The 286038-nt window shown below is 46.6% G+C and overlaps 2 protein-coding genes across 5 annotated transcripts; one reads left to right on the forward strand and one right to left on the reverse strand.

Annotated features, from left to right (window-relative positions):
- Window positions 1-2517: 2517 nt before the first annotated feature.
- On the reverse strand, window positions 2518-126608 carry G3BP2 (G3BP stress granule assembly factor 2). 2 transcript variants are annotated; one of them, XM_054991168.1, is made up of 12 exons: window positions 126526-126608; window positions 111875-111993; window positions 106307-106388; window positions 82921-83094; window positions 71302-71392; window positions 64181-64283; window positions 36625-36805; window positions 26845-26943; window positions 18260-18362; window positions 7857-7985; window positions 7598-7716; window positions 2518-5170 (listed from the first exon to the last, which is right to left on the reverse strand). In XM_054991168.1, exons 2-12 carry the CDS (start codon window positions 111967-111969, stop codon window positions 4898-4900), a joined length of 1449 nt encoding a protein of 482 aa, XP_054847143.1. In that variant the 5' UTR covers window positions 111970-111993; window positions 126526-126608; the 3' UTR covers window positions 2518-4897. The 2 variants fall into 2 exon arrangements, with proteins under 2 accessions (XP_054847143.1, XP_054847144.1); XM_054991169.1 differs by lacking the exons at window positions 106307-106388; window positions 126526-126608 and having other exon boundaries at window positions 111875-111938.
- A 6295-nt stretch (window positions 126609-132903) lies between these two features.
- Window positions 132904-225303, forward strand: USO1 (USO1 vesicle transport factor). 3 transcript variants are annotated; one of them, XM_054991380.1, is made up of 25 exons: window positions 132904-132921; window positions 138934-139020; window positions 140631-140695; window positions 142959-143038; window positions 169285-169385; window positions 169762-169864; window positions 170149-170204; window positions 171817-171937; window positions 175840-176018; window positions 176138-176278; window positions 177310-177398; window positions 180640-180794; window positions 183485-183696; window positions 185143-185163; window positions 192299-192409; window positions 192568-192686; window positions 198984-199165; window positions 200330-200451; window positions 202108-202246; window positions 203655-203818; window positions 205541-205624; window positions 216295-216384; window positions 217034-217132; window positions 219284-219499; window positions 224412-225303. In XM_054991380.1, exons 3-25 carry the CDS (start codon window positions 140661-140663, stop codon window positions 224490-224492), a joined length of 2700 nt encoding a protein of 899 aa, XP_054847355.1. In that variant the 5' UTR covers window positions 132904-132921; window positions 138934-139020; window positions 140631-140660; the 3' UTR covers window positions 224493-225303. The 3 variants fall into 3 exon arrangements, with proteins under 3 accessions (XP_054847355.1, XP_054847353.1, XP_054847354.1); XM_054991378.1 differs by lacking the exon at window positions 132904-132921 and adding an exon at window positions 134454-134617; XM_054991379.1 differs by lacking the exons at window positions 132904-132921; window positions 185143-185163 and adding an exon at window positions 134455-134617.
- The last annotated feature ends 60735 nt before the right edge of the window (window positions 225304-286038 follow it).

Below are 286038 nucleotides of genomic sequence, written 5' to 3' on the forward strand. Positions count from 1 at the left end.
TTGTCTTGGCCCCTCCAGCTCCTGGAACAGAAGCCAGACCCATGGTTTACCATGGAGCTGGGTGACCATAAGAGGGTTGGAAGTTGCCTACAAAGATGCTGGTGGAAAACTCGCACAGAAACTGATAGAGCATGCATACTACAGAAGCCGTGGGGTTATACTGGATCCAGCACTACTACTAGAAAAGCAAGTTAAGGCAGCTGCAAAAAATGCTTTCTACAACCTCACTCTAGCCTGGAAGATGGTTTCCTACCTCTACATGATTGACTTGGCCACCTGGATCCGTGCTATGGTAACATTAAGACTTGACTATTGTAATGCACTATACCCAAGTCTCTCATCTAAGTTAACTAGGAGACTCCACATAGTACAAAATGTTGTGGCTTGACTGTTATTAGGAGTGAGACGGAACATGCATATTACTCCCATCCTACAGCCACTCCATTGGCTATCCGTTACCAAGCTCAGTTCATGGTATTGGCATACAAGGCTTTTCATGGCCGCAGCCCAGCACACCTATGGGACCACCTCTCTCCCTGTTCCTCCACGGCAGCTTCGCTCAACTGAACAGGGCCTCCCACAGGGGCCACCCGGCATATGGGTGAAATCCATAGCTGCCCATACATGTGCATTCTCTGTGCTGGCCTCTGTCCTATGGAACAGCCTGGCTGCGGAAGTCAGGAGAGCCCCCACTCTGCTGGGCTTCCGAAAATGATGCAAAATTGAATTATTCAAAGGAACTTTTTACACAGGTAGGAGGCCTGTATTGTAGGGAGATGATTTCAAAGAGGTGCTTCACTAATGAGTGGAGGACCACAGATTTCACTGCTATGTTGCCGTACATCTTATCGGTTGCTTTAAGTATGTGCTCCGTACTATGTGTTGCTTTAAGTATGACCCTACTGGGTAATTCTGTGTTGTCTAATGTCAGTACTAGAATTGCTTGCGCTCTGTTTCAGCATTTCTTCAACTTTGGATTCTTTGCTAAAGTTATGTCTTTGTAAACTTGCATTTATTTATCCTATGACATTGTTTATGGAAATATCCTTGATCCTGTCTGTGCTAATCTTACTCTATGTAATCTGCCTTGAGGCTCAGTGAGGAAGGCTGACTATAAATGACATAAATAAATAAAAAGTGCTTTAGAAGCCATTTTGTCTTAAGTAAAAGTGAAAAACTCAACAGGCCTGAGGGTCCAAAGACCGAAAGGCAGGAGTCAACAGGAGGCCTTGAGCTGAGAGGAATAAAGACCCAAAGGGCTCATCTTTCCGAGCTGCCTGTTGGTTTTGCATCTTTCCTCTTTTTTAAAGACATTTTTCCTTTTTGTTTTTTCAGGAGAAAATAAAAGCAAAGACTCCCTCTGACAAAAATGACTCAAGTGAGTGCAAAGTTCTGAAGAAGAGACCTGAAAGGGCTTCTCCTCTCTGCAGCAGCAGCAGAGAAACAGCTGAGGGAAGGTGCTGCCCTCCCCTCAGTAGGCCAAAAGAGGCTGGAGAACCAGCACGTGAGGGGCGGGGCGGGGCGGGGCGGGGCAGGGCGGGGGGGCATCCAAAAGTGCTCTTCAGAGCTCAGGAACCTTCTCCCGCACCAGGCCTGTACAGGCGCAATACCCTTGTGTGACTGCACTGTGACCGTGATGGTGAAAAGAGTATTTTCATGCGCTGGCAGACATTTTTGAACAGTTACAAAGGTTTTGTTTGAGGTTACAATCATAGAATCATAGAATCCCAGAGTTGGAAGGGGCCATACAGACCATCTAGTCCAACCCCCTGCCCAGCGCAGGATCAGCCTAAAGCATCTCTGGCAAGTATTCCTCCAGCCTCTTCTTGAAAACTGCCAGTGAGGGGGAGCTCACCACCTCCCTAGGCAGCTGATTCCACCTTTGAACTACTCTGACCGTGAAAAAGTTCTTCCTAATATCCAGACGGTACCTTTGTACTGTAATTATCTTTTATTAGAAATATTTATGAAACACAAATTCATTTAGGGGAAAAACATCACACACCACCTTTCAGTCAGTGATAGCTCAAGGTAAGTGAATGGGTGAAGAGGCAGTGCAGGAAGGGGGTTTCTTTTAGGAGGGGCATTACAGGGAAGGTCCAGGAGTTGCGGAGGGGGCAAAGGGTGGGGCTTCTGCTATTGTGTGCTAACAGACAACAACAATGGCGATGACCAGGAGTTCCAATGCCAGCAAATGACAAGGACGACAGCCTGTTCAGGAGGAAGGTCTTTGGAGATAAAACACCTCCCAAAATGCTCATAAACCCACGAAGCCGCCACATACCCAGACAAGCCACTGGCCTAGCAAGGTCAATATTGTCTTCTCAGGTAGAGGCCTTTCATATCGCCTGTTAAACTGGAGGTGCCAGCAACTGAGCCTGAGGCCTCCTGCATGCAAACCAGATGATCTGTCATGGAGCCGCAACCATTTCCTACAATTACTTTTTAATGCATAGCATGGTCATTCCAGCACACACGCCTGTTCCCATTGAGAGAGAATTCAGAACCACTGGTGAATGCTGCAGACATCAGTAGTTTATTGGTATGTTTAGTCAAAACACATCAAAAATGGAAACTTAAAAGCAAAAATACTTTCCACCTGCAACCATTAAACTAGACTCTACTGGCATATAATGCTTAACACATTGCAGCAATGAAGATGGGAGTCCACCGTCTCGCATACCTACTAAAAGCCACGATGATTAAAGCTAAGTTGGTTGAAATTGAGTGTAACTGCAATACGACCCATCTCAACAAATTAGCAGTTTAACAGTAAATGTCAAGGAGTTCTGTTGCTTTTTCTTCTAGAAGTATGTTTATTGAAAAGAGGACAAAAACACTATGAGTCCACAGTACAGTAGGTGAACAGTCACCATGTAAACTTCTGTGTATGCTTCCAATATTGCCATTTCATGGCATTTAAAGAAGCAAGCCAGAAAGCTGAATGGCTCCACAGCTCCTTTAATTGTCAGTTACAGCTTTTTCCCCGAAGATTCTCCTGTGTTCTTTGACTTCACCGTATTCGTAGGAGGTGGCAGGGCAACACAACAGCACTCAAAAGTCCAGGGACACAAACACTTGCCAGCAAAACTGCTGTTTGAGAACGGCAGTGTAAATTCAGCTTCCAAATTCAGCCAAACTCATGTTTGGGGGTGAGGCATTCAAGTCCAATACTCCCAGGTGTCCCTTGAAAATGAAACGGTTCAACACAAAAACATACCCAACAGATTAAAAAAATAAAAGGAAACAGAAATGTGTCCAAGAAAGTGTATGAAAATAGTGCAAGACTTACCATCAAACACGGAAGACCTCAGTTTGGGGGGTGAAAGATACAAACTTGGTTTCTCCCCAACATGCAGGCAAAAGCTTCTATTTCAATAGAAAATAGCATATTGTCGCACTGAACAAATGCTTCTCTGCCCTAGGCATTAGAGTGAGGTCTTCCGTGCTTAGAAGTAGTTTTGAGTAGTCGCATACTTTTGCCTCTCCTCCTCAAAAGTAAGCTTGACGCTTGCTGAGCTTTCCAATGTGTAGCTGGGGAGGAGTGCTTGCTACATTTGTAGTTTTCTGGAATGTGCTATCTATGCAAACAGGAACCTGGAAATGCAAGATTCCACAAGTAAAAAATACACCAGAGGTTGTCACCCCGGCTTTTACAAATCTGAGCCATGGAGGCTTGAAAGTCGATTCAAGGGCTGTGCAAAATTAGAAACTGGAGATAGCAAATCTCTGGAGTTGTGATGCTCTTATGAAAACTGCAGTATCCCAGGGTTAACAAGTTTAGGCTCAATATATATTAATCAGGCTGTTGATTAACTCTGGACTTTAACGCAGAACCGCACTTCTGTAACTCTACTTCTCAGAAAAGCACACTGAGTACTTCGTAATTCCTTCCTCCCAAGACAACAAAAACTTGTTAACTGCAGAGCTAAGCAAATATTCCAGTAATGTTTCATGGTCAGGACACTGCAATTTTAATACAATGATTATATAAACATTTTTACAGCTGTTAAGATTTACAGCACAGCCAGTCAGACGCTGTTCTGTACAAAACCACCAGCAAGCCTGGAATGATGTATTTAATAGAAGGCACCGTCATGCTCGTCGCGTCACTTGAGACCTCAAGACCCTCTCGCTGGGCACAGCTGACAGGAAAGGGACAGGGCAGGAGGAGCGTGCTCAGCAGCAGCCACCCCTGGACTGGAGAGAGGCGGGGAGCTCTAAGATTTACTCTTCAGTACTATGATTTTTGAAGTTTTATATTTGCATTTACAGCTAAATGGTTTCCTTCTGGAACAGAGTCTCATTAAGGTTTGGTTAACACACACACATTGGTCACAGCAAGCAGAGCAGATGCCCGCATCATTTCACAAGCTTTTTTTCTTGCTGTTTTTGACAAATGTCAATGTAAAATCAGTCGAGTCCCCATCAGTGCATTTGAGTCCATAAAAAAAAGTTTGTTGGGAGCCGAGTGTTCTAAAAGGGAAAAAAGGCAAGCTTCTCCAATTGCACAAACGGCACTATTTGTGTTTCCAACTGCAAGAGGCAGAAACAGGAATGCTTAAAATGTGCAGAGCGATTTTTGTTTTTACTGAAACGGAAAGGACCTTAACTCAATTGGACATGCCCTTTAAGTCCATTTTTGTTGCAGAAAGCTTAAATGGTCATTTCTCAGTCTTTAATCTCAAGTCTAGATTTATAAATTAACAGCGTGACTTCTTTGTGCGACTAGGGGAAAGAACGTCCACCTCAATTTAACTGGTAACCAAAGGAGGATTCTCACCTCAAAAGAAATGATCAAAAAGGCTGTGTTACATTCCAAAGCCAAAAATTAACAAGAATGCAAACATGATGAATAACGTATCATTGCCAAGACTGCCTGCCAGCACCGGGGTCTTCAGCGACGTTGACCTGCATATCGGCCTTCCATCTGCCCAGATCCTCTTCCAGAGGCCAGTTTCTGGGCCATGCTGCCCCTCGGAAGTGGCCCTCTCCCATCACGGTCTCGCATCATTCCGCCACCCACTATTCCACGCGGACCCCCAGGACCTCTGTCGTTGCGGCGAATCTCTCTTCGGTCATCACCACCACCTCGTGTCTCTCTTTCACGAGCAGCTCGAGTCTTTTTCTCTTCGACGTTCAAGCGCACCTCACCACGGAACATAATGGGCTTAGAGGGAGGGAAACAAAAATGCTGATGAGGAAAGCTAGTTTGCTGAATAAGATTTAAAATGGTTATTCAAGACAAGACAGCCATATAAATAAGGGAGGTCTTAAAATCTTGCACCTCTTCCTTTCCACTCTCCTTCCACTATGCACCATGCTGTAGCGTCACTTCACTGTACTGCTGAAGTTGCAAGCTAGGGCACAACTGAGCATTTGTCTAATGCTTTGAAATGGTCACGGTTATTCCTGTATCACTGATGGGAGGCTGCGACCAAGGGGCTTGCCTAAGGTTACCTCACGGCACAGGCAAAATCTGAACCAAGGACTTTCTGAAAAGTAGCTCAGTCCTAGTCATTTATTGACAGCATTTCAGCCATGTTCTTTGTGTGGTATTAAGACATGGCTTCCCACCAATATATATTTTGAGTTTGACTGTTGTAGGTTGGATCCAGACTAAATTTTTGAGTGGCAAATGGAACTTTCCTGCCCCCCTCCTCCCACTGCTGCCCCCGATGGCCCCCAAACCCTCCTCCTAGGGGACAGGGAACCCTGAGGAATGATATGAGGAGGGTCTCTGCAGGAGGAAGGGGGAATCGGACCAGCCTAATATACTGAGGGGAGTTTGCACTATTTATCACAAAATGGGGACTCTACTAATCAGGAACTACCTTCATTTAAACATTCCATATGAATAAAAATTCTGGTTCAAATATGTTTTGTGAGAGCTCAGGGAAAAAACGGCAAGAACCCCTCTGCCCTGATTTCCAGAAACGGAGTTCCATTAGACACAAACGTTCAAAAGTATCCAAGATCTTGTTGCGACTGAACAGTCAACCAGAACAGGTTAACATTTATATGGTGAAGTGGGCACAACATTTGAACCCCCCCCCTCCGTTCTCTTTCACAACCTGAAATATTTATGGTCTACACAGGCTACAATTTCTCACTATGTATAAATAAGAGGAAGGTAATTCAGGTAAATGATGTAATAAGTAACCCATAACAAATTAAATATGAATAATGAATTACAGTAAGGTATGTTGAAAATATACTCAGATTAGTGTATCTATTGGTAGCTGTATTTTTCACATCCGGATTAGATTACTGCACCACACTCCGCCTGGGGGTGACCTCGGAGAACTTCGGCTGGCCCAAAATGCAGGAGACCAGCTCCAGGGGCGGGGAAAGGGTTTGTCACATCCCTCCCTGTGCTAAAAGACCTGCACGGGCTGCCCATCTGTTTCTGGGCATGACGTTAGTTCTTACTTTTAAGGCTCTTAAATGGCTTGCGGCTGGGCTACCTGAGAGACCCCCCCCCCTTGTATTCTCCCGTTCATCATTTAAGAATTTCCCCACAAGTCCTCCTCTCTGTGCCCTCATGGGCTGAGATGGGGTGGGAAGCAGAGAGGGGGCTCTTTCAGTGGTGGCCCCTCACCTGTGGAACAGCTTCCCTGAAGCTCCTCTGTGTCTACTCTATTCTCTTTTATGAGCCAGATCAAAACATGCGCCTTTTAACTCAATCGTCTGATCTTTTAAGACTACTTTTTCAGTCTGTTTCTAGCAGAAGGGTACTTTCATGAGGATCGTTTTGGGCTATGGCTTTTAAAACACGGTTTGTTAATTTTCATTATTTGTATGTTTTATGGCTATCACATTTTACTGTGTGAGCCACCTTGAGATCAGATTCCTTGGAGAAGCAACATATACATTTTTTAAATAAATTCAAATGCAAGGGATGCTTTACAACACAGAAGTAACAGCCAATATGATTTTGGCTGCCAGGATACTGTATCTATAATAGTCAAGGGAAGGAAAAAAACATTCCAGGAAAAGGCAGATTGTGGACCCAGAACAGAACAAACCTGCGTCTTGGCCAAACTGCCACCACTTGGCCTTGAACTGGGGAGGATCACGAGGTCCTGACTGCTGCTTCATTAGGGACCGAACTGGATGGTGCTCAGCACCTCACAGCTAATGCCACACTTTGATGAAGGTGGCATCTCCCCAGTTCTGCGACTCCATCGGTCCTGAACTGCAGAGGATCCCAGTCCAGCTCTTGTAATTAATGTGCAGTGCCCCCCCCCCCCAAGCAGCCTAGAGGAGGGCCAGTGCAATCTGGTCAGTGCCATTTGTAGAGGCAAGCCAGAGCAATGAAGCATTTCTGGTTTGCTGAGGCAGAAGAGGGTGACAGGACGGAGTACCAGGCCCCTGGAGCTGGACATTTCTGAATGCTTCTTAAAGAATATATTCTCCAGAAGAAGAAAAAGCACACCAAAACAGAAGGTTTGAGGGTCGACCCAAAGGGTAGAAATCTATTCAAGGATAGGCAGCGTGAAAGTCTACTAAAAGAAGATATAGAACACGGTATATTTGTCAAAGGGAAGGTATGCTCTTTAAGTTACTGTACACAGATTTCAGCCAGGCTACTTACTTTTGCTAATAAAATTTTCTGAACTGGCTCACAGTCATCAAACACCACAAAGCCAAAATTTGGGAGTTTTCCTCCAACACCTTTAGTATTGATGCGAAGTTCTACAACATTCCCAAAGCCTATAAAAAATGTACAGAATATGTTGAACAGGAAGTAATTTGAAAAAGAATATGAGAGGTAATAACAGTGTTTACAGGATCCAGCTTTCTTGGCTTCCTTCCTCCACCCCAAGAAGTTTCACAACAGATTTTAGACTTACTCATAAAGAACTCTTTCAGTTCATTCTCATCTATGTCATGAGGGAGGTTTCCAACAAAGAGCTGGTGACTATCTGGGTAACGAATTATTCGGCGATTGTCCGATTCGTTCTGATCCACATCCCCTCGGCCTGCATTAATTCAACAAAAATTAAAATGTACAAATGGACACCAAGTACTACACACAACCTCAGTTTTAGAGGTGTATGAAGTTCAAGTTCATAAATGTACAAAGAAAACTTTTTATTCAAAAACACTTCTCTGTCATATATGTTGGACATTTAAAAATTATCATCCCCACGTGGCCAGGCTGGGAAACATTTAAGTGAGAACGGAGATGCTGGAAGTTTGTTCTGAGGCTGAAGTGATGCACTTCCAATGTATTTAAACGTAGTGTACATTCTGGGTCCTCACGCAGCAACAAAGGCGCAGTTTAGAATAATAGCATTTAATAATAAAAAAGCAAAAATAGTGTGCTTTGGTTGTGACAGCAGTCACTTCATAGAAAGTCGGGAGAAGAAAACATTTCAGGGCAAAATGGAATATAACCTTTTTAAACAGCACCAGCTATATTTCAAGTGACAATCTGTCTTCTCCCTCTTCTTTTGGATCTAGGGACACGATGCCTGCAGAGTCCCTTCTGGATGTGACAGCACTGACTCCAGTCCACTCGCAAGGGGTGCACAAGTTCCCTCCTTGCCAATACAAGCAGGGAGGACAGGAACTTTGCAATCAGTATGTAGAACAATTATTTTTTCTAGGTTGTGCTAGTTAATACCATTTATTACTTTTCAATGCACTGAACTGAGATACACAAAAGGTGGGCATCTGATGGGATGCCCAATAGAAAACACATGAGTGTTTGTTTCAGAGCACAACAGAAACGTCCTTGTTTCCCTTTGTTTTCCACCACAGGCGGAAAATCTGTGTCTTTTAAGATTTCACCAAGGAATGTACCATAAGCTGTAACTTTCTAGCCTTCTCCAAGCATAAGAATGCCTTGTTTTGCTCAGCATCTAAAACAGCTCCTATGAATTGTACTCTTTTAGCTGGGTTTAGTTGTGACTTAATAATCAGGCCCAAGCATTGATATATCTTGACCATCAAACTAACATGAGTTTGAAAGGCCTCTCTAGAATCTGCAGTGATTAGCTAATTGTCTAGATAAGGATAAATAGAATACCTTTGTGTTCTAAGAAATGCTAACATAGTTGCCATACATTTAGTGAATACTCTGAGAGCTGTTGCCAAACCAAAGGGTAAGACTTGATATTGGTAGATTTTGTCTCCGAACTGAAATCTCAATAATTTCCTGTAATTCTCATGAATTGAGATAAGAGAATATATGTCCTTTAGGTCAAGGCCTGCAGACCAGGAATCAGGGGGTAGTAACTGCAGAATCAAGGGAAGAGTTATCATCCTGAACTCGCACACCCTAACAGACTCATTTAACTCTCTCCAGTCTAAGATGGGTCTGCTGCATTCCGCATCTTTTATATCCACTAGGAAAAATCTCGAGTAAAATCCTAGTCTAGATTCTGATCCTGGCACTTCTTGTACTGCTCCTTTCACAAGCAGCCCCAACACCAGCTGTGGTGACCAGTGCATTGCCTTACTAGGAAAACCCAGAGACGGGAAACTCTCAAACTCAAGTTTATAACCACTTGAAACTATTTCCAATGCCCAAACATCGGTAGTGATCGATTCTCATTCATGAACGTACTGAGTGAGTGTCTCTCCAAAAACCATCATGGTATCACAGCCTAGTAAGAATTGCTTCTGACTTTGACTGACCAGTTTGCCCCGTGCAAGTATTGAAAGGCATGGATCAGTCGCGGGAGGGATGTGAACCATCTCTCCATGTCTGGCATGAGGAATAACATGAAGAGGCAACACCAGGCGGTGCTTCTTCGGGGGAAAGTTCTAGTGGCACCACACGACTGCCAGCTAGCCAGCAGGAGGCAGGCTCCTCTGGTGCTCTCCCTCCATGGTGTCTGTAGGGCAGGGGTGCCAAGCCTCTCTGACAGAGAAGCTTGGTACACAGGGTGCTAGTGTGCCCAAAGGGGGGATCCAGAAGGTGAGCAGGAGCATCACGTGCTTGATCTTGGACATGGTCACTGTAGATGGGCAGCCGTTCTCCATAATGGATGATTTCAGCTTCCAAGGGCTGCTCCATGATGCCTACCTTGGTACATGATCCTTGCCTGCACGACGTTGAGCAGGACTATGGGGCCCTCATTTTACAGGGCTGCCAGGGATCATGTGAAGGCGCAGTTGTCCTGTGCTGCCGAGAGAGCTGTGCACTTCACATCCGACATATGGACCTGCCCTAGTGTGCAGCATGCATGCCTGTCATTTACTGCTCACTGGTGGCAACCCGAAGACCTTCAGGGCAGAGGTGGGATCCCAAGTTTTAGGAAGGGACAATGGGAGACTACTGGGCTGGCTACTGTAAGGCTTTGCTCCATGCCAAAAAGGGAGTTAGAAGACTGGGTAGGCGACGGCAGCGTCACCATGGGATATGTGGTGACAGATGGTGGTGCAAACATGAGGACAGCTGTGGTGCAGGTGGGTCAGTAGTACATTTACTGTACAGCCCACAAACTTCACCTTCTGGTGAAGGGTGCGCTTGGTTTGGGCTCCTCCAGGGAACCGCAACTCGTGAGCTCCAGTATCTCCTGCAGAAATGTTGGAGACTCACGAGTCACTTCTTCTGCAGTGTGAGGTCCATTCATGAACTGCGCCAGAAGCAGGCCAGGGAAGGCGTGCCAGAGCATCGCCTGATCTTTGATGTTTCCACGCTGGAACTCCACCGGTGTAGTGCTGGAGCGCTTGGTGGAGCAGCCACCCTCGAAGTGTGGCTCTCGGAGAATGACATCTGGAACCAGGAGGGTGAGTTCAGCCAAGAGGATTGGCTCACCATTTCTCAGACAGTGGAGGTCCCAAAGCCCTTCAAGGACTTCACTGTCACAGTCTCATCTGACATGGCGACCCTGGGTCTTGTCATTCCTCTGGTGCACATGCTTCAGAGTTCCAGGGCCTCCTTTGTGGACGCAGATGAACCGCGTGCAGACTTAGTTCTAGGAGTGTGTGCACTTGTGAAAAGGCTTCAAGCAGGGCATCGCTGCCAGGCTAAAGCTTCTCACCAAGAAGGAACCATACATGTTGGCGACCATGTGCGATACGCATATCAAGGGTAATTTTGCTGAGCAGCACAGGAACCTCACTAGCACCAGAGATGCCTTCTGCATGCAGGTGAGGCATAGGGAGGCCAAGAGGGGCCACCTGCCAACTGAGGGGATGGGCAGGGGGCCCAGCTCTGTGGGTCCTCCTTGCACTCCTTCTGAAAAGGTTCCCCCTACGGCCACCGCCAGGATGTCCATGGAGATGGAGATGCTCTGGCGGCCCCTCGGCCCCTCTGGGAACATGAGTCGTGTGAGATAGGATTTGGTGGAAGCAATGGTTAGGGACTACCTTGCAGAGCCCTGCGAGTTGCTTTCTACCGACCTGCTGAGCTACTGGGCTAAGGAGGAGGTAGCCTGGCCAGACCTCTCGCTCGAGGCACACAGGCTCCTCTCAGGCTCTCCAACGAGCATGGAGAGCGAGCGTGTCTTGTCCTACGCGAGTGACACTGTCAGCCCACATCACACTCGCCTTCTCCCATGGAGACTTGAGCAGTTGGTCTTCTTGAAGGTCAACATGCAGCTCTTCCGATTTCTCAGGAGTGGACTTCCAGAGTGAATGAGGTGAGCCCTCCTTTTGGACTGCATCCTCTGTGAGTTTATGACCTGGGGAATAACACTCATCCCAAAAGTAAACTTAGGTAGAACACCAGCAGGAGGAGAGTGGAACTCAGTATCAAAAGGAATGCACCCTGCAATTTGCGCCCCCCCCCCAACCACACACTCACAACGCAACACTATCCCAATCCCTGCGGGCACAAATTTATGCTGATATTTGAGAGCAGAGGCCCCGGAAATGGTGTCATATTGTCACTAGAAGAGAGAGAGAGAGAGAGGTTAGGTAAAGTAGAGAGGAACACACAATGTGTGTCACAGGAAACCCAGAGAAGCATCCAAACTAAGCTATGCTGAGTAAACTCAAGTTTACTCACTGCATGGATTGGAGCATGTTGTTATGTGTTGTTGCTTTGCTGTTAAATGTTCTCACTGCAGCGGTAGGAGCGAGAAGGAATGGTGTGAGCGCGGGCTGACGATGAAGGCTAGATCCCAATGATGTCTCACAGGCACCCTCGCCCTGTGCATAAGTGCCCCAGTAAAGAAATATTAAAAGGTCTCAGCATAGAGAACAATGGAGAGTGGTTGGCCAGCCTGTTCTGGGGGTGCTGGGGAATTTTGGGGCATGTGTGCTTGGTTCTGTTGGGCTGTAGATTGTAAATGGGACTGTGGTTGCGGCCACTGTCAGCCACAGTCCATGTGTTTCTGCTGTTGGGGAGTCTTCTCCACAGTAGAAAGTAATGGTGTGGCAGGGGAACCACGATTGGGGGACCATAAAATGCCCCCCCCCAAAGTCAAATATCCCTGAACCTTGGGAGAGAATACGAGTACAGGTAGGAGCAGGCTCCCTGAAAACTTGGTGCATTTTGCATGCAAAATGCCATCCCAAGCCACCTAGAAAGACCCCTTGTTTTTCCCCATAGGGAATAATGGAGAGAGGAGGCAGATAGGGGCACCTTTTGGGGGGGGCAGAATATGGCCCCCCGAAGTCCAATTTATCTGAAACTTGGGGTGTCGTTAGAGGAGAGTTAGGAGAAGGTCCCCACCAACTTTTGTATGATTCGGAAAGAAAATGGTCCCCCAGGCCCCCGAAAATCCAGGGGCAGCATCCCCATTGCCACTTCGGAAATTGCTTGTTTCTGGATCTTTTTCCTGCTTTGGAAATACCAAAGCGGGAAACTCCAATCTTTCTGGTACTGCACACTCCTAGTTCCAACTTACATCTTCCCTTCTTCCTAGGAGGTTCTGAGGTGCTGTAAACAGCCTCTCTTGACTCTGAGGATCTTGACTGATCAGTTGTTGGAGCCGAAGGTTGTGGAGTCAAAAACTTTCCTGGATGGTTCCAACGGGTGTCTTGAGGAGGACCTCTGACGGATTCAAGGGGAGGCAGCTGGATCTGAAGTGGCTTTAGCGGTTGGTGTTGAGCTCAGTTTTAAGGTTGGATCCTCATGTTCAGTGAGCTCTGCAAGTGCAGAGGTCTTTGCTGTTGGGGCTGGTCACTGCCGACAATGCCCACTCCCCCAGTACAGCCTAGTAGCTCATTCAGCTCTGGCTTGAGGGTGAAACCTTGGCAGTGCTTGCAGGAATTCACACTGCGGCTTTCCCCCCGGCAAATGAGGCACAGTGATTGTCTGTCCGTCCCCATCATTTTTGTTGCGCACTGGATGCATTTTTTAAACAGGGCTTTATCAGCCATAAGCAAATTAGAGACTTTGCTCACTCTCTCCTCCCCTCTCCACAGAAGAGAATCAGCAATGACAAAGCTTGTGAAGAGAGGAGAAGCTCTTATTGACGATCCTTTGTCGGAGGCAAAGAAGGAACTGAGGGTCCGGGGGTGCCCTCCTCCAGAGCACAGGTGTTTTTGGAGAGAAATCACCACACAGACACGTGGGGGGGCGTGCACCCTCTTAGCGGGGGAAAAGCTGTGAAATCCTCCAGCTGGCAGGCCTGCACACGAGCAGGTTTATAGCTTCTTTCTTCTAAGTCAGTCATATTCTGTGCTCCTATTCTAACCACATTTTCTGTAGCCTGGTTCAATCTGATACCAGTTGTGGGCAACAGAAGAGCTGCTGTCATTTGCTTCCACTACTTGCTTACAAAAGCCTTACTGAAGGTGCCACTCTCACCACCAAAGTTCAAAACATGGGAAGGCTGCTGAAAAAGCCCTCTCGGGGTCCCTTGCAACCTCATCTACGAGATGGCCTGTGCTCACTCTTCACTGCACTCAGGCAGGCTGATACAGGCAGAAGTGGTCCTTCAGAAATTCCCGACCCAACCTGCTTAGGGCTTTAGTGGTGAAGGGAAATAAACTAGCAGCCAGTTTTAGATGATCTCTCCGGTGAGCGGCAGTCTGGACCATTGCCAGTACATTCAGGAACAGATGTCATTTTAGAGCCATCTTCCAAAAGTAGCGCCATGCACAGCAGGTCTAAACTAATCTGGCTGTTACGGAAGCAAATGTGTCTGTGGATATGTATACTTCATCCAGTAACAGTTAGCACACCAGCCTGGTCCTAACCTAACTTTAGCTGAAGGAAAATGTCCGGGGTCTGGGCCTCAGCCCCCGGACTTGCTGGGAGGGAGGCAACTGGGAGACAGCAGTCCTGCCGCCCCAGCCAGCAACCAGGGTCAGAACCCACCTACACCCGGGGAAAGGGACAAAGGGCCAGGGCCTCAGAGGGCTAGAGGAGGCAGAGAGGCACCAGCTAGACCCACCCTCCAGGGGGGCGATAGGGGGCTCAGCAGAGCAGAGAGAGAGGGCAAAAGCAAGAAGAATAGGGACCCAGCAGCTGCCCAAACAGAGCTCTTACCTGGCAGAGAAGAGAAGCAGCCACAGAGCCACGCCCCAGCCTCCACCTCAGCCTGAAGACAGCAACCTGGCTCAGGAGATGCTCAGAACCAAGCCCCTCCAGGTGAAGCTGCTGAAGGCATTCTGTGGGAAGAGCTGGGCAGCCAGCCAAGGGGCCACAGCTGGGCCTACCTTCAGTAATCAGCTCAGCCAGAGAGGCCTGGCAGCCAGCCTACATGACACAGCTGTTGCTGATCCAGGCAGAACAGCCAGCTACCCCAACTGCAGCAGCTTGAGACAGCCCAGGCCAACGCTGGAAGGCCAGGGAGGGGTGGGGCCTGGCAGGCAGGACCTGCAAGGAGGGCGGGGCGGTGAAAGAAGGCCCTATAAAGGCTGGCTGGGGAGATCTCTGGGGTGGTGGGTGTGAGTAAGGAGTGATGGTGTGGAGTGAGAGCAGAGCAGTGAGAGAGTGGAGGCTTGGAGGAGAGTTCTGGGAGGAGGATATGATGGAGGACGCAGAGGGTGAGCATGCCAGGTTGAGCAGGCCAGTGAGTGGACTGAGAGGGAGTCTGGGTGATGTATACCACCCCTCCTTCCACAGAGCAGGGTCCTGCAGCATCCCTGGCACCCCTCTGATGTCAGGGCTGGCCCAGCTGGCGCCCCACCCAGCGGCAGCAGCGACAGGCCCTGACAGAAAATTTTATTTATAGTCTGCCTTCCTCACAAAGTCTGAACACAGATACCAAACAACCAAAAATCTGCTGAACCCAACTCTGAACTGAATCTTATCCATATTGCAGGAGTCTAATGTGTTTGTTCCATTAAAGGGCTATTTCAGAGGTCCCCAACATTCTTCAACTTTTGGGCATTCCAAGAATTTCAAGAAAGGTCTCAAGCAGATCTGGAGACCTGGCACACAGATCTTCCAGATAGACAGAGGGTGCCATCATAAAAAAAGAGGACGAGAATACTTTGAAAAAAGCACTGTGGGAGAAAAAAGGATATCTTTGTTTTGTTAAGTTTCTAAGAAAAAAGATTGAAAAAGATTGAAATGCTCTTCTTCAGGGCCACCTCAGGATTTTATAGCAGCCCTGGGCCTCTCTCAAATAGTGTTGAAATAGGTTCAACACACAAAAGAGGGCTTGGACTTACTCTTTTGCACTGAGCCTTTGAGGGGAGGCCTTTCAGCCTGAACCGTGGACTATTCATTTTCTACTGAAGACGAGGGTGAATGTGGCCCCAACACCCTACAAAAGGGGAGAACCCGGTAAGACGGTCTGCCCACAGAGGCTCATGGATCCTTTTGGATTCCGAAATGCTCTGGGGGATCGTAGATTTCCTAACACGTTATCAGTTGAGGCTGCAGTGGGAGTTTGAAACACGAAGCTCCTGAAAGCCACTGACAAGTTTGCTCTGCATCAACCTCTCCCGCCTGGGACTGGAAGCCGCCCCTGAGGTTCACCACAGAGCTGGGTGATCTTACAGAAGCCTGGAAGGTGTCTAGAAAGACGCTGGCAGAAAACACATAGTAGGCAGATATACTGTGCTATAGAGACCACCGGAAGACCTATGAATTGGCAATGATGGCGGCAAAGAAACATCATTTCTCCGCAACCGCTGCATCAGCTGGATCACAACCATCTCAAATGTTCATGGTATCTCAATACCTTCTGACTCCTAAATCTGAACCATTATTGTCTCAAGAACAGATAATTAGCTGCGACAACTTTGCAAAATTATTTGCTGACAAAATAGCACGAAGAATATATGCTGATCTGGATGCTGATTATAATGCCCAATACACTGTCCGCAGCACTGACGGACCATTTTGACCCAGTTATTGCCTAGTCTCTAATCTGCCCTTTTTGGGCAAAGTGATTGAGAAAGCAGAAGGAGACCAGCTACAGGTCGTCTTGAATAAGGTCTGGTGCTCTCAACCCTTTTCCAGTCGGGTTGCAGGCTGGTCTATGGGAGGGAGACTGCTCAGGGGCCTTCAGTGGATAGCCTCTGTCTGAACGACGAAGGCCACGCTTCTCTGCTGCTCCTCCTGGATCTACCTGCAGCCTTCGACAGAGGAGATCAGGCCATCCTGCTGAGGCATCTGGAGGCAGAAGCGAGCATCCGGGGATGGGCCTTGGACTGGTCTGAGCCGTTCCTCATGGCGCGGGCTCGGAAGGGTTGCTGTGGGAGACCAGCTGTCTTCAGGGACCGTCTTGCAGGGTTCAACAAGCTGCAATCTTATCGCTCACGTTATTCAACCTTTATGTAAGGCCTTTAGGCAAAATCATTCGTAGCTATGGAATTGGATGTCACCAATATGCAGACGTAATGAGCAGAGAGTATCATGACAAACAGCTAGGGGGGGAAACCCCAAAATCGTGAAGATGAACTAAGAACCTCCAGTAAAGAAATATATGTAATAGGCTGTGATTCCAAATTAAATTACATTATGAAATGTATTGTATGAAGTTTATTTCTTATTAAACACATAAGACATAATACCATATATAATACCATATATATACCATAAATCACACATTTGTGCATAACTCAACCATAACATCATTATTACAAACCAGCCTCCAGCAAGTTTTTCATAAGTACCAGGTTAGAAAGCGCAATTTACAACGGTAAAGCGCTAGTCCAACTCAAGTCATAGATACGTTCAGAACAAATCAGTTATTGCATGAGCCCAAGAACAATACTGCAAAGTCCAACCAGCCTGTGGCAGCGGGAGAGAGCAAGGTTTTTTAGGGTGACGGGGGCTCATACAAAGTGATCAACCCAGCAGGCAACAAAAGGGTCTCGCTGCGGCTGGGAAGTCCCAAGCTGGTCTGTGCCTTCTTTACGGAAGAGGATTTCAGCAGTGACCACAACAGGTAATCCAACAGTCTTCCCCCCGTTTCACATTCATTTTCAAAGTAGGCACAATCTAAATCATCCATCAAGGGTCATCCCCAAAACCTTTGCTCTGCAACACGCCGCTTTATAATCCTTGTAATCTTAAATACGAGGCCAGGAAACCTCCCACCCTCCTGGCTGCCTATAAACTATGCAGAGCTGGTCTATTCAAGGGGGCTTTGTATTTAGCCGGGAGGGCTGCAGTCTAAGGAACTGGTCTCAAAGAGATGCACCAGTAAAGAGATGGGGACTAGATCCAGGGGAGTGAGCCGTGTTAGTCTGTAGCAGCAAAACAGAAAAGAGTCCAGTAGCACCTTTAAGACTAACCAACTTTACTGTAGCATCAGCTTTTGAGAACTGTGGTTCCCGAAAGCTTATGCTGCAGTAGCGATGGGGACGGGAGACTTTACTGCTATGTACTGTCTATTGCTGATCCTACTGGGTAATATCTCCGTTGTTTATTATGTCAGTCTTATAATTGCTTGTGCTCCGTTTCAGCATTTCTTCATCTCTGTATTGGATTTGTGCTGGCTTTAAATCTTTGCAAATCTGTCCTATTGCATCGTTTATTGAAATGTCTTTGAACTGACTATACAGACTCACACTGTGTAATCCGCCTTGAGTCTCAGAGAGGAAGGTGGGCTATAAATAACAAATAATAATAAATTTTGAGTCAGCCTGGAAGCAAATTAGCTACCAGTGTAGCTGGTGTACTACCAGTTTTATGATTTTTTTAAAAGACACGGGAGAACATCCACGTTTGAAGGGGAAGCGTGCAGCAAGGGACGGTGCATGCAAAGAAACACCAGAGAGATTCTTATTCCAGCATTTCCACAAAAAAGCGCTCTTGAAGCGTGGCTTTTACACGCAGGGTTGAAACCTGGCATTGTGAGGTGGGTCATCAAACCAGATGAACAACCTGAGCATCTAAAGATAAGCTATGAACTCTTTGTAAGTTATGTTGAAAGAAACGGTTTACCTGGTCTGGGTCCCCTCGAAGGAAAACCTGGTCTCTCTCTTGGACGTTGTTCACGCATACGGAGTGGTTGGGATTGGGTTTCAGGTTTTGTTTCCACTCTTTGCTGGAACAAGAGAATACACTAGTGGCCGAAATCCTCAAGGAAACTTACTGAAAGCAGCACATGTCAAAAATGCAGAACGATGGCTTCTTTAGTGTAGTAGGAAAAATATTCCCTTATTAATTCCTCTGTACCAATCCCGGACTGTAGGGCTTGCTGCTCTACAAGCAAACGAACAAAACCTGCTAAACCCAGCTCTGAACGGAATCCTATTCACATTGGCAGGGATCTAAAGCACCGCATGCTGCCTTCTATTCACGCTTTTCAGCTCCCCGGCATGAGCTCCCCTGCCCCCCTCGAGTCCTTCCCTCTTAGGAGGCGCAAAGAGAGTTCACACCTTGCCTGCATGAAAGGGAGAGTGCTGTCTCTGCTTGTGCACAGCGTGGGAGGGGGAGAGAACAAGGCTTGAACCCCAGCCAGAAGAATGCCAAACCACAGCAACTAATACACCGTTGGGGGCTATTGTGTTGATCTCCAATCAACGCTGCCTTGCATAGTAAACACCTTCTTTGTCTCTCCAAAAAGAGCGTTCAAGTTGTTACTGTACAAAGGTGTGTCATACCAAGTACAAACAGAAATATGCCTTCTACCTTGATCCTTCCAGGAAAATAGTTATGCAGAACTCCTAACTGTTCTCTTAATTCTGAATCCTATTTTTAAAGAAGGGATCCTTATAAAAAAATTAACACGCCAGAGACCAGTCTTTGCCTTTCGACTGTTAGGCGTGATGGGCTGCTGAGCTGAGTCCTTGCTCGGAACTCAAGGCATCGGCACTGAGGCCCCGAGAGGCTGAGTGGAGCTGCGGGGGGGGGGGGGGCACCCACCATGGCCTCGTGGACCAGTGCGGCTCTCCTCAGCCGTGTGGCACGCAGACAAGAGGCTCGGGGTCCTGTGTGGCCTACCTGGCAAACCTCTGGCAGAAAGCACCCGTGCGCCTACTTGTTCTGTTCACCCAAATATCCTAAGCAACAGAGATGTCCGTGGAATGAGGAGGACGGTTCTCCACACGGGCAGCAGCACTTGAACAAAATCCACGGGTGCCTTTTATTAGGACCAACCAAACTGGCACAAAATACTGTGCAGTATCTGATGACAGTCTTGGAAGGTAAGTGCCCAGGCACCTAAGCTACTGGGGTGGGGGGGGGGAGCCTGCCTATAGATTCTGTTCACAGCTATATATAAAAAAAATCCATTACTATAACAAAGAAGCAAAATACAAAGCAAATAGCTCTGAAAGAAATAAAATTCCAGAGAAATTCCCAATCAAAACATATGCTGCTGCAGCAGATGAAAGGACTGAGTGGGAATACACAATTCTTCTCCCCGGGGTCTGAGCAATCTCCGCTGTGCTTGAGAGAAGTTCAGTGCCTAAACCACAGCCTGAAAAATGTCCAAATCTCGGCTCTGTGCAAGTACAAAGCCTTGCCCACACGATGCACACAGACCACGAAGTCGAACGAGATGTATTTCTACGACCCAAGCAGAAAATCTACCGACTTTCATGAACAGTGAAGGCATCTGACGGGAGACGGGGCAAGAGCAGCTTAAGCCAACATCAAACATAATTTTATAATCTAGCAAACAAGCACATATTTAACTGACTGATAGGACCACCTTCTTAATCCAGTGAGGGAACAGCTGTATCATGAGGCTGCCCAACATTTCACGACTTCTCGATTGCTTACATATCTGGGGATCAGTGTAAAAATTACACGTGCTACCAAGTGTGTTTAACTGCTACAAAAACAACTTGGTAAAGAGTCCAGTAGCACCTTTAAGACTAACCAACTTTACTGCAGCATAAGCTTTCGAGAACCACAGTTCTCTTGCATCTGACGAAGAGAGCTGTGGTTCTCGAAAGCTTATGCTACAGTAAAGTTGGTTAGTCTTAAAGGTGCTACTGGACTCTCTGCTATTTTGCTACTACAGACTAACACGGCTCACCCCTCTGGATCCAAAAACAACTGGGTCTACCTTTCAAACAAGTAACAGAAAGTGTCCAAGAAAGAGTCTCAGGTTTGTCACAGGGAGGCAACCTGAAGAAGTAACTTCAGCTGAGAGCATTCTGTCCGTAGATGGCGGGCCATCATCTACCGAAACGTTCTCCTGCTTAAAAGATGCAGAAATGTGAATATGGACTTCACTAAATGTATTAAACCTGGACTTTCCCAATATGCTCGAGAAGTCCTCAAGTTTTGCACAACGTGGCAGTTAAAGGGCTTGGGGGATTCCATTTACACTGAAGGGCTTAATACAGTGGCCAAGGTACGCATGGCGCGGCGTAGAGAGGGAGAAACAGGTTGCTTACCTTTACTTGGGGCTACCTGTCCATTCACACCGATTGGCTTTCTTCCTGTACAGTGCTAGGATCTGGACCCGCCTAGAGCTAGCTTTTAGTCACGGAGAGGATGCCTGGTTTCATTTGCAGCCTGCCTTCCTCAGCCAAGAGCTACAGGGCCACTGCACGCCCGGAGGGGAGGAGCGGCACCTTCCCTGCCCAATTCCTTCCCTAGCTGGAGTATGCTGCAGTATCGGCCCCGGGGGGGGAGGGGGGCCCTGAGAGGCCCAGGAGCCCGCGCGCCTCTGTCCATCACACCGGTAGCAGAAGAGACTGAAGACCTTTTCCCAATGAAGCATCTGCCCCAAATATGCTGGGTAAGAGTGGAGCACTGGACCCAGGCAGCCTTTCCACACCGTTCGCGACACAGGATACTGCCGATGAAAGCAGGAGGAGCAGAGGCATCTCTGGCGGAGTGAGCCTTTATTCCCTGTGGAAGAAGCTTCTTGGCACAGCAGATCTGGAGAGGTGAAGAGAGCCAATGACCTCAGCATGGGAATGACCCTGGTTGTCCTTTCTGATGGCCAGAATAAACTGGAGGTCTGATGGAAGCTAACTACTCTCTCAGCCTCTGAGGAGGAGGAAGGGGAGAATGTGGGGAGTAACAGATCCTGATTTAGGCGACGCCACAACGCCACCTTTGCAAAAATGTAACGTCTGGTCTGAGAACTGTCTTGTTCCAATGAACACAGAGAAAGGGGCAGGCCACCAAGTTCAGGTGCTTTTCCGGCAGCGTTTATTGCCCCAGGGAAAAAACACTTCCAAAGAGAGGAGATATGGGTTGCAGCATGCCAAGGGGTTGAGCGGTTTGCCAATAAGCTGGGAACGGACAAGGTGAAAGTCCTGAACAGCAGCTGGAGACTGGACTGGGGGACAGAACCACGGGGACCCGGGAAGAACTGCTTCCTTAGAGGCGGTTAAAATACTGAGCATCCTTGGAGGAAAGGTAAACCAACAGAGAGACTTTCAGGGCTGCAGCCAGACTGGCCACCCCAGAGGATGGACCTTCATTCCCAGGGAGGTGACTGGTCTTCAGAGAGACCCCTCCCGCCTCCTGTTCCGTACCTCTTGGGCAACAAAGACAGGCTCCAGCCTTGGGACCTCCCCAAGGCACAGCAGGCCCTGCCTGGGCACCAGCAGAGGGAAGCTTTCCTCCCAGAACTGCAGCTCTTTGCCACAGGCTTTTGGTACCGAGCATCACAGACAAAAAGGCTCTTCCTATATACATTTTTAGCAGGAAGAAACTAGATGCAGGATAACCTGTACTACTGGCTATTAATTATATGCTGTAAATAAATGTACAAAGAAATTGTAGCTCTGAAGAGGAAAAATCCACGAAAGAGTTTGGCAGAATCTCTGCTGTGGCCAGAAAACAGGAACTGAGTGGCTCCTCCCTTAAGGCACGTGTGGGCCCCAACTGCACTTCTGAGGGAAGGAGGTTTGGCAGGCCCAAATGGCAGCCCTAGAAGTTTCTGAATTGCTCGTTCTGCATAGAGAGAGCACAAGCAAGTAAAACCGTTTTCTGAACCACCTGAGCACTCTTACTAAGGAGAAAATAATATACAGAAATGAGTTAACTACACTGCGAGGACACCCCCCCCCCCTGCCCCGACAACGGCATGGGAAGCATTTTCAGCAGCATCACTGAAGGGCAAATATAATGCAACGACACTACGAAGAACGGACTAACAGCAGGGAAGAAAACCCAGCAGGTCTCCGATCAACTGCTGCAGCAGAGGAAGCCGTAAGAACGGCGCATGGGCCGTGGGGAGGTACGGCCCCTTCCTCTGGACATGCCCCGTCAGAGCTGTGCCCAGGGCAGGGGAGGGGGAGCTTGCCCTGTCTAAAAGCTAGGCCTAGATATCCCTGGGCACCAGCTCTCCAGACACAGAAAGCCCATTCTTGTGATGCGCAGTTAATACAAAGAAGCACCTTTTCTTTGCTTAAGATACTAAACTTGGTGGAATCCAATGAAGCTGACAGGTGCTAGATTCAAGACAGATCTAGGTACTTCCCACAACTAGCACTGCCACAGAACTTACTAGGGGCCGTTAGCTTAGAAGATTTTAAAAGGCCTGAGAGAAATTGGTGGAGGAGAGGTTCACCAGCGGACACGAGCCCTGCTGATCAACACGACCTCTATGATTTGAGGCAGGACACTTCAATGCTGGCTGCAGGATGAGGGCAGCGATGCGGGGGGGGGGGGGGGAGGTGTGGACTCCGTGCCCCTGCTGTGGGCCACTGGGGGAAGCAGTTATGGGACCAGACATACCACTGGTGTGATCCAACTGGGCTCTTATGCATTTATTATTTGCATTTATAGTCCACCTTTCTCATCGGGACACAGGGTAGATTACAAATATGATAAAAACTTTTTAAAAGAATGCCTTTCTTGAACAATTCTGTTCTACACATTTTGTGAAACAACAAAGCTGTGGGGGCCTTCCTAATAGCCTCTGGTGGACCGTTCTACAAAGTGGGAGCTACCACAGAGAATGCCCTTAAACTAGCAAACTGCCGATTGTGCCTGTCTGCAGAGAGCAGGCTTTGCTCAGATAAGCGGATCTGCCACAGTAGAACAGAGCAGGAGAGGGAATCCAGTGGGGCCCAATGCCTTCCAAGGCTTTTTGGTGACAGCTAGCTCCTTGAAGTGAACCCAGTAACAGACCAGTAATGAAGGAAGCATCTGCTGGAAAGGAGTGCTAGGACGATTCTACTTGGTCTTCAGTAACAGCCAGGCCAGGGTTTTCTGTACCAGCCTCGAGGCAACCATAGAATAAAGCTTCACCTTCTCCTGCTTGGAACTGGAACCTGCCTTTGCAAACTGGGTAAAGGGTCTCCCCCCCACCCCGAGGAGGAAGACTGCCCTGTGGAGCGGAGATCCTGCACTCTTGTTTTTAAATTTAGAAGGCAGTACTTAAGAAATGTTTAATTCCACTGGCTAAAATGACTTGGTAACACTCAAAGCACAGAGCTTAAAATGCAGCTGTACCTTATTTATGTATTTATTTCCCACCTTTCCTCCTGGCTCAAGAGGGCTTACGTTACGCTTTAAAACAGCGCAGTCAGAAACATACCAAATAATGCAACCCCCCCCCCAATAACTCCCTTATAAAACACCTGCAGTCCATGCCCCGTTAAAGGTCCGGCCACACAGAGTAGCCTTGCAGTGCTGCCGTAAGATTTCCAGCAACGGCATTTGCCCTTACCTCCTCGGGAAGCTTACTTCACAGAGCAGAAGCTAAAACAGAAAAGGAACCAGATCTGGTCGATGCCAGGTGGGCTACCTTACGTGGAGTGGCAGCATGAAGGCCACAGCTGGAGCATGGGGTCGCATGGGAAGATTTATTTAATCACATTTCTAGACCGCCCTCCCCGTCAGATGGGCTCAGGGTGGTTTAACAACAGTTTAAAATAGTAAAAACATTATAAAAACATTGTATCAAAACAATTAAAATTGTCAGGTATAAAATATTAAAATGCAGCATTGTCCTGCATGGGTGGTGGACGGTCTTCAGTGGTATGGCCGGCGAGAGGACAGCCCAGCCCCCACCAAATGCCTGGTGGAACATCTCCGTCTTGCAGGCCCAGCGGAAAGATAACAAATCCTGCCAGGCCCTAGTTTCCTCAGACAGAGAGTTCCACCAGGTCGGAGCCAGAACTGAGAAGGCCCTGGCTCTGGTAGAGGCCAGGCGGACCTCCCTGGGGCCAGGGACCATCAGCAAGTGCTTAGTGGCTGATCGAAGCGACCTCCGGGGAACATATGGGGAGAGGCCGTCCCGAAGGTATGCTGGGCCCAGTCCGCATAGGGCTTTATAGGTCAACACCAAAACCTTGAACCGGACCCGGTACTCAACCAGTAACCAGTGCAGCTGACGGAGGATAGGTGTTACATGAGCCATGATTGGTGCTCCGGCAACCACCCGTGCAGCTGCGTTCTGAACCAGCTGCAGTTTCCGGATCAAGCCCAAGAGAAGCCCTGCATAGAGCAAGTTGCAGTAGTCTAATCGGGAGGTGACCATTGCCTGGATCACTGTTGTAAGGTCATGGGTCGATAGGCAGGGGACAAGTTGTCGAGCCTGTCTTAGATAGAAGAAAGAGGATCTGACAACCGCTGCGACCTGTGCCTCCGTTGACAAGGAAGCATCCAGGACCACCCCCAGGCTCCTCACTCTCGACACTGGCATAAGTGGCACTCCATCGAGAGCAGGGAGCCAGAGTCCCGCACCCCTGGACCCTAGACCCACATGCAGGACCTCCGTCTTCAAGGGATTCAATCTCAGCCGACTCTGCTTCAACCATCCAGTCTCCGACTCTGTTTCAACCATCTATGAGCCATTTTCTCCACCCCATCAACTACAAGTGGCCCACTCCACAGGCAAAATCCTAAACTGCTGTGTCTGCCTCTGTTCAGAAAGAAAAGACTAAAACCTCTGCGGAGCCACTCCTCTAACACCTACTCCATATTCTCACCGACGAACGAGAACAGAGGGTCAGCTGTGTCACGGGCCACTGACAGATCTAATAGGATCAATAGGGATGACTGTTCCTTGTCCAGCTTTTGACAAAGATTGCCCACCAGTGCGACTAAAGGGACCTTGTTTCCAAACCCAGGCCCAAAGCCAGACTGAAATGGGTCAAGGTGTGTCATCCAGGAGCCCCACAGATGCTCCAACACCACCACACTCTCTCTCTCACACAGTTGCCCAGAAAACGCAACTGGAGACTGGTCTATAAATTGGCCACCTCCTCCTTAGCCAGTGAAGGTTTTTCAGGCAGAGGTCTAATGTCCGCTTCCTTCAAAGGCCCATGGACAGCCCCTCAGTCAGTGAGGCATTTGTGATTTTAACCAACGACTCCGATATCTTTTCCCGGCATGATTTTAAAAACCAGGACAGTTATGGGTCAAGAGTACAAGAGGTGGCTCCTTTAATTCTGCGGCTGGATGCTGAGAGAGTCCTTGGGATTGTGAAAGGACCCTGTCAGCATTCACTGGCAGGATCGGTTGGAATCTCTCCATAATGAACAGACAAGCAGGGGCTTCTGACACCTCAAGTAACAGATCTATGGTTAACCTGGCCTCTAAGCCGGAATGAATGAGATTTTATCGACAAAGAACCTTGCAAAAACGTTGCGGATGGGGAGCTAAATGGGGGATTTGGGAGTCTGAACTCAGCCTTAATAGCCGATGGCTATTCTCTTGGGCTTAAGAGAAAAAACCCTCTACGCATACTAAAGGCTTCTTGTGTGTTCAGCATTAATATGCTTAGTAAACATATGGACTTCTCTTACATAGAACTCATTTCCTAACAAGGTCATGGCTCAACTGTGACTCAGAAATCCAAACATTTCTGTGAATATAAAAAAGCACCCTACTAGGTCCCATTTGGTAAACAGCTGAACTGGCACTGAAAATAAGCCATTAGAACTACCTTTTTCCTGCAGAAAGTCATGGTCCTAAGATCAACTGCCGAAGAAATGAATTTATAGAAACAATGAATCTGTCCTATGCACATTTTTGGACCTGAGTCTAGCAGGTCCTTAGAGATCAACACGGTTTTCAGGGTATAAGCTTTGACTCTAATGTGCCACTGGACTCAAATCCTGATATGTTCTACTGCAGACCAACACAGCTACCTGCCTGAAACTATCTCCTGGGGACTGGGGACCCTGTGTGCCAAGTGCTTTGGAGGAAGAACAGGATACAAACCTGAATAACAGGGAGTCTACTGCATCAAAGAAGTTGTTTATGAATGCCTTAGCAAGGGAGCTTATGAAAGATTCCTTTTCCTCCCAGCCCACTTTATATAGGACACTCTGTTCTAAAGTTGGAAGGGGCCACCGGCAACAGCACCAACCTACCTACAGTCCAAAGTTGGTACAGGGTTCTGTACTTGTAGTCAGAGACTCAAATGTATGAATCAAGTATACAATGACGCTATTGCAAAAAGAAATAATTCATAACTAGAGAACAAACTGTGCTTTGTAGCAACTGTTCATAAGTGACTAACAAAATGAATGTGACTGATAAGGATTCCATTTTGCGCTCCAGCATTCATGCTTAGTCTAACACATTAATTTTTAGGCAGCAAACAGTCAAAACTTGTCTTATTACTGCACAAGTAAAGGTGTTCACAGATTGATTACCTGGGAGACTGGTGCTTTAACATGGGGTGGAATTCCAGAGGAAGAAACAGTTCCGCTGGGAGGCAGGTTTTTACTAGTCACTGAAGCCCAGGAGAAAGCCTGTGGGAAATGCAACAAACCGGGGCTACTAATTATGGCAAGCCACCAACATCTTAAGGGAAAATCTGAGTAATGAAAATATTTTTCCACCCACCCCTCCCCCTGCACCCCCAGGCAACATCAGGATTAAAAAGAATCAAAGAAAAAGAACGCCACAATAAGAGAGATTATAAAAGTTTTACAGTTTTAGTTGTCCGTGCATTTTAAAAGAAGAGAGTGAAGATCCAGTTCCTTGCCTGAAGGCACTTCAATCCCCTCAGTAGCCCCCAAACCACTGTTTTCAAAGAAGCAGCAGTCATGGAAGAGCAAACCTTGTCCATGTGTTATCCCTCTTCCCAGGCTAATGCAGACTAGACGTTTCCGACTGCTTACCCCCTTGGCCGAGACGGGAGGAGGGCCACGGGAACGCCCACGCTCGGCAAGCCAGCTGCCCTCCCCACTGCCCCGACCCCTCCCCTCCCCTGGCCTTTCCCGCGGAAGGCAGCTGCGTCACCACCACGACTAAGCTTTGTGTGTCCCCTCAGAGCCAGGGTTTGCCAACCAGCCTCAACCCAAATTGTAGTTGGGTAACTCTGGTTACAGCATTACTTGACAGCTGTTAATTTAGTTATGTAGATATTTACACCCTGCTTTTTTCACCAATGGGGCTCCAAACAAACTTATGATGTCATTTCTCCCACCTCCATCTGGTCCTCACAAAGATCATCACTCCGTGAGGCAATTGGGGCTGAGAGACTGACTAGTCCAATCTCACGCCTGACAGAGCGGGGATTCAAACCCAGGTTTCCCAGAGTCGAATCTGACTCTAACCACTATGCCAAGCTGGCTCACATGATCCCACAACCAACCACTCCTAGTCTTTTCTCCTCATTCAGAGATGAGGAACATTATGTCTTCCCCAGACCCTGAAAAAAGAGACTTTACACAGAGGAATGGCTCTACAGTAATCTAAGATCCTGAATGTCCTCCTACAGTCCCCAAACTAAGCTACCTCTTCTCTGGTACACCGTATTTTGAATATAATTTCCCATCTTTGGGACACTAGTCTATGAATGCAGCTATGTGTTTTGTGTTATGCTACCAGAGAAAAGATCAGTTGTATTCGTCTGCTATTAAACACTGCAGTCAATTTAAAAACTTAAACACTGTTCTACACATTTAGTTTCCAGTGGCAGGGTTTATCCTCTGAAGTATTAAACAGGGTAGCGCTGACCTGTAATTGTTGTTTATCAAGTGTCTTCCGTGCCGGCAACATTAGTGCTGTGCTTTTACAGACCAGCCGCAGTGAAGAATTTTTTCAACTTTTGGGAGAACAGAAGGGGCACCTGTTCCCTAGGGTTGCACGCAATAGTGTTTTCCCACCTAAACTGTCACGTGACTTGGGGGAGAGGCGTCCCCTTCCCTCAATTCTCCTGAGCCAACACAAGAGGAATAAACAGGGAAACCACAACTACCACCACGACCACCACAGCAACAAATGATAAAAAAACCACAGCAGGGCAGGAGGAAGGGAATGTATCCCTGCACAGAAGACACTCGATGAACGGCAGTTACAAGTAAGTGCAACCCTGTGTTTATCTTTGCGGCTTCTGTACAGTCCTACAACAGGAGAGTAATGGGCTATTTTCAATATGGCGGTGGGAGTGAGCTGTTTAATAAGGAATGGAGAACCACTTTTCCCACTGCAGTGCTGACTGTCTCCTCAAATCTGTGACTGCAGAATAACGATGAACGGATGTGCCTGAGGAAGAGCATGTTGCAGCCCTGCATGTGTCAACCAGGGAACACCACATAGAAAGGCCACTCCAGACACCTCAGCTCCAGTGGAACGGCCGCGTGGCAGAAGTGGGCACGAGACTCCAGCTTGCAGATACTCAGTGGCAGAACCAACCCGTCTCCGTAAGGGCTGTGACGAGGCAGAGAGAGCCTGACAGGGTCCAGCATAACAGGCAGACAAGCTGGAAGTCTTACAAAAAGCTTTAGACCTCGTCTAAATAAAATTGTAACGTTCTTTTCATATGTGGTGTGTGACAAGTTCTTTCAGTCTGTAAAGATGGTGCTGGAAAAATACTCGCAAATTTAATTATTGAGAAAGGTGAAATTTAGAAACCACCCATGGTAAAAGCTCCAAACTAGGTCTCAGACCCACTTTTTCAGGAAAAAAACTTCCAACAGTTGGTCAATACGCAGGGCTAAAAGCTTCCCTACCCTCCTGGCAGCTGTAATGGCCACTAAAAATAAGCCTTCCAAGAAAGGAAGGCTAATGAGGAGGAAGCCGTGCGCTCAAAAGGAGAGTTCATGAAGAGACCCAGAAGTGGAGATGGGTGGGCTCCAATGGGGGCCTATTATAGGTCTGGGCAAGAAAAGGTTAAAGGTTAGACCTTTAAGGGGCTGTTCTAAAACACAGTGTAAGAACATCGACACCATCTACTGGATTGTGAAAGGCGAACAGGGCAGCTAGAGGCACCTTCAGGGAAGCAGTGGCTAAACCTTCACACTGAACGGCCGGCAAAGGGTCCAAAATAAGGGGAGACACGTAAACAGAGATTCCCCTTTACTCAGTACTCTGTAAAAAACTAAAATATCTTGGGCAGACTGAGAAGCCACGCTGTCAAATTTAGTTTTGACATGTCATAGTATAACAGGCCACCTGTGAGGGAGGTCTGGCACCCGGGGTAATCAGAGGAATGGGCAGAAATGTGTAAAAGCAGCCATTCCTTCAGGGAATCTGGAAAACGCCCCATGAAGACTGGATTGCTGCCAAGCTACTGAGCAAGCTATTGCTGAGCTTGGTGTGGTTGGTAGTGACAAAGACATCCATGGCTGGGGAACAGGAGAAATATACTTTTCTTTTAGAGACCACTCACCCATTATGTGCCACTTGTACCCTGCTAAGAAAGTCAGCTATATGGACAGCTCGCAGTGTGACATCATTCTGTATAGCCCAGGTCCAAATATGGTAGTCTCCAAACAGATTTGGAGTCAAGCTGTACCCCCCTGCTTTGTTAATAATAATAATAATTTAACTGTGCGTATGTACCACTTTTCTAGATAGATAGATTAGTGCCTAGTCACAGTGGTGAACAAAGCCAGTGCTATTATTATCCCCACAATGCAGCTGGGGAGCTGGGGCTGAGAGGAGTGGCTGACCCAAGGCCACCTGCTGAACTCACGGCAGTAGTAGGAGTCAGACCAGCAGAGGGCTGCTGACTTGCAACCCGACCACTTAAAAACACTGCCACAGAACTGGCTGTCTGGATCCGAACAGCTGCGTCTTGCAGAAGACGGGCCAGAGAAGCAAGGGAGCAACGGATTGCGCACAGCTGTGGTGAACTGGTATGTAACTGAGACTCTGCAGAGGCCCAAAAATCTTGTACACAAAACATTCCACGATGGATCATCATCAAGGAGGCATTTGTAGCGATGGTTACTTCAGGGCACTGAAAGACCTGAAAGAACATCCCTTTAACAGACTAAAGCGGGGAGGGCCACCAGCAGAGAGAACGAACAACGGACCTCGGAATCGAGAATTTCATTTCCTGGGATTGTATAGCTGGATTGTACTTCCCAACAAACCAGCTCTATAAGGATCTCATATGAAGTACGATAAATTGGACTATGGCTGTGATTAAGCCATCAGTCCCAACAGTTTCTAAATAAGCAGCACTGACTGAAACCTTTTAGAGCCAAAACACGAGGCCGAGAAAGTTAACTTTCTCATTCTATCCCCAGGCAAGAAAGCCTTTCCCAAGTGGAATCTACTGTAGCCCAAATAAACGGGGTACATTGAGGAGGGACTTGACTGGATTTCTTCCCATTAACCATCAATCCTAGACAAGAAATTGGGTGCAGAGTAAACGCAAATCAAACAGTAACTTACAGCACAACCCTATGCACAATTACTCCAGTCAAAGCCCATTTGGTGAGAGACCCAGTTTGGTGTAGTGGTTAAGAGCGTGGGACTCTAATCCGGAGAAACAGGTTTGATTCCCCACTCCTCCGCTTGGAGCCAGCTGGGTGACCTTGGGTCAGTCACAGCTCTCCCAGAGCGCTCTCAGCCCCACCCACCTCAGCGGGTGATTGTGGTGGGGATAATAGTAACATATTTTGTAAACCGCTCTGTCCTGAAGGGCGGTCTATAAATAGAACATTATTACTATTATTTAAATCAATTAGCTTAGACTAGAGTAACTCTGCATAGAACTGCACTGACTCCTAATTGGAGACCAATAACCAGTCATCCCAGTAAGGACAGAGGGCACAAACCTTTGACCGCAGAAAGGCAGCATGCAGTTTGGGAACATCCTTGCACACGGTGGCTAAACGAAAGGGTAATGCTGTATATTGGTAACACTGATCCCCACACAGGAGTAGAGGTATCTCTAGTGGGAAGTATGAATTGAAGTACGAAAATAGGCATCCTTCAAGTCGATAACCACAAGCCAGGTGTTTAATTCTAAACAGCTTAAAATTTCTACTCAATTAAACATTCTAAACTATTCAGCCTTTAGGAACAAATTCAAAGGACGAAGATCCAAATTTGGTCTGACACCCCCCCCCCCCACACACACACTTCTTTAAAACCAAGAAAAATCTTAAAATAGAAGCCATAAGGTGACTGATAGTGGGGTACATGCTGGACAGCCTCTTTAGCAAGGAGGCCATCTAAGACGTGTTGCAATTCTACAGACCGATCAGTGGAACTTGTAGGTGGTAAAGCCCAAACAGGCTTCTCAACATAACGGAGGTGGTAACTCCCCCCCCCCCCGCCCCCACTTAACAATGGATTCCCACCACGGCAGGAAAGGGACCGGAAAGGAAGACGACTTAGCCGTGATGATGACGGTCTCTAGTCAGAACTTCTGTCCTTGGCTAGAATTCTTGGGAGACTGAGGCAACAGTTGTTTCAATCTCACCTTAGTAGCCTTTTACTTGCCCTGAGCCTGCAAAGATATGTAAGATCTTTGGCAGTGCTGTGGCTGCTGAAAATATCTAGAAGAGCGGTACTGTAAATATTGATGGCAAACCATTGAGGAGCCTTTCGTGAGGATGGTTTTAGAGGGGGTAGCCATATTGGCTTGCAGCAGAACAGCAGATCTGAGCCTAAAGGAGTCTGTTGGTCTCAAAGGTGCTGCTGGACTCAAACCCTGCCAGGCAAGGAGCGTGGGCAGTCAGGCTGCTGTCGCGAGGGTACGACGATCTTGCAGTCTGGTGATTCTCTTCATTTGTGCATGAGAATCGTCTGACTTGGCGGGAAACAGAAGATTCCTTTCAAAAGGAAAGGCCTCAATCTTCCCTTTAGTTTCCTGTGGCAAAGCCGCATATCTTAGCCATTGCCTGCACTCATCTGTTGCTTTGCAAGTTTAGTTGCTTCAGCTTGGCACATCTTTGCCAACATACTATCACGGGCTGGGCCAGCCCAAGCAGGGTGGTTCAAGTCCAAACCTCAACACCAAGTCCAGGGGGAGTTTCAGGAGCCAAAAGCCAAGTCAAAGCAGTGGTCAGAGCACAAGCTAATGCCAGAAGTGAGTCCAGAGTCCAAGAGCAAAGTCAGGCACAGTCCAAGGTCAGTTACCGATAGTGTCAGGTCCAAAAGCAGGCACGGGCAAGGTCCATGGAACACGGAGTGGTTGCAGGCAGTAGACACGTTGCTTCCACGCCTGGCTGTCGCTCCTGACTGGCTTTTATAGCCAGGCGTGGTTTTCAGCCAGCTGCTGGAGCTCCACCCTGATGCTACTCATCGTCGCTCTCCAGCAGCTGGCGTCAGCTCAGGAGACGAGCACTGCGCCGTCTCTCCTGCAGTTCCAGCCTCAGCCTTTATCTGTGGCGTTCTTTACGCGTGGGCGAACCTGGGGTGGTGGTGGAAGCCCCTGGCTGGGCTTCCCCTGTGGTGCTGGCAGTCCCTGACTGAGCTTCCCCTGTGGAAGTCCCTGGCTGAGCTTCCCCTGTGGTGCTGGGGCTGGAGAGTACTGGAGGCTCTGCTTCAGCTGCTGGCTGTAGGCTCCAATTAGCCAGCAGCTGTGGCTCCTGATTACCAGCCTCTGCTGAGTCAGGGCTGGCTACATGGAGCTCCTCTTCTCCTGAGGAGTCCTGGCTGGCTACACAAAGCCCCTCTCCTCCTGAGGAGGAGTCCTCGCTCTCACTGAGCCCAAACTGGGCCATGACACCTACAATGATCACCAGGTAAGTCCTCAATACAAGTCGCCATCTGGTCCCAAAGGAACAGATTATAAGCTCCCATAATGGCCTGGTAATTGGCTACTCTGAAATGAAGGGCTGCTGCTGAATGCCCCTTTACTGGTGCACAATGAACTCCGTGTCTATAACAGGCTTGTACGTCTTCTGTCACTAGAGAAAGAGAGTGGGTGAATAGAAAAGAGCACCCTTCTTGTTTGATTCTGAAAAGATGAGCAGTTTTTTAAAAAATGGTAGGGATGGAGGCTGGTCTTACCAAAATAACACTGACAACATCTAGAAAGTCCTCCAACACTGGGAATCCAACAGCAGAAGGAGCATCAGAATAAAGTGGTTGAAACACTTTATTTTAAGCTTTGGAGCAGAAGAAATGCCCATTTCTGGGGCTTTAGTCATTCTAAGCATTTGTTCAGAAAACTTTCTGAAGTCCTCATTCAGAGAAACAGCCAACAAATCACCCACACTATCATCTGGAGAGAGATCTAATGCTAGTTCCAAAATCCATGTCAGAATGGCAAGCAACTTCCTGATCTTCCAAATCCGAGGCAGGTAACTGCTCTTGGAACAGGGCAATCTTTGGGACAGTGCCCCAGAGCTGGAGTGGATGTAGGTTGCTAAGGACCCTTCAAATAATAATCTTGCCAATTTAGAGGAGGCAGCGGCAAAGGCATCACTGTAGAGAACGTGAGCCACAGAACTGACTGACTGACAAGACAGGAAAGGCTATGGAATTGGGAACAGAAACCGCTGACCAACCTGGGCCAGCTGTGAACAATTTGGTTGACGTACCACAACAGGCGACTCAATGCCTGAAGACTTGTCTGCCTCTTGATGGGGAGGTGGTGAGAAGTGGTACAAGGACCCCAGCCACCTCCAGTGCTGATGGGACCACAGTGAGAGAAGGCTCCATCCAGCGCAGGCTTCTCTGCCCTTTGTGGTCAGGTAGAAGGCATCAGTAAGGGCTTCAGCTCAGTTTTTGCCTTCTTAGGTGGCAGTTCTGAGGTGGAACAATCAGACCTTAATGGTGCAGGAGAAGCAAAACAACGCCAGGATGGATTGGACGTTGGACCAGAAGGAACTGATGTTGTAGAACCGCACCGGGAAATGTGCTCAGATGAAGCAGACGACTTTGCTGCCAGGGAATCTGAGCTAAATAAAGCCTTCATCCAAAGTGCCACTTTGAGCCTAGAGGCTCTGTCATTCTGAGACCATGGAGTGAACTGTTGACAACGGCTGCAGGTCCCAATGTTATGGAACTCCCCCAAACACAAGGCAACAATCGTGAGAGTTGGTTTGAATAGCCTTGGCAAGGGTGTGAGCCCCCCCAAAATCCAGGTAATTTAGATCTGGGTTTCAAGGATACCCAAAAAATTCAGTATCACTGACAGCTGGGTCAGATTCTCCAAGTGAAGTTGGAGAATCCCAGATTTATCCAACCATTATTCCCTATTGGGAAAAAAAACATCCACAGGTCTGAGGGGACAATTTTAAAGCTAACTCCACCAAATTCGCAGGGAACCTATCACTGACTGTCCCCTAAAGATCCTCCACATTTCAAGCGGATTGGATCCTGGGGTCCAATTATATGGCCCCCCAAACAAGCTGCCCCCATGGAGGAAACATTTCCAAGGCTTTTAAACTCCTCAGTTTGTCTCCCCACTCCCCAACTTGGGGTTCTCTGGTTCAACAGTGACTTCCTTGCAAGCTAAAGTAACAAAACAGAACAGAACCAAATTGCAGCACCAGAACCAATGTCAAACCAGAGAATCCCTTGAGACATGGCATTTAAAAGGTGGCCAGTGGTGGCAGCAGCAGCTTGAAGAGCTCTTTTGGGAGGGAAGAGCAGACTGGGATGGGAACCCACTCCCCTTTTGCTGCCGCCTTCTCCCCCACCCCTCCAGGAAGGCCTCATTCTCCTGCAGTGGCACGGCTGCCGCCCTCAGTCGCTGCTGCTGTCTACTATGGCCTGACAGTCCAGCCCAGCAGAGTTCAGTTCCCCAGAGGGGTATAAATCTGACTTTTTAGCCAGTTCCCAGACTCAGACTGCACATTCCTAATTTTAGGGCTGCATTTAGCACACTTTTAAAATAAAGCTGTCTGCTCCATGAAAAATAAGTCAGGAGACAGGAAGAAACGTTGACAAATACTTTCCAGTCATTCACTGAAGAGAAAACACACTCTGAGGTAAGGAATACATGCTAGATAGAACTTCTCAGCAACAGAAAGGGCGAGAGAAGGCAGCCTCTCTCTCTTATGTCGTGCAATGGCTTGGGCAAGAAGATGCCACTACACTTGACACTGGGGGAGGGGTGCCCCTTCAGTTCTCACAATGAGAAAAATTCTTCTCTGTAGCTGGCCTGCACCTGCACAGTCCAATGTGTGTCTGCACAGAAGTCACAAAGATAAACTAAGGGTTCCATGAACAAATTTCATGGATATGAATATATCTAATTCTTCCCATGACCCCAGCAGTGGATACAAAAATCCAGAGCCTGGAGACATTAACAAACAAGGCAGCTCTTTCTGTAAACCTGAAAAAGGCTCTGAAATCTTTTTTTAAAACGGTGTTTAAAATGCTCTAATCCTTTAAGAAACAATGCCCTCTGAGATCTCGGTGGCCATCTGAGGATTGCTCAGAAACTGCAACAATACTGCCAGCCTTCAAATGAGGGCCCTTTCTAGGGCTATTCTGGCTTCCCAGTCTACTTCTGGCTCCTCTTCCCTCCTGTCCTGGAGAGAGAACTCACTGGGGACAGGCCCAGCAGCAACCACCAGCAACTTGCTACCATGTACTTTGCACAACTCACCCAGATGTGGTGGTGACTACCGGGCAATGTCATGATACACAACTTGCCTGGGCCCAGCAGCAGCCTCAGCACTACTTGCATAACTTGGCCAGGCCTGGCAGCAGCCATCACACAACTCACCTGATTGACTTGCTACTGCAAGACTTTTACAACTTGGCCAGACTACGGCTACGGGAGGGAAACCATAGAGTCACAGCATGTGGTTAGAGTGTTAGTCTGGGATCGGGGAGACTCGGGTGGAAATCTCCACCCTTACATGGAAGCTCGCCGGATGACCCCTGGACCAGTCACCCACTCAGCTGCTGGGCTGCCTCTCAGAGTTGTTGTGAGGATAAAACGGAAAAGAGAATGACGTAAGCTGCCTGGGGTCCCCATTGGGGCATAAATGAAGTAAATAAAATAATAACGCTGAAGACTTTGTAGGGATACATGAAAGAAAGGCTGACTGTGAGCGAAAAGGGAGGGAGGAAGCAGGAAAATGAAAGGATGTGGGGGCTGCCATTAAGAGAGAAAAAGGGAAGGGAAGGGAATAGAGAGGGAAGTGAAGCAGCAAACCTTGCAGGTTTCCTGCTTGTTCTATTCAAAGTGTATTTTAAAATTGCTGTTGTGGCTGTATTTATCCAAGAGTGACTAAACACCTTCAAACTGGTTAGCTATCCAGTTATACATCCTAACCAACCTTTGGTGGTTCTTGTGGCAGAGAAACTGTTTCTACAGGAGGTGGGGATGGAGACTTTTCTTCTAGCTCTTCGATGTTCTTTTCTTCTATTTCAGATTTCAGTTCTTCAGTTTTTGATTCAGATTCTAATTCTGGCTCTGGCTCGTGAGGAGATTCTTCCAAGGTTTCTTCTATTCCATTCCTAGAATTATTGAATGTATCAACTGTCAATCTGTTAGCCGAAAATGCTAACATTTAGCAAAATCAGAAATGAGATGTACCAATGTGAACAACGGCTACCTGCAGATCAAATCTGATGGCTCGTAAGACCAAAAGACCGGACTTCACAGAGGGCTTCTTCTCATCAGTGGAATGTGAGGTCTCCTGAAACAGGTGATGCCCCTTACTCATTTCACCGACAAGACGATGAAAAGGTTTCTTACAGTGCTTCCACATCCAGCCAGGGAGAGAGACCCGGTTCCTGCTTGGCAAACCTCAAGTGGAGGGACATGCCCTTATATACTTGTAAGGAAAACCACATCCCCTGAAAGGTTAGTTGTTCCGTTTCAGAATTCCTGCTTCCGCTGATGAGAAAAGCCTTCACAGTAAGGTCAATGTTTTATTCTCCACCACTGGAGGAAGGTAGATCAAAGTGGGATACTGAAAAGCTGAGGCATCCCAGCTGGGCTGCTTACAGACTATGGGAGAAATTACACGGGGACCACCTGCCAGAGGCCACATCTGCAGAACTGAGAGACTTAATGTGCCTGACAAAGGCAGAGGCTAGTGCCCAGGTCAGGGCCTTGCAGGTGTCTGTGACAGGAGCCAGTGGTGGAAAAGGTAGCTGATGTGGCTGCTGACCTGGTGAAGCACACGACAACGCCCTTTGAAACCCTTTGAGACCTCACAGACTAAGAAAATACAGGGCTTTGATCAACCTAGTAATGCTGCACTTTGATAACCTTTGTCCTCCTGGAAGCTGGGTTGAAAAAGTCAGTCTCTAGTTTGGAAAGACTCTGTGCGCTTTAGATAAGTTCTTGGTGCCCTCCACATATTCAGTTTGTGTCATTCCTTCTCTTTGGGGTGTACCAGATGAGAAAAGAAGGATGATATGTGGATCTGCCAGAGGCAGAGCTAAATCACCCGGGCTGAGGCAAGAGCACATGGTGGAGAGCTGAAGCTAGAAGGTAAGGGTTTGTTGTCTTTCTGCCTTTTGCCTTTCCTAGCTACTGTGTGAGAAGCTGAGGGTGAGTGGGTTCTGTGTAGCTTGCTAGAGAGTGGTTCTGGTTAAGTTCTGTGTGGGGCTGTTGGGGGCTGAGTGAATTGCTGTTGTTTGCTGCTGGTTGCTGTTGCTCGTGGTTACAAGCCCCACCCCCTACTGTCCTGGGGCTCTGCTGGGCTAGGCAGGAAGTGACCTTTTGAAACAAAAGGCTCTTCCTCGCCAGAGGGCGAGAGCTAAAGGGCTCTTGGCCTGTGGCTCTTAGCCTGGGGATCTGCCTGAGGGACCCGAAACTCTGCTGAGAGTACTCTGGGTATATATTTGGAAGGCAATCATGTCTACAGAAGCCCCCTTTGCAGTCACCTGCATGGAGTGTGCCATGTTTGTTTTCCTCCCAGAAGAGAAGACGGAGTTCACTTGCCAGAAGTGTAAGCTGGTCAGACTTTTGGAAGAAAAGGTCCAGAGCCTGGAGGAGAGGATCACCACCCTTCAGGAAATCAAGGAAGGGGAGGATTTTATTGACAAGAGCTTGGGGGCTCTGAACAGCCAAGAAGAGGAAAGTCAAGGAGAAGAAGAAAGAGTCGATCTCCCGTCTGAGCCTCCTCTCAGATCTACGGTACAAACCCGAAGACCTCAACGAAGAAGACGCTGTGGTCCACTTGAGCTCAAGAATCGTTTTGAAGTGCTAGAGATGGTGACAGAGATGAGAGTGGAACGAGAACTGCAAAGACCTGGAAGAGGGAGTGCAAAAGACATGGGGTCACATGGAAGTGGAAGAAAACGGAAGGTGGTGGTCGTCGGGGACTCTCTGCTCAGGGGTATGGAACACCATGTCTCTGGGCCAGATCCCCTATTCCGAATGATGTGTTGCTTGCCGGGGGCCAGAATTCAGGATATTACCGACTGCCGAAACTCATCAAGCCTGCTGATAAGTACCTGTTTGTGCTGATTCACGTGGGAACGAACGACACGGCTTCGAATACTGTTGCAAGAATTAAAGAGGATTATGAAGCCCTTGGAAGGCAGTTGAAGACATTGGGGGCTCAGGTGGTATTCTCTTCTATCCTTCCAGTCACAGGAAGAGGAGCACGCCAGGAGCGGACCATACTTGAGGTGAATCTTTGGCTGAGATGGTGGTGCCGGCAGGAGCGCTTTGGGTTCTGGGACCATGGGATAGGTTTTCTTAGAGAAGGCCTTCTAGCACCTGATGGGCTTCACCTCTCAAGGGCAGGGAAGAAAACGTTTGGAATGAACCTGGAGAACTTCATCAGGAGAGCTTTAAACTGATGCCACAAGGGGAAGGGGACGATCGACATGGCAATTTCAATGACGAAGTGAAAACAGTGGGGACCCACCTGAGTAGGACAGGTCAAACAAAAGTACAAGGCTACAAGTGTCTAAATACTAATGCCCAAAGTATGGGTGATAATTAAGAAGAGCTTGAGCTTCTATTGCAAACAGAGGGCTACGATATAGTAGAAACTACTGAGACTTGGTGGGATGATTCCCATGACTGTAATGTGCTAGTGGATGGGTATGAGCTGTTCAAGAAAAACCAGAAGGGTAGAAGAGGTGGAGTGGCATTGTATGTGAGGAGAGGGCTTGATTGTCAAGAAGTCATGGAGAATGGGGTGGGCAGCTCTGTGGAAAGCATAGGGGTAGAAATAAGTCTGCTACAGACCACCTGACCAGCGAGAAGAAATGGATGCAGCCCTCTTTGAACAGATTGGTAGAGTATCCAGACATCAGAACCTTGTAATTATGGGTGACTTCAACTTCCCCGATGTCTGCTGGGAAACAGGCTCAGCAAAGCATCATGAATCACACAATTTCCTGACCTGCCTGGCCGATAACTTCCTTTTTCAAAAGGTGGAGGAAGCTACAAGGGGCTCGGCCATACTAGACTTGGTATTAATCAACAGGGAAGAACTGGTAGATGAGGTGAAGGTGGTGGGGACCTTAGGGGGAAGTGACCATGTCCTCCTTGAATTCCAGTTGCTGTGGGGGGGCCAAAGAAGTTCGTAGCCAGACTCGTAGATTAGATTTTCATAGGGCCAATTTCGATGAACTCAGAGGCTTGATGAGAGTCATTCTGTGGGGGAGTGTGCTGGAAGGGAAAGGAGCGAGTGAAGGGTGGGCTCTTCTCAAACATGAGCTTTTGCAAGCTCAAGCTCTCACTATCCCAGCAAGACGGAAACATGATAAGGGCTCCAAGAAACTGATGTGGATGTACAGAGAGCTCCAGAATAAGCTAAGAGAGAAAAAGGAAATGTTCAGGAAATGGAGAGAAGGACAGACCTCTAAAGAGGAGTATATGAGGGTTACTAGGTACTGCAGATCAGCCATCAGAGAGGCCAAAGCTCAGTACGAACTGGGTCTGGCCAGGAGGGCTCGCTACAGTAAGAAAAACTTCTACAGATATGTGAGAAGCAAACGCAAGGCAAAAGAGGCAATTGGACCGCTGTTGGGAGTAGATGGAGAAACTCTGATGCAGGACAGAGAAAAAGCAGACAGGCTTAATGACTTTTTTGCCTCTGTTTTCTCCCTGAAGAACTCAGGCTCATCTAGAGATAGTAGAAAATGTGGCAGGACACCTGAGTGGCTAATTGACATTGACAGAGAGGTAGTGGAGAGGCATCTGGCTGCACTGGATGAATACAAATCCCCTGGGCCGGTTGGGGTGCACCCAAGAGTGCTGAAAGAACTTTCTAGAGAACTTGCAGAACCCCTGTCCATCATCTTCAAGGCCTCCTGGACGACTGGGGATGTGCCACAAGATTGGAAAAGAGCGAATGTTATCCCAATCTTTAAGAAAGGGAGGAAGGATGACCCGGGAAACTACAGGCCGGTCAGTCTGATTGCTCTTGCTGGGAAGATATTCGAGAAGATTTTAAAGGGATCGATCTGTAAGCATCTGAAGGACCGCTCAGTGATTCGGGGAAGTCAGCATCTGCCCTGAGGATCACTGAGTCCTTTGGGAAATATAGAACTCATGCCTTAACAGAAAGAACAGAAAGTTCTCAGATTTGGCTTCTTGATGCGACGGCCACCAGGAAAGCCATCTGAAGAAGTGAGCTGTGACTCACGAAAGTTCATACCCTACCATAAACTTTGCCTATTAGTCTTATAGGTGCTACGGGACTCTTGCTCTTTTCCACTGCTACAGGCAGACTAACACTAACTGCTCATTTGAGCAGTTCAGTCAGAACCTGGTGTAATGCCCAAAGGATATCATATAGGTTCCAAGAAGGAAAACAGTCATGGGGGGGGGTTTGTTGGGATAGCCACCTCTCTCAGGAATCCTTTGATATAAACATGTGATGACAGAGTCCCTTTGTTCCCTAGGCTGAGGACTGAAGACAGATCTGCCACTTGACATCACAGAGTGTTGGGGCAAAGTCCCTGGGACTTTGCGGAGGAATTTGAGCATCCCCTCCAACACCCACTGTCGCAGAGCTAACTTTCCTTTTCTGGCAGCATCTGCTGAACACTAGATGTCAGCATGATGGCCATAACATCAGGAGGGTATCCCCAGGGCCCTGGAAGAGAATGTCATGGGCGGGATGATCCAGGGAAGTCTAGCTGACACAGCAACCAAGTCTGAGAACCACAGTCATCTTAGCCAGTACGTGGTGATGTAACTTACTTCCACCCCTCCTGCAAATCCTGTTGAACACATTTATCAGAGGTGCCAATGGGAACACATACAGCAGCGTCTCTGGCTATTGAGCTGTGAATCCATCCTACCCTTCTGCTCTGCCAGTTTGGAACCTGGAGAGGAATTGGGCATCTTGTGATTGGCTGGAGAGGCAAACAGATCGAGGACCGGGGTGCCCTGCTGCTCAGTCACCATCTGGAAAACAGGTTTAGAGCCCACTTACCCAGCTTGGTGAGTCTTGGTGGCTGAGCCAGTCTTACCTTGAAGCTGCAGGCAGCATGGAGATGTTGGGCTTGTGGGGAGGCCCGATAGGTCTCTGCCCATTGGAGAAAGTCTTCCTTCTACAATGAGTAGGATCTTTTCCCTCCTTGCCAACTGACACGGGCCTTGCTTGTCTTGTTAGTGAGCTTCCTCTATCTGGGACTCAAATGCTAGAACGGCCAGTTGGATGGCTGCACTCCAACCAATTTCTGCTGGGTTTGGAGTGATTCTGCTTGACCAGAAAAGAGTCCAGTAGCACCTTTAAGACTAACCAACTTTACTGTAGCATAAGCTTTCGAGAATCACAGTTCTCTTCGTCAGAACGCTTATGCTACAGTAAAGTTGGTTAGTCTTAAAGGTGCTACTGGACTCCTTTCTATTTTGCTACTACAGACTTAACACGGCTATCTCCTGTGGATACTTGAGGGAAAGGGAACTGCGCATCCCTTTCCAGGGGGAGATTTGCTATTGGTCGGGCTGCAGAACGCTAACCTGGTGAGAAAAAAGGAGTTACTGCAGCGGGTGGGAATACAGACTGGCCCATGGCACAATGTTGATGCAGGAAATCTTGAGCCCCCCAAATCACTACTCCAGCAGAACTGGCTCAAGTGAGGGGGGGGGCGGATCAGAGCCTGCTTGCCTCCTCCTGTGGCAAGGGCACAGAGGAGGTTGTGTTTGGACAGGTGATTCACTTTTCAGTGCTTTAGCCACAGGCTGTGGGAAATCCTGAGGTTGTTGTGAGGGAGCTTCCAGAAAACTGCAGGGCATCCAACCTGGCACTGAAGGCTGAGGCACTCTTGATTTTTAGAAGAGCATGTCTCAGGGCCAAGCTACAAGTGACAAATGACACAGGTTGGACACTTGTCAGCCTCCCTCAAGTTCTGATGGGAAATGTAGGTGTCCTGGTCTTGCAGCTTGGCTCTCCAACTGCTGTCCAATGGACTTTTCAACTGTCACTTCTCCAAGATTCCGCCAAGCTGCCTACATTTCCCACCAAAACTCGAGGGAAGCTAACAAGTGTCCAACCTGTGTCATTCGTCACTTGTAGTTTGGCCCTCAGTCTGACTGGGTCTATGTTCAAGTTCTGCCCAAGGGACTGAAGCAGATGAACAGGCCTAATGGCTAGAGCCATGAATCCTCTTGAGGGAGTGCTCATTCTTTCTAGCCACAGGGCCCTTGCCAGAATTGCCACTGTGTCCAAGGACCATGTCCAAGAGGAGGGCAGTTACCGGGGCATCCACTACGGGAAGTTGCATGGTAGTAGGAGAGTGGAAGTAAGGGTTCTTTCCACTGACTGCAAGTTCTTGCCTCCTCCAGGTACGGCCCTCTCACCCCTCAAGGCTTCCTCAAATAAATCTTAAAAAGGCACAACAGATGGGGTCTGAACACCTTGGAATCGCCCTTGTTTGAGCTGGTCGGTAAGGATTGGAGTGGTGTCTCAGAAGAGAATTTTAGCCCCGCAGCAGCCTTGTCAGTAGCCTCTTTTTGTTAGAAGAGCCTGGTGGAGGCTGGTGCTGTTCCAGGATCTCTTTGCCCAACCATTCACCTTCTTTGCATTCTTACAGGGATCAGAATCCAAATGGCCTGAAGGGGTAGAGTGGAGCTGCAAATGGGCCACGGAGGAGGAGAGCGTGTTTTGTGACTGTCTGGAGGACTTCTAGAGTCTCTGTCTCTGGAAGTGTGCTGGGGCTCTGGGCAACAGGCATCTGCTTCATCAACAGGAATGCCTCTGTTGGGGCCTCATCTTCCTTTTGAATCTTTTGGAGCAGGGAGGGGAGGAAGACAGAGACAACACACATGTCCCTATGTCAGCACTTAGGTTTTTCTCTCCTGTGCTTCTGAAGCCTCTTCTGCACAACCCTGAGTGATTCCGCACACATTGGATAATGCACTTTCAATCCTCTTTATAGATCATTTGGAACGGATTTTTTTGGGTGCGGAACAAAAAATCCACCTCAAACGATTGATAAAGTGCATTGAAAGTGTATTATCCAACATGTGCGGAATCAGCCCTTAACAACCTTGTCAGTGACCTAGAAACAGATACTGAGGTGCAGGGGCGCACCATCCAAGATATTCAATGGGAGGATAAGGGATCCCTGGGAGTGCTGCACCTGCCATGGGTCCTTTCACCGGTTTTCCACCATGTGATGGTTGCATTGCCACCAATGACTGAGACGCAAAGCCTTGGAGTCTCTCCAACCCACTTGGGCAGAGTTGGAATCGTTTGCCACACCTAACAGAAACTATTACTTATTTGCTCCAATGAAGTTTCTTCTGAGGCTTCTACTGAGATAGGATGGCTCCTACGCCAGCCAAGGGCTTGGCGGGAAGAGGGGATCTTGGCAGGCTCTTCTGGTGATTGAAGCACCGTGTGTTTCCTTGAGCAGGGGAGCTGATGTGGGAAAGACATCTGCTTTAGAAACAGCAGCTCTGGCAGCCAGGTGCTCAGCTGAGGTCTGCCAGCTCCAATAGGACATCATCATGGTCAGCACTGAAATTGTGCCAGGGTGGTCAGTTGCCACACCCAAGGAATTTTGGGAGTGTTTTGGCATCTTGACATTCTTTTCTCCTTTCCTTGCCTAAACCGCATCCTTCCCTCTCTTGCCCTCTTTTGTTTTTTTTGCAAAGTTGTGAAAGTTCATCTGACGTCGAGTGAGGCAGAGCATAGATGGGGACTCATCCACTAGCTGGATATGGAAGCACTGCAGAAACCATTTGCATAGACCTGCCTGCAGAGTGAATAGGGGGCTGCGAGGCCCCCAGGGCCAAGTCCCCTGTACAAGGGCCATCTTTTCTCCACACGGTCAGAGGTGAGGCAATACTCCAGAACTGCGCAGGTTGCACTGCCAGCTCCCAAGACCAACCACCATTCTGTGGCCCAGCCACCTCCCGCATACATCTGGCTGCTAGGGCTGCTTCCCCCCTCTGGGTCCTCTGCCCTGGCCACTGCAGGGTTCAGCCAGGGAGTAACCCGTCTGCCTGGGCCAGTTGCACACAGTCCTGCCTGGCTGTCCGTGGGGCCAGGAACACTGACCTCTAAAGCTTCAGGAGCCGTGACATCTTCCTGTCGGCAAAGGCCGTTCCTCAGCTGCCTCCTCCAGCTGGGGCCTTTTATTCTGCTTCTTCTGGCCCCTCCTAGTTCCCTGCTCCTACTCCTGAGTAAGCCCTTCCTCTCAAAGTGGCCTTCACTCCAGAGGAGTTCTCTGCTCCCCAGGGAGCTATTACTGGTGGGCCTTCCTTTGGGCTGCTCCTTACTTGCTGTTGTCACCCCACCTGCCTCTCCTCCAAGCTTCTCCACAGGGCACCTGCCCTCCTGAGGGCTGTGCCCCTGCTCCACCCCCTCTTCCCCTGGGGTAGAGTGCCCTGAGCCATGACAGGGGCATAATGTAAACCACTTTAGGATACCTTCCTCCACTGATGGAAAAGAGCAGTTCCATTATATCAAAAACAGATAATACTGTTGAACCGTGAAACAGATGGATTCAAGTAGAAGCACAGGTCCAAGAATTAGAAGGCTGTAAGGAACAAGTTACCAAGGAACTAAGACTTTTCACTGTGATTAACAGAGGCTCTTTTCCACATTAAGACAATTCTGGGTCTTCTTTTACCTCTCTACAGAAAGGCAAGAGTATTTAGCAGATATGGTGATGGAGGGCCCAAATGGAGTCTTTCAGTAGATTGGAAAACCAGTCTGCATCTCTGGAGGGCTGTTCCGTACAGGCTGGTGCGAAAACATCACCTTCTTTGACTTGTTGACGCCTTTCTAGTGAAAGAGAGGAACACTGGGAGGCTCTGAAAGGTTAAACTACTTTGGGACACATGTGGGTTGGATCCTAAAAAGATGGTCCCTTTGTCTAGGGGAGTGGCATGTGTGGTGTGTGTCGCATGGGATGGGAGACCTGGTGAGTATGTGTCCCACACAAACAGCTACACACACACCCTTCTGGCTTAGCTGGAGCCAGAAGCCATGGAACTGACAAGACTTTTTTAAGCTAGCAACTTTCCCCCGTTTCTCTTTTTGTTCTTTTAGACCGCATGCTCACTGTATCTCTGTATTATGCATTAGAATTGGTGCCTAAATAATAAAGTTATTTAGCCTGAGAAGCCATGCCTTGATTCCTGCTGCAACATGTCCTGGATGTTCACAGTGCAGCTAAGTAAAAATCCTCTGGAGCTGTTACGGAGGGCAGGGAGCCGAGCAAACAGTGAGTACTTTGGAGGTGGTGCTACCCACGGTACTGAAGGAAGGGCACAATCCCATGTATCTGGCATTTATCTGGAAAGTGATTATGCTCTCTCTTCAAAGAATCTGCTCAAGGTGGTTTACAAAGTAAATAAAAATAACTGAACACATACAGTAGCACAAAAAGATTCTGTGGTTGTTGTGGGTTTTCCGGGCTGTATTGCCGTGGTCTCAGGACACTGAGAGATCTCTGTCTTTTGGTGCTACACCTCTGAAGATGCCAGCCACAGCTGCTGGCGAAACGTCAGGAACTACAATGCCAAGACCACGGCAATACAGCCCGGAAAACCCACAACAACCATCGTTCTCCGGCCGTGAAAGCCTTCGACAATACAACAAAAAGATTCTCATAAAACAGTCTTCAGGCCAGAAGCAGACTGTAAAAACAACTTTAAAAGATTAACCCTTTAACTAAAAGCCTGAATAAGAAATTTAAAAAATTGGCCTGGAGGCTAAAAGACGGTAGGGTGTGCGCCAGGAGAGCACCAGTGGGGAAGGCAACCTCAAGGTCCTCACCCACCTCACTTCTGCAGTGAGGCTTGTAAGGAAGACGTGAGCTGGCAGGGTGGAGAAGGGAGGAGGGGGTCCCTCAAGCATCCCAGCCCCAAGAAGGCGCAAGTCTTTAAAGGCCAGAAATGGAGCTGGGAAATTCGGCCAGGAGAAGACAGGCGGCCAACACAGATCCTGCAGCACAGAGGAGACACAAACCCTGGATCCAGCCTCAACCATCACCTGGATGCACCTTCTGAATCAACGGAAGTTCCCCAGCAGTCTTCAAAGACGGCCCCTCATAGAGCGCATTTCAGTAATCAAACCTGAACACAGTCTGATCGAGGATCACCGTGGCCAGACCACACTTAGTGGAATGGCTGTCGGTGTATCAGGTGATACTAATGAAAGGTGATCTGTGCAGCAGGGTCAAGATCCAACCCCCCACCAAGCTACGAGCCTGCTCTTTCTGGGGGAGCGCCACCCCATCCGGGCAGGCTGACTCTTCAGCCCAGGAGCAGCTTTGTTACTGGCAAAGCCTGGGCACACACAGCGGGGAGTCAGCCTGTAAGGGGGACGCTCCTATTCTGGCATTCCTCACTTAGGGAAGTTCCTATGACATCTGCAACTTAATGATGATTAAGATTACCAGGATTTCTAATGGATGCCAAAGGGATCTCCTACCAACCAGCAACTGCAGACAATCTTACTTATCACTCTGCCTTTATAGAGAAATGGTTCCCCCTTTTTTGACTTCATATCCAACTATGCTACCAAAGACTGCACCTTGCCAAAGGAATGTGTGTGTGTGTGTGTGTGTGTATTTATTAACATTTATTGGGATATGTATCTTTCTTCACAATGTAGTACTGTTATAAGTATTTGTAAATATATTTTATTTAGACTGTAGGTTATATTTTAGTAGGTTTAATGTAGTTATCATTGAAAAAATTATTTAAAAGTTATATAAAATAGATTGCCATGATTTCAAATTATAACTGAAACTTAACAAATATTAATAAATGCTCTCTCAAAAGACTAATGCACAGAACGCTTATTGCCTCCACCTGCTGTTACTTTTATGCAATTTTTGCTAATGAGATTCTGATATCCTTTGGTTACAAATATGAGTTTTATTCTTATTTGTGTTTAAAATGTAATACCAGGCCATGATTTGGTTTTACTGGAACAGGAGCGAGGGGCAGCAGATGCATGCAGTCCCTCCTTCCTCTCCCTTAAGCAGGAGAACTAATTCGTTGCTTTCTGGTTTTCACCATTACACCTGAGCCAACCACTATGGTTCCTGCTGGTTTTCCAGTCCAACAGAACAGCAAACGATGGTTTGCTAAAAATAGGCTGAAATGACATCCTTTGCATGGTCATTGGTGCAATCACACATCTGTGTTCTGTGTCTCAGGAGCATTTTAGAGTTTAACCAAGAAATTACCATTACAAACCCTTCCCCAGAGGGAGACTTTTACCTCTATGTTAATGACAAAGGGAAGGGCATAGATGGCCATTCAAAAAACAGGTACAAACACGCAGCCTGTTCTTCTTCACCATCTCTTTACAGTAACATATATGGGCAACTAACAAACTGATGCACATCAAGCACAGAAAACAGGAAGGAGCTGCCCACCCAACCGTGCAGCAGTTGGCTGGCAGCAGCGCGGCAAGGCCCCTCCAGGCGACTCTCTAAAGACTTCACTGTAAGCAGTAAAAGAACTTTATTGAAAAGCTGCAGGTATCATCATGAGCTTAATCCATCTCTGCCAGGAATAACGTTCACATGCAAGCATCAAGCATATATAGGCTTTCAAAGTGTGGGCAAATCCTAAACGCCGACCCCACCCCGAGTCTAACAGTCAGCTAAGTTCAGCGGAAAAACATCTGAGCGGGAAAACAGCAGAACTAATGTATGGGATTTTCAAGGTCGTGGTTTACTGGGAGCATACAGGTAACAGCAGGACTCAACGCCTCCCTTGCATAGTTTCACTTCGTGGGTACGAAAGGCAAGGTGAGTAACAGTTGCAGTCCAGTCAAAGAACAGCTTCAGCATTTAACCATCACCATAACATCAAGCATTAGACTATAATCCTAACAGCAGGCAACAGCAGGATGTTGCTGGGTGTGACGGGCTACAAGTGCACTGACTCAGAAGGTAGAGAATGGGACACTGTTCTAACAGCCAGGGGGAATCCAGATTCATTCACTGGCTGCTTGGCTAGCTAGTAATTTTAACACACCAGAGCTGGTGTGGTGCTGGTGCTGGTGCTGAACTGAAGCACCAGCAACAGAGGAAGTCACAGTCACCACAATGACCCGTGTAATTCCATTGCTTGGAAAAGCAGAAAGCCTTAGACAGAATGGAGCTTGCTATCTGGTCAGTGCCAGAGAAAGAGGATGAGCTGATCCAGAGATGGCATTTGATCACTATATATAGTTTGTACCAACTATTGCTGTAACTGGGTTCTTACTCTGTATAGTTTTTGTATCTTTTAATGTGTCATGTTAATACTTATGCTTATTTAACACTGATGGTTTTGTTTTGCTGTCTCTGATTGGTTTCAGATTTCTACAAGTCAAACTCTCTTGCATTTTCTATTGGATGTCTTATTCTGCTGACTGTATTGAATTACAGTGTGTAACCTGCCTTGAGTCCCAGCGAGAAAGGCAGACTATAAATAAAATAAAATTAAAAAATAAGCAAGCACAGATAGCACTTCCACAGAAAAAAAGTCCTCGGCCTATAAATAGCAAGTTTCTCATCCCCAAACCATCAGAGGAGTGTGGGGTTCACTGACAAAACTGCTCAAATACAGAGTTGGGAGCTGGATGAGTAAAACAAGAGCAATTCTATTTATTCACCCAACACAGGTTTTCTAACGTCTTGTGTCTCAGGCCCTGAAAATAATTTGAAATTAGTGCTGCTAATCTGTTGTAGTACAGACAAGCAGAACTCAAGGGGCACCTTTAAAGCTAATCATGTTTGTTCCGGCATAAGTTTTTGTGAACAGAGCTCACTTCTTCAGGAGCATATGAAATGGAAAATTTGCATGGGATGAGAGGAGGAAGGGGAGGAGGAGGAGAGGCGTTTATGGCAGGGAGAGACTTGTTGTAAGTCATGCGGGGGTGAGTCCCTATGTAAGAGACTGGAACAGATATGGTTATACTCGACGAGAGGTCACAGATTCCAGCCCCCCACGGCGTTCAGTTACAGGGAAAGAAAGAAAGTCTATAAAGAAATTCTGATTCAGGAAGCATCAGGAAGGTGCGATACAGCATGACCAACCCTTGAGAGAAATTAATGAGTTCACCTTACGTTACACGTTCATACCATCAAGATATGAAGAGGCTGAAACGTCTCAGGTGATACTGATGGGTGTGTGTAAATTTGAGGCTCTGAAGGCAGGCTCCATCTTGTGGCTCTCACAAATGCCAGTGAGGCACAAACTATGTGCAACAGGGAACTTGCCCCGCCAAGTGCAGCAGGACTGGGATGCCAGCCATCGTGCCACAGGTGCCTAAACCAAAAGCTGGGCATAAAAATGGGGACAAACACCAATGTGCCTACAACAAACGAAGCAGTCTTAACAGAGGGAAGGGCTAAACCAGAGAGAAGAAATCCAGAACAGACTGCGCATCAAACCACTGCTTGTATTTGGTGGCGGGAAAATGTGCTTTCCCTTCCCAGGCATAATGTTCTGATCCAGCGAAGGGGCTAGAATACCAGTTCCTGGCTACAGCTCTAGAATGCGCCACAGCTCTGTGATAGCACAAATCGATAACTAGTTCATGGAACATGAAGGGAAGGAGAGGAGGCAGCACATGAGCTGCTCTCTCCTCCTTGCACAGGAGGAAGATGGGCGACCAGGCTGGTGAGCTTTGCTGCTGTCTCCCTGCTGTTAATTGCACCCACCAGATGTGTTCAAGGGGTGTCACTTTGCAATCCTTACTGTGTACAAAAATGAGTAATTTTGTAGTATGACCTGACTTGTATTTCCTTCTTTTGAAAAGCAGGATTAAAGTGATTCATGAGCATGTTACTATCCTGGAAAGGGGTGAGGAGGGGATTGCATTGCGAAAGCACCTAAATGAAAGCAGAGATTCTGCCCATCTTATAGACCCTGATGGCGATGGGTTCGGGGAACTTTACAAACTAGAAAGAGCTATGATGGGGGGGGGGACCAGATGCCCACAGAAGCCCAGCATGCCCTGTCTTGTCCTCCCTCTCCCTGGCCCCTTTGCAAAGGAGCGCCACCGAAGCGGAGCCCAAGCCTTCCCCCCTCTTGGAATGCAGATTTAACACTGGGCTTGGCAAGCAGTGCTCCTCTGCCTTACGATCAGAATGGCATGGAGAGAGGCAGCTGGATCCGGTTGCTGACTTCCTCCTGCATCGTCCTCGGGCAAGCTGACCTGTTAGCAAGCGCACTCAGCTAGGGCTGCCCCATTGTGGGCCTGTTCTGGAGGGGGCCTTGCAGCTCTGTGTTAAAAAACTACAGATCAATTAAAAATGGAGCCAGAAGACACGGGTTTAACTCCAGAGACTCTGTCACTTGTAGCTTGGCTGTAAGAGTTGTAGGTGCCAGACAAAGGAGTTTTATTCACTCAGGCCTTTGGTAACAGATAAAGATGAGTAATTTGTTTCCATTTTAATGTTCTCATCTTTTTTGCTGTGGCTATTGCTATAACTAGGTTTTCTACTATAATTTTAACACTGATAATCTATTTTATTGTATTTCTAGAAACAGTAAGAGCCATGTAAGTCTCTTAATTAGGACTACTTATTTGTAAGTGCCATTCCAGTTTCTCTTTCAGGGAATTACTACTGCCTATTTTATGGAAAACAGATCTTTGTTCAAGCTGTTTTGTTCAACATTTTTATAAATGATTTGGATGAAGGAATAGAGGGAATGCTTATTAAAGTTGTAGATGGTACTAAATTGGGAGGGGTAGCAAATATGGTCGAAGACAAGAGTAAGGATACAAGATGATCTTGACAGACTGGAAAACTGGGCTAGAACAAACAAAATGAATTTCAACAGAATTAAATGCAAAGTTCTGTATTTAGGAAGGAAAAATTAAAAGCATAATTATAGGATGGAGGAGACTTGTCTTGGAAGTAGTATGTGCAAAAAGGATCTAGGGGTCTTAGTAGATCATGCAATGAACATGAGTCAGCAGTGAGACGTGGTAGCTAAAAAGACAAATGTGGGTTTGGGCTGTATCAACAGAAGCATCGTGTCCAGATCACGCGAAGTGATGGTATCGCTCTACTCTGCTCTGGTTAGACCTCACCTAGAGTATTGTGTTCAGTTTTGGACACCACAATTTAAGGAGGATATAGACAGGCTGGAATGTGTCTAGAGGAGGGCATCAAAGATGGTGAGGGGTCTGGAGACCAAGTCCTACGAGGAAAGGTTGAAGGAGCTCAGAAGGGTTAGCCTGGAGAGGAGACTGAGAGATGATATGATAACCATCTTCCAGTACTTGAAGGGCTGTCATGTAGAGGATGGCGTGGAGTTGTTTTCCACTGCCCCAGAAGGTCAGACCAGAACCAACAGGTTGAAATTAAATCAGGAGAGTTTTCGGTTAAACATTAGGAAGAACTTCCTGACAATTAGAGTGGTCCTCAGTGGAACAGGCTTCCTTGGGGGATGGGGAGGGGGCTCTCCTTCTTTGGAGGTTTTTAAGCAGAGGCTAGATGGCCCTCTGACAGCAATGCTGATTCTGGATCGTATGCACTTTATGATATTTATTGCTGCACACAGACACTTTACATTCTACACTGATAGTACGTATAAATTTTGAATTTGGTTTTGGTATTTGTATTGGCTTCACCACCTTGATTTTGTGATTCTGTGAGCCTAAGCAGATGATGAGAGTGAGGGCAGGAAGGGTTACACCAGTGCTTAGTTCTCGTAGCCTCTTCTTACATGCCCAGGGTAATGTGCAGGGGGTTGGACTAGATGACACTGGAGGTCCCCTTCAACACTATGATTCTGAACACAATAGCAGGCCAAGATCAGCCAGATCAGCCTCACTCAACCAAACACTTGGAAGGTGGGAATTCTACTCCACATTACAGAGAAGGGAATGTGGGTCATCGGAAGTTGAAAGTAGGATGACGTGTTTAAAGTAGGCCATGTTTTTTGCTCCTGCTTATCCTTTACACTTCCTTCCTGATGTAGACCAAAACTACAAAGGGTCCTCTGTCTTAGAAAAAACAGGATTGCACTTACCTGTAACTGTTGTTCATAGTGGTCTTCTGTGAAAGCACACATAGGATTGGGCAGGCTGAATGCAGAGATGAAAAGTTAATGATTTCTAGAGCTTTCTGGAGCATTCCCCTCTCCCATGGCGTGAGCTGGTAATTTCCCACTTGAATCAGCATGTGACTGGGGGGAGGGGTGCTCCTTCCACAGTCCTCCTTTTGCCAAGTATGTTATAAATCAGCTCACAGAAGAAAAAGGAGGGATTTGTGCCTGCACAGAAGATAACATGATGAACAACAGTTATAGGTAAGTGCAACCCAGTGTTCATCTTCATAGCTTCTGTGCAGTCCTACATGGGAGAATATCAAGCTCACTCCTACGAGTTGGAGGATGATGTGAGCTGATCAGTGAAACAATGACTGTAATATTGCTTTTCCCAGAGCCGCTTCACTCCTGGAATCGACATTGATGGAGTAATGTCTCATGAAAGTGCTAGGTGAAGACCACGATGCTGCCCTACAGATCTCTTGGACTGGATCTTTTCCTCGTAAGGCTACCAAAGAAGGCTGGGCCCGAGTAGAGTGAGCCTTTCTTATGGTATCCTGGACTTATCATAAGCTATTCTGATGGCGGAGACCACCCATCTGGACAGAGTTTGCAAGGATGCTGCTCTCCCCCTATTGAGGCTGGGGAAATACATGAATAAATTTTTATCTTTGCGCATGTTTTTAACCCTTTGTTAATAATAGGTCTGTAATTTTTCCTAGTGTCAGATCTGGCCTTTCTTTGGGCATCAATGAAATGTGAGCAACTTTCCAAGTCCCTGGCATTTTTCCTCCCAATAAAATCAAATTCATTGGATTTTGCAAAGGTACTAAGATCTCACCTTCAAAGCATTTATATAATATCGGCCTGATAGTCCATCAGGACCTGGTGTCTTTCCAATTTTCATCATTTTAATTACTTCCACCACTTCTTAAATCGTTACTGGGCCATTCATCATCGGTTGTTGTTCTTCCATAATTTGGGGTAGATTCTGCTTTGTTAAGTAATTCTTCTTAGAAAAAATATATTTTCTGTACAAATTTGAATAAAACTTTTTAAAAAAAGGTATTCTGGATGGCCTAATTTCTGTTAGTGTAATATTCCCATCTTGCAATTTTAAAATGTTTTTTCTCTCTCTCTCTCTCTCTTTTCTCAGTCTATATGCCAAGCACTTTCCCGGTTTATTAGCAAATTTGAAATTTCTCTGCTTAGCATAGTTCAATTTTTTCTCTAAATCCCTTGTTGTTAACATTGGTAGCTGTTGTTGCAAGTATTTTATCTTTTGTTGCACCTTGACATTCCTCGGCACGTTTTCAAATTCTCCCTCCTTTTTTAAATTTCTTGCAAAACACATTGCATTTTTCCCGCTCCCCCCCCTTCAATTCCGAATTATGACATATGAAGTGACCTCTTATAAATGCTTTGCTTGTGTCCCAAATCATTCTCAAATTTGTACCCTTCTTCAAATTTAATTCAAAAAATTCTTTCAGCTTTTTTTTACGATCTACAACTTTCTGCAGTAAAGATTCATTTAGTTGCCACCTAAATGTATTAGATTTAGTTCTATAACTTACACTTACAGGATTATCTCCACTTTAGCAATTATGGTCAGTCACCATGGTTTTCAATACCCAGGCCATATCTATACATGACAAAGATTTATGTCTCTCAGCATAGAATGTATCATCTTTTGAGTCCCCATTTTTTTTGTCTCCAAACATCCACCACACCCATATTATCAATCATGTCAAAATAAATCTTTGGTAATTTATCTTGAGTATCTTTTATGTTTTTCTCAGAACATTTATTTGTGGAGAAACTACACCTTTCCAATTACTCATCAAACAACAGTTTTCATAGGACAAATCAGTCAATTTTCCCCAAAGATATTTGTAGAATCTCCCCTTTCCCTCATTTGGTGCATAGATTCCCACCACCAAAATTTTGCTCCCATTTATCCCCCCAAATCTACCATGATTGTCAGATATTACAAGTTGGATTTCAACGCTGGTATTAAATACAATACCATCCAATTTTTCTTTTTGTTTTCTGAAGAGACAAATTTCCCCCCAAAATTTTGTAATCCAAATACTTGATAACCTTTTTTGTGATACAAGTTTCTTGTAAACAAATGATGTCAGCTCTAAATTTTTCAAATAATGAAATATTTTCCGTTGTTTTTGAGGAGCATTCGCCCCATTTACATTCCATGTATGCATTTGTAATCCATACATGGGCTTTAATTATTATCAGAGTCCACTATTTCTTGTTCTTTCTCATCTTTCTGTTCCAATACAAATTGTTGTGGATCTTCTAAAAGCTCTCCCAAATCTTTCTTGTATCTTTCAAAAAATATTCTTGTTTTTGGTACCAAATTCAACCTGAATCTCTATTGTTTGAAAGTAAAAAATCACTCCTTCCAACTTGTCCCATCTAAATGGATTTTCTTCTGTTTCAATTTTTTAGTTAAAAATACATAGTATGGGATAAAGGGCCAAGTCCTCTTGTGGATCGAAAACTGGCTAATTAATAGGAAACAGAGAGTGAGTATAAACGGGCACTTCTCACAGTGGAGGGTGGTGAGCAGTGGGGTGCCACAGGGGTCGGTATTGGGTCCAATGCTTTTTAACTTGTTTATTAATGATTTGGAATTGGGATTAAGCAGTGAAGTGGCTAAATTTGCAGATGACACGAAATTGTTCAGGGTGGTGAAAGCCAGAGAGGATTGTGAGGCACTCCAAAGGGATCTGTCGAGGCTAGAAGAGTGGGCATCCATGTGGCAAATGAGGTTCAATGTAACCAAGTGCAAAGTAATGCACATTGGAACCAAAAATCCAAAATATAAATACAAGTTGATGGGGTCTGAACTGGCGGAGACTGACCAAGAGAGAGATCTTGGAGTCATGATAGATAACTCACTAAAAACGTCAGCACAGTGTGCGACTGCCATAAAAAAAGCTAATGCTATGCTAGGGGTTATTAGGAAAGGGATTGAAAACAAATCAGCCGGTATCATAATGCCTCTGTATAAATCGATGGTGAGGCCTCATTTGGAGTACTGTGTACAGTTCTGGTCGCCACACCTTAAAAAAGATATCATAGCACTGGAAAAAGTACAGAGAAGGGCAACTAAAATGATTAAAGGGTTGGAACACTTTCCCTATGAGGAAAGATTGAGGCGCTTGGGGCTCTTTAGCCTGGAGAAAAGACGACTGAGGGGAGACATGATAGAGGTTTACAAGATAATGCACGGGTTAGAGAAGGTAGAGAAAGATGTGTTTTTCTCCCTTTCTCACAATACAAGAACTCGTGGGCACTCTATGAAATTATTGAGCAGTCGGGTTAGAACAGATAGAAGAAAATACTACTTTACACAAAGGGTGATAAACACATGGAATTCGTTGCCACAGGAGGTGGTGGAAGCTACAAGCATTGCCAGCTTCAAGAGGGGACTGGATAAATATATGGAGCAGAGGTCCATCAGTGGCTATTAGCCACAGGAGATAGATGGTATTCTCTTTGTGGGGAGGTGGTGCTCTGTTGTCTTGGTGCTGGAAGGAAGGCAGTGGGAGGGCTTCTGGTGTCCTGGCCTCACTGACAGTCCTTTAGATGGCACTAGATTTCTAGCCACTGTGTGTGACAGAATGTTGGACTGGATGGGCCACTGGCCTGATCCAACATGGCTTTGCTTATGTTCTTATGTTCTTATGTTCATAGTCTCTTCAATTTCTCAAGATTCTGAGCAGTACTTCCTTTAAAAGAATAATCTCAACTTCCAGCATGCTTAGTTTCTTCTTGTAATGTTGTTGTAGAACTTAGTCTCTTACAGTCTTTTAAACAAAGTGTACTATAATATCTTTCAGCAGCTTATTCTGTGTCACATACCTGGTGGAGACTCTGTATACTTTATCCAATTCTAAGTCAACTCTTGGAACGTCCAACTGGAGAAATTCCGCCAAGGCTTCTACCACCCTATGTCAAATATCTTCATCTTGTTTCTCTCTAACGCCTCATAGTCTCAGAGCATATTCTTTCTCCCTTAATTCCAATAAGGCTAAGTTACTTTGATGTTTCTCCAACTCTCTATCAAACACTGCTGTTCTGCTGTCCAGGGTCTCCACTTAATTGTTTGACTTCTTTCCATCCTCCGAGGTTTTTTTAACAGCACCTTCAATATTTTTGATTTGTTCAGTTAAATCTGCTTTAAATTTCATAAAATTGTCTTCCATTTTCCTTTCAAATGAATCTAATTTATCACCTCATTGATCAAAGAATTTTTGCATCAAATCTGTGGGTATGTCAGAACAAGTGCGCTTCCTTGTACCTTGAGACGTTTTCTACAAGATGGCTCTGTTTCTCTATAAATAATCTGTGAAGCCTTTTACAGATAGTATTGTTTACTATTGGTTCTGTTTACATTCTAATCCTGACATTCAAGGTCAGTTCTTCACCATTAGCTCCTTTAACACAGTTTTATTTGTCTGGCCTAGCTAAAGCACTTTCTCCAAATATTAATTCACAAATTACAGAGATAAACAAATGATGGGCTTTTGATTCCACTTAATCCATTTTAATTTTCTTTCCACATATGTAATTTAAGAGCTTTCTGCTAATGATGTATCATTAATCTTATCTCAGTTAAAGAGAAAGGGAAAAAGTCCAGGAAAGAAAAGTATTATCTCACCATACAATAAATAGCTGTGTTGTAGAATTGCTTAATTCTTTGAAGTCATTAGATTTAAGACTGAGGGTTGACTTGCCTTTGAACTCCAATTGTAGCTGTGAGTAGATGTCCTGTCTCCAACGCTCCAATTTCTAGTCACCACCCAGAGCAAGCCTAGGCAGTAAACCTTCAGCAGAGCCATCAAATGGAGCACTAGTGGTTAAACTCATGATCCCTCCTTATCCAGAGTGATTTATCAGCTGGAGAAGGGTCTCCAGCCATTAATGAAAACTACATCGTCTCTTGCAAAGCAGAAGGCTTCAGGCAACCATGTGCTCAAGTCATTTGTCAGGACCAATAGACTTTGAATGGATCGTACCATCTGCAACCTACGGGGAGCAAACTGTTGTACCATAATCTGTATGGAGTGTGCACTTTCTTCTGGAAGAAAAACTCCACCTTGTGAGGCCTCCAAGATGGCCCCAATAAAAGTAACTGATTGGGATGGGTCCAATTTTGACTTTTTCCCATTTATTAGCAGCCCAGCCTTGATAGTGTCAAGGTGACAAGCTGAAGTACTCATCCAATAACACATTTGATGGGGCAGTGATCAACCAATCATCCAAATACAGAAATATGGTGCAACCCCTCATGGAGAGTTGTGCCACTATGATCAAAATACATTTCCTGCATGCCCTAGGAGCAGTGTAAAGTACAAACGGAAGTACTGTACATTGAAAATGCATATCAGTGCAATAGAAATGGAAGTAATTTTCTGCAGCTGTCATGTATGAAGATATGGAAGTAAGCATCTTTAAGGTTTAATATAACAAACCAAACATTTATTTGTAAAAAAGAAAAAACTTCTGAGAGCGACAGCATCTTAAACTTCAAAACCTTTAAATATTTGTTTAAACTTAGGTCTAAACTAGTCTTTTTTCTCTACTCACCTTATAATAAAATAATGGGAATAAAAGCCTCTAGAACATTTAAACTCAGGAAACTTCCTGCTCTAAAACTGGGGAGGACAAAACTGAACAGTTAACTGGACCCAACTCTGATAGGAGTGAGTTAAATTCTAAATAGCACCCCCTCTGAATAGACAGGACCCAAACAACATGTGTAACATCCTTCCAGGCTGGGAGGTATGAAGCCAGCCTGTTTAGGAATGAGGGGGTGTCCTCTAGTCATTGGACTGATTTTCCTTTATGGGATGGATCATCAGAGATGATAGCTTGTCTTTCTTTTTGCCCTGAGACTGCAGAGGTTGCTGCTGTGGTACAAAGAGCTGTCTGCAGGACTGATGCTGACAGCCTAGTTGGTATATATTCTTGAGAACTGTTGTTGGTAGGAGTGAGCTTGGAAAACACTTGTAAGATGTAGATGGCTGAGCTGTGAATCCCACAGATTTTGCAGTTATTTTTTTCTCCTCTTGTCCAAGGGCTTGTCAGTTTTACCACTGAACAACTCCTTTCCTTCAAAACACAGATCTTGTTTAGCCCTTGATTCATGCAGGAGCATGGAAGCTCAGAGCCATGGGTGCCACCTTAAAACTATAGCTGATGCCACAGATGCAGCATGTTCTGCTGCATTAAGCTGTTGTTTTGCTAACTTGACTCCTTCAGCATGAATCACCTTATCTAAGGTTGTTTCCCTCTGTGAGAGAGTCCATGTATTGTGCCATGTAGTCCCATAGGAACATCTGGCAGCTGTTCATGATCACATTGTAGTTAGCTTCTTTAAAAGCTAGGGTGTCAGATGAATAAATTTTCCTGCCCAGGACATCTAATTTACACTCTTCCTTATGGAAAGGTACAAAGTGATTGCCAGCCCTTTGCTCGGATGGTTAAACTTCTGCCACTCAGGAACTGGCTGGAGGGTGCACGGACAGAAATTCAGAGCCATCTTCTCTGACCTTGTATGGGTTTCTCAAGTTTACGTGCTGATGAAGCTGCAGAAGTGGGTTTTAGCCAGATGTTAAATACAGTGACCAACAAGCTTTGCAGGACAGGAAAGGCTACCAACCCTGCATCACTGTTGTATAGCACCTTCAGTATCAGATCTGATGGTTTGGGATCTGAACAGATAACATCCTGCTCCAAGGATTTTGCCATTCTAATACATTATTCTGAATCACAGAATCATAAGAGCTGGAAGGGGTCTTATAGACCATCTAGTCCAATCCCCAGCCCAATGCAGGAACAGCCTAAAGAATTCCCGACAAGTATTTGTCCAGCCGCTCCTCGAAGACTTCCAATGAGGGGGAACCCTCCACATCCCTAGACAGCCAATTCCACTGCTGGATTACTCTTAATGTGAAGAAGTTTTTCCTAACATCCAACCCTTCCCTCCTATAGTTTCAAGTCCTATCCTCTGTTGCCAACAGGAACAGCTCCCTTCCCTCCCCTAAGTGACAGCCATTTATTTATTTATTTATTTATTTATTTATTTATTTATTTATTTATTTATTTATTTATTTATTTATTTATTTATTTATTTATTTGAATTTGTATTCCACCCTCCCCACACCAGCAGACTCAGGGCAGATCACATTTATAGACATTAAAATTACAAGCACAATTTAAAACATAATAATACAATATAAATATTTTAAAACAAACACAAACAGCACAAACAGTTAATTAATCCATTTCCAACTGTCACTGAAAAATAATTAAAGAAGGAGACTTCTTTTTTGGAGATGGATGTTCTAACAGGGGGCTCCCGTTCTACCCTATTTCAGCTGGCAGGGGCCCTACCCAGCATCAACCAAATGCCTGGCGGAACAGCTCTGTCTTACAGGCCCAGCAGAATGATAACAAATCCCGCTGGGCCCTGGTCTCATTAGATAGAGCGTTCCACCAGGTTGGATCCAAGACTGAAAAGGCCCTGGCTCTGGTTGATGCTAAGTGGGCCTCCCTGGGGCCAGGGATCATTAGTAGCTGTTTATCACTAGATCGAAGCATCCTCTGGGGCACATATGGGGAGAGGCAGTCCCAAAGATAAGCAGGTCCCAGTCTGCATAGGGCTTTATAGGTTAATACCAAAACCTTGAATTTGATTCAGTACTCTACTGATAACCAATGCAGCTGGCACAATACCGGTGCAATATGTGCATTTCTCGGCACTCTGGTGATGACACGCACTGCTGCATTTTGAATCAGCGGCAACCGCCAGATCAGATTCAAGGGAAGCTCTGCGTAAAGCGCATTACAGTAGTGTAGCCTAGAGGTGACCATTGCCTGAATCACTGTAGATAAGTTGCGGGCCGAGAGATAAGGGGCAAGATGCCTGGTCTGCTGAAGATAGAAGAAAGAAGACCTCCATATTCAAGGATGCCTCCAGGATCACTCCCAGGGTCCTGACTCTCGGGGCCGGTACAAGTACCACCTCATCAAGAACAGGAAGCCGGGGTTCCAAGTCCACATGTCCGTGACTCAAATACAGGATCTCCATCTTCGTAGTATTTAATTTCAGCCGACTCTGTTTCAACCATCCAGCCATGGCCTCAAAGCCATGCTCTAGGACATCCGTGGCCAAGCCAGACTGGCTGCCCATCAACAGATGTAACTGGGTGTCATCAGCGTACTGGTGACACCCAAGACCAAAGCTTCGCACCAGCTGGGCGGTGGCGGTGCTGGAGGCGCATATAGACAATACAGGGGAGAGTACTGACCCCTGCGGCACACCGCATACCAGCGGGTGGCGAGAGGACAATTTCTTCCCCAGCACCACCCTCTGTCCATGACCATGAAGAAAAGAGACCAGCCACTGTAGTACCATCCCCTGTATCCCCACATTGGTGAGGCGGTGGGTCAAAAGCTCATAATCAACTGTATCGAATGCTGCTGAAAGGTCTAATAATATCAGCAGTGCCGATCCACCTTGATCCAGGTGTCTGCGAAGATCATCTGTGAGGGCAACCAGCAATGACTGTCCTGTGTCCCGGGCGAAACCCCGACTGGAAGGGATCCAGGGCCAAGTTCTCCTTCAGGAAACTCTACAGCTGTCTCTCCATCGCCCGCTCAATTACCTTACCCAGAAATGGGTAAAGAGAGCAATTGTGTTTCCCCTCTATCTCCTCTTCTCCAAATAGAACATTCCTGGGTCCCTCAGTCTTTCCTCATAGGGTTTGGTCTCCAGCCCCCTGATCATTCTGGTCGCTCTCCTCTGCACCCGTTCCAATTTGTCCACATCCTTTTTTGAAGTGAGGCCTCCAGAACTTCACACAATAATCCAGGTGGGGTCTGACCAACATGGTATATAGTGGAGCAATATCCTGTGATTTGGATGTTACACCTTTGTTAACGCACCCCAAGATAGTGTTCACTTTTTTTGTTGCTGCATCACACTGACTGCTCATATTTAGCTTCCTATCCACCCATATCCCAAGATCTTGTTCACACCCACTGCTTCCCAGAAGTATATCCCTTATCCAGTATGGATGCTTTGTATTTTTCTTATCCAGGTGCAGAACCTAGCAATTATCCTTTTAAAATCACATCTGGTTCTATTCTGCCCACTTTTCCAGTGTGTTCAGATCTCGAATACTATGCCTGCCTTCAAGGGTGTTTAGTATTCCTCCCAATTTGGTTTCACCTGCAAATTTAATGTGGAATCCCTTCACACCCTCATCCTGATCATTTATAAACATATTAAAAAGCAATGAGCTGAGGACAGCCCTGGGCCTGTGGCACTCCACTGGACACCTCCCTCAAACCAGGCATCATGCCATCGATAACTACTCTTTGGGTGCGGTTATCCAGCCAGTTCATTATCCATCTAACCATCCTAGAGTCCAGTCCACAGTCCGCCCATCAGAACATCATGAGGAACCTTGTCAAAAGCTTTTGGAATATATGAGATCCTCAGAGGGCAATACGGGGATTCGATCTTCCACTGCCTCATCTAGTGATGGATCTGATGCTATATTGGATCCGAGATCGGCTCTGGGAACTTCTGCTTCATCCTCCAAATCAGACTGAGTGCTGTGCTTTGGATGCATGCCCTCCTGCTACCGTCTGCAGACCTCTTGCAGCCTTAGAACCGAGGGCAGGAGGTGGCATAGGCTGCATAAAAGATTTTTGGTCCCACTGACCCCACTGAGGGTATAACACTGGCGACAGGGCATGAAGATAGGGAATCCATTGAGACTGCTGGGGTCCCCTTGACATTGGAACAGACTACCTGGGACCTTGGCCCTGATTAGCATTTGCCTTCTCCAAGCAGTTTATGATCCCTGTGTACCCAATGTGGTGGTGGTGGCGAGGACTGGGGAACTTTGACTGGTTCATCGTTGGACAAGTCTAAGTCCAATGTCCTCAAAGATGGTTGATGGTGCACAAGATGACCTCAAAGACAGTTGACGGTGCACAAGATGGGGAAACATATTAGTATGAAAAACCACAGTCAGATCTGCATCCTCGAGGAGGTGATCTACGACTGGGCGAGTCTTTGCTGGATTTTTTCTTTGCTTTTTTATGTGGCAGTTCCAACCTCGACAATGGAACCAATGAAGATCTCAGCTCTGAAAGGTTTGCTGGATCCAATGACTGAAATGGGGCCCTGAAGCAGATGGAGAACGGGCCCGTCCTTTTGAGGCTGTGTTTCTGGAGCCCTAGAGCCTTTTCGTACAGGGCAGCTTTGAGTCTGGCCACCCTTTCATTACATGCCTTAGGAGTGATATGACAACACAGTGTGCAGGCTTGCATACTGTAGCGCTCTCCCAAACAGATGAGGCACATGTCATGCTCATCTGATTGTGCTATGGTAAGAAATAGGGCTATGGTAAGAAAAAGGTGAACTTTCACCCACAGAGATGTAGAAGGGGATGTTCCTGAGGGAAAAAATCTCCCTGGAAAGTAAAATGCATCCTTCCTCCATGGAGATGAAGAGAGGATTGAGAGAGGAGCACTCTCCCCTCCTGGTCACATGCCGATTTGGAAGGGAAAATACCAACTCATGTCAGGGGAGGGGGGAGCGCTTCGAGCTTTGGAAAGCTCTAGAAATTTTTTAGCTTTTCACCTCCATGGCCAAGCTGTGCAGTACCATGTACTCCTGCACAGAGGCCACAAAGATGAGCATCAAGATTACAATGACTTGCCATCTACTGAGCAAGGGCAACTTTTTCAAAGCACAGTCACGGCCTTCAGCTAGAGCTCTTGCAGCCTACAGAGTTTTCCTGGCTGCTCCTATCTCTATGCCTTCTCTATTTTTATCTGTACATCTCACTGATCTAGCATCCATACCTGAGTAACTCCCACTGTTAATGCAGAGTTATTTCACCAGCCTCAACTTGGCTGGCAGCTAGACAAATCCACTATTCCTACACTATGATAAAATTTAACTACCTGACCTCTCTGTGTGCTTGGCAAGAAATATGATTGAAGAGATTGATTTTCTGGCTTCCAAACTGGCTAAGGTTTATATTTAAATTTTTGGCTTCTTGGTGGCCTCACCTTCTCAATTTAATGCTCGTTCATATGTGCCGATTTTATACACACAACAGTTACAATACCAAGTTAACACGGAAATGAGCCAAAGACAAATAACACTCCTCCTGCCTCTACTGCTGTAATAGCTATTAGGTGCAACGTGGAAGTGAGAAGATCACGTTTAATAGCGGAAGGTCTTTAAAGGCTGCCAATCGTCCATACTCTGGAACTGCTCAACTGAACCATATTTCAACACTTGCAGTTTGCGAACTCCTACACATTACTGCAAGCAAAGGGTCAACACACATTTCATATACACTGCAGTTACGCAAGCAGAGTTATCTTACGTTACAGGGTGACTTTCATAGTAAGCAGTGGCTGTATTCTCTTGTGCAGGCTCAGGGGATGGCTGCCTTTCTTCATGCTCTTCTTCTACTTCATCTTCTGATTCTAAGATATGAGAAAAATAGCTTTACTTGCTAATAAATATTAGTAAAACACATGTTCCTGAATGCGTCCCTAAGAATATTACCTAAAACAATCTCAATGTAGATTAGGGCATAACTACAATATTACTATGGTAAAAACGTGTTTCTTATTAACTGGGCAACATCTTTTTAAAAAAGTAACAAATGTACTTGCAAAAGCCATGTGGCAGGTGCCATCTTAGAAAAAACATTCCTGCGCTGCTTCTGAGATGCTTACGGCAGCTCTTTCTTGCATGCCAGCTGAAGTCCATATTTTGACCTCCGTCACAACAAATATGATTTGTCTCTTCCCACCCCCCTTTCAACTGCATGATGTGTGTCATGGACGGTTAGTAGAGACTAGCCATCAATGCTCATTAAACATTGGCCAGATATCCAAAATTTGAGCCAAACATTTTGTTAGATCTACAAATACCAATGGACTATTATTGCTCTTTAGTAAGCATGCCAGGGTTGGTAGTCTGGAGCTACAGGCCCTTAGTAGGTGAGGCAAAGGTCCAGATACCAAGCCCCCTCCTCACACCAAAGCGTGCTGGACTCACCAGTCAGACCAATGGCAGACATTTATTCAGGACTTTGTACAGTCAAGGCATGGAAATGGTCAACGGCACCCCTCCTACAGCCTGTCCCACTCCCCCTCTTCTTCCTATGGCAGCCGCCCCTAAGAGCCTCTTGCTGCTGCTTTTAAAGACCTGTCTCCACCAGTAACCTGGCCGGCCTGCCTACCCCAGCTGCTGCTGGTCCTGCTCAGGCCCAGCGTCACTGGCTACAAGCTGCTCCCCCCCTCCGAGGCAGGCTCTGCCCTCTGTCTGGACACCGCTTCCCCCAGCGACTCCAGACGCCTGGCAGCTGCCATTCCCCTGGTCCCTCTCAATGGCTGATGCCGTCACAGTAAGCAATCAGGATATTCAAAAGGTAACATTTTGTATACAATCATTCCCATTGCATCACAGGCACACAGCATGTAAAACCAAAAACTCAAGATTTCACAGCAAATTTGACAGGTTAAATTTGCACACTTTCTCTGCATCTGAATATAGGTTACCTAAAGCAAAAATATACTTACAGATTGGGTTAGCATACACAAAAGTTGTTCATTTAACGTATTTACCCACTGAAAGGGGCCAAGTAGCCAGCAGATTACAATCCAGTGGTGGGACACTAGGGCCGCCCCCCCGGGGCTCTGGGGACCTTTCACCAAAGAGTGTGCCTGTACTATTCTTTGCTTGCTCTGACCCAGGAAGGTCCCTCAGGTTCTTAAGAGGAGGATCATTTAACATGATTTGGGCGCAGTAGTAACCACCAACTAGATTTCCAGGGTATCATTTAATTAACATGTTAGTTTAAAAAGGGGGGGGGAGGGGAGGTATGCACTCCTGCTTTGTAAACATAACATACACATGTGCATCATGGAGAGTCTCGTAAAAATGTAGAATGTGTAAGACTGAGGTTAACCCGGCCTGAACTGGGCAATGCATGCTTGGAATTTGTTTTGCTGATAGCGTGTCAGAAGAGTTCATGTTCACAGCTGCCAATGTAACCATTTGGGTTAAGAGGTAGGTTTGTTGGGCAGAGCATCTGAATAGCAGCTGCATTAACAACCTCCCAGGTCCCTGTGCTGGTAGATCTATGATTGTAGGCTCCACTAGTCTCTCAGGTTTAACTAATTCAATTTCCAAACGGGAAACTTAAAAAGATGTCCAATCTGGAATAAATGTGGAAATATGGTGGGAAAGCTGACAGAGCTCTCTTTGGCAACATCTTTGTATGTTTAATCCCTTCTGTAGTTCTGTGTTCTCCGTATTAAACGTTATCTAGCACTGCATTACCCTCGTTATTATGCTCAGCATAATCTTCTCTTACCACTTTCACAGGGCAGCAGTCTGACTTACAAGCTGACTCCTCCAAAGCACAACTTTCTCCGCTACTACTGCTGCATGACAACCACTTTGATTTTTCCTTGAGAAGTTCCAAGAAACAATTCCAACCAAGCTGAGAATTACAGAAGACCCAGATAGTACATTAAACAAGAGTTAAGCTACAAACAGCATTCTAGGCTGCACTCCTACTACAAACATTTACTAGGAAAGTCAATGGGACTTGCTTGCAAGAATAAAGATGCATGTGGTAGAAATGCCTGTCAATCCAATGTACAGTCAGAAGCTTCCAAAAGTTCTGAGCACTTGGCTTCGTCCCTTATTAATGGAACTTATGTTAAAGTATATATGCTGCCTTTCCTGAATGTAGCATCTCAAGATGCCTTACAAAAAAAATGACCTGTAGCTAACAGGGTAAAAACATACAAAGCAAGGGGGGAAAAACCCAGCTATGCAGTTCTCACTCAAGATAATTCCTAATTTTGTAGGAATTAACTGCAGAAGCTTGCATAAAAAGTACAGCCTCATTTCTTAGGGAAGGCAAACAGCACAGAAACTCTCCACACCGGAGGAAAGGGGGGGGGCTCAAAAGGAGGGGCCCACTCAGGTGGCACCCCTTGGGGCAACCTGAAGTGAACCAGTCCACAGTGGGAGAGAATGTCCTTTGGGGAAGCTGGGCACAGATGGTGGAGAGCTTTAATGGTCAAAGAAACCAACTTGAATTGGACCCGGGAGCATAGCTAATGTCGCTGCTCTAGATGGAAGCTGTAAGCTCCCACCAGCAAACTACAGCTCCTGGGCAGACTTCAAGGGCAGCTCCATCTAGCACACATTACAGTAACCTAGCCTTGATGTTAAAAAAGCACAGATTGGTGCTACTAGGTCTGTGGATGTTAGGAAAGCAGATAATTTCAGCACCAAATACAACAGTTAAGAATTCATTCTTCTAATAAATGGAAGATCCAATAAAACCCCTGAATTCTTAACGGACACAGCCAAATTCAAACTCACCCCCTTCAAAACCCTGGTCAAAATCTCTGCCTTACCAGCAAGCTCATCTTGTTAGACCCTCTGTAGACAGCCACTGACTTAAGGAAAAAAATGAACAGGGACATCACTGAATCTATCGGAATCCTGCATAAACAGTTCGATCCCAGTCAATGCAAACTGACATCCAACGTACTGCCTGTACCAGGCTTCATGGTAGAGAGCTAGATTAGACACCAATTTAAGATGCATCCAAATTAAACATAATAAACATGCTGTATAACAACCATGGGATCAGAGGTGTTCAACTAATTCCCTCCTGGAACTTCTCATAGTAAATGGGCTTGGGTATCTTCCACAGTTTTCAGAGGTGAGCTTGGGCAGTGGGGGAGGTCCCTGGCATTTTGCTATGGTAGTTGCCTGGATTTCTGTCACCTGCTGCCTGAAGTCTATCACCTGGCGCCTTGAAGGCTCTACAAGCTGCTGAACCACTCAGCTCTTTTTGGCTGTCTTCACAAGTACCTGCTGCACTTTTTAAGCTGAAGCTTGAGGCAAAGGGCTCTTGCCCTATGGCTCTTGGCTGGTGGATTGCCGCCTAGAGAGTGGACAAACTCTGAAGAGCCTGGATGCATCTGGCAGAAGACGGCTGAGCCTGGGCCATCCGTGCCTGTAAGGGATTATGAATCCTTATAAATCCTTCAAAAGTAAAAGTGATGGACTCTGTTCTATATTAGTCTCCAAAATCGATGCCGTAAGGTGAAGGTCCTTCTTGATGGAACCATGACAGGCATCTATGAGAGAAACATGGTCACTGAGGAGCAAGGTCTCTGTCCCCAAGAACTGGGTGAATCCTTGGTTCATTCAGCTCCTCGTCATCCTCAGAGGAATAGGTTGATGGAGACTTTAAATGAAGTGATGGAGTACATGGAGTCTCGATTATCTCTACCTCAGGTGCCTCAGTCTCCTTGCCTGATGATCGTTTGGATGTTCCTTTTCCTTATGGGAATGGTGAAACTTGGTTTTAGCCTTTTTCTTAGGAGGTTCAACAAACTCCAAAGACTGTCATTCCTTATTCTCAGGCTGACCTGTTGTCGGATCCGATGGTTTGGACAGAGAGACATCCATTCCCATGGACACCACTGTCGAGAACTTCCTCGTCTTCTGGCGATGAAAAGTTGCTTGGGTCCCTATCAGTTCAGACAGACTCGGTGAAGTCAATACAGGATGTTGTTGGCTCCACGGCTGTTCTATCAGGCTCTGTGTCACCAGAGACGGACGGCTGTGTCGATCCGAGCAGTCGAAATTGGATCCAAAGGGCTCAATGATCTTAAAGCTGAAGCCTTAGTCGGAGCCAAACGATGCAGCCGGGATCGATTTGTAGAGGTCGAATTCAAGGTCAATGCTGGAGTTGGGTCCAAACGGTTGGTTAATTCAGCAACGGTGGAGGTCTTCACTGCTATGGCTGTCTGATGCTGAAAAGGCTCATTTCCCATAGAAGGGCTTTGAGCCTCGTGGGTCTTTCTGTCCATGCCTTGAGAGTAAAATTTTGGCAGTGTTTGCACACTGCTACATTATGTCCCTCTCCAAAGCAAATGAGGCACATGGAACAACTATTAGTGTGTGTCATTTTGGTGGCACAGAAGAGGGTTTATCTGCCATATTTACGATCAAGTATGTCTCCGAAATTCAGCATTTTCCAATCGATGGATGAGGCCTACTCCCAAGAGAAGACCGTGGAGCACTGCAGAAGAACCTCTTCAACTGGCGACGAAAGAGGAACTGAGGCGAGGGGCGCTGTCTCCCAGGAGCACAAGCTGCTTTCAGCAGGAAACGCCCATGCATGCGCTCTGAAGAGACAGGCGTTTTAAAGCTGTAGAAACCTTGCTGTTTGGCAGGCCTGCCTGCGCATGCACAGGCCCATGTGGGACTGCACAGAAGACAGACAATGAACTCTTGTGTTCTGGACCTTTTCCAGTTTGGTTCCAGGCCAGCCTATAGGACAGAGATGGATCTAGTACCTTCAGATGATGACCTCCATCTAAAAATAGACAAGGGCCACACTTTTTTGTTACTCTTCCTGAACCTGTCTACAGCGTTCGATATAGCAGACCACGCCTCCTGTTGAGGCATTTATGAAATGGTATCAGGGGATGTGCCTTAGACCAGTCTAAGTTGTTCCTCACGGAACAGACTCAAAGGGTTGCTGCTGGTGACCAGCTATCTTCAATGTGGAAATTATCTTCCAAGGTTCTACAGGGTCCAATCTTATCCCCTATGTTATTAAATCTCTATGTAAAGACTTTAGGAGAAATCATGTGTAGCTATGGAATTGGAATGTCATCCACATCCAGATGATACCCAGCTCTGTATCCAAATCTCCTGGTGATGCAGTCGAGGTCCTGAGTTGCTGCCTGACAGCTGTGGTCAAATGTCTAAAAGCAAACTGAACCCAGACAAGATGGAAGTGATGCTGGTTGGGAAGGCAGAGATTTTGAAGAACACTCTATTTCCACTTTTGATGGGGTTCAATTGACACTTGCAGACTCGGTTAAGAGCCCAGAGGTTATACTAGATCCAGTGATGCTCTCAGAGATGCAAGTTAACACAGCTGCAAAAAAGTCTTTCTGCAAGCTCGTACTAGCCTGGAAGACTGCCCCCTACCTTGACACAGCCAATTTGGTCCCCTGGATTCACACCATGGTAACATCGAGACTAGATTACTATAATGCACTCTACATAGATCTCCCCTCAAAACCAACCTGGAGACTCCTGTTGGTGCAGAACACCACAGCTCGATGATCATCAGGAGCTTGGCAGACCAGGCACATTAATCCCATTCTGCAATCACGCCACTGGTTGCCCATTAGTTTCTCAACTCCAGGATCTGGCTATTGCATACAAAAGCCCGTCACGGCCTTGGCCCCTCACATCTGCGGCATCCCTATGCTTCACCACAACAACTTTGCTCACCTGAACAGAGCCTTCTGCAGACACCACCCTACAAACAGGCAAGATCAACAGCTGCCTGTACACAGACATTCTCTGCGGTGGCCCCACCTTACCAAGTGGTCTGCCTGAAGAGGTCAAGAAAGCACCCGCTCTCCTGGCTTTCTGAGAACTACAAAACTGCATTAATTCAGGAGGGCTTTTTACTCCCGTAATAGGCCTGTGCTGTAAGAAAAAGATCAGACAGATGTCTTGGTAAAGGGACGAGACCTGTAAACTACACTACTGGATTCTATCCACTGGTGTAAATATGCTCCTACTGGCAGTTCCCACATAATTTAATATATTTATGTCAAATTACTTAAGTCCTGTATCTGCAGTGTTTCGTATCTGTATTTGGTTCTATGCTTGTTTTCAAATTTTTGTGATCTATCTATACCTTACTGTCTTGTTTGTTGAATGTACCAGATATTGATCATATTGATTTACAGTGTGTAATTTGTCTTAAGCCTTAGTTAGAAAGGTGGACTGTAACTAAATAACATCTGCAGAGGCCCCCGTCATCTAAGCCTAGAAGGGTGGCAATGTGAAAAAGGGTCTTCACCACTGTTGCACTAAAACTTGGGAACCCCCTCCCCAGGGATCCGCCTGCCTTCCTCCGCCTTCTGATAGCGGGTGAAGCCTTTTTGTTTGGTTTGGTGAACCTCCTCCCAACTTGTGCACGTTTATATGTCTATATGTTCTATTGTATTTATATATGCATTTTAAAATGTCATTTTAATGGTTTGTGTGTTTTAATATCTGTTGTTTGCTGTTTTGGAGACCTTATTTGTTTGAAAAAGGGGCATATAAATGTTTTAAAATAAATAAATAAAATCCTCTAAATTATTGATTTTATTTAGATATTTGTACCCAACGAGGACAACATTGTTTCCCCTTTCTCTATTTTATCCTCACAGGCACTGCCCTATGAGATGGGGTCAGGCTGCAGAATGAATGCCCCAAGGCCACCCAGCAATCTTTCAGGGAGGAACGGGGATTCAGACCTGGGCTTCCCAGGCTCTCACTCCAACCACTCCACTACAGTACAATTTAGTGCCAAAATTCATCGTTGCCACTGAAGATGAAGCATGCGAGTCCGGGGCCATGCTCTCTGTAAGATCCCCTCACCTTCATCTAGTTCAGCTTCAGATTCACCAAATACTTCATCTTCATAACGGAATATGTCATTGTGGACATAAAATTTATTTGGAACAGAGCCCTGAAAAACAAACATACCATAGGTAGAAAAAAAGGTCAACTGTTGACCAAGTCAGGCAAAATTTGCATTCAGCCATTAGGGAAAAAAAACTACTTTTAAACGGAACCAACTAAAATCAGTAGTAAGCATGATGTGCCTGGAAAAAAAAAATAATTTGCCGACTTCTGACTTTCGTTGGATCCTAACAGAAATATTATACTACTGTTACTTCCTAATCTGATATGAATCATGCTGCTATTTTCAAATTATGTTTACTTTTTCTCTCTGCACTTCTGTGACTGCCAATACAGTAACAAAAGATTAACACCTCTTACCTGTTGAGTTCATATGGAAAAGCTGGTCTTGTATACATATGAATGGCCCTCATTCTCAGAGATGCCATCCCAGTTATGTGTCCTGATTATCCAGATACATTCCTGACTGAGGTCGCCAAGCTAAAAGAGAATGTGTAAGTCTGCCTGCTGAAATAGGTTTAGATGAACTGATATCCTGGAAGTCTACGGAAGAGAAGCAGAATCCTGGAGATACTTTAAAGATCTATCTTTAAAGACAGGTGCTGCAGTCACCTGTCTAAGGATCTTGTGAGGAAGCAGTTCTCTGTTGATCCCTAAAATGGGCTAAGCTTCTCTGCTCTTCAGTAAAAAGGAGCTGAATTCAGGCACAGACCAATGCAAACTATTTCTAGGACGCATCAGCATTATGGGTTCTTTCATCTTCAGTGGAAGGACTACCCTATTCAAAAATTGGGGGGAGAAACCTGAAAATTTAGAAGACCCCTCACCCACTGCCTCCAACAGAGGAGCCTTCAGAAAGGCCCCCTCAAGCCAGATCTTGACCTATAAGGTAACGCGGAGGTTAAGCTCCTTTTATCACACTGAGAGGAAATGGCTCCACTGTTCAAGGGTTGTCCAAAAACAAGTATGAGTGTAGCTGCAAGATCTGACAAATCATTAAACCTGTCGAGACAGCCCATTGGACGGTGGATTTGGTTAGCAGAAGAGTGCGGTAGGGCAAGGTTCCTGACTTGGATAAGGTTCTTTGTTAGCCGTTTCTCTGCGCACCACATATTGAATGGATAAATAAAACCAAAGCCCAGGTAAGCGGATACAAATGGTCCAGGAGAGCAGAACTCCCAACAGTTCTTCACACAAGGAGCAATAGGAGACTACTTCTCAAAACTCAAAACTGACAATGCTAAAAGCAAATGGATTTTCCACTCCTTTAAATATATTCCCCTTCTTACCAAAGAAAAGAGCCAGTCTTCAGACAGATCTCTTTCCTCTTCTTCCTTAAAAAGCTCTTATCATCCCCCTAAGAACTCCAGGAACAGTAACCTTTCCTTCATGCCACAACCCTCCACTCCTTCTATTTCATGTTCACTGCATGTGACTGTGCAGGAAATAAAGAGTGACCAAGGGTGGCAGAGAGAACAACAGCCAGAGGGTGTGGCTGGCCATCTCCGTTCGGACAGTTCCTGCCCTCCAGCCTATCTACATGGCCTTGGGGCTAGAAGAAAGCAGGCTCAACCTTTGCAATTACCAACAGGGGTGTGCAATTCAGGTTCGGTAAGCAGTAAAAAATACCAAATTTTACCTGATTGGGTAAAATGAGGTATTACCAAACTTAATTCTGAATAAGTTCCATAATACCAAATTCAAGCTTACCAAATCTATTCAATAAAATTCAGTAAACTTCGGAAACTGCAGCTGGGCTGCTCCTTTGCTAAGGAACAGCAAAGAACACTGCTTCCTGCCTTTAACCAGAAGGGAGGGGGCAGTGAAGGAGAGGAAGAAGGGGGAAGCGGGAGGAGGAATGGAGAGGGTGAGCGGCCAGTCCTTGCAGTAGCTCTCCTCTAGCCAATAGGAGTCTCAAGAAGGAAAACGCCATTTTAAAACAGCTGCAAGGAGTTAAATTAGGAGGCTTGTCTCAGACCATTTTTTTTTGGTATGGCAGAGGGTCTTTATGTATCACCCTTAATAATAATTTGTAAAGGGTTGAAATCCTACCCTGTTTACCTTCTTCCCCATTCCAAATCATTTCCTCAAAAGGAGTTAGGGGCCGAAGCAAATCCTTGGACCTGATCAGCTTGGTGAACAGATGTTTCAGCTGAACATATCTAAACCAAGATATCCTAATTCTGAACCTTTCTTCCACTATAGATTTTTCCAGAATTGTCCCATTTTCAATCCAGTTAGTAATCAACAATATCCCAGAGTCTTTCCATTCCCTAAACTCACTTAAATCCTTTCCTGGAGGGAACCACTCTTGGTTAATGAAAGGTGTTAGGGGGGAGATACCTGGAGCTAAGATTTTCCTATATTTATCCCAGGTTTTCAGCATGTTATCGAATAGGGAGTTGGAAGAAGTCATAACTGGCCTGTTTTTAGCTGAGGACCAGATAGTTACTAGTAAGGAAAGTGGTGAAGAAAAGAAACTTTCTACAGAGATCCGGGCTTCTGCTGGGTTCAGTCTTAAAGCCTGAATCAATGGAGCCAAAGAAGAGGCAGCATGATATAAAGACAGGTCTGGGACATTCAGACCACCTAAACCTGAGGACTGACGTAATGTCCGGAACCCAACTCTTGGTTTGCGACCAGACCAAATAAACTCATTGAGAGCCCTTTGCCAAAGCTGTATTTTCCTTGGATGTATTTTAACTGGGAGGGATCGGAACAGAAACAGAAACTTAGGGAGAATAAGAGATTTAACCAATGAGATCCTATCAAACCGTGAGTAACTTTGTTTTTTCCATTTAGAAAATAGGATCAGCACGGATTTAAAAAGTTCATCGAAATTTACCCAAATGACATCATTCAAGCTTATGGGGATATAAACTCCTAGATATCTCATCTTATTGCAAGCAGGAAGGTAGGAAGGCACGGCCCTACATATGTGGCGGGAATGCCATTTTGTTCAGGAATTTTGGAGAGTGGTTCACAAAGAGATATCCAACATGGTGGGTCTTTTGTTGCCATACTCCCCAGAATTTCTCCTACTGGATTTTTGGCCCAACTCTGTGTTAGATAGGAATACCAGATCTCTTGTCTCAATATTAGTTGCCTCTGCTCATCTGGCCATTGCTGGGAATTGGAAATCCCTCAAAGGCCCATTGCTAAAAAAATGGTATCAGATAATCTGGGAGCAATATTTGATGGGTAGGATTATGCATAATCCGTTTTTTGGGAACTTGCATATGGCAGTCCCTTTATTTGAATACGATGAAATCTGGAAACCAATTTTAGATGTTTTAAATGCCAAAGAAGTAATTCCCCCAATGCAAAAAAGTTTAAATGCTTGTTTATTGTAATTCTTGGGTTTTTAACAATTTGCCAAGAGTGGTTTTGATAATGTCTTTTATGGCTTAGTTTTAATCCCTTTATTGTTTGTACAGTACGGTTTTATCATTTCTTGTATTAAATTTGGATTAAAAAAAATTAGGTGGCTTGTCTCAGTCAGTCTCCATTTTGATCTGGCCTGGAGACGGAGAAAGACACTTCTGCTGCTGGATGTTGGCTCTGTGTGTGTGGGTGGGTGGGTGGGTGTGTTATGGGCTGGGACTCTGGCTGGTCTGCTTTGGACTGTGACTGTCATTTCTGGCTTTATATTTGCTGCCTGTTCTTCTGAGGGGGTTGTTTTATTCTGTTGTGGTTAATTTTTTGTTTGCAGTTTCATAGTTTCTGTTCATTTTATTAAATTTTCTTATGCAGGGGCTGTTTTCTCCTGTTGGTGGGCTTTCATTACAGAAGTTTAATTTGTGTTTTTTGCTGGGTTCTATTTTCTGTTGGTTTGGTCAGGTGTTCAATTGTTGTTGGTTGTTCTTCAGGGTGCGGCCGTGTTTGTTGAGATGCTTGCTAACTTAAATTACCTAGCAGCCGGGGTGTACTTTTTGGGTATCCTGAGAGGACTATGTAGTGTGAACTTTTAAAAAGTGTTTTTAAGATAGGCTAGTTGTAGGTCTTTTAAAGAAAAACTTAATTTAGGGACAAAAAAGAGTGTTTCCCCTTTTAATAGGCTTATGTAGGGAATTAAGAAGAGTTCAGGTTGTACTCAAATTCTATAGATAAATAGGCCACACATTAGTGCATTTAGCTAGGTTTTCCCTGCCCATCTCTGGCTTCTTTGGAGCCAGACCAGGCACATTAGAAGAAGGGTTTTTTTGTCATAGACTGGAGGGTTAGCTGCTTGCTAGTGTAGCACCACCACATTCCTAAATAGGGTCTTTTAAAAAGAGACTTGTGTGTCCATCTGCAGGTTTAAATCCACAAAAAACAAGTTTTTAGAGTAGGTAGGTAGGTTTTAAAAGAAACTCTTAGTTTTGGCTAGGTGCTTTGGATGGGTTGGTAATTTAACTGTTTAATAAGGTTAGTACAAACTAGTTGGTGTAGGTTCCAGGGGGCAGAAAATTGAGTGACAGGAGACCAGAAAGGGGCCCTGGGGGAAAGGGAGGGATAAAACTAGATGGGAGGGGAGGGTTGCAGCTCTCCTCTAGCCTGTGCAGAGGAGGCCTGCCCCAGCGCAGCTGCCTTTCACCAGCCTGGCTTCCGGTGGCAGCAAGAGGATTTGGAGGGTTCACAAGGGTCTCTTTCATGAAGTGGTGGTAGGAGCACCACCCCCTCCAGAGGTGGCTTTTAATGTAGTGGTTAAGAGTGGCAGAACTCTGATCTGGAGAACTGGGTTTGATTCCCCACCCCTCCATTTGAAGTCAGCTGGGTGACCTTGGGTCAGTCGCAGCTCTTTCAGAGCTCTCTCAGCCCCATCTATCTCACAGGGTGTCCTGTTGTGGGGATAATAATGACTTTGTAAACTGCTCTAAATGTGGCATTCAGTTATCCCAAAGAGTAGTATATAAGCACAAGTTTAAGGTTAAGGTGCCTGAAGTAGGAGCTGAGGCTCCCCCTCGTTTAGCTGCTGAGAACTAGCAGTGGGGAGCAGCATGAGGAGTCTTTTGGGGTGGGCTTGGGGGACACGAGTTTTCCGTCCCTTGTACTCACCCCAGGGGCCCAGAAGATGTTGGAGGAACTGGCAGAAGGGCCCACCATCAGTGTGACTTCCCTAGTTTTCTCTGAAGCTAGCAGCAAGCATTTCACAGAGAGGCAGGAGGAGAAGATGGCGGAGGAAGAGTTTGGAAGTGGTGGCCCCTACTTCTCTACCCCCTTACCCTCAGCCATATTCTTCTGCCCAGTCTACACATGGTGTGTCTGGCCGAGTGCTGCACAGGAGGCATCTCCTGGGGTACCCACAGCTGCAGGACACTGTCGGCACCCATTGTCCTCCAACATCTCGGAACACTTCCAGAGGACCCCTGATATGCACAGTGCCAGCACTGTAGGGCCCAGGTCACAGAGGGAGAGATATGAATAATCTCTCAATGATCAGCCTGAGGAACCACATGAAGAAGCACCACCCGGCAGTGTTACTTTGGGGGAAGACAGAAAGAGGCACTACAAGAAGGACGTCCCGCAACCACCTCTGGAGCTCTCCCCACCCTGGGTTTCCTGTAAGGAAAAGATACCAAGCATCTCTGCCAGAGAGGTCTTGTGTACATGGCACTAGTGTGCCAAAAGGGGGGGGGTGTCCAAAGGGCATCTAGGTTCATCACCCAGAAGATTGCACAGATCATCCACGTAGACAAGCAGCTTCTGTCCGTAGCAGACAACTTCAGCTTCAAGGGCTGCTCGAGCTGCTCTGTCCTTGGTACATGACCCCTGCTTGCACCATGCTTAGCAGGACCGTGATGGCCTCCTTTTACAGGGCTGTCAAGGAGCATGTGAAGGCAGAGTTGTCTTGCGCCATTGGGAGAACTGGGCACTTCACATCACATCTGGACCTGCCCTCAGCTGCAGCAGGCTCTTGCTTACAGCTCACTGGTGGCAACCTGATGACTTTCAGGGTGGGAGTGGGAAGACCAGCATCACGCAGGGCCAGAAAGGACACCACCAGGCCAACTTCTACAAGGCTTTGCTCCACGCCGAGGTTCTCAATGATGCGTACAGGGCAAAGAACATCACTGCCACCATCAAGAGGGGATTAGTCGAGTGGGGAGGTGAGGGTGAGCACATCATCACCATGGGATACATGTTGATGCTGGCACAAACATAAAGAAAGCAGCATCAAAAGTGGGCCTCTTGCACGTTTACTGAGCGGCCCACAAACTTCGACCTCTTGGAGAAGGATGAACCTGGTCTGGGTTCCTTAGAGGAACCTGCTGAGGACCCCACAATTTGTGAGTTCAAGTGTCTTCTCCAGAAATGCCAGCGACACATGAGTCATTTCTCACGCAGCACGTAAGCAACTCAGCAACTGTGCCAGAAACAAGCCAGGAGAGGCGTGTGGGAGCATCACCTGATCGCTGATGTTGTCACTTGCTGGAATACCACCTGTGCCATCTTTGAGTGTGTGGTGGAGCAGCAGGCCACCCTCATGGTGTGGCTCTCAGACAACAATACTTGGAGGAGGAAGGGCGTGCTCAGCTGAGAGAACTGACTCACCAACGCCCAGACAGTGGAGGTCCTGAGGCCCTTCAAGGAATTCACTGCCGCAGCCTCGTCTGCCATGGTGACCCTGGGTCTGGTCCTTCCAGTCTGGTGCATACACTTCAGAGTGCTATGGCCTCCTTCCTGGACCCAGACACAGGACGTGCAGACCTGGTTCCAGGAGGCGCACATGCACTCGTGATAAGGCTGCAACAGGGCATCATGTCCCAGCTGCAGCCGCTCACCAATAAGGAGTTGTGCATGTTAGCGATCATGTGCAACCCATTTATCAAGGACACCTTTTCCAAGCAGGCCAAACACCACACCAGAGTGAGAGATGCCCTTTCTGTGCAGATGCAATGTGGGCAGGCCAAGAGGGGACAGGGAAGGGGCCCAGCTCTGCTGGTTCCCTTCTTGCCCCTTCTCAGCCAGCTCCCCCCATGGCCAGCCCAAGGATGTCCATGGAGACGGAGATGCTCTGGTGTGCCCTTAGCCCCTCAAGGAATGTGAGGCATGTGAACCAGGATTTGCTGGAGATAGTCAGGGACTACCTTGCAGAGCTCTTTGAGTTGCTTTCACCAATCTGCTGAGCTACTGGGCCAAGAAGGAGACGATCTGGCTGGACCTCTCTCTCGAGGCTCAGAAGCTCCTTTTGTGCCCTTTGACGAGCGTGGAGAGCGAGCACACTTTTTTCCCAGGTGGGCAACATTGTCAGTTTGCATCGCACTCGCCTGCTCCCCTGGAGAGTTGAGAAGTTGGTCTTCCTGAAGGTCAACATGCCGCTCTTCAATTTCCAAACTTTGGACTTCCAGAGTGAATGAGGTGAGCCCTCCTAGTGGCCTGCATCCTCTGTGAGGAAAAAATGCTCTTCCCAAGACTTAAAAGTTAGGTAGAAAACCAGCAGATTCAGTTGGCACAACAAATGCATACTGTAACACACACACACCCCGCCCCGGCAATACCACAAAACCACCAGCCCGCATTAGCACGAATTTCTGCAGATAATTGAGAAAACAGGCCCCGGAAGAGTTATTGTCTTGCCACTCAGATGGGAAGAGTCAGAGAGAGATATTAGGAAAAGCAGAGAATGACATGCACCATGTGCCACAGAGAAAACTCACAGAAACACCCAAACGAAGCTGATGTTGACTAAACTTAAGTTTCCTCATTGCAGGGATGTGAGGGATGGCTGATGTAAATCATATAATGGGTTGTTACTTCACTGCAGGGGCAAGAGGGATAGGTGATCTATGTGTAGTCTTGTTAATGTTAACTTTCCTCACTGCAGGGATGGAAGGGATGGCTGATGATGAAGGCTACTGCAGAGAGAGAATTACTTGAGCTTTCCTGCTTAGTTCTGTTCTGTGGTGTTCCCCCACTAGCTGAACCCAGTGCCTGGCTGCTGTGAATATCACTAGTTCTGTTGCACTAAGTTGCAAGAGTGTGCCTTGGTTCAGTTTCCTTTGGGTGGAACAGATGTGATTCTCTGGTGTGGGCTGAGATGCAAGAGTGTCCCTTGCTTCATTTTGATTTGGTGGCGGGGGGTGGTGGTGGTGGCGGCGGTGGCGGCGGATTCCATTCCCTTCCTTCAGTTCGCGTCTAGATGCAAGACTGTCCCTTGCTTCAATTTGGTTTGGGTGATTCTGTGGTGTGATGTTGGTCCTCATAGGGAACAACGGAGAGCAGCTGGACAGCCTGCTTAGGGGGCACTTGGCTTTTTGGGAGGATGTCAGTTTGGTTCTCTTCAGTTTCCCCAGAGATGAGCTTGCATTTGAGAGTGTGCCTTGGTTGTGGCATCCTTGTCTACATGGATGTGCCCCTGGGAAAGAACCTTGGGCCACATGTTCCTGCAGTAGAAGTTGGTTTGGACTTTCCCCCCACAATAGAAACAAATGGAGTGGCTGGGGCCATCTTGTTCAGGGGCCCATAGAATTGGACCCTGGGGTCAAACTCCCTCTAAATTGGGAGGCCTTTAGAGAACAGAAAGTAGTAGGTCCCTTGCAAATTTCGTGGATTTTGCTTTCAATATGCCATCCAAGCTCCTTGGACAGCCCCAAGATACTTTTCTCCATTGGGAATAATGGAGATTGGAGGTGGCTGGGGGCACCTTTGGGGGGGCATAAAGTGGCCCCTCAGGGTCCAATCTTCCTGAAACCCAGGGCGGGGGATAGAGGACAGGGAGCAGTATGTCCCTTGCAAATTTGGCAGATTCCGATTGCAAAATGCTACCCCCAGCTCTGGAGAGCTCCTCCCCCCATAGTGAATAATGGAAATTTGAGGTCGCTGGGGACACTTTCTTTGGGGGGGGGTGTGCATAAAACGGCCCCTTGGGATCCAATCTTTATGAAAATTGGGTGGTCGCTAGAGGACAGTTAGGAGTAGCTCCCCAAATTTAGTCAAAGAAGGACCCCCCCCGACACTGGATATTTCCAAACTGAATTTCCCATAGGAAACAATGGCCATATTTTACCGAATTTGCTCTGTATTACTGAACCAAACTGGGAAATTAATTTGGTATTCTTCAAATTTCAGTTTTTTCCCCAGTTTGATATTACTGAGTCCAAATTTACCAATTCCCCTCCCCCCCGTGCACACCCCCAGTTACCAATGCAGACACCACTGCCATATTCTCCCCAACAATGCCAATGTTTGGAGAGCATAGGGGAGAAAATTTGCTGTGCTGTAAGTGAGGAACCCGATCTTGCCGACATGGGGAATGAGGAAAGGCCACCAATGGATCCAACAATGGCCCCAATGAGAACCGCGGGTGGCCCATTCACTACCAGGCTTTAGTGAAGCCTGCAGGAAAGTGGGGAGGGGCGGAAGAGAGCAAGGAAAGGCTGACGAAGAAGAACTCAACTCACACACAGGACTCTTAACCTACATTGATACACTGTGGCTCACAACCCATGCTTTTGGGGATGTGAGGTGCAAACACGTGTCTATCCCATAAGGACAAGTTTAGGGGGAGACTCTCAAGTTAATGGCACCCTCCAAGAAAAGAAGAGTAACAAGAAACTTTCTGTAGGTTCTGGCAGCAGACTACAAGCTACTCAGGCTGTTTTTCCCCTCTTACACGTAAGCTGGGGGAGAGAGGCTGGAAACATCCCTGTCTGCTGGCTGAGATCTGGGATGAGCCCCTTCTTGTTCCACATGTTCATGCACAAACCAAAGGGCTTTCATACCTGGCTTGAGTGAGCTGGGCCAATGCATCCAGGTATGTAGAGGGGATATGGATTAGATCACAATATATTCTAGTTATGCACATGTATTCCAGTCAACTGTGTATGAACTTTAAAGTAGCTTAACAGCAGGTTGTACAGTTGTTCTTTTTTATCTTTGATAACCAATTAAAAGTAGCGGGCAGTGGTAGATAAATGATTCTTTAATTACTAGAATGGACCAATCATAATCTGCTCACTTAACTTCTTGTCAACTTTTAAAAATTTGTGCACCATGGCATCACTCTTGGCCTTGGTTAGAAGGTCACATGATCATAAATCTGAAGAATTAGCTAAATCTAGAACCAATCACATTGTTATATTGTTGTCACATGTGAAAGATCTGAGATGTCTTTGTAGATAGCACATGTCAGTTAGTATAAAAGATGCCACCCAGATAAGGGATTCGGGTTTGGACAAAGGAAATCTCATGAAGACTTAGGCGAGAAATAGATTGGTCTGCGTGCTTACTGAAAATTCAGTGTTTCACAGCAGACTATGATTTGATTTTAAATAAATTTTGATTTATTTGAGAGATGTTAAGAGATCTAACCTTTTCCCATGTATTTGTTCATTAATTATGGGTTTCATTTTAATAATTCTCTATATTTTAGTATCATGCTTAATAGAGAGATTAGAGTTTATTTCAATAAACAATAAATATTAATTGCTAAAAAGTCTGAGTGGCTTGATGGAAAGGGTTAAAACAAGAAGAACCCATATAAATTATTTGTACTAAATAACAAGTTCTTTAAAGAAAGATCTATGTTTTTAGGCCTCATTATCTAAAGCCTTCTGAATTGTTCAGAAATGGGATAGAAATCTCAAGTTTAGAAGCTTTAATGAGGCACAGATAAGACATTCCCTTACAGGAGCAGCTGTGGATGTTGGAATATTATACCATTTGTTTAAATTACATTTTCGAATTTTGTAAACTGCTTTCAATCCCCACTGGGGAGAAAATCCAAGAAGAAATACTTTAAAAAATAATTCTTGCCCTCAGGAGGAATGGATACTCCTAACTGTGGTCTTTGAAGTTGGCCTATTATCCAGCAAGTATAAACAACAAAAAAGAGCTCCTCTGGAAACTAACAGTCACTAACCAAGAGGGGACCCCCCCCCGGAGGTGTAACCAAGTATCTCAATAGTTTATAAATACTCTTACATATAAATATTATTATATTTTTAAAGAAAATTTGTTCATTCAAGAAAAACAACCCATTATCTTCCCAAGCTATTCTTTCTCAATCCCCACTGTTCCTTGGGTAAGAGTCAGAAACTCAAATAGCATTCATATTCCTGATCTTCATTCCTTTATTTTCTTTCATTGCAGTAGTCATATTTTTTCCAACTCAGACAGCACCAGGCCAACAATTAAGCAATAGCCATTTTAATGCTGAACAGATGATACTTATTCAGACCATCAATCAATGCAGTCTAGTCTGACCAGCAGGGAATCTCCAAGGTCACCGGTAGAAGTCCTATTTCTAACGAAAATGTGAAGATGCCAGAGATGGAAATCGGGACTTTCTGCACATGAGGCAGATCCTCTGCCATGAACGGTCACCCTGCTTTGGTTGTCCAGACTCTAAATGAAGTGCATGGACTACTTTGTACTTCGTTCTAATACAAATATCAATGTTTGCCCAATGCTATTAGCAGGCAAGTCACATCTAATTTTTCAAACTCTTGTAGAAACGCATGCTATGTTTATTTCAAAATGACTTATTCTGATTAATTGAAAGCTTTCCAAGTGTCATCTGATGTTAAAAATTATTAGGTCCCAAGTTTAACTTGCTAATACTTGAAACCAAATATTTGGGTAATTACTTACTTCTGGAGCCAGAACAAAGGTTTGCATGAACTTCCGCATCGGCTGCCCGTTGTTTGTTAACTCTCCCATGACCTGCACAACTACTCCATCATTCAAGGTTGCGTGGGCGTCCACATGACGAATCTTAGTACGGCATTCATTAAACTGCAGGGACATCACCTTCTTATGTATGTCCTAAACACAAAAATTTTAATTCCATTCAACCACAGCCATGCCAAATACTGAAGCAATTTTTTAAAACGTCTGTAAACAGACTTGGTTTTGTATGAAATCTACACACACAGCACAATGAAATTAAATCCTACCATTATAACATGAACTCATCCAATCATTATGGGCTTCTTTTGTTGCAGCCTTTCACCACTGTGTGTGGATTTTTTAAAAAAGCCTTCAAAGTTTCCCCTTGTCTAATTACCAACTAAAAATTCAGTAAGATTTAGCTTATGAACAGAAGCGTGCGCTCTGAGCTCCAGGATGCCCCCAGCGGTCAACATGAGAATGGGCACAGAGCAGATGTTCGCCTCATCTGCCACACTTACACGGCAATCTTAAGAACACTCTACTGGAAGCAAGACTCACTGTGAATACGCTCTCTAGTCTAAAGGACAGCTCTCAAAGGACCAAACGTGGGAAAGGAGAAGCCAATCACCCCACAGCCACTCCAAGCCACACAGGTGACTCTCGGCTCACTCCCACCTGGAGCCTCACCAGACCACCGCAGCCTGGCCTGCTGCTGCATCATCCTCTCTCTGTAGAGGGGAAAAGGTACATTCTAGATGAGGCTGCATGAGTAGAACAAGGGCTTCACACGCTTATTCACAATGGTGTTGTCTTTAAACAGTGGTGTTGCTGAAGGACATCCATCTGGCCTCAACCAGGGCCAGGGCTTTTTCTGCCCTGGCCCCGGCCTGGTGGAACGCCCTCCCGCTGGAGATCCGGGCCCTGTGGGCCCTGTTACAGTTTCGCAGGGCCTGTAAAACGGAGATGTTCCGGCGGGCCTTCGGCTGAGTGCCAGCGGGTGTCCGCCTTCTTCCATCTAAGACCACCACTTCTTCTGGGGCTGCCCTTGGCCATCTGCTATGCCCATGTACGGGCTCCCAATATTTGTTTAAATAGCCTGCTCCTGGACTATTTTAATGATTTTTTTAAAAAAAATTGTTGATTTTATGTTTTTGTGATTTTAATGTATTTTTTAATGTTGTTAGCTGCCGTGAGCCCATTTGTGGGAAGGGCGGGGTATAAATTGAATAAAATAAATAAATAAATAAATAAATAAATAATAAACAAACCGTTATCTGGCTCTATCTACAACGCAAGTGGAGAAGGAACACAGCAGTGGCTGACAGCACGTTGCCTGGGGTGGGGGGAGGCAGAAGGAAGCCCTAAGCCAAGGATCCTGGGGAAGGGGAGGACAACAAAGGAGAAGAGGGCTATGGAGGTAAGAGAAAAAAACACACACACTGAGGATGTTCAGGCCTTCCTTCACCCAAACTCCCCCAAGCACCACAGACCTTTTATGAAATCCTTTAATGCTGAGCTTCAAGTCCTGCTTATAAGAGGCACAAGCCATCTGCACACTCTCCAATCACAGATGCCATGGGATGGCAAGACAGGCCCAAAGGAGAACACCACCAGCTGCTCCCTAAAACTCAGGACTATAACCAGGCCAGTGCATTACCAGCAGCCTCTAACCTACCCAGCATAATCTCTCTTGCACATAAGCCTTGGGTGGCAGGCCTTTCCCTGCGTACAGAAAACCCCTGTAACATAAACCATTTCATCAACAAGAGATGTGAAGGGCTGGGGGGAAACAGAAAAATTCGGAGGGCGGGGGAACCATGGCCCCCATTTTTTCATGATGTCTTTGAAAAAAAAATTCCAGTGGAAAAACTAGAAATATTGGGGAGTACTGAAAAAACTCCTATGAAATATTTTCTCTTTTAGAATGAGCAAAATGCTTTTAAAAGTAGGCACACTGTATACAGCTTAAATCCCTCTTCCCTTGTGGATGGCCTTTTTAACCTCTCCCTCAAACCACTGGGCAACAGGCAGCTCATTGCCCTATCTTGCGGGAGGAAAAAAGGTAAGGAGGAGGCGGGGCCGAAACGGAGAAAAACAAAAACTTTCATTGCCAACCGAGCTCTCGCTAATCAGTGACCACAGAAGGAAGAAGACAACATCTCGCTGGGACTACATCTAGGTGTGCAGATATTGTTACGGAAAAGTAAGCCTTTCAATTTATTGTGAATTCAATGTAAAAATATACTCATAGTTTCGCTGTGCGAAACACTAAATTTATAATGAGTCCAGTAGCACCTTTAAGACTAACCAATTTTATTGTAGCATAAGCTTTCGAGAATGACAGTTCTCTTCGTCAGATGCATGGAGGGCAAGAAGAAACTGGTCAGATATAGAGGAGGAGAGGGGAGGGGGGAGGAGAGGGGAGAAGCAAACAACTCCTTTGATATGGAGATGCAAACAGCTCCTTTTGATGTGGGGATCAGTTTGCTTCTCTAAAGGTTCAGAGGACTTAGCCGTGTTAGTCTGTAGTAGCAAAATCAAAAAGAGTTCAGTAGCACCTCCAAGACCAACCAATTCCACTGCAGCACAAGCCCTCGAGAACCACAGTCCTCCCCGCCAGATGCATCTGACAAAGAGAACTGTGGTCCCCGAAAGCCCACGCCAGGTGCCACTGGACTCTCCCCGACCCCGCCTCTGTAAAGGAAATCAGTTACCTGTGATAATGAGATAACCATTCATAGTCCCTATTCAGTCCCAGCTTGACAGAGTCAAATTTACATATGAATTCCAATTCAGCAGCTTCCCGTTGGATTCTGTTATTGAAAGGTTTCTGTTGAACTACAGTGACCTTTAAGTTTTTGATGGAATGTCCTGGTAGATTGAAGTGTTCTCCCACTGGTTTCTGGGCGTTGCCATTTCTAATGTCAGATTTGTGTCCATTAATTCTTTTGCGTAGAGGTTGGCTGGTTTGTCCCATGTACAGAGCAGAAGGACATTGTTGGCACATGAGGGCATATATCAGATTGGAGGATGAGCAGCTGTAAGAGCCAGAGACAGTGTAGTTGATGCCATTGGGTCCTGTAATTGTATTCCCTGGGTAGATATAAGGGCAGAGCTGGCATCGTTTAGGGTTAGGGTTATCATTTTCCAGGAGGGGTTGTAGCTCATTGATGTTCGTATCATCAGTGAGCTACAACCCATCCTGGAAAATGATACCTCTCTCTCAGAAGCCCTGTGTGGAAGACCTTTCCTTGCCTACAGACAGCCCCCCAACCTTAAACAACTTCTCACTTACAATCATGAATCGGCTAGCAGAGTCACCAGCACAGGTACCAGGCCCTGCAACAGACCCAGGTGCTAGCTCTGCCCTTATATCTACCCAGGGATACAATTACAGGACCCAATGGCATCAACTACACTGTCTCTGGCTCTTACAGCTGCTTTTCACTCTGCTCTGGTCAGATTTCACTTGGAGTACTGTGTTCAGTTTTAGGCACCATTGTTTAAGATGGCTGTTGACAAGTTGGAACATGTCCCAAGAGGGCAACAAAGATGGTGAGGGATCTGGAGACCAAGTCCTACGACTGCCTGGAGAGGAGATGACTGAGAGGTGATATGATAGACCTCCTCAAGTATGTGAAGTGTGGTCACTAAGGATGTGAGCTTCAGGTTCCTGGTTTGGGGAAAAAACCCGAATCGGGCCTGATTAGTAAAGATTCAGTATTTCTGAATCGGGGCCAGTATGAAGGCCCTGATTCGGAAATACTGAATGAAAGCTTCCCGAAGCTATTCAGGTCACTTTGGGGCCTTGTTAAAGGGCTCCTTTCCACCACCACCCCACTTACCTGGGACATCCTGGTGGTGGCCAGGTGGTGCAGGTAGTGGAGACACTGGCTGCGGAATTCCCTGCCACCTTGCTGGCCATGGTGCTGCCGGAGGTGCTGGCTGCGGCCTTCCCCGGCCACTGCGGAGGCAGAACTGGCGGTGTGGGTGGTGGAGGCGCCAGCTGCAGCCTTCCCCACTGCCCAGCTGGCCACTGCAGAGGCGGAAGCGGTGGTGCGGGCAGAGGAGGCTCTGGTTGCGGCCTTCCCTACTGCCCAGCTTGCTACTGCAGAGGCGGAAGCGGTGGTGCGGGTGGCAGAGGCGCTGGTTGCGGCCTTCCCCGCCGCCCAGCTGGCCACTGCGGAGGCGGAGGAAGCGGAGTGGCCGGTGGAGAAGCCAGCTCCTGCCTTCAGGATTCGGTGAGGTTGGGGAAGGGGGGCTCAGGGGGTGGGAGCCCTCACTTCAGTATGCTCCAAATCATTACAAACCATACCGAAGCGATTCCGATAACTTGAATCCGAAGCGGCTTACTGTTTTGGGTTTTGGGTTATTCCAAATCATTTTCCCGCTTCAAGTAAACTCGAAACAGGAAAACCAAATATTTCCCTGGTGCACACCCCTAGTGGTCACCTAGAAGATGGGAGCTGAGTTGTTTTCTGTTGCCCCAGAGGGTTGGACAAATTAAAATTAAATCAAATTAAAATTAAAATCAAAAGAGTTTTGACTAAATATTAGGAAAAACTTTTTGACAGAGTTCCTCGAGAGGTGGTGAGCTCTCCTTCCTTGGAGATATATAAGAAGAGGCTAGATGGCCACCTGTCAGTAATGATGATTCTATGACTCAATATTAATGTATGCAGACGGGGAGGGGGGCATGAACAGATGCTAGGATCTCATGGATCTTTACATACAAGCCCAAGGTAATGTCGATTGTCACTTTGGAGTCCGGAAGGAATTTTTGTCCAGGCCAGGCTGGGAATCCTGGAAGTTTTTTGCCTTCTTCTGGCCTTAGTATAATGGTCACTGCGGAAGTGGGGGGAGGGTAGCTGAAAATTTCCTACATTATGTGTGTGTGTGGGGGGGGGGCTAGATGATACTGGGGGGGGTCCAAGCTTTGTTTCTAAAAAAAGGCCCCTTTTTTTGTTTTCTTTTCTCCATCCTCTCTACCAGACAACCTACCTTTATGAGTCCCTGTTTTCACCTTTTTCTCCTCCTCCACTACAGCAGCCTCTATCCAGTGGCATGGTGTCAGCTGCCAGGCCAGGCCCAGGCATATTGTAGGCACCTGGCTGTCAGGTGCTCAGGACCACCTGTCATATTCAATACCCCCTTGCAGCTGAAGCTGATACTGTCAGGGTGTTTCTGTTATTTGAACCTGGGGTAAGAAACTGAGGATGAAAGGTTTTTGTTCCTGTTGTAATCTCTCCCGCACCTGTAATCTCTCCTGAGCCTTACTCATGAAGTGAAGTCTGTTGAGAGTTGCCTGGCATTCTTACAGATTGCGAGGACTCCACCCTTGGACCCAATTCACCATAGCCTCATAACTCTGAGCCATGGTGGCTGAGGAAGGCAAGGGGATTGGAGAAGCAGAGCTGACCAAGGGAAGCCTTAAAGACCCCGCCAAGGAGTGTGGGCCCAACGCAGGAGCATTGCTGGAGCCGGAGCTGGCACAAAACTCTGCACAGGTGTTTCCTGGCAGTCTATCAATTACAGAGCTTGGATGGAGGGGACTCCCATGGACCCTGCGAGTGGCATCGGCTAGGAGGGAGCTGAACATGAGAGATCGTCAGAGGACTCAAGCTCCACAGACCGTCCCTGATCCAATGGGACGATTTCCACGAAGGAGGGGAAAGTGATGAGGAATCAGAAGGGAGGGGAATGCCGGAAGTGCCCTCTGCTGATGAAGTGCAAGAGATCCAAGCTGAGTTGGAGGAGATGAGGTGTGAATTGTATGCTTTCATGGAGAATATCCAACAGATGATGCAGACGGCCTTCCAACCTTGTTGACCGGAAGGCCAAGGTGGCCAGATGGGTCAAGCCGCCCAAGTGCCACAAGACCAGCCACTCGTCCCTCCCCCAGATGGGCAAGAAGCCCCAGTGCTGTTTGGCCTACCCGCCCAACCCACACACCCAGCGGGAGTCCCGGCTGGGCCAATCCATGGACCTCCATCACAGCTTCTGTGGGGGCTACAGAAACTAGAAGCTTACTTTGAGGAGGACCCAGAGGAGTTGGGGTACTTCCTAGTGCAAGCGAAAGAATTCTTGAGATAATAGGACCACACCTTCCCTGATGAAGCCAGCCGAGTGAGCTACTTGGACTCTGACTTGGGGGGAGAAGAGGCTAAATGGTATGTAACTCTCTACATCACTCGGGCCCCGAAGCTTCAGTGTGTAAGAGCCTTCATGTGCGCAGTGCAGGCGCAGTACGAAGATCCCTTCAATAAGGACAGAGCAAGAACTAAACTGAAGTGCATGCAGAAGGGGAAGCACCCGATGAGCAAGTATGCAGCTGAGTTCAGACTGTGTGCTGCTAAAGTTCAAGATTAAACTGAATCGGTGAAGGTGGAGTTTTTCTGAGCTGGTTTGAATCCAGATTTAGTGGCCAAAGCCATGGTGCAAGATGATCCATGTACCCTGCTGGGGTGGATACAGCTGGTGTGTGAGATTGAAAACAGAGTGGAGATTGTAAAGCTACTTTGCTTACAACACCAAGCCAGCCAACAATGGGGAGCCGCCGAGTGCAGAAGAGTGGGGGAGACAAGCCTCACGCAAGAGAGCCAATACCATCAGGCAAGATGGAGAGGAGGTGGAATCAAGGTTGTGCCTAAAGTGCGGTAGGGCGGGCTACTTTGCCTTGGAATGCCAGAGGTTGAGGAAAAGAGAAAGACGGGCCCACAGAGCAGCCTGGACAGGAGGAGCAGCAGCCTCAGCTCACCAGAGACAGGGAGGAGCAGCATCCCAAAGTGCGCAAGAATGTAGCAGTAGCCAGGATGGGAGAAGAGGGCTCTCCCTCCAGCAGTGAGGAGGGAGAGCTGGCAGGAAACTGCGCAGACCTGCTGTGACAGGCACCCATCAGCAGGTCAAAGAAGAGCAGGTGTCAAGCAGGGTGAGAGAAAAGGGAACCATATTTTTCCTCCCCATTACAATAGTACACCCTAGAAGGGGGATGAATATTAGGGCGAGAGCTCTGATAGATTCAGGGTACAGCAGGGATCTAATTGCTCCAGCCCTAGTTACAGGCCTGGGACTGGATCTCGTGAAATTAACAGAGCCTATTAGATTTGAGGAAATGGACAGCTCTCCTATGAAAAGGGCTCCCTGCACCTGAACTGACCCAAGTTGGAATGGGGAGTTACTGGGAGGAAAGAACTTTTGTAGTAAGCTGAACTGCAAAATTTCCAGCAGTTTTAGGAGTCAGATGGCTGTATGATCATGATGACGCAAACATACAGTGGAAGATGGGGTGGTTATGTTTCCCCACTGACGATTGCCAAAAACATGTGTAGAACCCACAGTGGGGGCCCACCCCTCCTCCTATACCTAATGAGAGAAGGAATTGATGTAATCCCCCCTAAGTACCAAGACTTCAGTCAGGTCTTTGAGGAAGAGGAAGCAGATGAATTACCCCCTCATAGGGCAACAGACTGTGCTATTGAACTGATCCCTGGGCAGAACCTTCCTAAGGGGAAGCTGTACTCTATGAGCCCAGCTGAGTGAACGGAGCTTCACAACTTCATTGACAAAGACTTGGAAAGGGGTTTCAATCGACCAGCAAGTTCCCCTCATGCTGCTCCAGTGTTGTTTCGCAAAAAGAAGGATGGGGGCTTACGTTTGTGCATGGATTATCAAGGGATTAATGCAGTGTCAATGTCAAATACATATCCGCTTCCCCTCATTAGAGATCTGTGGGGAGTGGTGGCCAAAGGAAAGATTTTCACCAAACTGGACTTAAGAGATGTTTACTTCAGAGTAGTAAAGAGTCCAGTAGTACCTTTAGAACTATCCAACTTTATTGTAGCATAAGCTTTCAAGAGCCACAGATCTCTTCCTCATGCACCTGATGAAGAAAGCTGTGGCTCTCGAAAGCTTATGCTATAATAAAGTTGGTTAGTCTTAAAGGTGCTACTGGACTCTTTACTAGAGACTAACATGGCTAACTCCTCTTGATCTTACTTCAGAATGCAAATCAAGGAGGGGGATGAGTGGAAAACAGCCTTTAACACACACACCCCGGGACAGTTAGAGTACCTAGTCATGCTGTTTGGATTTCAAGGGGCACCTGGGGTCTTCATGAATCTGATCAATGAAGTGTTGCATAAATACCTGAACAAAGGAGTGATTGTTTATCTTGATGATGTTTTGATCTATTCTGATGATTATGACTGACATGTGAAGTTGGTATGGGAGGTTTCTAGGTACCCTTGACAAGAACAAACTGTATGCAAAATTGTCAAAGTGTGAGTTTCATAAAACTGAGCTGGACTTCCTGGGCTACAGAGTGTCCAAGGAAGGTCTTGGGATGGATCCTGCTAAAGTCAGAGATGTGTTAGGATGGGAGGCTCCTAAAACGAGACGACAATTACAGTCCTTCCTGGGCTTTGCAAATTTTTAGACCATTCATTAACAACTTTGCCCAAACTGCGCTACCTTTAACAGACTTGCTATAAATGAAAGGGAAAGGACCAGAAGGGCTAAAACCAAGTGCTAAGCTGGAGTGAACCATGAATTCCAGCAAGCATTTGAGAGGTTAAAAATCCTATTTACCTCAGAACCTGTGTTATGCCACCCAGATGAAAAGAAGAAGTTCATTGTGCAAACAGATGCAATGGGGTGTGTGTGTGATTTTACAAGAGCACTCTAATGGAGAACTACACCTCTGCACTCATGTGTCCAAAGGTTTTCAGAGACAGAAGGTTTTCAGAGACAGACACTTGTCAGTTTGGGACAAGGAAGCAGCAGCCATCAAGTTAGCCCTATCCACTTGGCAACACCGGCTGAAAGGGACAAAAATACCCTCCAAGATTCGGACGGATCATAAAAATCTAGACGCACTTAGAGCACCCTGCAGGATGGGGGCAAAGCAGCTCCAGTGGGCGGAGTTCTTCTCTAAGTTTCATTCTCCCAGAGAAATCGAATTTCTTAGCAGGAATCGAACAGGGGTTAAGCTCCAGTTATCACCCAGAGACGGATGGACAATCAGAATGTACTAATCAGATGCTGGAACAATTCCTGAGTTGTTACATCAACTATCAACAAGAGGCTACAATAATAGCCTACACAACTCCATGGGAAAAATGCCCTTCCAAGTGACTCACAGTTTTGACCAATGCTAGGCACAGACCCAGACGTAAAGGGGGCTAATTTGAGTGACTGGTGGACTAGAATTGTGTCGCAGTGGGATGTAGTGAAACTTACATTAGAGAGGGCTAGACATGCCTATAAATTCCAGGCCAATGAGAAGTGTTCACCCCCTTGGGACCTAAAAGTGGTAGACAGTGTTTATATATCCACAAAAAAATTGAAAGGAGCACAACCCAGCAAGCAGAAGAGCTTTAAGCAGAGTGGCATTTATGGAACTCTATTCTTGATGACATCTTATCTGAGATCAGCTGCAGGAGTCTGAGGATTCTATAACTAATCTCTTTAGTAATCAGTGCATCTGAAACAGACAGGACCCTGTTAGACATTTCTTACCTTATTGCACGGAAAAAATCCACTGTATTTGACTAAGAAACCCACTCTGCAATAAGTGAAAGTACAGGATAGATGTTAAAAGGAATTCTGAAGTTCAGAAAGGTTTTAAAATGTTAATTTTCAAAGAGTTTAAAACAAACATCTTTTGTGAATGTAAGATATGGAATTTTTGTTAATGTATGTGTGTTGATGTTGGTGTAGTTTCTAGACATTAAATATATATTATGAATTGCACTTTGCACTTTATAATTGTCCTGCTTTTTAATAAGTTTTATTATTTTTAAGATGATGTATTATAATTATCTATTCACATATTGTTTTATTGATTTAGCCCCGTGATGAAGCTGATGCAAAATGCGTAAGGGTTACTTTATAATTAAAGAATTCTTCCTTTTGCAGTCATTGCAGTTCCTTCTTTGCTTTGCCTTGGACCAGCCCCCCTTCTTCTTCAGTCTAAGCATATTATCACTTTCGAGTTCAGAAGAAAAATAAAAGATCTAATTATAAAATATTTTAAAAAAAATTTTGCCACCCGATTCATGCAGCTGATCTCCTGGATCAGTGATTCAAAAGTAGTCATGCCAGTGATTATAGCAATCCTGCTACATTTGGCTGACTTAGCAAACAAGCAACACTCTTGGGACTTGATGCTGGAAAGGTTCTTTCAAATGTTGCAGAATACAAGACATCATCAAGAATCAGGCAGCTAGGGGCTCAAAAGGTTTGCGCCTGAGCAAAGAGAGAAAGGCTCCACTGTGGGATCGGCTTGGATACTGGAGTGTATAGACTATCTAAACCTCTTAAAAAAGAATTGCACTGCAGTTGAGCCAAAAGAGATTCCCCATTAATATTATGGCGGCAGGCTGAAATGGCCACTAGGTGCACCTTAATAGAGGAGTTAGCTAGACTTTGGTCTTTAAGCTGGACTAAATAGTGCAACACCGATAGTAATGGGGCCTAGACTGGGTCTAAACTATTATCAGCAGCCCATAATGAAAATCTCTGTCATTTGGAAAGTGACGATTTCCAGGTGAATGGTTTCCTAGCTTCCAACAGAACCCTCTGGACTGGAGAAGAGAGATTCAGTGCAGAGAGTTAATGAGCCAAGCTGTCAACTTCAGAGTGTCCAGGCTGTGATGAAGAATCACATTGTCCTGTAGTAGGTGAGGCACTAGCGGGAAATGGTAGACTCTGCCTTGAGCCATTTGGTGTACGGTGGCGAACCAGACTTGCCTCGGCCAGTAAGGGGCTACTACGACAGCCGAGGAACCTTCCCTCATTTTGCTGAGTGTCAGAGTCATCAGAGAGAACAGGGGAAATGCATAGAAAAGCCCATCTGACCATGGAATCTGAAAAGAGTCTCCAAGAAACAATTCCCCCACCCCACCTTGAGAGCAATATTGGGGGCATCTCTTGTTGAGGTCTGTGGCAAATAAATCTATGGTGGGATATCCCCACACTGCAAACACGGGGTGAGGGAAGTCCATGTGGATGGACCATTTGTAGTTCTGTGATTTGGACTGATTGAGTGCATCTGCAAACACAATGCCCTTGCCTGCTATATGTACGACATAAAGAGAAGCCTGATGTTGGATAGCCCATTCACAAATTTGTGAAGATTATTGTGAAAGGGTCAAGGAGGCTGTGCCTCCTTGCCTGTTTAAATAAGCCTGGCAGTTGTGTTGTCTGTGCACATTTGGACATTCTTGCTTTTTACTAGGCAAACCAGTGTTTTCAGAGCATACCTTATCGCTCTGAGTTCTAGGAGATTTATATGCATAGTGGATTCTTGATGGGACCAAACTCCCTTCACTTGGGTGGTCCCTGAGCATGCCCCCCAACCCAACAGAGATGCCCAAAGGGAGTCCCTACCAGTAAGTCCTGAGCGTAGGCCCACCATTTCAAAGACCCGTGGATGATCCTCAGAACTGAGAACTGCTTGCATGGGTTCTGGCGCTGCGAGTAAAACACTCCAAGAAACCAGTTCTGCAGGGGGCAAAGCCTCAGTCTGGCAAATGGAACTATCAGAGTCAGAGAAGCTATAAAACCTCAGTCTTTGATTTTGCTTTGCACTTTGGTGCTTGCATGAGAGCACCGTTCAGGGTGAGGAGAAATTTCCCTACCCCTTCTGGAGTTGGGAAACTGAGGGCCAATGAGGAGTCCAAAATCACCCCTACAAATGTCACTCTTTGGTTGGGAACCGGGGATGACTTCTCTACACTGACTCTCAAGCCCAATGGTTGCAGGACTGTTAGAACCAATGCCGTGTGGTGAGACAGAGTTTCTCTGGTTTTGGCTATAAGAAGCCAATCACTGAGGTAAGGGAATATGGTACACCCTTTTTCTCTGAGATGGCTGACTACCATGTCTATGACTTCTGTTAACACATGGGGAGCTGATGAAAGGCTGAAAGGGAGAACCTTGTAGTGATACCTTTGAGATCCACACTGAAAATGGATCAACTTTCTGTAATGAACATTTATTGGAACATGGAAATAAGCATCTTTTAAATCTACAGTAACATACTGTGAGGTTCTGCCAATTAACTCAAAGACTTCACTGCATGAGTCCAGGAACTGCATGAGTTAAAGCATTTTATTTGACAAGCTACTAGTTCATTTCCTATTACGCTCCTTGCCAGGAATGGCAGTTCTCTACAAGCACATAATGTATATAAGATTCTAAGCCCAGCCCACGAGTTCCCACTCCTCTTTAGGAGGCAGTTAGCTAAGTTAAACAAATGAGCAGCAGGATACAGCAGATATGATGTGTGAGAAACTCCAAGGCTATGAGGCCCGGCTTCTCAGGTGAAAAAAAAAACAGTCTGCGAAAGAGATAACAGGCTGTCACATTCCAGGCAGATAACAGCTTCTAACATTAGAGTCACACAGGCCTTGCAGAGTATGACAGGAGACATCCTGACACATACCAAACATGACTTTCCAACAGGGGCAAAACATCTTTCAAGAATGACATTCTGAAGTTTTTGATAACTATAAACTTGTTTAGAACACGGACGTCTAGAATGGGACAGGAGCCTCCCGACTTTTTGTCCACAATGAAATAGCAGGAGAAAACACCTTCAAAATCGAAGGAGAGAACTGGTTCTATAGCCTGTTTTTGCAGCAAAAACTGCACTTCCTCTAATAATAAAGCAAGAAGGGGAGGAGGGTCGGACAGAGGAGGAACAGTGGGGGTGGTATCTTGAATTCTAGGCAGTAGCCCTGACCATCTATGGACAACACCCATTCCTCTTGGGTAACTGACTGCCATGCTTGTAGTGGAAGAGAATGGCTGGCAGGCATAGATGGGGATGGTTTAGCATCAAAGGCCCTGTTTATTGGCACCGAACGGATCCCTTGAAGATCTGGAACCATCCTTTGATTTAGCTTGGAAATACCTGCGTCTAGGTTGGGTCGTAACTGAAGAGGAGGATGACTGATGGAGCCTCTTTGGTAGGATATGCATAGGCTGAGACTGGAACCAATTGTATTTGACATTGTAAGGCAGATAGGGCCTTGAAGGGAATCTTCCAGGCCTAGGGACCAAGCTGCTGCCTTATCATCCTTAATCTTTTTAAGGATGGTGGTTGAGGAGAAGAGGTCAGTCCCCTCAGAGGGGAGGTCTTCTACTCTCATTCTGTGACGGGGAGCCAAACGGTGGTCCTGAGCCATGCACGCCTACAAATTACTACCACAGAGGCCCTAGCTCTAGCAGAGCAATCCCTAATGTGCCTGGCAGTGTTGATCTACTGTTTGGAAAGCCTAAGAGCTCCTCGCTGTATAATTTTTGCCAGTCTTTGCTTATCATCGAAAAGCAGAGTTAGATAAGGGCCAATCTTCTCCCATAAGAAGAGCTGATACCTAGCCATAATGGCTGCCAAATCTGCAGGTTAAAGTCAAGGAGGCATAAATCTTCCTGCCCAGAATGTCTAATTTCCTGCCCTCCTTGTCTATCTGAGTCGAATGGCTTGTGCTTCTTTGAAGGCTCTTGCCCTGCAGAGACTCGGTGACAATAGAGCTGGCAGGAGGTTGGGTGAAAAGGAAGCTTGATTCTTCCTTTTTCGTCTTATACATATTATCAAGTTTCTTAGAAATTGCCGGAGTCGAGACCAGCCTGGATCATATGTCTTTCATGACATCCATCATGCCCTGCATGATCAGGAATGCTACTGGCCTGGAGGTTTCAGTGTGGAAGACCTTGAATGCCAGATCCAAAGCAGTCGGAGCAGAGTAGGTCACTTCAATATCCAGAGATCTCAACACACATTAATTGTTGCGCGTAAAGACAAAGATCTTCACTTGGAGACACAGTGGAATCCTCTGTCAGGAACTCCAGTGGAGAAGGTTTCGATACAATATCTGACCCAACTTTGGAGTCATCATCCGACTACGATGCAGGGTTCACACTTGGAACCGACATGGCAGCATTCTCAGGAACTGGTGTAGGATTGACCTTTCTACATCTCAGTTCAGTTAGAACTGGTACATACATGTCTTCTTCATGGAAATAATAATGAGGTGGCGGGTACAAGCCAGGAGATCCCTCAAAATCATAGGTATAGTAATGGTACGGGGAACTGCAAGGAGAGTAGTGGTACCGACACTGTCTATGATGTGAAGCGAGGTCCAGGCGATTATCTGCTTTGGGTGGTTCTGAAGAAGCCTTGTGTCTTTCTGCCGATCGTACAAGGGAAGGAGGCAGAGGGGAGATAGCCATCGTCATCCCAACACACTCTGTGATCTCACCCTCTGATAGAGAAGGAATTGAGGCGGAATGCCTTCTAGGGTTTGGAGACGTTCTCAGAACCGCAGGAGAGCTTGAGTCCACTGATGTGGCAGAAGCTGAAGAGGAGGACTTCTTACTCTTATGCAACTTGGAAGTCAGCTGTTTCTTGGCATGCTTAGATTTAAGCTTCGCCTTTTTAGATGGTGGTTCTGACTGGCACTGAGGCGGAACTGTAGACTGAGTCACTGGAGCCAACTAGCCCTCTTTATCAGCTCTTGAAGCTGAGGTTGAAGGAGGAACCGAGGAGGCTTTTTCCGGGCACTGCAGTTCTTTCTTTGTGGCCTTTGTGTTGTAGGAGTCAGACGCACCCTTCAGGGCCAACTCCCATAAAATCACTTTTAAGTATGACATCCTTTCATGGCGAGCCTCAGGCATAAACTGTTTGCAGACCACAAACCTTACAGTGTCATGGCTGTCACCCAGACAAAGAAGGCATTTTCCATGCCCATTGGATTGGGTCATCTTGGTTCCACAATATGAACACTTCTTGAATACAGCCGTCATCACCATGGATCCAAAGGCCCAAATTCACATCAACCGTATCAATATCAAGAAGTCCTTCCTGAGCAGCGGCTCAAGAAGAACTGAGGGAGGGAGCCACTCACCTCGCCTTTTATAGCTGCACCGGGGAGAAAGGCATGCGAAAAGACAAGGCGAGTGTCAGTTCGAGGGATGGCAGTCCATGACAGATAGATCCCCAAACCCCTCACAGCAAGCACTCCAGTGTCTTGGATGAAAAGGTTTTATTATAGAGATCCATTAAGTTCACAGGTACATTCAAAGATGGGTAAGTTGGCAGGAATGGGGTTCCAAACAGATGCACTTGGATATAAGGAGCATGATTCTCTCCTCCCCCTTGAGCAGTCAGCAACTAGGCGCAAAAATCCCAGATTCTCATGAGAAACACAATAGCTTTGTCTGGCCAGAGAAAGGCAGAAGATTACAAGGAATTCAGCTCCCTGTCTCTTGCAAAGAGTTACAGTATAGTACAAGGTCAACAAGCAGACTCCAGAGATAACAGGCTCAGCATTAGTACTTTCGTTTTCAGGCAGGCCAAAGATGGCATGAATATAATGGTCACAGTATATGAGCATAATATGAGAACATACAGGTACACAGTGTGAGCAAATCAATATATATGAACGGCATGGATGAATGGTATGCAGACATGACAGCGAGAATCTCACACCCGTAGGAGTTTTAGAACGTCTGCAGCTGGCCTGCGCATGTGCAGTTCCCGTGTGGGATTACACAGAAGACATGATAATGAACTTAAATTTCATAAATACTTTTAACTATTGCAATTCTATCAACAAAGTAAGTTATAAATTATGCATTTTATGTTAAAGCAGTAAAATTAGATTCAGTTTTGATAGGACAGTGAGTATTGCATATATTTCAATTTCCCCCAAAATTTCCATTTAAAAAAAAAGTCAGAAGTAACAATTTAACATTGTTAAATATAACAATATAAAAGGACAGAATTTATAAATGCTGTTAAAGTAATATATAAGGATCAAAAAGCGACATTATGCATAAACAATGATTTGACAGAAAGCTTCAAAGTAAGAAAAGACACAAGACAAGGATGCCCACTTTCACCTTTACTGTTTGTGATGGTATTGGAGATATTGTTAAGACAAATAAGAGAAGATGAAAGTATTAGAGGTATAAGGTTGAGAGGCTTCTCTTTTAAATTCAGAGCATTTGCAGACGATGTGATGTTTATAGTGGAAGATCCAATCCAGACTTTACCAGTATTATTGGAAAAAATTAAAGAGTTTGGAGAACTGGCAGGATTTTATATTAAAAAATCAAAGTCGAAATTGCTCTGCAAGAATATGACCAGGAAAAGACAAAAGGATCTAATGGAGACAGTAAAGTGTGAGGTGGTCCAAAAAACAAAATATTTGAGAATAGGCCTTACAATGAAAAATATAGATCTGTTTAAAAATAACTATGAAAAGCTACAGGCACAAATAGAAAAAGACATGGGGAAGTGGAATAGACTAAATCTATCGCTGATGGGGCGAATAGCAGTTGTTAAGATGAATGTGTTACCTAGGATGATGTTTTTATTACAAACTATCCCAATTGTAAAAGATAAGAAACAATTTGATAAATGGCAAAAGAAAATTTCAGACTTTGTCTGGGCGGGGAAAAAACCGAGAGTGAAGATGAAGGTACTGTGTGATGCTAAAGAAAGGGGTGGATTACAGCTACCAAATCTGAAGCTTTACCATGATGCAGTATGTTTATTGTGAATGAAAGATTGGGTTAAATTATCTAATCAAAAACTGTTAGCTCTGGAGGGTTTCAATAATATATTTGGATGGCATGAGTACTTATGGTATGATAAGCATAAAATGTATGTTCCAACATCACTATGTAAAAAAGAATATATTCATGATTTGGCAAAAATATAAAAAAATATGTAGGGGAGAAAAGGCCAATGTGGATAGCTCCACCAGAAGTGATAAACCACGGACTGAACATGAGGGAGAAGGATGGATAACTTCTGTTTAAATACGGTTGGTTGCAATACAGACAAATTAATGACTTATTTGAAGTTGATAAAAAGAAAGGTGGGATTTAAGAATAAGAATTCGGAATTAGAAGATCTGCTGTTTGGAGGTGGAGAGAAAATGATATCTAAATTGTATAAATTATTATTGAAATGGTACACAAGATGAATTAGTTAAGACTCAGATGGTGAAATGGACAATAAATGTCAATAGAGAAATTACAATTATGTATTATATGGAAAAATACACTGAAAATATCAACATGTGTCAATATAAAAGAAAATTGTTATAAAATGTTATATAGATGGTATATGACACCAAAAAAATAGCCAATATGAGTAAAGACATGTCAAACAAATGTTGGAAATGTAAACAACATGAAGGTTCTTTTTACCATATGTGGTGGACATGCGAGGAAGCTAAATCTTTTTGGACTAAGATATATGAGAAAATGTTGCTAATTCTGAAGGGCAATTTGACTAAAAGCCCGGAGCTATTACTGTTAGGATTAAATATGGAAAAGATTAATATAAGAGACAGAACACTGCTATTTTATATGATAGTGGCAGCAAGAACATTATATGCACAATACTTGAAGCAAGAGAAACTACCGGGAACTGACGAATGGATACAAAAACTGTTATACATGGCAGAGATGGACAAATTGACGAGGAAATTAAAAGAACAAGACTTAAAGGAATTTCAAGAAGACTGGCAGAAACTGAAAGACTATCTAGAAAATGAATTGGATGTAAGAGGAAAATTGTTGATTTTTGAGAATTGTTAAAAAAGATAGACATGTAGAGGCTTTACCTTGGATGATAGAGATGAGATACTAAATTAGAGTTAAGGATAAGAAATAGAATGGTTTTAGTGCTGTTGGAAGTCGATACAAGAAAAGGGAGGGGGGACATATAACAATTATTCAAGGGAAGGAAAAACTGGAATTTAAGAATGTACATATATGTTGACCTACCCAATAAAAATTGTTACAAAAAAAAAAGAAGTAACAATTTCTTATTTAAAGTTACTTTGTGACTGTAATCAGTCAAATCTTGAAGTAATATTTGTGTAAGATGACTTTGGAGGAAGGGAATTAGGAGTAGGATCTGATAATTCTAATTATACCCAAAGTATTCTGCTACAGAATAGCATCTAAAGGAGGACACAAAGAAAAATTGGTGAAGTATTATTCATAAACTGGTCTTTTTTACTATCTGTAAATGCATTTTATTTCAGCTATATCCGTGCAACTTTCTATTGTTCCTACTGCTGTAATTTCATCCTGCACTCGATTTTATATTTCGACAAATGAAAGTACCTCACCCCCATACTGAGTGAACTGATTATTCTTTGTGTCTCATTTTAAACCAGTCTCTGTGCCCGCCCCATTGTGAATACAAATTGTGCCTTTATAGAGTTAACACTCCCATGCATTTCATGAAGTGAGCTCTAACTCACAAAAAACTGAAATAAACGGTTAGTGCCACTGGATTCCTGTTTTACTGAACTTTAAAAAGCAGTAACAATTTCTTACTTACAGTTATGATGTGACTGTAATCAGACAAACCTTGAAGTAAGATTTGTGTAAGATGACTTTGGAGGAAGGGAATTGAGAGTAGGATCTGATCATTCTACATATTCCCAAAGTATAGTACCTCTGAGGAAATGAACCAGAGGCAGGTATGGAAAAGCCTGGAACCCCCCCCCCCCACCCCCAATTTGTCCCAAGGCCCTTTTTTCATCCCCCCTCCCCCCATGGAAACATTGGAAATTTGGGGCAGTACTGGGGTGGAAACTCTCGTGTAATATTTTCTCTTTTAGAATGAGTGAAATGTTTTTAAAGACAAGATGGGCCTGCTGTAAACATATACAAGATGCATTTCTGCACCCAGAAGGTGTGAAAGAGTAGAGAAGCTTGTTTCAACTGCTGCAAATCTCAAGTTTTCAGCAGAGCTGCATGAGGATAAACATGAAGGCTCAGAGTCCGAAGTTTTAGAAACTGATTCTATTTAGAGACTTTGAGGTGATGATAGTTTCATTTTTAAATGGGATTAATTTTGTACATAATTAAAATGCCACAATACGTATGCTGATAATACACTACTGAATAGTTCGATGCTTTAACATTATAAATATGCTTCTAGTTTTAGTATGAGTTTGACTCTTTTTCTACATAAAATAAATATGTTTTATGTTATTTACCACAAAGCTGTCTTTTCTGTTTAACTCCAATTTTTTCAACTTCTCAGACAGCAAACTCGAAGGTGCGGCTGCATAGAGTGCACCAGTCTGGAGTTCTCTCTGAAGCACTGGGTATATTTGCAGTTCTGCATGTAAAAAACTAAGGTATTTGCAATTCCAGAAATATGTCAAATGTCGCAATTTTATATGCTAAATAAGTTATAATTTATACAGGTTACATTATTAAAGTGCTAAAATTAGTTTAGGTTTGATAAAACAGCACGTACTGCATATATTTCAACTTCCTCCAAAATTCCCCTTTTTCCTTGGGAAAAAAATGAGAAAACATCGTTTTTTCCCCCATGGAATGAAAATTTCTGGGAATTTTACATCTCTAACCAAAGGACTCAAATAAATACTGTTTATAGATGTTTGGAGGTATTATATATATTATCTATCCCCCCATGTTTCTTAGTCAAGCTTTTGGCAACTTCAAGGGTTCGATCCAGCAACCCATCAGAGGATGGAACTGATACATGGCAAGACCTTTTCTTTGTTCCCCTCTTCTGAGAAAATAATGGAACCAATATAATCCAGATTCCCAAGATCCCAGGAACCAACTTTCTCTAAACTGGCAAAGGCCACTGTGGGGTAGGGGAACAAGGAAAAGATGTGTGATGCATCTATGGATTTCTGGATCCAATTCCTTGCTTTACTCAGAACTAGAGGTGGGCATGAACTGCGAAAAAAATGAACTGTGCAATTCGTGGTTCGTGTGTTTTCACAAACCACGAACTTCACGAACTGGGGCTAGTTCGCAAACCGGTTCGTGGAGTTTCAATGCCCCTTTCCGTGCCACTTTGCAACGGCACGGAAAGGGGCATTTAAACCTGCGGATCAGTTGCTTGTCAGGGAGATCCCCGACAAGCAGCTGATCCGTTGCAGTGGCACAGAAAAGGGCATATCAGTTTAACACGAACCAAATGAACCAGTAGACCAGTTCGTGGAAGTTCATGGAAAACAAGCTTTCACGAACCCCTGGTTCATGAACCACAAACCGGCCAAGTTCGTGGTTCTTTTTGGTTCGCGTTCCGTTTCGTGCCCATCTCTACTCAGAACATGTCTAAAACGGATATTGGATGCTGTAATAAATTGGAAGAGCAAAAAAAAACCCCATTGTTTCTAGTAATGTACTTAATGATTATCTTCAAAAAAGTTATATATGAACAACAATCCAAACATGAGGGAAAAAATTAAAAATTAAATTTCTGAATATGCCTAAAAGGCAAAGATTTACAGATGATTCTAGTGCCAAATATGCAAGAAGTTAAACAGTTCAAAATTGTAAAAACAATACAGTACCAGGTTTAGATGGTTTTATCTCAAAAGTTTATAAGCAATTTTATGAAAAATACCTGAATACACATTAATTATTAATGATGATACAAAATAAAATAATGCCTAATAGCTGAAATTAAGGTAACATTGTCACAACCTCTAAACCAGGTAAAGATTTATTGAATATGGACTTTAATAGATTCAAGACGACATGATTTGGAGCTCTACGTAAGTATATCACTTTAAAATGCCAATAAAGGCCAGAATAGTAGTCTTAAAAAACATAAAGAGGAATAAAAAACTTTCATTAAAAAAAAATTATACAAGAATTATACTTGGATAATTGGTACACCAGCTATAGTGCACGAGTTCTCTCTACTATTTGGATCGTCCTGTTCCAAAGTTTTTACCTGCATATTGCAAATTTTTAACTATCCCCAAATATAGAATACTTTTCAGTAAGGCTAGATTAAATGTTTTGCCACACGGGAATTAACAGGCAGCTTTTTAGGGATTCCCGTTTCTGAACAATTTTGTGACAGTAAATCAGGGAATCTAGATGCTATTTGGCATCTTTTTACTGACTGTAAGTATGAATTTGTTAGAAATAGTATACATTCAGAAATGATGGTGTGTTTTGAAACAAGAAGTAATAACAAAGCTTTTAGCTGATATTGACCCAAGTGTAATTCTTGCTGTGGCAAAATTTTTATCTATGGGGTTTAATGATTTTTTTTCTCCTAATGATATATTTTATACTTTGTACTTAGTATCTCTGGTTATTTGTTAATTATTACTCTATTAAACCATATTATTCTGTACCTTTGAATTAGTGAATTTTTCTACTTATGACTCTTGTCTGTGAATGTCAGGTTCTTCCAGGTGGATCTCAGTAACTTCACTGCATGAGTTCAGAACGGCATGAGTTAAAGCTTTATTGATAACCTACGAGTTCAGCAATCCAGTATAGGTTCATTGCCAAGAATGAAATTCTGCGCCAAGCTACAAGCCTATATTGAAATCTAAGTACAGCCCAGTTCCCTCCCGCTAGTTACCAGCCTAGCCTAGGTTCCCGCTTCCCATCCCCCAACAGCCATGGTGGGTGTAAGGCAAAAGCAAAGCAAAACGACTATGAAGGAAAGCGGAGAGGATGTTTTAGAAAGTTCAAGGTTATGAATCCATGACAACAGTTCCCCTTCCCAGGCTGAGCATTGGAGGTAGTCAGATAAGTTGGAGACAGGTAAGCTCAGGAGGGCCCCCCCTCCTCTGCACGCTTTTACAGAAACACAGGAGACAGCCGCAGCCGTCTCTCACCTAAGAGCACCACGTCCATTACAGCCCAGTCCTGGGCCCAGGCCTTTACCCAGCAGTCTCCTGAAGTACGGCAGGGGATGCTAAGACCCTGACATTCTGCCCCCCCACCAAAACTCAAGCCCCCCCTGGTTTGTTTGGGTTCCTGTTGTGAAAAACCCTAACCAATCTGCTAGCATTAACGTCAGTTGACTTGAGCATGGTGAGTATACTTGAGTATACTCCCTGACAGTGAGTATGGAATAAAGAATAGAACGGAATGGTTAGTGAAGGATTAGAATTTGGAGGGCGTATTGACTTTGCTGGTTGCTACTAAAGTAATTATTGCTGGAAAAACACATATTCCCCAGGAGTAAAACGGTTTTAGAGAGTTCAGTGAACAGGTTTATTCACTGGACTTATGATGAACTGAATAGAGAAAGTAGTAATTCAGAGTAAGTTTTTTCCAGAAGTGGGCTAGATTTATTTTGTCTCAGAATAACGCATTTCAGTACAATATACCCTTTATGCAATTACTTTGCCTATATGAGCTATGTTAAATGGCATTCATTTTATGTATAAAAGAATTAGCCATTGTAAATGCCTAACAGTTGGTATGCAATTTTTTAAAAATTTTAAAATCAAAGTTATCTTCCCAAGTCTAACTTCCGATACTTACATCAAGGCTTGTAATGCCAACTTATTGCGTGTTAAGACTTGCCCTTGCACAGTCTAGGTAGACTCGTCGAGAAGAGGGCCACCACATGGTCTGCTGGTTCTCTTTGTGAACCCTGAAAGCCTCTCCTCAAACAGCAGGCTCTTGTTCAAGATCCCAGGAACAGGAAAACCAGGAAACCTCTAGGCGGACCCCTCTGTCTCCAGTGCTCTCAGAAACAAAGAAATGCGGAGCCACAGCCTGGACCAGGCAGTGGAGTTCATGCCTAGCAGCTTGCAGCCTTCCACACTCCAGTCTCATCCAGAAAGAAGACACAACTCTCTAGATCTTAGAAGGATCGAGGACCTAAAACTGGCTACAGGAAAGGGTGGGGCGATCAATTCCATATGTAATCCTTCAATTGAGCTCCAACCTCTGACGGGTCAATATTCCTTACCCAACAAGTATGTCCTTGAGACTGGACAGCTTCCTCCTACCAAGCACCAGGTACCCCTCTGGAGATCCGAGTCCCCAGCTGTGACAGTTCCTGCTCTGCTCGTCGCTGGCTGCCTACACGTGACCTCTGGCCTGCCAGGTACGGAACAGCATTTTGCTATAGCTTCTTCTGTCAGGCAACTTAAAAGTCCTCCTGGAAAACAGGAGGTCTTGCCATTCACACTGAATCTAGCCACACATCCCTAGATGGCAATAACCTATCAGAATACCTGCTTTAACTTTTCACTTAGATCCTAGAACGACTGACCAGTGCTGGCTTCAGTGAGGACATGCATTTAACCTGACCAAAACTGTGCAAGGCCAAGTTGGTTACTCAGAGCCATCAACTTAAAGAAGCTGCTGCTATTCATTTGACTGCCAATGTTTTACTCTGATCATTGGAAATTTTATGGCTAATCGGCTGTATTAAAACTCGGTTAGATCTCTTTATTCAGCAGTATGTTCAACAGACTGCCACAGAACGTTATTTTTAATAGTGGAAAGTCAAGATCAAGGCACTACTCAGTGATTGTAGGTCAGAACAGAATCAAAGTTTTGGGTTTTCAGTACGTACAGACTGGCCATACACCGCTTCCTGGAGTTTGCCGGTGGCATCCAGCCCACCATGGACATAAGAAGAATTTCTGCCATAAAACCTGCAAAGACAATGAAGCACAGGGTTTGCGAAGAACCTTAGACGCAGTCTACGCAGTTTAATACTTGGTTTCCTGTTTAACTGTATAACATTAAGCAATAAGGGCTGCAGTCAAGCTACAAATTGATCCAAGACATTTAAATGAAGTCCCAAATAAGACTGTCTGATAGACCAATTTACAGACTAAATAATAAAAGTAGAGCTTAACAAAATTCACTGGCATTTTTCTGGAAAACGCTGCTTAAACTCAGTCCCTTTGATTCATCTGAACAGAGTCATCTTAACTCCAAGCCCTAATTTAGCCCTACATCAACAAGCTCCCTTCTCCCTTCTAAGGGAAGTGGACAAACTGCATTTTACCCAGAAACCCAGTGTTTTCTGTCCAGTAGCACAGCACAGGAAACAGCACAGGAGGAAGTGGGCGTGGCTGACTGTCCGATGGGGGGAATCCATAGCTGCTTGGGCCCAGATTAGGTGAAGTGGGAGGAAAGTTTTAACCAAAAAGGCACAGCATATAAAATATTCTGAAGTATTTAGTAGCCAGATACTCACCAAAACAAACTAGTTCAAACCTTGGTTTCCACTGCAGCTAGCCTCCAAGAGCCCTCAAGCCTTCCGCCTGGGAACCTCAACGTGGGAACCTAAAGCCTTTTAGTGCTTTAGGGCTACTCTTAAGAGATCAAAACTGATTTTTTTTAAAATCAACTTCCCCTTCATATGTTGTTGCCTAAGTGGTTTAGCCTTGCTAGGACCCAAGGTAAGAGATGTAAAGGCTGGGTGGGGGGGGGAGAAGAAAAACATTTCCTGCTCCTCCAGCCCCTAGGACAGGGAGGCGGGGGGAGGGGGGGAGAACCCTCCTATGGCATTTTTTCTCTTTTAGGAGTAAAAGGCTTCTTGCCCTGACCGGGATGGTCCAGGTAGCCCGAGCTTATCAGATCTTGGAAGCTAAGCAGGTTGGCCCTCCTCAGTATTTGGTGATGGATGGGCGGGCACCAAGGAAGGCCAGCATTGCTATGAAAAGGCAGGCAACAGCAAATCACTTCTGGACATCTCTTGCCTTGAAAACCCTAAAGTGTCACCATCAATCAGCCGTGACTTGAGAACAGGCACACATACGAATGCACAGAAGTCTTAAGGCAGGGGTTTTCACACTAAAAATGTTTAGCATGAAAAAGTCTGAGGACTTCCTCAGTTTTTCTAACTAAAAATGGGAAAATTTGGGGAACATGGAAAAACCTTATATTGTCGACATACACAACATTTTCAATAACATCCTTGTGTGTTTGTGCCCCAAGAACCAGCTTGGAAACTCTCTTGTCGTAGGGAAGAATGGAGGGTGGCTCTGTGCAGCTTATTCAGAGGCACGTGGGTAGTGGGGGGACCTCGGTTTGGTTCTCTTGGGCTGCGTGTGGAGCTTGCATTTGGGAACGTGCTTTGCCCCAGTTTATTTCTGCAGTGGGAGTCAGCCGTGACCTTTTTCCCCACAGAAAACAATGGAGTGGCTGGGAGTGCCTTCTTTGGGGGCCAATAGAATTGGACCCCGGGGTTCAATCTTCATGAAACATGAGGGGTCTTTAGAGGATAGTCAGCAGTAGGTTCCCTGTAAACCTGGTGAAGTTTGGTTGAAAAATGACCCCTCAGCACCTCTGGAGAGCCCCCAGACAGTTTTCCCCATAGGAAGTAAAGGCCAAATTAACCCAGATTTCTGTGATCTGTCCAAAACTGATCAGAGAATCTTTCTCGGATTTTTGTTGGGGTGCACACCCCTATTCCCTTCCCCTGAGCCATGTAGAAAATTGAGAGGTTCTCACATATGACGTGAGAGGGGCTTGTCCTTTTCTTATCAAGGATTCGTGGGTCTCCTGGAATACATCTGAGGATGTCTGGATCCCCACACTCCACTTTGAGAAATTCTGTATTAACTTTTAGTGAAAACATAAGAATATCAATACAATAAAGGGTCATTAACCTACTTTTCCTTGGAGAGGTCCAACTGAAGATCAGAGAAAAATTAAACAAATTATGACTCTTCTTGCAAGTCAGCTTTACCAGGTATATGACACAAACATAGTTTGAAAAACTATTACTGGGTTATAGAACTTTGCAAAATTCTCTTTAAAATGATATACACAGAAAATGTGTATTAAACAATGGATGTGTAGGTTGATTCTGGAGCCATTAAGGGAGGAATCAGGATTTACAGTCATTTTAATACACAGCCAGTCATGTTAACACACATCATCATCTTCTGCTCTTCTTTTGTCCTCCATACCAAGGCCAGCACAGTCTCTCACTCCTCCAATAGCTGGGTTTCAACCACTCTGCCTCAGCTACAGATCAGGAGTCAAGTATCTTGTTGCATCTCACCTCCTTTATTGTGCACTTCCCAACCACAACAGGCATGATTGCCAGGGTGCTACCTCAACTGCAGTGAAGTTCTTTACAGGCAGGGGGGGGGGGGGGAACGAAGTTCCTCCTTCTCAAAACACTGCCTATCCCTGCAGGAGGGAATGGTTAGATGCAATCACTGATGGAGCTGTTGCCTGTCATATTGTTACCAACCTCAGCCAGACATTTTACAATAATTAGAAAACACGCTTGTTTATTCCAGAATTCTTTTTCATATGACCAAACAGACAGTGCAGGGATTCTAAAGAAACTGCAAAAGTCAATGACCACAGCACTGTCTCCTTGCTCCCTTCAGATTAGAGATGGGCACGAACCGAAATATGAAACAAAGTTCATGATGAATCAGGCTGGTTCGTGGTTTGCGAACTGGCGGTTCATCACAGCCCATTTCTGACAAACCACCAAGAACTTTAGGCTGGTTCGTTTGCTTCGTTTTTTGGTTCGTCACTGCAGACAGCCTGGCGCCGATCAATCAGTTTCCTAGGCAACAGGGGATGGACTTCCGGCAGACCTTCTGCTGGCCCGGAAATGACAATTTTCTGACCTGGAGGTGACATTTTCACGAACCAAACGAACTGGTTCACGAACTGGGGCAGGTTCATGAAAGTTCGTGGTTCATGAAATGCCACGAACCACGAACCTCGTGGTTCATTTTTTTCCGGTTCTTGCTCATCTCTACTTCAGATACATACAAGATTTTGGAATATTGCCCATGGATCACTTGAATGGCTCTGTTTATTACATGCATTAACACAATTTTTAAAAGAATTTTCAAAAATACAACAATCCAGGGTTCTCAAGAGAAAGTTACCTCACCACAAGAAATATAAAGGCGGCCTCCCATTTGTTAATTAGTTTTTTGTGCTCTTCAGTACAATTGTCCACTAAAAATCTATTTGATTTTGATTTACATATTCAGTTATAATATTACATAGTCTCTTAACAAAGTGTACTAAAACATTTTATAACCCTGATTCAATAGTGGCATTGCAATTTAAGAAGCTGTTTGCTCACACACGAATGGTATCATTTTAATATATCCGACAGAATGTATTATCTTGCAGTCTTGGCACAGTAGACCACAGCATCCTGTTGAGGAGTTTGGAGGCAGAAGTAGGTAGCAGGGTGTATGCCTTGGACTGGTTTATATTGTTCCTCATGAAACGGACTCAAAGAGCTGCTGCTGAGACCAGGTACCTTCAGTGTGGGAATTTTCTTGCAGGGTTTCACATGGTGCAATCTTATCTGCCATGTTATTCAATCTCTATGTAAAGCCTTTAGGAGAAATCATGAATAGCAATGGAACTGGAGGTCATGAATATGTAGATGATACCCAGCTCCATTTCTCTCTATCCAAATCCCCTGGTGATGCAGTGGAGGTCCTGAGTCGCTGCCTGAGAGCTGTGATCAAACGGCTGAAAGCAAACAAATTGAAACTGAACACGGACAAGTTGGAAATGATGCGAGTTGGGAAGGCAGAGATTTTAAAGGAAACCCTGCTTCCCACTTTCAGTGGGGTTCTGTTGATCCGCGCTTATTTGCTTAAGAGTCTAGGGGTTATAGTGGATCCTGTGCTTCTGGCAGAGAAGCCAACTGATGCAGCCACAAAAAAGGCCTTTCGTCAATTCCCCTTAGACTAGCAGATGGCTCCCTCCCGTGACACTGTCAGGAGGCCAGGCAACTCTCAAGAGACTTCCCTTCATGAGTAAAAGTTCTTTATTGATAAGATGCCAGTTTCGTGCTCTTACGCCATCCTTGCTTGGACTGGCGACTACAGACAAGCATCAAGCAGATACAGGTTCCCCAAGGCGACCCCTAATTCTCCCCTTTCTCCTAACAGTCCTCTGACTCTGCAGGCAGGAAAACAGACTGTGTGAGTCATGGACTGCTCAAGGTCAGGCAGGCTCCCAGGCTCGGGAGAAATCACAACAGGACTCAGGGGAGCTTACAACAGGAACAAACGGTTCCCACCCTGGGTTCAAATAACAGAATCACCCCAACAGCATCAGCTTTAGGAGGGTACTGAATATGACAGGTGATCCTAAGCATCTGACAGACACATCTAGCCAACTTGATGCACACCACGGTGACATCAGGGCTAGACTACTGTCATGCATTCTTCATAGGTATCCCCTCAAAGTCAAGCTGGAGAACCCAGCTGGCACGGAACGCTGCAACTTGAATGCTATCGGGAGCTAGGAGGAGCACGTATATTTCTCCCATTCTGCAATCACTCCATTAGCTAAACATCAGTGACCAGACTCAATTCAAGGTTTTGGCTTTCACTTGCAAAGCCCTTCACAGCCTTGATCCCGAAGATCTGCAGGAACATTTCTCTTCCTAAGCTCCATCAGCAGTTTCACTCATCTGAACAGGACCTTCTGCAGGTACCAGTCTGCAAACAGGCCATCAACAGCAGCCCATACATATGCATTCGTAGCTTTCCGCAAACTATAGCAACAACACCACTGCTTACATACTGCTCTTCTAGACAGATCAGTGCCCAGATCAGAGCAGCGAACAAAGTCAGTGTTATTTTCATCCCAACACCGCTGGGGACCTGGGCTGAGAAGAGTGGCTTACCCAAGGCCACCACGGAGCTCACGGCAGGAGTTTATGGAACATACTTTTTTTGTATACTAACTGCAAAGATGGATTTCAGAACAAAAAACGCAATCAGGGCACAGAACACTTGAGGCCTAGGTCTGCATACGCCTACTAGGGAACCTTCCACATTGCTAAACATCCCCTATAAATTAGTTACATTTTGTTTCCGAAAGGTTTCATCTCTGTGCTTGGCCTTATGCTGGCTTTCCAAATGTTCTGCCGCCAGACCCTGTTGTGTCTCCTTCACTGAATGTCTTTACTGTGGTTCATTATTGCACTTTGCTCAGTGAATGTCTTAGCTGTTGATTCTATTCTATTCTCCCTTGCACTGTGCAATCCACCTTGGATTTCAGTGACAAAGGCGGATTATAAATAAATAACATAAATACCCATTCTTGCCCAGTTATAAGAGGTGATTAACTAGCTAGTTCATTCAAAGACACAGAAGCCATTTATATCTTTATACGTTACCTGTGCAAATAATCTGGTGCTTTATTTAGTAGGGTATAGTACTGCCGCACGAACTCCCGCCCCACAAGCAGCGGACTTGGCTTCTCCATCACCATTTCTTTGGTACGCAGCGTTCAAGGCTACAGAAGAGAAGAAAAAGCGACTATTTAAAAAGCTGGAACTTCACCAGAACTAGCTATAAACTCAATAGGACATAGGAATGAAAAATGTCTTACTCATTTCATTTGCAGTTCATTAACCTCAAACAGAACAATTTAAGATACTTGTCATAAACATTTAAATATATTTAAGGAGACAAAGTGCAGAATTATAGCTTTAACAAAGGCAGCACCAACTGCTTTGGCATACTCTCCTATGTGAGGCTTGCATTATTTGGAGATGCAATTTGATGACACTGACAAAAATGCAACACCTCCCCCCCCAAGACAGTTTCCTGGGCAGTTCCTTTGTTTTGACCCTCGCTGCTTGGTTGACTGAAGAACACAGAGTTCAGTTTGTTCTGTAGGAGGCAGGGCTCTGTAAGGGTCACGATGAAAAACCAAAACTTCGGGAGGCCAAACCATATGCTTAGCAAGTTTTGAATACAGGTGACTGAAAAGCACATGAGTTGTCTACATGCTAAGTATATGCAAGGGTGTGATTGGTTAAGAACAAACGTTTTGGGGAAACTATAACATGAGAACTAGTAGAGGAGTTCAAGAATTAAGATGGGAGGGAGCTCCGTAACAATTTGCTACTCCAGTGTCGACACTGCCCACATGTAGTAAGCAATGCCTGTAACTTTTGCATGAACTACCTACACAAAAACTGCTTGGGGATGAAAACATTCCATATAAGAGGTCAGTTTAAGGCTCCTAAAAACAACACAAGAGCTAAGCACACGGGAACTGTGACTTCAGGCATGCTGCTCATCTTCTGCATCTTCGACAATCACCTTACCGGTGAAGCTTCACGAACCTGCAGTTCCTTTGGCATTTTAGTCCCAGGCTGAGGTACAACGGGACATTATGGTCACCTTGCTGTACTCATCCCCGTATAGAAGGGCAACAAGGCTTATAGATACAAGACTGGGACAGGTGGGCATCACTCTTAAGTACCTGTCATGAAATGCATAGCAAGAGGGTAGAAGAGAGTCATCCCTGTATATTAGCAGATGAATGAAACCTTTAGAACATGCATTTAAAAGCAAGTGTGTGTTTGAGGAGGAGTTACTTTGTCGAGTTCATGTTTGGTTACAGATTCGAAAGATTTGCACTCCAAGGCACAGGCAGCTGTGTTGGTCCAGAGCAAAAGCCACAGGCTTCAGAAATAAACCCTTAGTGGATAAGGAGAAGGGTGCTCTAACTGGAGGGGAAAGAACATGCAAGGACTCAGTAGGTAATAATATCCCAATTTGGTTTGCATGGACTCTTTACTTTGTGTATCAACTAAAATAAATCCTGAGCACAGTTCCCATAAGTACTGTAGTATGGTCAGTAATTTTTCCTTTGTGCTTGGCCTTTGGCAGGGCCTGCATGTTCCATGTGGCATCAGACATGTATCTGACTAACTACTGCTTTTGATATTAACAGAAGGGCCTCCCTTTCTTACTCCTTCAGAACGCCACGGTTGCCACCTGATACCACTGAAGTGAACCAAGCATTATAGTCAAGATAATGGAAGCAGAGCTATGAAGACCCCCCGGGGGGGGCGGGGGAGGCACACACGCTAAGATTTGTTTTTCAGATTTAATGGAAAAATCTACATACTCTCTACGTACACTATGGACATGCTATGTAATCTGCCTCGAGTCTCAGTGAGAAAGGCAGACTATAACTGACATAAATAAATACACAAGTAAACAAACATCCTATACAATAATTTATTCCTTTTGAGTGAAAAAACTTTGTTTTAAAAAACCTTTCACTCATTCTACATGTATAGCATTAAAAATCTCGAGGGCTTTTTCAGTTTTTCCAATGGAAAATGACCACAGATAGAAAAATTAAGAATTTGAAGGAGTACACTGGAGGTGTTGAATGAAATTTTTATCCAAGAATTGGTGGAGGAGAGTGCCCTCAAGTCAGAGCTGCCTGCCTCTGCAACCCTGGTCTCCCTTGGAGGTCTCCCATCCAATTCCTGACCAAGGCCAACCCTGCTTAGTTTCTCAGATCTGACAAGATCAGGCTCACCTGGGCTATACAGGTCAGAGCATCCAAGAGTTATATAATGATAATTCTTATGAATAATGTAGACATATATGTCATTTTCAGGATTTTTTTAAAATGTAAATATCTTGACAATAATTAATAAGCTATTGTGTGTTTAATGATTAAGAGTTCAGGTTTTCAGTAGTTAACTTACTATCCAAGTATGCTGACGGTCCTCCCTACTGAGAACGAGTGTCTCTTCTCGAATAAATACACTGTCAGAGCCTGCCAGCTTAATCTCAAACAACTTCACTGCACGAGTCCAAAGATGCATGAGCTTAAGCTTTTAATAACCTGAGAGTTCAGTACAGACTTTCTTGATAGGAATGGCTGTCCCCTCCCCCTGTTAAGCATTACATTCTTCAGGCACTACCCACCCCTTCAGGCACCCCCCACTCTACTCTAGCCCCCCCCCAGGTTCCCATCCATGCAGAGAAAGGAAGTAGAAGTGTTATGATTAGAAATCCCTGGCCAGGCTGATCACTGCCTTCCTTCTTAGTGTCTCACAGCTTCTCAAGCTGCAACTCCAGCACTCCCGAAGAACGCCAAAGTCCCTAACAGCCCGCCCAAAGAAGCCCAGGCCTGCAACACACCAGCGAACCCCAAACCCCCCGGAGTATGGCAGGGGCCATGACTTGTTTTGTTGATCACAGAACTGGTTTCCTATCTTCATTTTTTATTTTTTCCTACTTCTACAGAACCCAAAAATTAAGATGCAGAGGAGTTAGCCGTGTTAGTCTGTGGTAGCAAAATCAAAAAGAGTCCAGTAGCACCCTTAAGACTAACCAATTTTATTGTAGCATAAGCTTTCGAGAATCAAGTTCTCTTCGTCAGATGCATGGTATAGAAACTGGTCAAATATAGAAGAGGAGGGGGGAGGAGGGGAGGAGAGAGAAGATGCATTGGGGGGGGGAGGATGCAACCAAAACATTCCTTTGCTAGTAAATGTAAACATCTCCTTTTGGAGAGGAGATCAGTTGGCTTGTGTGAGGCTTCAAAGGAGTTTGCCGTGTTAGTTTGTAGCAGCGAAACAGCTAGACCATCCAATTCCAGTGTAGTATAAGCCTTCGATAACCACAGCTCTCCCCGTCAGATGCATCTGACAAAGAGAACCGTGGTCCCCGAAAGCCCACGCCAGGTGCCACTGGGCTCCCCCAGACCCCGCCTCTGTAAAGGAAATCTGTTACCTGTGATAATGTGATAACCATTCATAGTTCCTATTCAGTCCCAGCTTGACAGAGTCAAATTTGCATATGAATTCCAGTTCAGCAGCCTCCCGTTGGATTTTGTTTTTGAAAGGTTTCTGTTGAACTACAGCGACCTTTAAGTCTTTGATGGAATGTCCTGGTAGATTGAAGTGTTCTCCCACTGGTTTCTGGACGTTGCCATTTCTAATGTCAGATTTGTGTCCATTTATTCTTTTGCGTAGAGGTTGGCTGGTTTGTCCAATGTACAGAGCAGAAGGACATTGTTGGCACATGAGGGCATATATCAGATTGGAGGATGAGCAGCTGTAAGAGCCAGAGACAGTGTAGTTGATGCCATTGGGTTCTGTAATTGTATTTCCTGGGTAGATATAAGGGCAGAGCTGGCATCTGGGTCTGTTGCAGGGCCTGGTACCTGTGCTGGTGACTCTGCTAGCCGATTCATGATTGTAAGTGAGAAGTTGTTTAAGGTTGGGGGGCTGTCTGTAGGCAAGGAAAGGTCTTCCACACAGGGCTTCTGAGAGAGAGGTATCATTTTCTAGGATGGGTTGTAGCTCAGTGATGATACGTTGGATGGGTTTGAGCTGGGAGCTATAGGTGACAACCAGCGGTGTTCTGTTGTTAGTTCCTTTAGGTTTGTCCTGGAGCAGGCTGTTTCTGGGTACTAGTCTGGCCCTGTTGATCTGTTTCCTCACATCATCTGGTGGGTACTGTAGCCCCAAAAATGCGTGTTGTAAATCTCTTAAGTGGGAGTCTTGATCAAGAGCTTTGGAGCAGATACGGTTGTAACATAAGACTTGGCTGTAGACAATAGACCGAGTGGTATGTTTAGGGTGGTAGCTGGAGGCATGTAGATATGAGTATCGGTCTGTTGGTTTCCGGTATAAGGTGGTATTTATCCGTCCATTATGTAGTTGTACAGTGGTGTCCAGGAAGTGTACCTGTTGTGTAGAGCGGTCCAGGCTTAGGTTGATAGTAGGGTGAAAGTTGTTGAAGTCCTGATGAAATCTCTCAAGGGCTTCCTTCCCATGGGCCCAAATGATGAAGATGTCATCCAGGAATCTTAAGTATAGTAGTGGTTCCAGTGGATGGGAGCTGAGGAAGCGTTGCTCCAAGTCCACCATGACCCAATGGCATCAACTACACTGTCTCTGGCTCTTACAGCTGCTCATCCTCCAATCTGATATATGCCCTCATGTGCCAACAATGTCCTTCTGCTCTGTACATTGGACAAACCAGCCAACCTCTACACAAAAGAATGAATGGACACAAATCTGACATTAGAAATGGCAACGTCCAGAAACCAGTGGGAGAACACTTCAATCTACCAGGACATTCCATCAAAGACTTAAAGGTCGCTGTAGTTCAACAGAAACCTTTCAATAACAGAATCCAACAGGAAGCTGCTGAACTGGAATTCATATGCAAATTTGACTCTGTCAAGCTGGGACTGAATAGGGACTATGAATGGTTCTCTCATTATCACAGGTAACTGATTTCCTTTACAGAGGCGGGGTCAGGGGGAGTCCAGTGGCACCTGGCGTGGGCTTCCGGGGACCACAGTTCTCTTTGTCAGATGCATCTGGCGGGGAGGACTGTGGTTATCGAGGGCTTGTGCTGCAGTGCTGCTGAACTCTTTTTGATTTTGCTACTACCGACTAACATGGCAAACTCCTTTGAATCTTTACACAAGCAAACTGATCCCCACACCAAAAGCAGCTGTCTGCATGTCCATATCAAAGGAGTTGTTTACATCCCCCCCTCCTCCTTCTTTCCCCCCCTCTCCTCCTCTGTATTTGGCCAGTTTCCTTCTGCCCTCCATGCATCTGACGAAGAGAGCTGTGATTCTCGAAAGCTTATGCTACAATAAAATTGGTTAGTCTTAAGGGTGCTACTGGACTCTTTTTGATTTTGCTACTACAGACTAACACGGCTAACTCCTCTGGGGTACAGGCATCTTTCTAATAACCAGGAACTGTTATTTATATCATAAGATACATGTAAATCAAATGCGTTTACGGCTGTGAAGCTACGATTCACCCTGGCCTGGCTTGTGGAGCCATCTGGACTACTGATAATCAGTACCTGAGGTTTGTACACCATGTCCCAAGCACAGCAGCAGCAAAGCGCCTGAGGCCGGGGCGAGGAGTCAGTGAGCCACCAGAGATGAGGAGGCAGCGAGCCGACAAGCCCCAGAACAGCAGCATCAGCAAGCCACTTACCGCCCGAGCGAGGGGGCAATGAGCCACCAGGAGCCTGACAGTGGGGCCGCCAGCTGCTCTGAGGCCTGGGCGAGGAGACAGCGAGCTGCCCCAGGCCCTGCCCCAGAGGTGGTGAGCCACTCTGAGGCCAGGGGCACCGGTGGTGAGCCACCATGAGGCCAGCCTTGGGTCAGATCACCACCTCATTATCCAGGCCTCGGTGAGCTGAGCCACGCTCGAGCACGGAGGTGGCGAGCCACCCAAGCCCAGGCAAGGAGATGGAGAGCAGCTCTGAGGCCAGGTGCAGCAGCAGTGAGCCACCCCACGACGGACAGTGGCAGCGAGCCAACCAAGACCTGAGTGAGGAGCAAGAAGGTGGGGCTGACCTGGAAGGATATTTGGAAGGAGAAACTGAGAAGTACCTGGGAAGTGGGAGGCACTTGAGGGGAGTAACTGAACAGTCAGGAGTTTGGAAGGGGGAATCCCCCCAGCGATTTTCATGGGCCCCCACTTGTCTTATATACCAATAAGCCAAGTGGCCCTGGAGCTAGAGCCATGAATGGTCAGGACAGATCTATTTGCACACCTGAAAAATGCCACAGGTCTGCAGAAAAATCTGAAATCTAAAAAAAAAAAAATACACTGAGGGATTTAAAAAAACATCAAAATGATAAAAGCAGCATTTGTAGCTTTAAGATACAGCTGCTCTCTGTGGCTGTTGCTAGGGAACCAGATCGGTTCCTTCAAAATTCCAGGCTTGGCTGCAGGGGAGGGGGCAGAGCCATATCTAGGGCTGTTTTGGCCTCTGAAGGAGGACTCATTGGGACCAGGTGAGAAGCAACCACGAAGCAACTGGGTATCACTGCTGTTTAACAGCAGACCCCCACTCCAAAGCCAGTGAAGTGTAGTGGTTTGTTTCAGAGTAGGATCTGGGAGACCCAAGTTCAAATCACCACTCTGCTGTGGAAGCTCACCAGCTGACTATGAGCCCATCACAAACACTCACTCTAACCTACCTCACAGGATAGTAAAGCGTCCAGTATCACCTTTAAAACTAACCAACTTTATTGTAGCATAAGTTTTCGAGAAATACAGCTCTCTTTGTCAGATGCAGAGGAGTTAGCCATGTTAGACTGTAGTTGCAAAACAGTGAAGAGTCCAGTAGCACCTTTAAGACTAACCAACCTTATTGTAGGATAAGCTTTCAAGACCCACGACTCATGGTTCTTGTGGTGCACGCATCTGACAAAGAGAGCTGTGGTTCTCGAAAGCTTATGCTACAATAAAGTTGGTTAGTCTTAAAGGTGCTTACTGTTTTGCAACTACAGACTAACATGGCTAACTCCTCTGGATTTACCTCACAGGATTATTGTGCAGATAATGTGGAGACCAGAAGGATGTAAGCAGCTTTCAGCCCCCATTGCGTAGAAAGGTGGTATAAGGTGGGGGCAGATAAAAAATATGTTTAGTTGGTTTGAATAAAAATAGGGAAAGGTGAGCTTTTGGGGGCTACCAGAAGGAGATAGAAAAGTGTGGGGAGGAGGATACAAAAGAAAGTGAGGAGCTCCCTACAAGTCTTTGCAGATTCACCACCACGCAATTGGGCCACAGGGGAGAGGCCACGGGGGAGGGGGGAGCTGAAGACAGCGGGGCCTACACAGGCGGGTGGGAAGAAGAGAAGCAAAGCGGGGAAAGGCCGTGGGGCCTTCAGAGAAAGAATAGTGGGGAGGGTACCCGGCAGGTTCCCATTTGTCATATATAACGATGTGCTTATATACGGCTCTTTTAGACAGATCAGTATCCACTCAGAGCACTGAACAAAGTCAATGTTATTATTATCCCCCTAATACAGCTGGGGAACAGGGCTGAAAGGAGTGGCTTACTCAAGGCCCCTCTACTTAGGTCATGGCAGTAACTGAACCAGCAGAGCACCAACGCGCAGCCCAGCCACGTAACTTCTATGCTGTAGCTGCTCTGATGCATACAGAACTGGAACTACCTTAGAACAAATCCCAAAAGTAAAAAAAGGTACAATGGTGGTTTAACCAAAATTGGAGTAGCAATTGATCGCAAAATCAAAGGGGAAGGGTGCATGCTAGGGAGGCAGCATTCACAGGGCCCTCTGGTTGCAACGTCTTTAAAGATAACACATTAAAGTGTGCGGCATTTCCCATGTTATAACATTTAACGTAATATCCAAATATAAAGTCACCTACTGTGACTTTATGAGAGTGTTTCTGCCCAAATACACTTTTGTTTACTTCCTAATTTTTTTTGCAACGTTCAAATATCCTGCCTGTCTGGAGGCAAAAATTCGTGTGCTATGGTTGCATACGGTACAGGAGTTTGCAACAGTTTCACAGGTACTGGCTATACTTACAATCAAGCTTGGTATTTTTTAATTCCATAACTATGCCAAATAATATAATTTTATGTTAAATGTATTATAAATGATGTAGTTTATACTGTTAAATCAGTAAAAACGTTAAGCTCAATAAGAAAGCAAGCACTGCATATGTTTGTTTTCCCCAAAATTTCCATTGTCTTCCCCACCCAAAACGCTTATGTAACTGCTATTGTATCGGTTCTATGGGGCTAATTTAGAAAGCAAGCTTCCACACAAGTGTAAGTTAAGGATTTTTTTTTAACCAAACCTTTTAAAAATTAGAACAAAGCAACTTATTTTTTTTCTTTAATCAAATTCATAAGAGCAACTAAAACAGCAACTTTCAGCCAACAATGTCTTTGAAACCACTCAAGGGAAGTGGGTTCAACTTATCAGATCCCACCAAGTAATACGAGTCTTTTGCCACAATCCTTCCAGTCTGAAGCAACTGGAACCCAGGCGTCTGTTCTCTTCTTGGGGAACCACAGCCCTGACTCAAGGCGATAAGAGCATGCAAAACGTGATCAGCCCCCCAGCAGCCAGCCCCCTCCTCAGCTGCCTGGCTGCCAACACGAACTCTGCCCTACTGGGCCAAACCAAATTAGCTCACGGGGGTTACACTGTCTTTCCACGGCCTCAGACTTTCCAGATATTTGGTATTTCCACATCAAAGTATCCTTTCTTTACTCCCTCCAGGCCAATCTTCACTAGGAAGCAGGAGTTCAGGGCCCTCTGGGATGATGGGAGAAACATCAAAAAAGGCAATGAGAGAAGCCACATTTTTTGTGAAAGAACTCCACTTATCTTCCCCTGACAACTTTCCCACCAAGAAACAGGTCTCAAAAGGACTCCAAAAACCTCTCATTTCTTAGTCAGGGAAGCGTCAATTCAATCACTTCCTTTATAGTCCACTTTTCTTAGTGACACTCAAGGCGGATAACAAAAAGTAGAAAACACCCACCAATGCGATAGGACTAGTATTATAGAATTAGAAAACAAAGCAAACAATACTAAGGTGGGACATCCCATAACGCAGGAAGTAGATTACAAAGGATTCAGAATTTAAAATTTATTTTATATGCAATGATCTTTCATTATTTATTTCAGATCCTGTCTTCCATTCCCACATTAACAAGCTTGATTAATAATTTCAGTTGTCTGGTTACCCCATTTATTGGACAGAATCAAAGTTGATGCCACTAGGAGGCAATATAACACAGAAAGAATTTGCTGATGGGCATTTCCGATACTGCCCAGATGTCATTATTTATCTGGCAATATTGATTCCAAGAAATACTAAGTACATGATTACACTGAATTTCAACAAGCTGATTGCTGACATATCCCTCAGATGTGGACAGATGGGCAACTTTAAACCTGTCATTATGGGGTAAACACAAAATGAATATTGTACCTCAAATTGTGTGTGTTTTGTGTGGAATTCCTTCTCCTATACCTTGTAGACAGATTCATAAAACTGATACTTTGTTTCAGAAATTTTTGTGGGGTTCATCACCACTTTGGATTTCTTTCAAGAGGACACCCCCTGCAATTAATGAAAGCGTTTGTTTTTTCTGATCTTAGTTTATATCATCGGGCATATTGGTTAACTTGTACAAATTACTGGGATGTCTCCTCTCAGTTGGATTATCCATTTTGGCCTCTCTTGGAGGCTTCTTGTTTGAAGCATTGTTCGGGTTTTTTATTGTTGTTTTTTCTTCCCTTCTTTTTTGCCTTCACAAATGTTTCTAAAGCCTAGATTGCAATTAGTTAAACAATTAAATGTTTATACAATTAAATGACACAAACTGACAGAATTTAAACAGTTTAAACAAACTTCCCCCTCCACCACCTTATCAGCAGGCACTGTTGTGGATGGATTCATATGACTGTAACAGGACAGGCTTTTGTCTGCTTTAGTCCGCAACAGAAGAACACCAAACTCCATTTCCTGGGATGGAGACGGCCAGATGGGGGTCGGGGACTGGGAGGAAGAGATCTGAAATCAACACACAGGTGCCACCGCCTTTGGCCACCTTGCCCGTCTCCCGCCAAGCCTCCGGTGAGTCTCCACCCCACCTCCTCTCTCATCCTGCCATTTGCATACTGGGTGTCCGTGGCTTACCGCTCTATTTGGGGGTGGGGGTGGGGTGTAGCATAGCTGATCATTAATTTGAAGTTAACAGGTCAAAGATTCATCGGAGGGAACTTTGAATTTGGCCCATGAAGAGAACTCCCTATCAAGAGGGAAAACCTGAAATCACATGTCAAAGACAAAGTGCCTTTGTCTCATCTTTGTCTTGCTTTTCACCGCATGCTATTTGCTCCTCAAGAAGAAGAGACATTTGTAAACTGTGAGTATAGCTACAGCAACTCTTTATTTTCCAGTGTTTCATCCATCTATAGATTTAATCCAAATGTCCAAGCTTAGTATGTACACTCAGTAATACATATTGCAAAATCTTGGTGTTTGGTCTGTAAGAGAATTCCTGGAGTCACTTACGCACAGGTCAGCTGCTGAGTAAAGGCAGAGTGACTGGTGCGTGAGTTACTCCAAGAATTCTCTTACAGACCAAACACCAAGATTTTACAGACCAAATACCAAGTCCTGAAGAAAAGGTTGCGCAAAATAGCACACCTTGTTTCTTCCACACAGACATGCCTGCACGCACACATCTCTAAAAGCAAATGCACACACTGGGTTTGAAGCATACTATCCAATATCACCCTTTGTGCTTTACTGACACAGTAATAGTAACAGTTCGTTTGCATACCATTCTTCTGGACAGATCAGTGCCCACCAAGAGCACCGAATAAAGTCAAGTGTTATTATTCCCACAATGCAGCTGGGGGAGCTGCAGCTGAGAGGAGGGGCTCACCCAGGGCCACAGCAGAAGTGAGATTCCAACCCGTGAAGTGCTGCCCTGCGTCCCAGCTACTCAACCACTATGCTACATCAGCGTACCAACAACTCCAAGTGATGGCAGCAGGAGAGGATGTTCCTTAGAGATGGGGGATAATTCATAATATTTATGTACCTCACTTACGCTTCTCTCTCCAGCACGTACCCAAAGCTGCTTACACACTGTTCTCTTCTTCACTTTATCATCACAACACCCCTATGAGAAAGGTTGCCTGAGAAAGTACGACTGCCCCAAGGTCGCCCAGCCAGCTTCTACAGTGAAGCAAGGATTGTAATCTGCACGTCTTAACTTCATGCCCACTCAGAGCGGTTTGCAGGGTGTGTTATTATTGTCCTCGTGACGGTTGCCTTGTGGGGTGGGTGGGGCAGGGAGAGCTCTGGGAGGCTGTAGCTGGCCCAGGGTCGCCCGGCTGGCTTCGGGTGGAGGAGTGCAGAGTCAGACCTGGTTCTCCAGATCAGAGTCCTGCTGCTCTTAACCACTACACCAAACTGGCTCTCAACTGCACAACCGCAGAGCAACGCAAACCAGACTAATCTAAACATATACATGTATCATGTGTGTGTGTCATTCAGTGTACGTACCATAACGGCAAGAGATCAGAAACGGATAAAGTATGACCAAAAATATAGACAAATATATCCTCAAAGTAATGTTGTCACTTCCTGTTCAGAAAGTCTAAACGGCAGACTCCAACAGGGAACCCACAAGAACCTGCTTGATTCGGCTCCTGAAAACCGCTTGTTTCTTTACTCTTTGGGACAAAGCCCCCAAAAGGGAATGGAAAAGAATGGAAAGGGGGAGAAGGTTGCTGTGGGTCGCTCCCCACCAGCTCAACCCTTGGCAGGCACATCATGCCCTGGGCTGTGCTGCAGCTACGTACATGGTTTTTAAGATCTTTATAATAGCCTGAGCTGACCATGGCACCAGTTATTTGTATTATTTTTATGGTTTTTAAAATTATGTACATGGTTTTAATTGTATAATATATGTTGTTAGCCGCCCTGAGCCCGTTCACGGGGAGTGTAGGGTATACATTTGATAAAATAAAAATAATAAATCTTACTCCAATATTCTAACCACACCACCACCACCGCACTGTGCAACCCTAGGATACATTTCAGGGGCTGAAACAGACAGTAATAAATACTCCTAACTCCTTCCATCTGCACAAAGAAAGCAGGACCACTGCCAGTGGGACTTGGAGTTGGCAAGCGGCTCCACCCTTGATCTCCTTTTGGCAGGTGCTGTAGCTGGAAAATCTGAGATGAGACAGCAAGCTGCCCCCCATGTTGACCGCCTTCCCTTCTCCCTATTGGGCTCTGAGGAAAAGGGGAGTAGAAATATATGACCTCCCTTTCACCAAACTACCTTTTCAGAATGGGTGTTTGAGATTAAGTCCTAGGACTGATGGGCAAACCTCCAAGGGTTCTTAAAGAACTAAAATATGGAACTACTGACCTGTATTGATAAACTTTCATTAAAACTGAGGCCTCGGTACTGGAGGACAGGAAAGTAACAAATGTCAAACCAATTTTTTTTTTAAAAAAAGGGGTGTGTGTGTTCAAAGGGGATCTAGGAAATTATAGAACAGTTAGACTAGAAACTTCTATTAAAGAAAGAGAGGAACAAAGGCAGCTAAGCGGGAATGGCTTTGGCAAAGAAAAAGTCTGCCTCATCAACAATTTGGCATTCTTACTCGGACTTCAAAAATACTCTCAAGTAAGCTTTGCCATCATGAATAACAGGACAGGTCCCCTTATGGATTAAGAATTGGTTAAGTGACAGGAAGCAGAGACCAGAGTAAATGAACAATTATTACAACCGAGGGAAGTAAGCAGTGCAGTCCCGCAACAATTGGTACAGGGACTGGTGATATTTGTTTGTATATGATGCGGAGTTGTACATGAGCGAACAAGGGGCCAAGTTGGCAAACAACACCATTTTAGGTTGGTGAAAAGCTATGATGGTTAAAAGCTCTAAGAAATCTCTCCGAATTAGTTATGTAAGCAATGAAATTAAACTTCGATAAGTGTAAGGTGATGCATATTAGAGCAAACATCCTAACTTAAAATATACACTAGAAGGGCCTGAGCTAGCAATAAGGAAGATGCGCAAGATTTGGAGGTTGCAGTGGACAGACGAAAACACTGACCTGTTGTGCTGCAGCAGTGAGAACACAAGCTCCATGCTACGGATTATTAGGAAAGGAGTTGGGGCGGGAGGGAATGGCCGACACTGCAATACCTCTGAACAGGTCTATGAAAAGGCCTCATTTGGAATGCTACGTACAGTTCTGGTTACCGTATCTCAATAGGGACCTGCAGAAGAACGCAACCAAAATGATTAAGGGGTTGAAGCACCTTTCCTGTGAGGGTGGGGTGAAGAGCCCGGAGCACTGCAGTTTAGAAAAGAGAAGAGGAAGGGGCTATAACTGAGGTTTATAAAATTACTGATAGGATAAAGAAAGCATACAAGACCCTCTCCCATGCTTCTAGAACTCACAGCACCCAACAAAGCTGACAGGCAATAGATTCAGGACAGAGAAAAGGAAATCTTCATTCAACAAGTATTTCATCACTTTGTAGTTACCCTACATAATAATAACATTTGATTTATACACCGCCTTTCAAGACAACTTAATACCCACTCAGAGCAGTTTACAAAGTATGTTATTACTATCCCCACAACAACAAAATACCCTGCGAGGTGGGTGGGGCTGAGAGAGCTCCAGAGAGCTGTGACTAGCCCAAGGTCGCCCAGATGGCTTCAAGTTGAGGAGTGGGGAATCAAACCCTGCTCTCCAGATTAGAGTCCCACTCTCTCATTTTTTAAATTAAGCTTTATAACATACAACAAATAGAAATCAACAATGAACAAGAGTCCCACGCTCTTAACCACGACACCAAACTGGCTCTCCGGTTTTTTCCCATGTTTTATACATGGAATAGCAAGGCATAAATTTTATAAACAGGATTGTGGAATTCACTGCCAGCGGTCACACTGACGGCCACGGCTGGCTTTGAGAGGGTCCGTCAACGGCTACGAGCCACGGTGACTAAAGGGAACCTCCCCATGCAGAGGCAGTCAACCTTGGAAATCCGGCACTACCCAAGGGAAGCACTGGGCTCTATGGTCCACTGCTTGGCACTTCAGGGCAGCTGGTTTGCCACCAAGCGAGACAAGATGCTGGGCCGCCTGAACCGCTGACCGCGTCCGGCCAGGCGCCTCTCGCACTTTGCACGGCCCCGGATTCACTCGCTCCTGACGTGACGGTCTCGCTCGCCTGCCTCGCAGCCTTCACCCCTGGCCGCCGACCTCCGGGCTCCCGCCTTCCCCTCCGAGCCATTCCGGAACCGCGACACCCCCCCCCCGGCCTCCCCCCCCCCGCGCGGGCCTTTCCCGGGAAAGCCCCGCAGCAGCAAGGCCGCCTCTCGCGGGGGGGGGGGCGGGGAGAGGGGGAGGGGGGCTCACCGCTCGGGGCGCCGGGACCGAACCCACCCCGGCGGCCGCGCCCTCCCGCGACCCGAAGGCCTCGCCGCAACGCGACCGCCCCGGCACGCCGGGGAAGCCGAAGCGGCCCCTTCGCCGACCGGGGCTGCACGGCGGGGGCCCTGCGGGAAAGCACCGGAGCCGCGGCCCGGCCCGGCCCGGCCCGGCGCCCTCCCCGCTCGGGAGGGCCTGAAGGCGCCGCGGCGGAGAGCTCTGAGGGCGGCCCTTGGCCCCGCCCCGCGCGGCGCCTCACCCACCTGGGCCGCCTCCGCTCTGCCGCCGCCGCTGCCCGCCGGGTCCGGGTCGTCGCCGCCGCCGTCCGAGGGCGCAGGGGGCGGGGCGGCTGACGCGGCGGGGCGGGGCCGGATGCCGCTGCTGCGCGCGCGCCCGGCCCCTTTATCTCCCCCCCCCCGCGCCCGAGCGCGCAGGCGCCCGGGCGAGGCCGCCGACTCCACCCCCGGCGCCGCCTAGCGACCTCTCCCGCGGAGGGCGGGCCTGCTTCCGGGCCGCGCCGAAGGCTCCGGGGGCGCCGCCGCGCCAAGCCTCTTGGCGGGGAGGCGAAGCGCCGCCGCCCGGAGCCGGGCAGCCCGGAGGGAGGGGCGGCACCCCACGACGCGTCGTCAGGGCCTTGCCAACCCCCGGGCGGGGCCGGGAGGTGCTGCCTGCCCTGGAAGACGGGGCGCCCCCCGCGGAGCCCAGGCCGGCCCGGGTGCGGTCCCGGGACGAGCTGCTCAGTAGAGGCGGGCGGGGGCCGCTGTCGCAGTAAAGTCCACTCAGAGCCCCGCCGGGTTGCGAAGGCAAGGGGGCTCCTCTTCGTTGCCAGGGCAGGCAAGGAGCGGCGGCGTCCGGGGCGAGGCGGGGCGGGGAGAGGCGCCGGGGGCACATCTGGTGGCCACGGCGGCGAGACTGGGCAGCGCCGCCGCGGGTCCGACGTGACCCGCCTGCCCATTCACCCCACGGGAAGGCCCCTCGGGGCTGAGCGAGAGAAGTCGCCGGCCGGCCCAGAGCGCGGCCCCACCGAAGCGGCTTCTCCTCCTGCCGGAGGGATCGCTTGGCTGGCTCGGCGCTGCATGGAGGGGGGAAAGGGGGCGCGAGTCAAAGGGCGCGAGATTTCCTTCCTATTGCCTTTCCCGGGACAAGCCTAGGAAGAGGAGGCGGTCCCTTGCAGGGTAGGCTCACGAGGACCCGTGAAAGGCGAGCCATTCAGCTAGGACCCCGCTTCAGTCAGGTTATGTAGCCTTCTGTGTTTTATCTGCTTTGTATTCTCTCCCATGTGTAAAAAATACTTCTGTTTTCTGTATATTTCCCCTGCAAGTAATTGCATCCACCTTCCCTTTTCCTCAAATACATGTAGAACTTGTGGTAAGAGATGCAGCACTATTTTTATCTCCTGTCACTTGAGAAGCTTCAATTTCTAAACAAGCTTAAAAAGACAGCAGACATGTTTGTCATTAGCATGCAAAACTGCCACGTATATATGAATTTGATTAAAATACTTATAGCCCACCTTTCCTTTAAAATGCAGAGCGGAGAACAACGCAATCCACAGGTTTGAAGCTAATAAAATACTGTATAAGCCAATAAATATATATTAAACAGACCAGCTAAAAAGACCATTTGAAGTCAAGAAAAATTTCATTTTATTTGCTATTATCAGAGGCAACATGATAGCTAGTTGTGAGCAGAGGTCATTTCGTAGAAAAAGCAGGAGGAATTATTAGCATAACTCATTTGCATATGCCACTCCCTTGACATCACCAGAAGTGTGTCATTAGCATAACTTATTTGCATATGCCACACCCCCTGACATCACCTATCCTGGCCATTCAGGGCTGAAATTGGGCCAAAAATGGCAAAAAGGGGCTGAAAAGAGGCCCAAAATGGTCAGGTGTCAGACTGTGGCTAAATAAGGTACTCTCTGCAAGATTCCCTTTAGAAGCAAGAATAAGTCCAATGTCTGGCAAAGGAAGCTTTATTGCAGAAAAGGTCCATTATAGTCCACTGTCCTGAATAGGAGACTCAGGATGGTACATGATCATTGTTACCAATGAAGAGCAAGCATAGGATACAGAGTAACAATACCCATCTGGAACAGCCTCCCCCCATAGTTCTCAAAACAACATCTTTCAGTCCTGGGAAGCTGCTCTCCTTCAAGGCCAATGCTTGGTGGAACGGTGTTAGACACAACAATCTCCTCTGGTGGGAATGCTGCCTGGGAACTGGTGCACCTGGGGAGAAAGCACTTAAACACTAGAAGCATTAGAAAATGGAGTCAGTACAGTTTAGATATATACTGGACCTGACATTCTGCCCCCCTTAAAATAGATCCCCCCCTGGCTTATATGGATAGCGAGTATGAAAAGCTTTGGTTAATCTAGGAGCATGAACATGTGCAGAATTCACCCATTCATCGTAACCAGAATCAAAGTCTTTCCAGCGAATGAGGTAAAAAAGCTGGTTTCGCTTGAGCTTAGAGTCCAATATTTGTTGTACCTCATAGTGTATTTGGTCGTCAATCAAAGTTGGAATGGGTGGAGCTCTTATGTGCCATTTGTTGTCGGTGGGAGCTCTTCACGTTCATGGAGACTCATGGGGTAGAGCCTCCCTTTGGGTAGTGAGGCTCCTGGTAAAATTTCCACCGCACAGTCCGTTCGTCGATGCGGGGGCAGCGTGTCCGCTTCCTCCTCCGAGAAAGCGTTTAGAAAAGGCCAGTAAGGTTCGGGTATTTGGTTGACTTCTTCTTGGGTAAGGAGGGCCTTTTCTTTCTGAGTAGGGTCTTCGCCCCAGTTTTGATTCCAACGGTGAAGTTTACAGTTGGCATGATTGAAGGTAATACATCCTTGAGCCCAGTCTATGTAGGGATTGTGATCACATAGCCATTTGCTGCCTAGAATTAACGGGTACTTGGCAGTAGAGCTGATGACAAAGGACCTCTTTTCCCAATGCTGTCCCATGCCTGTGATCACCGGGATGGTTTCAGTTGTGACCGGATTCATGTTGGTACCATCCATTTGTTCAAAAATTACTGGATTTTGTAATTCCCGAGTTGGTAAGACTAGTCCATTGACTAGAGCTGGGGCTATGATATCTCTTGAGCAACCCGAGTCAATAAGAGCTTGCACCCGAATGTGCATTTTTCTCTCTGGGTTGATTAAAGTCACTGGCATGAATAAAATGGACCCAGGTGGCCGGTTCCGTGCAGGGACGGGCTTGGGGCGGATCTGTCGTTTGGGCCCTTTTACGACAGATCCATCTCGTTTCCCGACTGGGGACTTTCTGGATTGACTTCTGCAGATGGGGAAGCGGGATCGTATTCCATAACTTCTTCCGCTTCCAGCCCTCTTTCTGAGGCTGGCCTTTGGGAAGCGCCGCGGCCTCTGTTTGCTCGTGGAGCTGGAGTCGGGCGTTGGAGCGTAGGGAACGGAGCAAGGGTTGGACGCCGTAATTGGAGCGGAGGTCTTTGCACAGGCCGGTAGGGGCATTGTGCTGCAAAGTGACCAGCCTGTCCGCATTGCAAACACAGCCCTTGTTGCCATCTAGCATCTCTCGCTCCACGGGTGGCGTAGCCAGCTCCCCGAGCTCCCTTCTGTAAGGTCAATGGTCTTCTTTGTCCCGTTTGTTGTTGTTGCTCAACCAAACGGACTTCTAAAATGCGATTTTCCACTTTGCAAACAAGTTGAATCCAACCTAACAGCGTAGGGGGATTGTCTTGCATGAGGGCTCTGTCCAAAAGTCTCGGATTAAGTCCTTGTTTGAACAGAATAATTTTTGTGGACTCCTCACACCTGGGGCACTTGGCAGCCAATTGTCGGAATTTCGTGATATAGTCTCTCGCTGCCATGCTGCCCTGCTTAATGGCCTGCAATTCTGTTCGGGCCCTGGTTTCCTCTAAGGGATCTTCATATTGTGCTCTAATAGCATCCACCAACCCCTGGAGAGTATCGAGTTCTGGGGCCCCGATATTATATAGTCCTACGTACCAGTCCGCTGCTTTCCCTTGTAAGCGGGAGCCGAGGTGTTCAATTTGGCTGGCCTCGCTGCCGAAGAGGTGTCCCCACCGGTTGAAGAATTGCACGACTTGCACTAGAAAAAAGCCCAATTTGGAGGGATCCCCGTCAAAAGTGGCGTCCAGTTTCACCCAACCCATTGGGAGGTCTTGCCTCGGAGCCGGGGCTGGGTAGAAGTCCGCCGGAAGCCTCAATGGCACTTGAGGTATGAGGGGACCCGGTTGTGCTGGCGGTGGCCTCACCGGTTGAGCCGGGGGTGCCGGCCTCGGCTGGGCTGGCGGTGGTGCTCTCGGCAGGGCTGGTGGCGGTGCTCTCGGCAGGGCTGGTGGCAATGCCGGAGGTGCTGGCCGTAGCGGTTGAGGTGCTGGCGGTTGAGGTTGGTGTGGCGGAGTAATAATCGGCCGCTGAGGGGTGGGTTGGTGGGGTCGCAGTGGTGTAGGTCCCATCGGTTGGGTCGGAGGCGGTCTTACGGGTTGTTCCAGTGGCAAACGTATCGGCTGCAGCGGCGGGGTTAGTTGTGGTCGAAGCGGAAGGGGCCGCAGCGGCGAAGGCCGAATGGGTGGAAGGCCGCGCGGGCTTGCCCCTCCGGGCGTTGTTGTTCTGGGAAGCGTCGGCTGGCCTTTTGGCGCTGGTAGACCATCTCCCGGAGGTTGCCCGACGGGAACAGTTTCGCGCGGTTGACCAGGGGCTCCCTCCCCTGATGGAGCCACGGGTGCTCCCGCTTGGTCCGGCCGGACCGTTTTCGGGGAAGTATGGGGGGGTATCACCGGTGTATCACTTGGCTTTTCCTCCCCTTCCGTAGGCCTCTCAACGGGGGTCTCGTCTGGCGGCACATCCCCTCCCGTGATAGGAGGTTCGATGGGAGTCTCACCGGATGGCACAACCGGGTGGTCCCTTCTCGGTGGAGTTTCCCGCTGAGGGGGAAGTTCCTTGGGTTGTTCTCCCGATTCGCCAGGATAGGTGCCCCCCCCGCCGGTAGGCGACGACCGCTGCTGAACTTCCTCCATCGGATAGGAGATGACACTTTGAAGGGTAGCTATCTGTATCGCCATCTCTTCAGGAGACAGTCTTTCCCCTGCCCCCATTGAGGAAATTAAATGAATGGCGTGAGCCAAGCTTTCTTCCATATCCATCAGCTTAGCTTCTAATTGTTGTATACGACTTGGCCCTGGTTGTTCGCTCAGGGAACCTTCATTCGCTGTACTCACCGGGGAGAAAGGGCCCCACGGAGGAGGGTCCCCTTGAACTATTCGCGACCTCGCGGCTAGAATTCCCTTGGCCATACCCGTCACGGCCGAGATGCTGGTATCTACCGCATAGGTGCGACCTCGTATCTGCTCCCAACTTGGTTCAGGGACTTCCGTTGGCTCCTTCCACGGGGCAAGTTCGGAATAATCCCAACTCAGGGCGCCTCGGCGAGACGTGTCCCCCTCCATCTGCTCAAACGTCCTGTTCCAATATCGCCATGGTTGGCTGCTATCTAGTTCCGGGACGGTTTCTAGGCTTCGGCGCCCGTCCATCGAGACTCGTGGATGGAGTCCACCTGCCCGGCGCTCTCTGGTTTCTCGGGGTCTGGCTCCCCACTCCGACGGGGTGGGCTCCGAGATCAAGGGGAGAGCGGTTGCTTTCGGCCTTGCCCCGAGATTGCTTTCGGTCTCGTTTCGAGTACTGAAGTCGATGAGAGGCAGGGTAGAAGTGGAGGCTCCGGTTCCGTTCCCGGTTGCTCCCAGCTCCTGGGAGTCTTGGGTTTGCACCGGTTGATTGTCGGGAGACGCATACGGATCAAACAAAGGATCCCTGTCCGGGACAACCTTGGATTCCGCTGGGCCCGACGCAGACATGATTGGTAACAAAATGTCAGACTGTGGCTAAATAAGGTACTCTCTGCAAGATTCCCTTTAGAAGCAAGAATAAGTCCAATGTCTGGCAAAGGAAGCTTTATTGCAGAAAAGGTCCATTATAGTCCACTGTCCTGAATAGGAGACTCAGGATGGTACATGATCATTGTTACCAATGAAGAGCAAGCATAGGATACAGAGTAACAATACCCATCTGGAACAGCCTCCCCCCATAGTTCTCAAAACAACATCTTTCAGTCCTGGGAAGCTGCTCTCCTTCAAGGCCAATGCTTGGTGGAACGGTGTTAGACACAACAATCTCCTCTGGTGGGAATGCTGCCTGGGAACTGGTGCACCTGGGGAGAAAGCACTTAAACACTAGAAGCATTAGAAAATGGAGTCAGTACAGTTTAGATATATACTGGACCTGACATCGGGCCCTGCTGAGTGGGAGAGTGATTCACCACCCGTCAGAGGCACAATCGGCCGTTTCGACCCCAATCCAGGCTGAAATGGGCCTAAAATGGCTGAGAGTCAGGTGGGTGGGGCCACCTGACGTGACCTCTTTGGGGAATTGCCGGAACTGTGTTCCTGTGCGTTCCCCCTCGAAATGAGCCCTGGTTGTGAGCAAGTTCATTCTGGTTACCTCCTTTCTTTCATTGACAGTTGTAAAGTAAATCCAAAATAATTCTGCTTTCTATGATTAACAGAAACAGCAAACTGCTTAGAAGCTCCACATATTCAACGTAACTCATTAGACTTCTGTGATGTTTGACGGTGCATATCTGCAAGCCGGATGTGACTGGAGGTATGGGATCGCATCTCACGAAATGGCATCAGCTGTGTCACCAAAAGGGGCACCTCGTGGTGTACAAACTGCCGGGAAGCTTGCTGGGTGACCTTGGGCCCCTCATACATTTTCCGCCTAGTCTGCCTGTTGGTTGCTTTGACGATAAAATGAGCTTTGGGTCCCCATTGGGTGGGAGGGGGGGGAAAGCAGGCTATAATAAAGTAAACAAAAGGGGGAAAGATGTGTGCTCTTATGATTTGCTTCATTTATACCCTGCCTTTCTCCCCAAAGCTGCTTACGTCGTTCTCTCTTCCATGGCGTAGTGGGGATATGAACATGGGTCCCAAAATCCTAGTCACTACACACACTGTCGCTATGACCTTACCCGGGCTGTCTGCACCCCAGCGAGACCCTCTCTTGCCGGCATGCCGCCCCACTTGGGAAGCTGAGGTTGGGAAGTGCGTGCTCAGTCCCCTCCACTGATCCTGCAAGGTAGGTGCTGGAGGCTGTGTAGCAGGGCCACCGCTCCGGGTTGTTTGCCCCCACACATAAAAGACCCTCCCCTTGTGCCAGGTAGTTGCCCCCGAGGGGTATGAGGCAGCGTTGGCCTCTAATCAGCCTGTACGAGAGGAAACGCGGCAATGCTCCTTAACTAAATAGCTGTATTACAAAAGCACAACTCCTTGGTAATACAGGTACACGATTAAAGGTACAGGTTAATGAAAACAGAGAAGTTATTAGGTAAGGGGCACGAATAGCTTCTTCGCGCCAGCTCTCACGTGGATGCCGGCCGGCGGGTGCGTCGTGGCTGAACGGCACCTGCTCGTACATACCAAGGCACAGGAAACCCCCCCCGCCCCCCCCCCCCCGGTGCGGGTTCCAAAGCCACCCAAATCTGTGCTGCTGGGCGCCCAAAGCCCAGCAATTTTCCTGACTCCATAAAAAGGTATTACCGGATGAAAGGGATGGAAATGTTTTCGCGAGCTGGTGAAGAGTAGCAAGCTGGTTACGGCAGTGGACTAGGATCTGGGAGACCCCGGTTCGAGCCCCTGCTGCGCCATCGAAGCTCCCTGGGTGACTTTCGGCCAGGCACATATCAAGGTGCTTTGCGTGTGCGTGTGCGCGTGCGTCCCGCGGCATTTCTGGCTGCTGCTCGAGCGCAGGGAGAGGAGCGGCCCCGCGCCGGCGGCTTCGCGCTGTTCCCGCGCAGGCAGCGCACGCCCTCCGCGCCCGCGCTCCTCGGGCACGCAGGCCCGCTGTTTCGCGGGGAGCCTCCGCGGCCCTGCGCGCTCCCGCTCCGAGCCGGCCCACCGGCGGCCGCGCGCTAGGCGAAGGCCTCCCGCCGTCAGGGGGCGCCGCGGCAGCGTCAACGGCGACCGCGCGTGCGCACTGCTCGCCGGAGGCCCAAGGCTGGGCGCAACGCTGGAGGCGGGGATGTTGACGCAACAGCCGCCCTTTGGAGGGTTCTCCTGTCACTCAGGCTCTCCCTGCCTGCGGCGAATCCGCGGCCGGGTTGCTCTCCCCGCCCCTCCACCCGGCGGAAGCGCCTTTGTGCCACGTCCTGACGCAGGCGCAGTGCCGCCGCTGAGGGGGAAGCGCCGAGCGGAGCCGCGGACCGGGGAGCGCAGCCTGCGGGGCGGCCGCCGAGATGAACTTCCTCCGGGGCGTCATGGGCGCGCCCAGCGCCGGGCCTCAGCCCTCCGGAGCGGAGACGGTGAGCGGCCGGGCCGGGGATCGCGGGGCGGGCTCTCCCTGGGGCGCTGCCCGGGTGGGCGTCGGCGGGGGCGCCTTGGCCGCGGCGCCTCCTTTGCTTGGCCGCCCCGAATCCCAGGCCAGGCCCGGCCAGGCGGCTGCGGGAGCGCCCGCGAGGGAAGCGGAGGCCCGCAGGCCGCAGCCGGGGGGGGGGGCGGGCGGTCGGGCGGGCGGTCGGTCGCGGAGGCGCCGGGCCAGAGTCCGGCCTGAGGCCGCCGGCAGCCAATAGAGGCCAGCCGTGAGCCGGAGGCCGCGGCCAGGCCGCCCTCGAGGCCCTGCTTAGCGTTGGTTTCGCGGAGGAGTCCCTGCTGGGCTGGGCTGGGCTGGGCTGGGCTGGGCTGGGCGGCCCCCGCGACTCCCGTTCCAGGTTCGCACACCCGGCCGCAGCTGGTCGGCGCGGCAGAGTGAACCGGGTCAGACTTAAGTCGCCGCCCCCCCCCCCCGGCACGCGCCCCCTTCTTTGTGCCCCCGGGCCCTGGTGGCGCCTCCTCGAATATGGGCTGCTTTAAAACACGGCCTTTGGAGCGCCTTTGCTCTTCTGAGTCTTCTAGATGAGCTTTGGCAGCTGTTGCAGGGCTGTGAAGTACAAGCCAAAATCATGCCATGTAAATGGGAGGTTGCGGTAGGTTTTTGTATTGCAACGGAGAGATTTCTCTCACAGAGCCATACCTTTTGTTTTCCAAGTACTTTTACTCATTTTAATTTTATTTATTTCATTTATACTCCACCTTTTTCACGGAGGGGGCCCAAAGCAGCTTACACCATTCTCCTCTCCGCCATTTTATCCTTACAACAGTCCTTTGAGGTTGGTTTGGCTGAGGCAGCATGATGGGCCTGAGGTCACCCCGTGAGCTTTCAGGGCAGACTGGGGATCGGAACCTGGCTGTCCCCGATCCTGTCCTGAAACTCTGCATCAGGTCGTCTCTGCAAACACTGCAACAAACTGAAAAGGCGAATGTTGGCTCTCTTAACTCCGTTTACTATGATGCCGTATTCTTGTTCCCAGGCAGAGCTGGTTAGAAATTCGGTCAGTGCAAAAGTTGCACTTTGGTCATATGAAGCAGTACAAACAGGAATAAACAGCTTTCTATTCTGAGCGTCCATCATTGACTATTTGCCTTTTTAAAAAAAGAGTTTTAAAGATTGTTCCATATGGAGTAGCCTTTGCCTTTTTTGTGCTTAAAAACGTTTAAAAAGTTGTATTCACACACCTTCCTGAGCCCTAAGATCATATTTTTCTCACAGCACCTCTTTGGAGTAAGTAAGTCAGGCAGGCAGAAAGCACGTTTTGGCTGAAGGTCACCCAGTATGCTTCATGGCAGAGACAGGATTTGAATCCAGATCTCCCTTGTCTCCGTCCAACACTTTGCTATTCTACACTGAGTCTGTCATGAGTCCAGTAGCACCTATAAGACTAAATTTGTGGTAGGGTATGAGCTTTTGTGAGTCACTGCTCCCTTCTTCAGATATCTTGCTCTTTTCTGTTGCTACAGACAGACCAACATGGCTACCCGTATTGCTCTAAGTCTGTTATGTTCACCAAACTTTTACCAATCTGATTTTTATTTAACTGCTCCTGGCTCTAGAAATGCTAGATAACCTAATGATTCAACTTGCAGGTTATCTGCAAACTGCAGCCAGCACTGCTTGTATCCAGTCTATTTGCATCTGTTCTCCATTATGAAGAAAGCTGGTTTCATATACACACCTCTCTCTTCCTGATTTCCCTAACAGTCTTTTATAGATCCTTCGCCTGCCTGCTGTTCACCAAATCCTTTAAGTGCATAAAAAATATTTCTCACTGAATGAAAAATGTGAAGCATACCTCAATTTGCGTTCCTCATTTATTGAAATTATATTTATATTTTCAGATAAAACTATGAAAATATAGGCAGATTAATAATACATTGCATTACATTATCTGCATTACAGTACATTAACCTGATTACATTAATGTTCAAAACAGGGAAGGATCTCCACATATAGGCTGATTTTTTTTAGTACTGATTACAAGACATTGACATCAAGAGTGGCCAGTTGAATAAAGGAGCTAAAGTATTACATTGAGATTGAGAAAATGGGTTTTTAGCAGGCCAACAATTGACAAGTGATGTTTGAAGATTGACAATCTGATAAACTTGGTGAAACAAGCAGATACGGCCCTTTTATTTTATACATGCAAAAAAGGTGTAAATGTGTGCATTGAGACTTTATGGAAGAAACATTGAAACATTTCAGATTTGGTCCGTGTATTTGTAAATAAATTGAATTTATTCACATCTGAGATCACATTTTTTCCCAGATCCAGAGGAGTTAGCCGTGTTCGTCTGTAGCAGCAAAATAGAAAAGAGTCCAGTAGCACCTTTAAGACTAACCAATGTTACTGTAGCATAAGCTTTCGAGAACCACAGATGCATGCATCTGACGAAGAGAACTGTGGTTCTCGAAAGCTTATGCTACGGTAACGTTGGTTAGTCTTAAAGGTGCTACTGGACTCTTTTCTATTTTTTCCGTTCATAATTCCAGTTATTTTATGGATGAAGTAAGGTTGCCCTTATCACCATTTGTTGATTTCTGCATTGAAGTATTGTCCATAAAGTAAAACAAGAACCATTAATCTCTGATTTCAGAGGTAGAAATTACTTCCTTGTGCAGACAATGTAGTCTTTTTTAGATAAAGGTTTTTTAAGAAAGAGTGGTGAGAGGGGTTGTAAACTGACTGGCAGTATTGCCAAGGAACTTAGCTAAGTCTCTGAAAATACTATCACAGTTACAAAAAGAGTTGGGGTGACACAGCTCCCCTAAAAAGATAGGGGCTTGTTACTAAAAAGGGCCAAATGTCATTCCCCCAAACTCACTGGGAGCTTAGAGCAATGCAGCCATTGTCTTAGAGATCTTACAGGACGACCAACGATCCTAAAGAAATCAGTCAGTCACTCATTGAAAATAATTAAAAGTTTTGGTTTAATTCCAGGCTGTAAAATAAATTTGGATAAGTCAATTTTGATGGGGACCGATATGTTGAAGGTGAAAAGGAGTCAGTTGCTACATTTACAGGCTACATGTGGAAGACAATAGTTTTTCTCTGGGTGAGGGGTAATATGATGACAAACAATTTGGACCCTTTAATACAAGAGGTGGAGAATAATCTGAACAGATGGTTTTTATATCAATTACCTTGAATAGGCAGAATTGCAACTATTAAGATATTACCCAAATTTGTGTTTTTATTTTTGGCTTTAGTGTTCAGAGTGCTGAAAAAGATTCAGTGTGTTTTTGATACATTTATCAGTGTGGGTCGTGGGAGGCAAGAAACCTAGCATACAAAATAAAATTATGCTGCCCTCCTGTGAAGCAGGTCTTGCAGGTCTTGATACCATCAGCTGTTATTGTTCAGCGTTGCTAGTCACATGGGCAAACTGATGTTGTCAAGGAAATAGAGCAAAGAGAAATATCAGTTCCAATGAGAAGATGGAGATGGTGAGATGATAAGTGGGGGGGGGCTTGTCTTTTCCTGAATCCTGCCAGAGACGTGTCCTGCCTATGCCTTGTTATATTTGAAAGATTTTCTTAATCACTCTCTGTTGCTGAATTGGCTCTCATTCGTTGTAAGCTGCCCTGAGTCCTGCTTTGCAGGGGTAGAAGCATTTTAAAAAGAGTGTGTCTGACTGAAGATTAACAACTCTTAATTCGGGGTTTATTTTTGCTGATTGTTCTAGAGCTTATGCATCCTAATTGCATTTCTCTAGGGAAAGGTTATAGAGACCCTATTTTCACCATTTGATTTGTAATGTTAATGATTTTTACTTTTAATTTTGAAGAGGGAACTAAAACTTAACAAATAAGAAATTCAGGATAGAACAGGAAAATCTAAATCTTCAGTAGTGTGTGCTTTTATTTACTACATTTATAGCCTGCCTTTCTCTCAGACTTATTGTGGATTACAAAATACATTTAAAAAATGCAATCAGGCAGGTAAATGAATTGTTTTCTAATACTTTGGTGAAACTAAAATGGCTACAACTTTGCTGAGCTTAGAGTGGCCCTCTTTGTATATCCCTTTGGTCAGTGGCAAAGGGGGAAACAGAGGAGCTAGCCGTGTTCATCTGTAGTAGCAAAATAGTAAAGAGTCCAGTAGTACCTTTAAGACTAACCAGCTTTATTGTGGCATAAGCTTTTGAGAGCCACAGCTCTCTTCGTCAGATGCCGCAGGAAACGTTTCTAAATAAATCGTAGTTGTATGACTTTTCTAATTTGGGTTCTGTATTTCCCTTCTAGATTCAGAAACTATGTGACAGAGTAGCGTCCTCAACCTTACTTGAAGATCGCAGGGATGCTGTACGTGCACTAAAGTCGCTTTCAAAGGTACGTACGTTTTATCCTTCAACAGCACGTAAGAGGTAGAGGTACTTGTGGCTAGGAGCGCTTTCTGTTACCTCTATGAAGCGCACTGGCTGCCCCCCCCCCCCAGCTTAATACGGTTGACTGTGCCGTGCTGATCTGTGCTGCTGCAACAATGAGGTTAGGTTATTCCCATGTGTTGCCTGTGGGCATGCAGTTGAGAAGCTTCACTCTCCAGTGAAGCTTCAGTTACTACTGAATGGAGACCCACGATTATTGTATAGTTTACACTGGCATGATCACAAGAATCTAAGAAGAGCCCTGCTGGATCACCTCCCTAATTTACTTCTCCATCTCGAGATCAGCCTGGAGGGTTTGGTCAGGTGGACGACACACCCCCAGTTGTAAGTACTTCACAGGGCCCAGTAGTTCTACCCATACTGTTTCTGCTGTGGAGTTCCTTCCGTAATGTTTTCTAGTTTGGTTTGGTTTGGTTGGTTGTTTGGTTGTGTCAGTTATGCCCACTATTCTCGCTGAGACTCAAGGCAGATTACATCACACTGTGTAATCTTCTTTTGAGTCTCAGTGAGAAAGACAGACTATAAATGACATAGGTTATGCTTTCTTTCAACATTTCTTCAACGTTCAGTCAGGTTCAAAGACATTTCAATAAACGATGTAAATGCAAATTTCCAAAGATCTAGATGAGGTCTGTAAGGAAAAAAAGGGAGAAAAAGGCAAGACAAAGCAAACAGAACACTGTGGCCGTTTAAACCCTAACCCTACCGATTATTTCCAAAGATCTAAAACCAGCAGAAATCCAAAACAGAGTTGAAGAAATGCTGAAACAGAGCACAGACAATTCTCAGACTGACATATTACACAACGTAGAAACTACCTAGTAGGATCTGCCTTAAAGCCGCAGACAGGACGTAGTAGTGAAGTCTGTGGTCTCTCTCTCTCTCTCTCTCTCTCTCTCTCTGTACGGATGCGTCTCTTTGAGACCAGTTCCTGAGGGTAAAGCCCTCCCCTCTCAGTACAAAGCCTTCTGGAATCATTCAGTTTTGCGTAGCTTGCAGAAAGCCTGGGGAGTGGGAGCTTTCCTTGCTCTGCACCTGGGCTTCAGCGCCTTCACTGATTATTCCTGGGCCCAGTTCAGGACAGAGGGAGGGACCTTCTTCGCCTAGGACTCTCGTCCGGGGGGGGAGGGGATCACTTTTCCTCCTCCCCCCCCCCCCGTGCGACAACCAGCATCGTCTCTCCCTGGGGGGTCCGCCTGCAGCCTGGGCGTGCCCCTTTTCAGCGCTTACGCCCACAGTTCAGAACGGCCTGCTGGACAGGGTATGGAAACCTCCCACACACTTTTTCTGTAAAAGATGAAAGTGGAATTATTTTGATGTGAGAGTAATTAATAGATGTCACTGATTAGCAGCTGTTGATGGTATTTATTGCAGGAGCTGCAGTTTTAACTTGATGTCTATTACAACTAGCTTTATTCTATTTACACACACATACATATACTTATATACACATACATTTTAAAATCCTTGTTGTGGAAAGGGGGTTATAAATATTTTAAACAAATAAATTAGGAAATTGTCTTGCTTTGTTTTAGTTTTTCTTCAATTTTACAGAAATACCGCTTGGAGGTTGGGATTCAAGCTATGGACCATCTTCTCCGGGTACTCCAGACAGATCGGTAGGCATTTCAGATATGTGCGGAACACTCTTCATTTAAGTAGTAACTGTTACACAATTCAAATTGCAGTTGAAGTTAGACTGGTATGAAAATGACCGTAGTGGCATTTGGATGTCGCAATACACTGATTTGTTCAAACCATTCTTCGTTGCACAAACCATGGTAGGCATGCACAGCCGACCGTACTGACTGACAAGCCCCAGGTAGCCTACTGCTTATCTCTTTTCCCATCTCCGCACACAGTTTTCAGATGCAATCTCACGCTCATTATTGTTGCTCAGCTGCTGGCAAGGCCTCACTATGTGTGCAGCCAATTGGCTGTTGTTGTTTTGCAATAAATAAGCAGGGCAGCTTAGAGCAAGTCAGCTACCTCCTCTCGAGGAAGCACGTAATCGTGGCCTCACTTTGGATATAAAGTAAGGTGTTGAAGGGAGAGCTCCCTTTATTGGGTGGAAAGTATGGCAGTAGGTGGGCTGTGAACCTTTTTTGGGTAGTGGCAGTGTTTTGTGTAGAGCAAATTACATTATGTATGTTGGCAAACTGAAGAAAAGCGTTTCATTGGGATCTTCTCCATCTATGAATTTTTATCCTGCCCCTCTTCCAAGGAGCTCAGGGCAGCACGTAGCGATCCTGTGAGGTCGGCCCAGCTGAGAGGGTGTGCCTGGCCCCCGTCACCCAGTGGGCTTCCATGGCAGAGCGGGAATGGGAGCCCAGCCCGTCTCATGCTCCTGCCAGCACCTGTGCCAGAGGTTGGCTTGCCGGGAGAGCAGCAAGACGCACCTCACTGCCTCCTGTTGCTGCTGAGGAGCCAGGCAGGGGGCAGGTGACAGCCGCCCGGTCTGTGGTCTGCCAGCGCCTCGGGCCGCAGGCCAGTGCAGTTCCTCCTCCTGTTCCTCCAGAAGTCCCGCAGGTGCCATTCAAGCTGCAAGGGGGGCTGTGGGAAGGGGGGCGAGCGAGGCCAGAGCTCCCTGGTGGTGCGGGGGCCAAGATGAGGTGAGGTAATCGTGCAGTTTCCCCTCTCAGACTCACAAGGGATCTTCCCTCCGAGGTATTCAGCTCCTTGCCCTTCCCCTCCCTGAAGGCATCTGGGCGAACGTGCACTGTCTCTTGTCCCTTCCTCTGAAAGCTGAAGAGCGGAGTAGCTATTCCCACACTGGAGACAACTGCCGCCTTCCGAGTCTTTTCTTTGGGGACTGGCGGATACTCAACTAGAAAGAAGTTATGGAACTTTGTTCTTCTAGATGACTATGGCAGTAAGACTATTATGTGCAAAACTGGAAGAGTCCAACATTGCATACGACAGAGGAATGGTTGGTAAAGGTGTTGGAATTAGCAACGATGACAAAACTTACTTCATTGGTTAGAGAAAAGACAATAAATTCGTTTACTGTTGAATGGAAACCTCGTACAGACTTCTTGCATGAATTAGATAACAAGGATTACGTGATCTGTGGGTTTGCAGAGTGAGGGTTTTGGACATGAGGAGAAAGAGCTTTTCTTTGCAACAGAGAAAATTTTGAAATGATACTTGTATCTTTTGTGGCGAACATCTGAAGCCGTCTTTTAGTTTATATTTTCTTTTGTTTGTCTTGTTATTTTTTGTTTGTTGTTATTTTTATTAAGCTATTGCGTGGGGGGTTGTCTTTTTTGTTAATTTGTCATTTTCTTTATATAAAATTCAAAACTCTTTAAAAAAAAGAGAGAGAAGTGCCACCTTTATCCACTGTATGTCCGCTGAGAAGTTGACCGAGTTGAATTCAGGGCGTTGTGTTCCCAGACCAGCAGGCCACGCTTTCTGCTGCCACCAGGCCTGCCCAAAGCTTGATCAGGAGCCCCTCAGGCCTGCTGTAGCCACGAGCCTGAGCTGCCTTCGTGACTCACCCTTCAGCCATTAAGTAGACTTGCAAGGGCTTTATGTTTAGCCGCTCTTCTTTCACGATTCCCGCCTCTCTTAATGATATTGACCTAGCCTGCATGGTTGCTCCCAGGAGAATTGAAATAACGGGTGCAGTGGGGCTTTGTAAGCTGCCGAGGCTCCCACACCCCAAAACACACATGAGGTGCAGCGCCCTCAAAACGGCTCCTTGGCCCCCAGTGCAGCCTACAAGAGGGAGCTCCGATGTCTTCCATCCTGTCGCCTTCAGCTGCACCAGAAGAGGAAGAGGATCCTCCCCCGCCCTCCCCCCGTTTCTCACACTTATCTGATAAGCGAATGTATAAAACCCGTCTATGTTTGTTCATGTCCTTGTCCTTGTATTTGCAGTTCAGATTCTGAAATAATTGGGTATGCTTTGGATACTCTCTACAATATCATCTCCAATGATCTGGAAGAGGAAGAGCAAGGTAAGCACTCCCTTGTCCTGTATTTCCTCTCCTCAACAGTCATGACCCTTAATTTGGTCCATCCATTTATCAGTAAGAATGGCGAGGTGGGGGGGACGGGACACAGGCTGTGTTGGGTCATGCAGACGTTCCGCTGGCAGAGGTAGGTCATCCTCTGCCTTCCCCAAGCAGGCCTCTGTGACCCCTGAAAAGCTATTGCTGGTGTAACAACAAAAAGTCTGCTTTGCTGTTTTATCTGCTGCTGTTCCATTGGTCTGGCCTGCCTGTCAAAATTGCCCAATGCAGGGTAGCTTTTTTTTGTGTTTCTTCCTCTCCTTGGCCTTGTATTTGCAGTTCAGATTCTGAAATAATTGGCTATGCTTTGGATGCTTTGGACACTGACCATCCCAAATGCATCCGCTCGTGATTTTTCTTCTAGCTGGGCCAGGAGCAACTTCATGCAGCAGGATATGAGTTGCAAGCCAGGGGAAGAGATGGGGAGGAAAAACGTTTCAGGGCAGAGTTGGATGTAACCTTTTCAGCAGAATGGGCCGCAGTATCTTTTTATTGACTCCGAGGACAATTTCTTTTGGCCCGAAGGGAGTGCCGCCCTTGACTGTGACAGTCGTCATCACCCGCCCCTCCTGTCCGCCACCACCAGGTCTGCTGATGTTCAGGGAAACTTGTCTGTCAGGAAAGGCCACTGGTGGGTTAAGCTGGCAGGAGCTGAATATGCGACTGGTGTATCAGCATCGTGATTCTGTGTTTCCGTTGGGAACGACTTAGCCACACAATTCTTCTGTTCCAGAGTTAAAATCGCAAACACACACAATTGCATGTTCACCGTTGGTCTTACCTGCAGTCTCACACTGGGACTGCGCATGCACAGGCCTGCCGCAGAGACGGATTTTTCAGGCTCTCAATAGGTAGGGGGTGCTCTGCCCCCACAACATGTATGCATGCGGGCTTCCTGCCGAAATCAAGTGTTGCTGGGCAGAGTGCCCCTGCTTCCTTCAATTCCTTTTTCACCACCGACGGAGAAGGTTCTTTCGTTTGCTATCCATTGCATTCTAGCTGATCTTCTACTCTTAACCGTGCACCGACATAGGATTGTTTAACTGACTAGTCTTCTGCTCGCTGTTATTCAACACTTCTTATTCTGTTGCTGACTTGGACCGTCTATCGACTGTTCTTCTGTACAGTGAGTTCTCAAACTGTCCCAGAGGGTATTATTTAAAAAGTGCAAGAAATGCGACACCAAGATGCCACATGCCGATGAACATGACCTCTGTCTTCTTTGCCTAGGTGAATTGCACAACACCTCTGCCTGTTGGCATTGCCAGCGATTAACCCCCAAAGCCTGTAGCGACCGCGTGTCACGCCTCAAGGCAGATGGTTCTTTGGGGCTCTGACAAGCCAGCAGCAAAGAGATCGGCTGAGCAGGCCCCTGACTCCCATGCCGACCAGCCGGTTCTGAAACCTCACAAGTCAGACCAAACGCCCTCCCATTTTTCGGTTTCGACGAAACAGTCGGAGCCAAGTGCTTCCTCACAGAATGATCAACCAAAGTGCAAATTGACGTCGGGCAAACGGAAATCACCTCATAGAGGAGACTGGACATTGTTGGAACCAACAGCAAAGAAATACAAGTCTAAATCTAAACATTCTAAGAGACCAGCGTCGACACCATCTCGACCCCACTACCGGTCACCTGCTTCCATCCGTTTAAGTAGTGGTAGAAGAAGAGATGTTGACAATGCCAGCTACCCTGTCTCCTCCACCTACACTGACTATCCACGAAGTAGAAGATGAGGAGCTCTGTCCAACAGAAGAGTTCAGACCTTCTTTTACACCGATCCGACCGCTCAGGATCCGATGCCTTTGGTTCTGACACCTGTTCTGACCAGATCTCAAGTGGGCCCAAGCTCTTTTGCCCAGCCTACCATTCCACAGACTACGCGGCAACAGCCTCCACTTTGGAACCAACATATGCTGCTGGCGGGTGCACCTCCACCATCTCCAGCCCCCTGGATGCCACTGAACCCACCTGTACCACCAATACCAAATTGGACGGAGTTTTTCTCATTGCTCCAGAATGCCTCCTCATTCACCACTCCAAACCCTGCACCATCAGTGTACTCGGTTCCGACAGAATCTTTGGATTGCAGACACCGGAACAGGTCACCGTCTCCTTCAGGATCTGAAGAAGTAGACAAGCATGGATCCCCATCAGATAGAGTGTCTGACATTGCATCTGACCCATCTCCAAATGAGTTGGTTGGTGGGAAACCTCGACATCACCAGGTGAGGATCACAGATAGTTCTCAGAACAGATGCTGAGGATGGCTCACGCCCTTGACTTGGATGTTTCGGCATCCGTATCCAAACTGAAAAGCAGGGTGTTACAGACATTGTATAACGACTCACCAGCGTCAGTAGCTTTTCCAGCAATTGAAGACTTAGTGGATGTTGCCCATGGGATCTGGGAAAAACCAGCATCCATGCCTGTTACTTCTTGTAGAATTGAAAATCTGTATAAATTGAAACAACAGGACTGTGCCTTCCTGTTTAACCATCCACAACCATCATCCTTGGTCGTGGATGAGATCCAGTCTAAGACCCATTTTAGATCCCACTCCTCCCCAGTGGACAGAGAGGGTTATAAGTTGGACACTCTTGAAAGAAAAATATATTCCTCAGCTTTGTTGAACTTCTGTATTGACAACTACCAGGCAATCATGGGGTCATACAACCTCTTCCTTTGGGACCGCCTGTCCCACTATATCCAAGACCTACCAGAGGAGAAAAGATCCCTCGTCAAAGTTCTGCAGGGTGAGGCAGTGCGGCTGGCCAAACAGCAAATGCTGGGTGGAAAACATGCGGCTGACTGCTCAGCACAATCAATGGCATCCTCCATAGTTCTTTGGTGCCACTCCTGATTGCGTTCGACTGCACTACCAAATGACAAGAGGTCCAAAACAGAGGACTTTTTTTTTGAAGGAAAATTGTTATTTTTGGAAAAAACAGATGAGGCACTTCAACAAATGAAGAAAAACCACCAAACTGCCAGCCCCTCAGTGACAGCAGCAGCACCAACAACCACCACCCAGGTATCATTACCAGGGCTGATACAATTACCAGCAGTGACCTAATAGATACAGTTACCAACAATATCGTCCCTACTCCTCATTTCAGAGATCTGGAGGAAAGAGTTCTAGCAAACAACGCCCCGAGCAGTTGCAACCTCAGTCGCCAAAGGCAATCCCAGTCACAAAACCCGTTATTCTGACTAACTGCCCCACAACCAACAGCTCTCCCATGTTTTCAGGGCAGACTGACACCCTTCCTGCACAACTGGCAAGAAATCACCCCAGACTCTTGGGTGGTCAGTGTCCTCAGCCGTGAGTATCGTTTAAGCCTGCTGACGCTACCCCCACTTTCACCACCGGGCAGTGAGTCCAGATGCCCTCCACAGGCTTCATCCTCGGCAATCTCTGAGCTGTTCGCCAAGGCGCAATTCAAGAAGTTACTCAAAATGAACCCCTGTTGGGTTTCTATTCTCATTATTTTCTTGTTGATAAAAAATATGGGGGTACCCGCCCCATCTTGGATCTTCGAAGGTGAAATAAATTTATTAAAGTTGAGAAATTTCGTATGCTTGCTCTTTCTGGTGTCATACAGTTTTTGAGACCTGCTGACTGGTTTGCTGTAATAGATCCAAAGATGCTTATTTTCATATTAACGTACACCCCGACCATAGCAAAAACGCCTGCGTTTCCTATACCAAGGAAAGGTCTTTCAGAACACGGCCTTACCTTTTGGCCTCTCTTCAGCACCACGAGTATTCACAAAATACATGGCCATCACCGTTGCCTTCCTTAGGCCCAGAGGATGTGCGATATATCCATACTTGGATGATTGGCTCATAGTGGCCCAAACCAGATCTCTCCTCTTAGGACACATTCAGCTAACAACACAGACCTTTAGTATCATTGGGGGTCTGGTGGTTAACTGGAAGAAATCCTCTCCATCAGCTCAGTTAATTCAGTTCGTTGGAGCAGCATTTAACACTCTGTCAGAGACAGCATCCTTACCAGAGGACAGAGCAAATGTCATTAGCGCGCCAGCCAAGCGCTTCCAGACTTCACGTTTCTAACTAGCCCTATCCATACAGAGGCTCTTAGGACTTACGGCCTCTACCGCAAGTGTGGTCCCTCACACCTGTCTCTATGAGGCCATCACAAAATTGGTTTGTCAGACGTTTTAGTCCCCTCTTAGCTTCCCAGCAAACCAAGCTTTCCATCCCCAGTCCCGTCCTTAGTTCCCTGATGTGGTGGGCCTTTCTGATGAACCTTCGCAAGGGAGTGTCTTTTGGAAGACGGACACGTCCCTCACAACAAGGGCATCCCTTCTTGGATGGGGGGGGGGGGGCGGCATTGCGGTAAATTTTCAGTTCAAGGGAAGTGGTCCGTGGAGGAGTCTAAAATGCATGTTAATTTTTTAGAGCTAAGAACAGTCCAATACTCCCTTCTTTCCTTTACAGATCTACTCCAGGACAAAGTGCAGGTCCGCACAGACAACACTACCGCACTCTCATATCTCAACAAACAAGGGAGAACTGCATCACTCGCACTTTGTGCACAAGCAACAATGCTGTGGTCCTGGGCAATCCAGAACAACGCCATGCCCCAAGCCATCCATATAGCAGAGGTCACAAACAGCAGGGCAGACTCCCTCAGCAGGATATTCATACCACAGCACGAATGGCCAATCAACAACGCTTATCTCTAACCCATTTTCCAGGACTGGGAATTTCCAAATACCGATCTCTTTGCCATAGGGGCCAACACCAAGGCCCAGAACCTTTTGCTCCCTGGTGGGCTGAGACCCAAATTCCTTAGGGGACGCTTTTCGGATAGACTGGGATCAGGGCCTGTACTGCGCATTCCCCCTGATACCAAGAGTACTGAGCAGGATCCAGCAGTTCAACACTCACTGCTGACCCCACAGGGATTGGTTCCCGATGCTCTGGTCAATGGCCAAAGGATGTTTCAGACACCTCCCTCAGACCCCAGACCTCCTATACTGCGATCAAACCCTACACCACAACATCCCTGCCTTATTGCTCACAGTGTGGCTCTTAAACCCCCAACTCCCTCCATCTTCTCTGAGGAGATAACCCAGGTGCTGCTCAGCGCACATAAAGCTTCTGCACAGTTGGCCTGTAGCCACAAATGGAATCATTTTGTTTCAGGGATAGCTCCCACACATCATTCTTTATTCACTTGTTCACTAAACCTCATATTTGAGTACTTACTGAAATTATTGCATCTTCCATCAAGGTCCACTTAGCAGCCATCTCTGCATTCCATGAGCCAATAGACAGGAGGACAGTTTTCTCTAACTGTGCTTCTAAGCAAGTCCTTAAAGGAGTTAACAATATGTTTTCTCCCAGATCACCCCCATACCTCAGTGGAGCCTGTCTCTAATCCTAGCAAAATTGATGGGGGGATCCATTTGAACCACTGGCCCAATGTGATGTTTCACTGTTACCATGGAAAGTAGCCTTTCTAGTGGCCATCACATCTCTCCGAAGGGTGGGAGAACTGGTGTCACTCCGATCGGACCCTCTCTTTATACGGTTCTTTGGAGAGAAGGTGACACTGCACCTTGAATTCCTCCCCAAAGTAGTGTCCAAATTTCACCTCCAGCAGAAGGTGACCTTTACCAGTATTTTCCTCCCACCTGTCCTCAAGAGTCAGAAAGATCACTCCACACACTGGACATCAAAAGGCCATTAGTTCACTATTTACCCAGAACCAGGACATTTAGGAGATCCAAGGTTCTCTTCCTCTGCTATGCGGGCCCACGGAAAGGTCTGCCTGCAGTGAACCAGTCCATGTCCAGATGGATCATAGCAGTGATCAAAATGGCGTATAAACAGACAAAGGTGGGGGCATTGGGTGGGGGCTGGGCTGTCCTCTCACCGGCCGTGCCACTGAAGACCGTCCACCACACATGCGGGAGCTCAGAAGTGTGACGCAGGGCTTGATGCGAGAGCCAAGCCCTGTGCCTAAAATGCTGCACTTTAATATTTATATCCACCCATTGAGAAATTTTATTGTATATGGAATAGTGTTTTAATGTTTATTTATAATGTTTTTATTGTTTTTAAACTGTATGTTATTAGTTGTATGTTGTCACACCGCCCTGAGCCCGTCTGACCGGGAGGGTGGTCTAGAAATGCCATAAATAATAATAATAATAATAATAATAACATTCGATTTATATACCGCCCTTCAGGACAACTTAATGCCCACTCAGAGCGGTTTACAAAGTGTTATTATTACCCCACAACAATCACCCTGTGAGGTGGGTGGGGCTAAGAGAGCTCAAGAGAACTGTGACTCGCCCAAGGTCACCCAGCTGGCTTTGTGGAGGAGTGGGGAATCAAACCCGGCTCTCCAGATTAGAGTCCCGTGCTCTTAACCACTACACCAAACTGGCTCTCATAAATAAATAAATAAATAAATAAATAAATAAATAAATGAATAAATACGGTGCCATGCCTGGTGATGATCAGGGCTCATTCGACTAGAGCAGAATCTTCATCTGTTGCCTTCCTCCGAGGAACACCACTCAAGGACATCGGCCAAGCCGCCACGTGGTCTTCAGCAGACACCTTCGTTAAGCACTACTCTGTGGATACACATAGCAGAAAAGATGCATCAGCAGGGGAAGCCGAGCTTCACTCCCTCTTCAACTAACACCTCACACCCTCCTCCATTGGTGACGAGTAGCTGGCTATACTCCCAATGTGGGACTGCACGTAAGACCGACGATGAAAACAGGGTTGCACTTACCTGTAACGTTCATCTAGGTCTTAGTGCAGGCGCACGTTGCCTCCCTCCTACCCCGCTGTGAGAGTATCATATTATCTCTTCCTCCGGCGGCTTAGGGAACTGAGGGAAGCAGAGGCGCTCTGCCCAGCAACACCCGATTTCAGCGGGAAGCCCACACATACGCGTGTTGTGGGGGTGGAGCATCCCCTACCTATTGAGAGCTTGAAAAATCTGTCTCCCCGGCAGGCCTGCGCGTACACAGTCCCAATGTGTGCCTGCACTAAGACCTAGATGAACAACGGTTACAGGCAAATGCAACACTGTTTTATTGTGTTTTCAGGAATAAACAAGTGGAAGCAGTTCGGTGCTCACCCAATATGATGTAGGGAGGAGAACTGACTCTATTCAAATCTAGAGCGTTAAATACAGCTATAGAGTTGGAGGGGTAGAACGTCCCGCTTTTCATGGGCTCTTCTGCTTTCCTTTCGCGCTTAGTTTTTTCCTTAGATTTGGACTAATATGAGCCATGTCTGCAGTGGGAGAGGTCAAGCCTGCTCTTCCCAGCTCTTGAGCTATTTTTGCAGCATTGCAAGTTTTTCATCATAACCAAAACTGCAGGGCCCTGAAGTTTTTGCTTTAGAGTGTAAAGTTACACGTTTAACAAAGATTTTCTCCTAATTTAGACTCATTGTAGGCAACGAAACAGCCAAAGGGGTTTGTCGTTGCTTCTGAGCAGGCTGTATTGTAAGCGAACAACGTTCAGGCGCACTGAGTTGCAAAAGCTAACAAGGGGGCGTTTTGTCAGAGAACTCTCTCGGGTAAAAAACCAGACACATCCCAGGGCTGCGGCTACAGATGTGATGGCCTGGAAAAATTAGAGGAGGGAAGTTACTTCTTCCGCCCCAAGGACATGCCTTTTCATTTTTCTTACTGAAAAAGTGGAAATTAGGGGAGCGCTGAAAAGATGTTGGTAAGTCAGAAAGTACAATATGAAGACTTTTACGTAACATAACATACAACATAACGTAATTGTAAGTCAGGTCCTGGTGGACCAAGAGGATCTGGAAGAGGGATCTCATGTCCTCTTTCTCTTCCTCGTCGTCACTCCTGGCAGTGCCTGCAGTCTCTCCCCATTACTTCATTCCTCCTTGTCTACGTCTTTCTGACTCCCCCCATTCAGCTCTCCCTCCTCCTTGCAGCTTCTCCCCCTTCCTCCTCTCTCTCATCCATCTATCTGCCCACATTTTCTGTTTTTTCCCTTGGCAGCCTCTGCCTCTCTCAAACTCACACTTTTCTCCCCCCCCCGCCCCCACTTCAGCTTTCCCTTTTTACCTTTTTGCTTCTCTCCCTTCAGATTTACCTTCTCTTTACCGTTTTTAGTGTCTCTCTCCTCCCCTCCTCTGCACACTGACACTATCCAAGGCTTGGAATTATTGACAATATTTGGTGGAGGTTGCTTAGCAACCCCCAAATGCTTACTGAGAGCTCACAGTCTAGTCTCATGAAATCTTGGGGGGATTCTTTTCTTAAGAAGCAGACATTACTTATATGATTTTAGGTGCCGACTGCTTTCACCTCATCAACTAGTTCTTCCCTCTTGGTGAGAATCAAGTGCAACGTATATGTCTATGCTGAGCTTTTCAGTTCCCCAAAATCTTAAATTCCAAAATTATGTAGTCACTACTCCCCAGAGTAACCACTACTTCCACCTCATCAACCAGTTCTTCCCTGTTGGTGAGAACCAAGTCCAAGATAGTAGACTCCGCTCGTCTCCTGATTTTCCTGTTCCCATGGGTCAGCTTCTCCCACTTGCCGCCGCCTTGTGTTGGGTGCTCTTCCTTTCCCTGTGGTACCTTCTCTTCCTCCTCCTGTTGCCCTCCCAAGAGCGCTTCATGAGTTCTTTCCAAAAACTCTTCACCTTCCTTGATAGGCGGGAGTGTTGATAGGCGTGCCTCAAGGCCTTGTGTACCCTCTTCTTGTAGGCCTACCAGCTTACACTTGCTACAAGTATAATTTATGTTACCCTCAGGTAAGAAAACAAACATGAATGCACTCCCCTGCCAAAATCCCACACAAAACTCTCTGTTTGCTCACTCCAGATTGCGAGCTCAGTAGGTGTGTGAGGCTTTTATAGGTGTGCAACTGCAAACCCCACCCCCAACCAAATCAAGCCAGGTGACTCACCAGTCAGGTGATTCAGCAGACACCGGAAGAAGGATGGAAAACACACACACTAGCCACAACAAGCCTCAACTCTGTCCGTTTGGAACCAAACACTAGAACCAAGAAGCCAAGCGCAAATTAGGCACCCGAATCCGTCAGATCAAACAATATAAGCACAAACCACACCCTTGCTTTTATCACCTGCTTCCTCCCCTACAAAGCTCCCTGTTTATTCCTCCTGTCTCCTTGCATAGATTGGCCTTGCTCTGTATTCCATGAGCAGAATTTCTGAAGGATCCAGCTCTCTCTCTCTTTCTTGTTATCACATTGAAGTGCAGAGTTCCACCGAGCCAGTTAGAAGTATGAGCACGTGTCAGAACACAGGGGACAGAATAGCGGAGATCAATTTTTATGCTGGGTTCTGTTGTTTCACCCTCTCTACGGAAACTTAATTTGCTTCTTTAACTTTACGTAAAATTTTGAAAGGATTCTGGCTGTTCCTCTGCGTCACGCAAGTCTCTTAAAGATCAAGAAATCCCTCCCTGCTCTAGTAGTGGGCAAGCTGGTTTCGTATGTGGACGTGTAACTCGGAGCTGCGTCTACTCTGTTATTGGGGGGGGGGGGCGGGGGGGAGTTCTCTGACAAGGCAGTACACTGTTTTCCAAAGGCAAGCTGAGTTCTTCCGCTGGTAGATACTGTGTGGATTTCTAAGCAAATCTTCCTAGGCCGCGATCTCTCTCTCTCTCTCTCTCTCTCTCTCTCTCTCTCTCTCTCTCTCTCTCTCTCTCCATATGTGAAGGGGCAAAGAGCCAATCACTGTGCTGCAGCCCTGGCTGTGGGGAATTCTGCCCAGTGCTCTGTCTTTGGTCGCTGTATTTTAGCCAGGCGTCACTTACAGGTTTTTCAGGCTTAGGATTACCATTTAACAGAAACTTGTATTGTCGAAGGCTTTCACGGCCGGAGAACGATGGTTGTTGGGGGTTTTCCGGGCTGTATTGCCGTGGTCTTGGCATTGTAGTTCCTGACGTTTCGCCAGCAGCTGTGGCTGGCATCTTCAGAGGTGTAGCACCAAAAGACAGAGATCTCTCAGTGTCACAGTGTGGAAAAGATGTAGGTCATTTGTATCTACTCAGGAGGGGTGGGGTTGAGCTGAGTCATTCTGTAAGAGTTTTCCAGGGTGTGGAATGCTAATGGCGGGAGGCTTCACTGAGGCATTCTGTAAGAGTTTCCCAGGGTGTGGAATGCTAATGGCGGGAGGCTTCACTGTATCCTGAGGAGGTTCTTTTGCATATGGATTGGTGCTTGATGTGCTAATCTTCTCTGCAGGGCTATTGTCGGGTGTGGAGTGTTTTGTTGGCCTGGTGTTTTTCAGAACTGGAGCCCATGCTCTGTTCATTCTTAAGGTTTCTTCTTTCCTGTTGAAGTTTTGCTTATGCTTGTGAGTTTCAATGGCTTCCCTGTGCAGTCTGACAAAGTAGTTGGAAGTGTTGTCCAGTATTTTGGTGTCCTGGAATGAGATACTGTGCCCTGTTTGAGTTAGGCTATGTTCAGCCACTGCTGATTTTTCAGGCTGTCCAAGTCTGCAGTGTCTTTCATGTTCTTTTATTCTTGTCTGGATGCTACGCTTTGTGGTCCCGATGTAAACTTGTCCACAGCTGCAGGGTATACGGTATACTCCTGCAGAGGTGAGGGGGTCTCTGCTGTCTTTTGCTGATCGTAGCATCTGTTGTATTTTTCGGGTGGGTCTGAATACTGCTTGAAGGTTATGCTTTTTCATAAGCTTTTCCATCTGATCAGTAATTCCTTTGATATATGGCAAAAACACTTTTCCTGTAGGTGACTGTTTTTCCTTGGTTGTTTGATTCATCCTGGGTTTGATTGCTCTTCGGATTTCTCTGCAGGAGTATACCGTATACCCTGCAGCTGTGGACAAGTTTACATCGGGACCACAAAGCATAGCATCCAGACAAGAATAAAAGAACATGAAAGACACTGCAGACTTGGACAGCCTGAAAAATCAGCAGTGGCTGAACATAGCCTAACTCAAACAGGGCACAGTATCTTATTCCAGGACACCAAAATACTGGACAACACTTCCAACTACTTTGTCAGACTGCACAGGGAAGCCATTGAAATTCACAAGCATAAGCAAAACTTCAACAGGAAAGAAGAAACCTTAAGAATGAACAGAGCATGGGCTCCAGTTCTGAAAAACACCAGGCCAACAAAACACTCCACACCCGACAATAGCCCTGCAGAGAAGATTAGCACATCAAGCACCAATCCATATGCAAAAGAACCTCCTCAGGATACAGTGAAGCCTCCCGCCATTAGCATTCCACACCCTGGGAAACTCTTACAGAATGACTCAGCTCAACCCCACCCCTCCTGAGTAGATACAAATGACCTACATCTTTTCCACACTGTGACACTGAGAGATCTCTGTCTTTTGGTGCTACACCTCTGAAGATGCCAGCCACAGCTGCTGGCGAAACGTCAGGAACTACAATGCCAAGACCACGGCAATACAGCCCGGAAAACCCCCAACAACCATAACAGAAACTTGCTTATACTGGTATTTCCAGGAATTGTGCACATGTACAGAAGACTGCTGTCAGTCTTTAAGCAAGCAACATCATAAATATTCTGTAGTCATGATGAAGTAATGATGCAAAGCAAAACATGCAACTCTGTCATTCAATATCTCAATGGCCCTTTGACGTTGCTCACTGAATCCTGAGACTACGAGATAAACATTTTTTAAATATTGAGAAGTTCAGTTAAGTAGTCAGACAAAATACCTGTAAAATCGTAACATTCTGTTGAGATTGCATTTCAAAGAATTAATAATTTCAACCTCCATTTATGAATGTGGAGTTCAGATACATTTAGGCATATTTAATTTAGTAGAAGAGTCATTAATTTCCTTTATGGCTGGTTACTTGGAGCAAAATTTTATTCTGGAAGGTACAGAAATGATTGTTTTGTGAAACCTCTCTTCCTGTTCTAGATGTCTTCAAGGAGTGATTCTTTTTCTTAGTACGTCACAACATTTTTCCTTCCCTCCCCCTCCCCCATATCATACTTGAGAGCATCTTTTGTGCTGAATGCGAAGCGAAATGATATGGAAATGTTGATCGGCAGAAATCATTCCTTGCAGGCGCAGCCTCTGCATTGCAGTCCTGATTCTTTGGAAAAAGTTTTTTCTTGAAGCTTTGAGTTTGCATGATGATGGGCATCTTTAGAGATGTATTTTTATGTCATTAATTCTGTTGGAGAGAATGTAGAGGATATTGTTAAAACTGTTGATTTTGTTAGCACCAGTACTTCAGTTGCCAGTGTGTTACTAAAAGAATGAGCCCGTTGAATTGTTTTAATTAAGCAACTATTTTTATCAAGGTTAATTGGTTAAATTCTAATGCTGAGAATTGATCTAAGCATTTGTACAAAATTTAGTAGGTCCTGCTAGAATGTACTGGATACATCCCAAAATGAGCATGGGATTGGATAGGGTGAAAAAGAAAAGAAAGACAAACCGAAGGACTTTGCACACAGGATTCAGGTCCACTAGTGCCTTAGAGGCCAACTAGATTTCCAGGCTGTGAGCTTTCGAGAGTCAGAGCTCCCTACAGTGACCCAGTAGGATGGTCATGGATGGACAGGCCAAGTGGCCATTGGTCCCTGCCAAACTGATAGAACTTCACAGTCTCACCTCCTCTGCTGATGTGGGCTGATTCTTTTTATTTACTTTTGGTGACTGCCAAGTGGGACGACACTCCCACACGCGGTCCGTGCAAAAAAACCAAGGGCAGCATGGTATCTCGTAGGATGAGGAGGAAGACCCTGTGGAGTCTTGGGCTGGGATTGGGCCTCCAAAGGATGTTGAGTAAAGTATGTTTGGCAGTGCGAGAGAAACTAACCAAGTAACTGCTGCATCATTCATCTAGAATGATGAATTTGAAATTAGTTTTAGGTTGAAATTAGTTTTAGGTTGCTAATTGATCTGTTGTGTAGTAGTACTAAATGAAACATTGCCTCATGTTTGAACCTCTGTCTCTTATCTGCATTTACAGATGATTCTGAAGGTAAATCAATCTGAATTTATGTCAGCATGGGTGTGTCCTAGTCATAGTTCCAGGCATTAACTGGCTTGCATTCAGACATCTTGAAAAGGATACTGTGAAGAGACTGGAAAATATCATCTAAGTTTTAATTCTCACATTTTGATTGCTTTAAATCAAGAAGCAGTATGCAACTATTTGAGGTGATAGTTACAGAGGGAAGTGTAGCTATATTAATTATTGAACTGAAAAACTCAACTTCTTTTCCATTGGTTTAAGGTTTTAATAGCCCACCTTCTATACGTAGGGTAGCTAACAAAGGAACAAGTTGGAAAAACATCGAAAACAATAAAACAATCAACGCCAGATAAAAAAACAGCCCAGCCAGATCTGCAAAAACGATTGACCCTGTGCTGAGTTTAGCTGAAAAGGGGAATCACTGAGCAGCCTGCTGTTCAGAAATAAGTGCTTGAGGCATTCATATACAAAGATTTATTATGGAAGCAATTTGAATTTCCACATGGTTTCCTTTACAGTGTCCTTTTTGATGCTTTGTATATAAGCATGCTTTATTTAATCTTTTTTCATACATTTTTTCCCTTTTAACATCATTTATGGTTTTCAGGTTTACTTAGAATAATTAGGCAAATACTATATAATTTGAAGAAATAGGCTGTACTCTGAATAATTTTAAAACTGGAATTAACTTGCATTGTAATGTTGTTCTAATGACTTAATGTACAATTATAATCTGCTTAATAACTTTCTTAATATTTATGTGCATTAAGAGTTGAAATGTTGTTTTACTATTACAATAGCTGTTCTGTCGCTGTGCATGCAAAATATTCCTAGAATTTCTCTTTGGTTAATTTAATGTTTTAAAACAGTGATTCCGAAACGTCTTGAGTATGAAGAACCCTTTTTAAAATCAAAAATTCTTATAGACCCCCACCATGTGATAGTAGTTGTACTCTTAGTATCCATTGGTTGAGAAGATACGTAATAACAGAAAGATCAAAATGGCAACGCTTAATGTGCATATGGATTTGTGGACCCCTTGCATGAACACCGTGGCTCCCCAAGAGTCCCACCCCTCTGGTTGCAAACTACTGCTGAAGAAGGTTCCGTTTGTCACTATGTTGCACAGGGTGTGAGAAACTTGGGATCGTTGCAGTGACCAGAACTTTTAACTGCCAGCATCTGCCCCCCCCCTTATCTGCTGGTATTTAGAGATGTTCTTCTGAACATAGAGGTTCCATATGGCCAGGGCTTTCCATTTTCTGGGGAAAGAGGTGGTGGACCTCTCAAGAGGGAAATGAGGGAGAAGCACACGGGATTCTTTGAAATGAATGCAAATGAAATGACATCCTGCTCTCAAGTCATAGCTGTCTTATGGTGACACCCCCCCCCCGGGTGGGGTTTTCATGGCGAGAGACTCACAGAGGTGGTTTGCCATTGTCTGCCTCTGCAACCCTAATCTTTGTTGGAGGTCTCAGTGTTTACAACTGCTGTGCTATACCTCTCTCTCTAGTAGAGAGTCCTGATAGAGAACAAATTCCAACCCCAGGCAACTTTTTAATTATCTTCCCAGGCTGAAGGATGAAACTTCCCTTAAACATCATCAATCCCGGAACCTGTTACAAACCATAACTTCACTGGGGCGTGCGTTGCATTTCTGTGTCTTTGCCACAGGCTAACTTAGACACACTACTGACTTTAGGTCAGATTTAAAGATCTGATCTAGATTACATCCATGGCTACAGGAAACCTACAAACACCTCCCCCCCCCCTCCCCATGTTCTGGCCCATTTTATCATTATGGAATAAATCATGTACAGGTGACAGGTAGGAAAAAGAAAGCGGGAGACCAGCCCAGCGGGAAAGGCCACCTGTGGCGAGGATGGGAGCTTCCCCTGTCCCACATGTGAGTCCACGCGGCTCCTGAACGCCGAGGAGTCCCTTTTCTCAGCACTTCCTCCTTAGACGCATTCTTTGTCCCTGGAGGAAACATCAATATTCCCTCCACAACCCGAAAAGGAAGAAGCAGAGAGGCTGTCTGGGGGATGTAAGGTGGCGTCTTCGCAAGGCAAGCCCGGCGAGTGACCAGAACAGCTGCTGGGGAGAAAGAGGCAGACAAGGGAAGGGGCAGCAGTGACGAGAGGCACTCACCTTCCCCACCCCTCGCAGCCCTTCAGCCTTGAGGCCTGCGCTTCCTCAGGAGGGAGAGCTCCGCAGGTGGCCCCGCGGCGAAAGCCACCTCCTCCCGGCGCCTTTCAAAATCTGCCCATCCTCCTTCAGCAGCGGGGAGGGTTTGGCTGGGAGGAAAGGAGCTGCGGCTCCTGGGAAACCAGACGCCAAGTGGGGAGGGAGAAGGCGCTGGTGCCGAAAGCTCCGCGGGTGCTGCAGGAGGCACTGCGGGCAAAGCTGGAAGTGCAGGCGATTGGCAGAGGAAACCCGGCAGGAGCTGCCAAAGGCTGCCTGGTGGAGCAAACAGCGGACGAGCTCTCCCTCTCGCCACAGGTGCAAGCGGCAGCACGCCTTGGGGAGGGTCTGGCTCGGAGTCATAGAGAGAGACTGCGCCGGGCATCAAGACTGTCTTGATCACGGACGTGATTATTTTCAAGAGCCGCTGGAACGGAGTTCCACCACGTTCCGGCTGGAAAAAAGCCCTGCATATGGCTGACAGTTGTTATAAACCTGCCTCCTTAAACTTGTCCCCTCCCTTTTTGAAGCTTTGGATGCATTTCCGTATCACTTCAAAAGTGAAGGTGCCTAGAGAGCAAGGGTGAGAAAAACAAAGCTTTGAGATTTAACAAGGTGCAAGGGTAATCAAGATGCCTAAACACTCTCAGAAGTCATCAAGAGGTGCTGCTGCCCATGCCCTCCGCCTCTCCTGCGCACTCAGCAAGAACACCTCCGCGGAACCGCGCCCCCCCCCCCAAATCCTCAGGACAGACCCGTCCTTTGTCCCAAAGGTAAGCGCTGCCTTTCAGGAAATCCTTCTGCCCACGGGCCGTTCACCCAAATGAGAAGGAATGACACAAGCTGGATGACAGGAGAATACTAGAGGCTTACAAACACCGCACGGAGTCCTTCAGAACCACAGGCTCCCTGTTTGTTTCCTTCAGCCCGTCTTCCGTGGGGACCACTATCACCTGGTGGATTGCGGTCTGCATTTTCTTAGCATCCGAGGCCCAACAGTTACCTGCCCCCCAAAGGAGTCGCATCATATTCCACTAGGGCAGCAGCCACCTCAGCGGCTCTGCCTACCAATGCTTCAGTTGCAGGAACCAGCAACCTGGACGTCAGGCTGTGGCCTTGTCAGGCAGTGCAGCTTGGACACCTGCAGGTCTGCGGACGCAGCCGTTGGCAGGAGAGTTCTCCGGCAGGTGGGGTGGGCCCCTGGTAATTCCTCCCGTATTCCGTAGGCTGCCCTCCTGGGATGGCTCAGCTTTTCAGCATTCTGCTTCTGGATACCGTCCACCACTGATGGAGGATGAAACATTGGATTTACCACAAGCATTCTTCTCATCGGTGGAGTGGAATATCTCTTCTTTCCAATGTGACTGGAGGAATTTTCTGGGAGATGAAAGCTATGATTTTTCAAAGATGAGTTTTTCGCAAGAGTTAAGTAATTCCTCTCAACTTGAAGCATGAGCTGGGCTTGTCCCCTCTCTGGATGTGGAAGGGGTACAAAAGTAATTTGCACAGCCCTACCTGCAGAGTGAGTAGGGGGTATGACCCGCTTCTGGATGCGTTCCATTACACGGATGAGAAGGAACCCTCGTGGTAAGTCCAAAGTTTTGATACGCTTGCTGATACTCTCAAAAGACTTTCAGAAAGTTGGTGAAGCAGGACTTCCCTTTGAAGAAGCCTTGCTGATTTGAGTTCAGTAGGGATTACTCTCTGTATTATCTTTAACAATAATTGTCAGTAACTTACTTGGGAGCAACATTAGACTAACTGGCCTGGAACTTTTGGGCTCACCCCCCCCCCTCCGATCCGTGTGATCCCCCATCATTACTTGATGTGGATGCCTCCAAATTCAACATACGTTCTAGTCTAGTATATCAAAGGAGGACAGAATTGCAAAATTTTTGTGCACTTGTATGAATCAGGGAATATTGCAATTGTGAAAATTATAACAGCCATATATGAATGTAACATATAACAAGGCTTGACAGATCCCAGGTTCTAGGTTATTTCCTTACAGTAGTTTCAGGTGGGCCTGCAGTAGAGCAGTAAGAGTCAAGTCCAGCAGCACCTGAAAGACAGAAGAGCCACAGGGATCTACAGGTTTTTGAGAGTAAAACCTCCCTTCATCAGATACAAACAGGAATGGAGATCCCTGGGCCTACTTACATCTGATGGAGGGGGCTCCTTGGAATCAGAGTGCCTTCGGTCAGGAAGGGGAGCAGGTTGTGGATAGTGCCTGGGGAGAGCCGAAGCCACTAGGCCCGTGGGCACTTGGGAGGCTGGGCCCCGAGCAACCGTCCATCCTTGGTGCAGACCTCCAAGGCTGGTGTGGTCAGGTAGAGGTACCTGTCAGTGCCGCTTGTCTGCAGGATGCAGCAGCATCTCCGCTGGAGCAAGGAAGCCGAGACGTGGCCATAGGGAAGGCCTGCTGAGATTTGGAGATGAAGGGAGAAGAGGGGGGGGATTTACCTCCTGGTGGTTCAGCAGTGCCGCTTGGTTTCTGGTTTTTCTATCCTTAATAGAGCATGGAGGCACTTTTCTAGCCATTGCGGCAGGTAGCCTGCAACAAGAATTTGTCAGAGAGAATTTGCGCCCTCCGACGCCCGGCCTCACCCACCTCTGAATGAGGCTTGAGTGCAAACCTTCCCCACACAATGATTCTTCTAGGGAGGGCAAGTCTGACCAAAACCATAACTGAGACAAAACACACATCAGCTTTTCCTTGTCTCCTTGGAGTAATTAGATTTTCTTTGTGTCAGTTGCTTGAATCTTGCATTTCTGTCATTTATGTGGCCCAAATTTGGCTCACGTCCCTGCATAGAACTGCAATGGACAGCAGCCTGTGAGAAGATGGTCTCAGTGGGTCAGAATTAGACTGGCGCGTGGGACTCTGCGGCGCCGTGTGGCTTTACATTGTGGGCAGCATTTTTCTACGAGGGCTGCTGCTTTGTGGAATTTTTCCAGAAGCTAAAAGGGATAAAATGAAAAAGCTAAAGGAGTTCTGAAGTTCCATCACATGTCAAATAACACACACACACACACACACACAGAGCGGCCCTGACTCCATGCCCAGAAGATGGCAAAACTCCAGCAGGATCCCTAGCCGATCTGGGCTGGGAAAATTTGCTACCTTACCCCAAGGTTGCAATTGGCCTTACTCTGGGCAGGTAAGAAGGGGCCATGAGAACTAAGCACTGATGTAACCCTTCCTGCCCTCCTTCTCATGATCTGCCTTGGTTCACAGAAATAAGCATTGCTGTCAGATGGCCAGATGGCCTCTGCTTAAAAATCTCCAAAGGAGGAGAGCCCACCACCTCCCGAGGAAGCCTGTTCCACTGAGGGACCGCTGTAACAGTCAGGAAGTTCTTCCTAATGTTTAGCCGAAAACTCTTTTGATTTAATTTCAAGCTGTTGGTTCTGGTCCGACCTTCTGTGCCGTCCTCTACATGACAGCCCTTCAAGTACTTGAAGATGGTTATCATATCACCTCTCAGTCGTCTCCTCTCCAGGCCAAACATACCGAGCTCCTTCAGCCTTTCCTCCTAGGACTTGGTCTCCAGACCCCTCACCATCTTCGTTGCCCTCCTCTAGACGTGTTCCAGCTTGTCTGTATCCTTCTGAAAATGTGATGCCCCAAACTGAATACAATACTGTAGGCGAGGGCTAACCAGAACCTGGCCAGTAATTTTTCCTGGTAGCATTTCTTTAAAAAAGATCTCAATGTAACTCAAGCCTTCTGTAGGATAGAAGATGCTGTTTGTTTTTGACAAAAGTGGAAGTCCAGTGTGGGTGACTGGTGAGGGATTGCAGGGCTAGTGTTGCTGGTTTGGGTTGTCTGCCAGTCCAGCATTGGGCAGGTTCCTCCACATTTAACGTTGAATATTTCTTGGAGTGCAGGTTGCCAGAGAAAGGGGTGCAAGGATGAAGTATAGGGTGCCCAAACATTGCCACCCCAGGCAGAGGTGTATCTCTGTCTTAGGGGAAGAGGGGGGGCATGGAAGAGCGGTGAGGCCTTGGGTCCGAATGGGGTGGCGTAAGGTTGTGGGCGGAGCCCTCTTCTGGGTGGGACTGTGAGTCATAGTTTAGAGCCTGGGTGAGGATTGCGTTAGTGTTGCAGGTTTGGGTTTAGGGTCGTCCGGCCTGCCTGTCAGCCCAGGCCCTGGCACCTGTTAGGATGGGCTGACCTCTCAGAGTGATGCTTGAATTCTTGCAAGAGGCCTTTTGGATGCTGTTTTGAATTTCCATGGCAGCTCAACAGGCACTGAGATGTGCAGCCTATTTTGTTGTGGGACACGGCTACAAAGTGCCCTTTTTCCTCTAGAATGAACTTGCTACAGGTACAGGTGGAAAACTTCTAGAAATTTTGAAGCCATGGAGAAAGAACAGAAATCTGGGGAGAATTGAAAGGCATGCAAAACTGACCTTTGTATCAAACCAAACTCTTATTTCCTGGTTAAACAACATCATACATAGTTTATAATGGAGCTTATGTGGTTATGTTGGTGTATTTACGGAATTTAAAAGTATAAATGTCTTAGTCTTCTGCAAGCAACATTGCAAACGTGGTGACTACTGAAGTAAGAGAGAGCTGTGCAGCCTTAACTGGTTTCACTCCTTCCAAAAGAAAGAAGTCTGTTGCCCAGCAGGTTTTTTGGTGCCCCCCCCCGCCACCGCCCCCCCCCAACATCGTCAGACTTCTTTGTGTTGTACACGTTGGGTTAATAAAAGCTTGTCTGAAAAAGCATTTCATGGTTCATTCCAAAGGGGGGGGGGGGTTGGAATAGGCTTTTTTGGTGCACTCCAAAATGTCCCCGTTTTTCCATTGAGTGGGGGTGGGGGGTATTACTGCTTCCAGTCATTTACATCTCCGGCCGCAAGTTTCCACGTGTTAGTAACTTTCAAGCTGGGGTGTTATCATACTTAGTTTGTGGGGCTGGCTTTGAAGAGAGTTCAGCAGAGCTTCCAACTCGTCCGAGCTCAGTGACCCTGAGCCCGTTTCTCTGGTCCTCCTCACTCAGTGATGTTTACTGACTTCCAGTTTGTTCCCAGTAGTGATGTGTGGGCCTCGGTGTCCCTGAGCATTCGGGGCCTCCTCATCTGTCTGAACGAGGGCTGCCTTCTCCCGTAGGGACATGCCTGTCTGTTACAATAATCAGAAGGCCTCAACCAGGTGCCTTCCACTTTTGTATACCAGTAGGTGACCCATCTGTGGCACTTCCTCCTGATAGTTGGCTGGTGCCATCGCTGTCATTTCCAGGGACCTTAGTGAGAACCGCCTTGAGACGGTTTCTCCTCTCCCCTGGGTCTTCCTTTTCTAGGTTTTTATAGCTCTTTTGCGACCTGCTGGTGTTTAACATCATGCTACCATGTCAGCCTCCCCCACAAGCTCAACTCCAGACCACTCCTCTTGCTTAACGTCCAGAGCCTCAAAACATACTTAGCAATTGGGAGCAAGAAGAAGCAACCAGTGGTTTTAAATCCTTGCAAATTTGCATTTATAGACCCTTTCATTGAAACGTTCTTGAAATTGACTGTACTAACTCGCACTCCGTAATCCGCCTTGAGTCTCAGTGAGAAGGGTGGAGTATGAATCATGTAAATACAATGAAAAGATACTTATTATTTGTGAGTTTCCTTGAATGCCATAAAAAGAGCGCATACTCTAAAAAATAGCGTATTACTTTGTGGTGGCCCTGACAGCCTGGCTGGCTCAGCGGGAGTCTTGTGGCCTTTCTGAGCTCTGAACAGCCTGCCTGGAAGTAGGCGCAGGTGGGCTGGAAGGGGCATCCGGTCATCGGTGACTTGGTGAGATAGGCCTGGGCGACGGGATTTAAACAGATTGGGTGGAGCAAGCAGCGGAGAAGGAAGCCCTTGCACTCCACCAGACCATAATAAAGTGGCGGACAAGGTGGTGATGGAGCAGCTGCTGGCAGCAATGCCTATTGCCTGCTTCTCTTGGGCTCTCTCTCCGTAGCTCACCTCCTTGGACAACCTAGCCCAGTCACTTGGTGATTTTGGGGCAGCAGAGGCAGTATGCACAGCTGGAGAAGTGGAAGGCAAAGAGGCACCAGGGGCAGCACGAAAGGGGGTGGCCCAGGGCCTCATCAAAACACATGTGGGGGTGCCCTCAGTGAACGGGGTAGAGCCTGAGTAGGATCCTGCCCTTTGTGGAGCCTGGGAGGGCTGGAGCGGCTGGGGACCCAGATGCCCTGGGCCAACTGTGTGAGCAAGGTGAAGGGTGAAAAGCAAAACAGAGCTGTGGAGGTGGGTCACTCCACAAAAGCAAGGGCCATGATGAAGGAACCTCAGGAACAAAGCCCTGTCCGGGGGCCATGCTTCATGTGTGGGCAGAGGGGGCATTATCAAAGGAACGTGACCTGATATTCTCAGTAATCCAAGCCATTGAAATACCTGTGGAGGTGACGTGATAATGCAGGCCCAGTTATTTGAACAAAGCATCCTGGCTCTGTAGGTTAGGGCAAGTGTGGTCCCAATAGCCCGGCAGACATTGGTGCCACCAAATATTGCAAGGGGGAAAACGCAGGCGACACACTGCTGCGTAGGACCCAGGAAAGCTGGGAGACGGGACAGGCAAAGATACAAGTGGGCCATTTTATCGTTACGGTGGCTGTAGCTGTGGTGGACGCCTTACTGGTGCCACTCCTGATTCGGCAAAAGTATCCTCACTAGAGAGCCGTAGTAATAGGAGTTGCCTCTTTGCGGGGTATGGAGGACTTCTTAGCTGTTGCGGACAAAGACAGTGGGGGTCACCCTGCTGGAGTTGAGTCTGCAGGCTGAGATGGCGGACTCGATCCGGGACAGGAGAGCCACAGTTCTGCCCGTCAGGCTGAAGATGATTTCCTGGATGGGGTAAGAGCTGAGAAGCGGGAGGTGGTGAAGTGAGGCTACTCATCCTGCGACGAAGGGCTCAGCCTCTAGTGTTGACTTTACAAAGCCGGCGGAGGGCACCTCAGGTACAGTAAGGCCTGGGAGTGTTCCTTTTGGCCAAGAGTGACCTCTGATGAGGAGAATGATCGAGGCCGCAGTTTCAGGTCGTCTCTTTTCCAGCAGCTCTCCCGATCGCTGGGAATTGAGCATCGTTGAACTTCAGTGTATCACCCTCAAACATACAGTTTGGTGGAGCAGTTTAATCAGACCTTAAACTATATGCTGCAGAACTGCATAGGGGAGAAACAAGCAGAGCGGGATAGGATGTTACGCCCCTTGATGTTTACAGTCAGGGATGTTCCCTTCCGCCTGGTAGGTGGGCATCTGGACCCATGGCCATCTTGGCCAAACAATAGGGCAGCCTTCTAGCGGAACCAGGACTGGAGGTGGGGAGACGTATGTGCTGGAGCTCCAGCAATCTCTACAAGAGGCCCAGGGGTAGGACCAACAACATCTCGCTAAGGCCTGAGATTGACAAAAATAGGACCGTGACAGGCAGTCCAAACCTTGGGAGCTGGTTGAAGGAGATCAGATACTGGTTAGAGCACATGTGCTCAGACAAAAGGGTGAAGCTCCCTGGGTGGATCCCTTCTTGGTGGTGGGATGCCATGGAACCAATGTCTGTTGGGTAGGGATGGGGCGCCCCAGAGCCTATACAAAGCTGCTACTCATAAACCTCTTGAAGGGCTGGTGGGGAGCAGATACTGTTCTGAGGACAGGGAAGGGCCAAAAAGTCAGATATACCAGAAGACCTGCCTTGCAGCCCTTCAAAGCCCAGAGCTCCTGTGTCTGTTGAGGAGGCACCAGAACCTGTTTTTACCTTGCCCAGATCAAACAACAGTAGCGGGACACCCCATTGAAACTGAATTGGGGGAGGCAGTAAGAAAGCAGTTGCAGCTTTTGCTATGCAAGTCCTGGAAACCTCTGCTGGAGGCGTTGGATGCTGGAATCATTGAGCCTCCTGTTATCACTTGTTCTATGACAGGACCCCATTGTGTACCAGTACTCAGACTGAACAGATCTCTGCGGCTGTATCTGGTGTTCAAGGGTGTCAGCAAGATCTCCCACACTGATGCCTGTCCAATGCAGCGGATGCCCCAGCTCTTGCAATGCTGGGGGGATCCTGCTAATTAATGACCCTGGGTGTGATCAAGGACTACTGGCATGTCCCCCTTCGAGCCCAAGACAGACAGAAGAGAGCCTGGGGCTTGTATCACAGTCTGTGACTGTGCCCTTTAGGCAACACGAGCAGCGCCCACGTTTCTGCACTGTTAGATTGGGTGTTCAGACCCCGCAGTAGCACTATGCTGCAGCCTGCACAGATGATATTATCTGTGGCTGGCCCTGGACTGAAAGGCTCTGGCATCTGGAGACTGTGTTCGCGTGAATAGCAGGCGCTACATCTTAACCTCTGGAAATGTGTATTAGCCCAAGGGTCCCTACAATACCTGGGCCATATAGCAGGTAGCAGGGAGGGTGCAGCCAGTCCACAGCAAGAGTGAAAGGCCTTGCAATAACAGCCAAGTCCTAGAACAAAAGAACAAGCCTGACAGTTATTAGGTCTAGTGGTGTATTATAGCTGGTTTGTCCCCAGTTTTGCCACAGAGACATCCCCTTTGTCAGAAGTCCTGCAGAAGGGGTCTGTGAACCAGTGCCCCGGGGGCCCTGCCATCAAAGAGAGCTGGACCAGGTGGTGTGAATCCTCTCTAACCTACACACACACACTCCAGTCCTTGAGGGTCTAGATTTCTTGAACCTTTTATAGTCTACAGTGATGCTTCTGAAGTGGGCCTTGGGGTGATGGTAGCCCAAGAGCAACTGGGAGGGGGTATCCGCTCACCTGTTTGAGTTGCAGGTTATTCTGAAGAGAACAGACATATTTGGTGCTAGAAAAAGGGACACTTGTGATAAAACGGGCTGTGACATCATTGCACTACTGTCTGTTCGCCCTCGTAACAGACCGTGCAGCACTGAAATGGATGTAAGATCAAGGCCAGCACAATGAGAGAGTACAGTGCTGGGTGTCGCACTGCAACCGCACTCCTTCAAGATAATGCGTAGGGCCAGGCGTCTGTGCTCTAACGCGGACTTTCTATCACAAAAAGTGACCGCACGCACAGCGGAGGGCAGGGCACTAGCACTACTTTAGGGAAGGAGTGTGTGATGGGCCCGGCAGCCTGGCCGGCTCAGTGAGCACCATGCGGCCTATCTGGGATCCAGACAGCCTGCCTGGCAGCCCCTGCAGCCGAGCTGTCTCTGCAGATGCCCCCCGGCTTCTCCAGGCTCCCAGTGGCCCTCCTGGAGGTAAGCACAGGGGGGCCAGAAGGGCAATGGGGCAGGACCAGGGCTGTGCATCAGGGGATTTAAACATGACATGCGCACTAAGCGGGGGGAAGGAAGCCCTTTGTGCTTGACCTAAACAGGGATGGGTAAGGCTGAACTCCTGGGAAGAAGTGTGTGTGTGGAAAGTACTGTCAAGTCACAGCTGACTTACGGTGGACCCCCCCCCCCCCGGTGGGGTTTTCAAGGCTAGGGAATAACAGAGGTGGTTTGCCATTGCCGGCCTCTGCTGTCCTGGTGTTTGTTGGAGGTCCCCCATCCAATTAGTAATCAAGGCCAGCCCTGCTTAGCGTCTGAGATCTGATGAGATCAGGCCCCCCTGGGCTATCCGGGTCAGGGCCCTGGGACAAAGCAGCAATCAGCAACCAAGATGACAAAGTAGAGGCTGCCCCCAAGGGCAAGAGGGAGGACAGTGGCAGAGGCAGGAGCTGATTGACTGAAGCTCCAAAGAAGAAGCCCTGAAAGGGGGGGGGGCTGGAGGGGGTCCCTAGGAACGCCAGGGAGGCAAAGGACCTCTAATGTTGGGCGAGGGAGTCGGGAAGGGCCATCATCCCGCTGAAGGGACGACCAGGGAGGGGTCCATGAAGACCTGACTCAGGAGCCTGGTGGGTGGTACACGCAGCACTGTAACACCGCTGATGAGGGATACATGTGGGGGCGGCCAAGGGAAAAACCATAGGTGTCCTCCCCTGGTTGTACAGGTGAGGGGTCACAGCTGAGGCCTGGGAATGCAGAACAGTATCTTACATTTATTTAAAACCTTTGTTAGTCACCTTTCTACCTTGCAGGAACTCAAGGCAGCTTACAGTATAAATAAAATCTTAAAATGAATAAAACAAAGTTTAAAAACACAAATTAGAAGTGCCAGTAAATATTAAATAAAATTAATTAAAAGCAGTCATAAATAAATTTGTCTTCAGCTACCTCCTGAAGATCGGCAGTGAGGGGGCCAGGTGTGCCCCCCTTGTGATGCTGTGCCGTAATTGTGGGGCTGCCACTGGAAAGCTCCTCTGCCACGTGCACCACCAAGTGAGCCCCTGTAGCTGATGGGACAGGCACGGAGGGCTCTTTCCGTTACCTTAATGCCCAGGCAGTCACATGGGAGAAGATGGTCCTTCAGGTAGCCTGGTCCCCAAATATGTAGGGCCTTAAAGGCTAAAACGAACACCTTGAATTGTGCGTGGGAGCGGATTAGTGGCCGGTATAATTGCTGTAAAATTAGGATCACGTGCTTCTGAGAGCTGGCCCCAACCAGCAGTCTAGCCAAATAGAGTTCTGCGCTAGCGGCACTTCCTGAGCCCTCTTCCAGGGTCGCCCCAAGTGGAGTGCATCGCAGCAGTCCAGTCTAGATGTAGCTAAGACACAGATCGCTGCAGCTAGACCTGACTGAGCCAGGAAGGGGTGCAGCTGGCGCAGCAGCCGAAGCTGGGGGAAAGCACTCTGCACCACACAGCTGCCCGGTCTTTCCGGGGTGACTGCTGCGCCGAGCAGCACCCCCAAGCTGCAAACCTGGCTTTTCAAGGGAAGTATAACTCCCTCCAAGACCGGAACGTTCTCCTGAAGGCATGATGTCTGCGTTTAGCTTCAGTAGCCTTGTAGAAAGGGTGTATTTAAACTTAAATTCCACTATACTTTATTTGATGCAAATTGCCATTGACAAAAAACATTAACATTGCTTCAAGGCTGAATTGAAATGATGGTTTTTTTTACTGTACAGATGAAAATTCACAGAAGCAAACAGAAGACCTTGGAAGTCAATTTACAGAAATTTTCATTAAGCAGCAAGAAAATGTCACTCTTCTGCTGACTTATTTAGAAGTGAGTATTTCCTAGGCTCAGAACGGGCAAGTGCCTGGGAGACTCACGAGCTGTGTGTTGGCAGGGGAAGGCGGCAGTTGCTCTGTATGTCCTTCTTTTATACCCAGTCAAATGAGGACCCGAAGTGGCTTACAACGTTCTCCCCGCCTGCACTTTAGCCTGGGAGTGGGACTGGCTCAAGGCCACCCAGCAGGCTTCAGTGGCCGAGTGGGGATTCAGGCCGGGGGTTGCCCAGATCCTGATCCAGTGATCTGACCACACAGCTCGATGTGATCAGTCCAGCTCTAATTCTGTTGTGTAGGACTGGTTCTGAACAGTGTTGGTAGTAAAATACGGCAGCTCTTTAGAGCTAATGGGACGCCTTGTATGTTCACAGGAGTTTGATTTCCACGTCCGGTGGCCTGGAGTGAAGCTTCTCACAGTGCTGCTGAAGCAGCAGGGTCCCCAAGTGCAGCAGATCATACTGGTCAGCCCTATGGGTAAGCGGGGTTGCCGGGAACGGGGGCATAGGGATAGAAGGTGATACCCGTCGCTCTTGTACCTCCTCTGGATGTCAGCATCCAGCTCAAGAGTTGCTGTCGCAACAGACTTGCCAAGGGATCCTTGCCCTTCTCATTTAGAAACTGGGCAAAAGGGCTCCTTCCGCCTGAGATTCGAGTGCTGCCGCCAGCGAGGCAGTTCCGGGCCGGAGGGCCAGTGGCCTGGCTCTGTGTCAGGCGGCTTCCTAGGCCTAATGGATCTTCTGCACGGCTTTCTCTTTCAGGTGTCTCAAGGCTGATGGACCTGCTAGCAGATTCTAGAGAGGTGATACGGAACGACGTAAGTAGAGAACGGGGAATTGTCAAGCTTTAAAGACAGCTGCTTGTCTTTTCCCCATGAAGCAACTTGCCAGCGGCAGAAGAAAACACACCTCCCTCCCAAGTCACGCAAGCTGCTCCAGGTGCCTGGGGGCAGCCCTTCTGTTGAGCTCCTTCAGCAGCCTGTGTCCTTTGCCAGGAGCCGAAGGCAGTGTGTACACCGGTCAGACTGGAGACTGCGTTTCCCAGAAGTGGGAAAAGGCAAAGGGCATTGAAACCATATGCTTTTGTTTTGTTTTATTTAGAAGAGTTTTACCTTGCCTTTTTGCCTTCATGGGGTCCCCAGTGCAGCTAACAAATTAAAACATACAAGTTAAAATCTTATTTGAAAAGCGATTAAAACCATCACATAAATACATCATTAAAACAATTTAAAACTGGAACTTAAATACAAGAGATAACAACACTTAAAACATTGAGGAGGGAGGAGAGATCACTGAGGAATTGCCAAGTAAAACGGAAGTCTTCACTGGCTAGTGGAAGACAGCAACAGAAGGGTAATAAATGAGACAGCGTAAAAGAAAAAGCAGAGGTACGGAGCACATGCACAACTAAGCAGTTGTTCCAGAAGTCCTTGAAGATCGTGAGTGGAGAAATGGTCCTTGGTATAGAGAGACGGTGCCTGGTTCCCAAGGGTGCCTGAATCAAAATTGCTGAGTGAAACAGCATGTTTTATAGTGTAGGTCCTGCAGACTCTTGGGGTTTTGAATTTGGGCTGGAAAAATCTGGGTTTGGGTAGAGCTACAGGGAGGGGGGCTGGCTTCGGGGGGGGGGATTTGTTAAGCAAAACATGGACAAAGGATAAGTATGGGAGAGGGCTGGACTGGGATCGTGAATGCCCTGTTCTCTTGGCTACTACTCAGGCTACCTGCTTCCATTCTGGGTGCGTTTGGTTAATTTGGCTTTCGCGGAGGGGAGTGCAGCAGTTGCAGGCACCCTAGAGAGGACCCTTGACAAGGCTGCCTTGACTCCCTCCAGGGCCTGGGGGGCCTTCCTTATTTCCCCTGTTATGTGTGGCTGTTCCTAACCTTTTAAGGAAGGGGAGTGTCGTCTGGAACGGAGACGGGTGTGTGCCGGTGGCCCTTGTCCGGCGCATCAGGGCAGAGTGCTCCAGAGGCCTCCTGGGTGACAGATGCCTGTGTGTACGTGGGGGGGGGGCAACAGTGCGAAGCACCTGCAGTGGGCCGTGTGGGTTTCGAAGTATGCGCCTGCTGTTTGGTCTGTGTCTGCCCCTGAGCCACTGCCAAAGCATTATATGCAGTATATTTACAGGTTTGCTTTTAAGTGTATTCTAGTCTCTTTAGTACCATGTAGCAGATAAACATGAGAAAGATTCACTGTAACAAAGTTAAGGAATTTACCAAATGTAACTATCAACGAATCGTTTTTATATATCGTGTTATATATCTTAATAAAAAGGAAACGTTCTTCTTTTCAGAGGGCTTTCGAGAGGGTCCGCAACAAATCCATGCCCTCCCTGTGGTCTGCCCAGTGCCGATGGGCCATGTCCTCTTTTAAGGAAAGGCGTCCTGTAGGGAAGTCTGGTTGGTCATGTTTGTGTTTTTCTTCCACAGGGTGTCTTGTTACTCCAACAGCTGACAAAAAGCAACGCAGCCATCCAGAAAATAGTTGCTTTTGAAAATGCGTTTGAGAGACTGTTGGATATCATAACAGATGAAGGAAACAGTGATGGAGGTACCGCCTTGGAAAGCGCGCGCTGTTTTTGAAGCGTAAAATGGGGAACGTGAGCCGGTGCAGGTTTAGATACGGGTTCAGCGGTGGTTTTGGTTAACCGCATTTACCATTGCTGTCAGCCTAACAATTCATGGGTGGTGCCAAGGCCTGGCCGGGAGGTTCTGTCCTCAGGACTGAAAGGCAGCAAGAAGCACGAGGCCTGCTCCTGTTGCTGCTGCTGCTGCCTGCTTAGCCGTGCTGTTAAAACAGGGCTGAGGCTGCTGAAGTCGGCACTGGCCCTGGAGATGACCAAAATGTGGGAGAGACCTTTAGGCCTGAGCATGAGAGCTTTCGGGGGAGACTCTGCACCAGCTCTCAACACTCGTGGTTTCTTTTTGCTAGGAAATTAGGTCTCCTTCCCCGCCCCCCCCCCCCCCGTGGTCTCCCCGGAAAAGCTTTCCCCGCATGACCTCTCCAGCCTCGTAAAGCTGCTTCTGGGTGTGTTGCTAATGAAGAACTGAACTCTGGACACGGGGGACGGTGCGCAGCTTTTAAAAAGCGTCCGCTTTTCTCCCTTTGAGACAGATCGCTTCTGTCAGTGAGCAGCAGACCAGTGGAAAAGGAGGGAGCGCAAATTCATCAACATTCAGATTTTACTTGAACAACTGAAATTAAGGGTGTGCAGTGATGATGATAATAATAATAATAACAACATTCAATTTATATACCACCCTTTAGGAAGACTTAATGCCCACTCAGAGCAGTTTACAAAGTATGCCATTATTATCCCCACAACGACAAACACCCTGTGAGGTGGGTGGGGCTGAGAGAGCTCTGAGAGAGCTGTGACTGGCCCAAGGTCACCCAGCTGGCTTCAAGCGAGGAGTGGGCTCTCTTAGAAGGGGAGGGGGAACTGACAGAGCCTGCCGGAGGCAAAGAGGAAATTAACAAACCCTCTGAGCAGGGATCTCCCTGGCTCTGCAGAGAAGGGAAATTAACAAAGCCTTCCTGTCTCTAAAGCTCAGCTTCCCGGCTAACATTGCGACTCGCTCCACGTGCTCCTCTTCGTGTGATTCGTCTCTTGTAGCTTAGCTCTTAGTTACTATGAGAGGAAAACTCGCCCTGAGAGAAAAACCTTGTATAGAAGGTTCCCAATCAATGCTGCCACTGCTGCAGCAGGGAGAAGAGAAATGCGTTGAGAAAGGCAGCTCCTCCCGCTTGTGCATGACCAGTTCAAGGTGGGACCCTGGTGGGGAGACTGCCGATACCGAAAAGCTAGCTCTAGAAGTTTTTGGAATCCAGCTGTGTGCAGGCACAGTGTTAGGCATAAGACCACAAAGAAAGAAGCGGTGTGGCATGCGAGTGCCCGACGCTCTGAAGCCACACCAGAGACCTGTCGCCTCTCCAAGCCAACAGTTCAAGCACTCAGATCACACTGAACGCTGTAGAGGAGGACAGAGAAATGAGTAACCAGCCAACTTCTGGAGTGCCACTGAGCAGTTTCCCTAGCCGTAACATGTGAGAATCATAAGCACAGTTTGCTAAGCCATGTTGTGCTTCCTTATCTTCCATGGCAACAGATCTCAGCTAGCAGCGTGCATAACAAAAAACTAGCTGAAAATACACACAGAAATCGCTGGTTTGGCTCATTAAAGCGGCTTCCAGGACGGTGGAACAGACTCGGGAAATGAGGGTGTCATGCTGCCCCCTCCCACACTTCCCTGACAACAGGAACCCCTCTTTGGTGGCGGGAGGTCCACGGCAACACTTTGAGCCGTCTCAGGAAGCGGAGCTGCCCAGTAGTCCATGAGGAGCTCCTGGTGACCTTGGTGGAGTGACTCTCTTTCTGCACTGAAATGGTATCCTTAATAGCCCACCCCTCAAAATATGAGTACTGTCTTGACTTTGAATGGTTTTTAATGATTTCTTGACCCATATATAATGGTGGATCCCTTCTTTAGTATCGATTGTCTCTCATTTGATATTCCTTCTATTTGGGTTGACAATCCAATCTGATCTCCAAATCATCAGGAGCTCCGGACTGTGTACAGGTCACTTTGAGCTTCTTTCCCAGTCTGCAGGGGGTACGGGTGGCCACCAGCAGCCTGACTGCTCTGTGCCACGTCAGCAGGCGGGTGCCCGTGAGAGAGAGGGATGCAGCACATCACTTGTGTTGCCATCCTCTTTACAGGGAAGCTCAGTGCCCGGGGGGGGGGGGGGGCTGCGCTCAGTGATCAGGACACCGTGGCACACAAGAGGGACCCCCCCCCCACAGCGTGTGCCCGAGGCCAGTCTTTGGTCTCTGGGTGGTCCTGCAAATTGACCATTTTGCCAAGTTGAACTACACATGGGCAGGTCACCCGACCTTGGGGGACATGGTTGGCATGCCTTTTTCTGTGCCTTCCCTTCTCTTTACCTTGGTACTTTGTGGTTTGTGCTTTTAACTCTTTCCTTCCACAGGGACAAGATATTCTTATGCCCTGGCATTGCATTTCTGCCTAATATGGTGCCATGTTTCCATTAAAATCAGATCCTTTTCATCCCTACATTTCCCCCTTCTGCAAATGCAATTTCCACAACAAATAAAACTCGCTGAGCGAAAGAAGTGGGAGCCTTTTGATCTGCTTGAAGGTGGGGGGGGGTCCACCTACTGGCGTTCTGCAGGCTGTGTCCACCTGTAGGCCACCTTCTGCTTTCCTCAGCCATTGCGTGCTTGATGCCTCCTTGGCTGGCTGGTGCTGCGTTTGCTCTTTAGCCAGAACCCCATCTCAAAAGAGGTCAGCCGGCTAGTCAACAGCTGTCAGCATGATGCGCAGAGACCCTGAAGAAGGGAAGGCAGGTTGCTTTCCTGTAACTGTTGTCTGTTGAGTGGTGGGTTGCTTGTACAATTACGCTTACCCTGCAACAGATGCCTTTAAATGACTGTGGCATACGCATACATTTTGGAAGGGACTGGGCAAGAAGGCAGGGCTCCATCCCTTTGGGCATGCTCAGTCTGAGAGATGGTTCTGAGAGGAGGAGCTCTCCATGCCTAATGGCTAGCCTGAGAAGTCTCTGAATGGCTGCTGTGCGCAGGCGCAGAACCCATCAGTGTGGGTGCCCCTCTGAAGAGCAACCTGTTTTTCCCTGCGGAGGGAAAAGCTACCCTGGGCGGCAGCAGCAGCAGAGCCTGGAATACATTCATAATGACGTGGTGAAAGGTCTGGAGGAATGCCTTCCTTGTCTCTTTTCCATGCGACTGAGCTCTGTTGTATGCTGGCTACCCATCGACTTGGGTTTCACTGCTGCATTTTTCCGGTGACTTTGAGCCAGAGTGTGGTGTAGTGGTTAAGAGCGTGGGACTCTGGAGAACCCAGGATTGATTCCCCAGCTGGGTGACCTCGGGTCAGTCACAGCTTCTCGGAGCTCTCTCAGCCCCACCCAACTCACAGGGGATAATAGTAACATACTTTGTAAACCGCTCTGAGTGGGAAATCATCCTGAAGGGCGGTACATAAATCAGATGTTGTTGTTGTTATAAGTATCAGGAACTTAACTGTTGGAATGAACATCTAGCTAAGCTTTCCTCACCTTTGTGTGGTAATACTGTACACAGGGGTTACATCCTCTCACATGCTTAGAGTATAATCCTGTAACAGGAGAGATCTGTAAGGATTTTCATTCTGCCCTGTTTGTACCTAGTCAAATAATTCTTTACCTGTTCTGATTGCCAGGCCACATTCTGTGCTCTGAACGATACTTTAAGAGATGTGCTTCAGGAAACCGGCTGTTGAATGTGTTATCCTAAGCTAGACTGTAAAGCAGTTTGGAGTCTAGTTCCTCATTTTTTTAAAAATTTTCTGAGCCTTTAATTCGTTCGACGTGTGCCTTGTGCTGATAGCATCACTGTGTGTGTGGCTGTTCTCATGAACTTTCTTTTCCAGGCATAGTTGTGGAGGATTGCCTTCTTCTATTACAAAACCTGTTGAAGAACAACAACTCGAATCAAAATTTCTTCAAGGAAGGTTCCTATATTCAGCGGATGAAGCCGTGGTTTGAAGTTGGGGACGACAACGCTGGGTGGTCAGCACAGAAAGTGACTAACCTGCACCTGATGCTTCAGGTGAGTGCTGCCGCCGTGCGAGTGCGCGCTTTGAACTTGGCGCTGTTCTGTTGCAAGCTCCGATCGGTGCCTTCTCGGCGTCCGTATGTGATACTTGTCTCCATTCCTTTTCTTTCTAGCTGGTCCGGGTGCTGGTGTCCCCCACAAACCCTCCCGGTGCTACCAGCAGTTGCCAGAAAGCCATGTTTCTTTGTGGGTTGCTTCAGCAGCTTTGTACCATCTTGATGGCCACTGGTGTTCCTGCTGATATTCTTACTGAGGTAGGGTGGCCGAGGGAAATCTTTTTCTGCAGTAGGCCTTAGTGCACAGTGAACTGGCACGAGAATAGCTGCAGCGGTGTCACACCGGAGAAAGGGTGCAGGTCGGGAGAGGCACTCTGTGCTCCGTCCAGGAGGGAGGTATGTGTGCGCAAGGTTGTTGTTATCAGGCAGAAGGAAGCTGTTCTGGATGTCGGGTTGCCATGCTTGCAGACATGCCTTTTAACTGTTTTGAAACAGAAGTTGACTCTTTTTTTTCTTTTTTTAAATAATACTTTAAAATGGTGAGCCACACAATGGCATTCTCCAGTTCACCTTTTTAAATAATGTGTCTCCATGTACTTTAACTAGATGCAGGTTTCGGTGTCAACAGAAAGGACACTTGTTCAGGTTGTTTTGTTTCATAAACGGGACGGAACTTTGTTGAATGTACGCTGAGAAGTCCATTGGAATTCCGTGTTTGTTCCCTGTACTCCTTCTGTGTTTCCAAGCTGACCTTGTGACATTGGTTCATACAGTGCAAACCACCGCTCCGGATACTGCTGCAGATGAACGTGGACACAGACTTGATTGGAAGTCGACTCGTTCATTTACTTCATTTATACCCCGCGTCTCTCCCTAAGGGGAATCCAAAGCAGCAGGCATCGTTTTCCTCTCCTCCATTTTAAAAACGTGGTGTTTGAGGCCATCCACATGTGGTTCATTCACAGGGGCTGACACTGGGTAATGGACATATATCTGCACCTGCCCGTAAGATTGTCATTATACCTGTGCTGGACACACTCACTGCCTGTGCATTTAAGAGAGTGCGGAACTTGGGGGGTTTGGTATTGCCTGTGCCGTGTCACTCTTTGTTGTTGATCGCTTTGTTTATTGTCTTGAAATAAATTTGCTCAGAAAGAGATCTGCATTAAGAACTCCCTTTTTGTTTCTGTGTAAAGCTTCACACGGCTGCAGAAGCGGAACTGTGGCCAGTTCATCCCACTCATTCTAACGCTGATGCTTTGCTCTGATATTTTTGTTTCATTGTCCAGACCATTAACACTGTGTCAGAGGTCATTCGCGGGTGCCAAATGAACCAGGACTATTTCGCTTCAGTAAATGCACCATCAAATCCACCAAGGTACAGCAGTTGTTTCCATTTCTTCATTTGTATAATTCTTTTATTCCCTGCTTTTCTCTCCAGTCCAGACCCCAAGCTGCTGTCAGTGCCATCCCTCCCTTCCCCACTTTATCAACCCTGTGAGGTCGGTAAGGCTCAGAAAGGAAGAGCCTGGCTCCAGGCTCGCCCAGTGGGAAACTGAACACGTGAACACACCAGGGTCTCTTATCCCGAATCAGGCCCTCGGGGTCATTCTTGTCTACTCAGGCTGAGGCTTTCACATCCCCTGCCCCGTGATCCTTGGACCTGGAGGTGCTGGTGCTGGACAGATGCTCTGCTATTGAGCCACAGCTCCTCCCCAACCCATGGTCCCCCAATCCTAGTCCAATATTCTGCATTGTATATAAGAAACTGAATAGGAGCCATTAATGTGACTTCATGAAGGTAGCGTATCTCAGCTGCCAGCACCCGGTGATGCCACCTCAGTCTTAGTCTGTTTGTCCATGTATTCTGCTATTTACTCTAAGGGTCTTCATTGTTTAGAAGCAGGGCTTTTTTTTTAGCAGGAACGCAGTGGAACCCGGTGGCCCCACCCCCTGATGTCCAGACAGAGGGGAGTTTAGATTGCCCTCCATGCCGAGCGGTGTGGAGGGCAATCTCAACTCCCCTCTGTCTGGAGATCAGGGGGCGGGGCCACTGGCCATGTGATCATTTTCGCCAAGGGTGATTTAAACTTTAAAAAACTCCCCCCTTGTTCCAGCTGACCCAAAGTGACATCATTGTGCAGTCCTGAGTTCCACCACCACTTTTCCCAGAAAAAAAGCCCTGTTTAGAAGCATCTGAATGTGCAGTGAAAAAACAGATTGGGAGGATAAGCCAAGTATTCAAGATGTGTAAAGATGTTCTTTAGTCAAATCTGTAAAAGAATACATAGCAGAAGCCCTTCTACAGCTGATTCCACAGCAAAAACAAACCTGCCTGTTGTATTCAGTCTTGGAGGTGAGGTCAGTGGAGACCAGGGGTGTGCAGCCATTTATTGCTGACCCAACACATTTCTGATTTTTTTTTTTTTGGTTTCCAATCAGCAATATCCTATCCTTTAAAATGCATTCCTGATATCAGAGGAGGAGTTTTGTGTCCCACTGAGAGGGTGTACTACTTGTTTTCCTCCTTCCTTGGGAAAGAGGGAGGGCATCGGGGGGGTGGGGGGGAGACGGGTCTCCTGGCCAGTCTGATCCCATTGAGGAGAGGGTGCAGGAGAGCTGCCCTGGGCCAGAGGCAGGGCGGGGAGTGGGCGAGGAAGGCCAGGAAGGAGCTGGCCAGCGGAGCCTGCTGGGGCGGGGCGGGGGTGGGAGAGAAGCCTTGGAATTTGCCATTTCTGACCTGGCCTCACAGCCCTTCCTTCACCACGGTTGTGCCTAACACTCACCCCAGCTGCAGGCTAGTCTGATTTAGTTTGATTATTTATTATTACCTAGCTAATTTTTTCTCCTTTTTCTTTCCTTTTTAGGGGGGAGGTGCTTTAGTTGGGGAGGGGGACATTTGTGTTCTTGGAGGGGGAATTGTCAGATGGTGGTTTATTAACTGCAGCTGTCAAACTGTTTTTGGTGTTGTGGGGGAAGTTGAATCTTTCATCTTGGGGGGGGTAGTATTTTTGCCCTTTTTATTTTCTTAACTGTTCGGCCTGGTTACCCTGGTTTTACTTTTGCTTGTTTTTTCTATTGTTAGTCATAATAATAATTTGATTTTTCAATAATTGGGTTCAATAAAAGGGGGGATGAGTCTGGAGAGTTCCCAATGGGGAGGGGCCCAGGGAAGACTAAGCCGAAGAGTGGTTGGGGTGGGGGGGGAAGGCTTCTCCCCCCTCCCCAGAGGCCCAGCAGCCCCCCCCCCCCGTCTCCTGGCTGTGTTGAAGCCGCCTCGGGAGGGCCTCTCTTCAGGGGCTCTTGCTGCTGTGGCCCCTGCTGAGGCCGGCGCTGGCACTGGTCGGGCAGCTGCTGCACAAGCCGTCTTTGGAGTGAGCTCTGGGGCAAGACCCCCCGGGCGTGAGGAGGCTGTCGCAGGAGGTGCAAGCGGAGGCTGGGGGTGCCGCTGCCCTTCCTCTGTTCCCTGGGCAGGTCAGCATCCTTCAGAGGACCAGCAAGAGGACTTGGAGGAAGAAACCGAGAAGGTGCTGCCATCTCTGCTGCTTCTTCCTCCAGCATCTCTTTCTGCCGCTGCTGCCCCGTCTCCACAGCCCCTACGGAGGAGGCTGGCATGGCCACAGCCGCCACTCAACATGGGTGTGCAGCGCACTCTGTTGGTGCCTGGAAGCGTTGCCAGAAGGCAGAGGATTCCTCTGTGGCCCAGTGCCAGCGACGAATGGCAAGGGTCAGTCATGGGAGGGACCTTTGTCCTCTCAGCACGGACAGGCTCCGAACCCACCTGAGGAGCTCCTTCCGGGGAAGAGAGTCGCAGCTGCCAGCCAGCAAAGTGGGGAGCCAGTCAAGTCCCCCTTCCGGCTCTTTGCCTTCCAGGTCTCTGCCAGTAGGCAAGGGGTGCTTGGCGCTGGCCCGCCGAGGGGCGCAGAGGGCCCCTTGGCTCGTGGGCAAGATGTTTGCTGTGGGCAGCCGGTCGCTGTCCTGCCTCAGTGGGCTTTCCCTGGGATGCAGTCCCTGCTCCCGCGAGGCAGAGCAGGCCGGGGGGCTCCCCCTGTCTTGTGCTGCCAGGGAGCGGGTGAAGTTGCCACTGCGCACAAGCTCACGGTGGCAGCACGTGTCCTTCTCACTGACTGCCCACGGCCGGCAACCTTGAGGAGGCTGTGGGTGGGCAGTTTATTTAGAAGATTTCTGTGCTTCCTTTTCACCTAGACGGGGTCCTCAAGGCAGTGGACATTAAAACAGCATTTAAAATAAAGTATATCTAAAATGAACAATAAAAACATGTGAATGTGCATAAAAACACAGTAAGGGAGGAGAGCCAAAGGAACAAAAAAGTCTTCACCCTTCGGTAGAAGATAACAATAGAGGGAGAGAGACGGATCTCCCTGAGGCCAAAGCCAAGAAGGCCCCGTCTCAGGTTGCCACCCACCTAGCCTCGGGTGGTGGGGCACCAAAAGCGGGGACTCCAGTCATGACTGGCGAGGAGGTGGGGAGGCCCTCACTGTGTACTGAGAGTGGGTGCTTTCTTTAGCTGATACCAATGTTTTTTTGCCTCCAGTTCTGTGAATAAAGCATTTGTCTTTTTAAAATGAGCCGATTGCCTTTCCTTTACCTTCTGCCAGGCCTGCAATTGTTGTGCTGCTGATGTCCATGGTCAACGAGAGGCAGCCTTTCGTGCTGCGCTGCGCCGTGCTGTACTGTTTCCAGTGCTTCCTGTACAAGAACCAGAAGGGGCAAGGAGAAATCGTGTCTACGCTTCTACCTTCCACCATTGATGGTACAGAATACGCACCGTCTCTGTGGCTTTTTGGTGGGACGATTGGGGCCCTAACAAACCAGGTTTGGGTTGTATACACACCTAAGCAGACACACATCTCTGTTGAGCCTGTGTGTGTGAAAGGTGAATGTTTTTGTATGCTCAAGCATCTCAAGACAACGATTTTCACTTCAGTAGTCGATGGATCATGCTGTAGAATAGCACACAGCAAGAAGTGTGACATGGAAAAAATCCTCAGTCTGACAATTGGGCATAAGGGCTCCAAGTAGAATATTCATTTTTGACCTTCTTAACAATGAGCTGAGGATAAATTTTATCTGTGGGAAACTGAGGGGGTTTTATTAGGTGAGGCCCATGCTCTTCTTTCTCTTTGTTCCCTGTGAGGGAGAGTGACTGGCCAAGGCCCCCCAGGAGGTGTGATGGCAGGGTGGGGCTCGAGCCGGGGGCTCCAGCGCTCTGGCCACGACACCCTCTGGGAGGGACCCTCTCACTCCACGGTGCCAAATTTGAAGCCTTCCCCCATCTTCCTTCAGGAGCTGCCCTCTCTGGCTTAAGTGGTTTTCCTGTTGGCTGGAGGAAGGCTTCTTGGAGTAGGGATGGCTCCACAGCATTGCCTCTTTTCCCTCGTGGGCTTTTCGGCGTGAGCAATTTGTTCCAGATTTTCTGAGAGGAGCTGGTCTGCTGGCCTCAGAACCGCACTGAGCACAGGGCTGCTGCACATCTTCCGCCAGCTCTGCATTTTTCCAGTTGCTACATCAGTTTATTTTCTTGCAGATGTGCCGTGAATCTCAGGGTTGCTGAGTGGGGGTGCTGCCGTCAGCAGTGTCACCGTGCCAGCCCCCCCTTTTTTTCAGTTGTTGTGCGGGAGAGAGCCTCAGTCTGCTGCGCGGAGAAGGGCCAGGCGTGCCTGAGAACGGCCGAGTTGCTGCTGTGGAGAAAGGCCCTCCGTTCCGAGGCTCACCCCAGCACATTTGCATGCTGGAGTTGTAAAAGTTTGCTTGCAGACAAAGAGCAGGCAGATGCGGAGGAGACACGTCCACCTAGCCAGCGGCTTAGCAGGCCAGGAACGACGACGTGGGCCTCTGCGGCAGTCCCTGCCGGAATTTAAAGAGATAAATACCTCCCCAGACCCATAAAATAGCAAACTCCTACCAAAACATTCACATAGTAAAAGGAGGGTAGATAGCTAAATATGTGTATGTTGTTAAAATATATACAACAACAAAGGCTTGTCTGTGCAGGGGGGAGATTTTTCCTTCATTCCGAGGGGGGAATGGGGTGGGGGCGCCTCGGGAGAGCCAAGGCGCAGGTGCTGCAAAGGAGGGGGGGCTGAGGGGCCAGAGGCAGGGGCACAAAAAGGGGAAAACGATAAAGAGAGGTAGGCAGAGGAAGCAAGATGCCAGTTGCTGCCAGGGCACAGGAGGAGGGACGCTCTCACCTGGTGCCGCCTTCGATTGCTCTCATGCCACCTTTTTAAAAAATTCCTGCTTGAAAATTGGTCACTGCAAGGGATAAAAGTTCCTTATTACTGAGGCGGGTAATGTTAAATATTAAAAGTGTGGAAATGTAAAACTTCACAAAATTTTAAAGCCATGGTGGGGAATGTTTTCCCACCCCCACCCCCCAAATGGCAGAAATATTAGGGGGAAATGTAAAAATATGCAGTACTTTACTTCTTATCAAGCCTGAGTTTTTTTACTGTGTTAAGAACATAAGATGCGTCACTTGATAATTTAGCATAAGCATTTATTTATTTACATACTTAAATAAAGCACTTCTCCTGCATTACAGGACTCAAAGCAGCTAACCAACTTTAAAACCACAATCCAAAATTCAAATGTATTGAGATATCATCAGCTAATAATTACAGTAAACTCCCAGCAAGCTCCAGCCCCTTCCTAACATCGCTCAGATCTCCAAGGTGAACAATCACAAGGCAGTTGGTCTTGTGGGAAGTTCTCCCAACTCCCCATTATGCCCATCAAGCCAAAGACCAGTGGAACAGGGGCGGGGCAGGGCGGGGGGGGAGGGGCCTCTCAGTTCCAGCCAGGTGGGGGCTTGGGAGAGAACGGCAGTGCGGAGCACCGAGGAGGCTCGGCCGCTGGCCTTGGCCCTCTGCTGTGGCTGCAAGCAAAGCACCTTGGGAGGAGGCTTGGGAGAGGGACCCCTCCCCTAAAACGGGGGAAGAGTGCAGTTCTGCCGTGCGAACTGAGCAGGCCGAGGAGGAGAAGCAGGCCCCTCTTTTCCCAGGGGGCAGGAAGTGGAGTGGGAGCACCTGGGACTTTACAGGCCAGGTGGCCACTGTTAACCTCTCCAAGTGTGGCATGTTTGTGGAAATCCACATATTACTGACTCGTTTTCAGCAAGCCAGATTAGAAATATATCCAGTACTTGAGAGAGAGTTGCCCGCTGCTGCACCTTCTGCCATCCTTTACATAGCTTAATTTTTGCCGCCTGAGAGGTAGAAAAAATGAAGTTAGACAGCAAATTTTGTAGTGAACAAAAGTGCGTATTATTTAGACAACCTGATAGAGTCACAGCAGGATAGAAGGCTGTTTGGACATCAGGTTTCTGATGTGTGTGGCGCTGCTAGAGGAATATGAAATGCATTTCTGGGCATTTTCCGAAGCTTTTTTGCAAATGCAGTCGAACATTTCAGTGCCCCTAAAACGGTGTGCCTCCTGTTACAGCTACTGGGAATTCAGTCTCGGCTGGCCAGCTGCTGTGCGGGGGTCTCTTCTCCACGGACTCCCTTTCGAACTGGTGCGCAGCTGTAGCGCTGGCCCATGCTCTGCAAGAAAACGCCCCCCTGAAAGAGCAGCTGCTCCGGGTGCAGCTGGCCACCAGTCTCGGGAACCCGCCCGTGTCCTTGCTGCAGCAGTGCACCAACATCTTGTCTCAGGTACTGCCTCTCTGTCTGTCTTCTCTTTCTCACAAACGGGTTCTGTCAAGCTAAGGAAACATTCTTGACCTGAAGCTCTTCTTTTGGAGGGTGCAGCTCATCTCCTTAAGCTTGGTGCTGCTTGGTTTTAGTGCTATGGGCAGTTTCGTAGAGAGGTGTCAACACTGCTTGTGCATTGTACAGGAATCTTTGTGCATCAGTGTCCAGTCTGTACATGCCAGCATCCCCTTCTGGACTAGCCTTCAGGGTAGATGAAGCCAGGAGTTAAACGTCTAGCATGACCAGTAACATCTGTGGTTAAGATGCATGAAGACAGTGCTAAGATGGCAGCGTGTTAGCCACGTGGGTATAGTGAGTACACGTGGAAGACACGGATAGAACCAGAAGCCGCGTAAGGTTGGCTGAGGAGCCTGCGGTGGGGGCGCTGAAAGTGGTCTTCTCAGGCAGGATGAGGAGAGTGGCCCGGGGTGGCGAGGCCTGTGCCCAGAAACCCTGCCTGGCTGCCAAGCGAGCAGCGGCCGAGACTGGAGCCTGCTTCTATCTGGCCGCCTTCCCTGTGATGCCTGCAAGCCTCGGAGCGGACAGGCCTTTGGGAGATCTTTGTGGAGAAGTGCCCTTCGGGCAGGGGTGTGGGCTGTGCTTTTGCCAAACTGCGAAAGGAGCAGTGAACATTTCTCTGTGTGTGGCAAACACCTTGGCCCTGCCTTGGGTCCCGGGGGCGCTATGGTCAGAAAGGCCCCAAGACAGCCTTTAGGACATCTCCCACTGCCCTGGGCACGCGTCTGCTTCTCCTTCGACAGCCATTAAACAAATAATTTGGTCAGATACTAACACAAGCAAAGGCAAGGAGCCCCGCGGCGCTGAGTGGTAAGCTGCCGTACTGCAGCCCACGCTCTGCTCACCACCTGAGTTCAGTGCTGGCAGAATAGCCGGCTCAAGGTTGACTCAGCCTTCCATCCTTCCGAGGTCGGTAAAATGAGTACCCAGTTTCCTGGGGGTGACGTGTAGGTGACGGGGGAAGGCAATGGCAAACCACCCCGTAACAGAAGTCTGCCAAGAAAACGTCGTGATGTGATGTCCCCCCCCCCCCCCATGGGTCAGTACTGACTCGGTGCTTGCACGGGGGGCTTTGCCTACCAACGAAGCACGAGCCAGCTCCTGAAGCTGCTAACAGGACAGTAAGAACAGTTAAAATAACAGCCGTCCACTAAACAACATTTAACGAGAAGATCGAATGCAGTGAGCAGAAGAGAACCCGCTTCGAGTGAGCTTGCAAGGTTTCCAGATCCAGAGACTTGCCTGCTGTCTTCTGTTTCCGTAAAAAAGGTGTATTCTGGGTAGTGATGATGCGCCATCAGAACAGCCGCTAGAACATAGTCCTACATCATACTAATATGAAATAGTCCTGTAAAATTCCCTTTATAATTTTTAATGTATGATTCACAGGGTGATAAAATCGACAGACGGGTATGTATTGGTGCGCCTAAAGCCTTTCCTTGCCACCGTAGGGTCTTTCTGCTGTCTCGGCTTTGCGGTGTTTGTTTTATGAAATAACTGCTTTTTGAAGTTTTTCTTTCTTAACAGTTTTGTGCTGCTGCCAGGTTTTATTTCTAGTATTAAGAGATGCGTGTTTCTTCTGGTGTTCTTGGGAACTGTGGTATGGGAAACTGGGTTCTCATGTATGCTTTCACTTCCCACTGGAGGGTGCCCTTGCACAGCTTCTGGGAACAGTGTGGGGTAGCCTTCCCTCCTGCCTCCCCCCTTTGAATTACTTGCCACTTTTGCATGAAGGTTAATCGCTTTTGAGTGCCAGACTGAAAAAGGCAAGCTCACCAGGTGCTTAGAGGTTTTCCTGGTAAACGGAATGGGATGAGTCATCTTGATTAAAGTGCCTCGTCATATCTTAACTTGGGACAATTGCAACATTTAATTCTTGTTTGTTACTTGTAAAACGAGATGGTGTGCTGGTGTGGTTAAAGGAACGGATTTGGAACAAGGAGGCCTAGGTTTGAAGTTCACTGGAGTGATTGTATGCATTAGTGAGCCTAAGCTGCCTTGAACTGCGAGGAAAGGCGGGGTAAAAATGTTTAAATAAATAAGCTCTCTCACAGTCGCATTCATGTTTGCCGCCTGAGCTCCCTGGGGGAAAGATGGGGTATAAAAGCCAGGAATGAACGACATGGTTCCCTGTTCATGGTCCATCTGCACGTTGAAGTCCAGAGTACTGAGGAGCCCTGCTTTTTCACGGGGAGCCTGAGGCGGCGTCATCCTCAGGCTCGCGGGCTCCCCTCCCCTCCCCTCCCGATTCTAAAACTAAATGAGACATGACTCGATTTTTGATTGGCAAGCAAGAACAAACTATAATTTGTTAAAGAACTCACCATTTGGAAGCTGCAATAAACGGTAGCTACTTCTTTGCGGCCTTCGTGCATCACGCAGATGGGGCGCTCTGCACCTGGGCAGATGCAGAAGTGTTTGGAACCAGCTCTTGGACCTGAAAGTCCTCTCCGCTCTGAGAAACAGGGTTGGACCCAACTAGTTTTCATTTTCAAGGTCGGAGAAGCAGGTCCCCTTTGATCATGGAAAAGTCTGTGTTAAGGGTGATCGGACCTGCGTAAACAAAACCACATGTGAGGAGCAGCTGTAACGAGAAGGGTACCTTGGTGAGACAGAGTGAGGAAGATGGCTGGATCCAACCTACAGTTCTGACTACGGATGCCCCTGTCTTTTCTGTTGCCCACTGCTGCAACAGCTGTTCCTGGCTGCAGTGTGGTACCTGTAGAAGACCCGGAGCAGAGGAGCAGAATTGTTGTGGCAAACACAGGATTAGCCACATCTTTTTCCTGTTGTAATTTTTTTTAAGTAGTGGGCAGGAATGTTAATAACATTAACATTCAATTTATATACCACCCTTCAGGACAACTTAACACTCAGAGCAGTTTACGAAGTGCATTGTTATTATCCCCACAACAATCACCCTGTGAGGTGGGTGGGGCTGAGAGAGCTCCGAGAGAGCTGTGAATGACCCAGTCACCCAGCTGGCTCCAAGCGGAGGGGAGTGGGGAAACAAACCCGGTTCTCCAGATTAGAATCCAACGCTCTTAACTACTGTTCCAAACGGACTCTCTTAAGTTTTCAAGGGAAGATATCCTGAGTCAGTGACTGATATTTGATGGACAAGAAGGGCTCGTTAATGTGAGCCTTGCATGATTTCAGCAACCAGGATGGGCCAGGATGGACCACAAGTGGCGGTCTTCACAGATCCTAAGAGCCTGTTGTCATCCATCATAGTAACTGGGTTAAAACGCTCCATAAATGGACCAGGCAGTGTTTTGTCTGAGCTATGTTACATCCGGCAACTCGAAACGTATTAACCAGCAGGCAACTTTGCAAACGCAGGCCAAGTGATTTCCAGTTCTGGAGAGAATGGAGGTTCAGGTTTAGGCTACAAAATCAAAAAATGATTTTTTTTAAAAAAAGAGACTAAAAAATTCTGGGCTGGTCCTACTTAGGAACTCTCAGCATGAATGTTAAGGCCCCTGCCAGTCTAGCTGACTTCAGCATCTCCACCGATTCAAACAGGGTGGCCACTGGAGAGCTAAATGGCCGGTAGACCAGTGGAGTGCCTGGTTTATCCTTATGGACTTGATCAGCTGAAAGGTCATTAGAAGCAATAACTTTTCAGCCAGTGATAATTAATTGGTCCTTCTGACATGGAAGAGCAGCCCGTTACTGCTGTGTTTCCTTTGTATTAATCAGTGAACGTTTTAGTGTACTTTGTCCTGTATACCTAATCTATGGATGTCATTATTGCTGGATATTGTTCCCTACTAGAACTGGCTTCAGAAATCCACGGCATACTGGTTTTCTGAGCGGCTGTGCAAATGTAGTTGTGGTCATCACTCCTACACGGAGCAGGATTCTGGAATTAGAGTAGTAAATTTTTGTAAGTTTCCAAATGCTGCCTTCAAAGGGACTGGGATGAGTGTTCACTGGAACAGCCTGCGGTTGCCCTTGTGATATCATGGAGGCTCAAGAGAACGTCAGAAAATATTTCTTCAGGTGATGAAACTATTCCTACCCTGCAAGTGGAGAATTGCAAGACGGAACACTCCGTCTTGGGAGAAGAGAATAGAAAGCTAGCATCTCAAGGGAAAGGTTGGCTAAAGCTCATCCCCCGACACCTCGTTTCCTGCATGCCATTTTTTTTAATGTGGGAAAGAATAATCTGAAGTGGCGCAGCCCATAATAAGCTCCACCACGTGGTCAGCTGCCTCCACTTAGATTTTTGTTTGTGCAGGAAGCGAGAATTCCTGGCAAAGCCACCAGAAAACCTTTCCCGAGTTCCGAGATGGTCTCCCTCGTGCATAAACACTAGTGTGTAAAAATACAGAAATCTTTATTAGCTAACAAGTAGAATAAAGTTGTTTAAAAGCCAGCACATTCTCAGCAGATCATGTAGTATTAAAACAACAAAGCTAGCTAACTAGATAATACATTCAATACCTGGAGCTTAGATGGTAGATTACTCCTGAGTAGAGATAGGCACAGAACAGAAAAAAAACAAACTGCTTGGTTTGAGATTTGCTCATTTTGCCGGAAAACGAACCATGAACTTCCGAACCACACCGTATTCCCGAACCAGTTCGAGTTCGGGGTTCTGCCGCTGCCTGGCGGCACCCGCTTTACCCATCTACACGGCCCTATGGGTGACCGCACACCTGGTGTGTGGGTCATGTAGACGGCCGCCCCATCCTTGCAAGTGGGTGTTGGGAGGCAGCCGGCCACCTCCCAACTTTGGGGGGGGGGGGTCTGGCTGCTGCGCAGCGTCATCCCCTGTGCCCGCCCACACTGCCATACGGGTGCGTGCACACAAAGGCGGGCTTAAGAAGCGTGTAAGTGGGGAGCCTCCAGACAGGAAAGCTACCCGTGCAATTGTGAGTCAGCAGGCAGCCCCCAAAACCAACTCCACCCAGACACTGTCCCCAGCTAGAAAGGGGCTCAAAATAAAATGAAACAGTGTGTGTGCTGATGGTGTGCGCGGCAGAGACGTTTGAGCAACCCTGTGCAGATGTGAATCTGCACACCAGAGGCACAAGCCCAGTGGCACTGGCTGGAGAGGCGCTCCAAATAAAAGTGCACTGGAGGAGTGTGCAAAAAAGAGGGCAGACTTCACTGCACCACACAAGTCCACACAGGGAGCAAACAGCCCCGTGCGGGTGTGAGTTAGCTCACCAGAGACGCAAGCCCCCCAAAACACCACCCAGTCAGTGATGCAGGCTGTAGAGGCACTCCAAATAAGAGTAAGGGGCACTGGAGGAGTGTGGAGAAAAGAGGGAACCTGCACTACACTACACAAGTGCACATGCAGGGCGCCAGCCTACAGAAAAGCGAGGCTCCTTGGAGGAGGGGGCACACAAAACAGAAGACAGACCCTCCAAAAAGCAGAGGAAGAAAGAAAAGCAAATAAAAGAGGGGCTCCTTGGGGAAGGGGAGGCCACAAACTCCCAGAAAACAAACCAGAAGATTGGAGCTCAAAAAAGCAGAGGGGGAGAAACAGAGAAAAGCAAGAAACCCAGTCCCGCTCAAAGGCCTAGGACTAGGCTGGGGGGGGGGGGGCGGGGTGAAAAGCTAGCATTGGAATGGGGTGGGGGAAGAAAGGGGGGGAAAGCACCCTTTTCCAAGAACCTCCCCCAGTCCCCAGTAAGAAAAGGAAGGAAAAGAAAAGAAAAAAGAGGATTTTTAGTGCCTTCCCAAGAAGCAAGAAGTGGCCACAGATCCTCTCCTAGCAAAACAGCCAGCCAGGCAGCCAGCAAGCGCTCTACAACCCTCTCAGGAGAAAAATGGAACCAGGTCACATGGCTTTCCGTATTTATAGAAAAGGCCAAGATTAGAACAACACAGGAGCACACCCTGGTTGGGAGAAAAAGGTGCCTCACATGGTTTTGGAGGAAGAGGTTGGTGTTACCGTGGCTGCTGAAGTCCCATCTCCTCAGTTGCCTTAGAGATCCTAACCCTCCCCCCTTTTACCTGGCTGGATTGGCCAGACTTGGGAGCTCTCTACTTGCCAAGGACAGCTGCCAATCAAACGTGGAGGCCTCAGATTGGGGGCAACCTGAAGACTGCCACCGTTGCCTGGGTGATGGAATGAATGTGTGTTTGCTGCTAAAACCAGGAAAACAGAACGGTAGGAAAGTTGGTTTGTTCCTTAAAAATGTGGCTCCTTGGAACACGTTTCTTTAAAAACGAACCAGCCGTTCTGAACGGAATTATGTTCCATGGTTCATTTTCTGCCCATCTCTACTCCTGAGCATATAGTAGATACTTGGGTAGTAGCTCAGGCACACGGTCCAGTGAGAAGTAACAGGTGGAAAGCTTGGTGGAGATGCAGGTGGTGCCCCTTAGAGCATTGGGCAGGTAGAAAATGGAGCCTTGTGTAGTAAGTAGAAAATAAGTGTGTGTGGGGAATACTGACCCATGCCCAATTAGAGGTTTTGGCCTACTCTACCAGATGACCTGTGGTGACCAACAGACTCTCCTGCTTCTGGGAACTTTCCAGAAGTCTCATGTCATTACTCCCCTCCTCAAATCAGTTAAGGTTGTTCCCCTGGATGTAGGACCTTTGGGAGAAAAGGAGGGAACAAGAGCGCCTCAGGCATTTCAAGGGCATTTCATCAAGGCAGCTAAGCAGTCGATGTTCACGCTCACCCTTTGGTGGAAGGAGGGCCCCACTACGCCCCAGAGGGCATGGCTGCGGCGCGCTGGGCAGTGGGCCACATGGCTGCAGGAAGGAAGCCCCTCGGGTTCTTCTCCCTTTAGGGTTCCTTTTTCAGACGCTGTTGGTGTGGAAAGTAGCCATGCTGAAGCATTTCCCACAGTGTTACATTAACGCATGAATTAACCCTTTAGATCTTAGTCTGTAAAGTTTTCAAATATATTTGCCTTTCAGGTCAATTGGGCAATCACAGTTTTATCAAAACTGCATGAACGTCCTTTTTCCAGTGTGTTGAAAAATCCTGCTTTGAGTAAAATACCATCACGCCGCGTTTAATTTCAAGAGGGTTTGTTTGCTTTGCTTGTTTTTGCTGCCCTGTGATGCTGTTTGAAATGAGTGGCCTGATCGCCTGTGTCAAGCAGAGCCAGCCTCGGTAATGTTTGGCTCTGACTAGTACACATCCTCCTGGTTTGCATCTGAGTGGGACTGTCGTCTTCGGTGCAGTGCAGGCGTAGAGACCCCGAGAAGCCCATGAGCTTGCGCCCACTTCTCCTACTCCAGTTGCCCCCTTCCATCCCTTTCCACCATGAGCTCCTTCATCTTTTCCTCATAGGACTTGGTCTCCGGATCCCTCACCATCTTCGTTGCCCCCCCCCCCCCCCCCCCGGACACATTCCAGTTTGTCTATATCCTTCTTAAATTGTGGTGCCCAAAACTGAACACAGTACTCTAGCTGAGGTTTAACCAGAGCAGAGTAGAGCGATACCATCACTTCTCGTCATCTGAACGCTATGCTCCTGTTGATACAGCCTTTTAGCTACCATGTTCAGTGTATGATCTACTAAGACCCCTAGATCCTTTTTGCACATACTACTGCCAAGACAAATCTCCTCCATCCTATAATTATGTTTTTGAGTTTTCCTTCCTAAATGCATAACTTTGCATTTATCTCTGTTGAAATTCATTTTATTTGTTTTAGCCCAGTTTTCCAGCCTGTCAAGATCATCCTGTATCCTGACTCTGTCTTCGGCCGTAATTGCCACCCCTCCCATCTTAGTATCATCTGCAAATTAATAAGCATTCCCTCTATTCCTTCATCCAAATCATTTATAAAAATGTTTAACAGAACAGGTCTCAGGACTGATCCCTGAGGAACTCCACTTGTCATTCTTCTCCAAGAGGATGAGGAACCATTAACTAGCACTCTTTGGGTGCGATCTGTCAACCAGTTACAGATCCACATAATAGTAATAGGATCCAAACCACATTTTACCAACTTGTCAACAAGGATATTATGAGGAACCTTATTGAAAGCCTTACTGAAATCGAGATAAACTGTGTCTGCAGCATAGGAATTGAGCAGTTCTGCCCTCTCCTCATCGCCTGTTACAATTTCGCTTCCCTGTCCCTGCAGTGGGCCTACCATGTGCTTGCTCTTTTTCTTATTTTGAACATAAGCAGAGAACCCTTTTTTGTTGTCTTGAGTTGACAGTTGACCATAGTTAGTTTCAAACTGGACTTTGAAACTCACCGTTCAGTATTTCATTCCAGCGTGGCATGGAAAGCGCACAGTGCTGTGGAGGGAAGAAAGAAAAAATTGGCTTGGGGATGGGCGAAGCGCAGGAGCCTAGGGGCACTCCCAGTCTTTTTCTGGATTGCGTTAATCACGTTTAACCCTGTTTATGTCTGCACTGAGACTGGAGTTTGAGTTGCATATTTTTACTAACAAATCTCTTCTTAATTGAAAGATTAATTGAGTCTTAACATTTGGTGATAACTTCTGTCATGTTTTGCAATTGCAGGACATTTGAGAGATGTTTCAGGCTTAAAAATGTGAAGCAAATTGAAGATGTGTAAACCCAAGGAATATTTTTTTTCTTGTTTCAGGGAAGCAAAGTGCAAACAAGAGTTGGATTATTAATACTGCTTTGTACCTGGCTAAGCAACTGTCCCATTGCAGTTACACACTTTCTGCACAATTCTGCCAATGTTCCATTTGTATCCTTTAAAAGTTTGCAATTAATACTGCTTGGTTAACTGTAATTTAGCTTAGCTGCATTCGTTGCTAGTAATTGCAGAAAAACAGACTGAAATGGTATGCAAGAATAAAAAACCATTCTGTGTTCTGTTTATAATATCCTTAACATGAGATCTAGCTAACAGGACAGATCGCGGAAAACTTGGGTGTAGAGGAGCATGTCGTCCAGGGGCTGTGTGCACTTTTACTAGGAATTTCCATTTATTACAATGACAACTCACTTGAGGATTATAGGAAGTAAGTATGTTGGGGAGGAGGGAGGAATGCTGTGTAAAGCCAAACATCAGCATCCACAAAGTGTTCACATCTCTTTTTGTAATACAGTTTTAGTTTGCAAGTCTCAAGCTATAGATAGACAGTAGAGGTGGGCACGGACCGGAAAATGGATCAAAATTTGACACAAACCAGCCCGGTTCGGCATTCGTGAACCAGAGGTTCATGGGACGCGCATTTTCCACAGACCCAACGACTTTTGGGCTGGTCCATAGGTCCGTGCCTTCTCTGGGACTTCTACGCCTGCTAGCTGAAGCAAGGCACTGTAAGGATCTGCCAAGTAGCTTTCCAAAAGACTCCACTGGGTTAATAGAGCTTTATTGAAAAGTTGCTGTTTTCAGGATCTTACATGGTTCACTGCCAGGAATGAGGCACAACCAAATATCAAGAACATATATCATTCACAGGCTAACATCACCTCCCCCCCCCCGCCCCCGAGGCTGGCTAATTCTGCTAGGAACTATCTGCCCAGGAAAGGACACAGGGTTCAAGGTTATGTGGGCTCCTTTCCCAGCAGCTAGGAGCAAGCATAGTCTACGAGAGAAGAATACACATCCTGGGAGAGTGAAGAAACACAGCTGCAACAGATAATCATAACATCATAACCTCCAGCCCCCCCCCCCACTCCAGTATGAGTATGGCAGGTGCTGCCAGCATCTTGACATCCTGCCTCCCCAAAAATCATTCTCCTCATGGTTTCTTCAGATACTTTCTGTGAAAAATTTTTATCAGTTTGGGAGCTTGGATGTCTGTTGAGCTAACCCATTCATCTTGGCTTTTGGGAAATACTTCCATTGGATGAGATTTCGTGGTGGGGCTGTCTTTCCACCATGATAGGAGGCAGAGCTGCCAGTTCGGGGTGCCATTTATCTGGCCTTTTTTAGAAAGGCTGAAATGGAATACCGGGTGTACCTGTTTCAGGGTCTTAGACAGCTCCAACTCCACAGTTACATTGTTAATTAGGTGGGCCCTAGATATTTCCATCCCAACTTTTTGCTTGTTCAGTCCCCCTTGAGATTCTTTGTAGATACATACACATTATCTCCCACCTTCAACTCCCAAGGAGCATGTCTCTTTTTGTCCTCCTGCCTTTTATAGTCTATTTTAGCTTGTTCCAGAGTTTGCTTAATAATGTCCCGTTGATTTAAAATGTCAGTCCACCATTGCTTTAGTTCACTCCCCCTTCCAGCTGGGTCAGTGTCTAACAGTGGTGTGGGTTTTCTTTCAAATCCCTGTTACTTTAAAGGGGGTGGTTCCAGTAGAACTGCATACACTATTGTTATAGCAGTATTCTGCATAGGGAAGAAAGTCCATCCAATTATCTTGTTGATATAACATCTCAGAAATTGTTCCAATATGTGATTTGCGTGTTCACTTTGTCCATCTGACTCGGGATGATGGGAGGAGCTGGGAGGAGCTGATTTCCTGTTCAATCCTAGTTACTTTTAGGAGCTCCCACCAGAAGTTGGCAACAAATTGGCTCCCTCTGTCCGATACTATCTGGATTAGGAAAGAATGCAAACGTACAATACGTTGCATGAACGGGCTGGCCAGTTTCTTTGCTGTGGAGATTTTAGAGCAGGGAATGAAGTGAGCTTGCTTAGTAGAGAACAAATCCAATACCACTAGAATCACTGTCTACCCGTTGCTAGGGGGGAAGATCTGTGATGAAATCCATGGAAATGGTATCCCAGGCTCTGGAGGGAGTCTCCAAGGGTTGAAACAATTCTGGAGGTTTCCCCTCCGCCCCGTTTTTCCCCCATCACACACACTTGAGAAGCGGACACATATTGAGAAATGTCTTTTCTCCAGGGATCATTTCAAGGGGGAGCGCACTGGAACGGCGTTCTGGCAGTTCCCCCAAGTCAGGTGGACCCGCCCACCTGACTTTAGGGCTGTTTAGGCCTTGATTGGGGCCAAAATAGCTTGAATCCAGGCCAAAACTCCCTGGATCAGGTCAGTGCCAGCACCAACCTGAAATGGGCCCAAAATGGCCATTTTGGGCCCGTTTTGGCCTGGATAAGGACCGAAACGGCCCGGATCGGGTCGGTGCCGGGTGGGGGAAGCCTCCTCCGCCCAGTACGAACCTGGTCCCAGCCATTTTAGCCCTGATCCAGGCCGAAAGAGGCCCCAAATGACCATGTTTGGCCATTTGGGGCCTGTTTCAGGGCCGAAATGGGCTGGATGGGGGCCGAAAAGGCTTGAATTGGGCTGGTGCCGGGTGAGGGGCACCTCCTCTGCCCAGAACCAACCCGGTTCCGGCCATTTCGGCCCTGATCCAGAGAGAAACAGGCCCAAAATGGGCATTTTGGGCCATTTTGGGCTCGTTTCAGCCTGGATACGGGCCGAAACTGCCTGGATCAGGTCAGTGCCAGGTGGTGGAAGCCTCCCCCGCCTGGCACCAACCCAGTCTCAGCCATTTCGGCACTGATCTGGGCCAAAACTGGCCGGATTGGGGCTGAAAAGGCCATGATCAGGTCGGTGCCATGTGGGTGAAGCCTTCCCCACCCGGCACCGACCTTGTCCTGGCTGTTTGGGCCCCGATCTGGGCTGAAATAGGCTCAAATGGCCGTTTTTGGCCCTTTTGGGCCCGGATCAGGGCCAAAACAGCCCAGATCAGGTCAGTGCCAGGCTGGCTCTGACCCAGTCCCAGACATTACAGCTGTGATACAAGCCAAAACGGGCCCAAAATGGCCATTTCCGGCCATTTGGGCCCCATTCCCATTGGGATCAGGGACGGAACGGCCAGGATCGAGTCGGTGCTGGGTGAGGGAACCCTCCCCTGCCCGGCACTGACCTAGTCCTGGCTGTTTTGGCCCTGATTTGGGCCGAAACGGGGTCCAAATGGCCATTTTTGGCTATTTGGGGCCCGTTTCAGCTGGGATCAGGACGAAAACCGCCAGGATTGGGTCAGTGCCTGGTGGGGGATCCCTCCCCTGCCCAGGACTGACCCGATATGGGCCATTTTGGCTCAATCCTGGCCAAAACATGCCCCAAATGGCCATTTTGAGCCTGTTTGAGCCTGGATTGGGGCCAAAAGGGTCCTGATCGGGCCACTGCCAGGTGGGGGAACACTCCCCCGTCTGGCAGCAGCCAAATCCCAGCCATTTCTGCCCAATCAAGGGGTGTGGCATATGCAAATGAGTTATGCTAATGAGTTCCCGCCGCTCTTTTTCTACGAAAGGACCGCTGCTTTTCTTATTCCCGGCCACCAAAATTGTCTTTGAAGTAAGCGTAGGGTTTTGACAAACCTGGAGTGGCCAGGTCGTCATGGCACTTTTAAAACATTTCTCCCCACAGTGTTTCAGGAATATACAAACGTGCTTGATGATACCAGCTCCCGCTCTCCCCTTTCACTAAAAGTTTGCTTGCTCTCCCTCCTTTTCGGTTTCTGCTTTCACTCTGTCCAACCACGCATCAGTAGGGGGGGGGGGAGTTTGCGAGTCTGAGAGCCTGTGACAGCAACTCATCCTAGTTGGCTGAGTGTAAACACTGTGTCCGTGATCTCCTCCCCCTGACTCTCATGTCGAGGGAGGCAGGACAGTGCGTCTGCCAAGAAGTTTGATTTCCCTGGAAGGTGCTTAAGCTATAGTTTTTTTTGTTTTGTTCTCACATTTTGTCTTGTGCTTTGTGATAACCTTACACTCTGATTAATAAACAATTGTATTTTTTCCCTGTGTGGGTCATTGTGACTCTGAAGCCTCAAAGCTATAAAATCTTTGTTGAACTCGCCCTGTGTGTGCTCGAGAACCACCTACCATAACAGTACTTTGTGTTGGGACCTCTGCTTGCAAACCACCCTTGCAAGGCAGGGTTCTGTTTGGTTAATTCCCTAATAGGCTCTGGAGCTTTGCTCCCTGACTCCTCAGCCTTGGGATAGATAGGGGAGCTGGTGGCAGCCTACCTAGGCAAGAGGGAGACTTTCTCCTCTTGCCCCTTTTGTAATTTGTGTGCTGTTTGAAAAAGGCCTTCCAGGCAGCCTGTGTCCCTTCCCCTTAGCTGGGTCGGGGCAGAGGGGCTTGGAACCTTTGACACCAAGCTCCGGGGCTTGCGCAGAGTAGAGAGTCACATATCACTTCGCTGCTTCTCCCCCCAACCGGGACCCTAGACAGCTTACCCGACTGGCTTCATCAGGAAAAGTGTCCCCCACTCTCTCAGGAACTCGGCCGCTTGCACTAGGAAGTCCCCTAGCTCCTCTGGGTCTCCTTCAAAGCAGGCTTCTAATTTCCTCTGGCTCCACAGCTGCTGGGGCAGAGGTGCTGGGCCTGGGCAAACAGGTTGTTCAGGCAGCCCCAATGGCACCTGCCTGTCCGGCAGATTGTCTGGCTGTGCAGGGAGTCCCAGTCCATCTGGGGCCGCTGGGGCTCCTTCCCTGTTGGGCGGGGGGGGGATGAGCGGTTGCTGGTCGGCCGGGTCCCCCGGCTGCTCTGGCTGTACGGCCGCTTGCAGCACCTCTTGAATATCCCTCATGAACATGTGCACGTCTCATCTCATCCCCCCCACCTGGGCCCTGAGCTGTTGCACTTCAGCAGCAGCAGCCACTCCTAGCGGGCCCCTCCCCTCCGGGTCTTCATCTCCCCTCCCCCAGGGGAACATTTTCCACAGAAGCAAGCTCCCTCGGGACAGTCGGCTTCTCCGACGCTCTTGCAAATGTATCTCCCTCCTGGCCAAGGCCACTTGAGGGACTCTGTGCAGCGGAGCATCTCTGTCCAGCAGTCTCGGAATATTGGCTGCTAAGAGCCACCTCTGAATCTCCTCTAGATCTGCATACACAGGGATTTGGGCTTCCATCGTCCGATACACATAGTTCCATGTTACTCCCATTTCGGCCCAAAGCCGTCCCCCCCCCCCCGTTCTTCTCCAGCGTCGGAACACTCTTCCAAAGACGACTCCTCAGAGTCTATGGGGTCTGAACGGCTTCCCTCTTGCGACGATGGCACTCCAGTTCCGACCAACACATCGGCGTTGTGCCCACGCTTGTAGGCAGGGTCTTTAGGTTCAAGTTCATCCTCTAGCAGCCCCCCAGCCCTGGTATCCGCTCCTCGTCTAGCCGTAGTTCTGGAAGCAGGATTCAACAGGTGTTCAGGTTCAGGTACTCAGAGGTTGGAAACGGATTCCTGATAAACTGTAAGGATCTGCCAAGTTGCTTTCTAAAAGACTCCACTGGGTTAATAGAGCTTTATTGAAAAGTTGCTAGTTTCAGGATCTTACATGGTTCACTGCCAGGAATGAGGCACAACCAAATATCAAGAACATATATCATTCACAGGCTTATATCCCCCCCGCCTCCTTCCAAGAAGCTGGCTAATTCTGCTGGGAACTATCTGCCCAGGGGAGGACACAGGGTTCAAAGTTATGTGGGCTCCTTTCCCAGCAGCTAGGAGCAAGCATAGTCTACGAGAGAAGAATTCACATCCTGGGAGAGTGAAGAAACACAGCTGCAACAGATAATCATAACATCATAAACTCTTGCAAGCAGCCCGGAACAGGGCGCTCCTGGAGGGGCTGGCTTCAACTGAAGCACAGCGCGGGTGGGTTTAAGGCACCCATTTCCATGCCCCTCACTTGCAAGTGGCACAGAAACGAGTGCTCCCCCGCGGGGCTGGCTTCAGCTGACAGGCACCCCAAAGTGAAGGGCCACGGACCAACGGACCGATCCGTGAACCTGGGCGGGTCTGTTAAAAGTTCATGGTCCGTGAAATGCAACGGACCACAGCCTGATGGCCCGTGATTTTTCCCTGTCCGTGCCTACCTCTAATAGACAATACATGAACACATGATTAGCAAGAGAAAGTGGCTGGTGCAGGCCTTGGGGTTTTGTTATTAGTAGGCTCAGATGTTTAGAAGCTAAAATTAACTGCTACTGAAACATCCCTTCAACAATATATTGTACATTGCCCATAGAAATAAACAACGACTGCTGATTCTTAAGACACCCACCCTCCTTGCCCGTCTACTCTTTGCCCTTCTCTCTGGCTCTTCCCCACTCCCCCACCCCCTGGTCCCTGCAATCTGGCCTCTGGCCTTTGCGCTCTGCTGACCCTACTCTTGTGGTCTCGTCCAAAAGGATCCGCTGATCCATTCCAATCTTTTTGAGGTCTTGTAGACAGCTGACAGCGTTTTTTGTCTTTGACTTTCTCTGTGGCCGGTATCTGTATTCTGCACATTTTCTTTCAAAGTAGATTTATTTGATAATAGGAATTGACCTGGAGGTGAGCAGTTTTCAGTGGTTTGGGTAATTCCAGCATTCTTTTTCCCTAGAGAGAAACTAAAGCAACTGATAGAAAAAAGGATTGGCAAGGAAAACTTCACTGAGAAGCTGGGATTCATTAGCAAACACGAGCTCTACTCCCGAGCAGCTCAGAAACCTCAGCCCAGCTTTTCGAACCCAGACTACGTGATGTTTGATCACGAGTTCACCAAGCTGGTAAAAGAACTAGAAGGTAAGGCATGGAAACTCACATCGATTTAGTTGTGTGTTTTACTACTTAGATTTCTGAACTAAAAATTCAAAATAGCCCCTGGTTAGAACTCAGTTTTCTTAACTAAATTACAGGATGCATTTTTTAAAATAGGAACCAGGGCTAGCTCAAACCTGCTATGATGCATGGGGTGAAAATATGGGTTGCGGTGTCCAAGTGTATTTTATTCCTCCCTTCCTCCATGGAGCTCAGGGCGTTTTGCCTCGGAACAACCCAGCCTGGCAAAGACTGCAGGCTTCATGGCAAGGCAAGGACTGGGGGGTCCTGGATCCTTGCCAGGCACTCTGGCGAGGACACCCGCACTAGTTTGGGTGTTCAGAGACTCCTTGAAAAGGTCCGTGGGCATGCCTAACTCCGTAGAGGCCTCTCACAAGACTCAATAGGATTACAACTTGTAAAAGTCTGGATTACTGAGTGGCTTGATGATGCCCTGGGACCTCTTTTCTATCCCAGATAAAAATATAAACCAAAATAGTAGCAGCAAGTGTTTTAGTGTACTTTCCTGATGCATTGGAAGCAAACAATGGTGATTTATATCCTCTTGTTTAATAATAAAGGAAATCTGAACATTTAGAGTATCTTTTTACTGGAAGTCATGAGGTTAGAGCAGTTTGATTCTTTCAGGTCCGCTAGGCATAGAGGGAGGGGTGGTGGTCCCGTTATAAAGCCACAAGTTTCTGTGTTCTTTGGGCACCGCGACTGACAAACTGAGGTTCTCCGTGAGGGTGGCTGAGGAGTTTGGATGATCTGCCAGTGAAGGCTGGTCAGTGCGAACAGATTTCCTATGAACTTGAGAGGGTTTCCAGCTACTAGCGCTGCTACTAGCGCTGCTTTCTCAGCTGTGGTTGACCTTGTGCTCCGAAACGCCCTCCCTCCTCTTGTGGGACTCAGACAGCTCCTTGGTTTCTAAAGGAGCTTGGGACGATGCCGCGATTAAGCAGGTAGAGCAGAAGTGGAGGAAAACCCACAACCACTCCGGCCAGCCAGAGCCAGTGTGCTGTAGTGGTTAGGATCTAGGAGACCCAGATTCAGGTCGCCCTTCTACCTTGAAGTTTGCTGAGTGGCTTCGGGCCAGTCACTTCCTCTCATCTTAATCTACCTTATAGGGTTGTTGTTGTTTTACAGGAATTATAACAAAGGCAATTTACAAAACTACTGAAGAAGATAAAAAGGAAGAAGAGGTGAAGAAGACATTAGAACAACATGATAACATAGTGACACATTATAAAAGCGTCATTCGGGTCCAGGTAAATCATACCCCTGGTTCTATTTTAGCCATGTCAGCAGCTGGGATAGCGCATGAATTTATCAGGGCAAACGTGACTGGGATCGTCACGGGTATCCTTGGGCAGCTCAGTGCAGAGTTGGTGGGTACTTGTAGGAGCAGTCCTTCAGAGTGTAATGAGCTGTTCTTACGTGTTGCTAGAGCAGGGGTCAAGTCCAGCGGCACCTTAAGGACCAGCAAGATTTCCACAGTGGAAGCTTTCAAGAGCCAAGCTCTCTCTGGTTTCTGCTGCTATTGGATTCTAGCCTTGCCCTTCTACTGCAGACCCACTTGAAACTATCTATGTCTAGTTCATTTTTCTACATAAAAGATTTAAAATAATGTTATAGTTGAGTAAGACAGATTAGAAAAGAAACACAATCCCGCCTTAGTGGGTTCTGTGGCTCACCGGCGTGCATGAAGCTGCCTTAGACTGAATCAGACCCTTGGCCCATCAAGGTGCGATACGGCCGCAGCTCTCTGGGGTCTCGGGCGGAGGCCGTTCCCACCCCCGCCTACCTGGTCCCTTTAAGTGGAGGTGCCGGGAACTGATCCTGGGGCCTTCTGCATGCCCAGGGGATGTGCTGCCACTACGCCGCGGCCCCTCCCGACTTCATTCTTAGGCAGAGAGAGACAAACGCATTTGGAAATATGTCCAGAGTTAAAGAACCAATACAACTGGCAGCTTTCTGAATATACAGTGTGCTGACATTATATGAAGAATGTAACAAGGTGATAAAAAAAGTGTTTGATTTTATTTTTCGCTGTTCGCAGAATAACAGGTCAGGAATGTTCCACACTAAATCAGTTTTTAGACAGTGGTAACTTGCACCAGAGCTGCCAGTTCAACTTTCCAGGCTCAGGTTCCAAACTTGTATCTGGCTCTTCCTGCTCCTGTACCCAGCCTGATCTTCCGACATCAGGTCTCCACGTTCAGCCACATGGCCCAGGTGGCTGAAATTCTGGAGAAATCTGCCATTGAGAATTAGTGGAAGCAAAGAAATGGTGGGCGGAGGGTAAAGGGAAATTGAGGCTGCTGTGCAGATGTGGACTTCTGAAGGAGTGAGATTTGGGGTGAGATTCTACCTGTGACTGACTTTATTCCACTGTTTAATAGATTCCAATATTATCCTGTTAACATTAAACCTATGTGACACATGTGAGGCTTGGTAGTGGCTGAGTTGCCTTGTACAGCGTTCATGAAAATCTCTAAAGAGCAAGAGGGGGTGGGGAAGGGCACGATCCAGATAGATGCAGTCACAGATCAGAGGACAGTCTCAAGACTGAGGAGGCTGGAGTGAGGGCGTAGCGCGTGGCGTGACTATTCATGAGGTGTGCAGGTACTCTAGTGTGGCTGCTCAGGAAACTTCTTGTTCTCCACTGTCAGACTTTAAGACAGTGCCTTGATCCAGGTGCCACTGTGTCTTGCACGCCTCAAATCCCCCCGCTTTAGTTTCTTGCGAGTGATAGTTTTCCACTGCATTCCCACACTCAGAAATGCCTCTGGGTTTATAGGTAACGGTCTCTGAGTGCTGATTTCCAAAGTCCTAAAAGTATCGATGTGATTTTTTTAAGTGACCATAAAAACATGTTAACAAGTGTGTTTCTCAGGTTATTAAGCGTCTGTTTTATTTTAAAGGATCAGGAACTTGAAGAATTGAAGAAACAGGTAGAATCTTTAAAAGTGCAAAATGAACAACTACAGACAACAACCACACAGCAAGTGTCACAAATCCAGCAACACAAGGACCAGTACAATCTGCTAAAAGTGCAACTAGGTACTGCTGCAAACAGTGTGTTGTAAGCTGCGTGTGTTGTAGAGTTCAGATGGGGGCAACGTGTGCAGGTCGTACGATTTCACATTACACTTGGGAAATTGCATTAACGGCTCTGAACAAATAAATTCTGTCCTGGCTCTGCTCAGCCACTAGCTTTATAAACAGCCAGGCAGAATCGCTTCTGAGATACTAAAGAAGCTTAGCGCAGAAGGGTCTTGGTTCTCTCCTCTCCCTTCTGTTGGAGAGTATTCGTCTCTTGGCAGGAGGGGCCTGTTGAGTATCGTAGCCGCTAGCCACAGCTGCAGCCCCGAGCTCCAAGGCCACCCTTCCACTTTGATGTGAAGGAAGCCTCGAGGTTTTCCTCTGGCTGTCTATAGCAGTCTTTTTAATGCTTTTGCAGCCTGTCTTTTGTTCCTGTCCCATATTTTGACACATGTGAGCAGGGAAGAAGCTTGTTATGTCAGAAGATGTTTATTTCAGAATCTGAGCATGATTTGAATCTAGGCTAAAGAACTCTGAGTAAAAGAATATTGTGTAAAATATTGACACTAGTCTGGTTTTCTCTCAAGAGCTCCCATGTTATCTTCATGAAAGGAGGTGATTGTAGATACCTTAAAACGAAGGCTGTGCTGACTTGACAAGGCACAACTCGTGTGTTGTAGTTTCAAGACTTGCTTGAGAACATCAGCCATGCCTTAAAGGGTTAAACCAAGGCCCACCCAGTCCACTCCCATTTGCAGTGCTGTGAGGGTCCGGTAATTGGCCAGGAGCCCACTTGTTTATCCTGCTGTAAATTACCATAAGGCATGAAGTAATATCCAGAGAATCATAAAACAGCAGAATATGATGATGACGACGACAATGAATACCGCTCTTCTAGACCGATTAGTGCCTCACCCAGAGCAGCGAACAAGTTTGTGTTGTTATTACTCCCACAATACAGCTGGAGAGCTGAAGCTGAGAGGAGTGGCTGACCCAAGGCCACCTACTCAGCTCAGGCCAGTCGTGGGGTTCAAACCAGCAGAGTACTGATTCTCAGCCCAACCACTCAACCACCATGCTACGGCAACTCTCAGTACTGCCTCTCCCTTTGCGCTGTTCTGCAGCCATTCATGAGAGAGTCTCTGTGACGCTGCACATGGCAGGTTCTCTTGCTGTTCCCGTCCTTCCGCTGCCCCTCTCAGAAGCAGAACGTTTTTCCTTTGAAACACTCTCACACGAGGTACACAGCAGCCTCCTGCAAGTGGAAGACGCTTTCCATGGGCAGAAGGACACTCTTTGGATACCACCCAGTTATCTTGTGGCGGCACCGCTAAGGGGGATTGGTTCAAAATGTTCTTTGGAATAAAACTTGTTGTAGGAAATCCATCCTTGAGCCCTGCAAATCGCTTTCTAATCTGACTAATAGGAAAAGACAATCACCATCATAGTTCCTGCAACGATGTGGTGCAGATGAACGGTGTTCAGCCCGAAGAAGTAAGCAGATTGCGTGAGGAGGCAGAAGAACTGAAGCACAGGCTTGAACTTCTGGAGGAACAGCTGAGAGAAAAGGATTCTTTGATTGAAACTTTGGTGAGCAATCCACTCCTAGATGTTGCCTATTAACCTCTGATCTGAAACTTTCGGTAGTGTTTGTGAGGAATGCCTTCCGGCTCCAAAGTCAGGAGGGGGACGGAGGGTTCTCTGTTAGCCTTGATGGCTGCTTCCCGCATTCTGATTTTCAGTCCCAGGAGCGCTCCTGTTAGGAGGTTGTACCTCTGGAGTCATAAGGCAGGAGGCATCCACGTGCTTGTCTTTCGACTGCTCTCTGTCCTCCGAGTAAGAGGGGTTGTCCTAATCACTGATCACGCGTGTTCGTTTTTGCCCTCCCTATCTGCATTGTAAGAGACACATTATAATTACTTGTGGCATATGGTGGCATTTATGTGTACAATTGTCATAACAAAGGAAGTTGCTCAAATAGCATTAAAATGGTGTCTTCATCAGTGATAGTTAAAAATGGCAACTCTGGTTGCTTGTAGATAAATTGCCACATGGACTGGGTCAGGGTGGCTCAGGGTCAGAGCATCCACTTGGCATATCTAGAAGGTCACAGGCTCAGTCCCTGGTTGAAAGGACCAGGTAGTGGGCGGTGTGAAAGACCAAGCGCTGCTGCTGGTCGGCATAGACAAGACTGACCCGCGCAGGCCTAGGGCCTGACTCAGAAGGCATGTAATGTTCTGCATGTTGTTAAGTTTGGGTTTCATTTCTACTGGTTAATGTGGGGGGGGGTTAATATTTGTTCCTGTGGGTTTAATTGCAGGCCTCTGAGGTGGGGGGGCTGGGGGGGGAGGGTGAGTGAAGTGAGCTGTGATTGGACGGTAGCTGCTCCCCATGGGTGGAGCAAAGCGGTTTCTCGTGGGAGTGCTGAGGGAGAGAGTTCTTTCTGGCTAAGGCAGGCAAAGTGTGGGCGTGCCTGGGTTCAGTCTGTGTGTATCTCAGAGAGTGGATATCTCTCTAGGTCAGGCATGCCGTGCAGAAAGCCCTGCGTGAATGAGAGGTGTGTTTATCCTGTTGGTGGATATCTCTGTGGAAAATTCGTCTTTGGTCTGTGAATTATACGTCACTGTTTTTGAGACCACCAAGCTTAAGAACTATTCTGAAGCCAGTACGCTTATCGGTACTCTATAACCACCACACATACATACTTAAAAATTCTGCTTTTGTTTAAGCAAGATCCCTTCTTTTACCTCATGATCACCCTCACATGCTGAACATTCTGTCAAACCGCCACCTATGACGAGCCTTCCTATAATACCAATTAAAACGAGGAAGTCTAAGGCAAAAGCCTTTAGTGGCAGTGAAAACCTTTTGGGAGGCAGCAGCATATAGGCCATACAGACAGGGCAAAATGCCACAGGTGGTGTGGGCAGTGGGATTCAAACCCCAAAGGAAAGGCGTTCTCAAAGTATAAGCCTGGGTAAAGTAGAGAACACCCGAAGCTCTGTTTGCATGGAAGTAAAATAGTGTTGGTTGTGACCAAAGCCTGAGGCAAAAGTATAAGATAATGCAAGGAAGAGCTGAATTAAAGGTTTGTATATTTGTATAAAAGCACTGAGCCAGTAATGCCTGACCTCTGAAAATGCGATAGAGTTTCCCCCTGACTTCGAAGACAGCTGGAAGCAGTGTTCATACTTTGAACCTGTATTTAAACTTATAAGGCCTCAAACCCTGTTGATGCGACAGCTGCTGAGATTCTTGGGGTGAGGTGTTTCGTTGAACGGACTATTTTTTGTTCCTTTCTGATATTTCCAGAAGTGTTCACCACTAGCAATGGAAACAGCTGATCGGTCTTCACAGACTCACCGTGGTCTCGAGGTGGATAGTGAACTGCACAGGGTAAGGTGCCCCAGAGGTCTTTCCTTTGTACTGGGATGCCAGTTCATGTCGCATCAGTTGCAACAGTTGCAGCCAACCGTCTTGTCCTATTTTATGAAGGAACTGGGAAACAAGCAAAACATGATACACACACAGATATCCATTCCAGACTTGATCTTTGGCCAGACATCAAACCAAGATGACCCTCAGTTGTGCAAAGTGTCTTTAGGTATTTTGGTACCTCTGACAATGAGTGAAACTATATTTCTTCTTGGGAACTCCAAGATGTGTGTCAGAAATTGCTTTGAGAGCCAAGATTGGGGAGATGTCTTATGAAGCAAAGGCTTGGTGGAGAGCATTTAACTTGAAAATTAGCATTTTGAAATCAGACTGAGAACCGGGTCTCCTTGGATTAGTTATGCTGGATCCTCATATGAGTAACTGGGATAAGTATTTGGAGTATAAATTATCGTGTCTGGACATCGCCCATGATATGATAGCATCTGAGTAGTAATGAACTGAGTATGTTAATCAAAGGACATCACAGGGATCTTGATTATAATAGTGTGTTTCTTAGAGCTCGCAGAGTATGCTCTTCTCTTTCAGTTTGTATCCCTGCTCTGATGAAAATGCCAAATTATTTGTTTGAGTTCACCCTCCCAAGGCATAGAAAGGTATTTCTGATTTTACGTTTGAACACCTTGCTATCAGCAGCATTGTTAAGAAGGTTTTGTGTTCATTGCCTGTCTTCTGCGCAGTCCCACATGGGGACTGCGCACACATGCAGCCTTGCCAATCAGTAGGTTTTAAGCTAAAAGTCTGCTAGGGGGCGCTTGCCTCCCCAGTGCGCATGCATGGCTTTTCCCACCGAAACGGCACTGGCAGCGGCCCCCACCCTCCAATTCCTTCTTTGCCAATGACCGGGAAGGCTCTACTCGTTCCGCTCGAGCTAGAAAAAGAAAAGAAAGGAAGGAGATGTGAGAAATTTGCTAATTATGGCTGATAAAGCTCTTTTTAAGAGGTGCTTCACTTGTGCCACTAAGATGACCAGAACAGACAGTCATTCTGTCTGTCTTGAGTGCCTGGGGGAAGGACATAACGTGCAAGTCTGTGAGCACTGCTGTAAATTTACCCCCAAGGCCGGAGCAGAAAGGGCCACGAGGCTCAAAGCTCTATTGTGGGAGAGGGCGATGAAGGCATTGGATGTTCCAAAATGACTCCTTTACCTCCATCAGGGAGCGGAGATCGCCCGACCTCAGATTTGGAGTCGACACAGATCTGTCGCCCTTCTTCCCACTCGACACCATCCGGTCCGTCTTCGGATCCATCTTGGAATCGACCCCGGATCCAGGCATTTGAGACTCAAAGTCTCGCTGAGGCGCTCCCTGAGTCGACAGACTGCCTTCAAAGTCACCTGCGAGATCTGAGCTGGTGCCGACCACGTTGAAGTCGAAGAAGAAACGGTCGGATCCAAGTCGCCCGGAATCGAAAGGATGAGAGCCAGATAGATCGGCTCTGAAGGACTCGGAGTCGAGGGTTTCAGATCCGAGGAATGTGGATCCTAGGAACACAGATCCAAAGAGCATAGACACAAAGAGCATGGATCCAAAGACCATGGATCCGAAAAGTGCAGATCAACCCGAGTTTGTTCAGCCTCCCTGCAAGAAAGCCAACTGTAAAACTAAGCACCTGCAAACCCATATTGAACCTCCTGAGACTGTCCCAGGGACAGACCACGGAGACCAGCCTTTCGTTCGAGGTCCCCATCATATCACTCCTCTGCTGAGGAAGGTGAACTACAGGAGAGATTTGTGCCTGATCTGATCCAGGATCAGATCCTCGATCAGGATAGGAGTGGTCTCAACAGGCTCCATCCAAATATGGCCTGGATTTTGGGGAACCCTACCGTACACATTCTATAGCATTGGAATGATAATAATAATAACAACAACAACAACATTCGATTTATATACCACCCTTCAGGACAACTTAATGCCCACTCAGAGCGGTTTACAAAGTGTGTTATTATTATCCTCATGATAATCACCCTGTGAGGTGGGTGGGGCTGAGAGAGCTCCAGAGAGCCGTGACTAACCCAAGGTCACCCAGCTGGCTTCAAGTGGAGGAGTGGAGAAGCAAACCCGGCTCTCCAGATTAGAGTCCCACGCTCTTAACCGCTACACCAAACTGGCTCAATGTGTTTGAAGAGCCCAGGGGATCCAGGTCACCATAAGAGATCCATGAATCCACGATGTCATACCAACTTTCAGAGAGGGGTCAGGAGCGGAGTCCCAGCCCGGCATCAGATCCTTCCCCCAACGAAGTGGTTATGGGAACCAGCCAGGTGTCCCCTAGTGAGGACTGTTGGTTATACACAGAACAAATGTTGCAGATGGCTTGTGCGCTAGGGATAGATGTATCTGCTGTTGACCCCAAACCAAAAGACAAGATATTCAACACCTCTATTCAGGGAACCTTTCTAATGTGGCGTTTCCTATCATAGAGGGCCTGGTGGAGCTAATCAACACAATATGCGAAAAGTCAGCTTCAGCTCACTGTACCTCCAGAAAGTCAGAAGGGCTCTGTAAGACCAGGGAGGATATTTGCACCTTCTTGTTCAGTCACACACACACACACACACACACCGTCATTGCTGGGGATGGAGGAGATGCGGGCGCGCCAGAGACAGGGCTCCCACACCATTCCAGCTGACAAAGAAAGCAGGAAGCTTGACTCGTTGGGTAGGAAATTGTACTCCTCTGCTGCTCTTAACATGAAAATAGCAAACTACATAGCTATTATGGGAGCCTACCAGATCTTTCTTTGGAACCAACTGACATCGTTCATTGAAAAATTGCCTGAGGATCAGAAGACATTAGCCAGAGTCATCCAGAAGGAGGCCCTGGAACTCTTCAAACAACAGAGTAATGCAGGGCATAACTTGGCTGCCAGGCCATTGGCATCCTCTGTGGTGTTACGGAGGCATGCTTGGTTACGTGCCACGGCTCTACCCTTGGAGATAAGGAACAAAATTGAGGATCTCCCCGTTCAAGGGATCAACTTTATTCTCCAGTAAAACTGATGATTTATCTTTTTCAGAAGAGAAAAGACCGCCAGACAGCCCATTCTTATGGCGTGCTTCCACCTAAGCAGCTACCCACTCAGCGGTACCAGTATTGGCAGCAGCAACCCTATAAAGGGAAGTCATATCGCTACCAGCCGTATCCTCAGGACCCATACAGACAGTCTCAGTCTCAGCAGGGACAATATCGGAGAGGGTGGTCTAACAACCGCACTCAACAGGGCCAGCAGTGGACCTCCAGTGAGGAGGTGCCAGGGCAGAAGCAATTCTGACCAGGCCTAGATCAGCCAGTCACCTTTGGGAACTAGTTAAGAAAGCAGCTGTGGCACAAGTTTCCAATGATGAATCACAACGGGGATTTTACTGCAGAATGTTTTTGGTCGATAAGAAAGAGGGGGGCGTTAGACCTATCTTAGATCTTAGGGGACTAAACAGGTTCATCTGCACTAAGAAGTTTAAAATGGTGACGCTCAATATGGTCTTACAGTTATTACCATATGGTTCATGGTATTGGATTTGAAGGATGCATACTTCCATACTGCTATACATCCATCCCACAGACGGTTTCTGTGGGTTGGGTTTTTTTTTTTTTTTTTTTTGCAATAACAATATTTTCCAGTATCAGGTGTTACCCTTTGGCTTCTCTACAGCCCCAAGGGTTTTTACTAAGTGCATGGCTGTTGTAGCAGCTTACCTGAGGAAGCAGGGGTACGTCTTTTATTCCTGTCTTGATGATTGGCTTCTGACAGCGTCATCCAGTGAGCTCCTACAGAAACATATAGACTTAGTAGTTAATACCTGTACCAAGCTAGGTCTGATTGTGAATTTTAAAGTCTTCCCTTATACCATCCAGAAGGGTACAGTTCATTGGGGCTGTTCTGGATAGCAATAGAAACAGAGGCTTTTTACCACAAGAGAGGGCAGATAGAATCAGTAAGATGGTAGAGCAATTTGCCTGTTACAGATTTCAATCGGCTTTAAATATCCAAACCCTTTTGGTTTGATGGCTGCCACAACATCGGTCACCCCATTGACAAGGTTGCACATGTGCAAACTACTATTATGGTTTTTGGCTGTACATGATTTTAAATCTCAAGGTCTGAATAAGAGGTACTCAGTACAGAGGGCCGTGGTGAACTCTGTAAATCGATGGAGAGATAATAGAAATTTACTGAAGGGTATGGAATTCAGTTCAGCCCAGGTGGTTGTCACTGTTCATCTTTGGTCTTCAGTGCAGTCCCACATTGGGACTGCGCTGGCGCAAGCCAGCTGCCAGGAAAGATTTACAGGCTCTCAAATGCTAGAGGGTGCTCCTGGCCGGCAGCACACATGCATGCAGCCTTCCCACCAGAACATAGTGTTGCCAGGCGGAGCGACCCCTCTTCCCTCAGTTCCTTTCTTGCTGCCACTGAGAAACGTTTTTCGCTCTCTCTTTCTCTCTCGCTCCATACTTCTCTTGCTGTTATCTTTTGGATTGTTGGATTGCTACATCAGTGTGAGCTATGTCTCAAAAGGCATTATTCAAAAAGTGTGTACAATGCGACAGAAAGATGCCGCGTTCACACGAGCACAGTCTCTATCTCCTCTGCTTAGGTGAGGGACACAACGTCAGGGCCTGCCAGCACTGCCAGCACTTCGCATCTAAGGCGAGACGTGATCGTGCTGTGCGTTTAAAAGCAGCGCTTTGGGAAATGCCCCTCGTGAGTTCTGAAAAGCCGGCCGCACCATCTGCTGAGCAGGAACTGAAAGTGTGATCTGACAAGACACCACCCAAAGCGGGTACCCCGGATCCGACCCCCGGTTCTGATGACCACTCCATCTAAAGACACCTCGGTTCCAACCCAACATTTGAAACCGAAGTTGGAATCTAGAAAACACCGCTCCCCAGAATGGACTGAGCGTGCAGCTTCGGAGCCCCCAGTGAAGAAGGCAAAGGATGAGTCCAAACACCCAAAGCGCCTGGCCTCCACTCCTTCCCGCTGGCATCACCACTCTTTGGCCTCTACTCCTTCCCTTATCATAGAGGAGGAGACCCTCAAGACACTGCTGACCCCCTCGCCACCTCACACCCCACCACTGCAACATGAGGAAGAAGACATTAGCCCATCAGAAACGTTCCAACCTAGCATCTCACCGGATCCAAACTTGACTTCTTTTTCTGTGCCCCCAAGTCCAATGACTAGCTTCTCGGAACTGACTCAGCTACAGGGATCCACTTGGGGCTCAACACTACCGAACACCCCAGCTTTAGCCTCGCTATAGCCAGCCAGCACACCCTATGCTCAAGCCTCTAACTGGCAAGACTTCCTATCTTGCTTGCAAACAATTCTGCCTTTGATTCCTACCTCCTCGGTACCAAACTAACTAGCTCCACCTATGTTGGTTCCAGCCCGAGCAGTATCCTTCACGCCATCTCATGGGTTCCGAGCCCAGTTGTCGATTCCATCTGATTCCGATGATGGTGAGCACGTAGGCTCCTGATCCGATGCCATCTTGGATCTAGCTTCGGATCCATCACCCGAAGAAGCTGTGGGGGGCACTACTTTCCCCTCCTCTACAGAAGACTCTCGCTTATTGTAAGGATCTTGCCAAGGAAGCACAAAAGACTCCACTGGTTTTTTTTTTAAGCTTTATTGTAAAACCTAGTGTCATGATATTACCAAGGCTTTGTTAGGAATAAAGCACATGAAAAAAACAGTCACACATACTTCAGAGATAACTAGTCCCCCCCCCCTTTGGGGGGAGGTTGGGCATTCATGCTTAGAGAACTCAGGGCCACTTGGCCAGGCTCCCAGCTGTACAGCTTTGAAAGGGAAACCTAGCTGCACCATCCCTCACCCTTGAGACAGTTGGCAGATGCCGACATCCTGACATCTTCTGCCACCCCAAAAATCAATTCCCCCAGGTTTCTGTGGATATTTTTTGCAAAAGTCCTTTAAGAACCTAGGTGCTCGAATGTCTGTGGCTCTAATCCATGCAGCTTGACTCTTAGGGAAGAACTTCCATTGGACCAAATAATACAACACTCCCCTTTTTCAGCTCAGAGTCCAAGATCAAGTCGATTTCATAATGTGGTTGTCCATCTATCATTAGAGGCGGGGGCTGGGCTGGCTCAGGTTGCCATTTGTCTACCCCTGGATCCTTTTTCAGCAGACTGACGTGGCAAACTAGATGGACTTGTCTGAAACTCTTTAAGAAGGTCCAGCTCCACCATAATAGTGTTGATTAACTTGGATACTTTGAAAGGGCCCACATACTTCCACCCCAATTTCTTACTGGGCTGGGAGCCTCTAAGATTCTTGGTAGATACATATACACTGTCCTCCACTTTCAAATTCCAGGGGGGAGATCTGTTTTTATCTGCTTGTTGTTTATAATCCATCTTAGCTTGCTCCATTTTTTTTTATAATCTCCCACTGATTTACAACATCAGTCCACCATTGCTGTAAGTCCACCCATGCAGCTCCAGTGCTGTTTTGCAAGAAAAAGGATGGGGGATTGAGGCTATGCATGGATTATCGGGGGCTAAATGCCGTATCGGTGTCAAACGCCTACCCCTTACCCATCATAAGAGATCTGTTGGGGGTGCTTGCCCAAGGAAAAATCTTCACCAAACTGGATTCGCGAGATGCCTGTTATAGAGTGAGGATAAGAGAAGGAGATGAGTGGAAAACTGCCTTTAATACTCCTTCAAAGGGACCTCTCTCTTCTCGGAGCTTACTGACGAGTCCCTACAGTAGATGAAAGAGAACCAGGGGTAATTGCTCCTCAACAACAACAGCAACAACACTCTCAGAAGTACCAATACCAGCAGCGTGCTCCATACCATCAACACTCCAGGTATTCTTATCAGCTCTACCAACAGAGAGGCTACCAGAGTTACCCCAGAACGGGGACGAAGAGGCCTAGCAAATCCAGGCCTAGGCAACAACTACCTCAATCCCCTAAGTCGAGTCAGGGCCAGAAATCGCTGTTCTGACTGACCGCCCCTCAATAGGCACAGCTTCTCCTTTTTCATAACAGATTAGCCCCCTTCTACAAGGCTTGGGCTTAAATTTCATCGGACTCCTAGGTCCTTTCGGTCATCAGACAAGGCTACAGGCTACACTTCACAGAGTTGCCATAGTTATCCCTCCCTACAAACTCTTCAACCTGTTCCATTGAAGTACTCTCTCCTGTCATCCAGGAATTGCTGACAAAGGGAGCCATACAGCACGTGTTACCTGGCGACTCATAGTTTGGGTTCTGTTCCAGATATTGTGGAGAAGAAGGATGGTGGACTCAGTCCAGTACTAGACCTCCGCAATATAAATTTGTTTATTAAACTTGAGAAGTTCAGAATGTTGACTCTCTAGTGTCTTTCAGTCCTTAGAACCAGGAAATTGGTTCGGTGTGGTTGATTTGAATGACGCTTATTTCCACATCATCATACACCCAGAACACAGATTCTCCTTCCAGGGAGAGGTCTTCCAATACACAGTCCTCCCCTTTGACCTGTCCTCAGCATCCCGTGTCTTTACAAAGTGTATGGCAGTAGTTGTAGCTTACCTCAGGTCCAAGGGGTGCTCCATCTAACCCTTTCTGGACAACTGACTCCTGGTAGCACAATCAAAAACCCTATTCCGTGAGCACATTAATATAACTGTTCCTACTACTTGTCATTAACTGGAAGAAGTCCTCCCTTCTCCTGACCCAGGGCATCCAGTTGATAGGTGCCAGGTTGCACTCTGTAACAGGGAGGACCTTCTTGCCTTTAGACAGGGCAAGATCACTGCAACCCCTAGCCTCCAGATTCAAAAGGAACCGGTTCCAACCACCATTACTGATATAAAAACTACTGGGTCTCATGGCTTTGACAACTAATGTCACACCTTTTGCCCACCTCTACATGAGGCCACTACAAAACTGGTTTATAAGACACTTTGACCCACTCAGGGACTCCCAGCAGAGAAAACTTTCCATACCTAGGTCTGTCCTCACATCCTTACGTTAGAGGACAACCAATAAGAATCTCCTCAGGGGTGTGCAATTCGGAATACATTCCCCAGATAGCTCCATCACCACTGATGCCTCCCTTAGAGGCTGGGGAGCACACTGTGGTGACCTCTCCATACAAGGGGAATTGTCAAACTCAGAAGGGGACATGCATATAAACGTGGTGGAATTGAGGGCAATGCGTTACTCTCGTCTCTTACCGATCTTCTACTGAACAAGAGGGTTCAGGTCAACACAGACAGCACGGCCGCCCTCTATTATTTGAACAAACGAGGGAACTGCCTCATTGACTCTCTGCTCAGAAGCATCAGAATTGTGGGAATGGGCAATACATCACAATGTTTTACCTCAAACAATCCATATTGCAGGGGACATAAACAACAAGGCTGACACCCTGAGCGGGGTGTTCAAACCCCAGTACGAGTGGCCCATCAACACCTCCGTCCCATCTTCCAGGACTGGGGAACACCGGACATAAATTTATTCGCAACATCCCACAACACCAAAGCCAAAACTTTCTGCTCCCTAGGGGGGGTCAGACCCCTGCTCCCTTGGGGATGCCTTCCAGATTCCCTAGAGAAAAGTACACAAATATAAACACAACTAGACCCTTGGAGAATGTAAAAGAACATACTCACTTCAGACGTAAGGACAATCAAAGAAAAAACCAAAGTCTATAGTCTTTTTTCTGTGCTAGGCTCCCTCTGAGTTCCAGATAATCAAAGACAGAATTCCAAATTTCTTCATAACTGCTTCGTTGTGCACTATGCTGCGAGCTACAGAAAAAAGGATTGTGCACAATTTTCTCCAAAACACAATCTCCCAAAGATTCTCATGCCTATCCATGGAAGGTCCAGCTGGATCTGACCAAAAGGCGGCAATTGTCAAACCACCAGCTGCGAATAATTTGGAAATAAGGGAAATTTGGATATCATTCCAGATATCAAATATAAACCGCTTCGGAGAAAAGGGTAGACTAATCTTAGTAATTTGGAAAATTGCCTTAGAAACAGACAGCAAGAAAAGATAGATTTGGGTGCAATTCCACCATAAGTGAATTGGAGAGCCTTTTTGTCCACGAAGCTTCCAGTATTTAGGGCTAAGATCCTGATTTATTCTATGTAGTCTATTGGTGTTAAGGTGGTGCTAAGACCTGACCTCAAATTCAGGCCCAAAGTGGCGAATCAGTTTCATTTATCCCAAGATATTGTACTCTCCGTTTTTTTCCCCTGCACTGTCTACGGACTCTGAGAGGGCCTTAGATTCGTTAGATGTTCATAGGGCTCTACTTTTTTACTTGCATCGTACAGGAGTATTTAGAAAGAATAAATGTTTGTGTGTGTGTTATGCTGGGCCTAAGAAGGGGAATAGGGCCATAAGACAATGCTATGCTGTGGCTAACTTACCGTGTGCGTTGGAGGTGAAAGCTCACTCCACAAGTTCCCAAGCGTCTTCGGCTGCGTTCCTGAGGGGACTCCCTTGACACAATATCTGCAGTGCAGCTACATGGTCACCTTTGGACACATTCGTGAAGCAATATGCCTTGAACGTGATGGAGAGGAGAGAATCAGTGGTGGGACAGGCTGTGCTCCATTCACTGTTTCAGTGAAGACCACACCCACCACCAGGTGAGAAGCTTGTGAGTCTCCCATGTGGGACTGCACAGAAGATGGACAATGAAAGCGGAGTTGCACTTACCGTAACTGCGGCTCATTGACGTCTTCTGTGCAGGCACACGTACCCTCCCTCCTGCCCCGCTGTGTTCTTCATTACTTAGCTTTTTGCGGGCCAGCGGCTCAGGTGAAACTGGAGGGGGGGGCACCACCTCCCAGTGCCATTTCAGCGGGAAAAGCCACACATGCTTACTGGGGATGCAAGTACCGTACCAGTTGGCAGGCCTGCGTGCATGTGCAGTCCCCATGTGTGCCTGCACAGAAGACGTCAATGAACAGCAGTTACGGTAAGTGCAATTCTGTTGGATTCCATCCTCTGTCAGATTCTGTGGATGTGGCACTAACTGAATTGACAGTCTAGAACATAACTCTTTTGGAGTGTCCAGAATATTTAGATTTGAGAGCTAAATGTATTCTTCCTCTGTTTAAGTAGGATTTTATTTCTCTTGAAGCAAAATCTTCGTGCCTATTAAGAGATGAAGATAAACAAGTAACTTTGTGTGTGGCTAAATTTTTGCCGACTGTAGTAAAATCATGGCTTGCTGTAATTAAGAAGATGATGGTTTTATTTCTCACAGTTGGAAAATGTATATCCCGTTTTTCTTCCTGACTGGGGACCCAAAGCAGCTATACATGAAAAAATGTTCACAGCCTGAATAAATATGTGTTTGTGCCCTTAGTCCACAATGTAGGTTGCTCACACAGCTTAAACATCAGAGGTTTAATTAGCTTACCTTAAGGCCATCGCTTGTCATTCTTCATAATAGAACTGAATATGGAAAACAAATGTCTCTTAATTGGTTCAAGTCATGTGCCCGTTGTACGTGGGGCATCAGACAAGTCATGGCTGTCTGCTTAACTGCTCTGAATGATCCTCCTTTATAGCCTGCCACATTCATGAGCAATAGCCATGTTTGAAAGTTGGATTTCTTTTCCTACAGGAAGTTGAAACCTTGAGAACCCAAATCCAGTTGCAGACTACTGATATTGCCAGACTTCAGATGGAAAAACAAGATCTTCTTCAGCAAATGGTGACCCTGTAGAACTGTCTCTTTGGTTCCTTATCATTCATAAGTAGTCAGGAATGTATTACATGTATTTATTTAAACCATTAATATTCGTCCTTGGTAGAAAAGGCTACAAGTTGCAATAAACACTAAAATAACATACATAGACCCCCCCCCCTCCTGCCCAGCAACCCCTCCCTGCTGCTCCCTCTTTCTGGCAAGCCAGAACTGGCCCCACATCAGGGAATGCGGTTGTGGGTTGCACAAACCCAAGTGAGGATACCATAAGGTTACGTGAAGAGCGCAATTGGTGCATGGGACTGTATTGGGAGATGTGATCCAGTAGGTAGGAGGGACCCAGACCGTGGGATGTTCTAAAGGTAATAAGCAGCCCCTGAACTGGGTTGGGAAGCCCGTTGGCAACACTCGCCAGTCTTCCCTCCATTAACAGGGCTTAGCCCAGGAGCACCTGCCAGCTCTTCGCTTGATCTGTTCAAGAAATTTTGGCCTCCCCCTCCCCTCAATGCTGGCAGATCCCAGCCAAAGTTTCCACCTCCCCAACAAGCATCATTCTCCTCCCTGCAACGAAGGCAACCCACGTGGGCCATGTTTGTGCAGGCTGCCCTTCCTTGAGTCCTGTTGCATTCGCTAATGCCAGTGTTTTGCTTTGCAGAGTGCAGCCCCAGTCCCTGTGTCAGGAGACGGTGGTACAATGACCGCCGGCTTGGAGGGAAGGCTCTCGGCACTCTTGCAGGAAACAAAAGAATTAAAGGTTGCTTCTTCATGAAATACGTTGCATTTTTAATTTAAGCATTCGTCCTTGGTAGACTTGGGGAGGGGCTGTGGCAGAGCATGAGCTTGGCATGCGGAAGGTTCCGGGTCCAATCCCTGGCAACTCCCATGGGAAGCCTCCGGTGGCCCAGGTGATGTGAAAGACTTCGGCTTGAGATCCTGGAGAGCAGCTGCCCGTCCGGGAAGGCCTTCGTGGCCCAGGCCAAGGCTCGGATGAAGCAGCTCCATGTGGCTCTTCCCTCAGAGTTCCTCGTATCATTTTATCTGGCACGTTTTGTCCTGCCCTTCCCTTCAAGGAGCTGAGGGCAGCTTTATTTCGCATTTCCTTCCCTGTTTTATCCTCACAGTAACCTTGTAAAATAGGTTAAGCTGATAGATCCAGAGGAGTTAGCCGTGTTAGTCTGTAGTAGCAAAATCAAAAAGAGTCCAGTAGCACCTTTAAGACTAACCAATTTTATTGTAGCATAAGCTTTCGAGAATCAAGTTCTCTTCATCAGATGCATGATCCGTTCGGATCATGCATCTGATGAAGAGAACTTGATTCTCGAAAGCTTATGCTACAATAAAATTGGTTAGTCTTAAAGGTGCTACTGGACTCTTTTTGATTTAGGTTAAGCTGAGAATGTCTAGCCCAAGATTATCCAGAGAGCTTCCTTGCAGAGTAGGAATTCGAAACTGGGTCTCCCAGATCCTAGTCTTACACGCTAACCATTGCAGCAGCACACTTGATGGAAGCGTGCGGGATCCACTGTGAGGCACCTGTTTAAAGAGACGCTATACACAATGCCCGTCGCCCTTGAACCCTCTGCTCCTGGGTAGTCCTGCCACTGTCTGCAGTCTCTTTGGGATACTGCTGGACTGCCCCAGAACAGTCCTGGGTCTCTGGTCCCAGGGGGTCTGGATGCACAAGGAAGTCTGTTTCCTGTCCCATGGGAGGAGACCAAGGCAAGTCCCTTGTCTCCCTCTCCCTCCTCAACGTTTTCTGTATTCACTATTAGAAACCAGCCTGTGTTCTGTATCTGCAAGGATGTGGTATCTGGGAAATGAACATAGGTCCAAATGAGGGAAGCAGCCAATGGAGTTTTTGACTCCTCTGACTTCCTCTTCCCACTGCTGCTCCACACTTTGTGCTGGCGTGTTCTGGACAAGATGTCTGAGGTTAGAAAGTACAAAGCATTGTCTGTGTCATTTTAGGGACCTTAGGCACTAAGTATCTAAGGCAGAACTATCCAGCTGGCTTAAGAATTTGTGGAGATGGTGTATAAAGCCATAGAGAAATCTCCCCCACAGGAAATGCGATGCATTCCAGTGGAGGAGCTGGCATTTCCACAGCTGCCTTGGGCAAAGCAACAGTGAACAAGATAGAGCAAGATGGATGCTTTGGCTTCTGTTTGTGCCTTTATGAAATGTTACAAGAGGCATTCCCTTTTGCTGACGCTGCCCTTCATTGTGGAGTCCTCAAAGAATGATGCATTGTAGTCCTACTCCCGAGGATCCTGCTCCATCATGCTGTCTTGGAGAAAACATTTTTATGGTGACAAGTTGTTCTCTGGAGAAGCTACCATTCAGATTCTGTTCTTCTGGATGGCAGACTATACATGTGGAGAGGGCAGATACGAAGCCCCGGAATTCAGCCTATTTCCCATGTCTTGCATTTATTTGATTTTTTGTAATTTGAGTTCTTTTAGTATAAACAAGTTGAGGCTGGGTGCAAGATTAATGGAGGGGGAGGTTGCTCCTTTTCTCGCTCCGGTCAGGAAGGGAGGAACCCCAGTACCTCAGCAGAATTGCTCTTCCCAAGCTGGCCTTACCAGCTGTTCAATAGGAAGGGGCCATCTTGAGGGGGGGGCGAATGCTCTCCTGCCTCCCGTTGCATTTGGCAATGTGGCATCAGTTAATTAGTCTCGTTTTAATGTGATCCCATGGAAGGGTAAGAAAAAGACATTTCCCTGAAGATCTTGTTAGAAGCAGCTTGTACGCTGGATATCCAGGCTGTGTACAGCTTAAAAGAACGTTGAAGTCCTGCTGGGGTGGGAGCCTTATTAAAGCTGCTGGGTCTGAAGTGTGTGTGGCTGCTAAATGCACATCTTTAAAAAATGCAGGTAACTGTTTTTCCCCCTCCTGTCACCAGAATGAAATTGCCAGTCTCACTGAGGAAAGGACATCCTTGAAACAACAGCTGGACTCTTCCAATAGCACCGTGGCTATTTTGCGAACTGACAAAAGTACATTGCAGCAGGAAGTGGCAGAATCTAAAAAAGAACAGGATGACCTTCTGGTTCTTCTGGCTGACCAGGATCAGAAAATAGTTGCACTAAAGAATAAGCTCAAGGAACTTGGAGAACCGGTAGGAGGCGCTTGTAGTGAAAATAACCCAAATGCAGAGTTCAGTTTTAAATGGTTAATAATTATGCTTAACATCTACTTGCACTGTTTTTGTATTTGTTTTGTTTGGAAAACATTCCACTCTTCTAGCCAAAAAGAGATAGCTTACAGAATATTAAAATCCAATAATAATTTTTATTGTGATCGCTTACAACATTAAAACAATCCGCACATTTGTCCTTAACAGCAGGCTGTGGAGCACTAAGGTTAAAAGGAAGTCAATAGAAGGTTCTAAAAGCAGCAGCGTAAAATAAGTGCAAGGGCCGGCAAGAGAACCAGGAGAATGGAAATGCTCACCTGATATCTAACTTGGAAGATGCGAGGGACACCCATCCCTTTTGAATGAGGAGGGCGACCAGAGTGAGGCCTCCAGCAAAAGAGCCAGGCAGGTTCATACAGGAGAGCTGCTGTAGCATTGTGGTTAAGAGATTTGACTGCGAATCAGCACTCTACGGGTTCGAATCCCACTACTGCCATGAGCTCAGTAGGTGGCCTAAAGTAAGCCACTTCTCTCAGCCCCTGCTCTCCAGCTGTATTGTAGGGATAATGATAACTAGGGGTGTTTCCCACTTCGGGTTTAGCCAAAGCAGGAATACACTCCATAATAACCCAAATCACGAAGCTTGCTGCTTTGAGATTCAGGTGTTTAGATTCTTTTAGTATACTCAGTAAAGATTTGGAAGCACACCAAAGCTTTAAACTTCCTGCCCTGGCATCTTGCAAATGGCACGAAAAGGGTGGCTTTCCAACTTCCCATGGAGTGGAAAGTTTGAAAGGCAAGCAGCACTTTGCAAATGCAAACAGTCATAAAAGTGCTGCAGGCTGTTCCCGCTTGACCTGAAGCTTTCTGAAGCTATCCGAATCACTTCGGAAAGCTTTGATTTGGTATTTCTGAATTGGGTCCAGCAATGTTGGGCCCGATTCGGGAATCCTGAATCTTTCTGAATCGGGATCAATTGGAATCCTGAATCGCACACCCCTAATAATATGATTAACTTGTTCACTGCTGGGTGAGGCACTAATCTGTCTAGAAGAGTAGTATATAAGTGCAGTTATTATTTATTATAATCAACAGCCCAGTGGAGCCAATGGTCTCTCTTCTTTTGGCTTGTTCTCTCCTGTGCATTCTCTGTTTGATCCTTTACCAAGTCTTGTCAGTTCTCACTGCACAACATCGTGGAAGTACATCCCATCCCCTCAACTGAAACGATCGCTCGTGTTATCTCAGCTCTGGTTTTCCCTCCCTCTGTCCACAATGGTGTAACCAAAAGCATTAATTTCCTTAATCGTTCAGGCCATGCGGTGCCTCTGCTTGTCTTGCTGCTCTGGTTTTCAATCTGCTCCCATGTTCAGCATAAACTTCTCGTTACCTTTCAAGTCCTCCCTGGCTTTGCCCACTTCCACCCTTTTCTCTCTACCCAAATATCCTGACACCTGCTTCCTCCTGGACTTCACCTTCCCAGCTCCAAACTGTATCCTGAATCTGCCTCTCAGAATATCTGTTGTCATCTCCTGCGTCTTTCAGATTCCTGCTCATAGCCACCTTTTTCATCAGCCCTTAATTCCTTAGCCCCTCCCCTACTGAGGCAAAGCCCTGAGTGCATGCAGTTGACACAAATGTTGTAGATTCTTTCTCCTGTCCACTTTGACTTTCTTCCTCCTCTTCCTCTGTTGAAAGATTGTAAGTTCCTCAGGACAGGGATCTATCATCTTTTGCTACTCTGTTGAAGCACCATACTTTTAAATACTTAATAATCACAATTGGTTTTGGCCCAAAAGCAAAATAAGCCAGTCAGGTTGGCTGTCACTGTAGTGTCGGAAGTGGGAAATGAGCCCGTGGACAATGCCTTTTGGAAGGGCCGGGTGACAGCCTGTTCATTGTCGTTCTTCTGTGCAGTCCCATATGGGACTGCGCATGCACAGGCCTGCCGACTAGAGAAGGTTTTACCACTTCTTTAGAGACAAAGACCAAAGTTGAGGAACTACCATTTGAAGGCATCTCACTCTTCTCTGCCAGCACACATGAGGCCTTGTCTCAAAAGAAGAAAAACCGACAAACAGCCAAGTCCCTGGACATCACACCAACAGAGCAGCACACATATAAGATGAGATATTTCCCACGTCACAGCTACCCATACCATTACTATGGGAGGCATCAGTGTCCATACCACTACCAATAGACACCTCAACAGCAATTTAATCCGGGGCAGCAGTCCAGGCGGTGTGGACGGTACCAGCCTAAACCTTCAAGGACACACGTGGTCCTGCTAAGCAGTTCTTACTGGACCTGCCCAACTATAACCCAGATTGTTGCTACTCGAAGAGACTCACACCTTATCTCTCTGAATGGGAATCAATAACATCCGACTCTTGGGGCTTAACCATTGTTGGTTATGGGTTATAGTTCATGCAATTACCTGACTGTATACAACCTTCTGCCGCTGTAAATAATTCTTTGTCAGAGTTGGAAGGGGAAATTCGATCTCTCCTTGCTGAAGGTGCCATTCAGCAAGTACAAAGTGCTGACCCCTTGCTTGGACTTTTCCTCAAAATTCTTCCTGGTGCCTAAAAAGGATGGTGGTTTTCATCCTATTCTAGATCTAAGGGATGTAAATCTTTATCTCAGACTGTTCTTGGTACTTCTCTTTCTGTCAGCTGGTGATTGGTTTGCTGTCCTTGATCTTAAGGGTGCGCAGATAGAAAATACCTCTACTATACCTATATTGTTGTCAATATCAGAACAGTGTGTTTCATTATAAGGTTTTGCCCTTTGGCCTTTCCACAGCACCTGGGGTGCTTACTAAACGTATGGCAGTTATCAGCCTGTCTCAGAGCTAAGGGGTGCTCCATATTCCCCTATCTGGATGATTGTCTGATTTTGGCCCCATCCGGGGACAGACTTCTCCAAGACGTGTCCCTGGTAGTGAAGACCTGTTTACGTTTAGGGTTAGTAATTAACTTCAAGAAGTCCAAACTTGAACGTTCTCAATCAGTAGCCTGTATTGGGGCGGTTTGGTGTAGTAGTTAAGAACGTGGGACTCTAATCTGGAGAGCTGGGTTTGATTCCCCTCTCCTCCACTCGAAGCCAGCTGGGTGACCTTGGCTCAGTCACAGCTTCTTGGAGCTCTCTCAGCCCCACCCACCTCACAGGGTGTTCACTGTTGTGGGGATAATAGTAACATACTTTGTAAACTGCTCTGAGTGGGTATTAAGTTGTCCGGAAGGGCGGTATATAAATCAAAATTTATTATTATTATTTTGGATGCCATGATTCAGAAAGCTACCTTGCCTCTTGATAGGGCACAGGCTATAAAATCCACGATAAACTTGTTCTTCAGAAATTGGTTTCTGACAATTTGGAAAATACAGAGGCTGTTGGGCCTCGTGGCAGCAACTATGGCTGTAATCCCCTTTGGTAGACTAAACATGCGTGTCCTACAAAAATGGTTCGTGGGAAGGTTCAATATGTTATCACACAATATGTTATCACACTAACCGTAAGCTCACTATTCCGAGACGGGTTTTGAAATCCCTACAATGGTGGTCCAAAGATGAATACTTACTCAAGGGTATTCCATTTGGTACTAAGCTGCACCAAAGTACTGTAACCACTGAGGCTTCATCCCAGGGTTGGGGCTCTCACTGAGGATCTAGGGTGATACAGGATGTAGGGTCAGTATCAGAACAAGTATTGCATATTAATACACTGGAACTCAGAGCCTTTCGCTTTGCCCTTGTCTCATTCACAGTAACTCGTTGCACTTTATAGAATATAAAATTATCATCTTTATAACTGCTGGTAACATTCATCTGCTATAGGTTATTTAAAAATTTGTCACAGCAGGGTTTGTCCCTTGGCATTAGTTACTATTGTACCTGTGACACTTCCTTTGAGGCCTTGTCTCGTTCACGGCTGTTCTTCAAGACAAAGAAATTCCGATTCAGATGGCCATCACCACTGCTACGTACTCTGTCAGCAGGCAGGGGGGGCGCAGCAGCGTCGGCCCTTTGTGCAGAGGCCACGGCCACCTGGAATTGGGCAGGTGTCTCTGCATTGTGGGCTCGGACAACTCCAGAGCAGATGTGCTAAGCAGGGTTCTGAGTTCAACCCACCAACGGTCTCTGCACGATGCCTGTCTTACTCTCATTTTCAATACGTGGGGTGTTCCAGAAACAGATGTCTTTGCAACAGCTGTGAATGCCGAGGCTCCAGCGTTGTGCTCCATGACAGGGAGCGACCCTCCGTCCATTAGGGACACCTTCCAGCACCCCTAGACAAACCACCTACTGTACATGCTTCCACTGGTCCCACTTATCCCCAAGAGGATTGGCAAGACAGAAAGGGACAGACCCAACTGCATCCTCACAACCCCCTTTTCGGGCCAGACAAATATGGTTACCAACGTTACTAGAGCTGTCTAAACAGACCTACCTCACACTTAGGCAGGTACCAGACATTCTCCCGTGCGGAACATTAACTCCACCAGACATTCTCAGTTACCTACTCCTGGTGGCATGGTGGATTCATCCCAAACCTTTTCTGTGGTGGTACATCAAGTCCTCCTCAATGCCAGGGCGTCTTACAGGTTTAAATGGAATAGGCTTGCATATTGGGCACATAGCAGGAGAATCACTGCTACTGATTGTCCTTTATCTAGTGTTTTTGATTGCTTATACACTTTAAAGTCTAATGGGTTGGCCGTAACATCCCTAAAGGTTCATCTAGCAGCCATTTCTGTCTTTCTGCCCTCTGGGCAGCTCTCGGGCTCTCGCCCGGGCAAGTGTAGGACACGGCCTAGAATGACCTCCTTGCTGGTGACCAGGCAGGCTGAAAGGGATGGCTGCTAGTGATTTTTTTTCCTTTTTTGCAAAAGGTTGAAGATGAGGATGATATCGAATCAGGTGACCAAGGCGAGGAAGATGAAGAGGATGGGAAAGAAGAGGCGGAAGATTGATTGGGTTTTAATGTGTCAAGGAAGGAGATCTCGTATTGCATTGGATTAATATACATTGATGGCCTTGAGCTGTAGAATACCTAGTTAAGGAAATGGGTATGAGCAGAAGAGTCACTAAATCTACTCCTGAGTTTGTGATGTGATCGCTGAGAGATTCTGATGATTTATAGCCAAGACTGAAGACCCCCGTTTAAGTGTTTTTGGAGGCTGTGAACGCATGAAAGGTGACCGTGTGGTGGACTTTGCGTGTGGCCATCCACATAAGTTACGTGTGTTTGCCTGTCACTCCATTTGTTTGGAACTCCGAGGGGATGAAATGTGCCGTGTTTGTGGTGTCACGTCTGTCGAATGGAGTCTTTGCTTCCTGCCTTTGGCGTGGAAAGGTCTTGCGGCACCTTCCTGGCTGCCTCCTCTGCCGGACGAGACAGGCCGGGAGGACGTCGTTCCCTGCGGATTTCCTGCTCAGCTGGTTTCAGCGTTGAGTGCCTTGACACCTGACATGACTGCATTCTCTGTACCTGAGGAGTTTAAAAAGAAGCTGAAATGCTCTGTTTATGTGGAAAGGTTTCCGTAGTGATGAAGCAGTACTTGGTAGCATTTTAAAGCATTTTTTTTTTAAAGAAAACTCATGAGAAAGTTAACGTGCTGCCAGGTACTTGCTTTCAAAAACAAACCTTTGTTCTAAAGATGACATGTGTTGATTATAATTTATTGGCTTTCATGCCTAATGGATCAGATTTTTAAAAGAAAAATTAAATACAGTTGCTGCATCAAATTGCTGTTTTGGTAATAAAAATAGATGCTATAACCATTTTAGTATTCATTCCCTTGATTTTAGTCCTGGTGGTTGCTTATCGTCACGGACTGCTGTGTTACTTTACTAGTCTTTTATTTTTCTGGCTTGTTAAAATACCTAGAGTTTTCCACCTGGGAAACTGTGCTAAATTTGTAGAGATTTCTGTTTGTTCCAGATATTGACACAGCTAACAGAATGATGCTTCTTACACAAAATTGGCAGGATTCAGGCCAGTCTGTAACTCACCTTTTCATTATACAAGATGTATTTAAGATGCTCTATTTTGTACTTTCCGGTTCGTTGCGATATAGGTAACGTTATAAGCAGATTTACAGCAAAATAAATTAGAATACGACCTCTATTTTGTAATCCCTCTGTTTGGAAATAAAGTTGTTCCATATGCAAAATACTTCCTGCAATCAACCCTGGGGCTTTGTGCCTACATATGTTCCCCCATCTGCCCAACAGAGGAGGTACTCGGAGTCCTGCACAGAATAGAACAAAATTGAGATTTCTGTGTTGGTCTGTGGAAATGGAGCATCCAAGCCTGCTGCTCCCTCGATCCCAGTGCGATCTCTGCGGTGCAGCCACAGACAATACAAGGCCTCAGGCGGTCTTTCTTTCCCAGCTCTACTGTCCAGTTTTTAAATCAGAGAGGCTGTGCCCGTCTGTCCCCAGGTGCTCTGCTGCTGAGCTGTATCCCCTCTTGCACACACCCACTCAAGCCAATGTCATTTGGGGCCCTGCTGACCACAGTACCACGGAACAATCTTTTGTTGAATTCCTCTTTGCCACAGCCTAGATTTTAAACTTTGTCTACTACTGGCAACATGTTGTGCTAGAGTTTTTAGACTACCTCCTCATACCTGGATTTGATTGGCTGTTGGTGTGGAGATTTTTAGTGTGTCCTGTCACAAAAGTCTCATGGTGAGTAATAGCATTTTAAAAATTTAAAATAGACAACTAGTTTTTATCCCCCGAAAGGAATCCTGTGCTGCATCTATGGCGAGTAGACCCTGCTTGGGACGTCTTTCCGGATAGGTGAAAGCCGCGGCTCAAGCCAGGCCGTTCACGGCAAGGCGCTTGCAGGAAGCAGGGCCTGGTAACAGACGAGCTGGTGCTGCCTAGTCAGAGACCCCGTGAGCGCTTCTGGGCACGGGCCGTGTCAGGATAGCTCCTGCTCCTCAGATTGAGTCCCCATTCACAAGGCAGATTTAGAAACCCGTCCTCAGCAATGGTTGTTGTGGATTTTCCTTTCTAGGAACTACAATGCCAAGACCACGGCTATACAGCCCGGAAAATCCACAACAACCATCGTTCTCCGGCCGTGAAAGCCTTCGACAATATACCGTCCTCAGCACTTCTTGAGCTGCTGGCCCAGATTTAATGTTAGCTGAAGCGAAATGTTCCAAACAGCCGTACTCTTGCACACGACGTCAGATCCAGGAACCAGTTAGCCAGTTAGTACAATGACCAGCAGTTGATGAAGTGCTATTGCAGGTTAAGGAGTAGTAAAGGAACAATCAGGAAGCTCACAGAGGATGCAAACCAGAAATAAAATGTAAGACTCCTCCTGTACAACATCAAAGCAAAGAGAATTAACCAACCTGGAGGGAAAACAAATGGAAGAAGAGCTTTCAGGCTCCAGACCCAGCGCTGCAGGGCTCCTGGGGGCTAGGCAGCAAGGGGCCAAAGCAAGACTGCCGGTCTAGCAATATGCATGATGGATGTTTAAGGATGAGGACTTTACAACTTGGGTTTGTCAGATGTTTCAAGTCAGGGGCTCAGTCCCCCCAAGTTAAGTTTTCAATACCTAGAAAGGTGGTCTGCTCTCTGAGGCGGTGGTCAGACCACGATAACTTATCCAAAGGAGTAGCCTTCGGTGTACCTAGCCATGAAGTTACCCTTACCACAGATGCCTCTCTAGAAGGATGGGGTGGTCACTGTGGGGAGGTGTCAGTTAATGGGGTATGGCCTAACGCAGAAAAGGAGAATCACATTAACTTGTTAGAGCTGAGAGCAGTTTACTATGCACTTAACTCGCTCGCAGATACACTTTCAAACAAAAGGGTCCAAATCCCGTCGGATAACACAATGGTGTTTTACATAAACAAGGTGGAACAGCATCCAGGAAACTGCAAGGAGGCAGTTGGCCTTTGGGACTGGGCTGTTGCCCACAGCATTACGCTGTCGGCACCGCATATCGCAGGGGTTCTCAGTACCAAAGTGGACTGTCTCAGCAGGATGGGAAAGTCACACCACGAATGGGTGTTAACGGACAAATGTGCTCGCCTGATTTTCCTACAGTCGGGTTTCCCACAAGTGGATCTGTTTGCCATGAGATTCAGTGCAAAGGCCCCCAGGTTTTGTTCCAGGGGAGGGAAAGGTAAGAATTCACTGGGCGATGCATTTCAAGTGCACTGGACAGGGGAACCGTTTTATGCTTTTCCTCTCATTCCATTGATCCACAAGGTAGTTTGCAAGGTACAAGCAGACAGGACCAATTGCATACTCCTAGCCCCCTTCTGGCTGAGGCGGCCCTGGTTCCATACAGTCAAACGCTTAGCCAAGGGACATTATGTCCTTCTGCCACTAGCACGGGACTTGCTTAGGTGTGGACGCACACAACACCGTGACCTGGACAGGTTACACCTGACGGAATGGTTCCTAGGACGTTAGGCCTGCAGTTCTTGAGTGAAGTCGCAAACGTTTTGCTCAGTGCCCACAGTTCCTCTACCAGAAAATCATATGCAGCTAAATGGAACAGATCTGTGGCATGGGCAGAAATTAAGGGAATTTGCCCAGATGCCTGCTCATTAGCTCAAATTTTCGGATATCTGATTTCTCTGCAAACTGCAGGATTGTCATCTTCGTCTATAAAGGTTCATTTGGCTGCAATCTCAGCTTTCCATAAGGGGGCATAGATGGAAAAACAGTATTCTCTCATTACTTGTCCAAGCTGTTCCTAAAATACAACCTACACCCGCCAAGGACGCAATTGGTACCACAGCGGTCTTTGTCCCTAATGTTAGCTAAACCGATGGTGACTTGCTCATTACCCCTCTTGTCGTCAAAAGTGGCCTTTTTACTGGCTGTCACCTCTGCAAGAAGGATTAGTGAAACTAGGGCCCTTAGTATAGAACCTCCCTTCTTGCAGATCTATCCGGACAAGGTAGTGATGCACACCGGTTTACAATTTTTACCTAAGGTAGTCTCCAAGTTCCACGTGTCGCTGAGTTTGTCCCTCCCAGTGTTCTTCCTGAACCCTACAACCGCCCCCCCCCCAAGAATGCACACTACATGCACTGCATGTAAGAAGGGCCATTTTATTTTACAAAGACAGGACTTACCCCTTTAGAAAGGCTCTACCTTTTCCATCTGCCATTCAGGCCCAAATAAGGGCAAGGCAACGTCGTCTTAATATCATGATGTCCTTTGACGCAACTTCAAAGCAGAATGGAGACATCATGGAAATAAGCTCTGCATGTATTTATGTATTTGTAATGCAGTATTCTTTTAACTTTGTTCTTTCTTTTTTGTAAGTGGATAACTTGAATTGCTGCTATATGCCAATAAAGGCTAACTTGAACTTGACAATATCATGATGGGTAGGTTCAGCTATTAGACTATGTTATAAGACAACCAGAGTTCCATGCCCCATCACACTTTGAGCCCACTCGACGAGAGCACAGGGCACGTCCTGAAAGGGGTTCCGCTGGCGGACGTCTGTCGAGCAGCTACCTGGTTGAAAGGAGAGACCTTTGTGAAGCATTATGCAATGGATGCGAACTCCAGAAGAAAGTCAGCAGTGGGACATGCAGTCTTGCAGTCTCTCTTCACATGAGAGCATCACCCCACCACCTGATGACTAGCTTGTTGTTTTCCCAGCGTGGGACTGCACCAAGACCGTAGATGAAAACAGCATTGTACTTACCTATAACCTCGGTCTTTGTGCAGGCACACATTTCCCTCCCTCCTACCCCACTGTGAGCTCTCTGAAGTATTTACAGGGAAGAGATGGTGGCACAGGAGAACTGGGGAATAAGTGGGCAACCTCCTTCACCACGTGACTGGCTTCAGCGGGAAAAAACAGCTTGGAGCACTTCGCGGGGAAGATCGCCCCCCCCTCTTAATAGCCTAAAAGCGAAAAGAAATCCTGTTCCGAACAGCTGACCTGCACAAGCACAGTTCCCACTGTGGGACTGCACTAAGACCACAGATGAACTCCATCGTCAGACAGTGCCCAGTAGCATAGTCGAGAGTTCCTGTCTCTCTGAGCTATTTCTGATGACTCAGCCCTGTAATCTGGGCAGAAAGTCCTCCAGAACCAATCAGTTTTGCATAGTTTGCAGAAAGCCAGGAGAGCGGGAGCTTCCCTCGTCTCCTCAGGAAGGCCATTCCAGAAGGGGGGGGGGCTACCACCGAGAAGGCACCTGTGTGCAGGCCGCTGCTGATCTTGCCCAACTGCAGGGTGGTGTCTGCAGAAGGCCCTGCCCGGAGGAGAGAAGCTGCCATGGTGGGAGACCGAGATGAACAACACTTACAGGTAAGTGCAACCCTGTTTTATGCTCCTGCTAGGGAGTTTCCATGCCATGTTAGCTAGTTATGCTCTGTTTGGGAAAGATTTCAACCCTGTGCTCAGCTTTATGCTTGTTTTCAAATTTTCTGCTACCAGACCCTGCTCGCTGAATGTCCTGTTCTTCGTTATTGTACTTTGCTCAGGGAATGTATTAGATGTTGATTATACTGTAGTTTCCTTGCACTGTGTACCACCTTCGGTCTCGGCGAGAAAGGTGAGCTATAAATAAATAATCTGATGGACAGGTTTATTTTCATTTTCTTCCTCGTTTTCTCTGAACTTGGATAGCTGCAAGCACGCTCTGAGCGTTCTTCTGTGTACAGCTGCTTTATAGGAAGCAAAAATGCATGCAAGTAAACAATGCCAGGGCCGGGGCCTTCCGGCATGATATTAAGCATCCCCTCTGGGCTCTTGGGTTGTGACCAAGGGAACAGGCGGATGTTTGGTGGTCATCGCTGGGAATGTGCTTCCCGGGAGAATGGAACTGGTGTGTGTGAATGCAGCGGATGCGCTGCGGGGCTCATGGCCTGGGAAGGTGTGTGGGGTCGCTCCAACGCTGACTCTTGCGCTTGATGGTGTCGTGGTGGGTCCTGCAACACGGGGAGCCTTCATTGCCAGCATGTAGTTCGTCTGCCTCAGGAGCGTTTTTGGCCATCCACTGAACCCCTGAGCAGGCTGTGAAGAAAGGTAGAGAGGGTGGGTGCTGGGTGGATGCTGTTCTTCAACACTTTCTACTAAAGTTAAGCAACTTTTGTTTCAAAAAAATCTTTGATCTACCTCTTAAACAATTACCTGATCAGTAAACAAGTTACCAAAATCTCAACATAAGATTGCTTTATAAAATTCTCTGAAATAATTCCGGCTAAAGACTGACCAAAAAGTTGTGGCTTGCCTTTCCCTCGCCAGGGCCCACAGAAGACCTGGAGGGGATCGCCTTCCCTTGCCCACTGGCAGGATGGGGCAGGAATGGATGACGGAAATGCAGTGTCTGCAGTGCTGCGTAAATGCCTAATACTATAATGTACATAGCTGAAGAGAGGGGCCGCCTTTATTACCTTTTAAAATTTCTTGGTTACACTGACATGTCAGGACTAAAATCGCTAGGAATGAATGAGTGTTGGTCCCCTTTAACAGCTCCACCCGTCAGCTGATGAATCCGTCAAGGCTGGTCTTATTCTAACTGCATTTAATTCATCGCTCTGACTCTTGATGGGATTTTTCATCCCACTATTTGCCTTATTCTGCCTACAGCAAATAAGACGGGACGAAGCCGCTTCCTGCAAAGACTTCAGAACAAACAGCCTGCGCCCACTCAACCGTCTTGCCTTACGGCAGCAGCACATGAACATGTGACGCAACCCTAGCAACATACGGAACTGCCTTATTCCAAGTCAGATGATGTGTCTTCCCACATGGTTTTCTCTGACTCTCCAGACAGACAGAGATAATTCCTCCCTATGTCTGCTTCTTCCTGACATCCTCGCAGCTGGTGGTGCTAAGGACCGGACCTTCTGCATGCAGGCCAAATGTTGCCCCACTGAGCCACACCCCCTACACGAGAAAAACTAACTGGTCTGGCAGACCAGGAAGGAAAAGGCTCCCCCACTTCCAGTTTGCCTTCTGTGTTCCTCCCATCTGTCCTTGCTCGCTGTGCAGGCCATCGGACATGATACTCTCTTGCCCCAGTCATGAGAGGGCCCCATCCTTCCCAACTGTTAGCAACCCTTGGAAAGTGCTCCTCTTTCACACGAGCCTTGGACTGAATTCACAGGGCTGTTGGTCTCGTTCTGAGAGGTTTGGCATTGTTGAGGATTCTAGTTGGTCTTTAAGGTGCTGCTGGACCTGAATCTTGCCTTTCTACTACAGATCAACACGGCTACCCACCTGAAACTTGCCTCAAGGTGGTGCTCTTGTCTGAGGGATCCTGTATATGCTGAGCAATACCGCGTGTTCTATATCTGGGAAAGTACAGGGTTTTGTCCAGATGGGAATTCGCACTCTAGCTGTAGGAATTATCTTGGGCATCTGCTGAGTATAGCAGCACTAGGATGCTGTGATCAGACTGACTATGGGGGTACAAGAATCGCACTTCCACCCTACATCTTTCATGTCCTCCCCAGCCAGAGCAGATCCTTGGTTTGTGCACCTTTCCATTGGCAGAAGCTTAGAATTTATATCAGTCCTCCTTTGTAGGAATTTATAATGTTGGAGGTTGTACTGTCTGGTAGAAAATAAGGTGGCCAACCTCCAGGTGAGGCCTGGAGTACTGAAATCACAACTGGTCTCCAAAGGACAGAGATCAGTTCCCCTGGAGAAAATGGCTGCTTTGTAGGGTGGACTCTGTGGCTTTAGACCCACTGAAGCCCCTCCTCTCCTCTCCTCTCCTCCAATCCCACCTCCCTATGCTCCAGCCTCGACTCTCCACAAATTTCCCAAACTGAACTTGGCAACTGGAAGGTTGATAAATGGCCTGATGTGCTGAGCTCCCCCCAAAGAGAACTTGTGCTTCTTCTCTGAGAAGTGGGCACATCTGTTGTCAGAGGAGAGAGGAAGGGTCTTTTTCCAGTGTGACGGAGAAGCACAGCTGAAGCTCAGTGCCTGTGGCTGCTGGCCCCACTGTGACTCTGTCTCACGGCTGTAGAGTACAGCCTACGTCCGATCTAGAACATGCACATTTGTTTCTGGCAGGCTGAATTGTGCAGTGACAAAAGTACAGTCGGGCCTGCTGCTGCGAAGGGGTCCAACTCTCCTGCGATGCATTCAGTGCGTAACCTGCTTCTCTGCCCCGCAGCCTGACCACGTTCAAGAGATTTTAGCCCATTTGCATTGCATTGGTAACCATTTTGGCTCTCCGCTAACTTTCAAGTAGTTTCAAAGCTTTCAAAGACAAGCCTGCATGGTTCCTAGGAGCACCTGGAGCCATTTTGTCATCTCATTGCACCTAAGCAGGACTGGCTACCACATTTTAAGTAAAGAGAAACAAACATAATGCAGAAATGTATTTTTTTAAATGTCTTTCCTTGGTTTAGATCCCGGCTACATTCCTCCCCAAGAAGACCCAAAGCAGCTTCCTTCACTCTCTCCTCCATTTTATCCCTGCAAAGTTGAGTGTGCGTGACTAGCTATGGGGAAAGGGGAGGCTGAACTTAGCCCTCCCAGAGTCCAGTCCACCACTCTAATCACTATACCACACTGGCTCTGCTTGTGAACGATGTAAACCTTGTGTTCAATACACACACTTTGGGGGTTCCATATGGCTTGAGACCCCTCTTGCACTCAAAGAATGTACCACTGAAGCTCGGTACATACATCCCAGCCGTGAAGCCTCAGTCTTCCTTTCTGATCAATGTGAATTTAGCTGTGCTGGGACTTTCTTTGAGCGTGAGAGGGTTCAGATTCAAACCCTCCAGGAGGCCTTGAAGATGATGGACAGGGGTTCTGCAAGTTCTCTGGAAAGTTCTTTCAGCACTCTTGGGTGCACCCCAACCGGCCCAGGGGATTTGTATTCATCCAGTGCAGCCAGATGCCTCTCCACAACCTCTCTGTCAATCTCAACTAGCCACTCAGGTGTCCTGCCACATTTTCTACTATCTCTAGATGTGCCTGAGTTCTTCAGGGAGAAAACAGAGGCAAAAAAGTCATTAAGCCTGTCTGCTTTTTCTCTGTCCTGCATCAGAGTTTCTCCATCTACTCCCAACAGCGGTCCAATTGCCTCTTTTGCCTTGCGTTTGCTTCTCACATATCTGTAGAAGTTTTTCTTATTGTAGCGAGCCCTCCTGGCCAGACCCAGCTCGGACTGAGCTTTGGCCTCTCTGATGGCTGATCTGCAGTGCCTAGTAACCCTCATATACTCCTCTTTAGAGGTCTGTCCTTCTCTCCATTTCCTGAACATTTCCTTTTTCTCCCTTAGCTTATTCTGGAGCTCTCTGTGCATCCACATCGGTTTCTTGGAGCCCTTACCATGTTCCCGTCTTGCTGGGCTAGTGAGGGCCTGAGCTTGCAAAATCTCGGGTTTGAGAAGAGCCCACCCTTCACTCGCTCCTTTCCCTTCCAGCACACTCCCCCACGGAATGACTCTCATCAAGCCTCTGAGTTCATCGAAGTTGGCCCTACGAAAATCTAACCTACGAGTCTGGCTATGAACTTCCTTGGCTCCCCATAGCAACTGGAATTCAAGAAGGACATGGTCACTTTCCCCTAAGGTCCCCACCACCTTCATCTCATCTACCAATTCTTCCCTGTTGGTTAATATCAAGTCTAGTATGGCCGAACCCCTTGTAGCTTCCTCCACCTTTAGAAAAAGGAAGTTATCAGCCAGGCAGGTCAGGAAATTGCATGATTCATGATGCTTTGCTGAGCCTGTCTCCCAGCACACATCGGGGAAGTTGAAGTCACCCATAATTACAAGGTTCTGATGTCTGGATACTCTACCAATCTGTTCAAAGAGGGCAGCATCCGTTTCTTCTCGCTGGTCAGGTGGTCTGTAGCAGACTCCAACAATAATACCCTTTGTCCTTCCTCCCCTTATTTCTACCCATATACTTTCCACCGGGCTGTCCGCCCCATCCTCCATAACTTCTTGACAATCAAGCCCTCTCCTCACATACAATGCCACTCCACCTCCTCTTCTACCCTTCCGGTTTTTCTTGAACAACTCATACCCATCCACTAGCACATTCCAGTCCTGGGAATCATCCCACCAAGTCTCAGTAATTCCTACTATGTCATAGACCTCTGTTTGCAATAGAAGCTCAAGCTCTTCTTTCTTATTGCCCATACTTTGGGCAATTGTGTATTGTGTATTATGTAATATGTTAACCCATTCAATAAAATTTCTATTAAAAAAAGTTTTTAAAAACAATACTTAAAAGTGATAGAGAAAAGCAAAAGGGTGTTAGCTTTACCACTTTATGGAAGAGGCATTGATTTGTCCTGTAGCCACTGCTGCTGTCACTGCTGTCTGCCAACAACATGTGAGCTCTGCTCTGTAAGCAAGAGGGGAACAGTTAGAGTTCAGTTAAAAGACTGAGCTAGCATGTCTTGACTGTTCAAAGGTCAGACTTTTGGGGACACGCACCAGTGCCATGAAAGAGACATAGGTGCGATGTGTATAAATCAACACTCCTACGATCTGGCCAAGTCCGCAGTCTCTTTAATGAACATCTGTTTCAATATCTAGGTTTATTCATAACTGTGCTTATATACTGCTCTTCTAGACAGATTAGTGCCTCACCCAGAGCGGAGAACAAGTTAGTACTGGGGAGCTGGGGCTGAAAGGAGTGGCTTACCCAAGGCCACCTACTGAGCTTATGGCAGTAGTGGGATTCGAACCAGCAGAGTGCTGACTCACAGCTCAACCACTGTGCTCAGCCCTTTATAGAAGTTATGATGGTACTTACACAAAGCTGTTGAGACAGGATCACTGGGGAAGAGGGGCCAAAAGGGAGTCATCAAGCCTTCTTTTTTCCCTGTCATGTCAATTGCCATTCACTCACATTAAGTGATAGTACTGACCACTTTAAATGGTGGATACAGGCAGGCTGCTGTTGACAGCTATGCGCTCCCACTAGCTGATTTACCTGTGGACCCATCTCCCTCGTCTGTTGGACTGAGGTGTTAGCCATTAGAAGTGTGCTCTTTCCCCTCTGGTAAGGCGGCATTGGATTCAGTCTAGTCCCGAGACCTTTGACTGTGGCCTGGGACCAGTCATCTATCTTGACAATTTAGGCTTTCTAACTCTGGGAGGTTTGTGACCCGGGGTGGAATTCTGGATCTGTAGATGCACATCAGAAATACTGGGCATTGTTCTGTAGGCAACATATTGTTTGGGGAGGGGGTGGCAACACTGATGAAAAACCAGTATAAAGGTTTTGGGCTACACTTTTAAGTGATTTTACAGAAATGTTTCTTTAAGTGAGAATACGATTATTGGGTTTGAAGTGGGTTTTGGACACAAAGGATGTGCTGAGAATATGGACTGCTGCCTCCTTATGAAAGAGCTTGGGATATAAAGCAAGCAAAACAGATATTCCTTTCTATATCTTCCTTCATAAAAAGCCCACAGACTGGAAATGCTCCATCTACATTCCTGTTCTGAAAAAAGGGGATGCCAGAGACTGCAGCAACTATCGGACTATCGCGTTAATTTCTCACGCAAGCAAAGTGATGCTCAAAATTCTACAGCAATGACTCTCACCACATATGGAACAAGAAATGCCAGATGTGCACGCTGGATTCAAAAAAGAAAGAGGTGCTAGAGATAATGAAACGTACCCGGGAATTTCAGAAGAAAATCAGCCTGTTTCATAGATTAATACAAAACTTTCGACTGTGTGGATCATGAAAAATTATGGATGATGTTAAAAGAAATGGGGGGGGGGTGCCACGGTATCTGATTGGTTAAAGAAATATTAACTATTTGAGGTATGCAGAAAATAGTGAAAACTTAAAACGACTACTGATGAAGGATGGTTGTTGTGGGTTTCCGGACTGTATTGCCGTGGTCTTGGCGTTGTAGTTCCTGACGTTTCGCCAGCAGCTGTGGCTGGCATCTTCAGAGGTGTAGCACCAGAAGACAGAGATCTCTCAGTATCACAGTGTGGAAAAGATGTTGGCAGGTCATTTATATCTACTCAGGAGGGGTGGGGTTGAGCTGAGTCATCCTGTAAGAGTTTCCCAGGGTGTGGAATGAAAGACGCTGCAGACTTGGACAACCTGAAAAATCAGCAGTGGCTGAACATAGGCTGAACTCAAACAGGACACAGTATCTTATTCCAGGACACCAAAATACTGGACAACACTTCCAACTACTTTGTCAGGCTGCACAGGGAAGCCATTGAAATTCACAAGCATAAGCAAAACTTCAACAGGAAAGAAGAGACTTTAAGAATGAATAGAGCATGGTTTCCAGTTTCCAGTTCTGAAAAACACCAGGCTAACAAAACACTCTACACCCAACAATAGCCCTGCAGAGAAGATTAGCACATCAAGCACCAATCCATATGCAAAAGAACCTCCTCGGGATACAGTCAAGCCTCCCTCCATTAGCATTCCACACCCTGGGAAACTCTTACAGGATGACTCAGCTCAACCCCACCCCTCCTGAGCAGATACAAATGACCTGCCAACATCTTTTCCACACTGTGACACTGAGAGATCTCTGTCTTTTGGTGCTACACCTCTGAAGATGCCAGCCACAGCTGCTGGCGAAACGTCAGGAACTACAATGCCAAGACCACGGCAATACAGCCTAGAAAACCCACAACAACCATCGTTCTCCGGCCGCGAAAGCCTTCGACAAAATATCGACTACTGATGAAAATTAAAGAAAAAACAGCCAAAGCAGGATCACAGCTGAACATCAAGACAAAAGTAATGGCCACTGAGAAATTACACAATTTTAAGGTTGACAATGAAAAAAATGAAACTATTAAAACTTTTTTCTATTCCTTGGCTCAATAATCAACCAAAAGGGAGACTGCAACCAAGAAATCAGAAGAAGACTGGGACTTGGAAGAGCAGCTATGAAGGAACTAGAAAAGATCCTTAAGGATGTCTTTCTGGGAACCAAGATAATCCACACTATGGTATTCCCCATTACTATGTATATGTGTGTGAAAGTTGGACAGTAAAAAGAGCTGACAGGAAAAAAATTGATTCATTTGAAACATGTGCCCCTTTCACACTCAGTCTTACAGCGCGGTAACTGCCTGTTTCGCATTGCATGTTTGACTGCTTTTTACATTCCCAAGGCGATCATGTGACGCCACTCCGGGCTTTTTCCAGTTTTCCCCGGGGTATCTGGCTGCAGACATATGGCAAATTTTGGGGGGGCCTCAGCCGCCAACTTGCGCTGGGCCTGGAGTATGCCTGTATGTGAATGGTTTTGCCTCTCATAAGCCCCCCTTTTCGGTCCTTTCATACGTTGATTGGACGGAGAAGATTTGACCACACCCACCCTCATCGGCTCCCCTATGAGGGGACGTCTAAAGGACGTTCGTGGGCAGCGTGGTGCAGCACCCTCTGTCTGGCCCAGCCTGGCCCAAGTGGGGAGAGAAGGGCCCAGAGCCCGAGGGAGGCGGGAAGTGCTGGGGTCCCGGGGCGTCCGTCCTGCACTCCCGAGGATAAGCAGGCAGCCCCGGCGGTGGGGGAAGGCTCTCGCTGTGCGCTGCAGATGGTGCCTGGCGAGGGGCAGCGCAGCTGTGCCCCTCGCTCGCCTCCTCCGCTCCCTTCCCGGGTGAGCAGAGCCGGGGTGGACTCTGCCCCCCTCCCTCCTCAGCTCCCTGTTGTATTTCTGAAGGGTAGTAAGTTGCAGCGAGTGGCAGCTCAGCTGTGCTTGTCCCAGGCGAGCAGAGCTGGGGCAGGCAGCAGCAAGCGGCAGCTCAGCTGTGCCTGTCGCTCCTCCTGGGCAAGTGGAGCCTGGGCGGGCAGCAATGAGCAGCAGCCCTGCTGTGTCCGTCGCTCTTTTCCTCGGTTTCCTTCCTGGGCAAGTGGAGTTGGGGTGGGCTCTGGGCCTCTCCCTCCTCATCTGAATTTCTTTTTATTTTAAAGTATTTTTGAAGGGCAGTAATGTTGCAGCATTTTGAATTTATGCGCAAATCACATTAAGCACTTTAAAACAGGATAAGGGGCATTTTACAGTCCCTTGTGATGAATGGTTAAGCGAGTACACAAAGCAAGCGGAACAGCAGCTTCGTGGAGAAGGGAGCTTTCCCCACCACAAACCAAGATTATTTTCTTGCAGGTTCAGTTGGGACCTGGCTAAATGGAGTGATTCCCCCTCCCACACACACACACCTGTTTGCGTCCTGTAGCCTTCGCTGCGTGGAACTTGGTTTCTTTTATTGCTCTTCTCTGATTGCATAGAACAGTAAAAAAAAGCGGGGAGAGGGTTAAAGCAGGGGTTGGTGTTAATTTCACTGTTGCCACTCTTGGGCTGTCTTCCTTGCAAATAAAAATGTTCAAGCTGTAATCATTTCTCAACAACACTCGGCGCTGCTTTCAACAGTTTGGGTTCGAAATGGCAGCAGAAAGAGGGCGGGGTTTCTTAGTCTAACGAAGACCATTCCATCACAACATCACAATGTTACCACACATGCTCAAACTGTGACTTGTATTCAGTAGCCCACAAGCCTCGCAGCAGAACAAGTGCCTGATATCGAGTATAAAATTCAGGAAAGTACGCGGGCAGTTCAAAGCCGCTGCCAGGCCGATAGGGGCGAACGCTCAAATCCATCGGTTTTAAACATGAGCGCAAAAGGGGCCATGATTCTGGCGGAGAGTTTTACTGATGCCCAAGGAGACAAGTAGGCGGATTCTAGATCAAATCAAGCCTGGATTCTCCCTAGAAGCTAAAATGACAAAACTGAGGCTATTGTACTTTGGTCACATCACAAGAAGACAAGACTCTCTGGAAAAGTCAACAGTGCAAGGAAAAGTGGAAGGTAGAAGGAAAAGAGGAAACCCCCAAATGAGATGGCTTGACTCAACAAAGGAAGCCACGTCAAGATCTGAACAAGTCTGTTCTGGAGGTCTTTCATTCACGTGGTTACCATAACTCGGAAGCAACTTGATGGCACGTAACACACATGCACAAAAGGCACAGGACTGAGTGGGCCGTATCTGAAATCTTGAGCCTCTGTGACATAACGTTGGAAGCTATTTCAGAAAATAGTCCAGTGAACTTGGCTTGTGCTTGAAGAGCAGGGCAGACGGAAGCCCCTGGGCACGCCCTTCTCCTCCTGCTTCCCCCGTGATGCCGCTGCTTAAGTGAGCTCCGCATTGGTGGTGGTTTGCCAGCAGAGGTTCTTAGGCTGCTAATTCTCCCTCAGAGCGTCTTCTCCTACTTTCCCTTCTCATGGCTGCCTCCCGCTGCCTGCCCGCAGTGGTGGCCACGCCAAGATTGGCCTCTGAATGCTCAGCAGCATCTTCCAGCAAGGAGGCTAACAATGCCCTCCCCTGGCAGAGAGGCAGGGGAGGCAAAGGACAGGATTCAATGGTCTCTTTCGATTTGGTGTGGTCCCCATATACATCAGATCCAAGGTTCCTGCTCTACCCATTGGGAATGATGATCATGGGTGAGGGACCCCTCCTAGCTACTCCAGCCCATCCCATTCAAGAATTACTCTGGGGGAAGGCAGAGTCACCAGTTCAAAGGCAAAGCAACCCAGGTGACATCAGACTCACCATCACTACCACTGCCTACTCCAGTGGATGGGGTGGGGAATTTGCTCACTCAGTGATGGTCAAGGGACATGGAAGTCCCCAGAAGTGTCCCAGAGCATAAATTTTTAGAACGTACAGCAATTCATGTGGCCCCAGCTCACTTCCAGAACAAAATAATTCTGCAAAACATCTGTATCAGAACAAACAATACTACAGCCAAACCCCAATGTCAACTGACAGGGGGACCGAATAAAAGAAAAGAAGGTACACCTCCTACAGTCCTGCCTACCTAGAGCTTGCTGCCCCCCCCCGGGGGGTCTTTTTCTCTTCTTCCTTGTGCACAAGACATTGTATACTCCAACAGGAAGAAATCCTTGATCCACCTGGTGGTTGGCACCCCTATTGGCAAGCCCTGGGATAAAGGTATTCTTCAAGCCTCCCCTTCCCCCAGAGAATTGATTCAAGAATGCCAACCCACCAGCACCAACCCACCAGAAGTAAGAACCGGCAGCTGTTAAAAAAAAAACAGATGCACCAACAGGCTTTCGAGAGAGAGCCAGCCTCACCCTTGCCTCCTCGCTCCTGCTTTTTCTGGACTCATGGAGAGGCAACAGCATTTTAAGTTTCAAAAATCACCATGGATGGCGTACGGAAAAGATGGAAAGCGATGGCTTGACTGCAACATTTGCATCCGCTGAAACAGCGAAGCAGGAACACATTGGAGCTACTTACGTAACACGTCCCTAGGCCACCTTTCCAAACAAAATAGGGCCCTCAAGGTGGCAATAAAAACACACGGACCTAAAAACACACACACAACCAGGAAGGAGACCAGTAAATATAATGGATATAATCTGAGAGCCAGTGTGATGTAGCAGTTAGAGCGTCAGACTAGGGTCTGGGTGACCCAAGTTCGAATCCCTACTCTGTGAGGGAAGCTTGCTGGGTGACCTTCGGCTTGTCACACACTCTCAGCCTAACCTACCTCGCAGGGATTGTTGTGAAGGGGGAAATGAAGGAGAGGAGAAATATGTAAGCCATTTTGGGCACTATTGGGGGGAAGGTGGGGTATAAATGAAATAAAAATAAATAAAATAATAATACTGTACTACCATGCAAGACTAGTGTGAGGATTGATGGGACCTGAAGAAAACACTTTGCATACTGGCAGTGACAATAGAACACCAGTGTTATAAATACTAAACCGTGTGGACCATCTCCATTGGCCAGAAGACAAAACAGAACCCGAGTGCCCAGTGCAGCCATCTTTTCCTTCATAGAAGCTTGAAGATCTGTCAGCTCTTTTCTCCCAGCATAGATCCAGAGGAGTTAGTCGTGTTAGTCTGTAGTAGTAAAATAGTAAAGAGTCCAGTAGCACCTTTAAGCCTAACCAACTTTACTGTAGCATCAGCTTTCGAGAGACACAGCTCTCTTGCATCTGATGAAGAGAGCTGTGGCTTTCGAAAGCTTATGGTACAATAAAGTTGGTTAGTCTTAAAGGTGCTACTGAACTCTTTACTATTTTTCTTCCAGCAGTTACTGTTCATAAGCTGCCCATGACAATGACAGCAGCTTTGATGGGGGTGCCAGAATCTGTGAGCCAGAATCCTTTCAGATCCATTCTAAGACAATGGCCCGCCTAACAGGATGTACCTCGTGTGGCCATGGTTTGTATCTGTTGACTCTTGGTACCTGTTGAAGAAGAGAGAGAAATGGTCACGTTATCTAAAATTTAGGGGGGGGGGATGTGCACAGGAGATTTGAACAGGTTGGTCCCTCTTTCTTCATTGTTTCCTGCCTAGTTCATGTACTATTCAGAAGCCATTTACAGTGATTTCAAGGGGAAGCACATTTATGTGCTTTTCCACTGTACAAACTCCCCCTCTCCCCAAATCCAATAACAATAATAACATCAATGAAATCCAGAAATGCAATCCAGTTAAAACCCAGGGAATCACGCCCCCCCCCCTTTCTGGACCAGGAGCTGCTCCCACGCTGGATATTTCCAGACAGGGAAACAAGAGGCCTCACAGAGCGTGAGGCGAATTCAGATGACCGTTTGAGTTGTCCCTGGGGCTTTCCTCTTTAAACCCAATAAAAAATAAGCCTACTTTGATCTGGTCCAAAGGAGGAACTACAGGGGCTGTTTTCACACGCCTGTAGCCTCCAGAAAACTGCACAAAACTCACAGCACAAAATGTCCGCCTAGCGCAATTTCCCATCATGATCCCGTTTAATGGCGTGATTTTCTCATGTCATTGCACCATTAAATGGGAAATCATGCTAGGAAGATGCTTCGTGCTGTGAATTTTGTGCGATTTTCCGGAGGGTTATGGGGTCATGTGAAAACGGCCAGGGTGACTGCAGGTGGAACATCCACCAGGACCCCCACCCACCCACAATGGGGGGGGGCGGGGCGGGGAAGCTCAGATCAACTTTCAGAATGGAGTGGGGCACCTTGTTGCCACACTCCATCTCCCTGGCCCTTTAAAGGGTTTTTTCCCATTTCCCTGCTAAGCCGTGGCGCAGTATTATAGCACAGCTCAGCTGGGAAAGGAGGAAACAGCCTCTTCCCTATTGCTTGCCCGGGGGGGGGGGGGGAGAAGAAACAACAAAAAATGAAACCATGCTGGTGAATTTATACATAAGCTTTTATAAAAGTTCTCCAAATATCTAAAAATAAGTCCACACGCAATTGTCATCTACATGCAATGCGTTCACATGGATGTGTTCCTTGTTTCTTACCACGTGTGCATACTGGGGTCCGTACTTCAGAACAGGAGAGGGAGCAACAATCTGTTCAAAGTATATTGAGAAAATAGAACATCTATTATTATAAATAAGTGAAGATTGCCTTAAATAAGCTGGGGGAAATTCCACCCTGGCTATACTTTTTTTTTTTGGCAGTATGCATAGAAAAAAAGCTGCACAACTTGTAGGACATTTTCACCTGTATATTAGTTAACGATGTCCCCAAACTACTATCATTTTTCTGTAAAACAAAAAGCACCCTGGTTCTGGTCCAACCCTCGGGAGCAACAGAAAATATCTCTCCACTATACGTGACAGCCTTTCCAATACTTGAAGAGGGCTGCCCTATCTCCTCTCAGTCTCTCTCTCCACGAGACGCCTAGGCACGTGTCTGTCAAGGGTTCGGAGAGGCAATGTTAGCCAGGAAGCGCAGTTTTGAAAGACAGAGCCGGTAGAGATCACTCTGGAGGGGACGGATTCTCTCCCAGCCCTCTGCTGCCTCTGGCGTGCCCGACTGTCTCCCCTACTGGAGCTTTTATCCTGCCGCCCACACAGCTTAAGGTATTAATTTGGACTGGTGGTCAAGAGTCCAGATACAATACAGACAAAAAAATGGGAGGTTTCTATCTAGAACAAAGACTTTGAAAAACTGCTGTGGACTCAGATGAAAAATTGATTAAGAAAATGTATATCTTCCTAATGCAAATGAAAGAAAATGAAGGGGTGGAGAAATGTAAAATTTTATGAGTACGGAATTTAGGGAATAATATTGACCCAGCACAGTGGAATAAGATATGGAAAGTGAATATTAAAATAACTAAATCTGCTACATTTAAAGAGAGCCTACATAAGATGTTCCATAGATGGTATCTAACACCAGATAGATTGGCTAAAAGGTTTAAAAATATGTCAAATAAGTGTTGGAAATGTAAAAAAATGTACAGGGACGTTTTTTCACATGTGGTGGTCTTGTAAAGAGGTGCATAGATTCTGGATAATGGTGCACAAACTAATACAAACTATTTTGCAGATATCAATTCCTCTCAAACCAGAAACTTTTTTATTAAATTGTATGCCGGATATGAGCAAGGAACAGAAACATTTGATAATTCATACAGTAACGGCAGCTAGAATCTTATTAGCGACGTACTGGAAACAACAAAGAATTCCACAGCAAGAAGAGTTAATAGTGAAAGTAATGGAAACTGCAGAGATGGACAAATTAACTTCGTTAATGAAAGGACAAATGGAAGAAGACTTTTCCGCCCCATGGGATCCCTTCTACAAGTGGATGAAAAATAGGTATAATGATAAAATGTAATATTAAGGGTAATAGTATATGATACAACAGAATTCACAGTTAAAGATGTAGTAGGACGAAATACAGGAGGTGGAGAACTAAGTAACGGATATAGGCAAGCATTATGATAATTGTCTCATGTTCTTTCTCTGTCTTGATATATATGTGAAAAACAATATATATATATATATATATATATATATATATATATATATATATATATATATAAAAGACTTTGAATTAACTGAACCTTGGCAGAGCAAAGGCTCTGGAAGGGGAGATGCCAGAGGCAGCAGAGGGCTGAGAGAGAATCTGTCCCCTCTGGAGTGATCTCCGCTAGCTCTGTCATTCAAAACTACGTTTTCCAGCTAACATTGCGTCTCCTGACATGTGAAGAACACGTGTCAAAAGTATTGTGTAGAGAGACTCTCAGTCACTGCCTCTCCAGGCTAAACATGCCCAGCTCCCTCAACCTTTCCTCACAGGACTTGGTCTCCAGACCGCTCACCATCTTTGAAGCCTTCCTTTTGTCATGTTCCAGCTTGTCAACATCCTTTTTAAGCTGTTGTGTCCCAAACTGAACATAGTACTCCAAAGTACTGTGACTACAAATGAAGTCTAACCAGACAGTGGCCAAATTGTTCCTGCTTAGGAAAGGCTGCAGCCGGCTGACCAGTCAAAAGTGGTAAAAGGCACTCCTGACCACAGCTGCCACTGCCTTGTCCAGCAGGAGGCCTGGGTCCAAGAGCACTTCAAGGGGAGGGCCACCCCACGCAGAATGAGAGACATCTTAAATCCAAGCTCACACACTTCCATCTCGTCAGGACTGAACTTCAATTTATTAGCCCACTTCCACTCCAAAATTAACTCTAGGCGTTTGCTCCGGGTTTCCACAGCCTCCCTTGGATCAGCTAGAAGCACAAGATAGAGCTGAGTGTTGTTTGCATATTGGTGACAAGGGGTATGTACTGAGAAAATTTACGTACAGTTTTGAATCTGGAGTCTCCAAATTTACTCTGTTCAATTATTGGTTTGGTTTTTTTTAGGTGAACCGTTGCTGGGCTCCATTTGAGGTTTAGGGTTTTTTTTGTTATCATGGATTTCTGTCCTGTTGAGTGCACAAGTGTGGGCTGCACAGGCACAGGCGTACACTGTTCTTTTCAAGTTGGGTTGGGGGAAAAGGTTCTGGGGCAGCTGTTTCTGCATTTAACAGTACCAATATCTCACAGAACTTACTCCTGTCAGACTCTGGATGATAGAATACAGCAGACAGATCCCTGGTTCATTGTACCAAGACACAGGTTCTTGGTTAAATGACTTGTATTCAGAAATCAGTTCTTTTCATACTCAGATCCAAAGGTCTACTTAGGAGTAAGGTAAGCAACTAAGCAGTTCTAGTAGAAAGTTGACAAGAATGGCCACATAGGAAAAGTATGCCCCTTTTCTACCCACTTTCCTTCCCCCTCCCAATTTCCAAACAACCCAGTGTTGTTCTTTCTGTGTGAGAACATTATGCTATCGTGTTACGGAGAGAGAAGACATATCATAGTCAGGAAGAGGGTTTCAAACTTGTAAACACCCGGCCACCTGGGAACGTGTGAGAACCCACTAGAATGTTAGCAACAGGAAATGGAGTTATATCTGGCAATACAAGATGGAGTTACATTTGACAGAATAAAGCATACACTTGACAACAGAAATATTGGCATGAATGAATGGGCACAGTCAGACATGACAACTCCTCCCTCTAAACCATCACCCACCAAGTTTTCCTTCAAGTACACTACCCACACACACAATAATGGAGCCCAAAGAAAGTGAGTATTGGCAGGTGAACACTCCACAGGAAGCTGGTTGACAAAGCAATAGTAGCATTGCAGCAGCAGAGGGCAGCACACAGCAAGAGAGCACTCCACCCAGCACAGCAACGGCATTAAATAAAAATCCGTCCATTGTCTGGGTAGCATGGAGAAAAGGTGCAATTTCCCCACACACTCCTCTCCAATGGAATTAAATTAGAGACCAAGTATTATGAGAAAAGGTTGAAGGAGCTGGGCATGTTTAGCCTGGAGAGGAGAGGAATGAGAGGTGATATGAGAGCCCTCTGCGAGTATTTGAAGGGCTGCCACAGAGAGGATGGAGCAGAGCTGCTTTGTGTTGCCCCAGTGGGTTGGACTAGAAATAAAAGTGGTTTGGGTTAAATATTAGGAAGGACTTCCTGATTGTTAGAGCAGTTCCTCAGTGGAACAGGCTTCCTTGGGAGGTGGTGGGCTCTCTTTCTTTGGTGGTATTTAAGAAGAGGCTAGATGTTCATCTGACAGCTATGATGATTCTCTGACTTAATATAAATGTACACAGATCAAGATAGGGAGTGCAGGAAGGAATGAGCCGGTGCCTGGCTCTTGAGACCCTTTCTTATATGCCCAGAGGTAATAATGCTGATCGCCACTTTGGGGTCAAAACGGAATTTTCCTCCAGGCCAGATTGCCTGGAGATCCTGGAGGTTTTTTGCCTTCCTCTGGGCATAGTGCTAAAGCAAACAAAGGGAAACAACTTAACAACTAGAAGGCAAAAGCCCTACGTTGGGCTTTTGCCTTCCTCTGGGAATAGAGCAGGGGTCACTGGTGGAGGTGCGGGGGAAATAGCAGTGAATTTCCTGCATTGTGCAGGGGGTTGGACTACATGACCCTTGGGGTGCCTTCCTGCTCTCTGTTTCTACTAAAGAGCCGTTTCTGAAGCTGATGGGTGAGGAGGAGGGGTTGGGGCTCCTCCTCCTTTCAATGACCCAGTTGGCAGGGAGACAATCCCACTGCCCAGGAAGTACCAAACAACAAATGCATTTAATTGCACCGCACACATTCCCCTTCCTGCCAATGGAGTTAATTGTACGGGTATGCAAAATGAAACAAACAAGCTTGAAATACACACAAAAATCTTATTTTAGTTAAAGTGGCTTTTGGAAACCAAATCATAATGACACCAAAAAGTTGAAGTGTTTCATTTTGGTTCTTACCTTACATTGTCAGCAGCTGGCAGGCATTGGGCCAGCGAAGCACAATCTTGTTTTCCTTGCCGGCATTCATCAGTTTAATCCCAAGGGCAGAGAGTCCTTAAATTATTAATTAACTTCACTGGTGGAAGAGGGAATTGGCACAGTGCGTATGAGTGCATCCTTTTTTCTGGGGATACCTGAGCAACGGCCTCATCTCCCTGCCACTCAGGCCCTTGCAAGGGGAGACCCCTCCCTGCCTCTTGGCTTTGGGAACATTTGAAAAGGGGAGTGGGGTTTTTGTTTTGCAGTGCTACCCAGCCACAAGGTCTGTTTCCCCCACCCCATCAGGGCACTTGGGAGGTCAGCCACTGTGAGGAAAAGTGCCGGGGGGGGGAGTGGCCTGTTGAATCAATCAAGCTCAATAGAATCTCAAGAAGACTTCAATCTTAGGCTGCCATTCTAAATACACTTCCCTGGGAGTAAGCACTATTAATTAACATAGAACTTACATCTGAATAGACTTGTTTTGGATTGCTTCCCTCCCATCCAGCACCTGCCAAAATATTATTAAAAACAGATTATCCATATGAAGCTTAAATGAAGCCTCCTGTGAGCCATTTGTTGACTCTGCCCTTTCAAAAACAATCCTGCCTGCCCACAGCAAAAGGAAAACTTATGGGGGGGGGGAATGCAGGCCTGTTTAGGCGGGGTGGCGGGTCCAGACTATCCTGCTGCCTGCCTGTGCTTGGGCAACGGAGATTGGCGGCAGTTCATGAGAGAAGATTCCATTTTCAGCATCCAAAGGCAGAACGTGCCCCTCGTCGTGGTAAGGGAATTGCAAAGCACAAGAAAACATTTTCTTTCTTATAAAAAGAATAAACTGAACATGAAGCAGGATTATTTTTAATGCTGCTGCCTCCACCTCCACTCCCGCTTTGCCAGCCTGTTTCCCAACATAGGGTGCTCCTGCCGACACTTGCCTTCTTCGAGGTCCATTGTTGTGCATGTTTGAAGTGTAACTGAGGAAAAACTCAATGAAGGAGGACTAATGGTCACTGCAGTTTTTGGTTAAGCAGGAAAAAAACTGCCTCAGAGACCCCCTTAAAAAAACAGTGCATGCATGCACACGCAGCCAACACTCACCGTGACACCTTCCCTAAGCATTCTTCAGGATCGGTAACCATTGAACCCTGTTGTTGTGTGTGCTCAAAGTTGCTCAAAGTTGATGGGCCAATGCTTTAGAGAGTGGACTGTGTTCTGTGCGATTTTGGTGACCTTAAGTGCAAAAACAGCTGCTCCAAAGAACCTGAAAGTTCTCATTGCAACTAATGGGGCTGAAATACATGATAACAAAAAAGCCCCAAACAGATGAGATCTGAACTGACAGGCTCCACCTGGAAAAAAACCATAATGGTACTAAATTGAAATGGAAATGTTCTCAGTGCTTGACTCTTGTTGACTGGGATAAGGCTAAGGTCTCAGTCTCTCCCCTTAGAATCTGATTGATGGGTAGACTTGTTGTTAAGAAAATAAGCTTGTTGAATTGTTGATCTGGTTACTAACATCACCTTGGCTGCAAGAAGAGCCAGAAAGGGAAACAACATGCAAATGTTTGTTGTCCCTTCCCTGGCTGTTACCTGGCCAGCTCTTCTCCCACCACCATTCCTAAGCCTAACTGTACTCCTCTCTCTCTCTCACACACACACACAGTGGCACCATCTCTCACCCCATTCCATCCCCCCCCCCGGCACCTCTCTTCCACCAGTGCTTACTACAATTATGGATTTGTTTGGTGACAACTGGGATCTGCAATTTGGCTTGTGAAAATTAATACCACCAACACTTCTCCAAAGGGAATGTATGTTTGCCCCAGATACGGATACAGTAAGGGAACTGGAGAACCCTTGGCTGTCTTCCGGATCTTATTTAGATCACTTCAGTCTGGTGTTCCAGGAGGAAGTCAACAGGATCCTGCAGTGGGTGAGGCTCACCACATGCTCCCTAGACCCCTGCCCGTCATGGTTGGTGAAGGCCAGAGCAGACAGGTTGGGGGCCCAATTGGAGACTATTATTAATCAATCACTGAGCTCTGGGGCTTTCCCTGGAGCACTGAAGGAAGCTGGGTGGGGCCTCTCTTGAAAAAAACATCTTTGGACCCCACTGATCCGTCCAATTACTGACCAGTCTCGAACCTCCAGTTTCTGGGGAAGGTGACTGAGCGGGCGGTGGCAGAACAGCTGCAGGTTTTCCTGAAGGACTCTTCCATCCTGGACTCTTTCCAGTTCAGTTTCCACCCAGGACATGGGACAGAGACAGTGCTGGTTGCCAAGTCACGGCAGCTGCCCAGTCTGCATGTTTCCATCTTCGACAGGCCAGGCATCTTGCACCCTATCTGAAGACCCACGACTTAACTGCAGTGATCCATGCAATGGTCACCTCTAGAACAGACTACTGTAACTCGCTCTATGCAGGGCTTCCCTTGGGTCTAATCCGGAAATTACAGCAGGTCCAGAATGTTGCTGTACATGCCCTTATGGGCACTCCCATCCTGCAACTGCCGCACTGACTCTCCATCGAATTCTGGATTAGGTTCAAGGTTTTGGTTTTAACTTTTAAAGTCCTAAACGGACTGGGACCAGCATACCTGCGGGACCATCTCTCCCTGTATGTACCCCAGAGAGCATTAAGATCAGCAAATAAGAACTTACTGGTGGTCCGTGGCCCCAAGGAGGCCCAGCTGTCCTTGACCAGGGCCAGGGCATTTTCAGCCCTGGCCCCAACCTATTGGAACTCTCTGTCAGAGGCCCCCCGGGCTGGCCAGGATCTTATATCCTTTCGGCTCAACCAAAAGGCCTTCTCCCTTTAATAAACCAAGATCCTTACCAGCCTAGGTGGATGCGGATGGTTAAGAGCAACCTAGAAAGAATGGAACTCTCGCCTGACAACCTACTGACTCAGGGCAGTGCCGAGGCAAAAGGTATTATTAAACAAAGGGTGAGAGACATATAGCGCCAATAAGATTTAGCTCAGTCCCCTCATTTTATGCCCCCTAGGGAATCTAGATATGTTATGGGTATAGCCAGATATCTCACTCACTTGGATGTCCCATCTTATAGAAGAGCTTTCACCCTGGCCCGATGTGAAGTTATCCCTTCAACGGTCATCGAAGGGAAATATAGGAAGATCCCATACGAGGACAGACACTGCCATTGCTCCATTGGTGAAGTGGAATCACTTATTCATATGTTCTTTCATTGTCCTTTCCATCAAGTCTATAGGGACAAGTTTATTTCCCCACTCTTAGACAATTGCAGAGGCAAATAAGGCCTGCCTAGAGAAACTCTTAATTGATGAAAATCCAACTATCTCCAGGCAAATAGCCAAATTCTGTCTCCATTTGGTTAAATTCCGTAATAAGAAGTATGACCATATGTAATCTGTCTTGGTCTTTTTACGATTTTAACTATTTTGTCAATATTTTAGATATTAGAATCACTTCTGTTCCTAGAGAACTATATACATTTTAATGTATCTTCTAAGATTTTAAATGCTAAATAGAAAAGAGTCCAGTAGCACCTTTAAGACCAACCAACTTTACTGTAGCATAAGCTTTCAAGAATCACAGTTCTCTTCGTCACATGCATCTGATGAAGAGAACTGTGATTCTCGAAAGCTTATGCTACAGTAAAGTTGGTTAGTCTTAAAGGTACTACTGGACTCTTTACGGACAAACATGGCTAACTTCTCTGGATAAATGCTAAATGTATTTTTCTATGTCCTTCTACACTTTTATGCTGGAATTAATCATTCTATTGACTGTTAAGGATGTATTGCCATTGTAATGGTCTCTGACCACAAATAAATTCAGACAGACAGACAGACAGAGATGTTCCGCCAGGCGTACGGTTGAGGCCAGTCTTTGATTGTTTAGGAGCCTCCCTACTGGTCTCCTGCCACGGAGGCAACATAATCATCTGCCTCTCTGTAAGTGCAGTCACCAGATTATTATAAACGGGGGGACAAATGTTCCTGTACATGGTCCGCAGTTACTGATCATTAATGGAATCTGGGCATTAAGTGTCCTGTGACAGCAGGGGATCCCCGATTCACAACTCCCCATTATTTCCAAACATTGCCGCCACAGGAATGACTCAGACCATTCCCTCCGTTTTGTAAGGCTGCCTCTGCACCAATTCCTGGAGTTCTGAAAGGACTCTCTGTTCTGACCTCTGGCCAGCCTGATCTGCTTCCTCAACCAGACTTTTATGCTTCCTGCTTGGAGCAGAGCAAGGAGGGAGGAGTAAATGGTAACTGCCAGTCTTATTTAACTCTGAGTTTTTTACCTTCCCATCTATATTTCTTTGATCTTTTCTCCCATTTTATGAATCTTATGAACCTTAAGAATCTGATGGCAATATGAATTACAAAAGTTTAACATGGAACATTAATGGGGATAGCCCGAAAGAGGAAGAAAATATTTCACTATTTGAAGAACCTAAAACTTGATATGATTTGTTTGCAAGAAACCCATATTAGGAAAAAAGATACAAAATTTTTGACCTATAAAGTATTGGGTGAAGAATTTATAGCGGCAGATACTAAAAAGAAAAATGGAATTGTTTGGTATATCAAACCACATTTAAAGCCTAAATTGATACTGAGTGATGAGCATAGAAGATATGAGGCAGTAGAAGTTGATATACAGCGGACTAAAACGGTGGTGGTGGGTTGGATTTTACAAAAAAATTGGGGAATGTTTAATGATCGCCTCCCATATTGCGGCCAGTGTTGGGGGAAGTCGCTGGGCAGGGTGGGGACCACGAGCCCGAGCGCCTGGAAGGATCCCCTCCATGGGCCCCTCCCCCTCAGAGGCAGAGCCAGGTCTGTCCCACACACGGCCTGCTGCACCCGGGGCGGGGGGGTGGGCCAACTCTGGGAGGCAACTACTCATGGGACTGTGTTGCTGCGGCTCCGGCTGCAATGGGAGCGACCCTTCCGGGTGTGCAGAACCTCCTGCCTGGGATATGACATCCGTCTGCTGCCGCCCTCATTTCTTCGCTGATGGGGCTAGGGTTCGAGTGAGCAGACCGTTTCCCCTGCCATCTCCTGCCCCCTGGCAGCGGCCTTCCCCCCCCCCCCCCGGTGCGGCAACCCTCTTTCTGGCTGATCAGATGCCAGCTGCTCGGCCTACCAGGGATTGAACAGCCTCGGTGGCTCCCCCCTCCCCGCAGACATGTCCAGCCTGCGGCTCAGGTCCCAGACCTCTGCCTGATGTTACAGTGAGGGGAGGGAGGGGGCGGGGAAGCTGAATGGGGTTTGTCTGATACATTTGTAGTGATGTGCGGGTGGAAATATGTGACGGGGTGTGGGGGGAGGGGCTACGGACAAAGTCAGGCACGCAGACACAGAAGTTAGTTGTTTCTCAACTCGTTTTATTGAACTGGAAAAGGCGGCGTTGTTTCTAGGCTAGAAAGGGAGCCAGAGCATTCCACACAGCCCTCCTTCCCACTCCCGGGGGGCGGGGCTGAGATGCAGGCCGCTGCACGATACTGCTTCCTGGGCTGGAGACAACTGCCCATCGTGGAGGTTTGGGGAGGTCGGGGCACGGGAGAGCAGCCATGGCCTGGATGTGCCTGCGAGAGAAAGACACGTGGGCTTTTCCTTGTTCCACTGCCAAGGCAAACCACACACTCCACCATCTGAGAGGGTGCACATAGTCGAGGGCAGCAGCGGCAGCGACCAGCTGATGCACGACCGTCTGGCGAGGATGCACTCGGCCTTGGGGAGCCTTTACCTTTAAGGGAGGGAATTAGCTGGTAGTTACGAACGCCTGGTCAAGAGTAGTTTTTGGGGCAACTGCCTCTGGGGCAGGCAGGGGCGGCCACCATCCCCCCTCCCCTTCTGGGCCTCACCCGAAGCGGCTAGTGAGCGGGTGGGTTCAGGTGAAGGGGCAGTTAGCACTAATCAGCGGAACGGGTCCCCTGTTGCCCCACCTCCTCCTCACCTGTCAGCGCTCCATCACTCATTACCAGGCAGGAACTCCGGAGTCAGGATACCTACAAGGAAACAGGAGTGGCTGCAGTTAGTTAGCCAGACATTCTAGACTTTGCACTTCTTCCCTTTGACAGGAAGTTCCCCCACTTTGTTCACAAGTCCCCAAAGTGCATTCCGTGCCTGCCACTGTGAGTGCCCTCTCCCCCGCTCGGAGTTCAAAGTGGCCATGCCATGCAGCACACAGACAGAGCCTCCGGCCATATGCTCACTTACCTGAGGGGTTTGGGCGGCGCTGGTCAGATGTTTTATAGGGTGCGTTCGCCGGTGATTGGGTGCGGGGAGGAGGGCTCGTCCACGCCGTGCGTGCATGCTGATTGGTCCCTGGGATAGTTCTCATCCTATGCTCCTTCGGGCCACGGGGGCGGGGCTGGGCGCTCGGAGAGGGGGCTGGGTTTTCGCCATTCCATGGGCGCCTATGGGCTATGCCTTCTTCTTCCATGGCGTAGCTCTTTTGTGCCACTGTGGGCGTTCCCACTTCTGGAGGGGCTTAGGGAGCAGACTAACTCCGGCCCCGTCCTCCTCCCCACCCCTCTATGCCGGCATGGGGCTCTACGCCACTCCTCCACCTCCGCCTGGCCACCTGTTGCTTGTGCCGGTGCCAGCCCGCCAGCGGTGCAGCGCCTCGTCCCAGCGCTGGCGTAAGACCATTTACGCGCACGTAAGGACCAGATGCGCCATCGCAAGCCTTAGTTCGGTTCCTATTCACTTTCCCCACCCCAGTTAGGATTGCGCTGCCTATGGACAATTTGGGTCTGATCGATTTGTGGAGACAGAAAAATGGTAATGCAAGAGAGTATACTTTTTTTCAGAAAAGCATAGATTCACACCAGCATTCTACTTCTATACCTTCAACGTGTTTTTATGAAAAATGGTGGCCATTCTTTGACTACATTAATAGGACAGAATTGCATCCTCCAAATTATTTGTACCACAACATCCTTAATCTATAGAACTTGTAAAAAGGAATATAGCTTATCTTTACTTATGCTTACTTGACCAATAGATCATTAGATTAAGACATTTAATTGCATATGTATATCTATAAACATAATTGTTATTTGTTTGTTTTATCATCACCTGTAACTATTACTTATTGTATGTTAGTATTTATAAAGCTTCAATACAAAACAAAGAAAGGCATAGATTATTTTCAAGAATAGATATGATTTTGACATCAAAGGACATCGCCACTACGGTGGTTAAAATAGAGGTCCTACCCAAGACCTTCTCAGATCATAATCCTGTACCTATGATTTATGAGGGGGGAAAGGGGTACCTTTAGGTGGCAATTAAATAAAGCTGTGTTACAAAATGAAGGGACTATTAAAGACTCTAAAAATAAACTAAAAGAATTTTTTGAATTAAACTTAAACAAAGGTACAGACATGAGAACGGTCTGGGATGCAAGTAAAGTATTTATTAGAGGTTATCTAATCCAACACAATGCTCAACTGAAGACAAAGAATCAAGAGAAATAGCAATGTATTTTGGAGGAGATAAAGAGCAAAGAAGAACTAAAGAGAGCTCCTGGAAATACAAATATACTGCAACATATCAAGATCTTACAACAACTATCAATGCTAATGTCAAGAGAAATTGAAATAAAATTGAATTATGCCAAACAAAGAACATTTGAATATGCAAATAAGCCAGGGAAATGGTTGGCTTATAAATTGAGAAAGGAAAGAGAAAAGAGAATGATATTGAAAATACAAGAGGCGGGTAAGGTATTAACAGATACGGCAGATATACAAAAGGCATTTTATCAGTATTATGTAAATCTCTAAGAGTTGCGACGTATCAGTGGAAAATAAACCAATATCATTGTTAAATAACGGCTATAAGCTGTTTGCAATGATATTGGCTGGAAAACTTAAAAATATTCTCCAGGACATTATTCATAAAGACCAAAGTGGATTTTTACCTAAGAGCCAGTATTGGATATTCTGGAGTACTTGGAAAAACATAATGAAAAGGTGAAACAGCAGAGTTACAAGTTAAGAGCCTTTGCAGATGATTTGGTGCTGGTTTTGGAGGATCCCCTAAAGGGAACTGAAACTTTAATTTCAAAATAGAAAGACTTTGGTGCAGTGGCAGGTTTTAAGGTTAATAAGCAGAAGACCAAAGTGCTAACTAAAGATATGAAAATACAAGACCAAATGAAATTTGAGAACAAAACAGGGTTTAAAATTGAGAAAAAGGTAAAACACTTGGGTATCACTTTGTCAAATATGAATTGTATGTTATTCCAAAATAATTATATTAAGACCTGGAATGAAATTAAAAGGGATGTGTTAAAATGGGATAAAATTCAACTATCACGGTTGGGAAGGATAGCTACAATTAAAATGAATGTTTTACCTAGAATGTTATTCCTATTTCAGACAATTCTGGTATTGACAACTGAGGCACCATTTACGCAATGACAGAAAGATATATCGAGATTTATATGGCAACGCACAAAACCAAGGGTTAAATTTAAGGTTCTACAGGATGCAAAGGAAAGAAGAGCTTTGAGTCTACCAGATTTGAGATTATATTTTGTGGCTGTCTAGTTTCATAGAATCATAGGGTTGGAATTCTAGGGTCATCTAGTCCAACCCTCAGCACAATGTAGGAAATTCACAACTACCGCCCCCCATGACTGCCCCAGTGATCCCTGTTCCGTGCCCAGAAGATGGCAAAACACTGCCAGGATCCCTAGCCAAACTGGCCTGTGGAAAATTGCTACCTGATCCCAAGGTGGTGATTGGCATTACTCAGAGCATGTAAGAAGGCCAAGAGAACTAAGCACTGATATAACCCTTCCTGCCCTCCCCCTCATGATCTGCCCAGATTCACAGAATCAGCATTGCTGTCAGGTGGCCATCTAGCCTCTGCTCAAAAACCTCCAAAGAAGGAGAGCCCACCACCTCCCAAGGAAGCCTGTTCCACTGAGGGACTGCTCTCACTGTCGGGAAGTTCTTCCTAATGTTTAGTCAAAAACTCTTTTGATTTAATTTCAACCTGTTGGTTCTGGTCCGACCTTCTGGGGCAGCAGAAAACAACTCCACGCCATCCTCTATCTTTCAGCCCTCCAAGTACTTGAAGATGGTTATCCTATCACCTCTCAGTCATCTCCTCTCCAGGCGAAACATTCCAAGCTCCTTCAACCTTTCCTCAGAGGACTTGGTTTGGATGAAGGAATGAATTTTGTTCAAAAATAGAAGACTATTGGACCTCAAAAAGCATGACTTAAGATTTGGGTGGCATGGATACTTATGGTACGACAAGGTCAAAATCAATGCAGAGTTTAATAAACATTATGTAAGGTGTGCCATCTTGAGACTATAAAATAAATACAAACAAGTTTTGTTCGAAAATACCTCTCTGGCTATCATTGCCAGAAGCTCATTTTAGAAGGGAAATGGTAAGACCAATTAAATGGTTAACTTATTATGACTTGTTGGAATTTTCTCAAGGTCAAATTAAAATTAAATCAAGAGAGGATTTAGCAGCAGAAGGGCATGTTTGCCAATGGTTTTCTTATATGCAAATCTCGGAGAGATTTAAACTAGACAAAAGACATTTTAACTTTGAGTGATCTAAAACTGAATTTGAAATTGCCCTCTATACAAATGATGAACATGTTATTTCTAAAATGTACAAACTTTTGTTGAGGTGTGAGGCAGAAGAAGAGCAAGTAAAAGAATGTATGATTAAATGAGCTAAAAATTGTGGACATGACAAATTAATGGAGCAATGGCAAAATATGTGGACAAGGGGGCTCAAATTTACATTAAGCTCTAGTATTAAGGAGAATTTCTATAAGATGATGTATCGTTGGTATATGACTCCTGAAAAATAGGCTAGAATGTATAAGGATGCCTCAAATGTATGTTGGAAATGTGTTGAACAAGAAGGAACATTTTATCATATGTGGTGGACATGTAAGAAAGCATGGAAATGCCTGCCCTTATCCTTGCTACTGATTGTACTGATTTCACACTATGTAATCCACCTTGAGTCTCAGTGAGAAAGGCGGACTATAAATGACAAATAAAATAAAAATAAAATAAAAGAGTTTCTGCTTGCAGATACAATCATTGATACAAAAGATTTTAAAGATTTAAAATCCAGTTGAAACTGGAGACTTTTTTTTATAATTTTTTTTATTTTTCATAACTACAAAACACTACACAGCACTACACAAGACTATCACAAGGAAAGGGGAGAGGGAAGGGACAAAGGGGGGTGGAAAAAGAAAAAAAGAAAAAGGGAAAAAAGGGGGGGGAATGAACTACAAACACTAAACACTACACTTCAATGTTTCCCTTCATACTGTCATAATACAAAAATAGCTCCATAGGATAATGATGGAGTGGTTAATCATACAGAGAATAAACATTTCAAATTCTGATTAAACTTTCCTCCCCCTTCTAGGTCCCGGACGCAGTTCTCTCTGTGCAACCGCTGTTGCGGTGCTCTCCTCCTCCTCCCCCCCCTCCGGCTCCTCCTTTTCTTCGTTCTCGGTGCAGCAGAGTTCTGGGTTTTTATTCTCAAAATCCTTTAGTTGATCTTCTGATAATATCTTATAGGCCTGATCTTTATATCTGAACCATATTCCTTCCGGGAATAACCATTTGTACTTTATTCCATGGTCCCTCAGAAGAGCTGCAAACTTTTTATATTTAAAACGCCGTTTCCGGACTAGAAATGGAACGTCCTTCAAAATCTTGACTTTCAAACCCATAAAGTCCAAATCCGCATTGTATGAGTTATATAGGATGGTGTCCCGAATCTTTTTAAATGAAAAGTCAATAATGATCTCACGAGGCAACTGTCGCTTTGTTGCATATTTTGAAGAAGCCCGACGGACCTCCAAAATGGCGCTTTTAACCTCTTCTTTAGTCGTCCTCGCGGGTATCGCCAATAGTTCCGAGACCACCTCCCACAGATCCTCTTTTTCCTCCTCTTTCACGTTTTGGAGACGCAAAATTGTCTGCGTTCGTTCCATCTGTAGCCCGATCAGCTGGTTCTCAACCAGCTTCAGCTCCTTTTTTGTAGCCTTCACAAGTGACGCACTTTCCAGAGCAGACTTCTCTGCCCCCCCCCGCTGCTGCCTTAATGGTTTTCACTTCGCTTTCAATTAAGCCCACCCTTTGATCAGTTTCGTTCAGCTTGTCAACAAAGAGTTTTATGGCTTCCACCACCGCCCTGCGCACCAACTCTTCGAGCGACTCCCCCTTCAAGGTAGCCGAGATTGACTTACCGAGAGCGGGACTTTGCTTCTTTGCTGCCATTTGGGGGGGGGGGGCGCCAACAAAATTCTGGAACTCAACGAAGGGGAAGAACGAGTCTTCTTCAGATCAACCTCTCCTTCACAAACGCTTGTAGAACAGAAGGGATTCGCTTGTTTACGGGCTTCCGCCTGTTTCTTTTATTTGCCGTTTCTCGTTGCCCGGCGGCACTCGAGGCGCCGCGCACGTCTGCCGGCCTCCATAGGGACAAACGGGCAATTCCCCCCCCGCATTGATTTCGGGGAGTTCTTCCCGCCGCGTCCCGGACCCTGGCTCCCTCCCTGGGAGTCCTGGGGGCTAATCCTTGCGGATCAGCCGCCCGGTCAGGGTGCCCGGTCGTTTCCTCCCGGACCAGCCGAGAGGAGCGTCCGGCATGGCTGAGAAAACGAAACCGAATCGAAACTGGAGACTTTTTTTGTTGGGAATGATGGACAGCCAGTTGGAAAGAAGCTTTGAAACTTTGTTTTTATATTTGATCATGGCAGCAAGAGTATGCACAAAAGTGGAAAACTCCAACATTGCCTACAGTGGAGGAATGGTGGATAAAAGTTTTGGAGTCTGTGTCAATGGTAAAACTTACTTCACTCATCAGGGGAAAAAGACATTATTTACATTTTTGGTTGAATGGAAACAATTTATAGACTTTTTACATTACATTAATAATAATGACGTGATGATATCTGGATTAAGAATCAGGAACAATAGAAAAAAAACAGTGTCGTGGTGAAGCAGCTAACCTCAGAGCTCGTCTCTAGAGGGAACTGAACTGCCTCATCTGGGGGGTTTCTATACCCCAAAAGGACACCTGGAGGGTGGCGGATAGCTGGGGATTAACCCTTGGTGGTTGCCCTTGTCAGTTGCAGCTGACAGAGCAGACCCAGGGGAAATTCCTGAAGCCAAGACGATTGCAGACGGCTTTATGGCTGATAAGCTGGGAACGCTGGAGCTGAGTAGTGGAGCTTTCATCTTCCTGCTGCTTGCTGCCTGAGACCCGATTTACAAATCTATTTGAACTGTGAGTTTAATGGCCAAGAACTGCCAAATGACAAGAGCCTTTTAACATCATACTCAAAAAGGAATTAAGAAAGGGGAGGGCGGTTTGGCATTCCCCCCTCCCCCTTCGGGGCGGCTTTGGACTGTACAGAGCTTTTTTCTTTTCTTCAGGCTCTCTGGATGGATTTATTTTTAGCTGGAAACAAAAGACTAAATTAGAGGATTATAAATTGTTTTTTTTCCTTTGTTCCCTCTGCAATTTCCTTTGTTCCCTCTGCAATTTTCCTTTGTTCCCTCTGTTACTTTGGATCTTAAAATTTAAACTCTCAGCTGAAAACAAGAGAACAGTGAAGTTCATTTTTATGGGATGTGATAGACTCTCTGGAATATTAAGATTTTAAATTGTTATCATATCTGTAGAATTTGGGAAAAACTTTTCATCCTTTTTTTCCCCTTGTATTTTTCACTAGATTATACTTTTCCCTTATTTTTTATGCCTTTTTCTGGAATAGAAGGGGATTGGAACAATGACGTATTGCATGTGAAGTCAAAGATTAGACTGTGGGAAACTTTTGGATTAGTTACTGAGAAGAAAACATGAGGACTATAGTTTGTGATCCTATATTGCCATCTGCTGGACAATTTATGAATTGTCGAAGGCTTTCACGGCCGGAGAACGATGGTTGTTGTGGGTTTTCCGGGCTGTATTGCTGTGGTCTTGGCATTGTAGTTCCTGACGTTTCGCCAGCAGCTGTGGCTGGCATCTTCAGAGGTGTAGCACCAAATGCCTTTTGGTGCTACACCTCTGAAGATGCCAGCCACAGCTGCTGGCGAAACGTCAGGAACTACAATGCCAAGACCACGGCAATACAGCCCGGAAAACCCACAACAACCAATTTATGAATTGGTAACTATCACATTGTGCTGGTAAACTGAACTGTGATGAATGGGGGGAATATGTGTTTGTAAGGTGAAAGAAATGTTGATTTTGAATGTTTGTACTAAACAATGAGTACTTTGAGAGAATAACTGAAAGGGTGGTTAAATAAGAATTGAGAATTTAAAGGAAAGAAAGGTATATTGGTAGAGAACAATAGTTGGAATTTAAGGCCTTGTCCTATAGAGAAACAATGCTTAAGCAAGGGAAGCAAGGAAAAAAAATTAGGTCCTATTCCTTCAGGCCCCCCCTCTCCAGCCCAAGCTAAATCTACAACCCGTATGGTGCAAGAAGCAGAGATGAGACTCAAAAGAGCCTACAAAATATGTTGCAGACTGGGATGGATAAAATTAATACTACACTAAATCAGTTGGTAGAACAAATGAACTTATATACAGAAGTGGTAGAACTCAAAGGGAAAATGAATGACTTCCAGATGCAACTGGTAGAAAGTAAATGCATAACTCAAGATATGGTTGGCCAAATTCAAATAATAGATACAAAATGCAAAGAAACTCGGCAGAAAACACATGTAGCCTCTAAACAAGAAATTGCTTGGAACTCCCTAATGGGACTGGAAATGGAAAGAGCTGCAGTCATTATAAGATGTCAGAATGTAGTAGAATATAGAGATGAAGATTTGAAATTTATATGGGAGAGAAGAAGGTGTTATTGGCAATGATATATGCACCAAATGACCACCAAGAAAAATTCTATAATAATTTGAATGAAATTTTGGCAAGGTCTGACTATATGGACATATGTCTGATTGGGGACTTTAAAGCGGTATTTGACCAAGATTTAGATAGGAAGACAACAAAGAAATCTAAGAACTCTAAAGGGCTTTTACTGAGATCCTTTCTTAGACTGGCAGAAGAATACAAACTGATTGATGTGTGGAGAGCAAGGAACCCAACAGGAAGAGATTACATGTTCTATTTAGAATGTCATAAATCTTAGTCTAGTCTATGTGTTGGATTTCCTCAGGCCCAATACAAGAAGTTAGAGATGTGGATATGCTTCCAAGGACTTGTGCTGATCATAATCCCTTACTATTGAAAATAGCAGAAACAACAAGGAAATTTAGATGGAAGCTGAATACACAATTATTAAAGAATAAAAAGTTCTTGAATGATGTCAAAGAGGAAATGAAAAATTATTTCCAGCAAAATATTAGTCCTGAAGTACATATGAATATTGGCTGGGATGCAAGCAAAGCATATTTTAGAGGATTGGCCATAAGATATGCAGCAAAATGGAAAAGAGAGAAGCAACAATGATATAAGGAAATAATAGGAAACCTGGAAAAAAAAGAAAAAGAATTTTAAAAAGACCCTTCGATTGCACAAAATATTAAATTTGCTAAGCAAAATTACTTTGAACATGCAAATAAATCAGGGAGATGGTTAGCTTAGGAAGGAAAAAGAAAAGAGATATATTCATTGCTTATATGAGTCAAAGAAAGAAATGACGTGGAAAGACGAAATGAAAAAGGTGGTGAACTTTTTACAAACAACTATACAAAAAAGAGGAGATCTCAGTAGAAATTCAGAAGGGATATTTACAAAATCAAGAACTACCTAAATTGTCAGAAGAGGAAAGAAAAAGGTTAAATGACCCATTTACAGCGATGTACAGAAGCAACAATCTCATTTACAGACGCAACAATCTCATTAAAACATAAAGACGGTACAGATGCGAAAGAGATCAAGAATTATAGACCCATCTCCCTGCTTAATTGTGACTATAAAATATTTGCTACAATATTAGCTACAAGATTTTAAAAAATATTATCTGATATAATACACCCAGACCAGACAGGTTTCCTTCTCAAAAGACAACTGAAAAACAATATTAGAGTTGTGTTAAACCTACTAGAGTATTATGAGGCCCACCCGAAAAAACAGATGGCGATGATATTCCTAGACGCTGAGAAAGCCTTTGATAATGTTAATTGGCCATTTTTTATTGAACAGATGAGAGAAATGGACTTTGGAACGGAATTTATAAAAGCTATTGAAGCTATATATAAGAAACAGAAAGCAAAAATAATTTTGAATGACGATTTGACAGAACCAGTTTCAATAGAAAAATGGACAAGACAAGGCTGTCCACTCTCACCATTAATATTTATCTTGAGGCAAGAAATATTGGCAAGAGCAATAAGAAAGGATACCGCAATAAAAGGAACATCGGTTAGAGGACATAGATATAAACAACAAGCATTTGCAGATGATCTGCTATTTATACTAGAAGAACCATTGGAATCAATAGAACAACTAATGAAACATGTAAAGGAATATGGATCGATGGCAGGAATGAAGATTAATTATCAAAAAACAAAAGTGATAACTAAAAATATGACTATACAACACAAAATGGAGCTTACCAGTATGACAAGATTCCAACTAGAAAAGAAAAGAAAATATCTTGGAATACACTTGACCTTGAAATGTAGCTCACTAATGAAAGACAACTATATGAAGCTCTTACAAGAAATAAAAGGAGATTTGGAGAGGTGGAAAGGATTACAACTTTCACTGATGGGAAGGATTGCAACTGTTAAAATGAATATACTGCCATGTATAATATTTTTTTCCCAAACCATCCCGATAAGTATTAACAAATCTTTCTTTGAAGAAATAGACAAAAGTATAAGCAAATTTATCTGGCAAGGAAAGAAACCAAGAATTAAGTTGAAAATGCAGCAAGGTTTGAAAAAGAATGAGGGTCTTGCTTTACCGGATTGGAAAACTTACTACCAAGCGTGTTGCTTAGTTTGGATGAGAGATTGGATTTTATTGGAAAATCCAAGACTTTTAGCTCTTGAAGGCCATGACTTACAGTTAGGATGGCATGCGTTTACGTGGTATGGAAAAGCAACTGGACATAAATACTTTAAAAACCATTTGATAAGAAAATCTCTTATAACAACATGGGAAAGAGTTGTACCACAAATATATGGAAAAATCCCACAATGGGGTTCCCCATTAGAAGCATTTACACAGCCAAATGTATTCTCCACAGATAAGGCTATCAGATATAAAGAACTGCTAGATGATAAAGGAGTATTAAAAACGAAAGAGGAATTACAAAATCAAGGTATTAATTTAGATTAGTGGTCAAGAGCACAGATCAAATGCAGATATAATAAAGATAAGGAAGTGGGAGGTTTCTGTCCAGAACAAAAAGACTTTAAAAGTGACTCAGAAGGACAACTGATTAAGAAAATTATTTCTTTTTAATGCAAGTGAAACTGAATGAGGGGGTGGAAAAGTTTAAAATTTTATGGGCACAGAATCTAGGAGATAATATTGATTCAGTACAATGGAATAAGATATGGAAAGTGAATGTTAAAATAACTAAATCTATTACATTCAAAGAGAACTTATATAAGATGTTTTACAGATGGTATCTAACACCAGATAGACTGGCTAAAATGTATAAAAATGTGTCAAATAAGTATTGGCAATGTGGGAAACATACAGAGACATTCTTTCATATGTGGTGGTCCTGTAAGGAGGTGCATAGATTTTGGATAATGGTACATACTACAAACCATCTTACAGACTGCAATCCCCTTCAAACCAGAGACATTTTTGCTAAATTGTATGCCAGATATGAGCAAAGAACAGAAGCACCTCACAATTCATGCAGTAACTGCGGCCAGAATTTTATTGGCGTCAAACTGGAAACGACAAACGATACCGCAGCAAGAGGAACTAATAGCGAAGGTAATGGAAACTGCAGAGATGGACAAATTGACTTCTTGAATGAAAGGACAAATGGAAGAAGACTTCTCCGTGCCATGGAATCCTTTCTACAACTGGATTAAGAATAAATATAGAGACTAAAATCTAATAATAAGGCAATACTGTATGTAATGTTGGAATTCACAGTTAAAGTTGTATTGGGATGAAACATATGACCTGGAGAACACAAATGTAGATATAATGCAGGCATAATGAACTCTTTAAAATTACTTTGTTTTCTTCTCTACTCCCCTGCCTACTTCTTTCCCCTTTCTTACTGTCTTTCTATGTATAAAATAAAAAAATAAAATTAAAACAAAACAAAATTTTGTAGCTGGTTTCTGGATCCTACCTGCTGCCCCATCCTTGCAGTTGGTCTACTCTTGCTGAAGTCACTTCAGGCTTCCAATGCACAGGATCCTACCTTCCTCCTTCCAATTTCCATGCAAAATAGGAAAGGTACATCTTTGCTCCCCATCTTTAATCTGTCTCCCCTAATTTTCCAATTTACGTTGCACCCCAGAGAGCTGGCATTCTGCTTCTCTCTGCTAGTCCGAAAGACTTAGGCACTCGATTCTCTTCTGTCCTGTTCCTCATTTCCCCCTACATTTACACCTTAAGCTTAGCAGTAACTCCTGCTCCAAATTGGAATAACCCTGGTTGATATTTTCTGGGTGTTCTGCTATTTTTGCTTTAATATCTGCTAGTATTTAATCAGGAAAAGTTCCTCTCCCGCCCTTCCTAATATTGTACTCAGTCCCTCAATAATAACAATGTGCTCCATATTTCTCTTTAAACCTGTTTCTGTTGTCCTTTTACGGCTGAATCATGCTTCTCACAGCCGCCTCATTATGTAACATTCCATGTTCCTACTCCCTGCACAAATGTGCAAGCTAATTCCCAGTCTGAACATGCCTGTTCACAGGTATGCAGGGGTGTGGTAACAGCAGGGGCTTCTGAATTCAGACCCAAAGGTTTGTCAGGCAGTAGTTCAGCTCCTCTTCATAGCTGCCCACCTCTAATAAAAGCGGGGAGGGCAACTCCAGGGATCCCAGCAAGGAAATGTCTTTAATACCAAGAGGCCAAATCAAAGACTTCTAATCCAGGCTGGCTTTCCAATCTCAGCAACAGAAAGGCTAGCAATGGGCTGGTTTTATGTGCCCCAATCACTACATCTCTACCAACTGAAAGCTGGGTTTCATTTGGAAGAAGATTTTTAACTCTCCCTGAAAATGGAGGTGTCTCAGGAGGATATCCCAGAATTCCAAGGGATGAGCCTTCGAGAGTCGAAGCTCCCTTCGTCAGACGACTGGCCAGGTCAACAGACCAAACCACAGGGAAGCGGATGGTGGATCCTGAGTCCAACAATTAAACAGGGTTATGCAAATAAGAGTTTAGCTCTTAGGTACATGCAGGGCTGCAATCTTCAGCACAGAGACAGGGCAGAAGGAGCCCACATGCTAGGGCCAGCCTGGCCCTCCCAGGCATCAGTCTGGAGGGAACCCAGCCCAGCACCCAAGGATGGCAGATCAGGCAGAGCCCCTGGCAGCCTCCCCCATCCCACCTCCTTGGGCTGGTGGTCTGTTCCCTTAGCACTTACGGCTGCTCCTCCTTCCTCCCAGATGCCAGAAGGACTCTCCCTGGGAGAAAGTTGGCCAGCATCTCCTCCTCCCTTCTGTGTCTGGCTGCAATCCCCTCCCTTTTTCTTTGTCTGGTGAAAGGGAGCCCTAAATGTTCTTAGCAGGAAGCACTGAGTATCACCCATAAGCTGGCTCAGGCACCTCTCACTTTCAAGGAAACCGGCTGAAAATCAAGAGCCAGCTTGGAATCTGCTCCAGTGCTTCACCATTAGGAAAGCAAACACTGGTTAATACTCACCCCCAGTAATATGAAGATCCTAGCGAGAAAATACAGCAACATAAACTGTGACATGGTCAATTCCTGCAAAAAAAGAAGCAAAATAAAAACAGTAATCAGCCCTGACCCGTTCCCATGTCATCCCATTCTTATGGGCCCAACAGAAATGCCATTCCGTACTTGTGGTGCTTCAGGCCTTGTAATGGAGGAGTGGGCGGGATCCTGGCCCAGCAGCCCTGTTCTTCCTGAGATCTGTGCTCCCTACTGCTGTGGGGGGTTTTGAAAGACCAGGGCCCCTGCGCAGAAGAAACAGTAAACCAACCCTGTTAGTCCCTTGCCTCGAAAAACCCTGCAGGGGCTGCTGTAAGTCAACTGTAATTTGATGACACTTTCTACCACCACCACCACCTACAAACTGATGTGGCTCAGCCTGGCAGCAGATACATTCTGAGGGAGCAGTTCAGCTGTAGGGTGGCTCTGGGCTGTAGTGTGGTTTCATGTGCAAAAGACGTCCACTCAAATTGCGGCAAAGCTTGTGAATTTGACTGTGGAAGCAAGTCCAAGGGATAACCCAGAGGCTACACTTTAGTTAATACCACTGGCAGACGGCGAGCAGGCAGTCATTTCTACTGCATAGTTGGGCTGTTTTGCCTGAGCATTTCTAAACATTCTCCTTATATGCATCTAACAGCAAGAGTCAAATGAATGAATTTATTAATACGGCCAAGGAACAGCAAACAGCAAGAGGCTGTCCTCTTCCCCAAGGTGTTTACGGGCGAACTTACCCGTAGGGCTTAGGCCAGACTATGTGGTTTTGTACCTCCTGGAGCAGAGGAAGACATTCTCTCCCCCAGGCAGGCGGTTGGCAGCCAGAAGTGTATTTACTGCCCCATAATAAACCCGGTGCCATAAACTTACCAGGTCCTGCAAACCGTCCGCCAGGCAGTGCTCTTTTCCCAAAGGCCACCGTCTGACTGGTCTGCGGCACAGTCCCTCAGATGGTCCCGTTCCTCTGACCTGCTCAGTCTCATGGTTTTTGCACACTCACCTTTCAGACATGGGGGAAGTCTTTATTTAAGCCAGTCAGATGATGTCATTGTGAGCTGCAGGTCTGAGTCCCTAAGAACAGGAAAAAAAACCCAATCCTGGCTCTGCCCACAGAACTTCTCATGAAAGGTAACACATAATTACCTCCCACCCGTTCCCTACAGGTGTGCATTTACTGCTCTGCAGATTTAGACTCAGCTCTGGAGCTTCTACACAATAGGAAAAGCAACAATGATTTACTTTGGATAACCCTGTCTGCTTGTTGGAATGCAGCTCCCACGCCATCTAGTTGAGATTCTGTCATTTTGAGTATTTGTTTGTTTTTAAAGGTATGTGGCCAATTTTCTCTCTCCTGGGACTGCTGCATTCCTTAGCGCAAAGGTAAAATATAGTCGTTGCGTGCAGGGCTTATTTTCTGGGGAAAGAGGTGGTGGAACTCAGTGGGTTGCCCTTGGAGAAAACGGTCACATGGCTGGCTGGTGGCCCCGTCCCCTGATCTCCAGACAGAGGGGAGTTTAGACTGCCCTCTGTGCCAGCGCGTGGAGGGCAATCTAAACTCCCCTCTGCCTGGAGATCAGGGGGCGGGGCCACCAGCCATGTGACCATTTTCAAGAGGTTCCGGAACTCTGTTCCACTGCGTTCCTGCTGAAAAAAAGCCCTGGTTGCGTGTGATAATTTGGGTGCAAAATTGTCACGTGAAGTTAAGTATTAAGGCTTTTTAAAGATCCACTCCCCTCCCCCCCACAGCACAAAACCTCCTCAAAGAGTAAGCCCATTTAAAAAGATACCCTCAAGAAACTCCTCCTGCAAAAAAAGGGGAAAGTTTTAAAATTAACTCTTCTGCACTATGGCAGATGACAACGTTATTCTGTAATTCTCTCCTGCTATTATTCGTTATGAAGAAAGGTTCGGAAGAGGGGAAGTCATCACACAGTCCCTACAGTTAAACTGCAGCAAAACACAAATCCACTTGTAGATAAGGTAGAAAATACCCACATGCACTGTGGAAACAACGCAAGTAGCAACAGAACTTGGCCAAAGCAAACTCTCTATGGGTTAAAAAAATTACGGGTTGGGTATTTGCTTTCGTGAGCCACAGCTCACAGCTTCTTCAGATATCTGAAGAAGTGGTATCTGAAGAAGTGATCTGTGGCTCACGAAAGCTCCCACCCTACCACAAATTTTGTTCATCTTATAGATGCTACTGGACTCTTGCTCTTTGCCACTGCTAGACAGACAGACGAACACAGCTACCCATCTTAATCTCTCTCTATAGTTGGTGCACTATGAGAATGAAACTTTGAGGATGGACTGAGAATCTTGAAAAAAAACCTGTCAGGCGTGCAAGTTCCAGTTTCTGAGAAACTGGAACTGCTGGAACTGGATGCTTTTCTGGCAAGGTAGCTTAGCCAATTTGTGGAGTGAGTGGTCAGTACAACCCCCCCCCCCCGCTCAATCTAAGGGACACAGAAAGGAAGAGGGAGGGTTTCACAATGGGCCAGAAGCAGAGGATCTCTGCTTTTTTAAGAATGCCAAATCTGTCTCCCAAGACCTAGATCAAAAAGCACGTAAAAGAAGGCCACAGATTTGGCCAGTCACTAAAACACTGAGGAAGTCTCAATCAAAGTACTGTGTCCACTCCCTCCTGCCCCTTCATCTACGTCACTGGTTTTTTTTAAAAATCTGAAAGAGTCTTCGACTTAAGACAGAAGGCGCTGCAGCACCCACTTGAGGACTCCCTCCCGGCCGATGAAGTGGCGTTGATGAACAGGGTCTCCTTCAGTACAGTTCTCTAACTGATAAATAAACCATATGTAGGCCCCAGACACCTAATTAAAGGATTCCACGTTTGGGCCGTTAGCAGGGTCTATCATTTGGCACAGGAAGCGTGATTGTAGGTGGTGGTTGTGAGCTGGTTCTGCTGGCTGCTGTGAGAGCAGGGATCCCTTCTCTCTCTCTCTGTGTCTCTGAGTCTTGCTTCTGCCAGGCAGGCAACTAACATAACATTCCGTGGCTCTGTGACCGATTCGCTTGCAAATTGAACGGTGGCTACGTCCTTCCCTTTGCCTCTCTGGCCATGGAGGGCTGAGCTCACTTGAAATCTGATCCATTCTCCTTGTCTCTTTAAAATACGCAGCATGCATTATATTCCCCCTCATTGCATTCCCCCTCTTGATTCCAAAACTGAGTTTATTTGCAAATTCCACAGACATGCTTCTGTCAAGATCATATATAAAATGTCTATGCACACAAAATGCACAGCCTGGGCAAGTAAAATGGTATTATTCATTTCCAAATTACTGATCATGTTAGCAAAGCTGCTTGGTAACAACGACAACAACAACAACAACATTCAATTTATATACTGTTCTTCAGGACAACTTAACACCACCCAGAGTAGTTTACAAAGTATGTTATCATTATCCCCACAACAATCACCCTGTGAGGTGGGTGGGGCTGAGAGAGCTCCAGAGAGCTGTGACTGACCCAAGTGACTAACGTCAAGTGGAGGAGCAGGGAATCAAACCTGGTTCTCCAGATTAGAGTCCCACGCTCAACCACTATACCAAACTGGCTCTCTGATTGGCTGGTGAAGAAATATACAGTGCAGGTAAAACAGGTAAAGAAATATACAGCACAGAAAGCTGATCTTCCTCCGAGAGGGGCTTTCTAGCATCATTTGATTGAAGGTATGCATTAACTTGGCTAGATGTTCATCAAATGTTTCTGTCTCTTTGTATTTCATGTTTGCCAGTTTTCAATTCACTTATAAAAGGCCATCCAGATATATTATGTGGAGACGCTAATAAATCAGATTTCTCTTTGGCAGTCTTAAGTCCACGGATTACTGCCTTTTGTTGCTCATTAAGGGTGCCATTTATTAAACAGCCCTGTGCAGGAAAAATTTGTCAGCATCAATGGCATAAAACGATTTTCACATCCAAGTTATGAACACATTTTGCAAATGCAAAGGGAAGGCCTAGCAAAGGGACTTTCAGTGCAAACCTAAGACGAGTTACTCCAGTTTAAGCCCATTGAAATCAATAGGCTTAGACTGGAGTAACTCTTCTTAGGATTACACTGTGGATCTGGAAAATTGCCATGTACCTAACCAGAGATGTGAATGCTGCATAATTTCTAAATCTGTTAAACCTATTTTTCTTTTTCTTTTTTTATATATTTTTTTTATTTTATTTTATTTTATTTTTAACATCTAAAACAGTAAACTACAAAAAACTACAATAGTATAAGGGGAGGAAAAGAAGGGGAAAAAAGGAGAGGGGGAAGGGGGGTGGAAGAAAGGGGAAGGCAACATACAAACACTAAACACTACACTTCAATGCTTTCCCTTCATACTGCCATAATTGAAAAAATGCTTAATAAAGTAATGATGGAATGGTTAATCTTACAAAATACAAATTACAGTTCAAATTAAATCTCCCCCCCCCCCGGGCCTCGGACGCAGTTCTCTCTGAGCAGCTACAGCCGCAGCGCTCGTTGCCTCCCCCCTCCCTTCAGGCTTCGAATCTTCTTCTTTTTGCTTGGTATCTTGCCCAAATTCTTGATTTTTGTCCACAAAATCCCTTAGCTGATCTTCCGAATTAATCTTGTAAGCTTGATCTTTATAACTAAACCCGATTCCTTCCGGAAAAAGCCATTTGTACTTTATGCCACGTTCCCTCAAAAGAGCTGCCAGCCTCTTATACTTAATTCTTCTCTTCCGAACTAAAAATGGAACATCCTTCAGTATCTTGACTTTATTTCCCAGAAAGTCCAAGTCCGCATTATATGAGTTATATAGGATGATGTCCCTGACCCTCCTAGATGAAAACTCAATAACAATCTCGCGAGGCAGCTGCCGCTTCATTGCATATTTTGAAGATGCCCGATGGGCTCCCAAAATGGCGCTTTTTACTTCTTCTTTAGTTGCCCTCGCGGGTGTCGCTAAAAGTTCCGAGGCAAGATCCCTTAAATCCTCGTTTTCCTCCTCTTTAACATTCTGGAGACGCAAAATGGTCTGTGCTCGCTCCACTTGCAGCCCAATCAGCTGGTTTTCCACCAACTTTAGCTCCTTGTTCGTTGCTCTCATAAGTGACGCATTTTCCCGAGCAGACTTCTAGCGGGGGGGGGGCAGAGATGTTAAACCTATTTTTCCAAAGCAAAGTGAGCATAAAACAAAGAGGCCACTTGACTTAATTCATTCAGCTATCTGTGGCCCTCTACCTGTACAAATGCTGGGAAAGAATAAGTATTTCGTTACATTCCTTGAGGACTTTTCATGATACACAGTAATATATCTCCTCGGAGAGAAATCCCAGATGTTAGACCACCTTAAAGACTTTGTAGCTCTGGTCCAGAATAAATTTGGAAGGAAACCGCAGATCCTGCACTCAGATAATGGTGCAGAATACATGTTTAATGCCACACAGCAATTCCAGAGACAGGAAGGCATAGAACACCAGACCTCAATGGCCTACACTCCTGAGCAAAACGGAGTTGCAGAGAGGAAGAATAGGATGCTGCTAGACATGTTGAGATGTATGTTGCATGATGCTCAACTACCAAATCAATTTTGGGGAGAAGCAGTCATGACTGCCCCATATACACAGAACAGACTGCCAACAAAAGCTACTGAAGCTACCCCATTTGAACTTTGGCACAGCTATGTATCAAGTGTAAAACACTTGAGAGTCCTTGGAAGCAAAGCCTACTCCTCCATTCCAAAGGAGAAGAGAGGCAAACTAGATGACAGAACTTCACTAGGAATTCTTGTTGGATACTCTGCACAAAGCAAAGGATACATGATCTATGATCCACAAACCAGAAGAACCATTGTGAACAGAGCTGTATACTTCAACGAAAGTGAGAAGGCTACACCTGGAGAGGGGGCCACCATTGAAGAGAACAGCCAAATCACATATCCTGATTCAGATTTTTAAAAAGAAGATTCTATGATACACATCACTGGCATATCAAGTGCAACTATAATACCAGATGGTTCACCACTGGAGACACCTGGCCCACGAGAGGTTCAAAGTCCAGAGACACCTGCCCCACAAGAGGAACAGTGTCCAGAGACCTGACCAATCAGAGGCACAGAGTGCAGAGGTAGAACCCAGATAATCAACACGTTCAACCAAAGGTATTCTAGCCCCACAACTGTCCTACCTCACAAGAATGGCGGAAATACCTGAAACTACTTCATGGGATGAATTATCCCAACTACTACCAGAGGAAGCTGAGAAATGGAGAAGAGCCGCACAAGAAGAATTTGAAGCCCTACACAAGAACAAGACATGGGCACTCGCACCGCTACCTCGGATTTTCCCTCTACTTCTGGGACTCCGCGAAATCTAAGTTGTCTTTCCATGTGTTTACATTCCATCACGGCCATTCTTCCTTGCAAACCCTTGGTTTCTATCTTAAAAGAAACAGACAATTTATCAACTTCATCTTCCATTACTTTAACTTTCAACTGCGTCATTTGTAATTCCTTCTTGACCTCATCAATACTCTTGGTTACTTCTGCCACCTCCGATTTAAGTGTCTCTTTAAAATCTTTCGCCATATCCCTTATCATATCCTTAATCTCTTTATTTCCATCCACCACTTTCTTATCAAGACCCTCCAATGCCGACTGCCACTCCTTCTTTGACATCGTGGGGCTAGCTTTACCTCGCTCCCACGAGTCCGCTCTCTTCCGCAACTCCATGGTGAAAATAATTTATTATTTTCAAAATTAAGTCCTTTATTTTAAACGAATTCTTCTCCAATTAAAAAATTCCAGTGTCCAAAATGGCGGGCGTCTTTTCTCTATGGTTTTAACTCGAAGCTTCTGCCCTTATCCTTCTCCAAGATGGCCCACTTCCGCTTAAATTGAGGTCTTGCCCTTTCCCTTTTCCAAAATGGTGCGCTTCCTTTTCTGGGTTCCCTTTAACCGCCGCTTCAAGCCCGTTACTCTATTGCTTTGATGCACTTCCTGCTCTGTCACAGCCACACAGCAGTTCTCGTGTTTCTTCAAGTTTCCCACAGTTCACTCTCTCTCTTAGACCACAGGTATGTAAACAATAATTACTTTTCTGCTCTAATTCTTCTAAATAAATTCTTTTTAACTCAGTCACTTTACCGGAGCATAGCCAATAAGTCTTTAAAACTTAGCAATCTTTATCTTCCAAGTTAATTCAGTTCCTCTTATCAAATTTCTTCTCGAAAAGAGAGATAGCAATCTTTACCTTAACAGTTCTATTTGCGGGTTGTAATTGCTGTTTCAGTACTTAAATTACTCCGAATTAGTCCAAATTAATTGCTGAAGCTTGGGTACGATGATCTTATGTCAATTCAATGACTCCAAAGCCGCTGCAGAGATCTTTGCCATCCTTCATAGAGCGGGACCTCAAGGCTGGGTGGGTGATCGTTGCGCAGATCTCCCCCCACAGCTGAGATCAACGCACCCTCTGGATCCTGAGCGTTCATGCCTGTTCTCCGCCTGAGAACTGGGGGCCACGGGTGATCTAGCACCCCGCTAGCCCTCACAAACAGTGGCTCGGACAGCTCCGCTCCCTGAGCTGCGTCAGACCACCATGATCCCAAACCAGAAGTCCCCCAGATATATTAAATTCTTGTATTATTACAACTAAAATCCAATCATATAAAATACTTCATAGAAGCTATATAACACCAATGAAGATCTCATTAATTTCACCACCTAACTCACCACTTTGTTGGAAAGGTTGTGGTATTATTGGCTCGTTTGCTCATGGTTGGTGGGAATAATTGGCTATATTTTGGGAAGAAATCTTAAAACAAATACATGAGATTACAGGTTATTTAATTCCACTAGACCCTAAACTGATTTTTTTAGATCAATAGGATACTTTTCCAATTCCCAACATCAGGAAAGACTTAATTTGTAGCCTTTTGATGGCAGCTAAATCCTTAATATCGACCAATTGGAAATCAACAAAAATCCCTACAATTGAGGGTTGGATATTTAAAGTATGGGACTACTATATACGTACAAGAGAAAATTGATGATAACCTATACCAAGCACAGAACTATCAGAAGGAAACTGATTTTTTACCTAAATGGTTTCCATTCTTTGAATACTTAACTATTAATGATCTACATCCTCCCAAACACTTTTTGCTACTCTAAATTAATTATTGTGGTGTGTTTGTGTTATGTGCCGTGAAGTCGTTTCCAACCTATGGTGACCCTATGAATGGTAGACCTCCAAAACGTTCTCTCTCTAACAGACCTACTCAGATTCTGCAAACTGGAGGACGTGGTTTCTTTTATTGAGTCAAGCCATCTCGTTTTAGATCTTCCTCTTTTCCTGCTGCCTTCCACTTTTCCTAGCATTATTTACTTTTCCAGAGAATCTTGTCTTCTCATGATGTGACCAAAGTACGATAGCTTTAGTCTTGTCATTTTAACTTCTAAGGAGAATTCCGGCTTGATTTGATCTAGTACCCACTTATTTGTCTTTTTGGCTGTCCATGGTATCTCTCCTCCAGCACCACATTTCAAATGAATTGATTTTTTTCCTGTCAGCTTTCTTTACCATCCAACTTTCACATCCATACATGGCAATGGGGAATACCATAGTTTGGATTATTTTGATCTTGGTTCCCAGAGAGACATCTTTATCTTTAAGGATCTTATCTAGCTCCCTCACAGCTGCTCTTCCGAGTCTCAATCTTTTTCTGATTTCTTCATTGCAGTCTCCCTGTTGGTTGATGATTGAGCCAAGGAATACAAAATCTGAACAACTTCAATTTCCTCATTGTCAACTTTAAAATTGTGTAGTTCCTCGGTAGTCATTACTTTTGTCTTCTTGATGTTCAATTGTAATCCTGCTTTGGCGCTTTCCCATTTAACCGTCATCAGTAGTCGTTTCAAGTCTTACTATTTTCTGCTAGTGATGTGGTGTCATCTGCATATCTCAAATTGTTAATGTTCCTCCCACCAATTTTCACTCCTGCTTCTTCTAGATCTAATCCAGCTTTCCTTATGATATGCTCTGCATAGAGGTTGAACAGGTAGGGAGATAATATGCGTCCTTGTCTGACACCCTTGCCAATTGGAAACCAATCTGTTTCCCCATATTCTGTCCTGACAGTAGCCTCTTGTCCAGAGTACAGGTCATGCATCAAAACAAACAGATGTTGTGGCACTGCCATTTCAAGACTCTCCATAGCTTTTCATGATCTACACAGTCAAAAGCTTTGCTGTAATCTATATAAAACAGGCTGATTTCTTCTGAAACTTGCTGGTATGTTCCATTAGCCATCGTAAATTTGCAATGTGATCTCTGGTGTCTCTTCCTCTTCTGAATCCAGTTTGAACATCTGGCATTTCTCATTCCATATATGGTAAGAGTCCTTGCTGTATAATTTTGATCATCACTTTGCTTGCATGGGAAATTAACGCAATTGTCCGATAGTTGCTGCACTCCTTGGCGTCCCCTTTTTTGGGAATTGGAATGTAGACTGAGCTTTTCCGGTTGGTGGGCCATTGTTTAGTTTCCCATATTTGTTGACAGATTCTTGTTAAGATTCTGATGGACTCCATTTATGTAGCTTGAAATAGTTGTTTTGATATTCCATCTACTCCAGGTGCTTTGTTTCTCTCAATTGCTTTGAGTGCAGCTTTTACCTCACTTTCTAGGATTTCTGGTACTTCATCAAAAGATTCTTCGTCAAAAGCATCTGTCATCCTTCCATCTCTTTTGTATAGTTCCTCAGTGTATTGTTTCCATCTTTCCTTTATTTTGTCCTGATCAGATACTATATTTCCATGTTGATCTTTCAGCATTCCAAGCCGTGGCTTGAATTTCCCTTTGATTTCTCGGATCTTTTGGAACAAATCTCTTGTTCTTCCTTTTTTGTTGTTCTCTTCTATTTCTTTGCACTGGTTTTTATAATAGATTTCTTTGTCTCTGCGTGCAAGTCGCTGAAAAGCTGCATTTAGAGTTTTGACCCTATTTCTGTTGCCTTTTGTTTTTGCTTCTCGTCTATCTTTAGCAATTTTAAGAGTTTCCTCAGACATCCATTTAGGCTTCTCTTTTCTTTTGGCTACAGGGATAGTCTTTGCACATTCTTCCTTGATAATATCTCTAGTTTCAGCCTGTAATTCTTCTGGCTCAAGATCAATTAAATTTAGTATTGCAAACCTGTTCCTTACCTGGTCTTTAAATTCTTCAGGAATATTATTTAGATTGTATTTTGGTACTATGATTCTTTTAGAGTTTCTCTTCAGCTTTATTTTAATTTTTGATATTAACAACTCATGATCTGTATTGCAATCAGCTCCTGGTCTTGTTTTAGCTGAGAGAATAGAGCTTCTCCATCTACTGCTTCCAATTATGTCATCTATTTGGTTCCTGTATTGGTCACCTGGTGATTTCCACATATACAATTGTCTTTTTGGTTGCCTGAAGCATGTATTAGCAATGAACAGGTTGTTGGCTTCACAAAATTCTATGAGCCACTCTCCTGCTTCATTCGTGATCCTAATCCAAATTTTCCAACTATGTTTGATTTTGCTTTATCGTCTACTTTTGCATTCCAGTTGCCTATGATTATCAGCATATCTTGTTTAGGTGTGTGGTCAATTTCTTCTTGGACACTTGCATAAAAGTTTTCTATTTCTTCCTCTTCAGCAGCCGTAGTTGGAGCGTAAACTTGAATGATGGTTATGTTAACAGGCTTTCCCTGAAGTCTGATTGATATTACTTGGTCAGACTTTGCGTTGTAGCTCTTGATTGCTTGTGCTATGTCTCGCCTCATTATTAGAGCAACCCCATTTCTTTTGAGTTCATTTCTGCAGTAAAACACTGTGTGATTTTCTGAAGGAAAATGTCCTGAGTTGGTCCACAGTAGTTCACTCACACCCAGGACTACAATGTTTAAATGTTCCATTTCTTGTTTTACAATTTCTAGCTTACCTGTTTTCATACTTCTCATGTTCCATGTTCCTATTATGTGTGTCGCACAGCTTTGGACGTTCCTTTTGCAACTGGATGTCCTTTCGGCTTTAATCCAGTCCCATCATTAAGAATACCACTATTCGTACTTGTCCTCAGCAGCCAATTGAGTGCCTTCCGACCTGGGGGTTCTGTCTTCCAGCACTATATCTTTTTTCATTTTGGACTATCTCATCATAGGGTTTTCAAGGTAAGAGACCAGCAGAAGTGGTTTACCAATGCCTTCTTCTGCTTCGCAGTACTAACCAGGGTTAGTTGAAGTGACACTGCCGTTGTCTGTGAAAGATCATCCGCCAGTGTCACCTTCCACTACTGCTGCAGCCCAGTAGCTAACCTTCAAGGATTCTTCCACTCCCATCACCATTGGAACATTCAGTACTCTTCTGCCAATGTGACCATTGATTCCTGAAGGGGGTGGAGGCATCTTCATCTAGTGTCTCAGCTTCGACCATTCCGCCTTGAGTGACTCTTCCAGGAGTTTAGACTCTTCTAACTTGGCATCTAACACGGTGCCCTTGTCTGTTTTCAATCCAAGTGTCTTATCTGCTTTTCTTAATACATCATTCATCAGCTTAGAGATTTGCTGCAGCTTTAAAAATATCTCTTCAGAGAGCGCCATTTTATCCACTCACTTTCAAATGTTCAATCAAAGATCTCTTAAGACTGGTAAAAAGCTCCTTTGCTCTTGCTGCATATAGTTCTGAAGTTTTTTGCTCCCCAGCTCTCCCTCAGGAAACCTCTCCTTGCAATCACTCTTCAGTGACAGTATCCTGGTTCATCAAGCAGCCGCCTCTCCGGGGGATAATAAAAAACCCCTCATCAAGCTGGATAGCCCTCGTAAAGCCATACACAATTCTCTTACTTGGAGAGATGTCAGGTAGAATCACTCTTTTTCGGTCTTTCAGTTGTCTTTACTTCTATCTTGTCAGGAATATCCACTTTGTTTTCGCTTGTTTAGAATCTCGGAGTTTGTAGTTTGTGAGCCATATTAGGCTTCTTCCTCGGTCCTTGCCTTTGAGGCGGTGTAAGGGCTCCAACAGGGGGTTGCCAGTCCCCGTGAGCCCCTCCACCTTGCTCTGGCCTGCCCCCCTCTCTGTGGGGGGTGAGGTCTTGGAGGCCCAAATCCTCGAGTCCCAAGGAGTCAGGAAGATCACAGCACTGAGCTTGTAAACTCAGCTGCTGTGATGCTGCCATGCCATTCCGGAAGTCTCCCCAGGAGTTTAGACTCTTGACCAAGCCTGTGCTCCTGGCGGTGTTGCTCTCAGCTTCACTGACACACTCAACCCCCCTCACCACATTAAGGTGTGTATCCACGAAGGTAGTAAGACAGTATATCCTGCTCTTATTGTTTTTTTGCAGCAATGGAAAATAAATGTTTTACTTATATCTTATAACATTGTAGTTATATCAACATATTGTATCAATCTCATTATATACTTTACTATGTACCTCTTCATTAAACCTAATACTGTACCACGCGGAAGAGCATTCTTATAGACAATGTTCCTTTTTGTATATGAAAAGTTTTAAAGATAAATTTTAAAAAAGAAAAAAGAATCAGCATTGCTGTCCAATGGCCATCTAGCCTCTGCTTAAAAACCTCCAAAGAAGGAGCGCCCACCACCTCCTGAGGAAGCCTGGTCCACTGAGACCGCTCTAACAGTCAGGAAGTCCTTCCTAATGTTTAGCCAAAAGCTCTTTTGATTTAATTTCAAGCCGTTGGTTCTGCTCCAACCTTCTGGGGCAGTAGCAAACAACTCCACACCATCCTCTACATGACAGCCCTTTAAGTACTTGAAGATGGTTATCCTATCACCTCTCAGTCATCCCCTCTCCAGGCTAAACATACCGAGCTCCTTCAACCTTTCCTCATAAGACTTCCTACAGTCCCCTCACCATCTTCATTGCCCTCCTCAGGACATGTTCCAGCTTGTCTATATCCTTCTTAAATTATGGTGCCCAAAAGTGAACGCAATACTCTAGGTGAGGTGTAACTAGAGCAGAGTAGAGTGATCTCATCACTTCATGTGATCTAGATACTACGCTTCTGTTGATACAGCCCAAAATTGTGTTTGCCTTTTTAGCTACCATATCACACTGCTGACTCATGTTCAATGTATGGTCTACGAAGACCTCTAGATCCTTTTCGCACATACTACTGCCAGGACAAGTCTCCCCCATCCTATAATTATGCATTTGATTTTTCCCTTCCTAAATGCAGAACTTTGCATTTATCTCTGTTGAAATTCATTTTATTTGATTTAGCCCAGTTTTCTAGCCTGTCAAGATCAACCTGTATCCTGACTCTTCTAGCATATTTGCTATCCCTCCCAATTTAATATCATCTGCAAATTTAATAAGCATTACTTCTATTCCTTCATCCAAATCATATATAAAAAAGTTGAACAGAACAGGTCCCAGGACCAATCCCTGAGGCACTCCACTTGTCACTCTTCTCTAGGAGGATGAAGAACCATTAACAAGCACTCTGGGTGCAGTCTGTCAATAAGTTAAAGATCCACCTAACAGTAGTTGGATCCCCATAAGACAGTAATTCCCCTTAATAATTCTCTCTTTCTCTACTTCTCTCCCTCTTATAGGAAGAGTTGACAAGAACCCCATGTGAGCACAAAGGCCCATCACCTTCCTTCCCAGGACGTAAAGACATGGGAAGAGATTGTCAGGCTAAAGGACTCTCTCAGACTCTCCACTTCATCAGACACAGCTGTGTAAGTTAAAGGTCTTTATTAGGAATCCATACTAGTAAAGCACAGTACAGAGTAATTGCCTGGAATGCCAAAGCCAATTCTTCCCCGAGAGATCATACCTCCAGTCCCCTCCCCCCAGTCCACACAAGAGTCAGTTGAAGTGGGCACGAAATTCCTGAAAAAGATGTAGAGCTGAAATTCCCAAGGTCTGTTCCCAGACACGCTGCTCCAGCTGCACTGATAACACCACTCGGCCCAAGCAAAGCAAGATACAATGAAGAAGGAAGCTACCCCTCTACACATCCCCCCCCCGGTAGCCATACAATTACAGGTATGGGAGGCAGAGTGGCTTGCCTGCCTGACAGAGACCGGCTGGCTCAGGCCAGTGAGGGCCCATCCAGTCCAGTAACCTATTTCATGCAGCAGCCAACCAGTTGTCCTACAGAAACAACAAACAGGGCAAAGAGGACAAGGTGTTCCCTGATGTTGGCTCCTAGCACTGCACTTCAGAGATTCATTGCCTCTGAAGATGGAGGTTCCTTTGACTAACCATGACTAGCATTCTCCATTGCTTTGTCTAACCCTCTTTTAAAGATATCTGTACTTCTGGCTTTCACTACCTTCTCTGGATCCAATTACTCATTGAGTAAAGAAGCATTTCCTTTTGTCTCTCCAGTACCTATTACCCATTAAATTCATTTAGTGCCCCCAAATCCTAGTATTGAGGGGGAGAGAGAGAAACACTCCCTCTATCCATTTTCTCTGTTACCTGGAATAGGTCTCCTTGTAAGTAAGGGGGGGAATTATCGGCAAGGAGCAGAGCTATGTGAGAGGGATAACTACAGGTTAACTCCACCAGTATTTATACTTACCAATCCTGAAGAGTAAAGTAGTCCACAGAGGAAGAGAGCTTCAAACGTCCTGCATTCTCGGCAAGAGAGAGACTTAGGGAAGTGGCCCCAAGGGAGCAGCGCTTGGATCCAGTAAGCGTGAACAGTTTGAATGGGGCAAGAGCCCTGGTTCTTATAGGGAAAAACGTGTCCTGAGGCTGGGGAGCCCCCTCAGCCATTAGAACAAAGACTGTAAAGGTCAGTCTCTGGGAATTACAAAGGTGTAGTTACTTTGATTATTTGCACCCATGGTGCGTGAAAGGAAATGCAAAGTCCCTCCTGCTGCCTCACAAAGGGGCAGGTTGCTCATGAATCTCTCCGGAGCTGGGTTGATGTATTTAGATATGAAAACACATGTTCCCAGAGACAAATTAAATTTATTAGTGCTAGTTGATTGATCCTTGATCTTCGGGTGGGGATTTCATCACAGGAGGGTATTGGAATGTGCTAAGTGGGGTGACACAATGAGACCCTTTCTTATCATAGCTTATGCCCGCAGCTGGGGAGGTAATAAATCAAATCACCTCAGTCCTCTGCATTAGCATGAACATTCCTTTCATGCCTTAATTTCCCAGGTGAAACTTAGCAACGCCGGCTGGAATTCCCCCTGCTGCAGATCAAGCTGCCTTAATCCAGGGGCCCTGTGATTTTTATATCACAGGCAGCTATCAAACAGCTAGTAAATATGACAGAGGCCGGGGCCAACTGCTTACATCTCCACCCTCTGTCATGTCTGCCCTCAGCTGTCTTTTTTCTAAACTAAAAAGTCCCAGATAGAGATGGGGGGGGAAATGGGGGGGAAATGAACCCTGAGTTTTGTGGTTCATCGTGTTCCACAAACCATGAACTTCCACGAAATTATCCCGTTTCACGAAATGATTTGTTAGATTCATGATTCGTCAGATTGTGAGGCCTTACAATGGCCCCCTTCATACCCAGATATGCCAAACTCACAGGGAGACTTCAGCAGGCTCTCCTCCAGCCACTCTCCAAGTTTGGTGAAGATTGCAATACATTGACTGGGAGATCACCTCCCTTCTGTCCCTCCGGGTGTCGTGGGCTCGGGGGCTGGGGGTGGCCTCTGTCAAGCTCGGCCCCAGACCCAGGCAATGCCCCAAGACTGGGGTGGGGTGGGGGAGAGAAAAAAGGCACCCTCACCCAAAATCTTCCCAGCAAAGACAAGAGTAGAAAATAAGAAAGAGGCTTTTCAGTCTCTTTTGAAGCAGCAGCAAATCCAGCCAAAAGCTCCCAGATCCACTCACTCTCTCACTCCAAATCCCAGCAACAGCTCCTCCCTCTCCCTCTGTCTACTGGAACTGAAAGTAGGAGGTGCAGAGCTGTGCCTTATATAAGAAACACTCACATAGAGCAGAACAGGAGCTCTCTGGTTGGCAGACAGACTTGCCTACCAGGGTTTGGAGGGATGTGATTGCTGTTCCCATGGCTACAGAAAGCCTATCTCCCCCCGGCTTGTTGCTTTCATAGAACAGAATGGGAGCTCTCAGGTTGGCAGGGAGAGCTGCCTATCTAGGTTATGTGGGCTAAGACTGGGGTTTCCACAGCAACAAAAGGTCTGCAGATATTCTGGGCCTATGTTGCCTAGGGAATCAATGGATTGGCACCAGCCTGTCTGGCATCACAAAGCATTCACAAATCAAACGAATTGGCCACAAAAGTTGTGGATTTCATGAAAAACGCAGCCCCACAAAATGCGTTTGAGTGATACGTGAATTGGCCCAATTTGTCACGAAATTTGATTCTTGTTTCGATTTGTGCCCATGTCTAGTCCCAGACTCTTCAGTCTTTCCTCTTAGGAAAGGTGCTCCAGCCCCTCCTAGGAAAGTACTCCAGTCCTAATGCTGGAATTCAATCTTGGTTGCCCTCTTCTGTACTTTTTCTAGCTCTGCAATATCCTTTTTGAAATGCGGTTACTAGAACGGTATGCAGTATTCCAAATGAAGGCACACCATTGCTTTATACACAGGCTTTACAATACCTGCTGTAAAAGTTCCCAGTGTGGAGTTTGCTTTCCACTAAAATCCCAAGATCTCTTTCACTCATGGTCTCCAACAGTTCAGAACTCAGCAGTATACATTTAAAAATAATGACTTTTTGTTCCAATGTTCCGTCTTGTAGTTATGGACAGTTAACTTCATTTGCCATGTTGTTGTCCACTCATCCAATTTAGATAGATCCTCCTGTAGCTCTTAACAATCCACCAGGGTTTGTTTGTTTATTGATATTTGTATGTCACTTTGTCAGAGTCCTGCAGCACAGGACTGTTTCATCATCCTGAATAATTTGGCTGCTGCACTGCCCAGAATGAATCCTTCTGCGACCCGCTACTCACTTCCCTCCCTTGCAGGAACTGCCTGTTTATTCCTGCACTCTGCTTCCTCTTGTTTAACCAGTTTTTAATCCATAAAGGGACTCTTCCTCTTACCCAAGGACTGATAGCCTTACTTAGGGATCTTTATTGAGGTATCTGATCAAAATCCAAGTCTACCAGGTCACTGTACAAGGTCATTGTAACCCACATGCTTATTCACTTTAGAAAACAGAAACATAGAGCTGTAAGGGATCTGAAGGGTCATCTAGTCCAGCCCGCTGCACAATGCAGGAAATTTACAGCTCTCTCTTCCTGCTCTATGCCCAGAGGAAGGGGGGAAACCCTCCAATATCCTCGGCCAACCTGGCCCTGAGGAAAAATTCTTCCTGGTCCCAAGGTGGCCATTGGCTTTACCCTGGGCATATGAGAAAGGGCCACAAGAACCTAGCACCAGCTCGCCCCTTTATGCCCTCCCTCTTCCAATCTCAAAGGACTCCAAAGGGCTGGCGAAGCAGGGTTTCTCTCTGAAGAAGCCATGCCAATTTTCTCTTAGCAGGGCTTTCTTCCTTGATATGGGTAATAATTTTATCTTTTATCACAACAAGAAGCCTCGCGGTCAGTTGTGATAGGCTCTTTCCTGTGCCCAGCACCTGGATAATCAGGAAGAAGGAATCTTCCCTTCATAAGCTTCAACAACCTGTCTGTCCTGTCTTGGATCTGAACTCAGGGGAAAGAGTGCACCCCACGTGACGAAGTAACAGGTTTGGGTGGCACACAGCTGCCTCTGTCTCTCTCGCAAGGGAGTTAACAACCACCTCAGGCCTTCTTAATGCATTGCCTACAGGGACAGGCTAGGAGGCCATCTGACAGCAATGCTGATTCTGCGAACGAGGCAGATCATGAGAGGGAGGGCTGGGCAGGGTTACACCAGTGCTTAGTTCTTGTGGCCCCTTCTTACACACCCAGGGTAATGCCAATTGACACTCTGGGGTCAGGAAGCAATTTCCCCCCAGGGCAGTTTGGCTAGGGAGGCTGATGGTGCTTTGTCATCTTCTGGGCATGGAGCAGGGGTCACTAGGGGTGTGTGGGGGGGGGTAGTTGTGAATCTCCTGCATTGTGCTGGGGGTTGGACTAGATGTCCCTGGAAGTCCCTTCCAGCCCTCTGGTTCTGTTCTTCTTCCCTCCTCTTGGCAGTGGTTGAATCCCCTTGCTTCCTTTTGTGAGTGTCCTCAATCAAGATATTCAGAGGCAAAGTTCTTGAAAACTTTCAACAGAGCAATCAGTAATTGCTTGTCTTGTGGTAGCTTCAGTCAAGGATGCTTTTAATCACGTAGTCCTTGGTTTCCAGCTTTTTGTTCCACTCATATTTGTACTTCCATGCAGGAAGGCAGCCTAAAGTTCCTATGGTGCCTGTAAAGGCCTTTTAATGTTAATTTAATTTACAGCACTTATTTAGTGTGATTCAGTTACTGAATAACGACAGGAGCGCTCTGCCTTCCTTGCCCTGTTGCTGAACTCACACAGCGGCTGAACTCACTTCCTTCTAAGCTTTCAAGGTTGTGCATTGACTGAGCAAGCAAAGGACTGCATGGTTATGGTTGCTATCCTGGCCTTGTTGAGGGAAAAGGGTTAAAAATAGTTTTAAATCAGAGGTGCAATGGATCTCGAATCAATAGAGAGTCAAAACAACAGTTTGCTTTTAAAAAACATTTACTTCTAAAGGAAAAAGGTACACAGGATTGCTACAAAATAAAAAAAAAAAACCTATGAGCTACATCTTGCTGACCATGAGTACAAAGAGAGGAGATAAGAGCAATGGGAATTCTGCCTGTCTTCTTGACCCTGAAAGAAAACCACCTGACCTATTGACCGATAACAGTTTACAAACACATCTCATAGATCCAGAGGAGTTAGCCGTGTTAGTCTGTAGTAGCAAAATCAAAAAGAGTCCAGTAGCACCTTTCAGACTAACCAATTTTATTGTAGCATAAGCCTTCGAGAATCAAGTTCTCTTCGTCAGATGCATGATCCGAACTGGTCAAATACAGAAGAGGAGGGGAGAGAGGGGAGAAAGAAGGGGACATATATCACAAGGGGACAGAATGCAATTAGCGTGGAGGCAGTCAAAACATTCCTTTGCTTGGAAATGTAAACATCTCCTTTTGGTGTGCAGTCAGTTTGCCGTATTAGTTTGTAGCAGTGAAAGTATCCAATTCCTATGTAGTATAAGCCTTCGATAACCACAGCTCTCCCTGCCAGCTGCATCTGACAAAGAGAACTGTGGTCCCCGAAAGCCCATACCAGGCGTCACTGGGCTCCCCCAGACCACGCCTCTGTAAAGGGAATCTGTTACCTGTTACACATCTCAGTTTCCCCAGGCTTCCAGGCTATTGGCTCTGTGCCAGGTCCTCTTCCAGGTCAACACAGACAAAAGCACAGTGAGTAAACACATTAACCCCATAATGACTGAATGTCAGACCTTGCAACATATATTCCAACACGCCTTTGCTCATTTTTATGACAACATTTGCTCATCAGGCAAACCATGTAAAACAGACAAATGGCTTTATTTAAACTCAGATATAACAGATAGCTTGCCAGATGCAAACATGGCTGGAATAGCTTTCTAGTTGAATTTTTTTTTCAGTATAGCAAAATCATGGCAGACTTGCTGACGGGAGGTGTATAATTTAGTCCTCTCCGATGAGGAATTCCTAACTAAGGTGGAGCAGCCAGGATAGTAATCAGAACTAAACAAGGAGAGATGCAATGTCCTTACAATGTTATACCGCCTGATCTCCCTCCTTAACTGTGAGTACCAAATCTTTATTTCTAATTTCAATTGAAGGATAAATTTGATAGTAGACAACTATATTAATGGGAGATGAATTAAGGTTCATCCTGACCCACCAGCATGTAGACAGGCAGTACATTAAAATATTAATTTTCCTAAAAAAGAATCCTTTTAGTTGCCTACATTAGTTGGGACCTTGATGTGGACAGGCAGCCATGCCCTAGTGGTACCAAACCATGTGCGCACGTGTGTGTGTGCGTGCGTGCATGCCCACGTAAGAGTCCTGTGCTAGGTTCATTTCTTTCAGCATTTTCGTCTGCCACCTTGCCTAAGAT

The sequence above is a fragment of the Eublepharis macularius genome, chromosome 11 (genome assembly GCF_028583425.1).
Source record: "Eublepharis macularius isolate TG4126 chromosome 11, MPM_Emac_v1.0, whole genome shotgun sequence".
In the NCBI taxonomy this organism is placed as follows: Eukaryota; Metazoa; Chordata; class Lepidosauria; order Squamata; family Eublepharidae; genus Eublepharis; species Eublepharis macularius.

Bases quoted from the DNA above. Each gene is read 5' to 3' on its own strand.
- USO1 (XM_054991378.1), top strand. From the start codon at position 134,552: ATGAACTTCCTCCGGGGCGTCATGGGCGCGCCCAGCGCCGGGCCTCAG. The intron at 169,865-170,148 runs GTAAGCGGGGTT...TTTCTCTTTCAG, and splicing joins CATACTGGTCAGCCCTATGG to GTGTCTCAAGGCTGATGGAC. The intron at 216,385-217,033 runs GTGACCCTGTAG...TTTGCTTTGCAG, and splicing joins AAGATCTTCTTCAGCAAATG to AGTGCAGCCCCAGTCCCTGT.
- G3BP2 (XM_054991168.1), bottom strand. From the start codon at position 111,969: ATGGTGATGGAGAAGCCAAGTCCGCTGCTTGTGGGGCGGGAGTTCGTG. The intron at 71,393-82,920 runs GTAAGTAATTAC...TTTGTTTTTCAG, and splicing joins CCTTTGTTCTGGCTCCAGAA to GGCTCTGTTCCAAATAAATT. The intron at 7,717-7,856 runs GTAAGTCTAAAA...CATTTTTTATAG, and splicing joins ACTGAAAGAGTTCTTTATGA to GCTTTGGGAATGTTGTAGAA.